Source organism: Peromyscus californicus, unplaced genomic scaffold, assembly GCF_007827085.1.
Source record: "Peromyscus californicus insignis strain IS unplaced genomic scaffold, ASM782708v3 Scaffold_11__1_contigs__length_118956290, whole genome shotgun sequence".
Taxonomy (NCBI): Eukaryota; Metazoa; Chordata; class Mammalia; order Rodentia; family Cricetidae; genus Peromyscus; species Peromyscus californicus.
In genome coordinates, this window is record NW_026294402.1 from 60,403,450 (window position 1) to 60,691,807 (window position 288,358).

Consider the following 288,358-nt stretch of genomic DNA (forward strand, 5'->3'; position numbering starts at 1 on the left):
CTGCCTCCCGAGTGCTGGGATTAAAGGCGTGCGCCACCACTGCCGGCCTGGATCTTCTTTTTTTTTTTTTGAGACAGGGTTTCTCTGTGTAGCTTTGCGCCTTTCCTGGAACTCGCTTTGGAGACCAGGCTGGCCTCAAACTCACAGAGATCCGCCTGGCTCTGCCTCCCGAGTGCTGGGATTAAAGGCGTGCGCCACCACCGCCCGGCTGGATCTTCTTTATAAATGGAATCATACAATGTGACCTTTGACTCTGGCTTTTTTCACCTCCCCTATTTTTTCAGAGTGTTCACGTTGATTCTTTTTGTTGATGAATTTGCCAGGCGGTGAACATTTGGGTGGTTTCACTAGTAGGAATACTCACATACGGGATTTGTTTGAAGAGAAACTGTTCATCAGTTATTTGAAACACGTACCAGCATTGGAATTATTAGATCATATCTAGTTTCTTATTTTGTTTTGTTGGCAATGGGAATTGAATCCAGGGCCTTGGACATGTACAGCAAGCACTCTATCACTGAGCTACCTGTTCAGTCCCTATTGGTCACATAGTAATCATATATTTTAACTCTCTGTGATGGTTTTATATATCCTGGCTAGTCTTAATCTTGTAATCTTCCTGCCTTAGCTCCTGGAGTACAGGGATTACAGGGATATGCTGCTGTAGTTGGCTCAAATTGTTTTCAATATTATTTTGTACAGTATTCGCTTATTTGGACTTTTTTTTTTTTGACAAGTCTCATGTAGCCCAAGCTACATGTAGGTTTTATTCATATAGAAACACTAATGTCTCAAAATAGAAAAGAGGATATATTTTCACGAAAGGGGAGTGTACTATAAACACAGGAGATTATCATTATTATTATGAGATAAGAAATTAGCAAGTCTTTCTCTAGATAACTCCTGGAAGGAGACTGTAAGTTGGACTCAGAGATCTCAGTTCAGATTAAATTTGCTTCCTGCACTGTTTCAGGAGTGTGCACATGGCACCCTGGGTTCAAGTCCAGTCCTGACAGGTACAGCTGTGCATCCTTGTGCAGGTTACTTGACCTCTCTGTACTTCAAATGTAAAACAGAAAAATTACCTCACAGAGCAGTAACGAGGAGTAGGTGGGCTCAGATGTGAGAGGCCAGCACACAGCTCTGTTGGTCTTCTACTAGCAGGGCACAGCGGCTCTTCTCTCTGCAGAACATTGTTGTCTACAGGGTATTATTGGAGCTGTTCTGATGCCCTGCACTCTCCAGGAACTGCCAGAGGCCTGGCCCAGCTGGATACTATCCCCCTCCCAAAATACTTCTCTCCCTTTAGTGCGAGTTCAGAAGAGGGGGCAATTATGCTTTCGGGTGACAGGAACCATGTTCAGATGTTAAGAAGAGGGCTTGCTGTCTGCAGAGGGCTGCACAGTCTGTAGCATGTAGGGAAAAGCTGGGTGAAGTCATGGGGAGACAGAGTTGGGTTTAACTGGAGAATGGCCTGCCGTTGCCGGATATACTGTCTCATTTGACTGCACACAAACACACAAACGTATGGGACAGGTACCAAGCCCATTTCATGAATATAGAAACAGGCTGAGTGGCTAGTCTTTTCCCTAGAGCCCTAGAAACAAATACTATGTATAACAAGTACAGGTCCATCTCCATCCTGAACTCAGAAGCTTAACTACTATGCTAAGAAGTCAACAGACGCTGGTTGGTGGTGGAGCATGCCTTTAATCCCAGCATTTGGGAGGCAGAAGAAGGTGGATCTCTTTAAGCTCTAGGCCAACATGGTCTACACAGTGAGGTCAGCCAGAGCTACATAGTCAGACCCTGTCTCGAAAAACCAAATGAAATAACAAAAAGGAATCAATGGACAAGTACTCAACAAATGCTAATATCGCCAAGTGTCATCTGGAAAGCTCTTCTGTAACCATGACTGAAGGTGCAGCCGTGTGAGAAACATGGTGTGGGAACCATGAACGCCCCCATTTCTGACTGACATAGGGTTAGCTTTTGGTGGAAATTCAAATGTTTGGTGTAGACAAATGGATCTAGACCCTAGGATTCTGGTTGCTGGGCTACTAGGAAATTTCTAAGGCATTTAAATATATATATATATATATATATATATATGAATGATTTATTTCTTTATTATGCACAGTGTTCTGTCTGCACGCCAGAAGAGGGCACCAGATCTCATTACAGATGGTTGTGAGCCACCATGTGGTTGCTGGGAATTGAACTCAGAACCTCTGGAAGAGCAGCCAGTGCTCTTAACCTCTGAGACATCTCTGCAGCCCCCTAGATATATTCTTAGATGTGGCCCAGGAATTGGCCTTTTTCAAAAGCTAATTGTGTGTGGTGGAGAGACAGCTCAATGGTTAAGAATTCTTGCTGCTTTTCCAGAGGACAGATTCCAGTTCCCAGCACCCACGTCAGAAAGTTCATAACCACTTGTAACTCCAGCTCCAGGGGTTCGGATGTCCTCGGCTGCCCTCCACACACATGGCAGAGACTCAGACACATACACATGAATAGTAATAAAAATAGTAATAAATATAAATAGTAATAAAAAAAATCTGGTCTGCAGGTAAGAATGGAGTCAGCTGACCCTAGATGATATCTATGACCTTGACAGATCCTATTACCTGCAGTTCCCTGTACCCTCTACTGAGGAGATATCTAGGTTAGGGTATTGCTCTCTCCCCCACTGCCTTTTAAGTTCTTGGAGAGAATGAGTGTGACCTTCCCTTCATGGGAGTAAAAATGGAGGGCACAGGAGTTGTACTGACACCTTCAGAGGGAAGGGTTCATGCCGTCTTCATCTCGTTGCCCCTCTCATTTTCTTTTCATTTTTTCCCCCCAGAGCTGAGGACCGAACCCAGGGCCTTGCACTTGCTAGGCAAGCTCTCTACCACTGACCTAAATCCCCAACACCCCCTCTCATTTTCTATAGTGCCTCAGGACCCATAAGATTGCCACTCGGCCCGCTGATGGTGGTAGTTTGAATGTAACTGGCCCCCATAATCTCACAGGGAGTGGCACTATTAGGAGGTGTGGCTTTGTTGGAGTGGGTATGACTTTGTTGGAAGAAGTGTGTCACTCTTCTCAGGCTTTGAGGTTTCCCATGCTCAGGATACCACCCAGTGTCTCAGGCGACTTCTTGTTGCCTACAAGATGTAAGGACCCTTGGCTACTCCAGCACATCTGCCTGCCTGTCATCATGCTCCACGCCCCCTCCAGGATGATAATGGACTGAACCTCTGAAACTGTAAGCGAACCCCTTCAATTTAAAGTTTCCTTTATAAGAGTTGCCATGGTAGGGGCTGGAGAGATGGCTCAGAGGTTAAGAGCACTGGCTGCTCTTCCAGAGGTCCTGAGTTCAATTCCCAGCAACCACATGGTGGATCACGACCATCTGTAATGAGATCTGGTGCCTCTTCTGGCCTGCAGTCACATATGCTATATACATAAAAAAAAAAAAAAAAAAAAAAAAAAAAGGGCTGGAGAGATGGCTCAGTGGTTAAGAGCACAGCCTGTTCTTCCAAAGGTCCTGAGTTCAATTCCCAGCAACCACATGGTGGCTCACAACCATCTGTAATGAGATCTGGTGCCCTCTTCTGGCCTGCAGGGACACATGCAGGCAGAATACTGTATACATAATAAATAAATAAATCTTTAAAAAAAGAGTTGCCATGGTAATGGTGTCTTTTCATAGCAATAGAAACCCTAACTAAGATGTTGGTCAAGTGCAATGACTCCCACATCAATTCCTTTGGCCTTTTTTTGGGAACTTGGGCTAGTAGGGTCAGCCTGCCATACCTGGTGAACAGTTTTGTATTTGTCTGGCTGAGAGGGTGGAGGTCACGGAGTCACGCAGGAAAGCAAGCCAGAGAGGTATTTTCAGTGACCTTTGGTTCCCTGGGAAGGACTCAATAGCCAGTAAAAGTTTAGCAAGTGCTGTTTAATGGATGCCAGAACTTATAACCCATTTCAAACAAAAACAAAACCAGAGAGCTGTTGAAACAAAACAAAAAATCACTTAGAGTTCCATATGAAAAGATCTTTGATTAATTTTATTTTGTTCCTAGAAGGAAAATTTCCTTCTTGGCCCCAACTTAAGACCATTTTGCCTCAGCTTCCTGAGGAGAAAGATCTGATCACCTTCATTGTTCTTCTAGTGACCCTTTTAGTTCACGATGTGTTGCTTTAACAAAATACCTGAGATTAGAGAATCTGCAAATAGAGGTTCACCTAGCTCACGGTTCTGGAGACTGCCAAGTCCAAGAACATGGCACCAGGATCTGCTCAGCAGCCTAGGGCTGCATCACATACAAGGACCATTCACATATGAATTTGGGGAGGAAGTTTCCAATGCATGAACATGGGAGGGAGTGGACACTTTAAAATCATAGTACTCACCATCTGCTTTTGATGATAGATAGAAAGGGAAAGAGAGGCAGGAGGACTGTTAGCTCTTGGCCAGCCTGGGCTACAAAGGAAGGGCCTGAGCAAAAACAAACAAACAACAACAAAAACCCTAAAAACCTGAAGGTTCCATCCTTGGAATCCCTATAAAAAGCCAGGTGTGGTTCCACAGGCTTACAGTCTCATGATTGGGAGATGAAGGCAGGAGGATCCCCAGAGTCCCCTGGCCCACCATCCTAGCCTAACAAACAACAAAAACCACCACTATGAACAGCTCCTGACGAATGACACCAGAACTGACCCTTGGGGAAAAATAGAAACATAAACGGATACTCAGTATCTTGTGTGTAAACTTAAGTGACCTTACGTCAGCCACTGAACCTCAGTTTCTCTCTCTGCAAAGACCACTGTGGCTACACAGGAATTCACAAGTGCTGGCTGCTGAGAGGAGGTCCTAAGTAGGGTTGTCAGTGTCGAGGACAGAAACCTTTGGCCCGCTCAGATACCCCTCTGAGGACTTCTCTGGATTCTTCTTTTTTTTCTGAGACAGGGGTCACCATGTAGCCCTGGCTAGGTTGAAGAGATTTACCTGCCTCTGCCTCTCCAATGCTGGGATTAAAAGCAGCCACTACAACTGGCTTGTATTATTTCTTCAGCCTGCATAATTTTCCCATTCAGGTTCCTGGAATTCTACTCTCCCATTTTTAGGTAGGGGAAGCAGTCATTGATACGGTAATTAAAAAATACTTCTAGAGATTTTTCCACAGGAACACTAGCTTTCCTTTCCATTCCTCTTTCTCTCTTAAAAAAAAATAATTGAGATGTGCTCTAATGTAGCCCAGGCTGGTTCACACTCACTGTACAGCTGAGGTTGACCTTGAGCTGCTAGGACAATAGTTTATGCAGTGCTTCGAACCACATTCAGGACTTTGGGCATGTATTTCAACACCATTCTACTGCTGTGAGGAAACACCATGGCCAAGGCAACTTTTGCTTCAGAGCATTAATCCATCGTCATCATGGTGGGAAGTAGGGGGCAGGCAGGCAGTGTTGGAGCAGTAGCTGAGAGGTGACCCTGATCTGTAGGCAGCAAATCCCAAAGACACATCTACTCCAACAAGGCCACACTTCCTAATCCTTCCTAAATAACCCACCAGCTGGGAACCAAGCATTCAAATGGATCGGCCTATAGGACTCACAAACATTCAAACCACCACAGCATGCCAGGCAAGCACTCAACTGAACCACACGCCTTACCCCTGAACACTCGCTTTCCCTCATTCAACAAGTCATTCCTGAACTCTTCCTGTCAGGACCCGGGGAAGGCACATAGAAGTCACAGATTGGAGATAAAGATGAAAGACACATCTCTGTCTTCTGGGTGTCTCCTAATTTCCAGCCAATGGTGGAGAGAGGCAGTAAACACATGTTTTGGTGTGTGGCTGGGAAAAGATATTGTCTTTCTAGAAGTCTGGACCTGGAGTGAAGTTCCTAGTCTATCCCTCTCCTGACCTCATAATCATGCCCCCCCCCCCCCAACCCCTCATTGCCTTGGACTCTGTGGCCATCAATGAACTGTCAGGGTTAGGAGTTCATTCAATACTCAGGAAACCAGAGTGACCCTCTGGAGGGTCTGAGAGGTATCTCTAGTTTTACTTTAGGAACAGTCTCCAGGTCATGTGAATGCAGACTCAGGTCTTCTGATAAATCTACTCTGCGAGTAGTAGTATTTGTCTTTGATTTGAACTTGGGATCCAGGTTCACAAAGTGGCTCAGAATAAGAGGAGCAAAATAAAATAAAGGATGAGGTCTCAGAGACTCTGAGACACAATGACCCGGATTTACTGGCTCTTATCTGACATTCCTGCAACCGAGCACTACTATTTCCATTTTATAGCTTATTTATTGACACTTGGCTAGTGGCTTGCTCAACATCCCACAGTCAGAGGCCCGTGTTTGTAGCCCTGGCTGTTCTGGAACTTGCTATGTAGGCCAGGCTGGCCTTGAACTCACAGAGATCTACCTGCCTCCGCCTCCCATGCTGCAACTAAAGTGTGTAGGGACATTTATTCCTCAGGAGCAGTTCACCATGTTGTCTGAGTATCTCCCTTGGACCTGAGTTGTCTGATAAGGCCAGGCTGGCCAATGAGTCTCAGGAATCCATTCTCTGCCTCTCCGCACCGGGATCACCAAGGTGCTGGAGAATGAAACTCAGGTCCTTTCCCTGACATCCAACAATATTTACTAAGGGCTAGAAGAGCTCCTCCAACAGTGCCCCAGTTTTCTAATATGTAAATAGAGTGCAGGAACAAGAGGGGGATTAGAGAAGATGTTTTAACCTAGGGAACAGCCTCTTATTCCCTTCCCCTCAGGACCTACTTCACCTAAAAGGTTGGAACTTAAACCCCATTAGCAACCAAGAAAATAAGCCTCAGAAACACCATCCTTTGAACCTCAAGGTCATCCTCAACCTCTGTTACAGCCCAGGATATTTTATGGTGGAGAAGTTGAAATCAGAATTCCCAATCTGCTTTGGAATGTCCAGATAGACCAGGGTGGTGCTGCTCAGGAGTGAGGTTATCTGATTTTTTTCCTACTTTTTTTCTTCATTCTTTTTTAGTAGCCGGTGTCTGGAATTTTTTCCTATTCTTAAGAATGAAATATTGCCGTGGTGGTGGTGGCAGCAGTTGAAAATGCCTTTCGTCCCAGCACTTGGGAGGCGAGACAGGCTAATCTCTATGAGGCCAGCCTGGTCTACAGAGGGAGTTTCAGGAGAGCCAAGACTACATAAAGAAACCCTGTCTCAAAAAAACAAAACAGGAAAAAAAAAGAAAAGAAAAAGGAAAGAAGTATTGTGGCTGGGAATGGTGATACACAACTTTAATCCCAGCACTCAGGAGGAAAAGGCAGGTGGATCTCTGAGTTTGAAGACAGCCTGCCTGGTCTACGTGACAGGCTCTAGGTCAGTCAGGGCTAAATAAGTAAATAAATAACAAGAAATATATGTACAGAAAACCGAGAAAGGGGCTTAGGCACCAGACAAGCCTGAAGCATCCTCCAGAAGCCGCCCTAGTATTATTCATAGGTTTGTTGGAGATCTACTAATAGAAAAGCACTGGTCAAGCTCTTTAGGGAGGATACTCCTCCAGCAGATACTCCCGAGAACTAGGAAGCAGGCAGGATTCCCAAACAAGGTATTCCCGGGTCAAAAGACAGAGGGAAGGCACTGAGCATGTGGAAAGGAGGGTGGGAACTGAAGAAGGGCAAGCTGGAGTGGGGGAGATTGCAGGGAACAGAAATGTGAGCAGCTCAGAGGCTGAGCTACTGAAGTCACAGCTGGAGGACAGAGGGGAAAGTTCCCATCCTCCAGGCAGGAAGGCAGACTTGTCCTCCCACAACTGCCTTTTCCGTCCAGATGAGGACTGAACCTGTAGGCAGTATGAAAATCCTAAGGACACACAGGGAATAGCGCCCGAGCTGAGCCTTCTGATCTCCCTCATCTCCAAGTCTCTTTGCAGTTAGAGATACATTTCCAGGGGTTGTGAGGCCCAGAAAAGACAGATGCCTCCAAAGTGCTTAAGAGGTGCCACACATACAGGAAGCTTTTCTGACATGTTGAGAATCTTTATGTTCTGGAGATATGGCTCAGTGGGTAAGAGCCTTGCTCTGCAAGCTGAAGTTCAAATCCTCACCATAGATGTAAAACACCAGACATGGCTATATATTTATAGCCCCAGCTTTGGGGAACAGAGACAGGTAGATTCTGAGAGCTCCTTAGCATAGTGGAATTGGCAAAGCTTCCCTCTCAGCGAGACCCAGCAAGAGAGACCGAGTGAGAAAGACTCTTGACGTCTTGCTCTGGCCTCCAGATGCACACAGGCATGTCAGCTACACACTCCCTCCACATACACATGACTCCTCATAAAGTGTTGCTTATTTATGGGACTAGAGAGGTGGTTCAGCATTTCAGAGCAGCTGCTGTTCTTCTAGAAGATCCAAAGTTCCAGGGGACTCTTGACACTGTCTTCCCACCTCTGTGACCACATGCATGCACATGGTGCACTACATATACTCAGGCACGTACACTTACATAAAAGGAGATTTTTTTTGTTTGTCCCCCCGCCCCCCAGGGTTTGGTTTCTCTGTGTAATCCAGGCTGTCCTGAAACTCACTCTGTAGACCAGGCTAGTCTCAAATTCAGAGAACTACCTGCCTCTGCCTCCCCAGTGCTGGGACTAAAGTCAAGCATCACTATACCCAGCAAAGAATATTCTTTTTTTTTTAAGTGTTGCTTATGAAAGCAAGTAAAAAAGAAAATGAAAATAATATTTAACAGGAGATAGTAATGTTAAACAAAAGATAAGATAAAGCCAGGCGGTGGCGGCACTCAGAGGCAGAGGCAGGCGGATTTCTGAGATCAGGGACAGACTGGTCTACAGAGTGAGTTCCAGGACAGCCAGGACTGTTACATAGGGAAACCCTGTCTTGAAAAACAAACAAACAAACAAACAAACAATAACATATAATGGGAATTAAGCAATTACTCTTTTCCCCCAGTACTAGAGATTGTATACAGAGCTTTATGCATGCCAAGCTGGTCCTACACCCCAGCTCTGTTCTGTAAACATGGAGGGACAAGGCACCAGTCAGTCAGTTCAGCAGGGAAAAGTGCTTGCCACCAAGGCTAAACACTGAAGTTGGATTCCTGGGACTCACCTGGAGAAGGAGAAAACCAACATCTTCAAATTGTCTTCTAACCTCCACACAAGTATCATGACATACATTACCCAACTCCACAAATAATTTCAAGGGAAGTGCTAGATTCGTGTAATCCTATTTCTTGAGGGTCAGAGGCAGGGGGATTAAGAGTTCAACCTACTCAACAAAACAGGCCCTGTCTCAATAAAATGGGGAGGTGGACACCAAAAATTGAGTGAAGAATCTGTTACAAGAAAAGTGTAAAGTGTGTGTTCTGAATAGGGTGAATTTTGGTTTTTAAAGTATTCAGAGAGAAAGGACTAGAGGATATAATAACCTTGAGCATCAGATGGCAGGACTGGGCTTCATTTTCAGAGTTTTCAGTATTTACAAAGTGTGTATTAGCATTAGAAAAGAAGTATTACTTTTAAAAACATTACCAATTTCCTAACATGAAAAATGCACTGATGGGGGCCCATAACTCATCTGTCACTTATTTGGGGTCTCAGCTTCCCCATCTATAAAATGGAGCCCTTAACCACAAGATGCCTATTAGAAAAACAAAAAACAAAAAACACCTCCCCTCCCCAAAAAAAGGAAAAAGAAAAATTCAAATCAATCCTATAGGGGATACCTAAGTTTAGAAAACTGTGTTTCTCTTCTGGAAAAAACCCGAGCTACAGAAGATTTTTCTACAGAAGGATCCTAAGGGGAGTGAGGAAGGGGAATTCCTCTTTGGCAAAGGAAGACTTCAAGGGCCTTATGGGAACATCTGCAGGAGGGGAAAATGTGGTAGAGGTATCTGCGGACTCACAAGATTGGTACCACCTGGAGATGCCGGAAGCGGGAAAGACGAAAACTGGGAAGAATGGAGTACCCCTCCCCCAGGCCACAGTAGGGGCTCAACAGTATTTCCCAAATGGGTGAATATATCACCAGCAAAAACCTCAATTTACTTACCTGTGAGATGATATATTAGGATGACAAGCTATCAGGGAGGTCGGCCACAGCTCAGCTCTCACGCGTGATGGAGCTAACTGTATTTGGCAGGTCGGCGCAGGGAAATTCTCAGGGTCTAAGCCACTGCCCAAGGTCAAGGTTCCTAACTGGTACAGGGGTGCAAACCAAGGCTTTTCATGTCCACCGCCTCTGAGCGCGGGCTCCCGCCCCAAATCCCGATACTAAGACCTCAGTTCCATACGTTAAGTCGGGGCAGCAGATCGCACCCGGGGACGCCTGACCCGGGCCAGCTCCCTTCCCCTCTCAGCTCTGGCTGCTGAAGCATGATCGGGGGAGGGAGGGACACAGGAAAGGACCCCAGGGCTCCCGCGGCTCCGCAGGGCTGTCAGGGCCACTGCTGTTCCAGTGCGACTTCAGGTTGGGGCGGGTTTTTACTAGCTGCAGAATAGCAGACGGTCCTGGTCTGCATTTACACGGCGGGGGGAAAATCCGACCCTAAGGCCGCGCCCCGGCCCCCGCTGGGTGGGAGTCTAGGTGACCCCGCCCTAGGCGTCAGCCCGCTCTTCCCTCCCCCACCCTGGGGTTCGGAATTGGAGCGGAAAAAGAGCCAGACGTGAGGAGTCTTAAAAGTGGGGTGGAGGTAACGATCGGAACCTTCTAGGTCATTGGAGGTACCTCTTCCTGTAGGTGAAAACGAGCAGGCTCCCTAACCCTCCTCTTAGAGTTGATAAGGGGGTGGTGGGGGGTGAGAATTGGTATTCTAATTCCCAACCCTCGGGGCTGGAAGCCTCGGGCCAGAGAGGGGAAGTGATTTCCTCAAGGTCACTCAGCAGACCCACCCCGCGCCTCGCTCAAGATCAGGTGTTTGCCGCCCTCCCCCTTCCCCGCCTTCCCCCCTAGAACCCGGCCCTCCGCCGCCGCCGCCGCCGCCGCGCGCGAGGGGAACGCGCCGGGCCGGACCCCCACCGGAATTTGGGGGCGTGTGTGTGTGTGTGTGCCCATGACAGCCTCCAACCCCACGTCAGGGTCTGAAACCCGGGAGCACCGCCGCCTTGGCTGGGGATGCAGCGTGCCGGGCACCTCCAGCTCCACCCAAGCCCGCGCGGCTCCTTTAAGAAAAGTTCTCTGGAAGAGTTCATCAAAGTTTAAAAACTCGCCTTGGAGAAGGGAGTGGCGGGGTGGTGGGGGCGGCGGCGGCGGCGAGAGCCGGGTGCGGGAGAGAGGAAGGGAGAGGGGGGTCGGCCGGCCGAGGGAGCGGCGAGGGGAAACGGCCCGCCCGCCGGGGAGCTCCGAGAGGCAGGGAGGCCGGAGCGCGGCGGCCGGGGCCGGGGCGAGCCCGCAGTGGGCTGCGGGGATTGGCTGCGCGTTCCCCCGGAGACCGCGGGGCGGGGGCGGGGCGGGGCGGGCCCCAGCTGAGGCCGGTTCCGGCGCCCGCCCCCTCCCCCGGCGCCCGCCCCCCGCCGCCGCCGCCGCCGCCGCCGCCGCGGGCGCACTCGCCGGCCGCAGTGAAAAGCCGGAGGCGGCGGCCGCTCGGGCTGCGCGCGGGTTCCCGGTGCCTTCCCCCGCCCCGCCTCGGCCGCCTCCCGCACCCTCCAAACTTCATGTGACCCCCCCCTTCTCCTTTCTCCTTAGCTGGACGCGGCAGCCGTCCGTCTCCGCACGCGCCGTGCCGCACGCTCCTCGGGGGGCGCACCGCTCGCCGCGCCCCTGCCCACCTCGGGACCCGGGCGTCCCGCTCCCCTCTCCGCGGCCCTCTCCCCCCCCCTCCCCGTCCCCCCCCCCCCCGCTCCCCTCACCATGAGCAGCGTGAAGCCGGACGTCGAGCACTGCACCGGCACGGGCCCCGGCGGCCCGCTGGAGGAGGAGGTGGGTGTGCGGCGGCGGGCGGGACTGGGCGCGCGTGAGGTGCGCGCCGAGGAGGTGGGCGCGGGAGCAGGGCACGCGGGGCCCGGGGGCGGCGCGAGGCCGTGCGGGCCACCGCTCCCGGCGCCTTCCCGCCGCTGCCCTTCGCCCCCGGGGACGAGCGGCTCCTGCCCCGCTGGCGGGGGCGTGCGGCCTGGACTGGCCCGGCGGGGCCGGCATTGTCTTCCCCGCCCTCCCGGGCTCGAGGAAGGGCGCGCGTCGGCCGCCATCCGGGTGGCCCCGAGGTGGGCTTGCGGGGGGGCCTCACGGGTCCCCGGCCCGCTGCCCTCGTTCCCCACGCCGGGTCCCGCGTGCGGCTTGCGCGCGCGCTTCGGCTGGGGAGCGCCTCATGGGTGGCCTGGACCCCCCCCCCCCTCCCCGGCTGGAAGGAGCAGAGAGGGATTATTGAGGTGGGCATGCGGGAGACACGCTCGCCCTTCAGGCTCTCCCACCCTGACCCCTCCCCGTGACCTTGGAGGCCGGGCCAGCTGCCCTGCGCCTAGGTTCTCGAGAGCTGTAGTCTTAGTGGGCAGGCGGGCGGGCAGGCGGGCGGGTTTGCCTCCCAGTCCCAGAACTTGGGTTTCTGCAGAGATGAGCCGGCAATTTAATTAATTACAGTCAGGAAAGAGAGAACTTGGAAACCCTGAGTCTCCCCTGTTCTCGCCCTTTGACCTAGTAGCCAAGCCAGGACCCCAAACTGTCCTGGGTGGGACCCTTCAAAGAGAGGTGACATCATCTTGTCCAGCCGCCCTGTGCTGCTGAAAAGAAGGGCTTAGGAGACCGCGTCGAGGAACCACCAGCGCCTGTCGGTTTCAGGGGCTGGTGAGGGCGACGCACATGTGGGGGATGAAAACTGTAAAGATACCTGCGCATGGAGGCTAGGCAGGCAGGCAAGCAGAATTAGTATGAAAAGGGGGCAGACTTCTGGGCTCCTCAGGAGCTCCTTTGGCCCTGCTGTGTCACTCGGGGCTGAGAGACCCTTCCTGCCCCGCCCTGGCATGCTCTTGCCCAGGAAACCAAGGGTCAGTTATCCAGCCCTAGCGCCCTTCCCTTTGGTCTGGGGTAGAAACCGCAGAGGCCCTAATGTTTCTTGCTGGTTGTGCTATGGTTTGCCACCGAATGGCCTCCTGTTGGGCAGCAGAGGCCTGCATCCAGCCTCAGTGCACCAGGGACCTGACATCTTGATGAGCTAGGTTTGGATCCTGCTTTGGGCACAAGGAGGCAGAGAATTACATGCAACGATTCACTTCACTCAAGCGATGGGAACGGAGGGTCTGGCATCTTTCTGGCTAGAGTAACAAAGAGTGGTGGCTGGTTTTGGTTTCTGTTAGCTTTGTCCTCTTTGGACCTTCTTAATGTCTGCAGGCCCCTTGGGGTCCTTCACCCCATCCTGAACTACCTGAATTTTAGAATCTCCCATGAGAATTGGGGGAGTGATGAGTGCGTGTTGTTTGCTGGTGTGTCTGTGATCTCAGCTTGTTTTCTCACCCCTTGTGCTGAAATTGGGATCGGGGGCAGTGGTTCCTCAAGTTGCGCAATGATCAACCCCAATCTTGCATCTCTTAAAAAACTGGCCTTCAGCAGGGACTTCATACTGAATGTCTGACCAGATCCTCAGACCCACGGTTCTGGGTGGGAATTAAACGTTGGTCACACCGAAGAGCTGGAAAAAGTGTGTGGGCCTTGTCTACTTTTTCGTTTGTTTGTTTTGTTTTCGAGACAGGGTTTCTCTGTGTAGACCCTGATGTCCTGGAACTCAGTCTGTAGACCAGGCTGGCTTCGAACTGACAGAGATCCTCCTGTCTCTGCGTCCTGAGTGCTGGGATTAAAGGCTTGGGCCACTACCACCTTGCGCCTTGGCTACTTTTCAAAATTCCCTTTCTGGGAAAGAGGATATTCAAAAAGTAGAGTCACTGCTCTTCCTATGGACCTTGGGGTATGCTATAGCCTTGATGGTTCAGAGAGTCCTGTAGCGGTACCAGCAGAGGGACACGGGCTTGGATTTAGTGTTTAGCAGAGTTCTGGTGGTCAGCAGGTCCTCATTTGGGTAGCATAGACACTAAAATCAGAATAATAAAGGGCCGATTAGCATGGCTCTGTTAAAGAAGAAATGAAATCTCATGAAGCATTTCATATTTAAAAAAATGGAACTAGTGAAATGGCTCACTGGGTAAAGGTGTTGGCTGCCAAGCCGGATTACCTGGTCCTTGGAATCTACATGGTGGAGAGAGAGAATGGATCCCTGGAAGTTGTCCTCGTGTCTCTGCATATGCATCCTGACAGTCGTTCTCCACCACCACATAACAACCATTAAAATATAATTGAAAAATTTGAAATAAAAGAAAACTGGGGGCTTGGTGATCTCTTGGTGTCCAGTGTCCGTTCCAGTCTCCCTTCCTTCAGCAGCATTCTGGCCAGTAGCCCAGGAACTCTCAGCTCTGTCTCCTTTTGGTTGCTTGGGGGACACTAGTCTGCTTTAGTTTAGATGGTCCCAGGCAGTCAGTTTTACAATCCCTAAGAGCCATCACCCAGATAATGCTGTTAACATTGGTGATTTACTGCTGTGGCTGAAACTGGCTCTTCCTAATCATCTATTGATTAGCTATAACAAGCCTAGAGAAGTAAAAACTACTGTCCTTGTAACGTCTCGTTTCCTAAGGGTACCAGGTTGCAGGAGAATGATGCATTTCCTCAGTGCTAGGAGGAATCCCTTACTTTGAACTGCCTCTTGCAGTCAGTCAGGTTTCCCTGCTTGCTTCCTGCTCTACCCAAGGAGCTTCATCCATATTGTGAGCATCAGGTTCCTTCTCTGGGATACAGATGAAAGGTTGCCGGTGGGGGTGGGGTGTGTGTGTGAGGAGGACTTGCCTGGCAGTGGTGGTGTGTCTAATCCAGTGGCACCATAATGACACCATGAAGTTAGAGGTTAGCTCTCCCTGAGATGAGGATGAGTAGAGTTAGAGGTTGTGTAGTGAGTGGAAAGGGCATTCCAAAAAGTATGGCATAGGTCAAAGGATGATTCCCAAGACAGAGACAGGAGAATCCTAGGTTCAAGGCTAACTTGGCTACATAGTGAGGCCATATTTCAAAAGCAAAGCTGGGGAGCAGGGTCGCATGGATTATGAGACCTCATGGTTTATTTGGGTAACTACCAGTAGTTTGCTACGTGGAGAAATAGCAAACGCCACATCATGAAAAGCCTGAGAGCATGTGAAGGAGGGAGGAAACTGCCATTTTCTTGCACTTGAGCAGATGTGTTAAAAGCTTTGATACCCTTTGGAGGCTAAAGAGGACAGTGGGGAATTAAGGGGAGAAGCTGAAGTTCTTGTTTGGTCTAAGGCTATATCCTCTTCCAGGTGGGCCTTGATGGAGTACCAGGTAATGTCACATAGACCCTGAAAATCCTGCTTAAATTCTAGTGATTCTACTGGATAATCCTAGTGATTGTCCTGGATGGCTAGGTATTAGTGTCTCTGGAGAGCAATGTGTGTGGTGTTTATATATTGAGAGGATCTTGCTACATTGCCCAGGCTGGCTTAGCATGCTAGGCTGACCTGAAACAATGTAGCTCAGTCCTCATGACCTCAAATTCTTGAACCTCCTGCCTCAGCCTTCTAAAAACTGGGATTACAGATACGTGCTGCTACACTCAGTGTTACTGAAAACTACTTTATTGCAGTATGATTGACACTGATAAAGCTACATTTATCCAACATGTAATTTGAGTTTTTTGAGTTTGGAGACTTGGCTATAGTTACTTTTTGTATTTGTTTTGTTTTAAGGATTGATAACAAGGCATCACCTATGCTAAGCAAGGGGTTTGTCACTGAGTTGCATCCCAGTCCCTACAGTAATTTTGTTTTTAATAGCCCTGGCTGGTTTAGAACTTGGCCTGCCTCTGTCTCCCAGGTGCTGGGATTAATCTACAGTACTTTTTAATTAGGAAGCATCCTTAGGTCATTGAAGTATAATATTTGGATTCCTGAGTTGAGGATATGTTTCTAAGACTTTAAAGATGTTTGTTTATAAGACAGGGTCTCATCATCTAACCCTGGATGACCTGAAACTAACAGATCCTCCTCCTCCTCTTCCTCCTTCTCCTTCCCAAATGCTGGGATTAAAGGCATGTGCCACCACTCCCAGCTTGTAAAGAAGTTTTATGTTAACCTAGTTGTAAACTGTAGAATGTCAGGAGTGGCCAAGGTATCTGCAATTGAACCTATGGTTGCTAACCTCCTTTCCCATAGTGGCTGGGGTGTCAGAGGATGTCAGGAAACAGGTCCCTGACACTTCTGAGACGTTAGAGCTTAATCTTCCTCTGAGGTGTGGGTAAGTAGGAGGGTATTAGGCCTGCAGGGATGGACAGGTGAAGGTTAGTCTAAATCAGCAGTTCTCAAATGGTGGGTCATGACCTCTTCGTGGTTGCATGTCAGATATTTACATTGTGATTCATAACAGTAGCAAAATTACAGTTATGAAGTAGCAATAGAAATATTTTATGGTGGGGGGGTCACCACAACATGAGGGACTGAACTGTATTAAAGGGTTGCAGCATCAGGAAGGTTGAGAACCGTTGGTCTAAAGGAATTCTGGGGTTAAGTGTGTGGCTTGGCATCTTCCCCCCCTCCCCAATTTATGTTTTAGTTATGTATATAGTATATGTGTGAGTCATTGTATGTGAGTATAGTGTCCGTGTAGGCCAGGAGGGGGCATCAGATCCTCTGGACTGGAATTACAGGTGGGGGCAGGGAATTGGACTTAGGTATCATGCAGGCTCAGTAAGGGCTTTTAGCAGTTGCCCCCCCATCTCTCCTTTTCTCTGACATCAGAAACATTTGAAAGATATTCATGATGGTTCATGCATGTAACTCCAGCTCTTAAGAAGTAGAGACAGGAAGACTGTCTCAAGTTCAAGGCCAGCTACATAAGGATTTCTAAGCCAGTGAGGGCTACAGAGCAAGAGCATGCCTCAATACACACACCAAAGCCAAACAAAGCTAGATGTGGTGTTGAGTGCTTCAAATCTCAGCGTTTGGGAAGTAGCAAGAGGGATGAGAGTTCAAGGTCATTGGCTGTATTGTAAGTTGGTGTCCTGGTCAGTGTTCCCTTGCTGTGAAGAGGCACTGTGGCCAAGGCAACTCATATAAAAGAAAAAAGTGAAAGCATTTAACCAGGGGCTTGCTTACAGTTTAGGAGGTTTAGTCCATTATCATCATAATGGGAAGCATGGCAGCAAGGTGGGGAGGAAGGAAGGAAGGGAGGGAGGGATTGAGTTTGGCATGGCTTTAGAAATCTCAAAGCCCACCCACCCCCAGTCACACACTTCCTCCAACTAGGCCACACCTCCTAATCCTTTCAAATAGTGCCACTCCCTGGTGACTAAGCATTCAAATATATGAGCCTATGGGGACCATTTTTTTTTTTCCAGACCACCACAGTTGGATTACCTTGGGCTACTGAGACCCTTTCTTCCCACAAAAGACCAGCATGGTGGCCCACACCTTTTAATCCCAGTACTTGGGAGGCAGAGGCAGGCAGATAGCCTCTTCTATACAACAAGTTCCAGGCAAACCAGGGCTACACAGAGAAAACAAAAGACAAAGAACCCCACTCCCCAAACAACAAGACAACCCCCTCCCCCAACAACAACACATTTAAAAGACCGTGGAACATCTTGGTGCTTGTTGGCAAGCTTTTCAGTATGAGGGAAGGAAGTCTTCTATACTTCTAGGCACTTACCTAGGCATGACCCAGGCAAGTGGACCGTGGAGGATTCTGTGAGGAGGTCAGTCTCCTGTCTAGGGGCCGTTGCGAATGTGTCTGTCTTCTCAGCTCAGAGAGGTAGATGGTTAAGAAGAGTAAGCCTGTCTGCAGAGTGTGTGCCCCGGGCATTGTGCTGAGTATCTCTCCATCTTAATTCCTACTTTCACAATAGCACTGCCAAGTCCTTACATTATCACTTTTGTAAAAGAGGAAACCGAGCTGAGAGAGGTTTGCTTTCACAGGGCTGTTAAGTGGTGAGTCTAGAGTCAGTGTTCAACCACATATTGTACCGCTTCTGTTTTACATTAGGGCTGGTGAGGTAGGGTGGGGAAGAGCAGAAAAGGTGTCTGTAATCAGTTGCTGTTTTTCCTGGTGCTGGTGATCAAACCCAGAGCTTTGTACTTGCCAATCAGATATCCTGTGTCTGAGCATCTACCCTTGCGGCCCCCCAAAAAGAAAAAAAAATTGTTTTGTTTTGTTTCGAGACAGGGTCTTTGCCTTAGTAATACTAGAACTTGTTAAGTAGACCAGGCTGGCCTCAAACTCACAGAGATCTGCTTGCCTTTGCCTCTGGAGTCCTGGGTTTAAATCATCATCATGCAACCACAAATTTTGAGGGTTGTGCTCTGGGTCATGTTTGTGTCCCAAAAGTAGAGGGACCTAGTGAATGAGTCCAGGCCGTTTGTTCTTGGTTTGATGGCAACCTAAGACTGGTCAGCAGTGGAAGGTGAGGGATCAGCTCCAGCCGAAAGATTGAGTTTATCATACATGTTTAGAATTGCCATAGTCTAGGAGTAATGAAAACGACTCAGTTATATTTTAAAGTCTCTACAGGAGTCATAACCCTTAGTCATTTGTACATGGGACCCCCTTGCCACAGACTGCTCTGTGCATCTTAATTAAAGAAATGAATGGTCTGGCTCTCAAGTGACTACTGCCATCCTAGAGATATTCAAACTGAAAGAAACAAAAAAACACACACGATCATCTCATTAGATGCTGGAAAAGCCTTTGACAAAATCCAACACCCCTTCATGATAAAGGTCTTAGATCAGGAGTACAAGGAACGTTCCTAAACATAAAAAAGCAATTTACAGCAAGGCAACAGCCACCATCAAATTAAACGGAGAGAAACTCAAAGCGATTCCACTAAAATCAGGAACAAGACAAGGCTGTCCACTCTCCCTATATTTATTCAATATAGTACTTGAAGTTCTAGCTAGAGCAGTAAGACAACAAAAGGAGATCAAGGGGATACAAATTGGAAAGGAGAAGTCAAGCTTTCACTATTTGCGGATGATATGATAGTATACATAAGTGACCCCAAAAATTCTGCCAGGGAACTCCTACAGCTGATAAACTCCTTCAGTAAAAGTGGCAGGATACCCCATTTAGTGTTTGAAAATGCTGGCTTCCTCCACCTTCTGGGTTGGTGTTGCTAAGTTCCATAAGTAGGGCCACAGCGTGGATGGAAGATTCTGCTTTTTCTTTGTTTTAAGCCACTTATCCCATTGAGTCCTGGACCAATAGAGAGGGAGAAGGCAGTCCCTGATTCAAAGCCGTCCAGAACTGAGCTGAATTGCTGTGTAGTGGCCTGGCCTGCCCTGCCGTGGCTTGCTGCTTCTGTTCTGCTATTGGTCATAAGCACTAGCCACATTGAGCTCCATGTCAGCTCTCCACGACCTGACTATGGCCACCCCTTGCCATATGGATGCTTAGTCACCAGGGAGTGGAACTCTTTGATAGGATTAGAAGGATTAGGAGGTGGCTTTATTGGAGGAAGTGTGTCACTAGGGGTGGGCTTTGAGGTTTTCAAAAGCCCACATCCGGTCCAGTGTTTCTTTCTTTCTCTCTATTGACCTGTGGATCAGGATGTAGCACTCAGCAGCTACCCCAGTGTCATGTGTGTTGCCATGCTCCTGCCGTGATGATCATGGACTAAACCTCTGAAACTGTCAGCCAGCCCCAATTCATTGTTTCCTTTTGTAAGAGCGCCTTGGTCATGGTGTCTCTTCACAGCCATAGAACAGTGACTAAGCTGCTAGGCATATAGGCAAGTGATAGATCATGATAGCTGATCACACAGCAGCAGGAGGAATGGGGCAGTAGGTGGACTTGTGAGATTTCCTTTAATGCCCAGGGAGCCTTGCCTCTGGGTGTGGCCTCTGGTTTTGCCTGGAGCCACATGGAAATCAGGACCCATTGCATCTGTCTCCAGCATCCTGCTGTAGCACCCACTCAGCACAGCATGGCACTTCATGTCAGCTCTGGTTTTCTGAACGAGACATAGGTCAGTGCACATGACAGGCTTTGACTGATTGTGTTCATAAAACATGAAGCCTTCTCTCCTGAGGCTAGGGCTGGCTTCGAGGATGAAGTCTGAAGCCTTACATAGTACTTTATACACGACCAGCTCTGTTTCTCCCCTCAGATAACTTGCTGTTACCTTAGCTCGATTGTCCCCAGTCTCTGCCCTTCCCACTCCTCGATGTAGTCAATATTCTAGGGTATGTTTTACAGCCTAGAGGGGAAGAGCCCCAGATTTTCCAGGCAACTCTAGGTCACAGGCCATCTAATCCCTGAGCTGGTTTGTCTGTAAAATGGGGGCCAGTACCTGTTTCACCTGCTACATCAAAAGGAGCGTCAGGCTCACAAGCCAGTGTGGTTGGTTCATATGGATGAGTATAACCACAAAGTGTGGGTCGGAATACACCCTCACAGCCAGCCTCTGAGGATATGTAATCGGGGGCTGGAGTTTGCCGGGCAGTCAGAATAACAGGACAGACACTGAGGCCTAGGTCTTCCCGCCAGGTCTGATTTAGTGATGGCGACTGACAGCTGTGGGATGAAGTGCCTGGAAAAGATCTGGTTAGTGAGTTAGTGGCCCCTGAGCCACCCCAGAGCTCCGTCGGAAGCATGTCCTCAGAGCACTGGACTCCAGGGAGCCTGTGTCTCTGGGTTCACAGCCACTGCCTACCACTGTGTACTGCTTGCTCTTTCCTTGTGTCCTCTCTTAGTACCTTATAAGTCCTGGGTCTGCGGGCCATGTTGCTACATTCCATCCACCCCGCGTCAAGTGGCCTCACTCAGGGCCTTCTTTCCCTGGGAGGGGTGAGAATAGCTGCTGTGCCAAGCCCAAGCCTAGGACCTAAGCAGAATCCTACTCTACCCTGGAGCACACCAAAGAAAAAAAAAACCTGGCCGCTGAGGTCAGGGTGTGGCTGCCCTGAGGTTTCCACCTGGCAACCTCAGCCCTGGCCCAGCAGTGACCCGCCCCCCTCGTAGCTCTGGGCCCAGCGTGGCCTGAAGGCCCACCGCCTGGCTTTTGCCTTATTCTCAGTTTTGCCTTCTCTGTCCCTTTGTACAGCACTCCCGTTGCTTTCCTGTGGGCAGATGGAAGCACTGAGGCTCTCAGGAGAGGGATAAAGGCAATGCTTGCATCTTACCCTGGGTTTGTTTGTGTTTTGAGACAGTCTCTCCGTGTAAGGCTGGAACTCACTGTGTATCCCAGGCTGGTCTGGACCTCACAGAGATCCACCTGCCTCTGCTTCCCAAGTGCTGGAATTCAAGGCCTGTGCCACCATGCCCAGCCCTTACCCTGAGTCTTCATCACCTTCTCTCCCTCCCATTATCAGAGGAGTTGGCGAGTGGTTCTTTACTGCTCTTCTTACTGCGCTATGTGCAGTGCATAAACGGAGTCTGGTAATACGGGTTCAGTAGCATGTATCTGCTGTCCTAGATGCTTTGAGAGGTTGACAGGGGAGAATCATTTAGATGGCTGAGTTCAGGGCCTGTGTGGGACAAATGGTGGCAGACCATCTAGAAAGGAAAAAAGGGAAAACTTTGGGTTTTTGGACTGTTGGAGTGAGGGAACTGTTGTTTATAGCTGAGATAGGAGGGAGGCCTGCAGCCACTTGTCCTAGTTGGTGAAAAGGCCTGGGACTTCACCCTAGGCTTCTGATAATTCTTAGGGCTTTCCTTGCATTTCTGAGTCTGGTTGGCAGTTGCCTTCTGGGCAGGAGGGGAAGCCCAAGTCCAGTGTCTTGATTCTTCTCAGTGGAGTTGCTCCTGAGGTGATCACTTCACATCCAGGTGTTATGATGGTATCTTTATAAGGTGGTGAGTGTTTTTGGTTTTGGAGGTGGCAGTCTTGTCAGTTTTACCTCCTACCCATGTGTCCGTGTGTCCGTTTATTCATTTAAATGAATATGTATAGCTCTGGCTACCTTAGAACTTGCTATGTAGACATACTGGCCTGGAGCTCAAAGCGATCAGCCCGCCTCTCCAGTGCTGGGGACAAAGGTGTGTGCCTCCAAGCCCAGCTTGAGCCTGTCTTAGAACTCCCAAGTGGGTCTCAAAGTCTCTGTCTGTCTTCCCGCCTCAGCTCCAGAGTGTTGGTATCACATGTGTGAGCTACCATGGCTGGCTGGCTTCTTTGACCTCTTCGAACCAGCTGTGCTTAGGACTAACCACAGCATCAAACCGCCCCCCGTCAGTGTTCTGCAAGGTGCTGTTACTCTCTTCTTTGGTCAAAAGCTGAGAACTACTTGTCCCTGGGTGCCTCAGGCTGCTTCCCACTGGGGTCTAAGCAGACCGGCATAATACGATCAAGGTCTGGAAATGGGCATTTCCAGACTGATGAGCCAAGCACCTGGTGACCTTAAAGCTACTTTTCACATGTGCAGTGGTTGCTAGCAGCTCACTGGACCCCTGGGTCCTGGTTTTCTCATCTAAAAATATAGTATCTTCCAGCTCAAATATTCTTTATTTAGGTTACTGCTGAGGGCTAAGAGTGGGGGAAGGATGTGGGAAGGGCTTACAAGAGTCTTGTTTTTCCCAGTTTGGATTTCCCTCCTCTCCCCTCCCCCTTCTAAGTAGTGTTTTCCATCCAGATGACACTGGGAGCCCTAGCTCCAGCCGTGAGTAGGCGGAACTTGACGGAGTGGATGGTTCTGCAGCCTTCCCTTTCCAGTTGGAATTCTGACTTTTAGAGATGCTAAAAGACTTCTGGGGATAACTCAGTGGGGAGCACTTGGTTAGCATGCACAAAGCCTCGGGTTCAATCCCTAGGTCTGCAGATAGACCAAACAAACAAACAAAAAAAGATGTACGGAATAATTTTGTGTTTTTCTCTTACCGTTTTTAAAATGATCTTTTAATTTTTACTGTGTGTGTGTGTGTGTGTTGGGGGTTAGTGGTCACAACGTATGAAGCAATCAGAACAACTCTGGGAGTCACTTGCCTTTCCTTGTTGAGGCAGAGTTTTATTTCTCTTGTTTCTGTGGCACTTCATACATCAGGCTAGCTATCCCACAAGCTTCAGGACCATTTTCCTTACCATTTGCTGTAGTAGTTTTGGGATTAGTAATGCACAGCACTGGGCCCTCGGGGTTGAATTTGGATCACTAGGCATGATGTACCCTAGCATTTTTAACTGCTGAGCCCTCTTCCAGACCTTCTTCCTTTTCCTTTTTGGTTTCTTGACGCAGGGTTTCTATGTAGTCCTAACTGTCTTGGTTCTTTATGTAGACCAGAGTGGCCATAAACTCACAGAAATCCTCCTGCCTCTGCCCCCCCCCCCAAAAAAACCAAGCAAACAAAAAAGTCAAGAAATAAAAAGAGACTAGCATGCTGTGCCACCACATCAGCAATCTGAGATGGTGGCACAGCATGCTAGTCTCTTTTTATTTCTTGACTTTTTTGTTTGCTTGTTTTTTGAGACAGTGTTTCTCTGTATAACAGCCCTGACTGTCCTGGAACTCACTCTGTAGACCAGACTACCCTGGAACTCACAGAGATCTGCCTGCCTCTGCCTGCTGAGTGCTGGGATTAAAGTTGTGTGCCACCATGCCAGCTTATTTCTTGACTTTTTTGAGTCACTGTCTTAGTATGTGGTCCAGGCTGACTTGGAGCCCACCACCTTCCCGATTTAGCCTCTTGTATACCACCACACCCAGCTCAAGATTGAATTAAAAAAAAAAAAAGAAAACGACAACAACAACAACAAAAACACTTTTAGCTGGTGTGATGGCACACATCTGTCATCTGTAATTCCAGCACTCAGGAGATAGAGACAGGAAGACCAGGAGTTCAAGGTAATCCTCATCTACATAACAAGTTGGAGGCTCGCCTGGGCTATATGAGAATTATATAAAATTATATGTACGTACATCCATACATATATAGAGAGAGGGGTTTTGCATAGTAACATAGTGTGTGTGTGTGTGTGTAAATTTTATCTCATTTGTTATTTTTATTGTCAAGTCAAAGTGTTCCTGTGTGTACCTTCTCCCTGAGTCCCAATCCTGGTGGCAAAGATTTATGCAGGGCAGACTGCTGCCTAGCGGATTGGTGGGGTTTCTGAATTGCAGGCTAGCTAGCCCAGGTGTTCTTTAGCAACATTTTTAGGGAAGAAGGCTTGGTCCTCTACATAGCGATCCCTTGAGTCCCAGGTCCTGTCTTGGCTTTACTAAGGCTGGGGTTTGAAGAAGGCTGTGGTTGTCCTTCAGAGTTAAAGGGTAAGAGGATTTAATGGCCGTGTGTGTCACATTGTTTTTGAAAGCAGTGTTTACTCTTTCCATCGATAATAAAATCTGGCATTTATGGAGCCCATCCTCTTAGCCACAGTAATTGAGCAGTGAGTGTTTAATGCTTGGTATGAAGGAGGTCTTTGTGAGGTGTAAAAAAGTTGTGTAGAAAAGAAGCTGAGCATACAGTTGAGAGGTGGAGGCAGGAGGTCAGGAGTTCAAGGTCATCTTCAACAAATAGGGAGGTGGAAGCCAATTTGGAGTCCATGAGACCCCGTCTCAGAAAACAAAAAGAAAAAAACAGGATTGGGAGAATAGGAATCCACTGTGTCAGTTCTATCCCTCTTTTACAGACTTAGTGAGCAGCTAGGTTCCTATCATATTTCTGAGTATAGTACCTCTAATGAAGAGGACTCCCCACCTCCCCTTTTAGGACCCTGTGTGAGCCCCTAAAAGGAGGGAGGTCTGAGCAGTTGCTGTTTGATTCTTGACCATCAGGCTACCTCCAGTGTTTTGTCTGCATGTACATTTGTATACAAGAAGACGGGGTACTGGGATCCCATGGGACTACAGTTAATAGAGATAGTAGTGAGCCGCCATGTGGGTGCTGGGGACTGAACTCAGGACCTCTGGAAGAACATCCAATGCTCTTCACTGCTGAGCCATCTCTCTAGCCAGGGTGATCTCTCTAAACAACTGTTTGTTTGTCTGGAGGAAAACCTTCATTGATCCGTAGATGTGAATGGGCTTGTTAGAGCCCTTCTAACTATTCTTCAGAAAGTGAACTGTAGCCAGACCTTTAGGAAGCATTTAGGAAGTCGAGGTAAGAGATTCAGGAATTTAAGGCCAGACTGTATGATACCCTGCCTCAAGAAAAAAAAAATGTTGACATCTGGCCAGAAAGGCTACATGCAACAGGAAGAAGACACCTTTGTCTAGGGTTAGACAGTGTCGTCAAGAATCTCCTTTTGTAACTGTGGTGGCACACATCGTCAATCCCAATACTCGGGAAGCAGAGGCAGGCAGATCTCTGAGTTTGAGGCCAGCCTGGTCTACAGAGCTAGTTTTAGGACAGCCAGGGATACAGAGAAACCCTGTCTCAAAAAAAAAAACCAAACCAAACCAATCTTTTAAATTGTTTACCAGGAGGGGTAGTTTCCACCCTGAAGACCTTGCAGTAGGGAACTGCCTCTGTCCTGTGTCATGGATATTGGCACTGACAGGGAAAAAAGAGCTTAAGAGCACTTAGGCCCTTCTCGAGAGTCCCAAGAAGTTGGCCAACAAACTACAGCCTGTGGTGTGGACTTAGCAGGTGGAAGTTGGACTTCTCCCACTCCCACACTCCCAGAGTCTGTAAGGCTTGCATAAGAGAAGAGCACTTTTGGGAGTCCCAAGGTCTTTGGGAAGAAATGAAGTTCTGGTGGGGGCTGGGTTGCTGGTTGTCTGCCCTAGACTCAGCTGGGACCTCCAGTAAGGGTGTTCTCCTCTTGGCTGATGTAGAGACTGGATGACCTTCTCTGTAGTGTTGTGTATGGGCATACCACCCCGCACAGGTTCCGTTAGGAGAGTTGTTTCTCAGTGTGTACCATCCAAGGGTTCTCCATCCATCTCTCTGTAGTCACCCTTCCACCAACTGCAAACTTACATTTTAGCTATGCTGAGAATGTAACTATGTGTCTGCGCTTATTTGCCGTGAAGGTGCCACTCTGTTTCTTTCTTTCTTTTTTTAATTGCCTTTTTTTTTTTTGAGACAGTGTTTCTCTGTGTAGCCCTGGTTGTCCTGGAACTCACTCTGTAGACCAGGCTGGCCTTGAATTCACAGAGATCCATCTGCCTCTGCCTTCCAAGTGCTGGAATTAAAGGTTCACCACCACCACTGCCTGAAGGTGCCATTCTAAAAGTGATGTAGTTGTTCTTTGCCTTTCGGGACAGAAAGGAGATAGTCCCTTGGATTGTGTTGCTGCTTCTCCAGAAGAGATGTGTGGGAGAGTCCCAAGAAAACAAGTGTGGTACCTTCTGCCCTCCTAGGGATGGTGTGAACCCACCCCTAATGCCTCCTTCAAATAATTTGAAGGGGCGTGTGTGGTTTTGTGTGTGTGTGTGTGTGTGTGTGTGTGTGTGTGTGTGTGTGTGTGTGTGTGTTCGTGGCCTCGAACTCACAGAGATCCTCCTGGCTCTGCCTCCCGAGTGCTGGGATTAAAGGCGTGCGCCACCACCACCACCACCACCACCACCGCCGGCGCCGCCGGCGCCGCCGGCGCCTCAGTTGACCTTTTTTATTGTGGTATCAGCTGGCTGTTAGTGCCAAATCCTGGTCTGTATGTCGCTTCTCCTGATGGCCCAGTTTCCCTGAGGCTGGCACCAAAAAGTGTTATAGAAGGAATAGGTCATGCTAGCCTGGGGTGCAGGAGTGGTTGGTTAGGCTGCATGTACTGAAGTATCCACACTGCCTTGAACAGCTCTATTGTCACACTCATTTCCCCTCATCTGTTAAATGAGGAAGTTGAATTAGTGATCTCTTTGGTGCTTTAAACCTGGAGTATTTATTGCCTCCTCTGGAGAAGAGAGAAGCTAAAGATTCTAGAGGTCAGTCATCTACCTACATTGCCAGCTCTAGACTGACCTTTATAAACAGATGGCTCTTGGTAGCTCACAAGTAAGAGTTTGTGGAGGTAAATGAGTTCATAGAATAAGGGTAGCTCTTGGTCTCTGTGGTTTTTGTCTGTGTTGTGTAGATCGAAACATTCACAAGGATGGAGCAGCTTTCCTAGGCTAAAGTCTAAGATAAGATGCAAACTCTCATCCAGCTACAGCCTGCTGTCTTTGCTGTTGGCAGTACCATTTTTGCCTTGCTGGGCCACATCTGGTCTCTGGGTAAGTTCCTTTAGAGGAACTGAATATGGAAGAAGGGGAGAAGTCTTGAGTGACAGGACCTGAGTCAACGCTTTGGACGGTGCACAAGTTTTGAGACTTGTTTCTTGTCTCTAAGGCTTTGTGTAGTCAGGATGCCAGACCAGCTTAGACTTGTGGGAGCGATACAAGGCAAGGGTGCTAAGGCCCATGGCAAGACTTCAGGGAAGGAATGGGGGGTGAGGAAACCCAGCCTGAAGGATGGATGATCTCTTGATAATAAGTAAGAAAAGGGCAGGATGAGAGGGAACCGCACAAGAAGTTACCATGAGATGGGGCCCTGGAGTGCATGGGCTGTGTAGGATCTGATGGTGGAAACAGCCACCGGTGGGTTCCAGACACTCCTCTCTTCTGTGTACTACAGGCCAGCCTGTTGCGCTCATACTTCTCTCTACCTTTAGTCTGCTAGTTTCTGCTTTTTCTTTTCTCATCACTCTGACTTGCCTATCATCTGGAATAAGTAGCTTGGGAAGGAGACCCAGGTATATGGGCTAATAATGCAACTGCCCAAGTGGATTGCTGGAGGCGCAGACAGCAGTCTGGGTATCTGGGTCTCACTCAACTGTTCCTCGGTGAACCAAGTTATATGCTTCATAAAAGTTAGCAAAGCTGATTGTGGTGGCACGAACCTAAAATCCCAATTCCTGAAGAGTATTGCTGTGAGTTTGAAGTCAAGCTGGGCTACACAGTGAATCCAAGGTCAGCCCAAGATACATATTGAAACCCTGTCTTGAAAACCAAAGGCCAGTTATCAATTCTTTCTAACTTTCCTGCCCCTCTGTGAACAAAGGGTACAACAGAAGGATGTGATTGACTGGGGTGGATATTCAGGTTATACTTCCTGTGACTTAGCCTCCCATACTTGATTCTGCAAAGGGCCTGTGGCCTGGCATATGGGACCAGTCACCTAATCTAGAACTGCTTTGTTTCTGTCAGGGTAATCAGGGATGTGCTGGGAGCCCTGAACATCAACAATGGAAACCAGAGGAAAGGGGCCCTGTGGCCCAGAGAGAGGGCTGGAAGGAGGATCTGAGTTGGAGATAAGGAAAGATCCCTGAGCCCATGCCCCACTCCCACATGAAGCAGGAAACTTTGTGCTGAGAACTTGCTATTTAAGGGGCCTCTGGGGAGCTCTGGTCAGAGAGCTGTTTGAGGGAGGGATTAAAATTAGCCTGGGCTGAGATAGGCAGGCTCCGGAGAGGGCTGAGGTGGAAGTTTCTGTGGGGCTGCTCTGGGGAGGAAAAGTGGACTGCTGAAGTTCCACTCTGTGGTAGAGAGCTTGCACTCAGTCTGCTGGGACAGACCCCAAGCTACTCTGAGGGTTGGCACTGAGATCTTATCCTTTCCCGGTAACCCAAAGCAGGTGTCTTCTTTGCCAGACTGTGTAGCAGAGAGACTTGGACTTTTTTGAGTCAGTGGTCTTCTGTGTGACCTTAGGTGAGTCACTAGTGCCTGGGGATTTACTTGTATATTTTAAACCCTGCCAGCAAAAGGCAGAGAGGCTCCTGAGTCCAAGAACACACTTTAGCCCACCCTGGAGCCTCAGCTGTGTGGTTCCCAAAGGACAGGACAAAGGGGTACTACAGGAGTACAGAGCTCTGAGGACTGGGAAATGTAAAGAGCCTTCTCCCAGGTAAAATGCCATGTCTCCAAGAAGAAAAAAAAAAAGCATCCAAAATGGCCAGAGGCCCTGCTGTGTGTGCTTGGCAAAATTTCATAGGAAGTTTATTCTACCCTTGGCTGAGAGTCACTCTCTTATAGGTGGGTGTGGTGACATGGTAACCAGCAGCTATAGGATTGGTTTTCTTTGACAGTCTTGACTCTATTAGGGAGGGAGGTGGGGGGAGTGTGTGTGTGTGTGTGTGTGTGTGTGTGTGTGTGTGTGTGTGTGTGTATAACTTTGCCTGGCACTCCTTCAGATTCCTCGTTCAAATCGGTGTCCCTAAAAGCTGGTTGTTCAACACTTACCACATCATTAGAACATAAGGCACCCCCCCCCCCTGAATTTTATGAGTGTGCGCTTGCTTGTCTGTGTGTGTACTGTGTGCATGAAGGTGCCCGTGACAGCCAGAAGAGGGCTCCCTTGGCCTGGGTTGCAGGTCATTTTGAGACAATCCATTTGGGTAGGAGAAGCTGAACTGAGGTCTTCGCAAGAGCAGCAAGTGGTCTTTAACCACTGAGCCATCCCTCCAGCCCCGGAGCATGTTCCTTCTTCCCTGTGGCCTACCATGGGACAACCAAATTCTTTCAGGAAATGTTACATTGTAGTAGGGAATGAAAGCTTTTTCTTTTTAAAAAAAAAAAATTTAAGTTTTGGAAGCAGAGTTAGAGTATATTAAAAGAAAGGGATTTTAAGTATAGATTATTTTATTTTATTTTTTTAGTTTTTGAGACAGGGTTTCTTTGTGTAACAGCCCTAGCTGTCCTGGAACTGACTTTGTAGACCAGGCTGACCTCAAACTCCTGCCTCTGCCTTCTTGGTGCTGGGATTAAAGGTGTGCGCCACCATGCCTGGCACTTTTAGTATAGATTTTAAGCACAAAGATTAACAGAGAGAGGGGTGGCTGGGCATGTTGGCACACACCTTTAATGCCAGTGCTTGGAAGGCAGAAGTAGATGGATCTCTGTGAGTTGAGGCCAACCTGGTCAATAAAGCAAATTCTGTGCCAGGTAAGGCTACATAGTATCTCAAAAAAACTCCCAAAAACAAAAAGAGAGGAGGGGTGCTTGAGGGGAAGTGGAGAGACACATCCAAGAGTGGGTGTGGGTATTTCAAAGGAGAGGCATCCTTTTTTTTTTTTTTTTTTTAATTTTTAAGACAGGGTCTTGCCTTTTGTTTTAGCTCAGGCTGACTCTGAACTCAGAGCAATTCTTCTGCCTTAGCTTCCCAAGTGTTAGAATTAAAAGCATGAGTTACCATGCCTGGCTTGTATTTTTCCTTTTTTTCCAATTTAAGATGGTGTCTTTTAAGACTTATTTTATTTTTATGTGCATTGGTGTTCTGCCTACATGTATGTCTGTGTGAGGGTGTCAGATCTCCTGGAACTGGAGTTACAGACAGTTGTGAGCAGCCAGTGCTCTTAACAGATAAGCCATCTATTTCCCCAGCCCTGAGACAGGGTCTACATGAACCCAGGATGGCCTCAAACTCACTGTGTAGTTGAAGATGACCTTGAACTTCTGATCCTTCTGTCTCTATTAGTGCTGGAATTGCAGACATGTTAGCAGCACCTGCTTTATGTGGGTTTTTTTTTTTATGCAAGACTACCTACTGAGTTACATTCTCGGCTTCTCTTCTTTTTCTTAAACAGGGAGGTAAGAAGGTGATGCTGGGCATAGGAGTATGAGATGAGGCTCAGAATGGGAGTCAAGTTTGCAGGGAAGCCTTACTTACCTGGATTTTTATTATATATATCTTGTTTTAGATAATTTTTTAGATATATTCTATATTAGATAATTTTTTAGATATATTCTATATACATGAACACTTGCATTTATTTGTCTATCATTTGTTTGTTTGTTTATTTTATTTATTTATTTTTCCGAGACAGGGTTTCTCTGTGTAGTTTTGGTGCCTGTCCTGGAACTCATTCTGTAGATCAAGCTGGCCTTGAACTCACAGAGATCCGCCTGCCTCTGCCTCCTGAGTGCTGGGATTAAAGACCTGAGAGTGCTTGTATTTATGAGCAGTGTGTGTGTGTGTGTGTGTATGTGTGTGTCTGGTGTGTGTGTGTGTGTGTGTGTGTGTGTGTGTGTGTGGTGCCCTCAGGCCAGGAGAGGGCATTAGATCCTGTGGCATTGGAGCTGCAGATGGTTGTGAGCCATCAGGTGGGCACTGGGAACCAAGCCCAGGTCATCTATGAGAGCAAGGAGTGCTCTTTACTGTTAAGCCACCTCTCCAGCCTGACAAGCTGTGATTTAAAGGTGGACGTGAAACTTACCATGTAGAGCAAGTTAGCCTTGAACTTGTGTTGATATTCCTGGTTCTGCCTCTCCAGTGGTGGTGATATTATAAATCTCAAAGTGGTTCTGGTTTTTAATTTTTAAAAAATTTTACACTTACTTTTGTGTGTGTTTACAAATATGCCACAGATGCACATGGGGGCAGGGTATCAGTTCTCTTCTACTGTGTGGGTCCCAGAGATCAAACTAAAGTTATTAGCCTGGGCAGCAAGTGTCTATCCACTGAGCCTTTCCAAACCAGCCCTTGAATATGTTTTTTTTACAGGGTTGGCGAGATAGTTCAGCAGTTACAAGCACTTGTTACTCTTGCAGAGGACCTAGGATCAGTTTCCAGTGCTTGTGCCCGGCAGCCTACAACTGTAACTCGGTTCCAGGGGACTCAGTGTTCTCTTCTTTCCTCACAGGTGTGTGTGTGCACACACACACACACCCCACAAGAATAATTATTTAAAAATAAATGAATGAGGGGTTGGGGATTTAGCTCAGTGATAGAGCGCTTGCCTAGCAAGCTCAAGGCCCTGGGTTCGGTCCTCAGCTCCAGGAAAAATAAATGAATGAATGAATGAATGAATGAAAAGAGATGTGTTTTTAATGTATCAAAACCAGGAGATTGTGCCAGCGAGATGGCTGAGTGGGTGAAGGCTTCTGCCATCAAACCTCTGGGGCCCACGTGGTGGAGGGAAAGTTGACCCGACCTATACACATATGTACATACACACACATAAGAATAAGTTTAAAAACTGTAGGCAGGGTGTCGTGGTTCACCTTCAAGGCCACCCTGGTGTACAGAGGGACTTCTGGGACAGCCAGGGCTACACTGAGAAGGCCTCCCTTCTAGTAAACCAGAAGACCTCTTCCCATCACAGCCCCAAGGGATGTGCCTTTTTTTTGTTTTGTTTTTGTTTTTTTGAGACAGGGTTTCTCTTTGTAGCTTTGTGCCTTTCCTGGATCTCACTCTGTAGTCCAGGCTGGCCTCGAACTCACAGAGATCCGCCTGCCTCTGCCTCCTGAGTGCTGGGATTAAAGGCGTGCGCCACCACCGCCTGGCCGGGATGTGCCTTCTTTAACACCAGGTTATTTGCATAGCAGAAGCCCTGTAACATACCTGTAATCCCAGTGCCTGGGAGACAGGCGAAAGGATTGAAAGTTCAAGACTAGTCTAGGCTTTTTAGCAAGATGCTGTCTCAGACAAAGGTTTTTTTTAAAAAAAAACTAGGAATTGCGCTGGGTGTAGTGGCGCATGCCTTTAATCCCAGCACTTGGGAGGCAGAGACAGGCGGATCTCTTGTGAATTTGAGGCCAGCCTGATCTATAAAGTGAGTTCCAGGACAGCCAGGGCTATTACACAAAGAAACCCTATATCAAAAAACAAAAACAAAAACAAAAGCTAGGAATTGGCTGGGCATGGTGGTGCATGCCTTTAATCCCAGCATTGGAGAGGCAGAGGCAGGCAGATCTCTGTAAATTCAAGGCCAACTTGGTCTACCTAGAGAATTCCAGGACAGCCAGGGCTCTGTAGAGAGATCTTGTCTCAAAGCAAGTGGATAAACAAAAAGGGGGGAGGGATGAATTGTAGCTCCGTGCCTGCCTAGCATATACAGGGTTCTAGTACCACAAAAGCAAATAAATGGGACAAAAATAGAAGTTGGATAAGGTAAACAGCTCTACCAGTCATCTCAGGTACTCTGCCTGCGGTTCAGGAGGCCAGGAGTCACAGGATAAAACCCGGTATTTAGATCTGACTTCATTGCCAACTAGTAGCCACAGGGAGGGCACTCATTACAGCATCAAACACTCTTGTGGCAACCTGGCAAGATTTTACTTTTCAAAATCAACATATGGTACGGGACTGTAGAGACAACGGGCAAAACACTGCCTTGTGTGCTTGAGGACTAAAGTTATGATCCCCAGAATGCACATAAAAAGCCAAGTTGCAGTTGGGCAGTGGTGGCGCACGCCTTTGATCCCAGCACTCGGATGGCAGAAGCAGGTGGATCTCTGAGTTCGAGGCTAGCCTGGTCTACAGAGTGAGTTCCAGGACAGCCAGGGCCACAGAGAAACCTTGTCTTGGAAAAACAAAAAAAAACAAAAAGCCAGGTCTGGGATTGGAGAGATATCCAAGTAGTTAAGAGCACTGGCTGTTCTTCCAGGACCTGAGTTCCCATGGTGGCTCAAAAACTTCTGTATCTCTAGTTCCAGAGTAAGCAATACCCCATTTTGGTCTCCGGGGGGTACCAGGCATGCGTGTGGTACATATACATACGTCCAGGCAGAACACCCATATGAACAAAATATTTTTTAAAATCCAGGTAAAAGCTGGGTGGTGCTCCTTTAATTCCAGCACTTAGGAGGCAGAGGCAGGTGACTCTTTGAATTTAAGACCAGCTTGATCTGCATATTGAGTTCTAGGACAGTCAGGGCTATATAGAGAGACAAACAAACCTAGAAGGGCAGGGTGGCTGGCCTTTAACCCCATTGCAATAATTGATGTATTTCCAACTTGTCACCTGTTCCCATAGCCAGTAAACTTTTGGTTTGTTTTGAGACAAGGTCTCTTGTAGCTGAGGTTGGCCTCGAGCTCACTGTAGCCAAGGATGACCTTGAACTCATGCTCCTGTTGCCTCTACCTCCAGGTGTTGGGATTACATGTGAGTGCCAGCATACCCAGCTCAATTTGGTTTGGTGTAGTTTTTGGTTTTGGAGACAGGGTTTCTCTGTATAGCCCTGGCTTTCCTGGAACTAGCTCTGTAGACTAGGTTGGACTTAAACTTGGAGATCTGCCTGCCTCTGCCTGCGATTAAAGGTGTAGACCAACACCACCAGGCTTCTTTGGCCCTTAGTAAATTTTTAATAGCATTCGCTAAGCGCCAGCTGGGTTTAGAGACAAGATTATAACTCACTCCCAGCTACTGTGGAGTCTAGTGCAGAAAACAGAAGACCCAAGGGGTCAGCAGCCCACCTGCCTGCCCTCACACTCCAGAGCATAAGAGAAACACCTTGTGTGTCTGCCTCTCTTCAGAATAGAGCTTTTCCAGCAAGGGTGCATGAGTATCTTCTAGCAAAATACAACTTTTTTTTTTTGTCATTGCTTGATAGTGTTTTTTTTGTTTGTTTGTTTTGTTTTTCTCGAGACAGGGTTTCTGTTTAGTTTTGGTGCCTGTCCTGGAACTCACTCTGTAGACCAGGTTGTCCTTGAACTCACAAAGATCCGCCTGGCTCTGCCTCCCGAGTGCTGGGATTAAAGGCGTGTGCCACCACCCTGGGCTACAACTTTTTTTTTTTTTTTTTTTAAGATTTATTATTTGTGTGTGTACATGTCTGTGTGAGTTTGTGGCCAGAAGAGGGTGTTAGTGACCTCCACTGTCACTCTCCACTTTCCTGAACGTCAGCGGAAAGCCATCCAGCTACAGTAATCCTTCTGTCTCCATTCTTCTCAGAGTTGTACTTACAGGTGTTCCCAGGATGTCCAGCTCATTATGTGGGTGCCCAGACCCAAACTCTGGTCCTTGTGACTGTGTAGCACGTGCAAAAATATAACATTCTTATGTGCTTGTCTTACGGAGTGAGACACACTCTCTCTCGGGTGTGGGGCTGTGGTCTTTGGTCAGAGAAAGGATGGTAACATTTATGTACCAAGGCCTTGCCTCTGTTGCCAGGAGATTTGCCCAGAGGTGTTGGGTGAAGCCTAAGGGAAGCTTTGACAGATTCAAAGCCCCGAAACTGTATGTGTAAAAGAGGCCTAGGATATACTCAGTTTCTCTGTAAGCCCTACCTTGTGGATGAACAACCCTTTCCTTCCTGTCCCCCCTGATCCTGACCACTGTGGTCTCTGTCTCCAGGTCCGGACACTGTTTGTCAGTGGCCTCCCTGTGGATATTAAACCTAGAGAACTCTACCTGCTCTTCCGGCCGTTCAAGGTGAGTCAGGACCCAGAAGCCCCGAGAGCCCAGGATCAGGGCTGAGCAGCAAGAATGAATCTCTGCTGTGGATTGAACTGCAGAAAGGTGTATCAGAATCTGAGGTCACAGACCTGGCTCTCTATCTATAATGGTTCTGCTGAATCTCATCTTGTGCCGGTTTCTCGGCCCTGCCGAACCTCTGTTTGCTCATCTGTAAAGTGGAGACGGTAAAGATCTTAACAGACTTCGCCATGTGAGGAATTCTTGAGATTCAGTGTAGCTTCTTTTTTTTTTTTTTCATTTGAAGCTGAGGAAACTGGATAAGGCAATTGTGCTCGAATTACAAGTTCGTAGAGCACACAGGAGTGCCCTGGGTACTGCTGCTGTACCATGTGATTCAGAACACAAAGGCTGCAGGAGCTCAGCCTCGGTGAGGGGGTTGCCTTTGGAGGATTGTTAAAATGAGTCAGGGGACCACTGAGTAAAGGTGAGGCTGATGTGGGAGACAGTGCTGGGTTAGCACAATCACAGCTTCCGATCCCTGAAATGGCCACCTCTCTCCACAGGGCTATGAAGGGTCCCTGATCAAGCTCACCTCAAGACAGGTAATTTCTCTCCTAGGTTTTTCCTCCCAGCCCAGGTTAACTGCTGGTGGGACTGAAACCTTTTTCCTACTGTTTGAAGGCATCCGAAGGTGAAGACTCACCCTTTGCTGTCTTGCTTCTGTGCTGACAGAAGGACAGCCTCCACAGTTCCCTCCTCCTCTTTTCTAGCCAGCTGGGCCTTGTCAGCCTCTGGCCTTGTCTGGCTCTGGCATTCTGGAACCACAGCCTGCCTGGCCCCCAAGGCTGAAGACATTAGAGATAGTAGTTGAGCTCTGACCTCCTACAGGAGGCCAGAGCCCAGAGCCTTCAGGGGCCACTGGGAGTTTGAATTCAGAAGTTTTCAACCTTATCTGCATGCATTTGCAAAGGCTTCTGGGGTTGTGGTGATAGAGGACTTGCCAGACATGTGCCAGACCTAGGTTTAATCCTCAGTACTGCTTTAAAAAAAAGCTGCAGAAAAGGTGATGTTGTTAATGATATTAACGACCCATGGAATAGTGCTGTGTTGGCATCCTTTCACAGTGTGGTACCAAGAAGGACTTAACTTAGATGCTTATGAATCCTGAATCTTCCAGATTTACCTTAGGGGAGGGTGTTCGGGACAAGAGCTTTATTTCTTCTGTGTTCTCTAACCAGCAGGGCAGATACTGTTTCCAATTAGGTGATGGGTTTTTATGTTTGTGGTACTGGCGGGAGGAGGGGGGTTGAGCAGAGATGTAAGGCCAGGAGGCATGCAAGGATGTTCTTTGTTTCTTCCTACTAGCCTGTTGGTTTTGTGATCTTTGACAGCCGGGCAGGAGCAGAAGCAGCCAAAAATGCATTGAATGTGAGTAGACAGCAGAGAACATGCCTTTCTCTGACCCACAGACCTCTGAAGCAGTGATTGTCCCCGTTCTGACCGCTGCAGATCTTCCCCTACTGCACATCTCAATAAACAGATGGATTTTTGTTTCCCATCCATCCCAGGGCAGAATCTTTGGCTGCCTGATTTGTGATGAGTGTCATTACTCACAAGGTCAGCAGTATTCCCTCAGCTGTAACCCTGTGTGCAAGAGGCTTATAGGCAAGCTTGCTACTGGAGCCCTCTGTATTGATGGCAGTTGACAAGATGAGTCCTTGTATGAGTCTCTCTTCCTTTTCTTCCCATTTAGGGTATTCGCTTTGATCCGGAGAACCCACAGACCCTGAGGCTAGAGTTTGCCAAAGCTAACACCAAGATGGCCAAAAGCAAGCTAATAGCAACACCAAATCCCACCAATGTCCACCCTGCCCTAGGAGCACATTTGATTGCACGGGACCCTTGTGAGTGAGCCTCTGGTCTTGCTTCTCCTGTCCTTTGACTTGGCTCAGGCCAGCAGGTTCTCCTTAAACTCCTTTTCCGGGTCCTTCTCTCATCTGTAGCCACCGCCTTGAGACTTACCAGCCTACTTCCTCCTCTGCAGGCTTTTCTAGACTGAGGAAGGCTGAGCTCCTAGGCTGTCAGGGCTACGCTATTTCCTTGAAGCCTTTTTGTGATTTCTCTCTCTCTTTTTTAAATACAGGCTATCTATGGCTTGCTTGAGATCTTCCAGAAATAGGGTATTGGTCATGCCAAGCAAGTTCACAGGGCTTCTTTTCCTGGTCTCGGGGCACGGGGACTATGGTTCAGTTATAGTGCTGGGTCCCCTTTTCTGCTTGAAAGGGGGTGGTGGGAGGGGAGACCAGTGTTCTGATGATGGAGGCTCTTGTCTCCTGTTGTAGATGACCTGATGGGGGCTGCTCTGATCCCTGCACCCCCAGAGGCCTGGGCCCCTTACCCGCTCTACACCACAGAGCTGACCCCAGCCATTTCACATACTACGCTCACCTACCCAACTGCCACTGCTGCTGCTGCTGCCCTTCATGCTCAGGTAAGCCATTTTGGGTGGAGGAGTAGAAGGCTCAAGACAGACCAGGGGGATCTGCCTACCTGTCCTGTCCCTGGGGCTGCGGCAACAGAAGTGTTGTCTTCTGCCGGGACTGGTAGCTCCTGTCTGTAATACTATGATTTAGGAAACTGAGGCAGAAGGATTGCTGGAATTTTTAAGACAGCCTGGGCTAAAATGTGAGACTTGGTGTCCAAAAATATCCCCACAAACTGTTGTCTTCGTGGATTATTTGGAAGCTCAGGCCCTGGCAATCTTGCTGTGTAGGCCAGGCTGTGCTTGAACTGTTGGTAATCCTCCTGCCTCAACTTCCTAAGTATTGGGATTACAGGTTTGGGGACTGGGCACTGGGGCAGAAAAGAGACAGTAGCTGTTTGTGGGAAGTTTGAGAGTAGAGGCTGGGCCCAGAATAGGGCGTCAAGTACTGTTGTTTCTGCTGCTGGCCACGTAGACCTTTACTCTGTCCTGGCCACCATCCAGCGTGGGGGTTTCCTATACTATCAAGGAAAGAGCACATGGAGGTAGCTACGTGGTCCTGCCTGGGCAGTAGCTACATGATCTTCTCCTTTGGGCCTATATGTGCTCAGTTAGAAAATGAAAAGGCAGCCGGGCGGTGGTGGCGCACGCCTTTAATCCCAGCACTCGGGAGGCAGAGCCAGGCGGATCTCTGTGAGTTCGAGGCCAGCCTGGACTACCAAGTGAGTTCCAGGAAAGGCGCAAAGCTACACAGAGAAACCCTGTCTCGAAAAACCAAAAAAAAAAAAAAAAAAAAAAAAAAGAAAATGAAAAGGCTAACTGGGTCAGGTATTCAGGAGCCAGAGACCCTGGATTTGTCGTCAAGTGAACCTGGGAGACACTCTTCTGCTCTGCCAGCTGGCTGGGAGTGCTACCCTGCTGCTAGTCTCTGAAGTCTGTAGTCTCCTGCGGCCCCTTTCCCAGCTCCTTCCCATGCTCTGCTGTTTTCTAGCTTAGTCCAGATCCTGGCCCCATTCCTCAACCTCTGTGTGACCTTTAACCTCAGATCTCGATTTCCTTGTTAAATGGAGAAAATAGTACTTACTGAATATTCCCACCCCCACCCTCACCCACCCCATTTTGTTTTTTGTGATGTTTTTGTTTTGGTTTTTGTGGTAAGGTCTCCCATATTCCAGACTGGGTTTTGAGACAGGGTTTCTCTGTGTAGCTTTGGAGCCTGTCCTAGAACTCACTATGTAGACCAGGCCGGCCTTGAATTCAAAGAGATCCGCCTGCCTCTGCCTCGAGAGTGCTGGCACTAAAGGCATGTGCCACCACCACCTGGCCCAAGCTGGTTGCACTGTGTAGCCCAGGGTCTGGATGGTTGGTGTTGAGCTTCTGATCCCCATCTTCACCTCCAGAGTGTTGAGGTAACAGGCAGGCAACACCCTGGTTACACAGTACTCAGAATGGAACCCAAGGCCTCATACATTCTAAGCGAGTACTACCACTGAGCTACATCTCAAGGGTCCCTTTTTATCGTTTGTCTTTGTGCTTTTTGAGATAGAGTCTCATGTAGCTTAAGATGAAATGACCTTGAACTCCTGATCTGCCTCCATCTTGGGTTGCTAGGATACTTCATACTCTACCACACCCAGCTTTTGTGGCGGAGCTATCAGCATAAAGTACTACAGAAGTGCTGGTGGTTTTGATTGCTGAGGCAGGAGCATTATTATTATTGTCTGGCTGGAGGTCTGTGTCTGCCTGAGGTGCTGTCTTCTAGCCTTCCTGGGAGCAGGGAGGAGGCCACCCCAAAGCACAGTGGCCTGTTTTGGGGGGCTGACAAATGACTAAGCATGCTTTAGTTCTGACCTTGCTTTTCACACTGACTGGACACCCGTTTTCCCAGCAGTAAGAGAGACCATGAGGGCGTCGTGATAGGCACGCAAGTCTGTTCCGTGGAGTGATATTTGTTTTTCCCTGTCCACTTTGTTCCCTGACAATACTCCTCCCGAAGTGTCTGAATAAGGGAGTGGACACTTTAAGCCTAAGTGAGAGGTCCTGACCCAGAGGACCAATAGAAAAGTGAAGGTGACCTTGAGAAAAGGTAGCAGCTGAAAATAGAAGGCAGGAAGGTGTGGGAACTAAGATTCCTATTGCTCCCCTGCGGGACACACCCCAGCTTCCATAGCCCTGTGGCTGCACAGACCAGACCTGCAGGAGGGCCCTGAAAGGAACTGATTCTTCACCTGAGATAGGCCTTGTGGCCTCTGCCTGTAATCCCAGCATTAGGGAGGTAGAGGCAGGAGGGTCAGGAGTTCAAGGTCAGCCTTGGCTACATAGCAGTTTTGGAAGCCATCCTGTGCTACATTGAAACTCTGTCTCAACAACAACAAAACTTGTAAGCAAGAAGGCACGAAAGCACAAAGCATGTGTGGCCACAGACTCCCTTGCCTGTTTTCTGTGTAATAGGACTCTTGACAATTTAAGTGAAATTTGTGAATGGAAACTCAGAGCAGCACATGACTCGTGGCAAGTACCTCAAAAACATTTAAGCTCCTACAGATCTGCGTTTAGGGAGAAAACCAGACAGGATGGGTTTCTTTTAACATTGGCTTATCATACTCCAAGGAAAACCTTTTTCTTTCCCTTTTTTTTCCCCTTTAAACAAAAAACCTTAAACTCATGGCAATCCCCCCTGCCTCTGCTTCAGTGCTGGACATACAGACATGTGCTGTCATGCCCTGTGATGGCTGTCTCTTTTTTAAAAAATAAATTTTGGGCCTGGTAAGATGACCCAGGAGGGTAAAGGTGCTTGCCTCCAAGCCTGGTGACCTGAGCTTGGTCCCTGGAACCCACAGAAAGGTGAAAGGAGAGCACTGCTTCCACACGCACACTGGCACACACGCTCACACGAATTCATGATGGTAAACTAACCAATTATAGATTTGGGAGCGGGTATATAAATAAATCCGTGGATGTGAGTCTTTCCATAAAATTTTCTGTTCAGTTAATCTTGTCTCTTCTGGATTTTTGAGACAAAGTCCCATGGACCCAAGCCCAGCCTCAGACTCCTCATTCTCTTACCTCTACCGGCTGAGTTCCAGCGTTGCAAGCATAGCCACCGTGCTCACTGGAACTTAATCTTTGGACGGTTAGTTTTCCACATCAGTTACTGGATTTGTGCCCAGGTTCCTGGCTGGCATATCGATGTATAATGTGCCAGCTTTAGACAGGTGTCAAAGAAGTTGAGAGTTAGAACCTGCTGACAGGACCTAGTGAGGTGACTCTCCTTGCTACACATTTGTGGGCACTTGGCCTGATGGTTTTCCTAGTGGTGAATTCCTAGACCAATATGAAGTCCCAGTGCAGACTTGACAGTCTCGTCAGGCAAGGACTGAGGTTCGCTGTTGCTGTTTTTTGTTTGTTTGTTTTTATTTACTATTAATTATGATGATGATGATGTTTGTGTGTGGACATGGGTACCATGGCGTATGTATGGAGGTCAGAGGGCAACTTTGTGGAGTCAGTTTTCTCCTTCCACCTTTTTGTGGGTTCCAGGGACCAAACTCAGGTCAACGGGCCTATGTGCTTTTAGTCACAGAGCCATCTCACTGGTCCTGGGTGAAGTATTACTGTAGCTGATTTTCTGGCCAGTGAGGCTCTCATATTTATTGACTATTCATATTTTTTTCTTATGTAGAATCATTCCTTTTTGGTAGATCTTTTTATTCGGTCCTAAGATCTGAGAGGGGACTGAGGCTGTGTCCTCATGCTCACTTCTTGGTTTGAAGCAGCCCTTAGGTAGGACAGGGGTGGCCTCTCGGGAAGCTATGAACAGCTGAAGGCCCTGAGAGGATGATGGCTACAGGGTCCCTCACATGGTAGGCCTGGGCCTGGAGGATGTCATGAGCTGAGCAGGAAGAGGAGATGCAGAGAGAGACTGGGCTGCTTTTAGTGGAAGCCAGGCCACAGGCATATGCTAGGCATCCATGAAATGTTCTACAGCAACCCCACTGAGTGCATCCATTCAAGTGCATTCCCTGTGCATCAGTGGCCTGGCTGTCCTGGGCCATAAATGCCCCCAAGACATCCTAAGACGTCTTGACTCCGAGGCTGAAGAACTGCTGCTGTAGTTGGAGCACCCGTGGAGCGAGTATGGGGAGACTTTCAAGCACCCATCTGAGGCCTCAGCTCCCTTATACGGAAGAGGGTGAGTGGGAGGCTTCTTAAGGCTTCCCTTCGAGTCTCCTGTGTCTGGTCCCATGGGCTCCCAGCCAGTCAGGCACTAATTGTGGGGCTACTCCAGCTGGGTGAAGGGTGGTAGGCAGAGCCCATGAGGAGATTTCTGAGCTGGCTGGAGCCCCGAGCTTGTCTGGTGACAGTATTGCTTCTTCCTCTTTATATCCTTGCTTGTGAATAACTTCTAGTGTCTAGCTGGGTGTCCAACTAAGAGGGTATTCCCAGCCCAGCAAAGAGCCAGAGGAATTCCTCCTCCCTTATAGCTGTCAGCCAGGAGAAGGAAGAGCCTGTCCTGCTCTGTGCCAGGTGGGCAAGTGTAAGGATAACCAGCCCCTAACTTCTTGTCACCTCCCGGGAGGCTGTGATGGCCCGAACGGTGGACTCTACAACCAACATGTAGTAGAGTTGGGAGGGTCCCAGGAGCAGTTCCTAGGGCAGTTTCCTCAGCCCAGAGGGCCTGGCACTGGTCATACCCTTTCTGCTTACCCAAGAGGCGGGAATCAAATGCAGCCAAGCGGGCCATCTGGGTCTGCCTGCTGCAGCTTCGTGGGTGTTGTCTGAATGCCCAGCTTTCTAACACATTCCCTACAGTGGCTCTTAAGTACCATCCCACTCTTCCTAAGGGGACTCCCGGCTCTCCTGGATGCTCAGACCCCACTCTCCCCCAGGCAGGCAGCTTTGGCTCAGGCTGGAGCTGACATGCTCCTCCTTTGCCGTGTGTGACTGGGGCAGGTGCCTTCCCTGAAGCCTTTGTCTGGCAGCAGCTCAGCTGTCCTTGCCAGATGTCTAGCTCACCGAGAGGGATCCATGCCATTTTATTGACCAGTCTCTGGGAATCCAACCTTGGGATTGCTGGCCTGTGTGTGGGGGGCCTTCTGTGATTGTCAGTATAGGTAGCTGCAGGCCCAGGCAAGGATAACCTGAAACTGTCACCTCCTGCCTGAAACCTCAGTAGGGATTTCAAGTCTCTGCACTTATGAGCCCATGAGAGTGTGGGGAAAATGGAAATGCAGTCAAAAATGGCTGCATTGAGGAAAGGCCAGGACCTGTGTGTGGAGACCCGCCTCTTGAAAACCACACTGTTTTTTGTTTTTGTGTGTTTTACTTCCTGTCCAGCTTGCTGTTTACAGCCATGTTTGTTTTGTAGATAGATGAAGAAACAAATCCAAGCTGGGTGGAGGTGGTGGTGCACTCCTTTAATCCCAGCCCTTGGGAGGCAGAGACAGGTGGATCTCTGAGTTCGAGGCCAACCTGGTCTACAGAGCTAGTTCCAGGACAGCCAGGGATACAGAGAAACCCTGTCTCCTGGGTGGGCCAAGAAAAAGAAAGAGATAAAATGAAAGAAACAGCATAAAATGTATCAAGCTCCTTCTCCTGTTGAGAATTTCTCAGGCTAGGCAACACTGTTGTCCGAGTGCTTACCTGGCATGCATGAAGCCTGGGTTCAATCCTTAGCACAGACACAGACACCCACTCCTGTAATCCCAGCACTCAAGAGGTGGAGGTCCAGGGAACTCATGAGATCCTGTCTCAAAAACAAAAAAACCCAACCAAAACCCTAGGGCCTTTCAAGATGGCTCAGCAGATAGACACTTGCCTATCAAGCCTAATATACCGACTTCAGTCCCTGGAGGCTGTGTAGGAGGAGGGGACCGACTCCCACAAGTTGTGCTATATAACCTCCTCGTGCATGCCAAAGCATGCATGTACATGTGGGGTCCAAATGCTGATGTGTCCTCCTCATGGAACCCTGACCCTCGAGAGGAGGCAGGCCAGGTGTGTTTTCCCATTTTCAGGAGAAAGAAGCTGATGCTTAGAGGTGAGTAACTGGCCCAGCCTCTGTCAAGTGATCAGTGACAGCCTGGACAGCTGCAGGGACTCTGTTCAGATTCGCCTGGCTCCCGCTGAGGACTGAGGTGAGCAGCTGGTAAGTGTACCCTGACGGTGACTTTTCTTGCAGGTGCGCTGGTACCCCTCCTCAGATACCACCCAGCAAGGATGGAAGTACCGCCAGTTCTGTTAGCTCCTCAGTAAGTGTTGGCTTCTGAGGTCAGCATCCTCAGTGCTGGCTGCTCACATGGCCGTGGGTCCTCTCTGCCTGGTCCTGAGAGCTTGCCAGGGCTGTGGACTCCTGAGCGTTCACAGGGGCACCCGCGGCTGCTTCCTTTCTGCCCTCTTCCCGTTACCCTGCATCCCCCTTTTCGGCCTCCATAGCCAGCTCCGGTCCTTCTCTGCTCATGGCCACCTCTCTCCCCTCCCTCCAGGTCTTGTCACCCTGGAGTTGGTCCTGGGTTGTGTGGGGCCAAAACAGGGCTCTGCCCTCACTGCCACCCGAGGCCTGTGCGGAACTGCTGCTTCCCTCTAGACACTGTGAATCTGAAGCCTGACTCAGTGGACGGCTCTTGTTTCCTTCTTCCTCAGTTCTCCAAGGCCCTCCAGGAGGATCCGGAGGCCTTCTGACTGGGACACCCAGGCCCAGCTTGCCCGCCTCAGTGGGAACCCAGCACAGCCCGACCTCCTGCTCAAACTTACTTCCGTAGTTCCCCATCAAGGGAAAGGGACATTTGATTTTGCATGTTTATGAATTGTGACGCTTAAACTTGTGCATACGAGTGTACGGTTTGTTCTCACACTGTCGCCGTAGCAACAGGTCTTGGCACCGGAGGCCTGTCAAGCCTGGTCTCTCTCTCCACTCCTGACTCCTACACCCACCCTACTTCAGGGAGGCCTGAGCCTTGCGGCCGCTTCTGACTTGAAGGACCCTGCTCCTATCAGACACACACACACACACACACACACACACGCACACACGCACATACACTTGCAGACTCCATCCTCATCTAGCAGCAGATCCACAGCCTCTGACTTTCACTTAATCAGCGTCCTGCGTCGTCGTCTCCTTGTCCGGAGGGCTGACAGCCTAAGAAGCCTCCCTTGTGCTTGCCTCCCCCAGAACACCCAACCCTGCCACTGCTCCTCATTCTTCCTGAACTCTGAAACCAACCAAAACGTGAAAAGTATTTTTGTACCCTATGTAACAAAATATTTATGGATCATAAAGGGTTTTTCATGTGTTTACCATTAATTATTGAAGAGACCTTGTTCAGCCTGTCGGATAAGTTTAATGTTTAGTTTGAAGCGTGAAGAAGAAGGGGAGGGGGGCGTGTTCCGTTCCTTAGCGATCAGCCTTTGTGTCGGGCATTGGTTTAAGAAGAATGAGCTGAAGGATAAATTGTGCAATTCTGTTTTATTTTACAAGCATGTGCGTGCTCTACCTTTAACCTCAGCTCGGATATCGGCTGCTTCGGACAGTGGGTGATGTCTGGAGGTGGCTGTTGTAATTGCTGACCCTGTGAGAATGTGAAACTGGATCGTAAATGAAACGCAAAATAAAAACCTGAAGTGACTGTGCTCTGATTTTTGCTTGTACATTCCATGGGACCCAGGCTGTCAGGCTGGGGATGACCAGAGGGAAGCCGGGAAACGGTCCTGGCCCAGTGGCTGTCTCGCTGGGGATACCTCAGAGTGGCTACAGTCATTGCTGCCTTCGTTAGCTGAGGAACCAGTCCCAGAGTGAGGAATGACCTGCACCGGGGTCATACAGGTGCCCGCTGTCCGTTATCTCATGTGTGATGAATTCACTCCTGGTCATGGAATTCTGAGGGCAGAGAGCCTTAGTCCCCGCACCCAGTCAGGGACCTGAGTGTGTCTTTATCTACCTGCCTTCACCCTCTTGCCCTGTGGTTCTCAAGCCCTCTAGAAAGAAAAAACTGAAGTTGGTATGCTTAGCTTCCCTCCCTAGAGTCTGATCTTGGTGCACATCTGTGAGGCTGGCCTGGGGGGCAGAGAGGAGCCGTAAACCTTGCCCATGGCAGGTTAAACTAACCTGTACTGTTGGCTGATAGCTGGGAAGAGAGAAGGTCCCCGAGGTGGGCTGTGCTGAGAGTCTGGGCTGGCATGGACAGGGTCGTCAGGAGGCCTGTGGCCACCCTGGCTCCTCTGTGATACGGTGTTTCAGGAGAAGTGGCTTGAGATCTTTTCCAGCTCCTACTGGAGGGCTGCCTTTCTGAGTTTGCTTTTTGTCCATCCTGGTCCTGCAGGGTGGGGCCAGTAGACAGAGCCTGCCTCCTGCTGCCCCCACCTAGCAAAGTGGCAGTGGCTGTGGCTGCTGGCCCTGGTCGCACCTCGGATGACTCCAGCACCTCACCCCTTCTCTTGTCTGGCTTGGGTCTAGGGTGTTAACTGTTGACATATGGATCAGGGCTGACATGTATCCAGGTGCTGAGTGGGTAGGAGGGGCACAGGCAAACACAGGCTTTAGGGTAACTTGGGGTGCAGGTGGGCAGGTTACCTGAACCCCAGAGGGAAATTCAGGAGGGGATGTACCTGCACTTGTACCAGGAAGGGAAGGAATGGGGTCTTTGTAGTACCCCTCACTGGTATGTGGTCTTGCCAAGCAAGCAAGGGCCTTCCTAGCCTGCAGCTCCTTCTAGCATGGAGAAGGAGCTGTTGTGTGCTTGACAGCCCCCTCCCAGAGCCAAGTCATGGCCTGACCTACTTCTGCTGTGTCAGGATCCACTGGGTCTTCCCAAGGTGCTGAATTATTTAGTTGGGGCGCCTGGGTCTTTCTGAGAGGGGCAGAGGAAGCTACTCCATAATTTAAAAGTGTACCCTGTGCCTGTGGCTTCCAGGGAGAAGGGGGAGGGAGGAGGGAGACTCCTTCATGCTTTACTGAGCAGGGCCCAGGCCTTGGTCTGATAAGAGGAAGGGAGATCCTTCAGCCTTTCCAGCTGGTTCTTTGCTGGGGCGGGGCCTCTGCAGAAAGGCTTCAGTGGAATGTCACATCTGGACTGAGTTTGAGTTGACAGGTAGAGCCACCCCACAGTTGAGGTGTTACCTGGCGAGGGCATGGTAAAGCTGGGCTCAGAAGCAGCCTTGCCCAGAATGCCTGTGCTATGCTCTTCAGAAAAAGCCAGCAGGTGTGTCCTGGTCTCTGATGGCGGGAGTGTTGATTAGGTGCTGTCAACTTGCCGCATGCCAGGATCATCTGGGAAGAGGGAATTGAGAAAATGCTCCATCAGATTGGCCTGTAGACAAGTCTGTAGGGCATTTTCTTGATTCATGACTGATGTGGGAGGGCCCAGCCCATACTGGGCAGTGCTACACCTGGGCAGTAGTCCTGGGCTGTACAAGAAAGCAGGCTGAGCAACCCATGGTGAGCAGCCCGGAGAGCAGCATCCTTGGTGGCTTCTGCTTCATCATGCCTCCAGGTTCCTGCCTTGGCTTTTCAGTGGATTGTGGCCTGGGGTATGTAAATCAAGTGAACCTTTTCCTTCCCAAGTTGCTTTTGGTCATGTTCTTTATCACAGCAATAGAAACTTGAGACAGCAGGGGCGTGGTTTCTTCCCTTTCTTTTTTTTTTTTTTTTTTTTTTTTTTTTGGTTTTTTGAGACAGGGTTTCTCTGTGTAGCTTTGCGCCTTTTCTGGAACTCACTTGGTAGCCTAGGCTGGCCTCGAACTCACAGAGATCCACCTGCCTCTGCCTCCCGAGTGCTGGGATTAAAGGCGTGCGCCACCACCGCCCGGCCGGTTTCTTCCCTTCTTAAAGGACTGGAGAGGCAAGGAATACTAAGTTCTGAAGATGCCTGATCGGACTCTGGCTCCCGCCCCTTTGCCCCATGAGAACTTGGCGTGGTTCGCCTGCATCCTTTTGAGATTCTGTAGTTTGGTCAGCAATTTTTAATGATGGCAGTTCTTATCGTAGGGCTTTTATAGGAGAGTTGGTGTGTAGGCTCCGGGCTGTGTGGGAATCGGTACCGGGTCAGAACCCAGCCAACGTGGGGCCAGAGGAGTGTAGTTGGCTGAGCAGGCAGATCGTTTCCTGAAGTCTGACTGAAGACTTGGTCTTTAGGAGTTGTGTCAGCTTGTAGATAATCCTGGAGAAACAGACCTTAAGCACCTCAGTATAGCTATAGAAAGTGCCAGAAGGAACTACCATAGCCTTCAATGAGTTAGGGTCTCACTTTATCTCCCGGCCTGGAATTTGCCCAGGCTGACTTCAAACTCATGATAATCCTGCTGTCTCCGCCTCCCAAGTACCCAGTGTCAAGCATGTGACAACATATCTGGCATTTATTTTATTTTTACCAAAATATAAAGTGTAGATTACACCTTACATAGTCTGTTCTTGTCAGGGGTTATAGTCATTGAAGTGTATGTGTGTGTATGTTTTGATACAAAGTCTTATTCTACAGCCCAGACTGGCCTGGAACTCACCATGTATTCTAGGATGGCCTTCAACTTGCATTAGCCTGCCTCAACCTCTACAGTGCTGAGATCATCAGCCACTGTGCTTGTCACTCACTGGAAGTTGTATTTTGAGCGGGGCAGTGGTGGTGTACGCCTTTAATCCCAGCACTCATGAGGCAGAGGCAGGAGGATCTCTGAGTTTGAGACCAGCCTGGTCTACAGAGAAATCCTGGAAAAAAGCAGAAAAGAAAAAAAAAAGAAGTTGTATTTTGTTTTTGTTGTTTTCATCTAATGTTCTACTTGGAAGAAAGGGGAAGGTAAAAATGGGTCAGAGGCCCAGAACTCATAAGAGTGTAGCCTCAGATATTTTCACACTACACTAACTACCCATTTTCTGTCCCTCTTGCCAGCTCCCAAACCATGACACAGAGACTTATTGTTAATTATAAAAGCTCGGCCAACAGCTTAGGCTTGATTCTGACCAGCTCGTATAACTTAACCCATTTCTATTAATTTACTTTCTGTCTCATGGCATTATTACCTTTCCTCTGTACTGCCCATGCTGCTTTCCTGCTTCCTCTGTCTCTGGCTGGCGACTCTCAAGAGTCTCCACCCTTCTTCCCAGCTTCCTCTCTGCCCCGAGAAACCTGCCTAGCTACTGGCTATTCAGCTTTTTATTAAACCAATCTGAGTGACGAATCTTCACAGTGTTCGAGAGGAGAGGCTGCAGAAGGCCAGCAGCACAAGGCCTGGGATGTGACTCTGCTCCAACACTGAGTTGCACCCTGGCCTTCTTACAAGCCACTGAGGAACAGAACTGAAGTCTGACCCCTTAGACCACTTGGCCAGCCCGACACTCTTCATTTTGTTTTGAGATAAGAGTCCTAACTCACCGTGTAGCTTTGGCTGTCCTGGAACTTGGTATGTAGATCAAACTGGCCTCTGCCTCTACCTTCTCAGTGTCACCCGCGACCTGACTGGGGCTCTCAGGATTCTAATGGCCGGAGGAACAGGATCACACATTCCTGTCCTGATGTGGGGTGCACAGTGGGTGCATGTGCAGTCTCTCGTGATCACTGTAAACGTCCTTTGAAGCAAGAAAGGTATTCTCATCTGCTTTTTGTAGCTAGGGAAACTGAAGGTAAAAGCTCCCATGGGAACTGTCTAGCAGGTAAAGGTGTTTGCCACCAAGCCTGGCATCCAGATTTTCATCCTTGGGATCCACATAGTGGGAAAGGAGAAGCAGCTTCTTCAAGTTGTCCTCCGACCTCCACACGTGCACGGTGGCCACACTTCCGCACCCACTAATAAATGTTTTCTTCGAGATCCCACAGAGGGAGATGGTTCGATGGGCAAAGCACTTGATTTGCAAGCATAAGGACCAGAGTTCAGATCCCCAGAACCCACGTAAAAACTGGATGGCTGCAGGCAGTCCACTGGAATCCTGGCATTGAGGAGGCAGAAAAGGGGTCCTGGGATTAGAGGGCTCTCTCTAGGATCAGCAAGCTCCAGGTTCAGCAGGAGACCTCGCCTCAATAAATTGGAAAGGAACCAGCAGACAAGCTGGATTCTGTTCTCAGCATCCACATCAGGTGGCTCACAAACGCTCGTAACTCCACACACTCTCCTGACTTCCCGGGCACCTGCATGCAGAGTACACTTACATATACTTAGGCACACACATTTTTTGTAAAGGAGTTTTGTGTGTGTTTGCGTTTTGAGAGCATGTTTATGTGTACCACATATGTGCCTGCAGAAGCCAGGAGAGGGTGTCAGATCCCTGGAACTGGAGGTGTGAGCCAGCATGTGGGTGTCATGGGTCAGACCAGGTCCTCTGCATGTGCACCAAGTGCTCTTAATCATGGAACCATCCCTCCTGCCCAGGTGTGTGTACACACACACACACACACACAAACACACACACTGCCCCAATGGACCCTGCACTTGATGCAAGGTGGAGAATGAGGCTCAGTTTCTGCTCCTTGAGTGGAGTGTACAGTCAGGGCCCTGGATGGCTGAGCTGCTCAAGTGAGGAATATCCAGGAATGGGAAGAGTTAGGCAAATGGTCCAAAAGTCGTCTCCCTCTGGTTGCCATTTTCCCACCTGTCTTCCCGACCATGCCAGAGTCTGACTGTGCTAAGGGAGTCCGTAGCTTCCCAGGACAGGGTCACTTGAATTAGAGGCTTCTCTGATGCCTCTGTTTCTATCCAAACTCGGATTCACATTCCTAGAATCTGCAGCTTGTCTCCTGGAAATCAGCTCTGCTCAGGGAGGAAGGAGTGGGAGCTGCGATGCCCATGCTCAAGGGGAGCAAGGTGCAAAAGCCAGAGCGAAGATCTTCACTGAGATCCCCCCTGGTCTGCACTGTCTGCTGTGTGCTGCATACTGATGGCCGCAGTCGGGCACTGAATCAAGCCCACTCTGGCTTTGGGCCCCTTCCTTGTGCCTTCGGTTCAGGATTTTGGGCTTGTGTTCATAGAAGATGCCAGTGCCGTGTCCTTAACAGGAAACTTAAGGATGGCCCTACCCTGTGTCTGTAAGCATAGTAGACGCTGTGGCCCCTGGAAGTCACTTGCTCTTTTTAATTTAGTTGAGTTTTGGTGGTTGTTTTGTTGGGTTTTTTGTTTGCTTGCTTGCTTGTTTGAGACGATTTCGTGTAAACCCAGGATGACCTTTTATTTACTCTGTGGTCCCTGAGGCTCCTGCCTTCAGGAGCTAGCCTGTCTCTTCTCAAGCCTCCACCCTGTGCTCACTTGTGTTTGGTGTGTCTCATCTCTGGCCCTGGTCTTCGCCTGGTGGAAGGTGAGGTTTCTCCTTTCTCTTCAGTGTGCTGGTAATAGCTGAGGTGTTATCTAAACCGTGAGACTCTGGTGCCCTCTTATGGCCAAAGAGCTCAAAGCCACTTAGGCTGTTTCTTTTGCATCCTCTAGGACAGACTTGATCTGGACCTGGGCTTATAGCTTCTGTTCCAAAGCTCTGGGTTAGGCAAACACCTTTTAATCCCAGCCCTCAGGATCTCTGTGATATCAAGGCCAGCCTGGTCTACAGACGGGACAGCCGGGTCTACAATAAGAATTGCCATGGTCCTGGTGTCTCTTCACAGCAGCAATAACACCCTAACTATGACATGTGGCTTAATATTTTTCCTATAGAAAGACACTCAGAATTTAATGTGAAAATTCCTAATTTTGGTTGTTAGTAACCAAGCAAACAGCCCGACAAAACAAAAAGAACCCTAAAGCCATTGTGGCTCGAACCTGTGTGCATGTCACTTTGTACCTGCAGTTCAAAGAACATTTCACTCTGTGCAGTGAAGTCTTTGGACAAAAATCTGCCTTCAGGTGCTAAGCCATCCCTGACCTGTGCTTGGCAGCGCCCCCCACCCCCATCCCTCCACAGTAACTTTCTAAAGCTGGCAAATAACCACACACAAAGACCATGTTATCTAAGCCTCTTGCCATTATCCACATCAGTACTGACCTCAGAGGAAGAACCGGACATGGGATTCTAAGGATGTTTTGGGGTGTGGTCAAGAGGCCTCCAGAGGACAGAGGCAGGATGTTGGGGCTGGGGTTGGGTATTTGGGACAGGACCGTACAAGACCCTGGTTGGCCCTGAACTTACTATGTAACTGAGGATGACCCTGAACTCTTCCTGATCCTTCTGCCTTCACATCTCAGTGCTAGGATCAAAGGCATGTACCACCATGCCCTTTAAAGAATTGTATTATTGGGCCAGGCATGGTAGTGCACACCTTTAACCCAGCACTTGGAAGACAGAGGCAGTCAAATCTCTTAAGTTTGAGGCCAGCCTGGTCTACATAGTGAGTTCCAGGACGGCCAGGGCTCTGTAGAGACACTGTCTTGGCAGGGGTATGTGTGGGGTGGTGGATTGTATCACTACCATTTTTTTTTTCAAAGGTTCTCACATTGTAGCCCATGCTGGTCAGGAGCTCAAGGCAATCTTTCTTTAGCCTCCCAAGTGTTGGGATTACAGGTGTGAGCCAGTGCATGTGGTTTGGATGGGTAGGTGATTAAAAAATTTAGGGTACACATGAAGCAAATGGCTGAAAGACTATGGCCATGTAGCTGAGTATGATTGTGTGTGCTGGTAATTGAGGTGATTTGGTAAAGGACAGAGAGGAGGCATTCTGCACAGACAGAACAGGGCATGATGGGAAAACTGTCAGTAGACCAAAGGCAGGAATTTAAGATAAACTGTGGAGTACGCTGAGGTTACATCACTGGAACTAGGCTCTGGCATTTTTCCCCCTTAGATTATTTTATTGTATGTATGAGTATTTTGCCTGCATGTTTGTTATACATCATGTGCATGCCTAGTGCCCTAGGAGGTCAGAAAAGGGAATTCGATCCCGTGGAACTAGAGTTAGAGACAGTTGTGCGCTGTTGTGTGGGTGCTAGGAATTGAACCCTGGTCTTTTACAAAAGCAACAAGTGCTCTTAACCACGGAGACAACTTTCCAACCCTTAGCTTATTATTTAAATCTGCAAGTTATGCAAGATTATAATCTCATAAAAAAGTAAAGCTTTGCCGGGCGGTGGTGGCGCACGCCTTTAATCCCAGCACTCGGGAGGCAGAGCCAGGCGGATCTCTGTGAGTTCGAGGCCAGCCTGGACTACCAAGTGAGTTCCAGGAAAGGCGCAAAGCTACACAGAGAAACCCTGTCTCGAAAAACCAAAAAAACAAAAACAAAAACAAAAAAAAAAAAAGTAAAGCTTTATGATAGACTTGGGCTCCTCACCACATTCCCAAAGTTGACCTTGGATCTCTGAGGTATAAACTCCTCAGATGGATTCCCATGTGTTCTGTGCGCTGCTGCAGTCCTCTGCTGGACAAAGGCTTAGCTAAGGAGTTGTAGCTTGGAGTTAAGGGTAAAAGTCACTATTCGACTTTTACCATTACTCCCTTGGGCCTCGTAACTGGGATTTCCTCACTGAGAACATGAGAACTGTGATCTGGGGGTAGGGGAATTGATTTTGGAACAAGGTCTGTGGTGTTGCATTGGCAGGTGGACACTTGCACGCTGGAAGGTGAGAAGGCTCCATGTCATAGCAATGTCTGTTTATAGATACACTGTCTCCAAACAGGCCACTCTCTTGGTTTCTTTGGGGTGTGTGTGTGTGTGCGTGTGTTTTAATTATACTTATTTTGAGTAAGATGGTTCATTGTGTAAAGTTTCTTGCCACCAAGACTGAAGACCTGTGTTTGATGGAGTCCCAAGTGGGGAAAGGAGAGAACTGATTCTCAAAGGTCGAAGGTCCTCTGACTTCCATCCACATGTGTGTGAGATTGGGTCTGTCTTTCCACCATGGAGGTCCTGGGAATTGAACTCAGGTTGTCAGGCTTGGCAAGAGGCAGCTTTTCCTGATGACTTATCTTGCTGGTCATGTTTCTTTTGTTTGTTGTTTTGAAGCAGGGTCTCCTCAGGCTCAGGTGGGCCTCCAAGTCGTTCTGTAGCTGAGGATGACTTTGAACTCCTGATCCTCCTGCCTCCACATCTCAGGTACCACTACACCTGACTTTATGTCCTAACTTTTGACCAAGACAAAGTGTGGTAATCACGGTAGTGCAGTGAGCAACAGTAGCCCGTTCTCAGTCTCAGTGCCGGGGCGATGGAGAATGGTGTGGACTGTGGCCAAGGGGACGAATGGGTAGCACAGGCACGTCCGAAGGGAGTAGGTGTTCGTTCATTGTGTTTAAAGATTTATTTTAGTTATGCCTATGCGTGTGGTCTGTGTGTGGTTTTGTACAAGTGAGGGCAGGTGCCCATGGAGGCCAGGGGTGTTGGATCTGCCTGGAGCTGGAGTTGCAGGCAGTTGTGAGTTGCTTGACCTGGGCGCTGGGAATCAAACTCTGGTCCTCTGCAAGAGCAGTGAATGCTCTTAAGCACTGAGCCGTCTCTCCAGCCTCAAGAGTAGATGTTTACTACTCATCCAGATCAACTGCTGTCTCAGGAGTTGTCCTGTCGTCCGTCCGTTTCGTGCCCCCCCCCCCCCCCCCCCAGCTCAGGCTAACACGTGACCAGCGATGACCCTGAACTTTTGATCTTCCTGCCTTCATCTCCCCAGTGCTGAGACCACGCGCATTTGCCATTACTGTGGTTTATCTGGTGGTTGTGACTTTTCTTGGAGCAAAGCAATCACTTTCTTGGGGAGTTCAGCTCTGCCCTCTTTCAAAATGATTAGCCCAGCTCATTGTTTATTTTTGGGCTTCTGAGACAGGATTATTGTGTATAGCCCTGGCTGTCCTAGAAGTCTATAAACCAAGGGGGCCTTGAACTCAGAGATCCATCTGTCTTTGCCTCCCAAATGCTGGGATTAAAGACATGCACCACCACATCCAGCTGTGTTGGCTGTTTATATCCAGCTGTTAGGGTCACAGACCCTCACCTGAGTATCCAGCCGCTCCCAGCTGTATGCAACTTTACCTTAATTGTGACCTCAGCTGGACGATCTAGGGAGGTTCTCAACCTGTGGGTCAAAACCCCTTTGGGGTCACAAAGCAGGTATTTATATTATGATTCATGGCAGTAGTAAAATCACAGTTATGAAGTAGCAACGAAATAATGACATGGTTGGGGGGGGGGGTCTCCACAACATAAGGAACTGCATTCAAGAGTCACAGCGTTAGGTCGGTTGAGAGCCGCTGCTCTAGAGGGTATAGGCTGGGGAAGACTGGGGAAAGGGGCTCTGTGGCTACTCACCTATGAAGCCCTCAGCCTTTTTTGGCAAAGACTTATGACAGGTAGAGTATCCACGCTCCCCCCAACCCCCCCCTCCCCAAGTAAACCCTCACCTGTACTTCCCAGAGTGAACTTTGGTGCAGTTGTGTCTCTGTCTGTCATTGGGACCTGAGGAAGGGAGATGTTGCTCACGTCCAGCCCTGGGAAGGAATCTTAGCAACACTGGTGCTGAGGATCAAATGCGAGGCCTCACGAATGTGAGGCAGGCGCTGCATCAGCTGAGCTGCATCCTCAGCCTCTGGTGTACTTTTCTGAAACGGTGTTCTTTGGCCTTTTTCTTATCCCGAGACAGGGTTTCTCTGTGTGTAGCTTTGGCTATCCTGGAACTCAAGCTATAGACCAGGCTGGCCTCAGATTCAGAGATCCCCCCGCCTCTGTCTCTCGAGTGCGGGGACTGAAGGTGTGCGCCCTCCTCTACTGGGCTTGAAACACTGTCTTATCATGCAGCCCAAGTTCAGACTCAGAATCCTCCTGCTTCAGCCTCCTGAGTGCTGGGATTACAAGTCCAGGCCTGGGGGAAGAGGGGATGTTGCTAGCCTTATTTTCATTGTTACTTTATTTTGATGGAGACAGGGTCTCACTGTGTAGTCCTGGCTAGCCTGGAATGCACTATGTAGACCAGGCTGGCTTCCACATCACAGAGATCTGCCTGCCCCTGCCTCCCGAGTACTAGGATCACATGTCCATTTTAGCCATATTTATTTTTCATTAGTTTGTAGATTACTGTGTGAAATCTCTGTTTTGGCTCAAAAAGTTATTAAACATTGGGTTAGTCAAACAAGCTAGGGTTGGAGCTACCTTTGGCCTGTGTGGTACTGTTTTATGGTGTCATTTTAGAGCTTTTTTTCTTGAAGGGTGAGCATTGGGCTTCTGTCTGTCTGTGGGCTAATGCACAGCTCTGCCATTTCATTGGTTATGAAAAGCTCTAGCTTCCTCATAGATGCTGTGGAAATAAATGGCTGGCTGATTGGCTCCTGGTCCCATCATTTTCCATCTGTTTTTCTTTCTTTCTTTCTTTCTTTCTTTCTTTCTTTTTTTAAGATTTATTTATTTATTATGTATACAGCATGTATGTCTGCAGGCCAGAAAGGGGCACCAGATCTCATTACAGATGGTTGTGAGCCACCATGTGGTTTCTGGGAATTGAACTCAGGACCTCAGGAAGAGCAGCTAGTGCTCTTAATCGCTGAGCCATCTCTCCAGCCCTCCATCTGTTTTTCAACACCTACCTAGTTACAAGAGTTCTGCTGGGAAGCTTGGAAGTTCTAGAAGCATCCCTGTTAGTCCAGGGAAGTCAGGTGATCTATATTCGCCAGGAGCCAAGAGATTCCCCCGAGAATCAGTCCTGTGGCTCCTAGTGTCTTTCAGGCTTTGGGGCAGGTTTCTGTGCCTCTCAGGACAGAGCCCCGTGGGAACATACTCTGGTAACTAGTTCTCAAAGGGCAGTTTCCTATGACTAGAGTGGAAAATGTGCCTGATGCACACTCAGGACACACACACACACACACACACACACACACACACACACACTCATAGTTACTGTACTTAGTACTACCAAGACCTTTTCCCACGAAGTCCCACAGTCCCAAGCAGCCGGAAGGGCAGCCAGTCATGGGAATGAACTGAGGCCCCTTCCCTGTGGAAGCCCCACCCTACTCTGCTCCATTTACTCTTGGCCATACAAACCTTGCTCCCCCCTCCTCCTTACTTTCAGAGGAGGAAATTGCTAAACAATGTAGCAGATCAGAGAATGGGCACCATGCCTGGAGCCCAGGGCCAGGACAGGTCTTCAGCAGGCCATGGACTCTGACCTCTGGCTGCCCTGCTGCTCCTGGGCGGCCTCATGTTCTGGCCTCTTCATTGCTAGGAGACCTCCCTTGGGGAACACATCCTCCTCCTCTTCAGTTTCTCTTCCCCAGGGTGGGGTGGCCACCAGTATCTTCTTCTCTCGTTCCTTTCTCACTATGTCAAGGTTGAATTCCCTTCTGGACCAAGCCAGCCCTCTCAACCAGGCTCATAGACATGCTCTCAGGCTCTCAGAGGGACAGATGGTAGTAATCGCGTCATTTCCAGCTTCCTTGGGCTGGGAGGGTGGTGGGAACCACTAATTGTGTTCTTCCTGTTGGTCTAAAATAGTGTTCTGCCTTTGACCAAGAACCCTGCTCTCAAGGCTGACTCCTGGATCATTCCCAGTTTCAGTATTCAGTTCCCTAACCTCTCAGGTTCAAGTCTGGTGTGGCGGCACACACCTCTCATCTTGGTTGCTGAGGCAGGATGATAAATAAATCTCAAGAGTTCCAGGCCACCTGGATTTCGTAGTGAGAACCCGTCTCAAAATGAAGTAGCCTTCATGTCGATGCATACCTGTAATCTCCCACTTGAGATGTGGGGGCAGGTTGGTCAAGGTCCTTCTTGGCTGGACAACAAGTTCAAGGCCAGTCTCAAAGATTTTTAAATAATGGATTTTAGGGCTGGGGGGTGCGGCCCAGGTAGTAGAAAGTTTGCCTAACATGCATAAAGTCCTGGGTTTAATCCCAGTACTACAAGAACCAGGTACATGCTTGTAACCCCGTACTTGGTGGTGAGGGACCAAGGGTTCAAGGTCAAGGCTGGAGAGATGGCTCAGTGGTTAAGAGTGCTGACTGCTCTTCCAGAGGACCTGAGTTCAGTTCCCAGCACCCACATGGCAGCTCAAAACTGTCTGTAATGCCAGTTCCAGGGGACCCAAAACCCATGGCAAAACACTAATGCATATAAAAATAAAAATTACAAAAAAGTTAAAAAAAGAGTTCAAGGTCAAAGGATTTAATTACACAGTAATTCCTTTTTCTTTTTACAGTTTTGGAGCTTTCATCCCAAAGAGCCTGAACAAAGAGCTGATTATAGGTGTGGGGCTGCTGGCCTGGGCCCTCTGCCATGCAGCTAGCCTTGGATAGGTAAAATGAGCAAACACCTGGTTTTGTAAAAATGTGTTTCTTACCCTTGTCTGCCTTATTATTATTATTTTTTTATCAATAAGCTTTCAAGGACATTGTCACTCTTGTCCTTTCTAGAGAGCAGTAGGGCTGGATTTACGTTTATGAGGTTCTTCTAGACATGGAGTCAAGTGCTCACTTATGTCGTCCATCTGAGCCTGAGGTGTCATTATCCCTCATTTTCACACAGGGCAGAAAAGACTTCCAAAGACCGGAGTAGTTCAGAGGCACACAGGCAGATCTGGCAAGCAGATCAGTTTAGATTTGTCTTACCATGTTGCACCCTAAGGCATTTTGGTTTGGAGAGGGATCTAACCCAGGGTGTCACACATGCTAGGCCAGCATTTTACCACAGAGCTGTACCCCAAACCCTATTTTATTTTAGTTAATTGAAATCTAAATAGATAGGGGCAGTTGTACAGGACAGTACAGGTAGAGGAAGGTGGCTCCCCACCTTGGTGATGTTTTCACTTTCTGGCCTGGATGCATGAAGATGGTCACTTCCTAAACTGCAAACTGGGGCAGATGTTTCTGACTTCTCCCATGTAAACGAGACAACCTTGGATGTGAATTCTAACTTCATCTGATAGTTTGGAAATCAAGCAAGTAAGTTGCTGTACATAGGTCCTCAATAAATATTAACAGGCACAGTAATTCTCTTCACCATACAATGAACATTAAAAGCTGCTGTGAAAATGAGTGCTTTAGGAGCTGGGGAGATGGGCTTCGCTCGTAAAGTGCTTGCCTTGCAGGTACCAGGACCTGAGTGTGATTCCAAAAACTAAAAGAAAAAGAAAAAAGAAAAAAAAAATCAGTGCTGGTTTGCTCATACTGCCAACCCCAGCTCTGGGAAGGTGGGGTTCCCAGGGGCTTTGTGACCCAGCCACCTTAGCTTACTTTGTGAATTCCAGGTCAATAAAAGATCTTGTCTCAGGCTGGAGAGACTCAGGCTCAGAGGTTAAGAGCACTGGCTGCTCTTCCAGAGGTCCTGAGTTCAATTCCCAGCAACCACATGGTGGCTCACAACCACTTGTAATGAGATCTGGTGCCCTCTTCTGGCCTGCAGTCATACATGCTGTATATATAATAAATAAATAAATCTTTAAAAAAAAAAAAGATCTTGTCTCAATAAATAAATAAATAAGCGAATAAAGTAGCTGATACCCGCAGAGTATCACCTCAGGTTGTCCTCTGGCCTCTACATGTATGCACACATACCCCAGATGGACCTGCACACACAGGAACATGTACATATACATACACAACATTTTCCTCTACACAAACACACAAAAAATGCTTAGTAAATAGTTGGTATTGGTTGGCATTATTGACATAGTGTGCTCCCAGTATTTGCCAACCGATTAATCAGAAAGTGCCCTTCAGACCACAGGGTAACTTGCCCAGGATGGACTGGCAAAGGTGAGGCCCTTCTGGAACCAGAAGGGTTGGCCAAGTGGGTGGAACTAGGTTTAATAGTCCAAATCTGTTATGTGCTAATGTTAGAACTAACCTGACTTGAACTTGAAAAAGTAGGCATGGATAGCTAAGGGTAAAAAGATAAGAGGATTTTATTTTGGGGGGTGGGCAGCTTCGAGACAGTTTCTCTGTGTAGCCCTGGCTGTCCTGGAACTCAGCAGACCAGGCTGGCCTTGAACTCAGAGGTCCACATGCCTCTGCCTCCCAAGTGCTGGGATTAAAGATGTGCTCCACCACTGCCTGGCAGAATAGAGGAAGAGAACATTCCTGTCTTAGTATCTAATGATAACCAATTATCACTTCAATTTTGTTGAAAAAACCTTAGCTCAATCTTCCTTCTGTACTCTCTTGGTATCCTCATGATCTAAAACTTAAAATTTTGTTTGTGCAATAGAATTATTGGAGCCTGAGAGGGCTCTAATGGGGTCACTTGTGATTTGGGGCTGTACTGAAATGGAGGTCTCGGTGGCCACTGAACTTTGGAGTACTACCCACCCTTTCTTCAAACTGTCCCACGTGTTACTTTCTGCGGTGTCCCTCAGACTGAGTCCTTACCTCATATTGTGATGGCCTCTGTCTCTGACTAAATTGTGACATCCAAAGTAGATACATTGCCTAGCTCATTATGGAGTATTCCTGGACGCCTATTCATGCTAGAAGCACATAGTAAGTAGCTGCTTACTGAACTTTACCTGAATGGGTGATTTGAGGTGACCTCTGTGGTCTGAGAGTGGTCCCCCCCTTTCTTCTGTCTCTCTCTCTCTGAGCCAGGGTCTCACTATGTTGCCCTGGCTGGCCTGGAACCCACAGAGATCCACCTGCCCCTGCCTCCTAAGTGCTAGGCTTTAAGGGTTACCCAGTCTCCATGGATGGCAGTCTAAGTTGGCTGTACACAGAATGCTGAAGCCCATGATTTTCCTGTGAGTGTGGCTGGAATTTGAGGGGTGTGTACATTATTGAGTGACCTTTTGGCACTAATCTGTGATTAGAGGACCCATCAAGACTGGCAGTGGACTAGGAGCTTTGCATGATTGATAGAAGTAGCCTGCATTGATTGTGACTGGAAGCAGCAGTCAACAAGTTAATGAGGAGCCTATCATCATGGCTTCAGATGACTGTGCTCGGCCAGTAGCTGGGGGGCGGGGGGCTGACTTGAGACTGTCTCCAAAATGGAGAGATTTTTTTTTTTTTCCAACTGACAGTGGGAGCCAGCAAGATGACTGGGGCGGTAAAGGTGCTCCAAGTCATTTGACAGATTAATTTGCATTATGAATTGAAGGAAAAGATCTATGGGATTAGATTCATACCGGAAATGGTGCTAATTAATGTATACTGTATTAGATTTCAGATTTTGTCTTGTTTACAAATAGTACTGCCCGGCTTTGCCACACACAAAAGCAAGTGCCCAGTATGGTGGGGGCACACCTGTATATCCCAGCACTTGGTGAACGGTCAGGAAGTAAAGGCAGGAGGATCGAGGGCTCAAGGTCATCCTCCAGTGAGTCTGAGGCTAGCCTGAGCTAGTTTGAGACTGTGTATCAAAAAAAAAAAAACCAAACAAAAAGCAGAAACGGAAGACTGGCCGCCGCCGCCGCCGCCGCCGCCGCCGCCGCCGCAGCTGAGCTCCCGGGTTTCCAAACCCCCTGCCCACCCCCTCGCCCCGGCTCCCGCCCCTCTTCCCAAGATGATCGCCAGCCTGGTACGCCTGCGCCTAGGCGGGGCGGCGCTCTGCCCTTTGTTGTGGGCCCCAGTTTCCCAGGACACCAAGCGGCGCTGGGGTGGGGTTATGCAGATGAGGCACTCGGGGGCGGGGCGGTTGCTCGGCGGCGGCCGGGGAGGGTCAGTTGGAGGCAGGCGCTCGCTGAGGCAAGAGGAGGGCTCTCGGCCCGCGGCCTGACAGGGACTTAGCCCGCAGAGACCGGCCCGCGCGCGCGACCCCACACCCACCCACTCGTCCACCTACCCACTCCCCGCGCCGCCTCCTCCCACCCTGAGCAGAGCCACCGAGGATGATAAACACCCAGGACAGGTAACGGCCCGGCGCAGGCTCCCCGCCCCCACCCTCCCGCCGCAGCTCCAGAGGCCTCCTCCTCCCCCTTCAAGCAGCCGGTCTCCGGCCCCCAGGGGGCTCCATCCGCTCCCACAGGCCCCCTTCGCCACCCCTGCCCCCTAGCCCCAGCCCTGAAATTGGGCCTCCTTCCGTCCTTTACCCCCTTCCTCCAGCCCGGCCCATCCCCCTCATCCGGGCTTCCTTCTCGCCCAAAGCGCCCCCCCCACCAAACGTGGACCCAGCCAGTCGCCCCTTTTTCTTCAGCCCAGCGGAACGGTGCCCATCTCCCCATCCTGGGCTTTCTCCCACATAGTCCCCGAATTGGTTCTACCTTCCCTAAATCTTTCTTACTCCTCCACAAGTCACTTTAATCGCTTTAAATCCGTTCTCTAGTGGAAACTGCACCCCAGCCTGACTCCTCTCTCAGCCCTGCCTGGCCAAGGCGGGCTCTGCCCGCAGTTTTCAGTTCGACCCCTTACCCCCATCCCCACCCTCCTTTGGATGTCCAGTCACCCCTTGGTCCGCCCCACTTTCCCTCTCCATCTTTCTCCAGTTAGGCCCCATTTTCCTGTCTGGGAACCTCATTCCTTTTATTTCTCAAACACTTTGGACTCCATTCCTACCCTCTATCCTGTTTTCTTAGTGATGTCCCCAACTCTCTTCTTCTACATACTCCAACCCTTTAAACACCATAAAGTCTTACTTGGGACTCTCTTGCCTTTTCTTCTTAACCCCCATCTTTAAAATCCTTACACCACACAATTTAGCCTGTCCCCTTTCCTGGGAAGATCTTTAAACTTCGCTCCAGGGCCTTCAGAACAGGACTGTAAGCCTTTGCCTACTTAAAGGCCCAGTCCCAGTTTCCCCCGTGGTTTGAAGAGAGAGGGGCGGCACATTGTTTTGAAATGGAGTGGATTTCTTAATTTTTATCCTCTACCCTCTCAACCAAAGCTGGTAGAACTCATCCGTCTATTCCCTTTCTCTTTTTTTCCACTTCCTCCAGATATCCCATATTTCTGCCCCATATTCTCTTCTCCAAAATATTCCATAACTTTCCAACTCTTCATGATTTTTAACCCCACTAGCTTATCTATTAAAGTGGCTTCCAATAGCAATTCAGATATGATTCCTCACACCCCCTTCTCCCATAGGGCTTGTTGCTGACCCCTTCAAAACTTTGGAAACTCATTTTGATCTTTTGTCCCCATATTGGACTTTTATGGCCTCTGACCTTCAGCAAGCAGATCCATTCCTTAAACTGTGCCACAATGCTCCACAACCAGACATGGCTTCCTCTTACAAGTGCCATCTTTATTGTTGATGTTCCCCTCAAAGCTTGGGCTCCTTTTACCCTAAATGATCTTGTAACTTTCTCGTTTCTACTTGTCCAGCAGCACTATCTTCTTTTCCAACCGTGTTCCTCACATTTCAGTATGTCTTCAGTCAATCAGTCAGTGACAGTGATCTGTTCTTCCCCTTCACAGATTACTCCATTTAGCCTAGGGTAGAGCCTGGTGAGCCAGTTAATTCTCATGTAGAGCCTGCCTTGAAAAATACTGTTGCTTTCACCCTAAGAAGGCTTGGCCTTTCTCATCACATTCCTGCAGTGGCAACCTTTCCTATACTTACAAGGGCTTCATCTTTAGGGACTCCTTAGTCTTCCTCTGTTAAGAAGGAAACTGGCCAGGCGGTGGTGGAGAGCCTTTAGTCCCAGCATTCAGGAGGCAGAGGCAGGTGGATCTCTGTGAGTTCAAGGGCTAGCCTGGTCTACAAAGTGAGTTCAGGACTACACAGAAAAACCCTGTCTTGGAAGAAAAAAAAAAGCAGTGGTGGCACAAGCCTTTAATCACAAGCCTCAGGAGGCAGAGGCAGGTGGATCTCTGAGTTCAAGGCCAGTCTGGTCTACATAGTGAGTTCCAGGACAGCCAGAGCTACACAGAGAAACCTTGTCTTTCAAAAAAATAAGAAAGGAAATTCTCCTTTACTTCCTACCCTTATTGCTCCATTTAGTCATTTTCTTTCCCCAATTCTCAAAATCTTATCTAGTCTTCTATCCCCATTTCTTCTCTCCATATAGGAAACTTAATCCCTATTTCCTGGTTTGTTATGGTTGTGTTTGAGCCATTATCACCAACCTGCCAAACGCTCTTTGCCTACAGTCCCATTCTGCTTTTTCCTTTTCAGAGACTTTCCATTATAGGTCCCTCACTACATTCCATTCTTTGATTCCATTTTCATTAACCAGTCCTTCCCAGCTCAGGAGGTGGGTGTATACTTGGATGATGCAAGATGCAAAAGGTGCTGTTGTGGTCTGGAAAGCTGTGTGTGCGGAGGATGGAGGGCAAGGTTTGAGGATACGTGAAATGGGGTTTTTCTCTGGGGGTTGGAAGTGAGGCATTTCAGCAGTCATTCTCAGGAGTCCTTTGGACTGATTGGGTCTAAGTGCCAAGTCCTTTGCAGCATGAGCCAGACATTGGAGTATTTGAAACCAACACTTAGGGGCCTTCACTAATTGAGTCTTAGCTGAGTTCCAATTATGCCTCACTTAGCCAATGTGCTTACGTGTAAAAAGAAGAGGGTTGAGTTAGCTTAAGGTTTCTTCAGGCTGCCCAAGTGGCAAAACAGGCTCGCTTGTCTCCAGGGCCCTTGCTTTAGTGTGTTGGTAATTTGAGGGGCTTGGCTATGTGAGGCAGGTGGAGGGAGGAGTCAGCTGGCCTGCCAGGGCCTGGGCAAGCTGGTCCTTGGATCAGGCTCCTCTCCTTTGGCCTGGGGGTGGGGTGGGGTATACAGGGTGTCTGGTTTCTTTGCTTTATGGCAATCTTGTTTCCATAGTGTCCTTCCCAGCCTTCTCTGCTGGCCCTTAACTTTCTGAAAGGAATCCTGTTGGAGTCCTAACTACGGGTTCTGATAACAGCTGGATGTTCTTCCCAGGCAGTGTTGGTGTTTTGAATGTGCAGTGTAGGGAGCTGGCTGAGAGTTTAGTTCCCATTGGGTGGGGGATGGGCTTTCCAACTTCCCTGGCCCCAGTGAAAAATTCAGGAGAGGGAGGACTACTTTCCTGGAAGAAATTGTTGCAGAAGAGTTGGCAGTGTTTTGAAAACAAGGCGCTTCCTTTCTAGCAGTCAGATCAGTATCTCCAAAATGTCAGAATTCCTGATGGTGGGGGAGGGAAGAAGAGCAAGTACAAGACCCCTTTATTATGTGTTTTCAACAATAGCTTTAAATTGAAGAGGAAATCAAATTTTGTGACCTTTCTCTGCCTGGAGTTGTAGGGACTGTGGAGACAGTATCTGTGTAGGGCCTGTTTGGGACCCTGTGACAGTACCGTATATGGAGTATAGTCAACACTGGCTTCGTTAGCCATATTGTAGTCAATCTGTGTGATTGGCTGTAGGGAGAAACATTAGGTTCCACAGGTGGTTTTTTTAGGGATAGGGAGGGCCCAAGAGCACTTCAGGGCTACCAATAGTACCTTCACTGCATTCCTCTGTAATGGAATTTCTCTCTTCCCAGATAGTTTGGTTTTTTTATTCCCCCTTTCTCAGCAGTTTGCTTGTTGAGTGTGGGGCAGTAGAGACTGGCAGCTAGTCTAGGCAGAAATACCCCTACATTGGGTGTACGCTGTAGAAAGCAATGGGGACTAATAATAGCAATTCCCCATTCTGCCAAGAAATCCCAATTTAGCCCTAGAGCTGTGCATATATATATGAAGGAGACGGAAGAGTAGGGCAGAGGCATGTTACAAATGAGTATTTCTGGAAGAAGCCATTCTGTTTTAAACTGGTATACAGTGGTAATTCATGTTGATGCCATGACTTGGAAGGTTCATTAAAAGTGATAGGGCTGGGCATGGTGGCTCAAGCCTTTAATCCCAGCACTCTGGAGGCATCAGCAGACAGATCTCTGTAAGTTTCAAGGCAAGCTGGTCTACATAGTGAGTTTGAGACCAGCCAGGGTTACATGATCAGTAAGACTTTGCAAACTACAACAATGAAAAAAAAAAAGACAGGAAGGAAGTTATAGAGTAGACTGTAATGGCTCAGTTGAGGAGCAAGAATTTGGTTATTTGAGCAAGACAGTTTCCTGCTAGCAGCAGCAAATGCCTTGTGTAAGAAAAGCTTTACCAAAATTCCTAGGCCTTTGATACTATATAAACAATGATGTAATCCTGCCCTCCCTCAGAGGGGAGGTTGGACTGTGTGAAGAGCTAACAGTATAAACTACACTGAAGAATTTAAAATGTAAAAATGTCTTGAAGTACTGTACAATATAGTACAGTTGCTTAAGCTATCTAGCAACTACAGGTGGCAATATAGTGGTGTCTGCCATTGGCAGATGTACCAGTTAGCTGTGCGATTAGCAAACATCAGGGGCACAGATTTTCTGGCTGCCATCTGATGTATGTTTCTTGTGGAAAATCAACCAAAACCCAATTTTGCTTTCAGCCTATGATTCAGAGTGGTGATGTCATTTTCTTATAAATATGCTGATTAAGTAGACTCCCTTTGGAACATATAACAGCCCTGGTGAAGTGACTTAGTGACTTATGCCTGGCACCAGTCAAAGCCTCTCTCTCCGATACTGAGAGGAATTGACAGTTGGAAATCAGCCTTTGTGGTCACCTTAGATTGAAGGTGGCTGACGCTTTCTATCTTTCTTCTTAGGTCCTTTTTGCTAAGTTGCTTGTAGCTCTGGACTAGTCTTGCTTTACGTAAGGATTACTCATCAGAGATATTCCAAGTCTTAGGGTACAAGCAGCCTGGGTGAGGGAACTGAGGGTGCCCTGGGTGTTGTGTGAAGCAGGGCCTGAGACATGAATGGGTCAGAAGTGGAGAGAATGAATGTAGAATACAGGGAATGTGATTTTGGTATTACCAAGGCCAGATGATCGTCTCTGACAGGCAGTGGGGATGAAAGGGAGACTTGACTAGGTTGAGGAGACCACTGCATTGGAGTGAGAAATTATACTATCAGAGAATCTGAATTCCAAGTATTTGTTAGATTAGGTTGTGCTTTGTGCAGACTAAAAATAAAAGAGAAGGGGGTGGGATGACAAAGTGAGCTGGAAGTTTTTTTGTTTTTTGAGACAGGGTCTCACTGTCCAAAATCACTGTGTAGCTTGGGCTAGCTTTGACTTCACAGCAGTCTCCTGCTTCAGTCTCCAGAGACCTGGGGCTACAAATGAGTCACTTGTTGACTTTTTCCTTTTCCTTGTGGTACTGGGGCTCACTCAGACCCACAAAATGGCTTTGTACATTTCAGGCAAATGCTACCACTGAGCTACATCTCCAGCCCCAGAAGTCCTGTGTCATTGTATTTAAAGATAGATCTGGTGTGGTGGTGCACACCTGTAATCTCAGCACTTGGGAGGTAGAGGAAGAAGGATCAGAAGTTCAAGGTCATCCTCAAGTACATAGTGAGTTTGAGGCCAGCAAAAGCTAAATGAGACCCTCTTTCAACACACATACACAGGAAAAATTAAGGTTAATTCTTTTAATTAATTAGTAAATGCTGTCAAGATTCTAAAAATCTGATAAAAATTTGACTTAGCATCAACATTTCCCAGGTATACATCTGCTACATATACTGCATGATGGTAGTCATATGAAATCATGGCTTGCTAAGGACATTTCATTGATGTATTGATTGCTGGAGAATCAAACCTAGAGCCATGCTTACTAGGCAGGCATGCACACTCAGCTCGCAGATGCTGTGAATTATGGACAGTAAGTGAACTGTATATGGTACTAGATGATCTGAGGTGTGGTTCCAGGGGCAGATTCTTTAACAGCTGAGGAAACAGGCACAGTACCAGCTCTAAGCTCCCATTGTCTTGGGAGTTGCCTTGGATGTGGATCCCGGACACCTTCATTTCCAGTGTGGTCTATTTTCTAAAAAGCAGGACTACTGGGCCAGCTGGATGTTGGGTACAGTATACTATATTTGACTTAATCTTTTCAGCCTCTGGCCTTAAACTTCTTTAAAAAATGCTAAGTTCATTCATCTATTGTGTGTGCATGTGTATAGTGTGTATGGAGGTCAAAGCCTGTTCATTTTCCCATGTTGGATCAGGGGGTTGAACTCAGGTCATGAGGCTTAGTGGCAAATTGTTACCTGTTGAGCCCTCTCTCTCATCTCATGCTAGAACGAACAGAAATCCTCGGTTTTTGTTTTTGTTTTTTTGTGGAAGGGATTGGGCCATTTCTGCCCCCTAGTGGAGTAACTAAAATCTATGGAAGGATTGACAAAAGCTGAAAAAAACAAAACCCAAACCAAATAGAATATGAAAGCCTTTGTATTTTGTGTCAAAGACTTGTCTTTAAGAAACCACATTTACTGGATGGTAGTGGCATATGCCTGTGGAGGCAGAGGCAGGTGGATCTCTGTGAGTTCAAGGCCAGCCTGGTTTATAGAGTTGAGTTCCAGGACAGCCAGGGCTACAGATTTTGGTATCTTGTTTGAACATTAAAGTCAGTATCAGAAAAGGTGGTTGTTGCTAGGTAATTTCATGTCCCATAGTTGCTGTCCATCCTTCATCCCTTCCCTTCAGAAATGACAATCAGGTATTTTAAGTGTATAGTAATCTGCCATTCACTTTGAGTAACTAAATCAATGCATTATAATGGACAGTGAATATAATTTTTATGAACTCATGTCTACTCAGTTATTTCTGTTAGGGAACTGGACCTGGATCCCTGTGTACACACATGCCTTCTGCAGGCTTTTTACACGGGAATAGCAGAGTTTGTACGTGATGATCTTGTGTGTATGGAGGGAAGTGATCTGTTACCAAGGCGTGGACTTTATTGCATTTACTTGGAGATATAAAGAAACCAGAAGTATCACAGATTAGTGTAGGAAAAGATGCAGGCTCCAGGAGTTATTTCTGGGAAAACAAAGAAGATTGTGTCCTGCCCCCCACACTGTGATCCTTTCTGGGGTGGCCCCTGGTTTCTGCCATTTCTGAGTGTGAATTAGATATGAATCAGGATGCTGGTTGGGATGTGGGGCTTAAGTTCAGTTAGGTCAGTCAAGTAGAAGTCTGGCAGCAGAATTCTAGAACTACAAGGGCCTTGGTGATCTAGTTGTTTTGTGAACCCAAGCAGTTCTAGTATATAAGATACCTTCTTACCTGTCACAGAGGGTATTTGATTTGCCCAGTCCTAGGGGTAGCTCTGCCAGTCACTGTAAGCTAGCCAGCCAGTCAGCTAGCTTCTCCAGTGGCCCAGTCTTCTGGTACCCCCACAGAAGAACGTCAACCAAGGGTGGAGAAGGGAAGCTCAGATGGGGTTTGTGTCTTTCCATAGGATACTCCTGACTTGCTTTCTCTCTCTCTCTCTCTCTCTCTCTCTCTCTCTCTCTCTCTCTCTCTCTCTCTCTCTCTCTTTTTGGTTGCCTGAACAATGCTATTCCGCTCCTTACCACTTTAGAAGGGGAAGTCACAATAACTTTGTATAAAGTAGAAAATAACTCCCGTCCTTGTCCTTTAGCTGTTGGTAAGGCAGTTGAGAAGTATTCCCTGAGGATTTCCAGGAGGCAGGAGGTAGGTATATATAACCATCTGCAGATGTGGATGCCACCCCAGGAACTCCATTTCTCATTTACATACGCTTTTAGACCCCCAGTTGGAATCCCTTAGAGCTGAGCCATGGTGGGCTTGGACTTCTTGCCTGAACTGGAAAGCCGATACAGGCCAGTTAGTGGTTAAATGACTAGATGGTATATTTAGTTTTGTTGCTTTTCATTTGAAAGAACTCCAACCAATATGCCACACACCATTTCAGGGAGGAAAACCCCAATTTCCAGCATATGTAGATTTCTGTAGTGTAGATATACCACACTTTGCTTATTCAAGTTGCCAGCATGACATTGCTAAAAAACAGTTCTGTAGCCAGGCAGTGGTGGCACACATCGTAAATCCCAGCACTTAAGATGGATCTTGGTGAGTTCAAGGCCAGCCTGGCCTACAAATCGAGTTCCAGGACAGCCAGGACTATACAGAGGAACCCTGTCTAAAAAAACAGAAACTACAACAACAACAAAAGTTCTGCAGTTGTGTGTGCTGGCTGTAGCATTCCTGTTCACTCCTGGTTCCCCTGTGTTTGTGTGTTATGTTGTGGCTATGGGATAGGCCTGTTGCTGAGTCATGATGCACACAGTTTTCCTCTTTCCCTGCCATTAAATCAGAACCAAAGAGGGCAGTGGAGCAGATCTGAAACCCTTTTGTGTCTGCCTGAAGATTAAAGTGGCTGCCAGATAGGGTATCCATGTGGTCGTCCTGGAGAGCTTTTAAACATCTGTACCATTTGAGTCTTGGCTCCTTATTCAGGACTCAGCACAGATATCCCTTCTCTTACACCTGTGTCTGTTTTGGCAGTGTCAGTGTTATCCGTGTTCTCATGCTTAGGTCAAGAAGGGACCTGAGAAAGTGGAAGGCCCAGAATTTAGTGGCAGATCAGAGACAGACCATAGTACTCTGGAGCCAAATCCAAGATTTAGTTTCATTCATAAACCTAGAACAATCTGGGGCTTTTTTTTTTTTTTTAATTGCAATTCCTTTTTGGAAATGAAGATGGGAAAGTGAGTGGCCTTGTTAGTTTCTCGGCCCCTAGTACCCAGTCCATGTTGCCACTCCTTTTGAAGCTTAGTGATTGTACCACATAGGTGGCTAAGGCATGGCTGGTTCAAGGAGAGACTGGCTGGGGAACATGAGGCTGGAGATTTCTGTGTCAGAACTCACAGATGTTTGATAGGTCAGACATTCCCTTGGCTTTCTGGGACTCTTTATGCCTCTTGACCCAAAAAACTAGCATTCTGCAAGTTCAAGTAAAAAAAAACCTTGAGCAGTGGTGTAGCCTTAGAATATTGTTTAGGCAGCAGGAGGGCTGAAGGGGCATGGGCTAAATGTCTGGGTGTTTACTTTCTGACCTTCTGTCTCTTGCAGTAGTATTTTGCCTTTGAGTAACTGTCCCCAGCTCCAGTGCTGCAGGCACATTGTTCCAGGGCCTCTGTGGTGCTCCTGATGCCCCTCACCCACTGTCGAAGATCCCCGGTGGGCGAGGGGGCGGCAGGGATCCTTCTCTCTCAGCTCTAATATATAAGGTAAGGAGGATTTGGGTATAGAAGCTTGGGTGGAGCCTTCTAGATCCCATTGAGCTCTCTCAAATCCTGCAATTTTTCCTTAGTTTTCTCTTAGAGGTGATAGGGTGACTAAGAGAAAACGGGAACTGCTAACTTTTTTCAACTGAAGCTGCTTTATGCCTTTTCTGAAATCCTAGAGGAAAAACATTAGTACTATTTGTTGTCTTTTAATCTGTTGTTGATTGAGGCCCAGGACCTGGTCCAGCTTCTTTCTTAGGCTGGGAATGGAAAGTTAATAGGGCATCTGAGTTCTGTGTGCAAGGACTTGACTTTAACTCCTGAATGCTGGGATTACAGGTGTGTACTGCAATGTGCAGCTATCGTTCATGTAAAAAAATTATTTTGTGTTTTTCTTTTTTTGGTTTTTCGAGACAGGGTTTCTCTATGTAGTTTTGGTGCCCGTCCTGGGTCTCTCTCTGTAGACCAGGCTGGCTTAAAACTCAGAGATCCGCCTGGCTCTGCCTCCCGAGTGCTGGGATTGAAGGCATGCACCACTGCTGCCTGGCTATTAAAAAAAAAAAAATTTTTTTTTAAAGGCAAGGTCTTAGGCCACACATGGTAGCATATACCTTTAATTTCAACACTTAGGAAGGAGCAAAGGCAGGTGGATCTCTAGGAGTTCCAGGCCAGCCAGGGCTATATAGTGAGACCCTCTCTCAAAAACAAAGAACAAGAAACAAAACAAAACGGTCTTGTTGTGTATTCCAGGCTGGCCTTTAACTCATAATCCTCCTGCCTCAGTCTCTAGTCCAACAGTCCTGGAATTTCATTTGTTTTTGACATTTTCTCTTAAGAGAGGGAAGGGAAAGCCCTGATAGGCTTTCAGGGCATGGAGACCTAGGTTTTAATCTCAACTGGGCCTGTTACTAAATTGCTCTTGCCTTGTTACCTCATCTTTAAGGTGGAGATATTAATACATGACTAGTACTTTGCACAGTGCTTATTAGCACTTGTCTTAGTAAAGATTTCCTTTCCCAATCAAGTGCTGCTTTTACCAATAGCAGCCATTCTTAGAAATGGCTGCAGTGGGCTCACAAGGAGGTCTGTATTTCTGACATGCCCCATGATCCATGCCACCCCGAGAATGGTTCAAGGGATGGCAGCACCCTCTGGTTTAGGGAACATAGGATGTAGCATGTAGAATGAGCCTGTCCTCTGCCCTAACCTTCCTTCTCAGGACGAGAAGCTCACTGTAACCCAGGACCTCCCCGTGAACGATGGGAAGCCTCACATCGTCCATTTCCAGTATGAGGTCACCGAGGTGAAAGTCTCTTCCTGGGACGCAGTCCTGTCCAGCCAGAGCCTGTTTATAGAAATCCCAGATGGATTATTAGCTGATGGGAGCAAAGAAGGGTAAGGAGACAATAAAGAAAATGGTTATTGGGGATAGCAGCGTTATAGGGGAGTCTATACCTTCTTTCTTAGCTCTAGACTCTCCAAGTAGATAATGCTTTGTTATAGGTTATTTTTAGCCAGTAAATCAGGCCTGCTCTAGATATAATTAAAGCAAACAGTTAACATATTAACCCATTACCCACCAGCTAATCAGCAGCTGTCAGTTCCCCTTGAGCCACCATACAAAGGTACGGTTCCAAAGGCCTGGGAATACAGGTAGAGGGGCAGGATTTCATTGGATTGGGCACTGCTCTCTAAGCAGCCTATCTGTAAAAGTCAGTCAGTCCCAGAACAATTCTCTTGACTGACCTCAATTTTTCTTTTGAGATAGGCTCTCACTCTGTAGATCAGGCTGGTCTCAAACTCACAGAGATCCACCTGCCTTTGCCTCTCGAGTGCTGGGATTAAAGGAGTGAACCACCACACCTGGGCCTAGTGTAATACCCACAGTGAATTGGGTTCTGTTGAAGGCCCCACATTGTCCTGTGACCTGCACTAGTTAAGACAGTATTACTTTCAGGTACAGTTGAAGAACTCTTATTATAGGGAGAGAGACCCCACCCCCACCCCCGCCCCATCTGTGACTTATTTATCTCTTAATATAGGGCTCTAGATTGGGGCCCTTTTTCTGGAGATTCTGTGTCAACCTTGCTGGCTCTTAGGCTCCAGAGGCCCTTTTGGGGGTGGGGTGGAGGTCTGCAGAGGTGGCAGTGGACGCACCTGAGCAGTGCTTTGTTTCTGCAGATTATTAGCACTGCTAGAGTTTGCTGAGGAGAAGATGAAAGTGAACTACGTCTTCATCTGCTTCAGGAAGGGCCGGGAAGACAGAGGTGAGCAGTCAAAACCCTTTGAGGCCTATAGCCCAGCAGCTAGTGGGGCCTGGGGTGGAAGCAGAGGGCTGTGCACTGTGCACACTTGCCCTACAAACTGGGAGAGTCATGGCCAAGGGGGAGTGCCTGAGGCCCTCGTACTTTGTTTGTTCCGTCTTTGGGATTTTCCCTGGATTTGAGACTCCCCTTTCTATGATTCCTCTCTGCAGCTCCACTCCTGAAGACATTCAGCTTCTTGGGCTTTGAGATTGTGCGTCCAGGTCATCCCTGTGTCCCCTCTCGGCCAGATGTGATGTTCATGGTTTACCCCCTGGACCAGAACTTGTCTGATGAGGACTAATGGTCATAGAGGATGCTTTGCCCAAGAGCCACAGTGGGGCAAGAGGGGAAGTTAGGCAGCCCGGGACAGATGAGAGTGTTCCTGGCTGTCTAGGGAAGGACATTGAGGGCTCAGGTTGAGGGTTGCCCATTGTGTTCTCGGAGTTGACTCGTTGAAATTGTTTTCCATAAAGAACAGTATAAGCATATTATTCACATGTAATCACCAATAGTAAATGAAGATGTTTATGAACTGGCATTAGAAGCTTTTTAAACTGCTCTATGGTGTGCTCCATCTAGCCTAGGGGAGGAAATTGCCTGGAGGGGGAGAGACTGTCTGGTCCAGGGGCAGGGGCTGGTGGGCAGCACTGTTAGGCTCCGGTTTCCTTGCGGTTGGGCTTTCTTTTTTCGGTTTTTAAGACTTAGGTATTTTCTTTCTTTGCTTCCTGTCACCCGGGGCTTCTGAGTACAGGCTTTTTAGCTCCTGGGCAGTGTCCTTGGGTTGTTTTTGACACTCCACCTTGGGCTTCTTGGCATTTTGTGTCTGGCCTGGTGTAAGCAGGTCTGGCCTTGCTTTCTTTACAGCTTAGTGTTATTCTGGCATTTGGTTAAGCTGGCTTAATCTGTTTAATGTTACCAGTGCATTTTAAATAGGGGCATTGAAATTCACCCCCCACCACCAGGGCTTTTTTGGGGGTGCCTGGGCCTTAAGAAACTAGCCAAACTACATCTCAAGTTACCATTGGAGTTCTTGCTTCCATGGCCCAGGCCCCAAGATCTCTTTTCTAGCAAGAGCTGAGAGGAAGCCTAGCAAACTCAGGGCTTGGGATTTGTGGGGGAATCTGTTCTTAGGACGGGATGCCTCTGGCTGGCCAAGCATAGTACTGACTGCCTCCCCAACAGGTTCCAAGCAGTGCCCGCTCTACTGGGCCCAGGGTAGGCTGGACTGCAGAAGTGGCCTGCCCTTTACTGCTTCACCAAACAGCGTGTTCTAAAGGGAAAAGAAGGGAGAGAGATCTGCATTGGGTGTGGGGGTGTCAGGGAGGCAAGTGTGTTGTGTTACTGTGTCAATAAACTGATTTAAAGTTGTGGTTGGTCTGTTCTTTATTCCTGTATCAGGACCAACTTCCCTACCACTACTAGAGCTAAACATAATACAGATATGATATACACTTCCCAGGGAAAGACCTGCTCGTCTCTGGGGCCATGTTCCACTGAAATGTGGGGTTGCTAGGGAGACACTAAGTGCCCTTGGAGAGAGGTGTATACATAACACTTTCCTGTGTGGTAGCAGCTAACCCAGAATTCCAGGTGTTAATAGAAGGCTGGGGCTTAACACTAGGTTTTAGATTTTCATGGTGCTAACTTTATCCCTGAAGTCTTTTTTTTTTTCTTTCCCTTTTTCTTTTTTGATTTAAGGTCACTATAGCTCTGGCCTTAACTTGTAACACTCTTCCTGCCTCAGCCTCTGCAGTGGCTCTAAGGTCTTTGAAAGGAACAGCACATTCTTTTCCTTCTTCGTGTCCTCCTCTTGGAGCCCAGTGTTCCTAAGGCGTGTCTTCTAGTCTCTTTTTACCCCTAGCAGGAAGACTCATTTCTCTGGTCCTGGGGATGGGGGCTGAGCACTCTCATCACTTCACTTCTCAGGTTTCTCCCCATGCATGTTAAATCCCTTCCCCTCAAGGCAACCCTTAGTTTCTCCATACACTTGACCCATTTTCAACTTGTTTTTTCATGGCGCTTACCTGTGTTCTATTTAGCCAAGTCACTAAACTTGGGCTCCACTTGCACATGGTATTCCTTCAAAGTGAGCTGAAGTTATAATTGGTTTGGAAATACCCTCCATCAAACAGATGACTCCTAGAAGTAGCCTAAAGGTAGCAAGGGAGGTCATGATTCAATTGTAAAATCTGAGCAATCCATTTACAAATCGACAGGGCTAACAAAGAATCAAGACTCACTCAGTTCTTTACTTTTCAGCCCAAGCTTGCAAAGCCGAGGGAAACAGTTTCTGCTGCTGTATGTTGATGTTTCCTGTTTACAGCCGGTAAAATGGGCTGACCTGGAAACTATATACCTACCTGTCACACACACAAACTGGGCTGTTGAAGACCACCACTGACAGTACCTAATCATGGGAAGTAAGCAGCAGCACTTCATTTGAAAAAGCAACTTAGAAGGTAGAAAATCTGGGGATGGTGAAGAGGGGCTAGGAAAGGGAGATACGTGAAAGGCAAACTTTAGTCTAAATGTAAGAACAGGGACATTAAAAACTTTATTCAATAAATACAACAAATAATTTAAAAATAGACTTCAATTCCAAAGCCAATTAAGAAAAGGAAGTAGAGACAAAGTGGAGAAGAGGGAGGAGGAAGGTCAGGAAAAGGGAAAGCCTGAACATGGTTTGGCTGGGCTGTGTTTCTGAAGGGTACCACTCTTTGAGAGTCTCATCAAAAGCCCTTGATCTTATAGGGTAACAACGGGAGTCCAGGAGTGGTTCCTGGACCAGCAGACTTCGGAGGCTAGGATGGGTGGGGTGTGTGTGGGGTGGAATGCTGGGGGGTCATTTTCCCACTTGTTCCTAAAACCTTCCATTCTAACTCCCAGGCAGGTTTAAGTAGTGCAAAATCTCAGGCAGAGAGCTCCCAGCTGCATAGTTTCATAGAGGAATGAATGTCCAAAGTCAGGGCCTCTGAGAGGCAGGTCTCAGAGTACCTAGGGGTCCAAAGCCACTTTGGTGAATGGGATCCAAGGGTAAAAAGAAGAGGCCAGGATAAAGAATCAGCCAGTGGCCAAGCCAGAAAACAATGCTGGGCAGGAAAAGGCTCCAAGGGAAAGTAGTCTGCACACTGGATTCAACAGCTTGCTGTCAGCCAGTGGAGGTGACGCTGAGGATGCACATGGAGCAGGACGAGAGAGACAGGGAAGCCGAGGGGACAGGACAGCTAGGGGAGGAGGCAGCGGCAGCTCAGCAGCAAATCCAGGAGAAATAACCAGCAGCCCTCACAGATTTGTGATTGTCTCTTAAAAAGATTTATTTTCTCTTCTTGCCTGAATGTACAAAGGCAAAAAGAGTACAGTTTGTATATATATATATATTTATATATATATATAAAAAAACAAGGAACTTGGTAATAATGTACACTTTACAGAAGGGAAGAATCAGGAAGACTGAAATTAAATCCAACAGAGCAACGCCAATGGAACAAAAGCTATGAACAGCAACACTGCCCCTCCAGCCCGGGCCTCCAGCTTGCCCCAACCTGCTCCCAATGGGAGGGCTGAGCACCAAGGCAAGCGGGTGGGCTGGGGCAGGAGGGGCTGGGGACAAGGCCTGGGAGGGCCATGGCAGGGAATCACTGGAAAGTTTCCTAGGATGCCCTAGTAATGACAAAGGCCCAGAATTATGGGCCAGCTAGCTGCCCAGCTGAATCTTGAGGGGCATCAGAGTACACAATGATAGGGTATATGGGGTAGTAAGTGACGAGGAGGCCTCAAACCTATATCCAGTTCTCTAGCCCTTCTGCAGTCTTAACTCCCAACTCCCTTAAGCTAAGCCCCCCACCCCACCCTGGAGCCTGGAGAGGAGATGCATGAAATGGTTATTTTAGAGGGCACCCTCTTCTCTTACCCTTTTCTGTGTGTTTCTTTGACCTTGAGACGTGTGGCCAGTGTAGGCTAAGCGGAGAGCACATGTACATGTGTAACACAGGGAAGAGCTGAAGGGAACTGGCACACCATTGAGGAAGGAAGCAGACAGGAATCCTAGGCGGCAGCTGTCAAGCTGTGGCTGCCCTCCTTGGGGTGAGGCCCCTACTTGTAGCTTCTCCACATGGGTCTCAGAGATTACTGAACACCAAGGGCATGGGCAGGGGTGGCTCAGTGAGAGGCTTGGCAGACTGGACCAGGTCTTGTCTCTGACTAGGTGTCACAGTTCCCCCTGTGGAGTGTGGAGGTGGACAGCCAATCTCTCAGCACTAGCCAGGATCTGCACAGCTGCAGCTGTGTGACACTATTTCAGGGAGAGAAGACTGGACTCAGATAGGGACCAGGAGGAGCAGACTGAGAACACGGTGTCAGTTTTCTACTGCTAATCTCACTCCAGGGCAGGGCCTGTTCTTCAAGGGGCACTGGGATAGAGGGATCAAAGAGCTGACTTTTTGAGAGAGAGAGAGAGAGAGAGAGAGAGAGAGAGAGAGAGAGAGAAACCTGTTCCCTTCTGCAGAACCTAAGGCTGTCTTGCAAATACAGCCTCTGTTATAAAATGAAGTAGAAAAGGCAGGAATGTGGGTCGTGCCTTCCCAATGAAAAAGAAAATTGCTCCAATGGTTCCTTTACAATATGTACAAAGCACATTGCAAGCCAGTGCCACAGATACATACAAAACACCAACAGTATTTAAGAAACAAACAGGAACAGATGGGCACCTGGCTCTATTCACTGGAGTTTTTGGGGAGGCATAATCAGGCTGAAAGCCAGTCACCCTCTTAGAATGGGGAATGGGTTAGGTAGGATGGTGTCTCCAATATCTACTTCCATGAATGAAAGGGGGTCACTGCCCAAAGTACTGCTTCCTGGGACAACATGGGCACAGGGGACAATGGTGGTGAGGGAAGAAGGGCTACTTGGGGTCCAGCCGACAGGTCGGAAACAGGTCGAGTTTTTCAAGTGCCCAGAACCCAGCTTGAACAAAAATAAGGACTTGGAAACGGGAAAGGTGCGTAGGTAGGAGGTGCCAATACCCTACCCCAAGCCTGTCTGTACACAGGGAGGGCTCACAGGTCCTTGGGAACCACCTTTCCTTGGGCTTTGTGCTTACCAGCTCCCACCACCTCACTCTCCCAAAGAAGTCAGCCATCCTCAAAGTGTCATTTCTGACATTCTTGTGACAAGCTCCCTGTGAGCCCAGACTGCTATCTGTAGACTTTCTCTCTCTTGCAGCCCAGAGGGTAAAGACAAGAGGGGAGGGGAACAAAGGGATGACACCCTGCAATAGCAGAGAGCTAAAAAGCATCCCACATTCTGGGAAGAAGTGACTCCAATAAAGCTAGATCATCACTTTCCCAGCACACAACTTTGCAGCTCAGGGGAACAGACATGTCTGCACCCCAAAGCCTCATCCCACTGTGTCCACTCTGTGGCTTGGGTATATAATGCGTGAATATGCTATTTCAGGGTCTAAGGAGCAAATCACCCCCCTTGGCCAGTGGCCCCAAAAACAAAAATGTGTATTACAAAGACACGCCTCATATTGGCACACAAGGAGTTAGAGAGTGAACTGCATAAAATCATGTACCTTTAGACAGAGGAACTGGGCTGTACACATTTGTGACCCTAAATGAGAAAGATACTCAGAAGACTGAATGTCTCCAAGAACTGCTGGGTGTTCCTACAGCCTGCCTTCTGGTTCGTGCCCTAAAGTGATGTGGCAGACTCCAAGGTTACCCGTGCTGGGAGAGGTCTACTCTGCCTGAGTTGTAAGAGCCAAGCAGTAGAAGAGGTCAGTATGGGGACTCCCCCTGCCCCTGGAAAAGGCACCAAGGGGTTAAAAAGAAAGAGAAAGGGCAAGGAGTTGGGAGATGAAAAGCGGCAGGAATTTTGGTGAGGAAGCAGGTTCAATTTCACAGACTCCATTTATGCTCCAGCTCCTCCCAGCATCCCCAGGGAACCCTGTGCTGGTGCTAGAACCCTACTTTCTGCCTAACAGGAGCACAAGGCTATGGGGGAGGGGTGGGGCAAATGCCTTACTCTCCCTTTACAGGTTAGGCTCTGAGCGTTCATCTGTGCTCATATTAGAGGAGGATGTCTCCATGCTTGAAGACCTTGTCTTCACAATCACAGGGAAAACAGCCCCCAACTTCTTTCCTGAGATTCTAATTTCTCCACGTGCTGCCAGTTCCCAGGGCCCAAACCATCGAGGAGACAGGGAATCTTGGTGATGGTGGTAATGACAATGAAAGGGGCATGGCTGCTGTGCTGTCTTCAGACCTCACCCCACGCTTGGGGTCCCTCCCAGGTGTTACGTGTAGGGTACTGCTCTGGCGGTAGACTAGGGGCTGGGTTAACAGAGCAGGAACTTCTCTGGGATGAGGCTCTGTTCCCTCCGTTGCTCCTATGCCTTCATCTCCACAGATGCCACAACAGTCTTAACTGTGGCTGAGAGAATAAATATTTTTGAGTACCAGTTCTTCAGCTCCTGAGGAAGAGGAAGGGTCAGGTGGAGGTGAAATAGCCAAGGGCCTGCCTTCAGTCACGGTAGGAATGGCAAACAGGATCATCAGCACCGTGTAACGGATGGTAAAATGGCACCTCCAGCACCACCTCAAATGAGCCAGGCTGGCCCACGAAGCTGACTTCATCTGGGCACTTGGTGTTCTGCAAAGGAAAAATGACAGGTCAACAGGTAATTGTGGCCTGCTTGGCATCACACCCACAAGATGGCGCTCTAAGAAAACGAGCGGAGGCTGGTGAGATGGTGTGGTGAGTAAGGGTGCTTGCTGCCAAGCCCAAGCTGAGTTCCATCCTCCATGCACCACCGTCAACAATAAATAAAATAACAACCTCCACCCCCCCCACCCCACACAAAAGAACTGCAGGGAAAGCCAGCTAGGGCTGCCTCCTCCACAGGCCCTCAGATGTACACAGCTAAGAGGCTAGTACCACAGGCTTGGCCAATGGGCCCCCTTTTCCAGACCACTGACCTCACAAGGTTACCCCTCAGTTGGGCACCACAGGGATTCTGTGATCCAGGTAGCAGCTACCCCTGTTAATTTGTTACTCCAAATTAACAAAAGCTACTTACCATTCTCACCTCCTGGGGGGTGGGTAGAGTGAGGGAGTTGAGCCTTGCTGGCTGGCAACAATGGCTGTAGAAGAAAGCCCTGGGCAAGCAGAGAACATATTTAATGTAGCACTCAGGAAATGGCCCTCCACACTCCACCAGTTGGCTGAATATAGGGAGGAATTTCCCCTTAGGTTCCCCTAGCGCCACTGAATTTTTGGGGTGCTGACAGAAAACCAAACAACCCTGATACTTGGCCAGATCTAGTGGGTGAGGGTACAGCTTGGTTTTCAACTGCTTCTTTTCAGCAGTGGAAACACCCATTCCTTACTCTGCTGAAGATGAAAGTTCCCAAGCTCCCAGGGAGGAAACACATGGCAGCCTACTACAGGGACTCTGGAACTCAGGACAAAGTGGACGTTCCTTTGTGTTTTGTTTAAGACAGGGTCCATCTCACAAGAAGAAGAAGGCGAGTGAGCGAGCATGTCTGTGTGCGTTGCACACCTGAGTGTGTGGAGGTCACGGGACAACCTTGGGTGCCATTCCTCATGTGCTGTCTACCTTTTATTTAAGACAAGGGCTTTCACTGGCCTGGAACTTTGCCAAGTAGGCTAGGCTAGTGGGATCTGCACACACCACCACATCTGTCTTTTTTTTGTTTTTTGTTTTTTTATTTTTTGAGACAGGGTTTCTCTGTGTAGCTTTGCGCCTTTTCCTGGAACTCACTTGGTAGCCCAGGCTGGCCTCGAACTCACAGAGATCCGCCTGGCTCTGCCTCCCGAGTGCTGGGATTAAAGGCGTGCGCCACCACCGCCCGGCTCACATCTGTCTTTTTACATGGGTTTTGAGGACTGAATTCAGGTCCCCACACTCACAAGGCAAGTGCTTTACCAAGTCATCTCACAGCCCTCCTTGAATTGATTTTTATGCTCCTGCTTCAACACCCCAAGTGGTGGGAATCATCTCAAATTACAAGTTTGAGGGGCCTTGCTACAAGTGCTACTAACTGAAAGGAAACAAAACTAGAGGTGATGAGGACAAGAGCCTTACCTGCGGCATAGGGTAGGTTGTACTGTGCTGGGAGCAAGGAGTAGCCCAAGTGATGGTGGTGGTGGTGTGTGGACATCAGGCGCTGGGAAGGGGAAGTGCGGGGCCGGTCGACACTCCTGTCACCACCTCCTGTTCCCCCAACACTGCTACAGCTGCCACCACCCCCAACTACCCCACAGCCTCCCCGATCTCTCTCCTGAGAACTTTTATCACTTATCTGGAAAGGAAAGGAAACACATAAAGGTACTATAATGAGATATATACACACTAGTGATCTAACCAGGGCCCTACATTATGAGTCTTAAAAATGCAGGGTATTTATAAATAAAGGGGGTGCTCCTATGGGGTCAATGTCAAGTCAGCCAAGCTGCACTGTGGTCAGAACCTGAACTTGCCCACTTCTCCCATGCTGTGGATCTTGATTTCTTGGTCTTTGGACAGGACCTGGGCTGCATGCCCTACTTACCGTGGGAGACTTGCTTTTGTAGTGACTGGCATGTTGCTGCAAGATGTCCAGGGCTTTGGACTCTGAGCTGGCTTTACAGCTCACGCTGGGGCTGGCACGTGCCTTGTCAGCATCCTCGCCACCTGAGACCTTGCTGCCATAGGGGGAGAAAGAGTAGCTGGAAGGCAAATAGGAACCTAGGGAAGGAGAGATGGAGCAGTCAAAGAACTGAGGCTGGCAGAGGAACTGCTCTAGTGAGTGTGGTCAGGCGGCATCAGCTCTCTTCAGCATCATCTGAGACACCTTCGACCACAGCATCTCTGGGAGGACACTCTTGGCTTCTGAACAAGCTCTATAGGAAGAACAGGTGAAGGGAGACAGAATATGGCACTCAGTTTCCCACAGCTGACTTCTCAGATCTCCTATGGCTCCTGATGATGCTATCTCAGAGTCATATGATAAAGTTGAAAGATCAAAGGATTCAGTCAGACAGCCTTGGGCTGAATAACCCTGAATAAAGTGACAAGCTTTTTGAGTCTCAGTTCTTTATCATCAGAATGAATGTATCAGCCATGCACGATGGCACACACATCTGTAATCCCAACAGTGCGGTGGTTGGGGCAGAACTGTGAGTTAAATGTGAGCCTAGACAAGATCCTATCCCCAAAAACAAAACAAGGGCCATTGTGATGGCCCAGCGGGTAAAAACACTTGCTGCTAGGACTGATGACCTAAGTTTGATCCCACCACACAGTAGGGCAGAGGCAGGTACATCTATGTGAGGTTGAAGCCAGTCTGGTCCATATAGAGGGAGTTTCATGCCAGCCAGGTTACATAGTGAGACTTTATTTTTCTTTATTTAAAAAAAGGGTGGTAGGCCAGTGTGGTGGTGCATGCCTTTAATTCCAGCACTCTAGAGGCAGAGGCAGACAGAACTCTTTCAGTTCAATACCAGCCGGGTCTACAGAGCGAGTTCCAGGACAGCCAAGGCTACACAGAAAGACCCTATTTCGGGGAGAAAAAAAAAAAGACGCAAAAAGGGGTGGTGGTGGTAGTGGTGTTGGAGTGGTGGTTCAGTGGTTAAGAACAATTATTCTTCCACAGGATGTGGGTTCAATTCTTAGAACCCACATTAGGCGGCCATCTGTAACTCCAGCTCCAGGGGAGCTGATGTCCTCTTCTGGCCTCTGCAAACACTGTGCTTACGTATCCCCCACACACACTCATAAATCAACCTAAAAAAAAAAAGATACCAATACAAAAAGGTAACATGAGCTAGGTATAGTGCTCTACTCCCAGTACTTGGGAGGCAAAGGTAAGAGGACTGTTTCAAGGAGGCTAGCCTGCACTACATAGTAAATTCTAGTTCAGAGTACGCAGCCAACAAACAAGCAATGTGAACTTGAAGCACTGGGAAGGCCAAGGCAGGAAGATGAGTTCAAGGTCAGCCGGGGTTACATGGCCAGACTACATCTCAAAACCAGTGAGGCTGGAGAGATGATTCAGTGGTTAAGAATACTTTGTTACTGTGAAGGACCCAGGCTGCATCTCTAACACCCACATGACAGCTCAGAGTGGTTTGTAACCCTAGTTCCAGGGGACGTAACACCTTTTCTGGCCTCCTTGGATACCAGGCATGCACATGGCAGGCAAACATTCATACACATAAATAAAAAAAATCTTAGAACAAGACCCACAGAGGGCTCACTCAGTAGGTAAAGGCATCTGCTACCAAGGCTGACAACCAAGTTTGGTCCCTGAAACCAACATGGTAGAAGCAAAGACTATGGACCTATAATTCTAGCACTGTGAAGGTACCCAGGAGAATCCCTGGGGCTCACTGCAAGTCAGTCTAGCATAATCAGTGAGCTCCAGGTTCAGTGAGAGATCCTGTTTCAAAAAATAAGTTGGAGAGCAGCTGAAGAAGACAAGTGACATTGACCTCTGACCTTCACATATATGCATACATATGCATAAGAACACACACAAGCTGGGGGTGGTGGCATGTGCATGTAATTCCAGTACTTAGAGTAGAGGCAAGAAGAAAGAGGAGGAAAGTTGGAGGCTAGCCTACACCATATAGTTAATTATAGGCTAGCCAGGGCTACATAACAAGACCCTGTCTCAGCTACAAAAATACCAGAGTAAGTAAAAAGGTGCATAAATCATTCAAGACAGTGCCTCAACCAATGGAACTCTTATTATTATTATTTTCTGAGACAGTGTTTCTCTGTGTAGTTTTGGTGCCTGTCCTGGAGCTTGCTCTGTAGCCCAGGCTGGCCTCGAACTCACAGGGATTCACCTGGTTCTGCCTCCTGAGTGCTGGGATTAAAGGCGTGTGCACCCGGCAGAACTCTTCTTTTTATATAGATGGTAAGGTGTACCACAAGGGTGAGATGATCTCCTGTATCTGTTTGAAAAGCTTATTTATATTTAGAATTTATCCTGTAATAAGGCCAGCAGAACGTCAAGACTACATGCTCTAGACGCCTGAGAGCTATGAGTGCTCAGGCGGATCTAAATGAAAAACAGGGATAGAAGCTGAGGAGGGCAGGGCAGAGGAGGGCAGGTTGGATTCTAGATGTCCAGACAGACAGAAGGCATAAATTCTTGTGTACTGCAGCTCAGTCGAGTGGCTACAATCTCGAAAACCTACTACATATTTCATGCAGCGCCAAAGAGGAGAAGACAAGGCTGTACACGTGGGATGCCATTACCTGGACTGATCAGTGGACACTGAGTGTGTGTGCTGGAAGACTACATTATGGCCAGGCATGGTGGTACATGCTCGCCTTAATCCAGCACTCAGGAGAGAGGCAGGTGGAGCTCTCTGAGTTCGAGGCCAGCTTGTTCCACACAGTGAGTTCCAGGCCAGCCAGGGCTACAGAGTGAAATCCTGTCTCAGGAAAACAACAATAAGAAGCCCCCTCCCCAACCTCAAACCAACCAACAAAACAACAACAACAAACCTGAAGCTCCCTTCCACCCCAGAGGAATCCTACCGGGCTCTAGTGAGGAGAGTTGAATACAAACATTTTTTTCTAGCAAGTTAAAAACATTAAACCTTGACCCACTGAGAACTCATTGTCAGCAGTGTAAGAACTGATTTTTCTCAAGCTGAACCTCCTGGACATCCCCCCAGCTGACTTCAAACTGCTCTCTGCATCCCTGCCAGCTTCTGATCTCCCAGCTGAGCAGAGCCTCAAAGATGAATGCCTGCGTTGTTCTGGTTTGAATCTTATGTGTCACATGTATTGCTCCTGCTGTATGAAGCTGTGAGGTCCTTGAGTGGGGGGAACTAGTCTCTTCTATTTCTTTAGTATTCCCCACAGTGCCTTGCATACAGCACAAATCAGAGTGCATGTCGAAAGAAAGTCCAACAGAGAGAAGCTGGCTGTGGTGCACAGTTTTACCACTGATAATCGAGAAAAGCTGGAGCACGGGAGAGGTGGTGTTTCCAACCGTAATTAGGGTCATTTAAGGTTAGAGTGGCAACTTCATAGCAGGTGCACATTGAAAATAAAAGGACTGTCATCCAAGCCAGTCTCACTGACACTTAGAACCAAAGCAACAAAGCCCTGGATTGGAAATCTGCTCATCTCCCTTCCCCGAGAGCAGCAAAGCCAGCACTAGGTACTGTACCTGGGTAGTTCTGCATCATCACAGCAGGCATGCCCCGGTAGCTGGGGTGGTTGGGGTCATAGGACTGGCTGTAAGAGTAGCCGTGCATGTAGGGGATGTAGGACTGGTGCTGGGGCAGGGGGGAGGACACAGGCACATGGACACTTGGCCGGGGCTCCTTGCTTCCAAGGCGGGACTCCTCGGAGGCGGGTAGCTTGCACTCAGTACTTGTGCTCTCTTTCCCATCTTCCTTGGGAACCGAGTCCTTACTCCGACTCCTTTCCTCCTTTAATTTCCGGTCCCGCTCCTCTTTCCACCGATCATCCTCTGATTTGATGTCTGAGTACTTGGCAGGATAAACATATGTCCACATCCGGGGCTCTGTCTCCTGCAAAAACCACAGAACAAGTGCTGAGTAGTGTTATACACACAAAAGATCCTTTTCAAACCCAAGGCCCCAGCAGAAACACCAGAACAGAATATTACAGCACCCAAGGCAGAGTGACAGCTTGGCTTCTACCAATTTTGTTTGCAAAAACACTGTTAGTTCCAACACTGGGGAAGCAGTGAGTTCGAGCAGCCTAGTTTACAGAGAGTTCTAAACCAGTAAGGAATACATAGTGAGAACCTGTCACTACAAAACAAAGCAAAACACTTTCTCAAGCCTAAGGAGACAAGACATGGGGAAGAAAAGGTACAGCCATCAGTGGGTGCTCTTTATGGGAGTAAGACTTCTGGGGCAATGACTCCAGGAATAAGACAAGTTTTGTTTTGCAAAATTACCACTTTCCTCTTGTCAGGAAGGGTAGAACTAATAGCAAGAGTAAAGGGAAGACATTCTAAATCTCCTGAGTTAATATCTGCAACAGGTGTGGCTGTCTGCCGAGACCAGAAGAGAGCATTAGATTCCCAGGAGCTGGAGTTACAGGAGCTTCTAAGCCATCTGATGTGGGTATTAGGAAGTGAAGTTGGGTCTTCTGGAAGAACAGCAAGTACTCTTAACCACTGAGCCATCTCTGCAGCCCCATTAGTTTTAATTTTTAAATATTACTATTTATTTAGAGAACAGGACCTTGTTATGTAGTGCAGGCTGGCTTTCAACTTACTATGCAGCTCAGTGTGGCTAAAAACTCATGACAATCTGCCTTTAGCCTTCCAAGTACTAAGATTACAGGCATGTGCATCCTAGCTGACACCATAAAATCCTTTGTAAAGACATCTGTTAGCTGAATACTATATGCTTTCATCCCAAAGGAACTATACAGTGGGACATTGGGCTAGGAGTCAGGATGCCTAGGTTCTTGTCCTGGCTCTGCTTGTGAAGGCTCAACCAACTCTAGACAAAACAAACTGTCTCATTAGTCCTTCTTTCCCATTTAAGGGAAAAACACCCTTTCAACATGAAAATGTACAGAATTCCTAAAATTATACAACTCTCCTGCTAATCTAATTCTATGGCACCCTTACACAAGACAGTGCTGATCTGCGGGGCCAGAAAGTTGATTAGTGTTTCTGCTTCCTGACACACAGCAGTTACCTGTCGGTACCAGAGTATTGGATCCACCTCTGCCTGTCGGCCACACTCAGTGCCTGTCTTAGCCTCAGAGGCCTCCTTGCCTAGGTGGCTGGCCTCACCCAGCTTCCCTTTTAGGCCTTCAGGGGCCTGGCCGGGGAGTTTTGATGAGTCGTCTAATTTGGGAATGATGACGGACTTGGCAGGATCAGCTCCTGGCTCCTTGGCTTTGCCTGGCCCTGACTTCACCAAGTCTGTCAAGCTGGGAGCCTTGGTGAGAGTTGGTGGAATTGACGGCTTCTGCTTCCACTCTTCCTTGAGTGATGCCTCCCGCTCTTTCAGGCCCATCTCTGCCTTCTTGTCCAGTCCCCGCGGCTGCTGCTCCAAGCTCTGCCGTTTCTGCTGTTCTTCGTACTGCTGTCGGTAAGCTGTGTTGGTGCTCAGGAGGTGGGTGTGGTAACTCTGGTCGCTGTAGCCGTATGGAGGCACGTAGGCATACTGGTTGTAGTACAGGGACTGCATGTACATGTTGGGCCGTTGCTGGATGACAGAGGGCTGCTGACTGGAACTGCTCAGTTCAGGTTTCTTTTCCTCACAGACATCATTCTTCACTTTCCCTTCTATGCTCTCGGGCTCCTCCTCCTTTTTTGTCTTGAGGGCCTGGCCCTCCATCCCTGACTGGCTGCTGGAGTTGAGAGCCCCTGGGCTGGACTGCGCATAACCTGGAGAGTAGTAACTTTCAAAGCCTTGATAATATGGTGAGTCTTTGCTCTGCGGCTGAGGGGGGAAAAGTGTTTTCTTAGCCCCTTCTTTAACCAGCTGGTCAGGGTCCTTGGACTTGACAGTGTCCACCTTGCCCTCCCCATCCTCCCCAGCATCCGAGATGTCAGAGTAGGCAGGACTGTTGGTTTTGACTGAACTGGCTTCAGCACCGTTCTGGGTCACTACATGTAGGGGAGTTAGGGGCTGGGTTGGGGTAGCACTCTCGAGGCGGCTGCTGCCTCCAATCAAAGGGCTGGGGGCGTTGTCTGTAAAACTGTAAATCTTATCAGCTTCCGCCTTTATGCTCGCTAACCGGCTTTGGTGGGAGTCCGAGGAGCCATTCAGAAGCCCCTCCATTTTTATTCCATCCCCTGATGAGTCTCTGAACGGGCTTTTACCTTCTTCTGCTCGGCACACCTTCCCAGGGGTCAGAGGACTTTCAAGTTCCTTTGATGATTCCTTCTTTTTTTTGTCTTTCTTTTTCTTGTCCTTGGCAGGGGTCAAGGCAGGGTTGACTGTGAAAGGCTCTCCCATAACAGTGGGCTTGGGCTGAATAGGCTTGAGTTGGGGGCTGTTGGGCATTGCTTGGACCACTGTGGTGGTCAAGCCTGAGGAGGAGCCAGGGCTTGCTGCTGTGAAGGTGGCCGTCTGGAAAGTGTAGATCTGTTGTGGGGGTATGGCAGGGGCAATGGGCCGGGCTGACTTTAAGCTCTTGGATGGAATCTTGTCAGGTTTCAAACTGGAGGGCTTTTTACATTTTTCTTTTTCCACACACTTCCTGTCCAAAGAGTCAAAGGCATCGTTGCTTGTTTCATCCATTACTGAGGGTCCATCATCAGAACCATCATTGGATAAGGCCCCAAGGTCTGTGTCTCCCTCCCCACTCAGTTTTTTCTTACAGAGGCCTTTTGTGCTGAATTTGCTTGAAGGGGAAGGGCTATGAGGCTCAACAAGCCGAACTTTGGGGGTAGCTGAGCGGGCAGGGGACAAGGATCCTTTCTGTGAGACAGATGCACCGTTGCAGCTGCTCAGGTCTGCATGGAGGGTGGGCTCTTCTCCATACTCACTGTCTCCGTCGGCTTCCGGTTTGCTGTCATCGTCCGTGTGGGCATGAGCTTGGTGGTACTTAAGCCCATTAATGTGCTTGTACTTTTTGTTGCAGTTTGGGTGGGGACAGTCAATCAGGACTGGGGAGGGACAATTTCTGTCCACAACACTGGCTTCCACCTTGGTCCCAGGGAGTGGCCCGGTGGCTGAGCCCATGGAATTTGTGCGGACACGTTTGCTTCCTTTGGAGTCCTCTGAGCTAGAATTCAGTTCCATATCTGAAAGAGGTTTGTTTTTCCGCTTATTAGCTGAGGAAGGGCTGGCCTTGACATCCTCCGAGGTGCTGCTTGCTGGGGGGCGATGCTCTGAGGAGTTCTGGCTGCCCCGGCGGCCTTTGCTGTTGGCTCCTGCTCGGGTTTTGCTGTTGTTGCTGGTCCCTTTGCTGTCAGAGGCTGCGGCTGTCTCATTGACAGGCGTGTTACTGTTGGGACGCATGCGCTTGCCTCGTCCTCGACCGTTACGCATTTCCAAGTCACTGGTGGGGGAGTCACAGAACCTTGGCAAAGGACAAACAGGACAGGATATTAATAAGGGGAAAACATCTTTGTTTTAATGAGCCAGGGCCTCATGGCAAGAGTCACTACACTTAGCTTTGCTTTTTGGAAGCCCAGGCTGGTATGGAACTCAATAAGTAGTCCAAGTTGGCCTCCATTTTACAGGATACTTACACCATTCTCCTGACCTCCTAGGATGCCATTTGCATACTATCCCTGGATCATTCCGCCATATTTTAGGGTTCTCAAGCCCCAGCACACTGAGTAATAACATTAGGAATAAGGTATAAAGAGACATTGAAATATTAGTGATTTTTATTGTATTTCTATTTATTTATTTACTTTTATTTTTATTTTTTAGTTTTCGAGACAGGGTTTTTCTGTGTACTTTTGGTGCCTGTCCTGGATCTTGCTCTGTAGACCAGGCTGGCCTCGAACTCACAGAGATCCACCTGGCTCTGCCTCCCAAGTGCTGGGACTAAAGGCCTGTGCCACCGCTGCCCAGCCTGTATCTTTATTTTTGTTATGTGTTTGAGAGTGAATCCCTAAGCCTCACGCAATGCCCCGGCCCCCAAATGTTAATCTTATCACACACATTTTGGAAACAAGGTATGTAACCTAAGTTAGCCTCAAACTCCCTATGTAGCTGAAACTGGCTTTGAACTCCTGATCTTCTGTGTCCACCAAGGGCTGGAATTACACGTACATAGCACTATAGCTGGTTTGAAATGTTAATTTAAAAATCAAACTGGGGGCTGGAGAGATGGCTCAGTGGTTAAGAGCATTGGCTGCTCTTCCAGAGGTCCTGAGTTCAAGTTCCAACAACCACATGGTGGTGGCTCACCATGTAATCTCATCTGTAATGAGATCTGGTGTCCTCTTCTGGCCTGCAGGCATAGATGCAGGCAGAACACTATATACATAATAAATAAATTTTGAAAAAACAAATTAAAAAAAATAAAAATCAAACTGTAACTTGAAAATAAGGCCAGGAATAGTGACTCAGACAAACACCTGTAATCCCAGCATCTAGAAGGCTGGGTTTGAGGCAGCCTGGCCTATACAGTGAGTTCAAAGACTGGGTAACAGAATGAACCCTTGTCCCCAAGAGGAAGGAAGGCAAGGAGGGAGGGAGGGAAGAAAAGTGGATATAACCCGTGTGGTGGCTCAAGCTAGTGAGGAGCCTTGAGTTGGAGGAGGTTCAGGAGGCTTCAGTTTGAGGCCAAATGGGCCAACTCTAATAAGATAAAGTAACGATTCATTAATTATGTGGAGGGATCAGACTAATATAAACTAGACATCTGTATGTGCTCACCTTGGGGGTGCCCAATCATGCCTTGTGCAGTCAAGAAGTGTACCTACGTATGTCTTGTTCCTCCATGTCACATTTACCACCAACATCCCTGGAAAAAAAAAAAAAGAAAGTAGTATGGATGAGACGAATTTGCTGGCCACTGCAAAGAATATTCTTTTTTGGTTTTTTGAGACAGGCTTTCTCTGTGTAGTTTTGGTGCCTGTCCTGAATCTTGCTCTGTAGACCCAGGCTGGCATCGAACTCACAGATCCGCCTGGCTCTGCCTCTGCCTCCCGAGTGCCGGATTAAAGGCGTGCGCCACCACCGCCGGGCTACAAAGAACATTCTCCATCTGAGCAGGCTCTCTGACTTCTATGCAAGTTTAGTGGCGCGTCAGGAGCAGAACAGTTCCAGGGGAATTGCCTACGGATGGACAAGAGTTCAAAGATTTCCTAGCCTGATCAAGACAGTTTTTATTTTTATGAACAGATCTCATGGATCTCAGGCTATCCTTGAATTTGCTATATAACTGAGGATGACCTTGAGTTTCTGAGCGTCCTTCCACTACCTCCGAGTGTTGGGATTACAGGAAGGTCCCCACACACCTAGATTTATGTAGTGCTCAGAACTGAACTCATGGCTTTGCTCATACTGGACAAGCTTTCTACTGACTGAGCTACACCTTCTGCCCTCCCATGTTTTTGTTAAGACAGTGTCTTGCTATATAGTCCAGGCTAGCCTCAAACTCTATCTAGCCAAGGATAGCTTTGAACTCTTGATCCTTCTGCCCCTTCTTACTGAGTGCTGGGCTTCTATGTATGTGCCACCATGCCTTACTTAATGTATTTATTTTAACTAAATTCAAGTATTTCAGTGCATGATTTAATCAGAATTTATACATTTTTTGGGGGTGTACAGCTTAGGTTGTTTGGTACATTTTTACTTCAGTACATTAAAAAAAAAAAGAAAAAGGCTAATTTTTGCCGGGCGGTGGTGTCGAATGCCTTTAATCCCAGCACTTGGGAGGCAGAGTCAGGCAGATCTCTGAGTTCGAGGCCAGCCCGGTCTACAGAGTGAGTTCCAGGACAGGCACCAAAACTACACAGAGAAACCCTGTCTCGGGGAAAACAACAACAACAACAAAAACCACCCAAAACAAACAAACAAACAAAGGCTAATTTTTATCATGTTTAATTATGTGTCTATGAGTGTGTCTGTGCACGTGACTGCAAGTGCCCGATGAAGCCTTGGGTGCTGGGAACTGAACTTGGGTCCTCTAGAAGAGCAGTATGTTCTTTCTCTTAACCACTGTGCTTTCTCTCCAGCCTCACTCTTAGATGATGTCACAATAAATATCTTGACATGTTGTTCATTTTATTCAAGATGAACTGGAGGACAGGGATGTGGCTCACTTGGCAGAGTGCTTGTCTAGCACACAATACCCTAGCTCAGTCTCTAATACCACATAAAGCTGGGTATTGCAGCAGAAGCCTATAGCCAAAGCAAGCACTTGGAAGATGGTTTTAGGAGCAGTTTCAGTTCAAAGTCACCCTCAGTTACACAGCTAGCTCAAGGGTAGCCTAGGACACACGACACCCTGCTCTCCATCCCATCCCCCAAAAGGGGAAAGGGGCTTTGGAACATGTGACATAACAATATTCCTAAATTCAAAGAGTATTAAAAATCCTAAGCACTGAAATTTGAGCATGGTAGTGAACACACCATGGTGGTGACACTTGTGGGGTGGAAGCAGGATGATCGGGGAATTCAAGGCCAGCCTCGTCTACAGAGTGAGTTCCAGGACAGCCAGGGCTACACAGAGAAACTATCTTGAAAAAAAAACAAAAACAAAAAGAGAGCGAATAAGAGAGGGAGCACGTGTGCCCAAGTGAGCTAGGGATGTAGCTCAGTGGTACAGTGCTTCCCTGGCACAAACAACCCTGGATATGATTCCTAGTTCTTCGGGGGGCGGGGGGGGGGGGGGGAGAGGAGAGAGAGAGAGAGAGAGAGAGAGAGAGAGAGAGAGAGAGAGAGAGAGAGAGAGGAAGGAGAGAGAGGAGACTGAGACACTCCATGTGCTGATCTGGAAAGATTATATACAGGAAAGACAGTAGCAGTAGTGTGTGGAACAGTGCAACGTAGTGGTATCATTTAAGGAAGAGTATATATTTTTCACTACATATTTATTTGGAGAGAGAGGGTACACATGGTGTACATGGAGAGGACTGAGGACAATTTGCAGCAATCAGTTCTCTCATTCTATCATCACGTAGGTCAAACACAGGTCACCAGGCTTGGTGGCAGGCATCTTTACCCACTGAGAAATCCTGCAGGAAAATCCTTGAATGTTTCTAAGTAAGGAACTTGAAGGTTAATGAACAATGACAGGAGGGATAATTCATTAAAAAAAAAACCAAAACATTCATTTATTTGTGTGTGTCTGCATATGCTAGAGTGTGCATTTGGAGGTCACAGAATAAGTCAAGGGAGCTAGTTCTCTTTCCACTACTAGTTCTAGGGATCAAACCCAGGCTGGCCATGAATTCCCAATTGTCTTACCCCCGCCTCTGAGTCCTGGAATTACACTATTTCCTCCCATTGACAATTAGGTTGTTCCATTCTTCTCTTATTACAAATAAACAGCACAATATATCTTTGAATAAATGATTCAGCTTTGTTTAACATATGTCTGTAAGATAAATATAAGTAAAATTGCTAATCACAGGGCGTGTTTAATGGGAGTTTAAAAAAATACTGCCAAATTGCTTCAGAGAGAATGTGCTCATTTACATATCCCTCAGTACTACATGGCATGTGTGATGTGACACTCAGGAGCTGGGAGCCAAACTCAGGTCCTCTGCAAGAGCAGCACGTGCTCTTAACAACTGAGCCCCACTATTCTCTTTCTTAATTGTAACTTTTAATATCCCGGAGTAAAGACTCCATAACATGGTCAGTTATTTCCTCGGCGGGTCATTTACTGGTGGTGGCAGTTAATGATATGTAGAAATTATTTACTTTTGATTGTTATGTTTATTAACTTCTTATGGTTTCTGAGTTAATTGTTTGTTTTTGAGACAAACTCATACTTGTTTATTATATAGCCAAGAAGTAAAGAATAACCTTGAATTTATCCTCCTGTCTTTCTACCTGCAAGTACAGAAATTACAGGCACATGCCACTACAATCCAATGTTGGAGATCAGAATAAATAAAAACGTAATTTAAAAAAAGAAGAAAGAAAGCGGGGCGTGGTGGTGCATGCCTTTAATCTCAGCACTTGAGAGGCAGAGAATGGAGGAGTTCTGTGAGTTCTAGGACAGCCAGGGCTATGTAGAGAGACTTTCCCCCACCCCCACTGAAGCAGCGGCAGCAGCAGTAGTAATTTGGGCTGCTGACAAGATGGCTAAGTGCGTAAAGGCACTTGCTGTCAAGCCTGAGAATCTGAGCTCATGCCCTGGGACCCACATGGTAGAAGGAGAAAAGCCAACTTGTTCAAATAGTGCTCTGACTTCCACATGTGTGCTGCAGCACATGCATGCACACAGTAATAAATACAGTAAGGGAAAAAGGTCAAGGTCACTCTCCACTGGAGGAGACACTGCCTGCAGCAAAACAACAACAGAAAGGAGATCAGAATCAAAGTCCAAAGAGGGTAAATAATTTCCCCCATCCAAGAAAGGTCTCTGTGTAGCCCTGGCTGTCCTGGAACACTCTCTGTAGACCAGGCTGGCCTCAAACTAACAGAAATGATTAGTTCTGTCTCTGTCTCTGCCTCCCGAGTGCTGGATTATAGGCATGTACCACCACCACCCAGCCAGAAAGGGTAAATAATTTAGTGAAAGTCACTAGCAGAAGTCACATTTTTTGGATTCTAGGAATGACACAGCTATCTCTAATGGATTCTTATTCTTCTCACACTATTTTCTTAAGACTACCCATTTGCCTCCCCTCTCACCTATGATGAATGACATGTAAGTCTGCAAGGGGGTAGATATCCAAAGGGAAGGGAGGATAGGACTTCTATGCTTTTCCAAGACCCTGGCTTCTTATGAAAACAGACCATTTTCTAAGAAAGTAAGTGAGCTAAATTTTCTGTATTAGCAGCGTGAGTCAATTGGATGTCTCCCCTTAGTGATAGGTTGCTCTGCTTAGTTTAAACAAGAATAGTGCCTGGCATGATGGTGCACACCTTTAGTCCCAGCAGAGGCAGAGGCAGGCAGATCTCTGAGTTCCAGGACATCTAGTGCTACATAGGGAGACCCTGTCCCCCAAAAAAACAAAACAAAACCAACTACCACCACCAACAAAACAGGTCAGAGATAGGAGACACACTTATAGAGGTGGATGAGCACAGCTGCACTGAGAAAAGACACAAGTAGATGGATGCTGTTTCTATTCTTCAAACAGCTGGGTGGAGCACGTTTATAAATATGACTTCTTCCTCTGTTATACTCGGCAAACTTAGCAGTCCTGAATAAACGGAAGGGGGACAAGTCAAGAGAGCTGGCCGTGGAGAGGGACGAGGAACACTTCTAACATGGAAGACAAAATGGAGGCTTGCTGAAATGTCACAGGAAACACATTCTGCTGAAGTGTAACCCTCTTCCTAGAGGTTCTGAGCTGAGACAGCTGGTAAATAAGAGGACAGGAAGGAGAGGCAAAAATAATGCTTCGCAGACCTACTTTCTCCAACAGACACAAGCTTTAGGGCAGTAAAAAGGAAGAAAAACAGGTCTCCATTTTTGAGTGGTTCCAATTTTTCAGTGTTCACAAAACAAAGTCTTGGCATATTCACAGATAGTAATTCTGTTTTGACCTGTGCTTTATGTCTCTCTCTGCAGTCATTATCATCTTTATTGAGTCAGACACAAGAAAGGTGCCAAGGCACCCTCTTTCCCACAGGGGTTAGAACTAGACCTCACTTTTTTCTTATTTCTTTTTAAACATTTTATGTATTTTGCCTGCATGTATGTGTATTACATACATGCCTGGTGCCCACAGAGGTCAGAAGAGGTCACTGGATCATCTGGAAGTGGAGTTACAGACAGTTGTGAACCACCATGTAGGTACTGGGAACCAAACCCAGGTCCTGAGCAAGAACAGGAAGAGCTCCTAATCACTAGGCCATCTCTATTTGTTGAGACAGTCTCACTGTGTGGCCCTAGTTGGCTTGGAACTCACTATATAGACCAGGCTGACCATACAGAGATCTACTGCCTCTGCCTCTACATGCTGAGATTAGAGGTGTGTGCCTCCATGCATGGTTCATTATTATTTTACTTTAGAAATTTTGTGTGTGTATGTGGTATACTCATATGTGTGTATGTGGGTGTGCATCTGTATCCACCTGCGGAAGCCAGAGGGGGGTGTCAGGTGTCCTCTTCTGTCACTTTACATGCTAGTCCTTTGTGGAAGACTCAGTCCCTGAACTTGGAGCTGGTATTTTTAAGGGATCTAGTTGTGCATTTTTCCTGTTACAAGAACTAATTCCTTTCTTCACCCTACCTCTACCACCTCCTCCTCATCTCCTCCCCCACTTCTGGGGGTATATGTGCTAGGCATCAAATTCAGATTTATTCCTGTTGGGCAAGCACTCTACAATGAGCCACACCCTTACCTGGCTCCTTACGAGGAGCAACTGATGACTGTGTAAGCTAGAAAGCAGAGCATCTGGGGCATGGCACAGTGGGAATATGGGCTGAAAAGAAGGAAACAGAACTGAGTTTCTGTGGTGTTTGGGTAAGAGCCAGCCACCCTGGCCTGTCTACTGACACTGAAATCTCTCTGTAATGTCTTCCATTCCATCTCTACTACAACTACTGGGGGGTCAAGCCCTCATTAACTCACCTAAAGACTATTTTAACATCTTTGAATTAGACTGCCTTTGCTAAGGACTTCAGGTTTCAGTTCCATCAATCCAGTTAGTAAGCTACTGTCAGATTCATCTACTTCAAACACTGCTTTCAAGAAATTAGTCTTGGGATTGGGGATTTAGCTCAGTGGTAGAGCGCTTGCCTAGCAAGCGCAAGGCCCTGGGTTCAGTCCTCAGCTCCAGGAAGAAAAAAAAAAAAAGAAATTAGCCAACGTAAGTGATTACTTATACTCCATCATTGTGCTAAGCACTACTTGGAGATTCAAAACAGAACAGAGATACATGATTATTGAACTGAAAGTTTCACTCTATTTTTAGGATACAGAACAGATAAACATAAAATCATTGTTAAGATTGACCAACCAACTATAAAACCCACTAGCTAGATGTAATGGCGTGCGTTCGTCCCATCTGCTTGGGAGGCTGAGGTAGAAGGATCACGTGAGCCTAGGAGTTCAAGGTCAGCCTATACAACATAGAGAGGCCTTTATCTAAAACAAAAACTAAAATTAAAACAGTTCCTCAAAACATCAGGACCCCCCACCCCCACCCCCCTGAAATATATGCAAAGGAGTTTGAGTCATAGCTGAGAGCAGAGGTTTAGCAGGCACAAGGCCCTGGGCTTTATCCTTAACATCCAAACCCCAAACCATATTTATTCCATGTATTGTCATAGTCTGTGCAGACCAGAGAAAGAGGAGAGGATTTAGGAAATCCCAAAGGATGTAGATGAGACAACCCACAAGAAGAGACCATGCTGTGGTGGGCTGGGGCTGGGCCAACACAGGGAAGAGTCTCTCAAGAGTTCCCTCCAGCACTAATTGTACACAAACTCTTACCAGTTGCTACAGATTTGGGGCTAATGCATTCAGAGAAGTCATAAGAAATAAAAACTTGGCCGGGCGATGGTAGTGCACGCCTTTAATCCCAGCACTCGGGATGCAGAGCCAGGTGGATCTCTGTGAGTTCAAGGCTAGCCTGGTCTACAAAGCGAGATCTAGGACAAGCACCAAAAAACTACACAGAGAAACCTTGTCTCAAAAAACCAAAAGAAAGAAAGAAAAAAAATAAGAAAAATAAAAAAAGGAAAGAAAAACATGTTGTGAGAGACAGGGTTTCACTATGTAGTTCTGCCTGGCCAGGAACTCACTACACGACAAGCAGGCCTTGAATTCAGAGATTCACTTATCTACCCAGTGCTGGGATTAAAGGCATGTACCACCCTGCCAGGTGATTTATTTGTTTTTATTTTATGTGTAGGGGTATTTTGCCTACATGCATATATATGTACTGTGTGTATAATTGGGGACCATGGAGACCAGAAGATCATCCCAGATACCCTGAAATTGGAGTTGTGGACAGTTTAAGTTACCCTGTGGGTGCTGGGAATGAACCCTTGTCCTCTACAAAGTCACTGAGTCATCTCTTTAGCCCCTAATTGTGCTGATCCTCAGCCATGTTTTTTTTTTAAATGTTTATTGATGTTTAAAGATAACATATAAAGCGCACATTTTTCAAATTTGGTAAGAATACAGGCTGCTTTTGGCTTTCACATACTTACTTAGCCCATGTTCTACAGCCTCAGACCTTTGCTATGTAGCTAGCCTTGCACTTGCTATGTAGCCAAGGCTGGCCTCAAAGTTCTGATCCTCCTGCTTTCATATGCCAAGTGCTAGCTAGGATTATAGGTTTGTACCATTATGCCTGGCGCGCGCGCGCGCGCGCGCGTGTGTGTGTGTGTGTGTGTGTGTGTGTGTGTGTGTGTGTGTGTATGTGTGTGTACATGTAGCACAGCACACATGGAGGTCAGAAGGCAGGTCTCTCCTTTTACCGTGTGGGTCTGGGGACTGAAGACTCTATATTGCTATATTGTATATAGTTTGTAATATCTATAGTCATCATTTAATAATCAATAACTAATGAGTTCCTCACCATAGTTTGTAGCTGTGGGGAAACACAGAAATAAAAGACATGGTTTGAGAGCTGGTCAGTAAGAGCGCTAGCTGTTAAAGCATGAAGACATGAGTTTGGATTCCAACACCCACGTAAAAAGCTAAGCATGACTACAGTACATGCCTGTGTAAATCCAGCACAATGAGGGAATGCTGTGGCTTGCTGGCTGCCAGCCTAACACTAGGTTCAGTGAGAGACCTACTCAAGGTGAAGACTGATACAGCAGGACACCTGAGCCTGCATACACCACACAAACACACCAGACTCACCAACATGCAAACATGGTCTCTCATGTGTCTTATAATACAGGTGGGATAGACTCATACACAAATAACGACATGCTTTATGCACAAATAAGGACAGAGTGAAGAATGCCTGAGTGATCTATACTTTACTATATCATGACATATCTAGTTAAAGAAGACGTGATATTAAATTGAAAAGAACTGTGGTACTAAAGCTGTAAAATAGCATTTGAAATATTTTTAGACTTTCTTCTAGATGGTGCTGGAGCAGCCAAACTGTCATCTGTAAGAGGTAAGAGCTGGTGAGAGGGCTCAGGGGGGTAAAAGTGCTTGTTGCTGAGCCCAGTGACCTGGATTTGGGCCCCAGGACCAACAATGTTAAAGGAAAGAACTGGCTCTTAAAAGCTGTCCTCTGACCTTGACAGTCCCATGCACCCTCTCCCCAACAAAGCAAGTAAATAAATGTATATAGAAGGGGGGTTAATTTATATAATTAGCCCCTTGATGGCTCTGCTACTGATTTCATAGCCCTTTACATCCCAGTCTAGGAAAAATTCTGGGCATTATTAAGAAGTTAAAATCACAGATAATGTAGACTGCAGTAGCTTACTATTAAGTTAAAGCAACATTCTATGTGTGGCTTTTAAAATACATATTTTAAATTTATTATTACTGTGTGTGTGTGTGAGCATACACATGCCATGGTATGATTGTGGAGGTCAAAGGACAACCCTGTATAGTTAGCTCCTTCCTTGCACCATGCAGATTCTAGGGATCAAACTCAGCTCATCAGGTTTGAATGGCAAGTGCTTTATCGGCTGAGCCGTCTCTTGGGACTATTGGTGTGTTTCTGTGGGTATGAAGGTAGGGTTGAATGAATTTCTCTCTGCTTTCACAGTATTTACAATACAGAGTGAAGGAATAGAAAAGATAAGCAGATGACATTACCACAGGTAATGCTTACTTACTAGGTTACGAGGGCCCATAGGGCAGCTGATAAATATTCTAATCTGCCCAAATAGAAAGACTCTTCTTGTTTGTTTGTTTTTTGGGTTTCTGAGACAGGGTTTCTCTGTGTAGCTTTGGAGCCTGTCCTGGAACTTGCTCTGTAGACCAGGCTGGCCTTGAACTCACAGAGATCCACCTGCCTCTGCCTCCGAGTGTGTGACACCACCACTCAACTGTAAAGAGGCTCTTTTAAGACTAGTAAGATGTGTTTTTATTTTTGAGATAGGGTCTCACTATTTATCCCAGACAGGTCTCAAACTCATGAGTTTTCTTGCCTTGGACTCCCGAGTAGCTGAGATTATGGCATGCAACACCACTTGTCAAGACTAGTAATAAGTTAAAAAAAAAAAAAAAAAAAAAGATAAGCAAGGTTTCTCTATGTAGCCTTGGCTGTCTTAGAACTATGTAAATTAGGCTGGCCTCCAACTCATGGAAATCTATCTGCCGGCATCTGTCTTCCAAGCACTGGAGACCAAGGAATGTGCCCCATGCTCAGCAAGACTAGTAATAATTTTTTTTTTTTTTTTTTTTTTTTTTTTTTGGTTTTTCGAGACAGGGTTTCTCTGTGTAGCTTTGCGCCTCTCCTGGAACTCACTTGGTAGCCCAGGCTGGCCTCGAACTCACAGAGATCCGCCTGGCTCTGCCTCCCGAGTGCTGGGATTAAAGGCGTGCGCCACCACCGCCCGGCTGACTAGTAATAATTTTAAAAGACAGGATTAAATGGAATCTATTGTTGTATGTACTTTATTGTAACAACTGTTACTTCAGTTATGCTGGGAATCGGAAGACAGGAGGCCCAGGTTTCCAAGTAGGACTGTGCCCAGTCAAGGAGGCACTGTAGTGCACATTCGGTACTAAGTACTACCTGCAGTACTGTAGTACAGAAAAAACATAAATCGATTGTGGCTTATGTTATGACAATAAATAAATCTGAGCCAGGCACGCCATGAATGGCTACAACTCCATCATTTAGAAGGCAGAGGCAGAGGGTCGTGAGCTAAAGGTTACTTTGGCCTACACAGTGAGTTCAAGACCAGCCTGGGTTATTAGGGACCCAGTCTCAAAAACAAAACCAAATTCTGAATGGCTGAACTCTAGTACATAGAGTTGGCATTGGTGGTGACAATGGTTCATGAGAATAAGGCACAAGAGCTCTTATATGCCATGAATAGAAACGGAACAGCTTCCGTCTCCTTGCCGTAAGGAGAACAATTTATCTACAGCTACAGAGTGGGGTCTGGAAGACACCTGTGACAAACCTCTATAGGCCTTTTCACATCAGCAGGCACTTACTGAAGGAAGCTACCTAGTTTCCTAATGAAAAAACAATCAGTTAAAGACTTGCAGTGGTTTACTTAGCTGCCTTGTACGGAGAGTCACCGCTTCAGAAAAGGTCAAAGATAAACTGACTTCTATAATTTAGCCTCCTCTGGCTCTCAATTATAGACATCTTCTAATTATTTGTAGTAGTAATAGTGTTTAAGAAAACTATTTGGTTGTTTTATTTGCACACCCTTATTTGAAGATATAAAATTTCTCCTACATGAACACATATATAAAACAAATGTAAAAATTCACCCCCCAAATCTTCAAGGGAGCCTAAAGCTGTTTGCTATTATTTGGTAACAATGACAGGGTACAATTTGTGTCATTTTGCCCATTTTATGGTAAACAGGGCTTTACATGGCTGAACATGCCTGTAATCCTAGCAATCAGAAGCCAGATGAAAAAAGATCTTAAGTCCAGGACAGGCTGTTTCAGAACAAACCAAAACCAAAAAAGTAGACAGAGGCCAGCAAGATGGCCCCCAGTAAAAGGCAAGCCTGATGGCCTAAGTCTGGAATCTGAGAACCACTGGGTAGGAGAGATTTGATTACTGAAAGTTGTCCTGTAACTGCTGTGTGTGACTGTGTGTGTGCATGTATGTGCACATGCCTACGATCTTTCTGCCTCTGTTTTCCAGTGTGCTTGGTTTACAACACCGAGCTTCAATTTTTTTTTTTTAAAGTTTGGGAGCCAGAGGCAGGTGGATCTCTGTGAGTTCAAGCCAGCCTGGTCTACAAAACAAGTTATAGGACAGCCAGGGTTATTACACAGAGAAACCCCATCTGGAAAAACCAAAAACCAGCCAAACAAACTATTTTTATTATTTTATTTATGTGGGTTTGTGCATGTGAGTACATGTATCCAAGGCGGTCAGGAGAGGGCTTCAAATTCTCTGGAGCTAGAGTTATAGGCAGTTGAGAGATACTTGATACGGGTGGTGTGAACCAAACTCAGGTCCTCTGCAAGACTAGTGTGTACTTTTAACTGCTGAGCCATCTCTCCAGTCTCACTGGCTTCAGAGTTTGACTTGTATGTCTGTCTGTTGCCAGACAGACTCTGCTATAGATTTCGGGATAAATATTCTTCTTTCACTATGACAGTGGTTCTCAACCTGGGTTTTCCAACTCCTTTGGTAGTGGTCAGGTCGAATGACCCTTTCACAGGGGTTGCATATCAGATATCCTGCATGTCAGATATTTACATTTACATAATGGCAGCAAAATTACAGTTATGAAGTAGCAATGAAAATAATTTTATAGTTAGGATCACTACACCATGAGGAACTGTATTAAAGGGTTGCAGCATTAGGAAGGTTGAGAATCACTGTACTATGAAATGATACAATGGAAGATTTTAGAACATAACTATTCTCACATGCAGAATATATCTACTCAAGATTCAGATCCCAGTATAATACCATGAAAGTCACAGGAGGGTTCTCCAAAAATATGTATGCAATTTCAGACAGGATAGGACATTTCTGATAACTAAGCATCATCTCTATGTTACCTCACATTTAATTTTAATAACCTCCAAAGTGTACCATTATTCCCACTTTACATGGGGAATAAAAGATGGGGAAAGAGAAGCTCAGAGCACTTCATCCTACTGTCATAATGTTTATAAATAAGATGCACAAACAGCCAGGTTTAGTGGCTTGCCTATAATTCAAACATCCAGGACTTAGTGGTAAAAGATTAGGAGTTCTAGGTTATCCTTGCTTACACAGCAAGTCATTGAGGCCAGCCTGGTCTATATAGGACCCTGTCTCAAACAAAACAAAAGAAGGCACAATTTAAACACAGCCCAGTCAGTCAGACCAAATCCAAATCAGTATAGCTCTAACTACGACAGCTGTATTTTTTTCTTTTTTTTAAATGTTTTTCAAGACAGGGTTTCTCTGTGTAGTCTTGGCTGTTCTGGAACTTGCTCTGTAGACCAGGCTGGCCTTGAACTAAGAGATCCTCCTGCTTCTGCCTCCCAAGTGCTGGGATTAAAAGGCATGAGCCACCCCCCCCCACCCCCCGCTACAGCTCTATTTTTAACTCACAAGGTAAAAACATACTTTCTCAGCTCTCAGGAGTTCATTATTGCCTGGTGTAAAACACTACACATTCTATGGATTACAGGTGAGAACACAGTTGTGGACTAGCTTGAAGGACACCAACAACTATGGGTTTATTTTTGGCAGAGAAGCAGGGTATTGATTTTATGTTTGACAGCTCTCTACCAGGAAACAAACCAACCAACCAACCAAAACAGCAGCAGAAGAGCTGTATCCAGGTGGCAAAGGCAAGGCAACACAGCAGAGGACACAGGAATCAAAAGGGAATATCCACTAAGCAAAAGGCAACACAGGAGAACACAAGAAAGAGGAAACAAGAAGTAGGGAGCAGAGACTCTGAAGGGCAAAGCTGCTGTTGTTACTGTAAAACACTTTGTCTGTGGGGTGCCTGTTGATGACACAGGAACAAGGTGCAGGGCAAGGGACGGAGCTCCATGGGGAGGATGCTTCCTTAGCAGGCATGCATCCTTGGGTTTGATACTCAACACCAGGTCACCTGTTATCCCAGCACAGGAGGTGAAGGTCAGCAGCAGTTCGAGGTTGGCCTAAGTTACATACTGAGTTCAAGGCCAACCTGGGATACATGAGAACCTGTCTCTTAAAAAAAAAAAAAAATGGAAAGAAACATAAAGTTCAAATTTTGAGGTGCCAGAAAACTGTAGACATTATATTTAAAAATTATTTATAAAGAAAATAATGTAAAAACTAAATCAATCTCGATAAATCCTTAACACAGAATGCTATGTGGTTACTTAAAATGTTAACCGAGGCCATTTAACCTTATGAGAAAACGTTCATGGTATATTCCTCTAAAAAAGACCTCAAAACATAGAGGAAAGGATCTCAATCTGCTTTCAAGAAAAATGTATGCACATGGAACAGGTATCATCTCTGGGTGACTCTCTTTATTTAGTTTTTTTCGAGACAGGGTTCACTTTCTAGCACAGGCTGGCTTTGAACTCATGGCACTCTTTCTGCCTCAGCCTTATAAAGGACAGAACAGGAAAGAGCCACCACATCTGGCTTTTTTTTCCCTTTTAATACCCACCCCCAAGCAAAACAAAATCCAGACAAAACTTTTCACTTAAAAATAAAAAAGGTACCCTAGAAAGCTCTAGTTGCTTAGCTTGGCCCAGTGTCAGCGCTAGGTTAACCATGAGCATGAATACCTGTTGCTGACATTTTTACAAAGCTGTCAAACTGTCCTTCAGTACTCTTGTTCTCCTGAGGTCATACCAGCCACCAGTTCTGCTGTCAGTGAGATACATTCTCCTCTTTTACACTTCTTACAGCAGAGATCCTTCCATCCACAACACAATGATTAAAACCCTACTTACGGTGTTGGTGTTGGTCCAATCCTTAAAACCTTTTTCTTTTTACCTTTTCTATGTGTATGGATGTTTTGCCAACCAGTCTGTCTGTGCACCACATGTGTGCCTGGTGCCCTTGGAGACCAGAAGAGGGTGTCAGATTCTCAGGAAGTAGACACAGTCGGCTGTGAGCTGAGAAGTGGACCCAGAACAACTGGAAGAGTGGAGACCTCTCTCCAGCCCCTCCAATTTCTATCTAAAGAATGGCCACATATCTGTCTGCTAATGTCAAGAGATGTGGTGTAGAAAGGAGAAGGCAGCCTAAGAAAAACCTCTACTCCCAACCAATACCACTAACAAGTTTTCCAGTTCTCTCAAAAACACAGGTAGAAACCGGGAGGTGATGATCCATGTCTTTAGTCCCAGCACTAGGGAGGCAGAGGCAGGTGGATCTCTGTGAGTTTGAGGCCAGCCTGGTCTACAGAGTGAGTTCCAGGACAGCCAGGGCTACATAGTTGAAATTCTGTCTCAAAAATAAACAAACAAGCAGGTAGAGGAGGAGATCATTCATAGTTTCTGGGAATCCAGAGGTACAGCTTTACCTTGGCTTGGAGCAAGGAGTGCTGTGAGAAACTGGCTAGGACTCAGGAGTCAGATATTAGGCTCCAGTTACCACGACTGCAATAGCCCACATGGGGGAATGTAGGAACTGCTTTACTTTCCATAACTATCTCTGGTATGTTTTAATCTAATATTCAACTTTGATATGTGATTAGAAAATATACAAGTTTCTGACCACATTCATTCTCTCCTTCCCCATTCCTTCCCTTTTGTGATTGGGTCTTATTCCGTCACAGGTTAGAGCTTGAACTCACTTTGTTCTCCTGGCTGGCTGAGAGCTTTTGACAACCTTCCTGCCCCAACATCTTCAGTGCTGGCATTAGAGTTGTGAGCCACTCTGATCAGCCGAGGCCGTACTGACTTCTGAGCACTGTTTCCCAGAATAAAAGTTCAAAGAAAAGATGTAAAGAAAGGGTAAATGCAGCCAGAAATTCACAAGAGAGAGTAGATTTGAGAAATAAAGAGAGTTTTGCACAAAAGTAACTAATACCCATCATTTTGACACCACTGGCACACTTATCTGAAACCACACTTAAAACAAAACAAAACAGGTTTGCCACAGGGCTATAATACAGAAACCACTAGAAACTACCAAACTTTAGGGCAAACTCTAGCTTCAAATTTGTCTACTGCAATACAATTATTAGAGATAATGTTTTTTTATCATGCTATAAATTCTTTATGTGTAAATACCGCAAGATTTATTAATTTTTCCTGTGTGTACGTTCATGTGTGTGCACATGTGGATTGGAGGCCAGAGGACAATCTTGGGTGCTGCTTCTCAGGAGCTATCCACCTTGTTTTTTGAGCCACCCTGCTTATGTCACGTGAATCGGTGGGATAGAACTCGGGTTCTCATGCTTGTATGGCGGTCCCTTTACTAAGGGCACCGTCCTCCCCAGGCTGCTATGATATCAGTTCTTATGCCTTCCCAAACTTCATGCACCCAGAACCTCAGCTGGCAACTGCCGAGGTTTTTATCTCATTTACTCTGGCAACCTATCCATTTCAACTCATGACTCTGACTGTGAGAATCAAATATATGGGTTTTCCAAACCTAGAACTATAAAGGCATAGGCATGGCTGCTGCTCCTTTACAGAAGACACCTTCCCAAGAGAACCTTCACTGTCCGCCACTTCTTCACGAATATCCTTTCAGGAAGTCTCTGAGGAGATTCAGAAGGAACTTGGAGTATTCTACAGAAATGTCTCAACCTCGTGGAGGTGAGTGACGTTTTCCTGCACAGTGGAAGTATGTGAAAAATCTTAAAAAACAACACCTGAACTCACCCACAGAAATCTGATTCAACTAACTGGGTAAAACTTACATCTGTATTTAAAATCCCTGCCTCTATATTTTAATATACAGCAAAATCTGGGAATATTGTTGTACAAAATGGTGAAGATTGACTTTAACATAGTCTACCTTCAAATTTAGAGTTGACAGAAAACAAAACCCTTAGTCCCTATTTCTGGAATCTTCTCAAGTTGGATAAGGTAAAGAAAGTCCTAAAATACCAAACAGCCATCACTTTTATCACTTGAGCATTTTAGGCCGAAGAACTTCAGAAGCAGAAGATCTGTTATGGGGAAAGGTCAGAGCACAACACTCTAAATGTCTGTGGGGATGGATGGAGAGCCTCTGGAAGAAGGCTTAAGATCTGAGAGCATTCTTCATTTTATCACTAAGTTCTCACACTGGGAAATTTTGCAGAAGTGAAACATGGATCAGTTCACATACCCTTGAACTGCATGTCTTCCAGTTTCTCTTGCTGAGGGATAAACATACGATAGCCATGGCTAGAGGCCATCCTATTAGCTGGACTTTCTCTGAAAATCCCTAGAGTAAGAAAAGTCCTATCTCAGTGCAACTGCTCTGAGGAAATACTTACCTGGGGCTGAGACGGAATCACACAGTCTACAGCTTTCCTGCTTTACGATCTAGCAGGAGGGCCCAGGGTGAACACATGGCTAGGGCTGCCTTACATGAGGTACCTCTTCTTTTGATCCTTTTCCAGTCAAAAGCTGAGAGGGACAACCAGCTTCTAAAACCTATTTCTCTTTCTGGTGACCTTTGCGTGGCAGGTTCACAGCTTGTTAAGAGGCTAACTTTCAGTGCCGAGGAAGGGGAACAGCAGTGTGCAGAGAGAAATACAGTCAACAGCTGGGGTCTAAGGACAGATCATCTGCCCCAGGGCCTTGGGAAACCATGGCTCTCCATACTGCACACAGAAGGAAGATGCCAAGTTTCCAGGGCAGGGAGAGAAACTGTTTCTAGACATCCTTCTTTTTTTCCAGACTGTGACAACTGAAAGGCTCCTCTCCTGTTATGGACTAAATTGTGCTTCCTCTCAAATACATATTCAAATCCAAGGTACGTCAAAATAGTATCTTTGTTGTTTGAGACAGCTCATACAGCCCATGTTGGCCTTGAATTCACTAGCTAAGGCTGACTTTAAACATCTACATGCCCTGCTTCCAACAGCCAAGTGCTAGAATTTTAGCAGGACACCACAAGTAGTCTTCTTATGAAAAGGGGACTCTGGACACCACCACAGAAGCAAGATAGCATGCGAATGAGTGATGCCTCCATAGGCCATGGAACATCATGGATTGCTAAGCAGTGTTTCTGTGAACATCTGTGAGAGTGAGGAGGTTCTAGACACACTTTCAGATTTCTAACCTCCAGAATGGAGCACATACCTCACTGCTGTTCTGAGCCAGCCAGTTTTTACTGGTTTGTTTCAGTACTAGGAAACTAATATAGCCTCAAAGACAGATTAAGTATCAATTAAATCAGTCACATTTTACCTTAACTAGGCCTCATTAAATTGTAGTTGCTAGACCCAAGTCCAGGTCAAGGTGGGTGGAGACCAGTAGTGATGGCAGCACACCACCAGTGTGGAGGTCATCTGCACAGTACACATACCCACCATCTCAACCTGCTGATTCAGACAGCGTACTGGGGGCTGTGGGAAGAGCTTGCTCCAATCAAGCTGCCCAAATGCTATCAGTGACCTCAGCCCAGCTCGATCAGTAACTAATAATAGCTTAAGTAGAAGGATAAAACTTGAATCGTCTCCAAACTAATCTGTGGATTCAATGTAATCCCAATCAAAATCACAGCAGTTTTTTTTTTTTCACTAAAAAAAAAAAAAAATTACAAGCTGATCCTAACATTTATGTGGAAATGCATAGTGCTGAGAACAGCCAAAAAGATCTTAAGGAAGTACAACCCAGCTGGAGAGAGGCCTTACATACACCACTAGGTGTCAAGATTTATAAAGGTGTAGTTAAGCCATGTGGTATCCATGGAAGAATGAATACTACAATGAGTGTAAAGAAGAGAGCTGTAACAACTTCCCGATACTTCCCCATTAAAGGCAAATGTGACTCCTCTGTGCAGTGGTGGTGCTTTCCACGAGGTGCTGAACCAATCATATACCCGCAAGATTAAAAACAACAACCTTGACTCTCAATTCAAACCCTAAATAAAAAATCGATTACAAAAAATCAAGATCTCAGAGGAAACTTAGGAGATTATCTTAAAATAGGCAAAACTGGTATCCAGGACACAAAAAGCATTAATAACAAAAGGAAAAATAAAGACAAAGCAGATTTCATAAAAACAGAGTTTATATGCATGACATTAAGACAAGGCAAGACACAGAGGGTTTCATAACATGCAGCTGACAGCAGACTCACAGCCAGTATGCACACACTACATGATTACTAGCACCAAAAATGACAAAAGACTTACAAGAAACTTTATGGAAGATTTACAAAGGTCAATAAATACAAGAAAAGATGCTAGATTTGATTATTCTTCAGGGAAATGCACATTAACAACTCACTGAGAAGCTATTGTACACCAACTAGAAGGACTCCAATTACAAGGGTTAAAGGAAAAGGACAAAGTCAAGTGTTGACTAGGATGCAGAACACCACCATTCTAGCATGTTAAAAGCACTCAGGAGGCAGAGGCAGGAGGATCTCTGAGTTCAAGGCCAGCCTGGTCTATAGAGTGAGTTCCAGGGCAGCCAGGGCTACACAAAGAAACCGGGTCTTAAAAGTTAACTACATGGGAGGGTGGGGTGGCTTGAGAGATGGCTCAGAGGTTGAGAGCACTGGATGTTCTTCCAAAGGTCCTGAGTTCAATTCCCAGCAACCACTTGGTGGCTCACAACCATCTACAATGAGACATGGTGCCCTCTTCTGGCCTGCAGTCATACATGCAGACAGAACACTGTATACATAATCAATCAATCAATCAATCATTAAAAAAGTTAACATGGAACATGGCTGAGTCTCCCTGGTATAATGACAGCAGCTCAGCATCAACAAGTACATACTGTAATATTTCATGCATGCAAACGTCAAAATGGGCAACACTAACCTACATTAGCAGTCAGACTGATGGACTGATGGGAGGGAACTTAAGTTATGGGAAGGGAAATGAGGTTTTCTGACGATACTATACTGTGTCTCTTCATTTACGTTCTGATAACATAGGGTATGTTCATTTTGCAAGTTCAATCATCTGTACACATATGGTTCACATACATATTTACACTGCTGTTCAATCAGACCTGCTGATAAACCCCAAACATCTGGGTTTGTGACTCCTGTGTATCAGTGAGGAATGTAACAAAGCAGGCAAGGGCAGTTCTGGTGACATATGGGCCAGTTCTGTTCTTTAGGCAACTGGCCCAATCTACATGTCAGGAGCAGAGCAGTCTAGTATCTGATGCAAAAGCACACGGGGTGGGGTGGGCTGGGGGTGGGTGGGGTGTGAGTCATTTTTCATCCATTCCTTATTCACATTGATAGCTGATTCTAAAGATTTTAAAATGTAATTCTAAGGAGAGAGCTAAAAACTGAAAAACAGAGGGAAATTTGGTAAATGATAAAATGCATATTTTAAGTATTTTAAACATTAAATGATCTGTGAATTCCCGAGAGGAGGGGTATCTAGGAAAGCTATTCTCTCAGTTACTTCAGGGTCAAACATTACATTTCACTATGAGCTCAATGGAAGTAGAAAATTATTCTATAGTCTTTTAGGCTTTTTAAAGATATCCTTAAAAGAAAATAGAGAACAACTTGGGGAATGGAGGACGGAGTGAGGGGTCTACTCAACGTCTTACCATTAGCCCTTTTGTCCCCTACCTTGTTGCTATGGAGAAGGCCATGAAGGCAACAACTGAAAGAAATAGAGGATCTGGCAGAAGTAAGCACTGGGACAGTGTATTAAACAAAAATCCCTTAAGCAGTTAGCAAGACCAAAAAATGATACACTTTCCACGCGTCCCTAGGAAAGCACATGGGCCTGGTTCCTCACTGTAATTTAACTCAGAACAGGGTGGCCTGAGTGGCCTGACAAAGCCTAAGCCTTGGCAGACATATCATAAGGCCATTTAGCAATGCTGTCTCATGCCAGGAGGAATAAGCTACCTTCCCACCCTATCCGGGGGAAATTATCTCCAGCTGACTAGATTATAAAGTTGATGCTTGGTGACGACTTTGTTCTGTAGAGCCTAAGGGAGAAGGAGTAATGAGGTATCAGAAGGGGCAGAGACCTGCCTCTTGTTTTATAGGTGGGGGGAGAGGGGGGAAAAGAAAGGGAGAGGAAATGAGAGGAAAGGCAGGAAGAAAGAGGAGGAAAGGAGGGGAAGGTAGAGAAGTGTGAAAATCTCTCCCTCTCTCCTCTCATTAAGAAGCAGAAGCAGCCTCAGTAACATGCAGCAGCAGTCTGGGAGCCAAGCTCTGCCTGAACTGGTTTAGAGCTACTGCCCTGGGAGAAAAGGCTAGTTGCCAAGTCTGCTGACAGCTTCTGCCCATCATGCTATAGCAGCTTTACGAGTGGTGGGGCCAAGACCTGTTTTTAGCAGTGTAAGCACTAAGGCCAAAGGATTCAACATCTAGATCTCATTACAAAACACTGACAAGGACTATCCCTCTTCTGTCCCACACAAATAATCACAGAAGCATAAATATTAAGAGCTACAAGGAATACAATATAGTCCAACCTTTTCTCTTTACAAAGGAGGAAAGCAGAGCACAGACTAATAATATGAACTTCCCAACAGGGCAAGAAAACACTACAGCTCTGATTTTCAAGTGAAGTCAGGGCTAGGCTAGAACAGGTCATGTCAGAATTGTATTTATGGCCTAGGTGTTACTTACTTCAACACTTAAACTTTAGGAACTAAATGACTTGTAAAGAATGACATTAGGCCGGGCGGTGGTGGCACACACCTTTAATTCCAGCATTCAGGAGGCAGAGGCAGGCGGATCTCTGTGAGTTTGAGGCCAGCCTGGGCTACAGAGTGAGTTCCAGGACAGGCTCCAAAACTATACAGAGAAACCCTGTCTTGAAAAACCAAAAAACAAACAAACAAACAAAAAACAACAGCAACAAAACATTAGTACAAAATAGGCCCGTGTTCCACAGGATCTGAGGAGAATCTCATTTCCAAAATAACTTTACCTATTCACAAGCCCACAGCCTGGCCTCCCTATACTCTGCTACTCTGCTAGTGTGTGTTGGGGGTCGTGTGTGTGTGTGTGTGTGTGTGTGTGTGTGTGTGTGTGTGTGTGGTGTGAGACAGGTGGTATAGAGTGCACTAAAGGAGTATGTCTTTCACCCTTGAAGATTAGTAGTCTATTTTGCAAAATGAAACTCAAAAGAGCCTATGACTCAAATTTTTTCTTGGGGCTTCAGGATTTAAATATATGATAGTGGACAGATAACACAACATTAGGGTATGGAAACACATGTACCCTAAAGCAACCCCTGGGAGGAAGCTGCTGGATGGTGGGGGAGGGGAGGGAGACAGTAGGTATTGATCCCTAATGTTTCCTTTGTGTGGACGCTGTTGCTATGGTCTGTTGCTATGAGGATCTGTGGTGCCAGACAATGGCTGAGAGGCTTTCATGGATCCAGCCAGTCTGGACCAGGCTAAGCAGTGGAGAAAGACTGGTCACTCCACACCATCTCTCTCCAGTGAGTGCAGCCTGAAGCAAGGCTGAAGGGGAAAGGCCATTCATTGAAGCTAAGTACTACTTTTCCATGACAAATACTGAAAAGTCAGTATTACAGTTGGTACACAAACTCTCCTAGATCAGAATCACAAAGGGTAACTACCCCTTTCTTAAAAGAAGAGTCATGGAGGGCTCTTTCTCCTTTGAGAAGGATAAAGACTTGTAAACAGATGAGCATGAAGAACCACTGGTCAGATTCTTAGTGGAGTTACACAAGCAAGCCAAACTTCATGATAAGCAAAACCACTCCTGATAGAGAAAAGGTCAACCCAAGACCAAAGAGCAAGGCTCAAGCAGGGTCTGAGACAGGGCCAACTGTTTGCCCAACAGAAGCCAGAGTACAGAAGTCACCCTGGGTCTGTATAGTGTCAGCTGCTTTTAGTCCTCACTATTTTCTCACAAAATCACTGTTCGTTCTTTATTCTTAGTGTGTGTGTGTGTGTGTGTGTGTAAGCTACAGAGTGCTTGTGGAGGAGGACAATGTTCAGGATTTGGTTCTCTCCTTCCACTGTGAGTTCTGGGAACTGAACTTAGGTTGTCAGGCTTGATTGTGCTGAACCATCTTGCTAACCAACCTAACTGATGTTCTTTATTTTTAGAGCACACGTGTAAACACACACACACACACACACACACACACACACACACACACACACACTCCAAACAAAGCTATTAGCAATATATGGCTATTGAAATTAAATTTTACTCATTTATTTATTATTCTTTGAGACTGGGTCTTGCTAATTTAGCAGCTTAAGCTGGCCTTGTATTTACAACTCTTCCTTCCTTAGCCTTCCCACTGCTGGACCACAGCATATGCACCATCCATTTCTACATTTCATTAGATTTTTGAAAATAACTTGTTTAATTTTATTTTATGTGCATTGGTGTGAGGGTATCAGACCCTGTAGTGGGTAGCCATTCCAACCTTGATCTGGAAGTTCCAATCCCCATTGAGGCTTCAGTAACTACAAGGCGGGGCCAAGAGAGGACCTTGAAGACCTGAGATCCAGATGCACCATCTCTTGTTTCCTGGACCCTGGACGCTGGAGGTAGACTGAGCAGAGTTCTCCAGAGAACACCGCCGGCCTGCACTCCATCTTTCCCAGACCCTGCAACCTACCTATCCCTTCATTTGTAAGTTACACCGCTAAATAAATCTCCCTTTTAACTACGTGGAGTGGCTTTAATAATTTCACCAATAGGTCCCCTGGAACTGAAACTACAGACAGTGTGAGCTGCCATGTGGGTACTGGGAATTGAACCTGGGTCCTCTGGAAGAGCAGCCAGTGCTCTTCACTGCTGAGTCATCTCTCCAGCCCCATCATTAGATTTTTTTTTTTTAAGATAGTCTTATTATGCTTCCCAGGCTGGTCTCAAATCCTTCCCACCTCAACTTCCTGAGTGCTGGGGTCAAAAGTGTGCCAGGACACCTGGCTAAATGAAAATTTAAAAACTCAGTTCATCAGTTCCTTGGCACATTTCAGGTTCTCACTTGTGAATACAGGCTACCATTTTGGACAGTTCTCAAAAACAAAACAAAACAACCCCCCCCCCCAAAACTCTAATAGAGAGTAAAATCATTTAGTCTAAATCCCTCTTTTTTTTGTAAATCGGAAGTATAGAAACAGAAACTAATTTACCCAAGACCGAAGAGCTAACTAAAAATAGCATATGTTCTGGAACACAATTTTCTATAACTTCGGTTCAGAAATATTTGTACTGTACTACAACACATGTGGAAAACTGAATATATACCAGTACATGAGAATTTCATTTTGGAAGTCAGATCAGGGTTACTGTGAGGATTTTCATACCCACTGACATGCAGAAGAGTTGTACCCTGGCTTCAGGAACATGGCTATAGGGCATTATAATTTATTTTTTTTATGGATCATAATTCATTATTTTTTTTAATGGATAGTCTGGTAAATGAAGACCAGAGTAATTCCAACGATATTGTAAGAGTAATTTCTACATGAGGTGGGAGGATAAATCTAGATACATACATGCTTATCGAAGCAGGTTTTTTTTTTCCCTAACAGCAAAATTTTCAAATAAAAACTTACAAAGGAATACAGCACACAAATCATCCACAAGCAGAAATGTTCTGAGAGGCAGCTGGGGAGGTAACAGAGCCAGGAAGGGGGCTGCCTACTCAACATGCCATATCCTCATGTCTGCCTCTGAGGTTTCTTCATACTTATGTTTCTGAGAATACACCATCTTTGAAGATACCTGAAGGTTTTGTTATGACATATAAATTCAAAGGACTGGGAGTGCTAACTACAATGTTCATAATGGGAGGTGGAGATATGCTCAAGTGTTCAGAGCACTTGTTGCTCTTGCAGAGAACCAGGTTCAGGACCCAGTACCACATGGAGTTTATAATCTCCACAACAGGGGATCTAAAAACCCTCTTCTGACCTCCGCAGGCACCATGTATGTGGTCCACATACACACACGCAAGCAAAACACTTATTTTCACAGAATAGCAGCAGACTGGCTCTAGAATTACCAAATCTTCTTCAGAGAGAAGTGAACAGTGGACGGACTCTTGGAATACCAATCTGGGTAAATATAATAAATTATTCTTGAGTTCTTTTTGGTATAGCTAACAGCTAGAAGGTAAGATTTAAAAATGTGTGGTATGAATTAACATTAAGGCTAGGAGTTGACAACCTCTTCCAAAAGCCTGTTGCAGCTGGAGGGTGAATGGCACCACTGGCTCGTGCATCTCACCACTGGGGCCCTAGCTGGTGGTGCTAGTTTGGAAGGTTGTGGAACTTTCAGGAGATCGAGTCTTGCTAGAGGAAGGGTGAGCCTTGGCTTTTCACATCTTGACCTGCTTCCTGTGTGCTGTCTGCTTCTTGACAAAGACACAAGGTGACCTCATGATCCTGCCATGGACTATAACCTTTTCAAACTGTATCTCCCCGCCCCCTCCCCAGTTAGGCTGCCTCTTATTATTTGGTGACAGCTAGGAGAAAGTAACAATCAAGGGTCACAACAACAGTGGTAGAAGCATAGAAGTCTCTAAATTTTCACTCCCATGCTCCTTTCACTGCACCACCAATTCCTGAAGTAAAGCACATATAGCAAGGTGAACCACACACCTCTGCTTAGGACTGCTAAGGACAACCCATAGCACCTTCTGGAATTCTTATGTAGTGTCAGCCTTGCTGTCTTCAAAGTACCTCAGATGCAAAGAAATCATTCTAGATAGCTAGGCATGCTGACACATGCCCAGTCTCAGCACCTGGGAGGCAGAGGCGGGAGGATTACAGTATCTATGCCAGGCTGGTCCTGAGCTAGCTGTCCTACTGTCCTAGCCTACAGAATGCTGAAATTACAGGCCAAAGTCACCACACCTGGCTTCTGCTTTTGATTCTTTTTGGTCATACAATTATTTAAGATTTTTATCTGTGTATGTATGTGTTTACATGTGCAAGCCTGTGTCCATGTGGATGCTATGTGCACAGGTGATTGAAAGGGCCAGGAAAGGGGATCAGATCTCTTCTCTTGGAGTTGGAGGTATCTGTGGGGTTCCTGGTGCTGGTTCTATGATTTGAACTCTAGTTGTCACAGTAGAGCAGGAAGTACTCTTGCTCACTTAGCCATCTCTCCAGCCTCCTCAAACAATTACTTTTTTACTTGGGTGGTGGAAACAGGAGGACCAGGTATTCAAGTTCATCCTTGGCTGGGTAGATACATAGTGAGTCTCAAGACAACTCAGACTATAGAACTCCCTACTTCAAAAACAAAAAGAGGTGGACATGGCTGTGTATGCCTGTAACTCCAGCACCGGGGGCAGGGTGGGGGTGGGGGGTGGGCAGACCTAAGAGCTCACTGGCCAGTCAACCTTGCAAATAACTGAGCTTCTGGTACGGGAGATGACTTACCTCGAGGCAGTAAGACAATAAAAGAAGAAAAGACATGAAGATGTCCCTGTTCTGGCCTCTGCACATGTAGCACACGTGCACACCTGCACACATATGCACGCACTACTTACAGATACACACACACACCACATGATACACACAAAACAAACAAACAAACAAACAAACAAACAAACAAAATACAGACAGCAGAGTAAGGATATAGCTCAGTGGTTTAGTGTTTGCATAGCATATAAAAGGCCCTAGGTTTTATCTCCAGTACTGCAAAAGTAAACCCCATGGCGGGGACAGAATGTAGGCATCCTCAAAGAAAAAAGATATTCATCATTGTTGAGAGAGTGAAAGGGTTTGTTTCACACTCTTGAAAAGATTTTCTCAGGTTCATATTTAAAAAGATTTTTTTTTTAAATTTATGAGTGTGTTTGTATGTTAGTATGCCACATGTATGCAGGTGCCCATGGAGGCCAGAAGAGGGCATCAGATCCCTGGAACTAGAGTTATAGGTATTTGTAAGTCGTCCTAACTGGGTGTTGTGAACCAAAATTGGGTCTTTTGCTGTGGGATGTTCTGTATGGCAAATGTGTTGCTGATTGGTCAACAAATAAATCACTGATTGGCCATTGGCTAGGCAGGAAGTATAGGCGGGACAAGGAGGAGAATAAAGCTGGGAAGTGGGAGGCTGAAGAGAGACACTGCCAGCCGCCATGATGACAAACAGTATGTGAAGATGCCGGTAAGCCACGAGACATGTGGCAAGGTATAGATTTATAGAAATGGGTTAATTTAAGCTGTAAGAACAGTTAGCAAGAAGCCTGTCATGGCCATACAGTTTGTAACCAATATAAGTCTCTGTGTTTACTTGGTCGGGTCTGAGCGGCTGTGGGACTGGCAGGTGAGAGAGATTTGCCCTGACTGTGGGCCAGGCAGGAAAACTCAAGCTACAGTCTTCTGAAACAGCAGTCAGTATTCTTAACTGCGAAGCCATCTCTCCAGTCCCCTAGGCTCATATATTTTTTAAGATTTATTTATTTATGTATTTTATATATATGAACACTCTATTTGCATGTATGCCTGCAGAACAGAAGAGGGATTCAGACAGAAGATGACATCCAATCCCATTAGATGGTTGTCAGTCACCATGTGGTTGCTGTCAACTGAATCAGGACCTCTGGAAAAGGAGCCAGTGCTCTTAAGAGCTGAGTCACCTCTCCAGCCCAGGTTCATATTTTGTCCATAGAGAAAAGTCACCACCACAAAGAAAAGTAGAACACATAAGCAGGAAATGATGTATTTTTCAATATACTGAGGCACTTCCTTAGTGGCCAGTTCCAAGGGACCCCATGCCCTCTTCTGGGTACTATATACATGTAATATACAGACATACATGCAGGCAAAATACTCATATACCTAAAATTAAAATTAAAAATAAAAATTAAGATGTTGCTATCCAAACACATTTGTCACCCCAACAAAATTTGTCTGCTATAGGCATCTTTTTATATTTTACTTTATTTTTTCAAAGTTTATTTTATGTGTATGGATATTTTCCCTTCATATATATCTGCACTATGTGTGTGTCTGGAACCCAAGGAGGCCAAAATAGGACATGGGATTCCCTGGAACTGGAGTTACAGAAGGCTGTAGTAAGCTGCCATGTGGGTACTGGGAATCAAACTCAGGTCCTCTAGAAGAGCAACCAGTGCTCTTAACTCCTGAGCCATTTTCTCAGCCTTACATATTAAAAATTAAACATCTAATTTTGTTATTTCCAGAATACATACTGTAAATACATATCCAGAGTATATCTTTTTTACCCGAAATACATCTACTGCATGGAGAATTTTCAATAATTCTGAATGACAACAAAAATACTATGAGAACAGACTGCTGAGAGAATGGCCAGAACGAAATGCAGACTAACAAGTTAGTTTTGGAATATCAGAGATAATTAGCTGGGCTCCTCTAGGTCTCTAAATGCAGAGTGAGGACTCTGTCAAAGTCTGGATACTGGTGCAGAGACCCACTGGGACTCCCGACACCTGCATTCTCCAACCACTGATGCTTTGATGGAAACTTGATTCTTGCATTCAAAGTGCCACCAAATGTTACCAAGGATCTGAAGTGACTGGTTAAGTATCTTTGCACTCCCATTCCTTTTTGTTTAGGTTTGAGAAATTCCAAAACAGAGGAGTTTCTGTTCTCCAGGGCAAACGAAACACACAAGAAGCCTGCATGGCAGCCTTGGGCAGCCACAGCTTATAGCAAGCCAGCTGCTTTGTGAAAGCCCCAAACAAGACTACATGAACCCGTCCCTACTGACTGGGCCTATACAGACTATACACACTAAGGGAAAGAAACATCAAGTGTGTAGGTGGCTGGGCAGTGAGGCAACCAGTGGGAGGAAGGAGTTGGCTGTACCTCCAGGTATTAAAAAAAAGGGGGTGGGGGAGAATTTGAAATTCACTGTGCCAACATTAAGTCAATTTAAGAGTGTCAGTTATGGTAATGCACTTCTGTAATCCCAGTTATTGAGAGTTGGAGGCAGGAAGGATCAAGAATTCAAAGTCATCATTAGCTACATATCAAGTTTGAGGCCAGCAAGGGCCACATGAGACCATGTTTAAAAAATCAAGACCAAGCAATTTGTGGTGGTGGATGCTTTTAGTCCCAACAGAAGTAGAGGCAGGTGAATCGCTATGTATTCAGAGGCAGTCTGGTCTAGGCAGTTCCAGGCCAGCCAGGTATACATAATGAGACCTTGTCTTAAGGGGGGACGGGCAGGTTGTAGAGATGACTCAGTGGTTAAGAGCAGTGGCTGCTCTTCTGAGGGCCCAGTTTCAATTCCCAGCAACTACTTGCAGTTCAAACCTTTTTCTAACTCCAGTTCCAGGGGATCCAACACCCTCACATACATGCAGACAAAACATCAACACACATTTAAAAAAGACAACAAAACAAACAAGTGACTGTTCTCTATTCCCTTGATTTCCTCAACTGCCCTTTTATTACTGTGTTCTCTTAAATTCTGACTGACAATTCCACCTGTAATCTAAATCCCCATAGGAAAATTAAGGGAGGGTATAGAGAGCACGGACATAGTTTAAACGACACAGCAAGTATTTATTAAATGACTGTTTACGAGCTATAAAAGGAAACTAATCTAAAAAGCTGTCACTGGAGCTAAGGATGTGCACAGGGCTAGAGCATTTGCCAACTTTCAATTGCCAGAACTACAACAAACGAATCATCTCTAGGAATGGTAAAGCGTGCTAAAAAGTATGCTACTACCCTTTGTGTGGGTACTGCCAAGAGGATGCAGACACTGACTACTCTTATAAGTGCTTGGCAACAGTAAGCCTCTACTGGCTCCTTTGCAGAAGCAATTGAGAAGGGATGGACTTACCGTCTTCCGTCTCCTGCCACACGATGCCTTCAAGGTTGACACTGGTTCCAGGTTCACAGGGGCCTAAGCACTCAGGCTCTGTAGCTAGAGCCACGTCACAAGTGTTGACTCCAACTGATCGGGTACGGACCATGATCTGCTCACAGGGAGATGAGATGTCATTATTGACCACTGGCACTAAAAGGTGCAGTGGCAGCACCGCTGGGGTGGAAACGGGGGACTCCATCTGTGAGAAAAGAGAAAGTGCTAGCTGAGATACAGGAAGATCATTAGAGGACATACTGTTTTCTATATTTAATCTAGTCCCACATATTTTGCTGCCAGAGTGCAGGTGCTCTGAATATAAGACTTGTTTCTTTATCTCAAGTTCTAGCTCATACTACCACTATAAATCTGTGGTTTAGAGGACAACATCGTAGGCTAGAAGCTATATTTTCATCTCATTTATTTATTTACTTACTTTTGTCTGAAAAAGGGTCCAATGTGACCCAGGTTGGCCTCAAACTCCCTATGTAGCTAGCAAAGGATGCCCTCGAACTCCTCATAAATATTGATATTACACATGTTACCATGTCTGGCTTTACTTTCTTTTATTTAAGAGTCTCTGTAGCCTAGGCTGGCTTTGAATTCACACTAATCCTCCTGCCTGCATGTGCCTCCCACCCCCTCACCTATGTAGCCTTGGTTGGCCTGGAACTATCTATGTATACCAGGACCACTTCAAACTCACAAAGATCTGCTTGGCCTCTACCTCCTAGGCAGGTAGATCCTGAGTTCCAGACTGCACTACACAAACAAAACCAAAAACAAACCAAACAAAACGACAAACAGACTTCTATTCCCCAGCTTCTGAGGTGAGCATTACTGACACCGTTATACTTCCTACTAGCACCGGGAAACCTATCAGGTTAAAATCATTGACTCTAGGCTAGGGATAAAGTGAATCCAGATTTAGGGAAGCTATGATTCCCAAGAATCTTAGAAGGTTTGATACAACTTTAGGGAGAAAACTTACAAACTGTAAGAGGGCTGAGAGCAATCTGATGGGGATTTCGGAACCTCAAAGTAGCAGTGATTGGTTAATGAGTAGAGCATCTTTAAGGAGGACACTAACATCAAATTTGTCTATAGGACATAGAGGTGCTGCTATCACGCAGAAGCCAGTCTATACCAGTGTGAAGATACAACTGATTATGCACACACAAAACAGTTGAACACTAGTAATCTACGTTGTATGTATATGCAGTGTGTGTGTGTGTGTGTGTGTGTGTGAGTGTGTGTGTGTGTGTGTGTGTGTGTTGCCTACAGAGGCTAGTAGAGGGTCAGATCTCCTGGAACTGGAGTTATGGATGGTATGAGTCACCATGTGGCTGCTGGGAAACAAGCTCCAGACCTCTGCAAGAGCAAGTGAGTGCTTTTAACTGTCAAGCCATCTCTCTAGCCTCTTTCTTTAATATTATTTTTCCCTTAGAGCTTCGGACCAAACCTAAGGCTTTGTGCTTACTAACTTTACTACTGAGTAAATCTCAAATCCCTCCCTTACTTTATTTTTAAGTATGTGTTTGAGTTTGTTTGTGGGTGCCCTTGGAGGACAGAAGAGGGTGTCAGATTCTTCTGGAGCTAGAGTTACAGGTAGTTGTGAGCCACTCAACCTGTTCTGGGAACCTAACTCTAGCCCTCTGCAAGAGCAGCATACACTCTAATTACTGAACCTATCCAGGCCTTCCTTACTGTTTGAATACTAGCATATATCAAGTTGACAAATCACCAATGGTGAGTCTATAATGCTCAAATCCTAACTCAGTATCCTGCACATAAAAGGTACTTAATATATAGCCAGGTGGTGGTGGTGCATGTCTTTAATCCCAGCACTCAGGAGGCAAAGGCAGGCAGATCTCTGAGTTCGAGGACAGCCTGGTCTACAGAGTGAGTTCCAGGACAGCCAGGGCTACTCAGAGAAACCCTGTCTCAAAGAAAAAAAAAAAAAAGTACATATATATATATATATATACTGATTTCCTCTGAACACATTAATCAGCAAGCCTGGAAAATTAGTTATGGATTTGGTTCCTTTCCCTTATGAAAGACTTTCAGCTGGCTTAAATCTGGTGATGAATTCTAATCAAGAGATAAGACTAACAAGAATGCTGAATATGGTCTTTAAATGGAGACCTTTGGAAAAAGCCATACACAGCCCACAGTTCAAGCTGCTGAACAGCTCTGTGATGAATTCTGGTTTGGGGATGTTAGTTCATGACTACTCTGCCTATAAACTATTTCTCTTCCCTATATACACCTTCCTGGACTTGGAAAAAAAAAATCAGTCTTAAAGCTGTTTAGATACTGCCTCCATTTTTTTGTATCTGGCTCTGATTTCTTGGTTTAGAAAGTTACCACTACTGCAGATCAAAACTTCCAGAGTTCAAAGAATGTTCATGCATTGATTCTTTGACTAATTCTGGTCCCTAGAAAGCTGCCCCCCCCCCAAAAAAAAGCTATTCCTATCTTTCTATTCACACCCCCCAACACTTTCCCCTAGAAATGAAATGGAAGTACAGGTTGTATGCTGAGTCTTCTGCTCTGCTCTCTTGAAAAATCACACATTTGTGATTTCTTTTTATGATGTGGTAGGTCCTTGAAAGACCCTTTAAACTTTCCACACAAGCCAGGCATGATGGTGTATGCCTATAATTAATTCCAGTACTCTGGAGGTGGAGGCAGGCAGATCTCTGTAAGTTCCAGGCCAGCCAAGGCTGTACAATGAGACTTTGTCTCTATTAAAAAACAGTAACAACCACAAACTCCATACATAGGGTCTGGGGAGACAACTCAGTGGGCATAGCGCTGAGTTCAGATCCCCAGCACACATAAAAAAGGATGTGGGGGGTTATCTTTAACTCCAGTAATGGGAAGTGGAGACAGATGGGTCCTGAGGGCTTGCTGGTCGGCCATGCTACTCAAAATGGCAAAAACTATGGGTTCAGTTAGAGACCCTGTCTCAAGAAAAAAAAAAAGGAGAGGGACAGGGACAGGGGGAGGGAGAGGGAGGGAGGGAGGGGGAGAGAGAGAGAGAGAGAGAGAGAGAGAGAGAGAGAGAGAGAGAGAGAGAGAGAGAGAGAGAGAAATAGAGGAGGACATTAGACACTGACCTAAAAACACAGAAAATGCAAACTGGAATATGCCTACTACTGCTTTACAGTGCTGGAATCTGGCTCTAACCTTTATCTCTTTCAGAAACAAGGTTAAAAACAAAAAAGAAAGGAAAAAAAAAGCCTTTGAGAGGTACTACTAGAAAAGTCAGAGACAAAATACACAGACCATCTTCACTCCAGCTACTTCTGTGTCTCTGCTCCTGTTTTGTTTTCTGAGAAAGGGTTTCTTAAGAATATCAGGCTCTGGCTGTCCTGGAACTCGCTCTGTAGACTAGGCTGGCCTTGAACTCACAGAGATCCACCTGCCTCTTGCCTCCTGAGTGCTGGGATTAAAGGCGTGCGCCACCACTGTCAACACCTCTGTTCTTTTTATGAGAAAGTCTGGGCTACAAAGGAGTTTGTAGTAAACCCTGTCTCAACACTTCCCCATCTCAAAGAAAGCCAAACAAAAAAATCAACAAACCCCCCAAAACAAACAACAAAAAAACCTTCTGTGAACTTGTAGATAGCCTTGTTTGCACATGTTCTGTTGACCATCCATTCCACAACTGAGACAGCACCATCAGGCACAGGAAGTCACCAGAAAGACATCTGCTCTTGCTCTCTCCTATCCCAGAAAGACATACTAGTTCGTATGCTCTAGATCTGCACCGAGAAATACAGAAAACATCAATGTAAGATGTAAATGGCCACTGATGCTTCTGAGCAGTATAGAATATGAAACTTTGCTATTGAACAGTTCAACAAAAATGTTAGCTGAACTCCTGTACCCTAGGATTTTGTTTGTTTGTTTGTTCTTTTTTTTTTGGAGACAGGGTTTCCCTTTGTAACAGCACTGGCTGTCATGGAACTCACTTTGTAGACCAGGCTGGCCGCAAACTCGCAGAGATCTGCCTGCCTCTGCCTCCTAAGTGCTGGGATTAAAGGCGTGTGCCACCATGCCTGGCTAGTAATTAATTATTATTATTATTATTAATTTCCTTTTATTCTTTCAGTGGTATGAGATAAAATCTCACTCTGCTCCAGGCTGTCACAGCATTTGCTGTGTAATTCAGGTTGGCCTTGAATTTATCATAATCCACCTGCCTAATTTTTCACCCTCCATAATGCTGAAATTACATGAATAAGCCACTACCAGCTTCCAAAGATTTTTTTCTTTTGAGAATTCTAGTCTTGAAATTTGTATGTGGCTGAGGATGACCTTGAATTTCTGATTCTCCTGCCTCTACTTCCTAGTGTTGGGATTGCAAGTAGGTGTCACTGTGCCTTGTTTTATGAAGTACTGAGGATTGAACCAGGGCCTCCTGCATTGGCAGATTGAGCTACATCTCCAGCTATTGTACCTCAGGACTTCACTAGCACATATACACCAAAACTACCCTTACAGGTCAGAGTTACTAAGCAGAGCTCTGGATCACTATAGAAGATGGCTTTACTTCATTATGCATTTAATTAGAAGGGAAGTTTGAGGATGGGAAAATGAAGAAATCCACCTGTGGCTTTATAAAGTTATTCTTCCTTTCCAACAGAAATCTAAAGAATGATCACAGAGAATCATAGTATTTAATTATAATACCAGCTCTGTTAATTATCATTTGGGTACATTTAGATCTACATTAGGCCATAATGCATTATAAGTAGCACTGTGATATGCATCTAACAATCTAGATGTCTCTGGGTGGTGGTGGCTCATGCTTTTAATCCCAGCATTCAAAGGCAGAGTTAGGCACATCTCTGTGAGTTTGAGGCTAGCCTGGTGTACAGAGCAAGTTCCAGGACTACACAGAGAAACCCTGTCTTGAAAAACAAAAACAAACAAACAATTTAGATGGCTTGACAGTATTTCATATTTATGCTTCATTTATCACTCTGCAAGAGAGAATAAAAATCAGAAAATGACTCCCTTGCTATCTTTTTCATATATCTAAGACCCCAAAACAGAGATTGTCAACAACAAGGAAAATAGGGAGTAGAGATGTAAAACGTTAAGATCATCATATGTCTTTTTTTTTTAAAAAAAAGATTTACTTATTTATTATGTATACAGTGTTCTGTTTGCATGTATCCCTGCAGGCCAGAAGAGGGAGCCAGATCTCATTACAGATGGTTGTGAGCCACCATATGGGTGCTGGGAATTGAACTCAGGACCTCTGGAAGAACAGCCAGCCAGTGTTCTTAACCTCTGAGCCATCTCTCCAGCCCCCATCATATGTCTTAATCACTAAACGTAAGTCGGGTCTCTGAAGTGCTAGGACATGTTACCATGCCTCCCTAGGCTCCAGCTAAATGGCTAGGCAAACAACAAAACAAGCAAAAGCCTGAAAAGAGACCGAGAATTTCAAGAACAAATCTGAAGTTTCCTAAAGTTCATTTGTTGTATCTTTTGATGATACTTCTTTTTAGTTCACTTTTCCATATTAGTTTAATAACATCCACTAAGGTACTTAATAGAGGTAATAGCCTCTATTAAGGTTCCTGGGTGCTGACAGGCAGATGGCTCAGAGATTGGGACAGAGAGAATAACATGGAAATCCCAAAGTCATTATCTCCCCACAAAAAGTAATTATACACTGACTTCAACCAACTTCCACATAAGAGACATGGATGGAGAAAATTGTTCACGGCTGCAGCATAGTTTTGGTGTAGAAAATGTTCTAAAGAGAAGTATTTGAGATGGACCTTCTTCTTTTCCCCCTTCACAATGTGAATCTCACGCCTTCATGCTCATAGTCAAAAAGCAGAAAGGGGCTAGTGGTTAAGAGGATATACTGCTCTTGCAGAGAACCTAAGTTTAGTTCCTAGCACTGACATCACAACTACCTTTAACTCCAGCTCCAAGGAATCTGATGTCTGGTCTCTGCAGACATTTGTACTCTCATACAGACATTCACACATACACACAATTAAAGATTAAACATAAACTTTTTTTTTTTTTTTTAAAAAGGCAGATAGTTATACTGGCAACTGCAGTAGCTATAAGAAAACCCTTTTTATTCGAGCAAGAAAGGATAGATGCTCAGATTTATTCAGAATAATCAGACAAGATTGTTTGGAATTGGGATGTTAAGGCTGGGTATAATGGTACAGATCTGTAATTCCAGTACTTGGGAGGCAGAGCCAGAGGGTTAAAGCCCAAAGTTATCCTTGGCAAATTCTAGCCTCTGCACCTCCTGGACCACTGAGACCTGCTCTCAACAAACCCAAACCAACAAACTGAGAAAACTGACAGAGGAAAGGAAGTCATCCTCTCTAGTGCCCATTTATTTGTCAATTGCCAAGGATAAATAAGACTTGCCTGAAATCAGAAGTCATCAACTAAAATACACTTTTTTTTTTTTTTTTTTTGTTTTTCGAGACAGGGTTTCTCTGTGTAGCTTTGTACCTTTCCTGGAACTCACTTGGTAGCCCAGGCTGGCCTCGAACTCACAGAGATCCGCCTGGCTCTGCCTCCCGAGTGCTGGGATTAAAGGCGTGCGCCACCACCGCCCGGCCTAAAATACACTTTTAAATGAGCCCTTAACTAACCATGAGACATCATTGGCATTTAAGCTAAAAGTATAGGGCTAAAACTTCAAGTGGTATGACAATTATTGTATAGAATGGGTTAATTTTTTTCTCCTTTTTAAAGTCAGGTTCTGACTACGTAATTCTAGCTGGTCTCAAACTCATGATACAGACTAGGCTGGGCTCCAACTTGAGCTGAGCTTCCTGATACTATCTTCCTAGTGCTGGGATTACAGTTGTGGTAGTACCACTATGCCCAGCTTCTCAAACTTCTCATTAGCCATGTTTTTCAAGTTTCTGTCCTTTTTTTTCCCCCTTGGTTTTTTTGAGACAAGGTTTCTCTGTGTAACATTCCTGACTGTCCTGGAACTTGCTTTGTAGACCAGGCTGGCCTTGAACTCACTGAGATTCGCCTGCCTCTGCCTCCCAAGTGGTGGGATTAAAGGCGTGTGCCACTACTGCCAGGCTGTTTCTGTACTTTTTTAAAAATGAAAAATACACACAGGGCCCTTGAGATGGCTCAGCAGGTAAAGGTACTTACTACCAAGCTGATGACCTGTGTTTGACAATCCTCAGGCTCTACATAGTGGAGGGAGAATCACCTCCCTCAATTGTCCTCTGACTCCTCTACACATGTGCTATGGCTCTTCTCCCACACAAAGGCATGCAATAAAAACACAATGTTTGTTTGAGACAGAATTTCATGTAGCGCAAATTATATATAATTGTTGTAGTACTTTGAATGAGAATGTCCCCCATAGGCTCAGGCATTTAAACACTTCGTCCCCAGGTGGTGGCACTGTTTTCTGGAGGGATTATGAAGTGTGACTTTGCTGGAGGAAGTATGTCACTGGGGTAGGCTCTAAGTGTCTATAGTCTCATTCCACTTCTAGTTTGCTCTCTCTGCTTTGTGCTTGTGGGTGAGATATGGGCTCTCAGCATCCTCTTCCTGCTGCCATGCCTGCTGTTTGCTGCCTTGCTCCCTGACATGATAGACATTTTCTCCTCTGGAACCATTATCCAAAACAAACTTCCTATATAAGATACTTGGGTCATGGTATTTTTATTACAAGCAACAGAAAAACTGCTGTAAACTAAAGGATAGACTCAACTGTATTACTAAATAGCTGGGTAGTCACAGACTTGTTATACTACAACTACCTTCCTTCCCTCCCCGTCCCTTCCTTTCCCTAAGATATAGAGCTTCTCTTTCAATGGAGCCCAGACTGAATGCTTGGGCTCAAATGATCCTCTTGTCTCACTCCTCCAAGAAGCTAGAAGCTGGGACTGTGGGCATGCTTTGCTATATAATGTATATCATATACATTATATCTTGTATAAAATAAAACATTAAGGTGTATTTCTTCATCATCATCATCATCATCATCATCATCATCGTGATTAACTGAAGATAAAATGCTTTGTAGACAGTCCCAGTATACACAAAGTTCAACACTACCCAATAATAACAGTAATAACAATGTCTTGTTAAGCACATCTTTCTAGGGTTCTTGTGGCACTATGAACTCTTTCAGATATTCAGTGGTCAGAGAGCATCTCCAGTATTTACAGTGGTTCAGATTTAACTTTAATTTTTTCTTCTTCATTTTAAAATTACATTTCTTTATTGTGTGAAGGAGAGCGTGTTGCTTGTGCTTATCATAATGTAGGGAGGTCAGAGACCAACTTGCAGGAGTCAGTTCTCTCCTTCCATAATGTGGGTTCCAGGGATTAAATTCAGGTTGTCAGGTTTGACAGTAAATGCCTTTATCCAGTAAGCCATCTTGCAGGCTCATAAATTTTCTTTCTTTATTTCAGACAAGGTCTCATGAAGCCCAAGTTGACCTCAAATGCATTATCCTCATTCTTCCATCTTCCTGGTGGTAGGATTACAAATCTGCAAAACTATACCTGGTTCAGGTTTGACTTTCTTTCCCTTCTTGTAAAGGAATTTCTCTTTTCGGTAGGAAGTGCACTCCCATGACCACATTCTACTACAGGAGCAGGCCCAGATCTACCCTAACTGTATGGAATAGATTCTCCAGCTCTAGATTATTTTTTCCTTTGGTACCTTGAGATATAAACACTAACTAATATCTGTAGCTTCTTGAGGCCACTTTACCTAGCCTATAAAGAAATCTCTCCTGGGCTGAAGGGAAAGAGCACTGGCTGCTCTCGCACAGGACTCAGGTTCACTTCCCAGAATCCACATGGCTACTAACAACTATCTTTAACTCCAGTCCAGGGTATCTGATGACCTCTTCTAGCCTCCATGGGCACCAGTCACACACATGATGCAAAGATATGTACACAGGCAAAACACTCATACACATAAAGATAATAAAAACCTTAATAAAAAATGAAAAAAAGAAAAAGAAAGTAGCCTAAGGAAAAGTAGAACAGGGACACAGTTATGGCAGAAACTGGATGACATTTGAACTTTTACTTGAAGCTAGTAAAGCCCATTTCTTAGAATGTACAAAATCCTGATGGTTTAAACTAGCTTTCAGCCAGTTTCTATTACTGCTGAAGACTGGACCACTAGATCATCCATAAGTTCGCAGTATTTTTTAGTGACTTACATTAGAATAAACACGTGGAACAAGACTAGACTAAAGGCATTCTTGTGATACATCACCTTCATCCTAGCTATCAAACATCTAGTATTCTATAAGCTCCCTCCCCAGTACCTTGATAAAAATCAAGGCACACTAATCTAATAACTCTAGTGGGGTAAAAGGAGGTGGAAAGATGAAGGCGTTTAGCATGCCTTACTTAGAACTAAATTTTATTCCTCTCCATTCTTTTTCTGGATCCCTCTCTTTATTCAACATCATTAAATATCTATGATGATATAAGTACTATAGTATAGTAAATGGTGAATGCACTATGATTATTGCCTCTAGGTCACAGGTGATAAAACAAATATGAACAAGTCATTAAAGGAATGTAGTAGATACAAATGAGGTCCCTACACAAGGACATAATCACTTGTATCTATCTGGAACAGAGGGCTGGCAACATTTTAGCTGCATCATTTTAATTTTTCTTTTTACTTTTGCAGTACTGGGTATTAAACCCAGGGTAATGTACTTTCTAGGCAAGCCCTTCAGCTTAGTCTTAAGGGACAAATTCAACAAAAAGATCAGGAAAATTAGGTTACTTTGGTTGGATACAATACCAAATACATGGTCTCAAAGGAAGCAACAGTAATTTGTCAGGAGAACTGGAGAGAACTGTGGGAAATTTCTAGCAGGGTAAAGAGTCAATGCAAAATGATAATCAGGAAAGTAACACAATCCATTATGTTTTTAAACTTTTACTGTGCTAGGGCTGGAGATACAGCTCAGTGGTAGAGCACTTGGCTAGCATGTACATCACCCTGGGTTTGGTCTCCACCACAGACTTTTTTTTTCTTTTTTTACTATATTTTCAAGAAGACGAATCAAAGGCAAGGATACCAATTAGAAGTCCACTATAACACTCCAAGGAAGAAATGACAACCTGAACTGAGGCAGAGGTAGTTTTAGTGAAAAGTTACAGATTAGAAGCAGAATAAATATCCAGTGATTAACTCGATGTCCAGAAGGTAAGAAACATCTGGGCTGGTTTTAAGCTTTCTGGTGTCATTACCACAAACTGGGCATACAAGAAGACAACAGCATCAGTAGACGGACAACAAATTCATTACTTGGACAGACTCGGCGAGGAAGTGTAAGTAGCTGGATGTACATGTCAGGAACTTAAGAGACAAGTGAGACAGTAGGTAATAAAAGTTCCACGCTAGCTTGGGTGAGACAGCCTCAGACAGGCAGGCAGACAGACAGACAAGTAGGCAGGTAGGCACACACATGTGTGTGCACACACACACACTTTTTGAGACAGGGTTTCTTTGTGTATCCTTGACTATCCTGGAATTCACTCTATAGGCCAGGCTAGCCTCAAACTCAAGAGATTTGCTTGCCTCTCCCTCCCAAGTGCTGGGATTAAAGTCGTGTGCCACTACTGACTGGCTACAGATATTAATTACACATGGAGAACAGAAAACAGGGAAGAGAAGAGCAATGTTGAAGGAATAAGTCCAGAAAGAAAGACTATGAAAAAGTCTGAATTGACAATAACCACGGTGACAAAAGCAAAGTTTACTGCTTATTATAAAGTGGGTATGCAAACACTTGTGGAAGCCCTTTACATACATGTCATTTATTCCTTGAAGCCTGGGGCAGTTACTTTTAGCAGCTGCCTTTCCTGTTTTAAAGGCCAGATCTCATGTAGTCCAGGATGGCCTCAAATTCACTATGTAGCTAAAGATAACTTCCAACTTTTGATCCTTGTGCTTCTGCTCCTAAGTGCTGGGATTATAGGTGTATGCCACTATTTCTGGTTTATGTGGTGCTGGGTACTGAACCCAGGGCTGTGTGCATGCTAAGCAAGCGCTCTATCAAAAAGAGCTGCACCTCCAGCCCCTGCATCTGCTTTTAAACATGAATATATGTTTAGGCCACATGGAAGAAAGAGAGAAATGAACTCAGAAGTTGCCTCAATCCTCCACATATGCACTGCAGATGCGTATGTACATATACGTATGTACGTATATATGTGTACATACACACACACACCATGAATATGCTGAGGCTGGGTGGAGTAAGTAGCTGCTAAAGGTTTGGTTCCATTTGGCACTATTGGAAAGTGTAGGTGTGAACTGTGAAGTAGATGTTTGTCTCTCCCCCCCGCCCCCCAGACAAGGTTTCTCAGTGTAACAGTCCTGGCTATCCTGGAACTCACCCTGTAGACCAGGCTGTCCTTGAACACACAGAGATCTGCCTTTCACAGAGTGCTGGGATTAAAGGGGTGAGCTACCACCACCGCCCAGCTGTGAAGGAGATCTTAGTGCCACTGGGAATTATGTTTTCAAAGGTAATTTCTTTTTTTCTGCTTTTCATTTTAGGATCATTTGAGCAGATCCCCTCTTTTACATCCTCTCCACTAAGATGTACTGTCTCACTATAGGCTCAAAATCAACTAGAGCAAAGGATCATGGGCAGAAATATCTAAAGCAATGTGCCAAAGCAACATTTTCCTCAAGGGAACGTTTTCTTTTTCTTGGGTATATGATACATCAAGAGAACGCTCACTAACACAGTAAAGAGAGTCATCAAACAATCAAGCTGGGATTCAAATTCAGGCCATTTGGTTCCAGAACCCATTCAGGAATTAAAAAAAAAGAACCAAAATTGATGGGTGTCACAAGAACTAAGAGAAAATAGGGTTTAAAGACGAGAAGAGAAGCTGGCAGTTTAGCTCAGAGGTGGTGTACTTGCCTAGCTGCACGAAGTCCTGGGTTAGTTTCCTAGCACCATGGAGATGAATGGGAAGAAAAGGAAAAGGTAGAAGAAAGGGAGAAAGAGGAAGAGGAAAAGAAAAATGATAAAAGCAACAATAAGAAAACGGGCCAGTATTAAACATAGAAGTTCTACTTGTAGAAGTTAAGTCCCTAAAGCCAGGTTTAAAAAAAAAAATCATGATAGGTGTAAGAACACTAGACTTCTGTATGCAGACTGTGCATATATATTACCTTACATAGCTCATAATGTCCTATGAAATAGATGATAGCAATGACAGAAGAGAGAAAGTCAAACGAAATGCTTGTTAGGGATTGGAAAGATGGTCAAAGTGCTTGTTGCTCTTCCAGGGAGTCCAAGTTCAGTTCCTAGCACACATATTGTGTGGCGCACAAATGCCTGTAACTCCAACTTCAGGGGATTCAATGTCCACTTTGACCTAAATGTGGCATAGACACCCACAGACACACACACTTACACATCAAGAAATGAAATGCTTGTAAATACCCAGTTATTGACAAGGCCAGAATATGAGCCAAAGGATACCTTAATTTTGAGCATATTCTCTTTTCCATTATACCATGCTGTTCCACAGAAACCTAGATATGTGCAGGAAGGAAAATGTAAACAGCTCACAATCTAGGATTCTAGTTCTTGTCAATGTTAGCCTTATGGCCTACACATCTGAAAATGTGGACAGCTGTCTGTCTGTGGTTTTCTGGTACTCTTCCACTTAGTACCTTAGACACAAGATCACTGATTTTGAGTGCAAATTTTAAATTTTCCACTATGATTAATCTAGACTTAAGAGACTTCAACTCAATCAAAACTTTAAGTATTCTGTCTAAGAGGACACTTGCTATTCGGTACTTCTCTAGTAAAGCAAATTAATCTTGTTTAAAAAAAAATTAAGTGTGGCAGTACATGATTGTAACTCCAGCACTTGGGAGGCAGAAGGAGGATTAGGGTTCAAAGTCATTCTCTACTACATAAATGAGTTCCAGGCCAGACCTGAAACCAAAACAAAACAAAATGGATAAATAAATCACTACCACCACCACTACCACCATCACCAAACCACCAAGAGAGATCAGGTATGATGGGGCATACCTGTAAGCTCAGCACTTAGAAGGCAGAGAGAGGAGGGCCCTGGGTTCAAGGCAAATAGGCTACACAGTCAGATCCTGTCTAAACAGCCCCCCACCAACTCCCTGTGAGATGACAGGGCAGATACGCAAAGATATACGATACACAGATCATTTCAATTCGGTTTCATTTATTTATCTGGTGGTCACACACAGCCCAAGCTGGCCTGGAACTCAATATGCAGACAAGGATGACTTTAAAGTCCTCCTGATTCTACCTTCCAGGTGCTGCAATTATAGGAATGTGCCACCATGCCCATCTTTCCAATACTGTTATTTTATAGCTGAATAGAAACAAAGCAACAATCTAAGTGTTCATCAGCAACAACAGAAACAATCTAAGTGTTCATCAAGTAAGAATCTCTACTGTAAAGGACAGGTAACCACAACCTATTTTTTTTAAGTGACTAAAAAGATAAAAGGTTTTAACACAGTGTGGAGCAGTCCAGTGATGTTAAATTGATCACTACAGGAGTATAATTCTTTTATAATCACCAAAAGTGGAGATCTAAAAGGATATTCTAGTTCATTTTGAGTAATGAGATCCTAGATGATTTTGGTTTCTGGTTTGTTTTTTTTTGTATTTTGTTGTTGTTATTATTACATTGAAATTTATTGTTCTTGTTTAAAATCTATTTTTGAGAGGAAAAGGAGGTTTATATATGTTTTATTACAAGAAAAAAGAACTAAGTTAAAAAGAAATGTGAAGGATGGGAAAGAGAAGATGGGGCATACTCGTAAGGGCCAGGTGAGGTGGCACATGCCTTCAATCCCAGCACTTAGGAGACAGAGGCAGGAAAGCCTAATCTACAGTGAGAGATACAGGCCAGCCAGGGTTACACAGTGAGATCCCTATTTCAAAAAACTCAGGGTGGTGGTGGTAGTGCACGCCTTTAATCCCAGCACTTGGGAGGCAGAGAGAGGTGGATCTCTGTGAGTTTGAGGCCAGCCTGGTCTACAGAGTGAGTTCTGGGAAAGGCTCCAAAGCTACAGAGAAACCTTGTCTCGAAAACACCACCACCACCACCACCACCAAGAACAACTCAGGGTGTGTGTGTGCACAGAGAGTCAATATGAGAATTTAAATGCAATATAAATATCTACTGCATGCCTGCTGGGTGGCCAGACAGTATCTCAGTGGTCTTTTTGTTTGTTTGGTGAGACAAGGACTCTCTACATTGTCCTGATTGTCCTGAACTAACTCACCATGTAGACCAGGCTAGTCTCGAACTCACAGAGCTCTGAATGACTCTGCCTCCCAAATGCTGGGATTAAAGGCATGATCCACAGTGGTCTTCAAAATGCAAATATATGTATTTATAGCCCAAGAACAACCTGCCTAAGTCTGATTCTAGTCCCGAACCAACGGGCATATTTCATAAATATGCAAATATCCAAAATCTTTATTGAGAAATAGCAATTCTAAACTCCTCTCTGTGGCAACCAGAATTCTGCCTGGAACAGAGCCAGAAAAAGCCATGTTTCTAGCACTTCTGAGAAAACCATGGCTGCTGTTTGTCAAATTAAAATGCAAAGCAGCTCATTCCAATGTCACTAGGAACTGTCAGAAAGGGATTATGGTTCCCACCCCAAGGATGCAGGTCAGCTACACAATACCCATCTTTCAGCACTGAGGAGGAGGAGAAAGATTAGGCCTGCTTCCAAATAGCAGGCCTGCCTGCTTGTTACCGTGGTAACCTCCTTTCCCCGAGCTGCTCTCATTTGTCTCTCTCTGCCTGACCTTCATGTTGCTCTGACAGTATCTGAGGAGGAAAAGGTGCCTGCCTGCCAGCTAAGCACTCAAACTGAGGGCACTGAGCAAGAACAAGAGGCACTCAAGTCCCTCTCATTCTAGACTTTAAACTGTGACCTTGCAGTGATTAGAGTTCTGAAAGAGATTTCTGGTGGCTCTTGTCATTCCATCCTTCCTCCCTGCTCTCAGGGACACCTCACTTCTCTGATATATCCTTTTAGTGTGAAGAATCTGAGTCAGAGTCAAGTGGGAGGGTGACAAGCCACAGAGAAGAGGAAAAACAAGACATGACAAGCTGAAGACTAGAGATAATAAAATATTAACTCAGAGCTGCCTGAGACACAGCAGCATTGTAGGTAAGTGCCTCCTCTCTTCACTACTCATGCTATGTGTACTGTCAGGAGAGACAGGAGGATCCCAAACCTCAGAGTTTTTCAAGACCTGGATATAAAGTGTTTGATCATTGATCAAACAATTACTGAGTTCTTTCCCTGGAAAGCTTTCATATCATGCACTGGAAGAGACCAGTAAATATACATAAATTAAAACTACCAGAGCTAGGCATTTGTCTTACCACTGTGATTCCAGGCTGATGCAGGAGGACTGTGAATTCCAAGTCAGCTGGGACTATATATTAAATCACTCAAACCCCCTAAACAAAGAGAGAGAGAGAGAGAGAGAGAGAGAGAGAGAGAGAGAGAGAGACAGACAGACAGACAGACAGACAGACAGACAGGATAAGGAACCTATGGGAGCTACATAAGACAGCCAGGGATGGTAGCTCTGAAGAAGCAGGATTTAAACTGAGACCCAAGATGAGGAAGTGCCAGTCACACGAAGAACCACAGGGCAGACAATAAGCAGAGAGAACAGTATACACGAACCTCTAAGACAGGAAAGAACTTAGCCTGTGTGGAAGGTCCACATTCCACTTCCTATTAGACACACCCAGGGTAAAATGTGTCTGCTGGCTCTCAGGAGGCGCAGAGAATGGGCAACATTAAAACAATTAGCCAAAATGGACATGGTGGCTGGCCTCCGTAATTTTAGTGCTTGGGAGGCTAAGGAAGGAGGACTACAAGTTCCAAGCTGGTTGAGTTATCTTATGTGACCGCATCTCAAAAAAAGAAAAAAAAGAGCAAGATGGCTTAGTGGGTAAAGGTACTCAGCACCAAGCCTGAGTTGAATGACCTGAGCTGAAATCCAGGGAAGGAGAGAACCAGCTCATTCAAGCTGTCATCAGACCTCTACACATGCACATGTATCCACACACATATTTACAAACAAACAAATGTCATAAAACCAACAATGCAGCTAATCAAATGTTATTCATTGATTTCAAGTGGCTTATTATTTTTCAACCATAAAAATACTATGATGGGGGCTGGAGAGATGGCTCAGAGGTTAAGAACACTGGCTGTTCTTCCAGAGGTCCTGAGTTCAATTCCCAGCAACCACATGGTGGCTCACAACCATCTGTAATGAGATCTGGCTCCCTCTTCTGGCCTGCAGGGATACATGCAAAACAGAATACTGTATACATAATAAATAAATAAATCTTTTTTTAAAAAAATACTGTGATGGGTATACAGTTTATCCAAGTTTTTAGGAAAATTTGAGCTACTACAATACTAGTGTGATGGTTTGAAAGAAAATGACCCCCAAAGGAAATGGCACTATTAGGAGGTATGGCCTTGTTGGAGGAAGCATGTCACTGTAGGGGCAGGCTTTGAGGTCTCTTGCTAAAGCTTCCCTCAGAGTGACAGTCAGTCGACTTGCTGTTGTCTCTGAGTCAAGATGTAAGATTCTCAGCTCCAGCATCACATCTGCCTGTGTGCCGCCATGCTCCCCTCCATAATGATAATGAACTGAACCTCTGAAACTGTAAGCGAGCCCTCTCAATTACATTTTTTCATTTATAAGAGTCGCTGTGGTCATGATGTCTCTTCACAGCAATACAAACCCTAACTAAGACAACTAGGGTCAATTTTCTACTGACTGCCATTCCACACAAGGGCTGGGAGACGGCTCAGTGGATAAAGGGCTAGCTGTATAAGCATGATGACCTCAGTCTGGATCCCTAGAAGCCATGTCAAAGCCGGACAGGGTTGGGTAAGGCTGTAAAGTAAGCACATCTCTCTAGATGATGGCTGAAATAGGAGAATTGAGGGAAGCTAGCCTAGTGTCCACAGTGGAAAACCAGCAGAGATCCATCCAGTCTCAAGCGAAGTGGAAGATGGGGGCTGACATCTGAGGCTGCCTCTGATCTCCACATCTCCACACCCTGAGAGAGAGAGAGTCAGAGTCCTTTCTCTGAGCCTCTCACAAACAGTGCCTTTGTTCCCTCCACTGACAAAAATGTCAAGCTGTCTTGAGTTATTTAAAGAGAGAACTGGCTCTGTCCCTCTGAGACGCCCCTCATAAGATTTACTTGGCTTTTACAGGAGAGAGAAGAGGGTTAATAACTTGCATTACTTCCCTTTAGCTGGCAGACCTAATCCCATCACATCTTTCTCCAAACCTATGTATTTTGGAGTTTGTCTGGCTGTCACATGGAAACTGACATTGACAAGTATGGCTTACCTTCGCTGAAGCAGGTCTACAATGGTTCTGGACTCATTTCCTAGGCTGACAGTATCCCAAACAGACACATGCATACATGGAGACTGGTCTGTCTGATACGGCCTGAGGAGGTCATATGCACGACCTGTGTCAAAACAGACACATGCACACATGGAGACTGGTCTGTCTGACACAGTCTGAGGAGGTCATATACATGACCTGTGTCACTTCATAGATAATATTCAGTTAAGGCTCTAAAATGTACATATTGAGCAGAGTCAGAGTCCCTGCAAAGTCAGACCAATGAAAGTCCAGAATTCTTTGCACACAAGTAGATTGATCCTTTCTCCCAACTTCCTTTTCTGAGGCAGGATCATGCTGGGCAGCCCTGGCTGGCCTGGCGTTCTCAGCAATCCTCCTATCACGGTGTTCCTTCCGAGTGTTGGGATTGTAGGTGTGAGCCATCATGCCTGGCAGGAGTTGTTTTTGTTTTGTTCTAAAGACAGGGTTTCTCTGTGTATCCTTGGCTGTCCTGGAACTCACTCTATAGTCCAAGCTGGGCTCAAACTCACAGATCCACCTGCCTCTGCCTGCTGGGCAATGCTGGGATTAAATGTACACCACCACCACCACCACCACCACCACCACCACCACCACCACCACCACCACCACCACCACCAGTTGAGTTTGGTATTTCTAAACAGCAAGTAGCTGGCAGTCAGGAAGGGGTTAAGTTTATAGGTTAAATGGGGCCATATGTAGTGTTTTTGTTCCCTCTCCATTTTCTCCTGAGATCAGCCCAAACTTAGCCCTTCCATTTTCTAGCAAACTAGAAATATGCCACAGCTTACTCTGTTTTTATGTTTTTCATTTTTTTTAAAAAAATTGGCACAGGGCCTGCTAAGTTGCCCAGGCTGGCCTTGAACTTGTGACATTCCTACTTTGGCTTCCAGAATAACTAGGATAACAGGCTTGCACCATGAGGCCTGACAGACCACACCTAATCTTACACCAGCACCACTAGTCTCAGTTCTCACTGTCACTTGTCTGTGACACTAACTGTGAATATCATCAAGAGCTTTCTGAAAGGCTAGCTTTTCTTGCCAAATCCCTACAGTGTATCAGGGTATGAGTCTATTTTCAGTATGAAATTTTAAAAACCAGTTTATTTATAAATTTAATCCTACAGAAAGGAAAATCTCACATAAAACTATGCTCTTGAACTGTAACATTTTAGAAAAGAGTAGAGGGAATGGATATGATCGATCTAAGAGAAACTAAGCTGGGTACAGTGGTGCATGTCTTTAATCCCAGCACTCGGGAGACAGGTGGATCTCTGTGAGTTTGAGACTAGCCTGGTCTACATAGGGAATTCCAAGACAGCCAAAGCTACATAGAGAGACCCTGCCTCGAAAAACAAAACAAGGTGAAAAGAACAGAAACTTTAGAGGCTGCTCTGCCAGAGGACCAGGGTTCAATTCTCAGCATCCACACGGCAGCACACAACTGTCTATAAACTCCAGTTCCAAAGGAGCTGTCACCCTCACACAGACATGCCAGGCAAAACACCAATGCACATAAAATAAAAATAAATAATAATTTTAAAAAATTAAATGAAAAATATAAAAAACATTTAGTACTGTTGCGTGGGACGTAAGTCAGCTATCAGCACCAAATTCAGGCTAAGAACAGGTCAGGTGTTGGGATGAAATAACTTTGATGTTTTTGACACAGTCTTACTACATACATACCCCTGGCTGACCTGGAACTCTCAGCAATCCTCTTGCCTAAGTGTTGAGATTACAAGCATGTGCTACCATGCTGAGAAAGAGCTGGATATTTAGAGGCCCTGAGTGAGCTCAGTGGTAAAGGAATTGCTGCCAAGCCTGATGACCTGAGTTTGCTTCCCAGAACCCACATGGGAGAAGGAAAAAGCTGATTCTTGCTCTCTTTCCCTTAATTTCTTATCCAGCATTTAAGGCCTACTCTCTCTCTCTCTCTCTCTCTCTCTCTCACACACACACACACACACACTCACTCAACATTTTTTTAAAAAACTTTTTTGTTTTAAAGATTTATTTATTTATTATGTATACAGTGTTCTGTCTGCATGTGTGCCTGTACATCAGAAGAGGGCGCCAGATCTCATTATAGATGGTTGTGAGCCACCATGTGCTTGCTGGGAATTGAACTTAGGGCCTCTGAAAGAGAAGCCAGTGCTCTTAACCTCTAAGCCATCTCTCCAGCCCCAAGGACTAATCTCTAATGGCTAAGCCATCTCTCCAAGCCCTGCCTTGATTTCTTTATGAGATTAATAAAATATTAGTACTATATTCTCTGTAAACTTTACTGATTGGTGATTAACTGATTGATTATGATATTAGGGAGTAAACTTCAGTCTTTATGTATGTCCGTTACATCCCTAGTTCTGTTCTTAATATTTATTTTGAGATTAGATTTAGTAAATTACTTAGGACAGCCTTGAACTCAATCTGCAACCCTCAAAAAACCAAACAAACAAAACAAAAACAAAAAATTCTCAATCCTCCTGCCTCAGCCTCCTTAATTGCTGGGGTTACAGTCTTGAGACATTGAGAACAGTTTAACATTGTATTAAATTCTAATCTTGCTAAATTCAAACTGGTATGAGTGTCAGGGGACAGCTCTCCTCAACAGCAGTTCTATTAACTTGGGCTTTATTACAAGTGCATCCATTAAAATAATAGCTTCTACATTCAGGCAAGTATTTTTAGTATAAAAAACAAAACACTGAGAATGAGAAGCCCTTTTGAAATGATATGAGTAAGATAAGGGCAGTAAGTAATCAGCATCTTTGGACTAAGATCAGGCTTAATAGTCCAAGCATGATATGTGCCGAATGAACACATATTTGAGCTCTAGAAAGAGATTATTGTATTTTTAATATAATAAATATTCAAATAGTTAAGATGCATTTATTCAGACAATGAGATAGTATCTTATGGTGATATTTTATTTGTGCTGAAATGTGATTTTATTTGTATGTTAATAAAGTTGCTTGGAGATCAGAGCTAAGAGCAAGCCATTTAGCAGAAGTCCGGTGGTGGCACACACCCTTAATCCGATCACATGGCAGGCAGAGTCTCTATGTGTTCAAGGACACAGCCAATCGGTGACCCTTTAATCTCAGTAGGAACCATAGAAACCTGGAGGTCTGTATAGACAGGCACTGACGAGGAAGTCATGTGGTTGGGTTTAGAGACAATGAGAAGGCAGAACAGAAAGGCAATAAAAAGACAGGACACAGGAAGAAGGTCTCTCTCTTAGGGGAACAACACAGCAAGTGGTAACATAAGGTGGTCCTAGCTCTTGGCTACTGCTCCATCTCTGGGCTGTTAACTCTTTATTTGGCTCTGTGTTTCTTATTTAATAAGACCGTTTAGAATTACATCTACATTACATCTACAGTATCTTTCAACCTATGAATACTAAGATGGTTTATTTTTAAATGATTTTTATATTTCTAGTATTCACAGCCTTGTTCTAAAGATCTCCTCCTCTTTGGTTTTAATTAATAGGTCTTATTCAGGTCTTGAAAGAGATTCTATGATTTCTAGCCACCAAACTGGATTGGTTTGAGTAAATAAAAGTAAAAGTGAGGTAGGAGCTGATGCAGAGGCTATGGAGTAGTGCGCTTACTGGCTTGCTCAGTCTGGACACCCCCCCCCCCCTTTAAAGTCTTTTAAGACAGGGTTTCTTTGTAGCCCTGGCTGTCCTTGAACTCTGACTCCCAAGTGCTGGGTTTAAAGGTGTGTGCCACTGCCATCTGGCTCAGTCTGATTTCTTATAGCACCCAGGACCACCTTCCAGGCATGGTACCACCACAATGGTGGACCCTCTCACATTAATCACTGATTACAAAAATACCCTACAGACTTGCCTATAGGCCAATCGTATGGAGGCATTTTCTCAACTGAGAGTCCTCTTCCCAAGTGGCTCCAGCTTGTGTTAAGTTGACATAAAACTAGCTAGTGGAAGTATGTAACAGCATAGGTGCTCACATTGTCATTAACCATACTCTTGGTCATATTTAAGAAAGTACTTTGTACCCATCATAATGGAAAAAAATTAAGTTGATAATACCAAATAATTGGTGAAGCAGTATAGGACATATTTCACAATTCAAAACTAAGAAAAAATGAAAATAAGTTATCTTCCTTGACCTCAGGACACTGAAATGTTCAGACAAGGCTGATTGCAACAACTGAGGGTGGAAGATGAACTTATTTCCTTCAACTGCTCTAAACAAAGAAACACTTCTTATAATTCCACTATCCTCTATTCTGCACACTGCCTCCTAAAATACTGAATAAACAGCAAAGTATTTTCCTTCTGGTATCCTTTCTAGAAAACAATAGGAAGTGATAACTCATAGAGGGAAAAAGTCAAAAAGGAAAGAAAATATCATCTTGAAGAAAAACATTATTCTGGAACTGACAGAAGTCAGACCTTGCACAATGTTACAAATGCTTTTTTGCCTACAACATATTTTTGGGGGCTAAGAAGAGCCTTAAAGTGGGATGTAGCTGAGGATGACCTTGAACATTTAATCCTCCTGCTTCAGTTTCCCAAGTGCTGCCCTGTTTTATGTGGTGTTTGGCAAGGAATCCAGAGTTGTTTGTATGCTAGGCAAACACTCGACCAACTGAGCCACAACTCCAGCCCTCTGTTAACAACATATGGAAAGGATAAAATTAAAGACAACTAATATAAAAAATTTAAGTTGTAGGTCAAACCAAGATGAGAATTTTGTTTATAAGACACCCCCCCAATTTACCTCCCATAATCCCTTTCTCTTTCTTTCTTTTCTTTTCCTTTCCTTTTCACCCCCCCCCCCCCCACTGGGTTTCTTGAAAAGTACACACTCGAAAAGTGATAGTGCACACTTTTAATCCCAGCACTTGGGAGGATGAGCCAGGTGGATCTCTGTGAGTTCGAGGCTAACCTGGTCTACAGAGCGAGATCCAGGACAGGCACCAAAACTACGCAGAAAAACCCTGTCTCGAAAAACAAAAAACAAAAAAAAAACCAAAAAAAAAAAGAACCTGTTGATACAATTCCTGTGCTTTCTCATCATAGCATTAATTCAATGACTTTGAAAATAAAAAACACAAGCCAGGCTTGATGGAGTAGGTCTTTAATGCCAGCTACTTGGGGAGCTGAGGCAAGGAGATTACAAGTTCTGGGCCACTGGATAAGACTGTTTAAAACTAAAAAGCAACAGGAGAAAAGTGGGTACAGTGGGGCAGGGGTGTATGTAACTCAGCACTTGGGAAGGAGGAACAGCCATACAGTTGCAATGGAGGCCACCCTAGGCTCCACGACCCTGATTTGGAGGGGGGTGTCTAGCTAAAACCTTCTTTTTGATTAGACAGAAAAGGGGAAGTGCTGGGGGACGTCTTTCTGTACACTGTGAATGTATGTTGTTCCAATATATCATTGGTTAATAAATAAGCTACATTGGCCTATGGCAAGGCAGCTTAGAGGCAGGCGGGAAATCCAGCAGAGATACGGAGAGAAGAAAGGACAGGAGAGAGAGATGCCAGCTGCTGCCAAAGGAGCAGCAAGATGCCAGTAGAACTGTAATGCCACGGCTACGTGGCAACATATAGATTAACAGAAATAGGCTAAGTTATAAGAGCTAGTTAGCAAAAAGCCTGCCATAGGCCATGCAATTGGTAATTAATATTAAGCCTCTGAATGATTATTTTATAAGTGGTTGAGGGACCTCAGGGCTGGGTGGGACTGGAGAAATTTTCTAGTTACATTGATTCAAAACAAAAGAAAAACAAACAAAAAAATCCTAGAGCCCAATATAGTACTATACACGTTTAATCCCAGCCCTCATGAGGCAGGCAGGTGGATTTCTGAGTTCCGAGGCCAGTCTGGTGTACAGAGTGAGTTCCAGGACAGCCAGAGCTACACAAGAGAGATCTTGCCTTGCAAAACAAACAAACAAAACCCAAAAAACAAAACACCAAGTGAAAAAGAGAACTGGAATACAGCTCAGTGGTGGAGTCCTTGCCTAGTACGTGCAAAGCTATACGGTCAATCCTTAATACTTGTGGAGGAGGATCCACAACAGCGAAATACTAAAATTTAATAACAGGTCAGTATTACTGAATTTGCCTTTTGTCTTTAGCCTCCAATAGGACTCTATATGTCACTGCCATTGCTATGTGCATAAATAAAGGGTAGACTAGAAGGAAAACAGTCTGTACAAAGGCTGTAAGAGAAGGATATCTTGAGTATTTCATGAATATTAAAGAAGCCAGTACCAGGCGGTGGTGGCGCACGCCTTTAATCCCAGCGCAGAGAGGCAGAGCCAGGCAGATTTCTGTGAGTTTGAGGCCAGCCTGGTCTACAGAGCGAGTTCCAGGACAGACTCCAAAGCTACACAGAGAAACCTTGTCTTGAAAAACCAAAAAATAAAATAAAATTTATTTTAATAAGAAGCCAGTATGTTAGGAAGAGAGAGAATATTTAGATCAGAATGGGCACAGAGCTTAGATGACCCAAGTAACTAAAAGACTGCTTTCTTTCCTGAATAATACAGGAACCTATAACTACAGGGTTTTAAGCAGAAAGATGACATACATAACCTATTATTTTACAAAGATTATTATGGCCAGGTGGTGGTGGTGGCGGCGGCGGCGGCGGCGGCGGCGGCGGCGGCAGCGGCGCATGCCTTTGATTCCAGCACTTGGGAGGCAGAGACAGGTGGATCTCTGTGAGTTCCAGGCCAGCTTGGTCTACAGAGAGAGTTCCAAGATAGCCAGGACCATACTAAGAAACCCTGTCTTGAAAAACCAGAAAGAAAAAAAAAAGATTATTGTGGTAGCTATACTGAAAAAGGCTCTAGAGCACTAAACACAGGGAAAGTAAGGGCTGTTGCAATAGTTCAGAAGAGGTTAAACAGTGGTTTAGACCTGGAAGTAGCAGTGGAGATACTGAGGTCAGGCTAGATTCAAAAATATATTAAACACTGGTCAGTAGGCTTTGCTGGTGGAATGGATGGGGACACTATGAATATAATCCTGCAGCCCATGTTGTTAGAAAAATGGACTGAGGAAAGACTGGGTTTGAGACGATCAGGAGTCTGGCTTTGTATACATTATGTTTGAAATGCCTATCATATATCTAAGTGAAAATGTCAAGTAGGCAGATGAATGTATAAGATATAGTAACTTTCAAGCTGTCAGCACATAAATGAGAGCAGAGAAGATAAAGACTGTGTGACTGCACCTGAGAACTGAGCTCTGGGGCAAGTACATCAATGCTGAGAAGCTGGAGAGCTTAAAAGTGAGCTACAAAGGAGACTGAGTTGAAGCACATATTAAGGTAAGAAAAAAATTAGAACATGGTATTCTGGTAGCAACACAAAGAAGTACATATAGAGGAATCAAACCTACTGAAAGGTCAAGTATGATGAGGATTAAAAATGCCAAGAACCATAAAGAAAGTGAAAAGACAACCAGGAATCAAATTTTTGAAATTCATAAATCTGATAAAGAACATTTATTCAAAACACACAATGAACTCATATAATTCAACAATAAAAATATAAACCAAATAAAACTGGGCACAAGCTCTAAATAGGTATTTTTCCAAAGAAGAAATATAAACAGGTATTAAACATCTAAAATGCTCAAAATGCTAAAGCCTAATCAAAATCACTCTAATGAAATTCCACTTCAAAGCATTAGGATGATTATTAGTTAAAAGATGGTGTTGAGGAATATTTTTTAACTATGCAAAGATATGCTGCATTTGTTTGTGTTGCCAAATATTTGTTTAACTATGTAAAGATGTGTTGCTGTTTTACCTTGCCTGCCTAAGGCACCTGATTAGTTTAACAAAAAGCTGAATGGCCAATAGTGAGGGAGGAGGTACAGACAGGACTTCTGGGCAGAGAGAGTAAGTGTAGGAAGAGTAATTTAGGCTTGGGTAAGAAGAAAGAAAAAGAGATGCCAGGGGCCAGGACATACAGAATGAAAGAAAGGTAAAAAGCCCTGAGGCAAAATGTAGATGAATAGAAACATGTTAAATTAAATTAAAAGAGCTGGTGGGACAAGCCTAAGCTAAGGCCGAGCATTCATAATTAATGTCTCCCTGTCTTTATCTGGGAGCTGGTTGGTGACCCAAAAAAATTCCAACTACAAGATGGAGAGTAACAAATGTTGCTAAGGATACGGAGAAACTGGCAGGTGTTCTAGTTTACTGTCTATTGCTGTGATAAAACATTATGACAAACATAACTTAGGAAAGGAAAGGATTTATGTGGCTTACACTTTCCGGTCAAAGTCTACCACTGAGGAAAGTCAATGCAGGAATCCAACGTAGCAAACTGAATCAGAAACTATTGAGAAACACTGCTGTTCATTTGCTCACTTGCAGACTCTTGCTTTGCTAGCCTCCTTAAATATCCCAGGGCCCCCTGTCCAGGAGTAGCACTGTGCAGAGTGGGCTGGGCCCCCACATAAACGAACAATCAAGACAATCCCTACTCGAAGACATGTCTACAAGCCAATCTGATCTAGATTCCTCAATCAAGGCTTTCCTCTCAACTGTAGGTTGTATCAAGTTGACAATTAAATTAACTAGGACAGTATACTTGGAAATTTCTGATGAGAATATAAAATGGTGCACCTCACAAAGTTAAAACCAATTACTTCCACCCTAAAGAATAGGCTTAGAAGCTGGGCGGTGGTGGCACAAGCCTTTAATCCCAGCACTCAGGTGGCAGAGGCAGGCGAATCTCTGTGAGTTCGAGGCCAGCCTGGGCTACAGAGTGAGTTCCAGGAAAGGCTCAAAGCTACACAGAGAAACCCTGTCTGGAGGGGGGGGGGTAGGGGGGAAGAATATGCTTAGGAGAATTAAAGACATATGGCCACACAAAAACTCATATATATTCAAAGCAGTATTATTTGTCATAATCAAAAAGTCTACAAAGTAATCAATAGATAAACCAAATATGGTATACTGATACAAAACATGAATCAAGCAATAAAAAGAAAACAGTACAGTCACCCTCTCCTTATCTGTGGGGGATTAGTTACAGCTTATTCATCTACTATAAAAATCCAAAGATACTTAAGTCTTCATATAAAACAGTTTAGTGTGTGTGCGTGTGCGTGCGTGCGTGTGTGTGTGCGTGTGTGTGTGTGTGTGTGTGTGTGTGTGTGTGTGTGTAGGTGTACACATATCCTCCCTTGTACCATTTTTTATTTAAAACAGAGTCTCATTGTAGCCCTGGCAGGCCCAAAACTCACTATATAGACCAGGCTGGACTCGAACTTGCAGCAATCTTCCTGCCCTGGGGTTACAAGTGTGCCACCATGCCTGGATCTTCCTGTCTACTTCAGCTCACTAGTACGCTCAAACATGGTGCTTACATCACTTCACATGCATGAATACAGCAGGAGGACCTAGTACATGACCATTCAAATCTTTCGTGTGTTTTTCATTTCTGAAGTTCCTACCCCAAATATTTTTGAACTTTGAGTGGTTGGATCCACAGACATGAAACCCACAAACATGGAGATCTGAATGTGCTGATAAAGGCTTTCATGTGGATGAACCATTAAGAACATTGGGTGCTAAAAGTCAGACATACAGGCACATATGTGTAATCTAGCATTCTGGAGTCAAGTCTGAAAAATGGAATTTTCAGACCAGGAGCTGGAGAAAAGTAATGATGAGCATAAAGTGGGAAATGAGCATTAAACTCCAGTCCTTTGAAAGAGTTGTACACATTCTTTACTCCTGGGTCATCTCTCTAGTCCCCAAAACAAGGAGAAATTACAGTTCTAAATTAATAAGAACAGATAGAGTTCATTGCCAGTAGACAAGAGATAGGAAAATGTACTCTTCAGGCATAAATACAAAGGCATAAGGGAGTTGATTTGAATACACGTGAAGATACATGAAAGATAACTCCATAGTTGTATACATTTTCTATTGCCACTCAAACATATTACCAAAAGTCTAGTGGCATTAATAAATTTATTAAGCTTAGAAGTCTGAAAAGGTGCTGGGAATGTGGCTCACTTAATAGGTAGTTGCTTAGCATGCCTGAAAATCCCAATACTTGAGAAGTGGAGGTAGAGGGATCGGAAGTTCATAGTTCTCCTCAGCTGCACAGTTAGTTGGAGGACTACAGAATACCCTGTGACAAACAAAAGCCAGCCTGGTCTACAGAGTGAGTTCCAGGATAGACAGGGAGAAGAAATCTTGTTTTGAAAAACAAAAACAAACAAAGATTATTTTTAAATCGGGTGTGGTAGTGAACAGCTTTAATCCGAGCAGGCGAGGAGGATCTCTATAAGTGGACTAAACAGAGTTCCAGGCCAGTCTGGACTACACAACAATACCCTGTCTGAAAAAAACCAAAGCAAAAGATTTGTTTTTATTTTATATGTATGAGTGTTTTGCCTTTATGTATGTTTGTGTATCACATGTGTGCCTAGTGTCCCAAGTGTCCAGAAGAGGGCATTACAATCCCTGGAACTAGAGTTACAGACAGTTGTTAGATGTTATATGGGTGCTGGGATTTGAACCTGGGTCTTCTGGTACAACAGCCAGTGCTCTGAAGCACTGAGTCATCTTTCTAGCCCAAGAATCTGTTTTCTTGCTTGTCCAGTTTCAAGAAATAATCTGTTTTCTCTCTTAATTGTGTGTGTGTGTGTGTGTGTGTGTGTGTGTGTGTGTATGTGTGATTGTGAAATCAGCTGAGTTACATTCCCCAACTCTTAACTATAGATTTTTTTATGTTTTATTTTTTGGTTTTTCAAGACAGGGTTTCTCTGTCTAACAGTACTGACTGTCCTGGAACTCAGGTTGTAGACCAGGCTGGCCTCAACTCACTGCCTCTGCCTCCCAAGTGCTGGGATTAAAGGTGTGCGCCACCACCACCCGGCAACTATAGATTTTTATTTTCCACAGAAACCCTTGAATTTGGTTTTGACTCTTCTGCATGTTGAAAATGTCATTCATGTTGTTTCCAGGTATGGTGGTTTGAAAAAAAAAACAGCCCCAAAGGGAATGGCATTATTAGGAGGTGTGGCCTTGTTGGAGGAAATGTCACTGTAGAGGTGGGCTTTGAGGACTCAGACATGCTCAAGCCACGACCAGTGTTTCAGTTCACTTCCTGTTGCCTGCAAGATGTAGAACTCTCAGCTACCTCTCCAGCACCATGTCTGCCTGCACGCTGCCATGTTCCACCATGATGACAATGGACTGAACCTCTGAACTTGTAAGCCAGCCACCACAATTAAATGATTTCCTTTATAAGAGTTGTTGTGGTCATGGTGTTTCTTCACAGCAACAGAAACCCTAACTAAGACATTACATAAAAATGAAAGGCACTTTCTATATCACCAACTGCAACAAGTCAAGCAGGAATCATTTCTATAAACTGTGCTGCCAAATACAAGCCCCATTAGTGAACAGCACACAGAGGGATAGGGGTTGGTTTAATAAAATGATTAGCGTGTCAAGAGAACTCCAACTCTGCAAGCTGCTGCTTTTAGGGAAATTCATTTACTGTAGCCCTGGGTGCCTCCCTCTCCTTGCTTCAAAATCAGATGTTCACCCATCCCTAGCAGTACAATGAAGACCTCAGAGACAGGGCACTGCCAGTAGACAGCAAAGGCTGCAACTCGTTGGAATTGCACCAGCAACTGCTAAGCAATTAGTGAAAGAGAGAGAGACAGTATTAGGGCAAAGAGGAAAGGACCATGCAACCATGTGGGAAATTTTCATCTTCGACCTGATGAGAACAGCTTGTTTACAGCAGCTGCACAAAGCAGCAAAATCGTGCACTTGAACTCCCAGGCAACTTCCAAGGTGGCAGCAGTGACACAGTCTAGCTTTCCTCTTGCATACAGTTTTTATCTCCCATATTCTTCCCTATGGCCACCAGTAAGGTGAGAAAGGAAGAAAATCACAGATTTAGCTTTTGGGTCCCTTGATTTAGCTTTTGGGTCCCTTGGGCAGAGTCTGTGCTTGCACAATACTGGGATATGAACATCCATAAATACTAAATACTAAGATCAGTGATTCATCAAAAGCATGCAAGTACTGGGCCTAGGAAGTGGTGAGACAGGACCTCTATTATTTAACTTCTGCAGGTTCCTTTTCCAAGTTATATCCTTATTATATCATAGACAAGAAAAGTAGTAAGATTAAAAAAATGACAATGAAATCCTGAGAAAGTCAATTCTCAAATGTGACCTTGGGTGCCAAAAAATTAGCATGAAAGAAACACAAGAGCTAAAACATTAAATGTCACCTCCTTAGTCAACAGGGGACTTGAAATAGTATCAGTAAACACTGGTGGTCTTTTGCGAGGACAGAGGATAGAAACTGATGAACTCTTTCTTAGTCACAAGTCCCTAAGGATAATTAATGTTCAGGTACCCTCATTTCCTCACATTCACCATTAAGTCACAAACCCAGAAAATTCTGGATTCTCTATAATAACCTTGAATTAAATACAGTCTGCTTGGACCAGGTATGGTAGTGCATGCCTGTAATCCCAGCACTCAGGACCCCTGTGGGTTCTAGGCCAGCTTGGGTCATATGAGACTATCTCAAAAAAACCCAATGTCTCCAATAATAATAAATTTAATAGTCATTTTATGTATGGGTTACTCTAAAACCCCAGCACAGTGCTGTCTAGAACACAGTGAGACAATATACACAGACAAAATTAAATGCCAAACAGACAAGCCTAAAAGATAAAAAGCCAGGGAAAAATTGGGCAGGGGTTGAGGGGAAGAAATCTCAGCAAAATATATCAAGAACAAAAGGCTGAAGGGATAAGGCCTTGATAGAACTGCACACAGGAGTGTTCTCACCTCTGGGAATCTTTTTCCTGAATATTTACATTACAAATTATACACCCAGGGTTGGAGAGATGTTTCAGCTGTTAAAGGCTAAACTCACAATCAAAACAAGTCATACACCCACATTAGCTTTTTTTTTTTTTGTTTTGGTTTGTTTTTTTCTAGACAGGGTTTCTCTGTGTAGTTTTGGTGCCTGGCCTGGATCTCACTCTGTAGACCAGGCTGGCTTTGAACTCACAAAGCCTGGTTCTGCCTTCCGAGTGCTAGGAGTAAAGGCATGTGCCACCACCGCCCGGCTTCCATTAGCTTTTTATGACCTCACCTCTATTTTACTTTCTACACAACATTTGTCATTTTCTAACATTCCATGCAACTGTTAAAATTTTATTGCATTTATTTATTTAGAGAGTGTGTGTAGAGGTCAACTTGTAGGCATTAGGTCTGTTCCAGGGACTGAACTCAGGTCTTTAGGCTAAGCCATAAGTGCCTTTATCCACTGAGCCATCTCTCTAGCCTCATCTAATTTGTTTTATACCAAATTACATATTTATTTTTTTCACCTCTCACTCCCAGGATGGGATATATGCTCAATGATTCTTGGCTGAAGTCAGGCCTGTCATGTCCATGAGGATTCTTTCAGCAAATTAGAAAAGTCTTCATTCTACCAGGTTGCAACTCCAAACTAATAGGCAGTTAATTAGAAAAGCATGACCTGTGTTACAGCTTCCTTTACCTCTTAGCTCATGATACAAGACATAATTGAACAACCATTAGGTAACAGTCTTGAAAGCATTCATAGCACCTAGAATAGTACCAACATATGGCAGGCGGTGATAGGTACCTGTAGAATGAGAGTGAAATTAGAGGGAAGGGTGATGACTATGTATTAAAGGAGCAGTCAGAAAACCAGACCTACTAAAATCTAAGAGTTTCACTGGCTTTTGTCTAAACACCAGTAGTCTAGTGGGAAGTCCATGGAATACTTTTCACCAAATCCCCCCCCCACCCCCGGCCACACAGACACGGACACAGACATAAATATGCACGCACACATGCATGTTCTCTCTACATAGCTTGGCTGCCCTGGAACTGTAGATGTAGACCAGGCTGGCCTTGAATTCACAGCAGTGTCTCCTACATGCTGGGATTAAAGGTGTGCACCACTATCCCCAGCTCATCAAATCATTTAAATAAGTGGTGCAAACAATCCTGCAGAATAGTAAGTTATCATCCAAGCTTTCCATCATTTCAATACTTTTGGAGTATGCCTTCACAGATCTGCCTTCTCCTACTTCATTCTTATCTAGCCTAAATGTCACTTTCTCAAAAGGACATTTGCAACAAAAAAGCTAACATCCTTCGGCATTTCTGACCAAATAAAGACTCAACACCACAGATTTGAATCTTGTCTAGTTTCCTGGCTTAACCTTTGTCATTCAGCTTTCCCATCTGTAGAAGAGATAAAGCACCTAACTCATGGGGTTGCTGTTAAGTTATTATGGGAACACTGGAAGGGCAGTAACAGCTATTGTAATTACCCTGGGCCAGGTGTAAAGTAAATATGGTGGAACTATTTCTTCAGTCTAGGTCTAAGGTAATGAATTTACTTCTCTCAACTTTTCTCTGTGTTTAAAACTGTTCAAAAATAAGTGGGAGAGGAAGAAGAAATCTTATCAGTTAGTCTACAATGTTTGGAAAACTGTCTTGGTAAAGGTTTTAACTGACTATTAGTCTCTTTAAAAGAGGTACCAGTCTACATTAACCCTACTAAAAGAATAGATAATAAAAGGGGCTGGAGAGACTACTCAACTGTTCAGAGCACTCACTGGCTGCTATTCCAAGACTCGGGTTTGATTCCCAGTACCGACATAGGGGCTCACCACTGTTTACAGCTATGGTCGCAGGGGATCCAATGCCCTCTTCTGGCCTTGTACTGCATGCATGTGGTACACAGACATACATGCAGGCAAAACATTCATGCATATAAAATAAAAATTAAAGTATAAGGTGTTTAAAATATTTAGTTAAAATATATTGTTTACAAATATTTTTTCTTGGGCTGGATGGAGATGGCTCAATGGTTAAGAGATCTGGCTGCTCTTGCAAAGGACCCAGGTTTGATTCCCAGCACCCACCACCTATAACTCTAATTCCAGAATGCACATAATACATGGACCTACATATGAGCAAAACACTCACACATAAGATACATGTCTAAAAAAATCAACATAGATCTGTACATATTTTCTCACAACACTATTTAATCAGCTCCTTTCCATTCCTTTACTTCTTATGAATGTGCAGCAGAAGCTAATACACACTAGAGAATTCTGATTTTTCACTCTTTCTAAGAGAGTCAAATTTCCTGATGCTGAGCACCAAGGTCTTCTGTTCTGTCAGCTGCGTTAGGTTGCCTGCCTCTGAGTGTCACTAAGAGATAATACTCAAACCTGAAGTCGACTGCAGCCTCTAGCAGAATGGAATTCCATACCCCTAAGTTTTATACTCTGTGGGTGTCACCAGCTCTAAAAAGCAGTTCAGAATTAGTGTGCTGCAGTAAGGGTTATCCAGGGTAAAACTGGGAAACACCGTATCTCCTACTCTTCACTAGTGGTTGGAGAGCCTCCCCTTTTAAACTTTTCTCCATTTCTTTTGTGTGTGTGTGTGTGTGTGTGTGTGTGTGTGTGTGTGTGTGTGTGTGTATGTATGTTTGTTTCCTTTATTCACATTTAATTGTAAGTTGTGAATCAATTAAATAATTTCATTCTACTAAAATATTTTCAATGAACTAGACTGTCCAGGTGTAGCTAGAAGCCATGTGTGGTGGTTCACACTTATGATTCCAGCATCTGGGAAGTGGAGACAGGAAGAGAGCTTTAAGGTTAGCTTCCACTACATACAGAATTTGAAGCCAGCCTGGGCTATGTGAGAAACTGTCTCAAAAGGGGGCCGGGCGGTGGTGGCGCACGCCTTTAATCCCAGCACTCGGGAGGCAGAGCCAGGCGGATCTCTGTGAGTTCGAGGCCAGCCTGGGCTACCAAGTGAGTCCCAGGAAAGGCGCAAAGCTACACAGAGAAACCCTGTCTCGAAAAACCAAAAAAAAAAAAAAAAAAAAAAAAGAAAAGGGGAAGGAGGGTGTAGTGGGAGCGAGAGCAAGATTGCTAGGATTTGCTGTCTTGTCATCATGGCTACCTATCTGGAATACTTTATAATCAGACCTATTTTCAACTGCCCACCTACAATACAAACAACAAAGAACTTAGGGCTGAGGAGATGACTCAGGGGTTAAAACACTGGAGGTGCAGATGTGAGGACCTGCGCCAAGTATAGTAACAGGCATTTGTAATCCTGTATGTGCTCATAGGACAAGATAGGAGGTAGAGACTGGAATCCCTAGAACCTTGAAGGCTAGCTAACCTGGCATACAGAGTCAAACAAGGTGGAAGTGGAGGACCAACATGTGAGTTGTCTTGTCCTCTGACATTCACACATGCATGTTCAGGTGCACACATGAGCACATACACACCCCCCCCCCCAACCTTTTATTTCCAGTACTGTAGTAAAATCTAAGTGAGCCTTTACTATTAACTTCTCCTTTATAACAGTGGTCCCATAATTTTTTTTTCTTTCTTTCCGAGACAGGGGTTCTCTGTATAACAACCCTAGCTATGCTAGAACTCACTCTGTAGACCAGGCTAGCCTTGAACTCACAAAGATCCATCTGCCTCTGCCTCCAGAGTACTGGAATTAAAGGCGTGTGCCACCACCGCCTGGCTATGGTCCCATGGCTTTAAGAGACCAAAGAAGCAGTGATTCAACACGCACTGCACATAACACAAAATGACTTTTGTAATTACCTCCAGTTAATGCATCATACAGGCAGCTTCTCTAAAACACCGTCTCAGAGTCAGCAGGACAACCGCATAGTATGGGAATATGCATTTGCTCCCATACTAGTTTGGAATTATCTTCATAACCCTTTTTAAAAAATAGATTGCTACTCTCTCCTTTAGATAATTAGACATCAAAAGTAAGCTCACTTCTTAATTTGCTTAGTAAGTATTCTCTGTTCCTTTGGACACAGATACACAGAAAGACACATATCCAAACACACACTATCTGCTTGTGATATTAAGTTTTGCTAGGTTCTGCTTATAAATGTGAAACTCAAGTTACAGTTCAATTATGCTGTTTCTTAAATTACTGCAAATAATTTTTTGGTGACACACACCTTTAATTCAGCACTCAGGAAGCAGAGACAGGTGAATCCCTGAGTTCGAGGTCATCCTAGTCTACAGAGAGAGTTCCAGGATGACCAGGACCACACAGAGAAACCCTCTCTTGAAACCACCCCCTCACCACTACCACCAAATACTGCAAAGAGACAAAGCCTGGAAAAACAAAACAAACAATCAATAAAACTCCTACTTGTCTAACTTCATGAGTAAAATTTGAGAAATTAATCTATCTAAACTTTGCTCAGCCAGAACTCCAAAAATGGGTGAAGCTGTATTATAAGTGCTTTGGAGTAAAATCTGAGTCTCCAGTGGGTTTTACATTAATGCTGTCATCACATTAAACCATAGGGGCAGGCAAGCATGGTGCAGCTTTGGAATTACACAGACCTGGATGATAAATCAACTTTTGCCCCTTCTCTTGTTTTATGTTCTTGAAGATGTCAACGTTTCTAAACCAAGTCTCCTCAAATGTAAGTGTCAAGGTTGACCTGAAATCCCCAGCACACGACACCGAACGCAGCCTTTTCACTTCTGGAGCAGGACTTGGGTCCTCACGCTTGTGAAGCAAGTTCTTCATCCAATGAGCTATCTCCCTGTGTCAGCTCTGTTCTAAACCTTTTCTATGTGTCACTCTCACTCTAGATGGTATCTGGATAGGTCAGTACTATGGGAGCATCTAGGCTAAGGAACCAACTGATGCAAGGCCAGAAAAAGTGTCTCTGTGGATGGTGCATGAATGGTAACAGCAGAAAAGATCGATTAAATGAACAGTCATGGTTGGATATGGAGGACCTGTGGCCTTTGGTTACATTTTTGCTTTTCTTAATTTAGTGCTAGGGGTGCAGCTCAGCTGGTAGAATGCTAGCTTGCCATGCACAGAACCCTGGTTCAACCGCAAGCATAGCATAAACTGGGCATGGTAGGACGACAGGCTTGGAATCCTAGCGCTCAGGAGGTAAAAAACCAGAATTTTGATTAGTGAGTTCTACAGGACTTTTAAATAAAAGCATCAGTGACATCGGGCCTACACTCATTCTAAAGCTGCTGTTCTCCTGTTTAAGCTCACAGGTTCATATAAAACCAAGAAATCTTTCAAATTGCATGAAAAAAAAACACATTAAGTTTAATACTCAAAATGCATACTCTGTAGACTTCAGTCATCTCTGTCCTATTCCTTGTATCTCTAAACTAGTGAATTAAAAAGTCCTAAACTGAATATGGTGGTTCATGCTTATTAAGGGACTGAGACAGGAGGAACATTGTTTGAGCTTGACTACACAGTGAGATTCTACCTCAAAAGAAAAAACAAATTTCTTCTTTATAACCTTGCTGGAACTCACTCTGTAGCCCAGGTTGGCCTCGAACTCACAAAGATCCACGTGTCTCTGCCTCCCAAGTGCTGGGATTAAAGGCATGCGCCACCACCACCCGGCGCAGACAGTGCTCTTAACCACTGCACCATCACTTTAGCCTACCATCATCTCGTCTATTTTCACTCCTTTTTCCTATTTTCACTCCTTTTTCCTGGCAGCCCACTCAAAATCTTTTCCATCTCTGTTCTTTTCCTCCTCTCCTCCAAAAATGTGCATAATGTACACAGATGGACAGAAAATTTAAGAGACAACCTGCTGGAAAAAAGGGACTGAGTTTTCAATGTTAGGATTTAATAATGAGTATCGAAGCACAGTCTGATTTTAGAAGTAGAATATAAGGGTTTTCCCTATGTAAGAAAGGAACATGAACAAAAAATAAACTATTTAAATGGAACGGCATCTGATGCTACAGAGAGCCAAAGGATCCCCAGCTAAAAAGAAAGCCAAACAAAAGACCTGGAAGAGTAGAGGAAGGCTGAGTCTAAAGATAGACGGCTACTGAGCTCTAGGACAGCAGTGTAACAACCGTCTTGTGTAAGATCTGTTTCCAAGGCTTTAAATGCTCAGAGGCAGGACATCTCAAGTCCTGACTGGGCAATGATGCTCTCCTTTCTCTATGGCTTGGCCAATCTTTCTTATCCATTGCTTATTATGTCACTAGCCACTTTTAAACTCTAAAGTGCTCCCTCACCTCCATCCCTTGCTGACTAACCTAAAGGTTATTTTTAGCCTTCTATTTATCATGTCCAGCTCTTAAGTCTCACTACTGTCACCATTTCTTAAATTAAGATTTATTTTTATTATTTTTAAGTATGTATCTGTATGCGGGTATGTGCATGTGAGTGCAGGTACCCACAGAGGTCAGAGATAGGCTATCCCCCTGGAGCTTAGGCAGCTGAGCTATCTCTCTTGAGCTTCCTACCATCACCTTTTCAATCTATCTTTAAACCAAGGGATCTTGGTCTAAAATGAAAATTTTACAGATTTGAAGTCCCACATAAAAATAGTTCGGTCTCAGAGAATAAAAGTACGTGCTGAGCAATTCTAACAACCTAAGTTTGATTTCTGGAATGCATGTAAAAAGCCAGATGTAGCACCCATCTGTAAAGCACCACCTCAGTACTCCTGTGATGAGATGGCAGATCGAGACAGAACTGGCTGTGAGCTCACAGGCCAGCTGGTCTCAAGTATGAAGTCCAGCAGCAGAAGCAAGGGAGACGTTGCCTCATATAAGGTAGGAGAGAACCTACTCATAAGGTTGTCACCCACACAAAATAAATATAAAATAAAATTATATATATTATATATATAATAATGAAAAAGAATATAATGGGGAAAGCAATTTATAAGGATAGTCTGTCCTGCTAATCATCTAGGCTCTGGTCATTTTTTCACATTATAGCTAAAGATATCATATATGAAAATATTCCTTGGGGCTGGGGATGATAGGATGATTCCTCAGCTCAGCTGATAGGATGCTTGCCTAGCATACATGAAGTCCGAGTTAGATGACCACCACAACTAGGCTAGTGGTGCATGGCTGTAACCCCAGCACTTGGGAGGTGGAGACAAGATGATCAGAAATTCAAGGGCATCCTAGAATACATAGCAAGTTCAAGGTCAATTTGAGCTACATAAGAAGACTGTCTCAAACGGGAGAAAAAAGGTAGCTTAATAACTATTCTACTACAGTATCAGGTCTAACTTATCTAATGCTCTTGGTCCAAGTGTCAAAGCTGAATTACTCAAAACTAACACCTTCCCTTTCTCCCCCTTCCTTTTTCCCTTTAACACTCTTATCTGCTGAGCCACCTCTCCAACTCCCTGAAGTAACACCTTCCCTAGTTCCTTGCATCACTGATCTCATAACAAACAGTAGATATTTCTTTTCTTTTCTTTTTTTTTTTTTTTTAAGAGACAGGGTTTCTCTGTAGCTTTGCGCCTTTCCTGGAACTCACTCTGTAGCCCAGGCTGGTCTTGAACTCAGAGATCCACCAACCTCTGCCTCCCAAGTGCTGGGATTAAAGGCGTGCGCCACCACCGCCCAGCGTGAAAATAAATTTTTTAGGAGACAGAGTTACTATGTAGTTCTGGCTGGTGGAGAATTTGCTGTACTGATGTGGCTAGAGTTTTCCAGTCCTGCCTGGCCCACAGTCAGGACAAATCTCTCTCACCTGCCAGTCCCACAGCCACTGAGACTCAACTGAGTAAACACACAGAGACTTATATTGCTTACAAACTGTATGGCCGTGGCAGGCTTCTTGCTATCTGATTCTTCTATCTTAAATTAACCCATGTCTATTAGTCTATAAGTTGCCACATGGCTCGTGGCTTACCAGTATCTTTTACATGTTGCTTGTCATGGCGGCGGCGGCTGGCAACGTCTCTCTGCCTCAGCCTTCCACTTTCCACAATTCCTCTCTTCTTGTCCCGCCTATACTTCCTGCCTGGCTACTGGCCAATCAGCATTTTATTCATACAGAATGATATCCACAGCACTTCCCCTTTTCATTTTCTTCAAAAAGGAAGGTTTTAACTTTCACATAGTAAAATTACATGTAACAAAACAATTATCAAGCAAGAATTACAGTTACAATATTAAAGAAGATATCCTATCTATCTTATATTTGTGAGTCTAAGGTTTCATATCTAACTTATCTCTTATCATAACTAAGGAAATTATAACTATGTAGTCCTCAACTACACCAAAGACCTCAGAAGGATATACTATTACCTAATAAAAATAAAAACAGGAAGTGCACATTTTCGAGAGTCTTGCATACTGACAAGGCTTGCATTAAACACAGAGATCTGCCTGCCTTTGCCTCCCAAGTGCTGGGATTAAAGGCGTGTGCCACCACACCCAGAACTCTAAATTTGCTGGCCTCCAAACTTTCAAAAACCCAGCAAGCAAGGTTATCTTGTTTACCTTCTGCCATACCAAACCTACGTATGATTATTATGTAGTTATAGTCAACCACTTGATATTCAATTTCTACTATGCATGTACACAGAGGCTCCCAGAAAAATCAACAAGCCAAAAATCTATCAGGTATGTCCAATGTGTGGCCTATTGACTACATACATGCAGCCCAACACAAAACTGCAGACATACTTAAAACATTTTTTTTTGGTATAAATTTTGTTTGCAAGGTTCTAAAACATGAACTTTTCAGATCACAACCATGCCAAAATATGAAGAAGTTAGACATGCCTGATGGGTCATATGAAACCTATCCTTACTACTTGAACTAGAATAAGGTAGGTTTGGGGTTGGGGATTTAGCTCAGTGGTAGAGTGCTTGCCTAGCAAGTACAAGGCCCTGGGTTTCGGTCCTCAGCTCCAGGAAAAAAAAAAGTAGGTTTAACATCAACTCTGTGACTACATATGTAGAAAATCCTGAAAAATCTATAAAAACTTCTAAAAGAACTAATATAGGTTGATAAGAAGATATATAGAAGGCAATGGCCTTTCTACATAACAATAACAAATAAAAATGTATGTTTTTAAAATATCTAGGAAGAACCAAAATATAAAAATTTAAAATTGTAATGGGCTACTACCTCACACCAACTAGGATAGCTATAATTAAGAAGACTAATACGGCCGGAAGTGGTGGCGCACGCCTTTAATCCCAGCACTTGGGAGGCAGAGGCAGGTGGATCTCTGTGAGTTCGAGGCCAGCCTGGGCTACAGAGAGAGATCCAGGAAAGGCGCAAAGCTACACAGAGAAACCCTGTCTCGAAAAATCAAAAAAAAAAAAAAAAACCAAAACAAAACAAAACAAAAAAAAACCAAAAGGGGGAAAACTGCCGTTCGTACCTAGATTTGCCATTGTGAAGTTTCAGAAAAGCAAAGAAGAAGACTAATACCAATGATATCGTTTTTTGTAGTAACTGAAGCTGGCATACATTGCTGGTAAGAGACAAAACAGTGCAACCATTTGGGAAAGCAGTTCATTAATTTCTTATAAAGTTAAAAATTCAGGTACCCAGTAATTCTACTCCTAAGTATTTTTACCCAAGAAAAGTGAAACCCTTCATCCGTTTATAAAAAGCAATGTATAGCCGAGCACACACCTTTGATCCCAGCACTCGGAAGGCAGAAGCAGGAGGATCTCTGTGAGTTCCAGGCCAGCCTGGTCTACAGAGTAAGTTCCAGGACAGGCTCCAAAGCTATACAGAGAAAGCCGGTCTTGGGGGGGAGGGGGAAGCATTGCAGAAGTGGATATTCAGGGACTAGAGAGATGGCTCAGCTGTTCTTCCAGAAGACTTGGGTTCAATTCCAGCACTCACATGGCAGCTTACAACTGCCTGTAACTCTACCTCCAGGGTATCCGACATCCCCACACAGACATATATATGCAAGTAAAATACCAATGCACATAAAATAAAAATAAATCATTTTTAAAAAGTGTATACTCAAAACTTTATTTATAAAACTCCAAACTAGAAATCATACACCATCACCAAAAGAGGAAGGAACAGCAAGCATTATTAAACACACAACAGAGATGTCATTTAAGGACATTAGTGAAAAAAGCTGGACACAGAAAGTATTCTGCATGATTCTTTTTATACACAATTTAGACTAGGCAAGCTCATCTATAGTGCTAGAGATCAGGTTAGAAGTTGATTATAATGGAGAAGGTGACTGGGAAGGACACAAGAGAACATTCTGGGGTGGGAAGGGAGTTAAACTATTATCTTGGCTTGGACAGTGGTTGAACAAATACATTCATTTATCAAAATTCAATCTATACACTTAAATCTATGACTTTTATTATATGGACATATCATCATGAATGGATTTTTAAAATCTTGTCCCCAGTACAACCAAAACAAGCAACAAAACTTCCTATGTATTTGGATGCTGTGGAATAATCCTCTTGTATGCTGTAAAGATTTGTTACTCAAATTGGTTTAATAAAAACGGTGATTGGCCAGTAGCCAGGCAGGAAATAGGCAGGGCGACCAAACTAAAAATGCTGGGAAGAGGAAGGGCGGAGTCTGGAGAAGCCAGCAGATGTAGAGGAAGCAAGACGAGAATGCCATACTGAGGAAAGAACAAGGGGACCAAACTCCAATAAAAACAATGGCTCAGATGATCCAGCATCCAAAACAACTTCAAGGATACTGCTGAGATGATCAAACCTCACAGAATACTATAGCCAAGACTTAACAATTATCCTAAATTTTACTAGGGTCCCAAAAAAATTACCAGCACCCCCAATCAACAGGAAGTAGTCTAGAAATTTAGATCCACATTCCCAAAAACTAGATTATAGATGTTTGTTGTTGTTTAGGGGGTTGGTTATAAATTGTTATTGGTTAGAGTCAACCTCTTTCTAAAGAAGAAAGGGGGATATGATATAAAAATAATTAAAAAGGGGGTAGATTGGGTTGGGGATTTAGCTCAGTGGTCGAGCACTTGCCTAGCAAGCACAAGGGTCTGGGTTCAATCCTCAGCTCCAAAAAGGGGGGGGGTGGTACATTACTGAATCTACTTTAATCCAAAAAACTGTTAATTTCATAATATTTTACATTGAAATGGATTTTAATTCATTGATACAAATTTAACGTTAACTTTATTATACTGTATGTATATTTCTACCCTTGTTTAAGGTATTATGTTTACACAACTCAATTAAAAATGTAATATATAATTAAGAAATACAGACTAATAGTCATCTATAGTAGTCAAACTCATAGTCATGTTAGTTAGGTTTTCTAGACATACAAAGACATAATAGTCATCTACAGTAGTCAAACTCATAGTCATGTTAGTTAAGTTTTCTAGATATACAAAGACATAATCTTCAAACACTTCAAAGACCCACAGAACACGGCATTTAAATGTTTTAATACCTTAGACTTTTCATGACAGTGAAACACATCTGTTCCTGGCAGCACCAATGTACTCCAGAGAGGATGATGGGCATGAAAGAAACTCCATGTGGAGTTTGTTTGCTTTATGGCAAAAGCTAGGCATGTGGGCAAAGAAACTGCCCTTGCCTCAATTGCTGACAGTTACTGTCCAAACTGGACTAGCAGGACACAAAAAAGGTGACTGCCAAACTTTGCCAAGACAAGGTAGGACAGTCCTTCAGAATTCCCTGCTTCACAGGAAAGTCTGTCAGGTATGCTAGGTCTGTAGCCCAGAGTTGGATGCCCAATGTTGAAAAAGAACTTTGTATGACTCTCTAGGCAGCTTGAGGTCCCTGTAACCTTTTTTTTTTTTTTTTTTTTTTTAAGACAAGGTTTCTTTGTGTAGCTTTGGAGTCTTTCCTGGGACTCACTCTGTAGCCCAGGCTGGCCTCGAACTCACAGAGATCCACCTGTTTCTGCCTCCTGAGTGCTGGGATTAGAGGAGTGCACCACCACTGCCGGGCCCATTACCTTTTAAGAGCCAGTTAGTAATAAGCCTGAGCTATCAGTGAGCATTTATTATTTACATTAAGTCTCTGAGTCAGTTATTTGGAAAGCAGCTCTCAAGCAGTTACTTGGGAGCAGTTGGGCAGGAGGGAAACGTTCGATTACATTTGGATCCTTTTCTCATCATACTACCCTTCTCCCCACCTTTTATTAAGCAGATCTGATTGCAAAAGAATGGGCTGAAAACATAGCTAGAGAAACTCTAGAGAAAAGTGGTTTCTTCTCTTTATTTTCTTTTTCTAAAGAGTCTCATTTAGCCCAGGCTAGCCTCAAACTCATTATATGACTAACGATGATGATCTTGAACTTTGTTCTCCCTGCCTCCATCTCCCAAAGGCTGGGACTCCAGGTACCTAGTTTTACAGGGTGTTGAAGACTGAACCTAGGACTTTTGCATATTAGGCAAGTACTCCACCAACTGAACTATATCCTCAGCCCTTAGAGGTAGGTTTCTAGTCTCATTTAACTTTGCTAACTAGCCAGTCTTAATCTTATCTCTTTTTATAGCTGGCACAGCTCTGTCATAACAGGTATACTACAGTTTTTTATAATATTCAGTGTCCATGAACCACCCTGAAACATGTAGCACAACACAGATAACCTGATAGTCTGGGCAACAAGGAGAAAGCACCAACTTAGAATCCAGTCATGGCGGTGCTCTTGTGTAATCCTAACACTTAGGAGGAAAATTTAGCTTATATGGTGTGATAAATGTCATGACACAAACTATGAAGTTTGGGGAAACAAGGACTCCTAGAATAAAACTCATGATTTTGTGTTTAAGTTCTAGGGATAGAACTGAGGGCCCAGCAAGCTCCCTACTACTCAGCTATATTCCCAGACCCATTTTTACTTTTGTAAAATATTTTAAATAAGTCTTTTGAGAATTTCATACAATAAATTTGATTATATTTACCCCTACTCCTCTTTCTAACTCCTCCCAAATCCACTTCTTCCCTTTCTCCCAATTTAGTGGGCTTTCCCCCCCTTCTTTTTTTCTCTTTGGTTTTTTGAGACAGGGTTTTCTTTGTGTGGCTGTCCTAGAACTCTCAGAGACCTGCCTTCTTTTGCCTCTCAAGTACTGGGACTAAAGGCGTGTGCCACTATCAACCTAGCATTTTTGATTTTCTTAAAAATAGCCCAAAGTCCAATTTGTGCAGACTATATACTCCTGGGCATATAGGGCCATCTATTAGAGTTCGGTCAATCTGTCAGCAGCTACACCCTTAAAAATACTGACTCTCTCTCCCCCAGAAGCAGTCAAGTGTTAATACTTCCCTGAGGTGGGACTGTCACATATCTAAAGCTAGCCACAATTTACAATGTAGGTGAGGATGACCTTTTTTTATCTCATGAGTGGTGGGATTATTGGCACATGCCATTATGCCCAATTTGTTTCTTTTTAATCTTGAGAGGGTCTTACTAAATTGGCTTTAAATTAGTAATCGACCTGCCTCAGCCTCCCAAGTGGTGAAGATTATAGGTAGCCCAGGCCTGGTTTTAGTGATTTTTGTTTGTTTTTGGAAACAAGGTTTTTCTGTGTAGCTCTAGCTGCCCTGGAACTTGTTCTGTAAACCAGGCTGGCCTCGAACTCACAGAGATTCGCCTGCCTCTGCCTCCCAAGTGCTGGAATTAAAGGCGTGAGCCACCACCACCCAGCTTGATACTTTTTTATTTGATAAAACCCAGAAAATTGAGAACTGAAGCCTAGTAGTAAAATGTTTGCCTACAAAGCTCAAAGCCCTGGGGGTAGTTGGGAGGGAGTTGGGGCACAGAGAGAAGCACAGTAAATAAGGATCAATAGGGGGCTAGAGAGATGGCTCAGTGGTTAAGAACACTGACTGCTCTTCCAGAGGACCCACGTTCAATTCCCAGCACCCACATGGCAGCTCACAACTGTCTGTAGTTCCAGTTCCAGAGAACCCGACATCCATGGCAAATAAATTAAAAAAAAAAAAAAAAAAAAGAATCAATAGGCAGGGGACATGGAAGCACACACGCATGATCCCAGTAATTGAGAGGTGGAGGAAGGAGGATCGGGAGTTCAAGGCCAGTCTCAGCTACATAATTTAGAGTTTAAATAAGGCTAGCTTGAGCTACATAAGATCTACAAAAAAAATCAAGGGGGCTAAGCGGTGGCACAGGCCTTTAATCCCAGCACTTGAGGGGCAGAGGCAGGTGAATCTCTGAGTTTGAGACCAGGCAAGTCTATAGAGTGAGTTCCAGGACAGCCAGGGCTACAGAGAGAAACCCTGTCTTGAAAAGCAAAAATAAAAACAAAATAAAGCAAAAAACTCAAGAGGAAAAAAATATCAACATTTATGGAAACGATGGCATGCTTGAGGATCTGCCATACTTTATTATCACTAAAATGAAGGAGAAATGGTAGGTAAGGAAGCTGGGAAAAAGCACAAAAGAACAGAATTCTGAAGCATTATGTATATAGTTAGAGTAGTGGCACATGACTTTAATCCCAACATTCTAGAGGCAGGGGCAGGCAGAACTCTGTGAGTTCAAGGCCAGCTTGGTCTATACAGTGAGTTATAGGACAGTCACAGCTGTTCAGAGACCTGTCTCAAAACAAAAACAAAAACAATGAGGCTGTTCAATCAAACCAGAAGAAATGAGGATAAGTGAAGAGGATACAGTTTGGGGTCATTTTAAAAAATTACTTTTACTTATTTGTGTGCATGCACACACAATAAATTAAAATATTTTTTAAGGTAAAGAATGATGGAGGAAGCTGGGCAATGGTAGTGCACACCTTTAAGCCTAGCACTTAGGAGGCAGAGGCAGGCAGATCTCTGAGTTCCAGGACAGCCAGAGCTACACACAGAGAAACCCTGACTCAAAAAAACAAAACCAAAACCAACCCTCCCCCCAAAAAAAATTGATGGAGGAAGACACCAACATTGATTTTTGGCTTCCATCTGCACACATGTACATAAGTGTGCATGTACGGGGAGGGGTGGTGGGAGAAGGAGAGAAAGATGGATGAGAGGAAAGAAGTCCAAATTGTGGTGTACCTACACACCATAGAGTATAATCAACAGTCAAAGGAAATAAAGTAGAGAGAACATACTCCATTACCTCGTCCTCTGACCTCCACATGCATGCACACACACACTCTCTCTCTAATAATAAATTACAAATACCTAGATAAATCTCCAGAAAACTTTAGTAAATTTATGAAAGATAATAATGTATAATTTCACTCAGATAACTTTGGATATAGCAGATATTTAAAAATGGAGATGGAGGACAGAATAGTGGTTGCCAGGGATTAGTGATGGGGTAGATGTGCATGTATGCATGTGCCTATGAGGTTGGTACAGTATAAAACTCAAACCAAGGATCACTGTGGTGCTTCAGTGTTCAGATTCTTGACAGTCAATTTGCAAAGAATCCAAGTTTGGCTTCCAGTACCCAATAATGTGCACATAACCTTGCACACACACACACTTAATTGAAAATAATTATTAAAAAGCTTTCCAAATAAAAGCAAATGCAATGCAAACAAACAAAAACTAAAAATCTATCTCATCTATCCATGTGATAAAATTATACAAAACTAAATATAGAGATGGACAAGTTTAATAAGGCAAATTTAAATAAAATTGGTGGAATTCATCCATACTGTAATATTGTAGCCTGGTTGTTATAGTTAGCAGCAGTTTGTAAAATGTTACTATTGGGCAGAAAGTGTTAGGGCATGCCTTTAAACCTAGCACTTGGGAGGTAGAGGTCGTAGATCTCTGTGAGTTTGAGGCCAATCTGGTTTACATTTCAAGTTCCAGCACATACAGAGCTACATAGTAAGACTCTGTGTCAAACTAAACACCCCCTCCCTCTAAGATACTACTGGCAGAAACTAAGCATTGAAATAATTTACTCCTCTATTCTTAAAAACTTCCTGTGACCACTATTATCTCGATAAATTTGTCAACTAAAATTGGGAGTGGTGGTGCTGGGAATAGAGTTCAGTGGTACATTCCCTTACCCTGCAATGTGTGAGCCTCTGAGTTTCAACTCCCTTGCTTTATCAAGCAAGAAAAACAGGAAGGAAGGAAGGGAGGGAGGGATGGATGGAGGGAGGGAGGCTGGCTAGCTGGCTGGAGGGTTGGTGAGACGGCTCTCAGGTAAGTCTGATAACCTACCTGAGTTTCACTCATGGAATCACTTGGTAGAAATTGTCCTTTTACCTCTGCTCACATATGTGTGTGCCTACATTCAATACACAAGCATATACTTAATAAATATAAACAAAACAAAAAGAAAAACAAGTATCTTTTAAAAAGAAAGGCTGCAATAATACACAAAAGCATCCTTAAACTATTATAAAAGATTTAGAAAACACACAAGAAGGGAAGTTGGAGTTGATGACAGAAACACGTGGAACCTGGAGAACAAATGCCTGGCTAAGAGACTAAGCCAACACAGGCTGCTAGAGTGAATACTAAGCCTGCAATGGAGAAAAATCATAAACTATAGACTCTTTTCCCCAAACCTAAGAATTGGTAGCATCTATTAATTCAGGCTCAGAACTGATGATTTAGAATGAATAAAGCTGATTAAAAGTGGGTAAGAAGCAGTTTGATCCTTAATTTTTCTCACTCAGACATATTCCTTCATTCAAGAGATAAAATGTTTAATTCTCTCAAGTAACTCACACAGGATCTCTAGACTAGAGTGCTTCAAGCAGAGTAAACATGAATATTATAGTTAAGGAGATTAAACATGGGCAGGGAATGCTGAAAACTAAACGCTGAACCTGCACACCTCTCTTACTTGGCTCAGGAAAATCAGAAAGTCTTCACCCTCCAGGAGAATTGGAAGAGGCTTTTTGAAAGAAACTGAGAAACCCATAAGGAAAGACCTAAGGATATTGGCATCTGGGGTTCCCCTACTTAACGGCCATCTGACTATGAAGCTCACCATAAACTCATCCTGTGGATACTCATAGGGCTTCCACTATATCTTTCAGTGACACAACTTAAAAAGTTATTTAAAACATGAACAGGCTGGGCGGTGGCATCTTAATCCCAGTACTCCAGAGGCAGAGCCAGGAGGATCTCTGTGAGTTCAAGGCCAGCCTGGTCTACAGAGCGAGATCCAGTACAGGAACCAAAACTACACAGGGAAACCCTGTCTTGAAAAAAGAAAAAACAACAAAAAGGAAACAAACAAACAAAAAAAAATGATCATTTTTACTATTTTCTACAGAGAAAATATTTTCCAGTTTCAAATAACCCTGGACTTTTGAATTATAACCTGACTAATATTTATTAGGCCAGGTACTATTACAGGTGTTTTGGAAACAGACATGAATAAAACTAAAATCAAAAACCAAAAGCAGCAGCCCTGGTAAGACTTTTATTCTGGCAGGGAGAGCAAGATGATAAACACAAGTATACAAATAGTAAACTAGACAGATTAGTGCTTTGAGAAAAAACAGTGTGATAGACTAAAGAAAAGGGTTGGGGATTTAGCTCAGTGGTAGAGCAAGGCCCTGGGTTCGGTCCTCAGCTGGGGAGGGTGGAGAGGGGGAGGCAGCTGGAGATACATCTCAGTTGACAAAGTGCTTACCCATCATGCAAGAAGCCCTGGGTTTTGAGCCCCAGCACCACATACATCAGCACCATGGTACACAGCTTAGTGCATGCTATAATCCCAGCGAGGAGGTGAAAGCAAAAAGATCATACACAAATTCAAGGTCATTCCTCAGTTATACAGTGAGTTCGGGCCCAACCTGGGATACATGAAACTGTGCCTCAAAATAACAAAAACAGTCAGGTGGTGGAGGCGCATACCTTTAATCCCAGTACTCGGGAGGCAGAGGCAGGTGGATCTCTGTGAGTTTGAGGTCAGCCTAGTCTACAGATTGAGTTCCAGGATAGCCAGAGGTGTTACAAAGAAACCCTGTCTTGAAAAAAAAAAAAAAAACAAACCAAAAACCAAACCACCATGAGTATACCTTAGCATAATCCACACGATATCTATTTCAGTGCTTTTCATTTATTATCTTATCTTGTGCTCAACAATCCTCTAGGTAACTAATAGATGACATTCACTGACAAAACAGCTTGTCAAATTTAGAGATCAGGTCTCTTAGTAGTCAATATAAAGCTATTAACTATTTGTAGATGGTCAGACTCCTATCATGTCCATTATAATCACAAAGTGCTAAATAACCTAACCAATGCAGATATTCAATTAATCAAAGTGACTTTAAAAAAAAAAAAAGGCTGGGCAGTGGTGGCACATGCCTTTGATGCTAGCGCTTGGGGGGTTTAGAGGCAGGCAGAGCTCAATGAGTTCGAGTCCAGCCTGGTCTGCAGAGTTAGTTCCAGGATAGCCAAGGCTACAAAAAGAAACTCTGTCTCAAAAAACAAAACAAAAAAAGCAAAACAAAAACATACTAATAAGAACAACAACCAAACAAAACAAAAAACAAAACCCAGGGATACAGTCTGAAATCATTTATATAGTCCACGCTGATCTCAAACTTAATCATCCTGCCTCAGCCTCCTCAGTGCTGGCACACCAGGTGTGCACCACCACGCCCAGCAGATGATTCACTTCCGTGTGATCTAATCCTATGGCTGCATAGCAGAACCAATGTTCCTAAATAGTGCTCTGGCATGCCCAGAGAAATGATATTCATTATAAATTAAGAAAACAAATCAGTAAAGCTGGGTATGGTGGCTCACACCTTTTATGAAAACACTTGGGATGCTAGGACAGAAGGCGAGTCCCAATTTCTCTCAATTTGAGAAACCCTGTCTCAAAAAACAAAACAAACACAGTAATTCTGAGGCAAAAAGGGATCAGCAATATTTGCTGCCATAATACTCTGTGCCCCGTTCCTTTCTTTCACTCCCAAATCTTAGCCTGCAAGGTCTCTCTCAGATTAGAAAGCAGCTACTTCCCATAAGATGGTTGTTGATAATAGCTGTTAAGTATTATCTCTCTCCAGTGTGTGTGCTTTAATGGGAAACTGTGAAACCTTCAAATCCCAAAGGAATTGCAGTCAAGTTAGCAGGGAATATTATTCTGAAAAATATCTTCTAGCCATTTCCAAGTCACACTAAATAAATTCACACTCAACAGCTGTTTACTGATGACTTAATAGACTGCCAGTCACACAGATTAGACTGACTCTTGCCCTTAGAGTGCCAACTCAGAGGCCCACTAGGTGAAGGAGTTTGCCTCTAAGCCTGACACCAAGACCAAGGGCTTTCCATATGATTTAAGGGGAGAACTGACTCCAGAGAGTTGCCCCATGGTAGGTGAAGAGCCATGGTCTCTCAATCCCCCCCCCCCCCCCCCCCCCCCCCCCCCGCCCCCAACCCCTTAATAATAAGTGAACTAGATATGGTAGCACATGCCTTTAATTCCAATACTCAGGAATCACAGACAAGTGGATCTCTGTTTGAGGCCAACCTGATCTACATGAGGTGTTCAAGGCCAGCCAGGGCTATATAGTGAGACACTGTTTCAAAGGGGGAGGGAGTATGGCTGGGGATGGTGTTGCATGGCTTTAATCCTATTGCTCAGGAGTTTGAGGCTGGTTTGTATACATAGTGAATTCCAGACCAGCCAAGGCTGCAAAGTGAGACCCTGTCTCAGAAAACAAAAGCAAAAAAATTTAAAAGGGAAAAGTAAAACAGAACTCTGGATAGCAGGAGTGGTCTCAAGGGAGGAAAACCCTAGGTAACAAACACTCTTAAACTAATATATTCTTCTTCTGTGTGAAGGTTTTGAGTGTACACATGTCTGTGTACTATGGGTGAGCCTAAGTGCTCAAGGAGGTCAGAAGAGGGCGTCAGAACCCCTGGAATTGGAGTTATAGATGGTTGTGAGCCACCATATGGGTGCTAGGAATTAAGCCTGGGCCCTCTGGGAGGGCAGCCAATGCTCGTAACTGCTGGGCCATCCCTCCAGCCCCTTTTGTCCTCTTTTAACATAAAACAGTACAATAAATCTAAAACATATTCTCTACTCGACCAAAATTTGTTTTCTTATCACAAACCTATTAAAAGTTAAGCATAAATCTAAACTTCTAATAAGCAGAAGCTTGAACATATAAAGTCACACAAAATATAATACAAAAAACAAGTGGACTCCTTTCTGTAGAGCCTCCTTAAGTGAAATGTTACTGTGAGGTTCCTGTGGAGCAGTTTGTCATAATACAACAGGAAAGTCTGCATCTTCTACCCATCTCATGAATCCTTCCTGTCCCCGTGTCCCCCCTCCCCCTCCCCTCTGAAACAGTTTCACTATGTAGCTCAAGCTGGATTCTAGCCTAAGATATGCCGCATTCGTGCCTCAGCCTCCCTGGTGCTGGGATTACAATCATGCCCCATAACAAATGGCAGCCCTTTTCTTTTTATACAAGAGATCTCAAGCCTATTTCCTGACTAGCTCCTTAATGAAAGCAGATTACTAAGTGATCAGATATCACAGACAATACTTCTAAGAAGTAAACATCAAGCATTTAAAAGAACTACTACCCCCTATAACTACTGACTACCACCAGTTTAAAAAAATAAACACCCAGACTTCTGAACATAGTAACAACGAAGGTAAAAACTGTGAGACAAATTATAAAAGCATAAATAAAGAAAATGAATTTCAGACTTCAGGGTGAGATCTCATCAAGTGTAATAAAATCTAGCCAAGCGAGATTTTGGTGAATTTTCTAATGAGAAAAATTAAAGATGCTTATAGAAAGAGAATGAGATTCATGAGGTATAAATCACACCCAAACCAGTCCTGAACCAATAGTCTCCACCACTTCTACTAAATTACAGAAATTCCTTCCAAGATTAAAAACACAGCTGGACTTAGTATGGAAGCCTGTAATCCCAGTTGAGGCAAGTTAGATTACAAATTCAAGGCCTGCCTAGAGGGAGTTCTAGGCTAGCCCGGGTCACTTAGTAGGTTCCTGTTCCAAAGTAAAACATAAGAAGAGGTCTGAGGTTGTAGGTCAGTGACAGAGCAGCATAATGCCTGCCAGCACCCAGGGAGGTGGCTTCACCCTTCAAGCCCTTCACCCCAGCATTCTGGAAGCAGAGGCAGGAGGATCAGAAGTTCAGTGCCAGCCTTGGCTATATATGGAGTTTAAGAGCAGCTTTAGGTTTTAAGACCTTGTCTCAAAACAAACAAACAAAAAATTAGACCCAATTAAATGTGATTTTTTTTTTTTTGAGCTGAGGATCGAACCCAGGGCCTTATGCTTGCTAGGCAAGTGCTCTACCACTGAGCTAAATCCCCAACCCTAAATGTGATTTTTATTTTCTGCACATTGCCAGTTATTTTCTGTAAGGCACTAATCCACTACTTTTACAATCCTTTGTTATAGTTATTTTGTGTGTATGTGTACATATGATAGGCAAGTGCTCTCCAGAGCTATGCCTACAACCAACAGCTGCCCCTATTTAAAAATTTGTTTTACACTTTATGTGTGTGTATGCTGTCCACAGTATGCATGGGTAGGTTAGAGAAAACCTTCCACCATGTGGGTGCCAGGGATTGAACACAGATCATCAAGACTGGTGACAAGTACCTTCACAAAAAAAGTTTAAGAACATTAATGGTAAGTTTTGAAGCCTGAATGCTGAACCCTCTTTAGTAGAAAACAGCAAAGAAACAAAAGAACAGGTTGCTGTTAACTCACAAGGTCAAGGCATCCCCTCTTGCCAAATAGACAGTTGGCCCTGAAGGCATCAGAGATAGCAATGCTTGTACTTTGCCCTAATCTTCTCTCTGACAAAACAGGCTTTTGTCTACAGTGACCAAATGCCTCACAGTTATCCCAGGGCCTAGATAGCACAGCTGGAGCTTGGTACTCCAAGACAGGGATTAAGAAATGATCTCCAGCCCACAACCCTGTGGAGCAAACTCTGGTGGCTGCCAGGACCAGTAAAGACTAACAGGGGTGGGGAGTGGGGAGGAGGTAGCTAGATTCATCAAACCTCGTGATCTGAGCTCTATCCCTGGACTCACATGGTGGAAGCAAGCCAAGAGACTGCTTTTAACCTCAACACTAGTGCCTGTGGTGCTCCCCCAGCACACACACACATGCAGTAATGTAATTAAATTATAAAAGATACAACAGTGAGGGCAGCTGTTGGTTGCAGGACTTACTGATAGAAGAGCACTTACCTAGCTTGTGAAAGGCTCTGGGTTCAATCCTCAGCATAGCAAAGTCAAACAAACAAACTAGAGGAAACTGGGTCCACAGGCACAGTGGCATCTCCTTCCCACATCAGTGCTGTGTTTCCTTTTCCCTCAGATAGCTTACCCTGCTCGCAACTTGAGGTCTTACTAGTCTCTCTGGCTTGGCCACAGTAACTGTCTACCCTCTTTTTTTTTTTGGGTTTTTTGAGACAGGGTTTCTCTGTGTAGCTTTGCGCCTCTCCTGGAACTCACTTGGTAGCCCAGGCTGGCCTCGAACTCACAGAGATCCGCCTGGCTCTGCCTCCCGAGTGCTGGGATTAAAGGCGTGCGCCACCACCGCCCGGCATGTCTACCCTCTTTTAAAAAACCAACCTGACAAGAATGGGATTTTAGGAAAACTTAACTACTTCCAAATAAACAGAACTCTTGCTTAGGATATTTTCAGAAAGGCTACGGGTCTCGATTCTACCTAATTAACCCCCCTGGCTTCAGTCTTGGCAACCAGAACACTAAAAGACTGTCCTAGAAAAGCTATAAAACAGTGAGTAAACAGGGGTGGGTAGTGGGAGTGGTGGGGGGTGTTCTCCAGCCTCAGACACCGGCTCCAAACTCTTCCTACTCCATTTCCAGTCACACAACAGCCAAAGCCACAAACAACCCTCTGACTCACAGCGCCTGCCACACACTTCTCTTCAGTTGTCGCTGCTGGAGCCAGGGTAAGAGACTTCGTTGGCACATGCCAGCTCTTGTTTGAGCTGGTTACCACCTCAAAAGCTGCTTGGCTCAAGACCTGCCCTTTCTTTATAGGATCTTTCAAGCTTCAAAACAGCACCTTTTCTTGGATTCCTCTCAAGACACTGAGGTAGGTGACTTCATCTACCTTGGGCCCCATCCAAGAACTTCTCTTAGAAACTACGTTCTCCCATACTGAAGGGCTTAGCAGCCATACACACTGACAGTAAACTTAAGGATTTGATGACAAAGAAAACAAGCCCTCTCAGAAGTACCTTTAGTGGGCATCAGGTGAAAGGGTCACTGATGGCTGAGTGACTAAGAGCAGGCACCCTCTCCTCTGTGGTAACAACAGGGAAGCTGGGAAGGAAGCTGCTGCTGTGGACAACTCATCTTTACCTTACAGAGCTTATCTCTAAACCTTCAATTCCAATACCCTCGTGAAGAAGTTGAAAGAAAAATGTTTGCTTCTTTGTTTGTTGAGACAGGGTTTCTCTGTGTGGCCCCGGCTGTCCTGGAACTCATTCTGTGGACCAGGCTGGCCTCAAACTCTCAGAGATCTGTCTGTGCTGGGATTAAAGGCATGTGCCGCCACTGCCGAGCCAAAATTGTTTTTGAAGGTGAAATTCTCAGACTTATTCTTCCTCCCTGCCTTTCTATCCTACCACAAATGTCACATTTTTAGGCATTTAGGAAGAATGAAAACCTAGACAGACTTCGACAGTTATAGGCTGCCTGACTCTGTAATGAAAGAATTCTACTTTCTATGAAAACAGAACATTTACAGCAAAAACTGCATAAATCATACACATTCATAACCTGGCCACAGCGGTCTATCTCAAGAAAGAGTACTGCAAGTAAGAGGATGCTTTAGCAAACAGTTAACACATACATACATTCAGACAAAACACTCAGACCAATCATTATTTTGTGTGTGAGACAGGGTCTCACTATGTAGACCAGGCTGGCCTCACATTCATAAGAGACCCACCTGCCTTTGCCTCCTGAGTGCTGGGACTAAATGTATGCACCACTATGTCCGGCTAATTTTTTTTTTTTTTTTTTCCGGGACAGGGTTTCTCTGTGTAGCTTTGGAGTCTGCCCTGAAACTCATTTTGTAGACCACGCTGGCCCCAAACTCACAGAGATCCGCCTGCTTCTGCCTCCCAAGTGCTGGGAAAAAGGCAGGCAGAATGTTTATTCATTAGGATTGGGCTGTGGTGGCAAAGCCTTTAATCCCAGCACTCAGGAGGCAGAGGCAGGCCAATCTCTGTGAGTTACAGGCCAGTCTGGTCTACAGAGTGAGTTCCAGGTCAGCCAAGGCTTACACAGAGACCCTGTCTCAGAAAAAATAAATAATAAACATTTTAGAATTTATTTTTATTTATGTATTATACAGGTTGCCTGTTTCTCTCTGTATGTACCACGTGTGTACAGTGCCTGTGTGGAGGCTAGAAAAGGGCATTGTATCTCATTTATTGTAGCTACAGGTGGTTGTGAGCCCTTGATGCGGGTACCATGAACCAAACCTTGGTTTTCTCCAAGAGTAGAAAGTGCTTGACCACTGAGCCATCATCTCTCTAGCCCCAAGATTTTTTGTACCCCAAATTTTACATTTTATTTTATTTTTAATTTATCTTATTTTATGTGTTTGAATGTTTAGCTTGCATCTATGTATGAAACCTGTGTGTGCCTGGTGCCTAATGTGTCAGAAGACGATATCTGATCCCCTGAAGTTACAATGGCTATGGGCCACCATATGGGTGCTGGGAATTGAACCTGGGTCCTCTGCAAGAGCAGCAAGAGCTCTTAACTGCTAAGCCATATCTCTGTTTAACTTAATAAGTTTCAACACCCCCCACCAACCAGCTGAGGTGCCTATTGAACATATCAAAGGAGAACTGGCCTCCAGATTCTCCCAGCATTCCTCAGTCCCTACCTGTTACTGGATATGGCTGGCATACCCTGCCCTCTACCCTGCCCTCCTCAGCCCAGGGGCTGAGCTGCCCGTCCCCTAGAGGCTCTTCCCTCTATAATTCCAGACATTTTGGTTAGCCGTCCTTTTTGGCCTGGCTGCTGCACCTGGTTCCCCTGTCTTCCCTTTTCCTTCCCCTCTCCTCACATGGCCCAGCTCAGCCTGGTCTTATCCACTCTGGACTCTCCCACGGATCTCTGCTCTCCCTTTTATCTGAATAAACCTTCTCTTCCGCCATGCTGAGGAGCAGTCATGTCCCTTCCTTTCCTTTTTATTCCTTTTTTTCATTCAGACTTTATATTTTATGACGGTAATGTTCTAAACACTGATCTGTGACTCTGGGTTGAAGGTCACATTCAGTAAGCTTGTTAAAAAAAAAAAAGGGAGGGGGAGGCAGTACTGTGTGTATACTGACAAACACCTGCAATCCTAGCACTCTGGAAGATGAGGAAGGAGAATCATGAGTCTGAGGCCCTTACATAGCAACACTGTTGGGGACAATTGGTACTTCATTTTATTCTAGTACTATATTTTAGTCACTGCCACTGTTTGCTACCCTTTAGCTGTTTAGTATCACACTTCCTCCAGATCCTCTCCCTTTACCCATTTTTTTGGGGTGGGATGGGGAGAAAGAAAGAGAAAAAAACAAAACAAAACAAAACCAACCTCCTTCAAGGTCTGGGGATACAGTTCAGTAGCAGAGTCTTAGCTATACTGTGAAGGCCCTGAGTAAAATATGCATTACCCTCCTCACACACCTCCACAAAAGGAAAGCAGCTTAATTTTACAAAAAATAAGGAGCAACTACCTGGTGCTTTTCAAATCAACACACTTGGAATTTGCAGTTCTGGAAACTGTGCTCTGGTCTAGCCAAACTGCTTCCCCAGCAGATGCAAATTCTGCTCTTCTTTCCCCATGCAATAATGACATTATGCCACACTGAGAGTCATTTCTACTTAGTTCTTCATCAGGAAAACTTCCACCTCTCCAGCCCCACATGACAGTGGCAATGCCTTGTCCAAAAGCTGCCACTAGCTGGGCGTTGGTGGCGCACGCCTTTAATCCCAGCACTCAGGAGGCAGAGCCAGGCGGATCTCTGTGAGTTCGAGGCCAGCCTGGACTACAGAGGGAGTTCCAGGAAAGGCGCCAAGCTACACAAAAAAACCCTGTCTCGAAAAACAAAACAAAAAGCTGCCACTAGTACAGAGATAAACACATACAACAAACACCAAGTCTTCTAATAAGACACAGCACGCACTGTGGCCAACAGCTACTTTGTTAGCAGTACAGTGGTTCCTTTTGCCCAGAATATGGCAAATGCTTAAGGTAGAACATACAAAAGCAACTGCCCTTCCTGGTTAATAACTTTCAGTTGAGAAGGAAGTAAGGGTCCTTCCTGAATTTGTGTAACTGTGGTGGTTTGAATGAGAATGACCTCCAGAGGCTCATACATTTGAAGCTTGATCCAAAACTGGTGGAACTGTTTAAGGATTAGGAGGTGTGGTGGCCTTGTTGGAAAGTCTGCCACTGGGGAGTGGGCGTTGAGGTTTCAAAAGCCCAAGCCATTCCCAGCTCGCTCTCTTGCTGTCTGGTGCTTATGGATCAGATGTTAATTAATGCTTAGTTACTGTAGTTCTGGCACCATGCCTGCTTGCCTGCTGCCATACTCCCTGTCACAATCATGGACCTAAGTGGGGTGGGGAAATCTCTGAAATTGCAAGCAGGTCCCCAATAAACTCCTCTATACATTGTCTTGATCATGGTGTCTCTCTGAAGTAACAAAAAAGTCTTGTCTATTTAAGAAAGGACCAACAACAGAGCTGATGTGTGTCCTGTATCTCCAGCACTCTGGAGCCGGAGTCAGGAGGATCACGAGTTTGAGGCCAGCCTTAGCTACAAACTGAGTTTTAGGTTAGTATCAGATATGTGAGATCCTGTCTCAGGAAGAGAGGTAGGGGACAGGGAGGGACATGAGAACCAACAACTGAAAATAAAAGTGCAGAAATAAAAGCATGGTTTAGATTTGAAGTCAGAAAGGACTGCTGAGGACCTTGAAGGAGCCACCCAAGGTGTGACTTAAGAAGAAAGGAGACTCAGGAATCAACGTTAGCAGCAGAAAAGGTCTGCTGGTCATGTCTACAGGATGGTTTTAGCTGTGAAACCTGAGATTATCATAGAAATGATCTGATTTCTGCAGTGACCAAGGAAACCTAAACAGAAAGAATGTAGATATTATGAGGGATGGTTGAATTTAAAAGTAAATACTTTTAAAGTCACTAAGTATTCTATATCACACTGGACTCTATGACTGAACTTTAAATTTCTGCTAAAGAGATCATGTGGATCCCAAGATATTTTTGTAGGTTAAACCAGTTAACTGTACATTTTCCATTTCTTTGAGAGAGAGAGAGAAAATGGGGGGGAAGGAGGAGATTGGTCTCCCTAGGTAGCCTAACTCTCTGGTCTGATCTAGGATTTACAAGGTTATCAGGCTGGCCTGGAATGTGCCATAATGCTCCCGTCTCTATCTCCTAAGTGCCATTTAACATGATAAAAAGAACTACATGTAGTTGCCCCCTCAAAAAAAAAAAAAAAAAAAAAAGAAAAAAGAAAAGAAAGAAAGGAGAAAAGGAGGAAGGAAGAGGAGAGAGGAAAACACAAGCCTGTATGTCTAGTACTCAGTATCCAGCAGAAGGCAGGACAGTCAGGAGTTCAAGGCCATCCATTCTACATAGTAATCTTGAAAACTGGGTGTAGTGGTACACACTTATTAATCTAGAAAAAGGAGGATGTTCAAGGCCAACCTGGGATGATTGAGACCTGTCACAAAAGCAAAACATGGGAAGCTTGAGGCTACCCTAAATTACAAGAATGTCTTAAAAAATACCAAAAAGAGCCAGAGCAAGAGAGAACAAGCAATTTGTACAGTTTGGGCCTTATAGTCTAGCCATTAAGTATATACCCTGGACAGAGCCATAGACAGGAGATCTGAACTGACTGTTAACCTAATCCAGTTTCTGTTCATCTTTGTTCTTTTAACTTGTGTTTGTTGTGTGTGAATGTATTTGTGGGTCTATGTGGAAGCCTGAGGTCCCTATGTTGTTGTTTTTGAGATAGGGCTCTAATTATGGCTTGGGCTTGCTGCTGACTAGGCTAGCTGGCCAGCCAACCCCAAGGATCTATCTGTCTCTGGCTTCTTCAGCATTAGGATAATCACACCCAGCTTTCTGCATGGGTGCGTTAGGAAGAGAACAAAGGTCTCCATGCTTACTTACCTGGCAAGCACTTTACTGACTATCATCCCAACTCCCTATGCACCTCTTATTACACAAGTATTTTGCTTGGCTTAGGATGAAGTCTAGACTTTATAAATGCATATTGTCCATCAATACTGTCCACAAACACAAAGTCAGCTTTACATGAGACTGAAACTGAAGAAATAATAGTTTGTTTTAATGCTAGAGAAAAAAAAAAGTTGGTTGTGTATTGTATTTATGGCATCAGTGTGCTAATCTTTAGCATGTCATTCATTACCTTAGGTAACTTTGAAGGCCAATTCCAAACTGAATAAATCACACTCCAACTTTTACCACCTGCTATTTCTAAGAGGTGGGAAAGGACAAGACATACTAGAGGGGGAAAAAAATTGCCAGCCTCTTTCTGAGACTGATTTCAAATCCCAACATTCTCAGTCCAAGCACATATGAATAAGCAAAAAGGAGAAATGCCTTATGGCATGTTCTGTCTAAAACAGACATTCCACCAGATGTTTGAGAATCTGCAGAGAGTGGAACTGATCTGCTCTAATGTGGTGTATACAAATGTGTAGTCACTTTGTGTGATGATTCCCCCACCACACAACTGCCAATTTTCTGTCCTCCTACTCAGTGGTATGTATGCACTTGAGATACTACAAAAATCTTGTTAAAAACTCATCAAGAGAACATAATTAATATAAATTCTAAGAGTAAAAATAATACACATATGAGTGCTAAAAGATATGTTTTAAATTTCCTTGTACAAGGACATTAGTTTCACTAAAACTATCATTCCACAATATTTTAAAACAACTTCACAGTATATTTAGGTATTTGTTCATCTCTGTTATTAAATTCTAAACATTCTTCCTTAAGACAGACACTTAAAATCTCAGCAATGAAGCCAGGCAGAGGCAGAAGGATTTGGAGTTCAAGGTCATCTTCGTATATAGGGACTCTAGGGCCAGCCTGGGTTACAGGAGATCCTGTGTGTAAACAAACAAACAAAATAACCCCAAAGCAAGCAAACAAACAATACAGTAGTAGAAAATAGTTTATAGCTCACAACATTTAATTCTCTTCTGGACTTTAATGAAATTAAGTTTACTAAAGACAAAACAAATAAAAAACCTAAGAGATTAGGGATTTCTGCTATTTCTTTGAGGTAATGGCGTGTCTTCCTAAAACAGCATGCTTAGTTTATGTCCAAAAGTAGACTCAGGCAGGAATAAAATCTTTACTTATAGCAGCTTTCTTTTATTTTAGAATGTCACAAACTTTCAGGAAACATCTTTGTCCATAATAAACACAAAAATATAATCACAAACTTATTGGGAAAAAAATCCAAACTCCTGCTTTGGGATCAGCAATAAATTTTGATTATCCAAATCTGCCTTGTTCTCTCTTAATCAACTTAACAACAACAACAAATATATATAAATTGACAGACTGTGGCAAGAAGTCATAAGGATTTTCTTTAGCTGTGTTGATGCATACCTATAAACCCAGTATTAGGTTTGAGTCCAGTCTGGATTGAATAGAGTGCCATGACAAACAATAAAGCAATGAGTTAACTTCAAATTTGTCTATTCTAAAATTGAGTCAGTAATGCTGATATGGACACTAGGCCTTAATTCAGTATTCCTAATAATGATGAAACTGCGAACCTGGGTTCATTATAACTGTAGTCCTAAACAACTGGCTCTGTGCCATATGCTGAAACATGACAGCTGGAGGAGAATATGGAACACGATATAAGACACGCTGAACAGCAAACGGCATCTAAAATATGGTGGGTAGCTGTGGGAGCCCGTTCTCAGGTTCCTCGTGGCTTTACCCAGCAGGTCCGCATAGAGGATGATCAGGACCACGGGCCTGAGTGCAGGTGTCTGGGATGGTCTGCACTTGGCTGTGCTGGGGGAGGAGGTCTTTTGCTCCACCCTTTGGCATCTCTATAAAAACCCTGGGGCAGAGACAGTCGGGCCGTCTAGTTAAGAGAATTTTTCTAATAGAGATAGTGATAATTAAGAGTAAGAAGTAGAAAAAGATGAAAATAAGATGTGAGTTTGTAGAAATTATTCTCTTGTTAGATCTCTGTGTTAAGAAATCTTTGGGTGTTTGCTAAGTTAAATATATACTAATGGTAGCCCTATATAAGTTTGTAAAAATAGATCTACAGAGTTCCTTTAAGAATATATATAAGCTTGCAAGAAGTATCTAAAGTAGTCTTAAGACATGTAGTAATAAGCTTGTAAGAAGTAAAGATGCTAGCTGTCAATGTAAGTTTAAATAAGAAATAAGATGGAATGAACATAAATAATAAGAAATATATTTTGCTAAAGTAGTTCTATAGTTCCCTTAAAGAGTATAAATAAGTAGATGTTAATGTTATATGTGAATTTGTAAAAAAAGAAAAGTGTAAATGTTAAGTGTGAATCTATTAAAGTATATGGTGAAAGAATCCGAGACACAGAAGGTTAGTGTCCCAGTAGACTGCAAAGTAGGCAGTCTGAATGGTTTCAAAAGCTCCAGAAGCCGCTAAGAAGCTAAGAATGGTGGACGCCAGAACCAGCACAACAAGGCATCCGCAGCTGAGACCCGTGGAAAATAAAGGATAGCCTCGAGAGGGCCTGGAACCTATTCCAACGGCCCGACTGTCTCTGCCCCAGGGTTTTTATAGAGACGCCAAGGGGTGGAGCAAAAGACCTCCTCCCCCAGCACAGCCAAGTGCAGACCATCTCAGACACCTGCACTCAGGCCCGTGGTCCTGATCATCCTCTATGCGGACCTGCTGGGTAAAGCCATGAGGAACCCGAGAACGGGCTTCACAGGTCCCCCTTTCTTAATATATATATAAAACTATTAATGGCTTACAGCAATTATATAAATAGGTTTCTGCGAACATACATTCAACCTTAATTCACTCATAACTCCTCCTTTTCTTTATAATTTATTTTCTATCTGTTTATCTCCGCAATAAATCCTTCTATCTAATATTTCCTGCTGCTCACACTCAAGAAAACTCTGGGGAACTCTGGGGGTGGTGGGTAAACGCCCCACAGGTAGCCCCATCTGGAAATGGCAAAGGCAACTTTAAGAGTTCACTGGGGAGCCGGGCGATAGTGGCGCACACCTTTAATCCCAGCACTCAGGCGGCAGAGGCAGGCGGATCTCTGTAGTTTGAGACCAGTCTGGTCTACAGTGAGTTTCAGGACAGCCATGGCTACACAGAGAAACCCTGTCTTGAAAATCCAAAAAAGAAAAAGAAAAAAAGAGCTCCCCGGGGACTATAAAAGCCAGAAGGTCAAGGGTCAGGGACTTTGCTATGAGACTGTGTCTTCTATTACATCAGAAGCAATACCCATAAAGTCTCACAAATATGACAGCCCAAAAGTGAGCTGAACAAGGACACCAACGAACATGCCAAACTGGACAGGGAAAGCCCATGAGGACTTAACCCTACACAAAGGACTACAGGCAACTGAGTAAAGCTGGGAGTGGGTGAGGTGGTCCTCCTTCGGGAAAGGCACACCAATTGGTTGTTCAGTACCAAATGGACAGCCCTGAAAACTACATTATATGGACTCAACTGGTATATTTAGGACTATGTATGTATGTACAAATACATATATGCATGCAATAAAAATTGATTAAAAAGATCTGGAGAAATGGCTCAGAGGTTAAGAGCACTGGCTGCTCTTCCAGAGGTCCTGAGTTCAATTCCCAGCAACCACATGGTGGCTCACTGCCATCTGTAATGAGAACTGGTGCCCTCTTCTGGTGAGCAGGCATACATAGAGGCAGAATAATGTTGTATACATAAATAAATCTTAAAAAAAAAAAAAAAAAAAAAGAGGGCATGAATTTGAAGGAGAGCAGGGAGGGGTGTACGGGAGGGTTTAAAGGGAAGAAAGGGAAGGGAGAAGTGTTGTAATTAAATTACAATCTCAATTATACAATATGGTAAAGAACCTATGTAGAATGCTTCCAAAGAATAATGGGTTTTAACAGAGAAGAACATTAAAAGCCTCACAAACTTAAAAGACTCCAAAAGTGATTCTAATATGTGGCCTAAATTGAGAAGTCTAAGCACTAAGAGACCTCTGTAGCCTGAACAATAATCTATCCAAGCCACGTTACTTTGGCTGGTGCAATGTAAACATGTGCCATGTGTTTCCTTTCTACAGCATTCTGTCGCTTTCACTGACATTTAATTCAGAGCACTTCTAATTCAGAGCACTTCTAAGTCCCCGAATAATGAACAAACCATCCAGAAACACCAACTCTGAGCTGAGTGAACTGGGTACCAGTTTATGAAAACCTTTTTTAAAGAGTCTATTACCAAACAAAAATAGAACCCGGAGAGGAAAATTCACCAAAGCATAATCCAGTATTTGTCACTAGGGCCAAAACTCAATTGTCTTAAGTTTAAAAGCAATTAGAGAGTTTTCCCAGGGACACAGTGCAATTGTACTCTCCTAGTAGACAACAAACACTTCAAACTGAAGAAGGACCTGCTTAAGACCTGACTTTTTTTCCCCCAGAAGCTAGAGAAAAGTTCACAAAAAGAAGTATCCTGATACTCATTCTTCTCTACTATTTAGGCTACTTGGGCTAATCCCTCAAAAGGCCAGTGAGGAAGCTCAGTGCTAAAGGCACTGGGTGTCCAAGCCTGTGTGTGACCTGGATCTGACCCCTGGAAGCAGTATGAAGGTGGAAGGGAAGTTGCCCTCTCACTTTCACTGTGCACTGTGGCACGCACACCAACAAACATCGACACCCACACACACCCCAAATAATTTTTTAAAGGCTTGTGCTATGTTCATTTCAAACAGAAGGAAGAAAGTTCAGGAGTTAAAATACAAAAAAAATAAAATAAAATAAAAAACTGGTTCTAAAGGAAATGGCTAAGCAAGAGATATGGTTCTTCCAACTGACCTTTACCAAAAAGAGTCCGAAACACTGTTAAGTGAACTAATCGACCAAATATCAACCTAAACCTCAATAGCTCTAAATGTTCTGGATCTCTCTCTCAAGTCTTCTTGGAAATTAGTAGGAGTTACAGTATTGTACTAGCCATCATAAAATGATACCTGCTATGTATTTCAAGCAATAAATTTTCAAGGTCGCTAGGGATAACCTTTCTCTTTATTTTTATTTATTTTGGGGGGTATTTTGAGACAGGGTTTCTCTGTGTAGTTTTGGTGCCTTTCCTGGATCTGCCTGACTCTGCCTCCGGGGTGCTGGGATTAAAGGCATGAACCATCACCACCTAGATAACCTTTCTCTTTAATTTGATAACAAATTTCTATCTCTGTAGGTCACAGCTAGGAATAATACATTAAAAACAGATCTTCTGTTTGTTTGTTTGTTTTTTGATAAAAAGGTCTTGCTATGTTGCCCAATTTGGTCTACAACTACCCTGGAGCTCAAGTGATCCTCCTGCCTCAGACGACTCCAGGTACATACAACTGTGGAGATAATTTCTGAATACGTAAGGAAGCTTAAGTGCTCAGATACTGTTATCTGTTTAACCGTCACAGTAACTCTAAGAGGTGAGTGCTTACATTACAGATGAGGAAGGAGAAGCCTGAAAAAGTAAGTATTTGGAGTTTTTCTTCTGTGCTCAAGGTTCCAAACCCTAAGCTGGTGAGATGGCTTAGGACAGAACCCCTGCCTGACCCGAGTTTAATTCCTAGGAATCACAGGGTAGGAGAGGATCAACTCTTGCAAATTCTTTTTTGACCACTTCATGTGCACTGTAGTACACATATACACACACCCAAATAAAATAAAAGTGAAAATGTTTTGAAGTTCCAAACCCTTAGATAATCCCCCCAATTTGAGGCACCTCAATTTGTCAATGAAGAGAAAGGATAATATATACAGCAAAGAGAAAAAAGGAATATTACATATATGGCCCAGGGTTGTGTGTGTGTGTGTGTGTGTGTGTGTGTGTGTGTGTGTGTGTGTGTGTGTGTGTGTAGTGGCGGGGGTGGGTGTAGAGGTAGGGGAGTAGGGGTGGGGGTCCGAGTCAGGGTTTCTCTGTAGCCAGAGCTACAAATCTGGCTGTCCTGGAACTCACTCTAGACTAGGCTGGCTTTGAACTCATAGAGATCCACCTGCCTCTGCCTCCCAAGTGCTGGGATTAAAGGTATGTGCCACCACCACACGGCTCCAGGGCTACTTTTTGCTCTTTGAAGTTCTTGGTATGGGCTGGAAAGATGGCTCAGTGGTTAAGGGCACTGACTGCTGTTCTAGAGAACTGGAGTTCAATTCCCAGCACCCACATGGCAGCTCACAACTGTCTGCAGCTATAGTTCCAGGGGATCTGACACCCATGGCAAAATACCAATGCATATAAAGAGGTAAAAAATAAATTCAAAAAAGTTCTTGGTAAATTTCACTTTCACTTACATTTCTAATACTTATTTTTATATGTATGAGTGTTTCTGTCTGTCTGTATGTTTGGCAAGTACGTGCGTACAGTGCTTACAGAGGTAAGAAAAAGGTGCCTAATTCTATGGAATTGGAGTTACAGATGGTTGTGAGCCATCATTTGAGTACTGGGAACTGAACGTGGATCCTCTGCAAGAGCAGCAAGTGCTCTTAACAGATGACATCTCTATGGCCCCTCATTTTGACTTTTAAGAAGAGGACACAATAATAGTGGATCTGAAGCTTGAATATCAGTCAATATAGAACAGCTAGCTAATGTTTGGGGATTTTGTTGTTTCCTTTGGAAACAGGGTCTACTACAAGAGGCTTACCTTGAACTCTCAAGCTCCTGTCCCACAAGCCTCGGAAGAATGGGATTATAAATATACATCATCACAGCCAGCAGGAGAGCGAATGTTAAAATGCAAATGGTGGGGACCTGAGGCCAAGGGTTCACCTGCAAGTCTGGCTGAAGTCTGGCACTGGAGTCTTTAACCAGCCCCCAAGGCTGATGCCGCTGAAGGCACAGGGAGGGAGGCCTGCTTTCATTCTCATCTCAGTTACCACTTCATGTGAAAACACTTCTCTGGAGTACTTTCAAAAGAAAGACACTAAGGGCTGAAAAATACCTCCAGGGTCTAAAAGCTAAGGGATTTCCCTCCCTGCCTCCTTCCTCCCTCCTTCCCTTCCTTTCCTGTTCTGAAGCCAAAAAGGTACCACTGACATTAAGACCATGAAGATTCAAGACCAAGAAAGAGTTACAGACAGATGCACATAGAGTGAGCAAGAACTCTGTTACCATCTCAATTTTTCTTTTTCATACTGGGGGAAAAACAAACAAAACCCAAAAAACCCTTTCCTGTTGGTCTCCTATGGCAAAAGAAAAATGCTAAAAGAGAGGTCACTCTGTAATACCAGCCCCCATAATGGAGATACACTCTTTTTTTAAAAATAAAATTATTTATTTATGTACATTTTTATGTATGAGTGCTTTGTCTGCATGTATGCCTGCATACCAGAAGAAGGCACCAGATCCCACTATGGATGGTTGTGAGCAATCATGTGCTTGTTGGGAATTGAACTCAGGACCTCTGGAAGAGCAGCCAGTGCTCTTAACCTCTGAGCCATTTCTCCAGCCTGGAGATACACTCTCTTAAGATCTATTATATCTTACTATTTTTATTTATGTGTGGGTGTCTGTATGAACGCCAGACGTGTGTTGTGCCGGCAGAAGCCAGAAGAGGGCGTTAGATCTCTTACAGCTGGAGTTGTAAGTGGTTGTAAGCCACCTGACATAGATGCTGGGAACGTGGGTCCTCTGCAAGAGCAGCAAGTGCTCTTAACTGCTAAGCTTTAACTCTCTAGCCCCCTTAAGTATAATTTTGTCCTATAAATAGAAAATTTCAAAATGCTCTAAATTACCCTCCCTAATTCTCTTCCAGAATTCTGTTCTCTATCTCACATGAACTTTGCCTCTTAATGAGACAGAGCTAAAGTCTAAGGCAACATAAGCACTGACACTAATATCATCTAGGACGAGTAACTTCAGGGAAAAGCATTTGATACAAATGTCTCCTCAGACAGCCAAGGACATTTCTTACGTGGGTGCTCTCATCCATGACTAAACTGTATCAAGAGAAATATACTTTAAAATATTAATATGGACTGGCACCTTCCTGATGCTAATTCTTCCAAGCCCACTCCAATGGTACAACTGGGAAATTAACTGAAGAGGAAAGCAATCTTCCCTCCACTCTCTACTTCAGACACTCCTCCTCCATAGCACTGCCGTGTAAAGAATCATTCTATACAAATACAGATAAAACATGCTCACACACACAAATAACTCTCAGCAGGATCCAAAAATCAAAGCCTAACCCCATGGTTTTTAAGTGAACAAGTCCAATTTCCTTCTTTGTGGCTCTTGACACATGCTGGCGAGAAGCTGTCTGGATTTTTTATGCCTTGTTCCTGCCCCAGAAGGCTCTGCACTGCAGGTCAGAGGATGATAAGGAAATGAACAGTGTAATTTCCAAGGCCTCTGAACACAGCCCTGTCAGCAGCTCTGGAGGCAGGTTACTCAAGCATGGCTTGAAGAGTGCAAACCACAGAGAGGAGGGCTCAGGCAGTCAGCAGTGGCAGATCTCAGCTGTGTGTGTTATTGCCACCTCTAGCCTGAAAGCACAGGCCCTGCTGCCTCCCTGGATAAGCCCTGCTGGTAAAAGCTCTTGTATCCAAAAGGCAAAAATACAAATTCACATCAGGGAAGGAAAATTAAGGACCAAGACTTAGATTTTATTTTTCCTTGCGCGCGTATGTAGCAACAAAAGCACTGTTCTTCCATGCTCTGCTATGAGACAGTATATGCTGGCAGACACACAGCAACATCCATCCAACATACCCAACACCACTCCAGGGATTTGGCCAAAAAGAAATGCAATTCACATGAAATCTGAAATGCAATGAGGCTACTTCAATACCTCTGAAACCTATTTTTGGTCTTTTGAGGCTTTAGAACATAGCACCAGCATGTAAATTTCCCAGCCCAGGTTTGGAACTACTTCTGGGCATAGTGCTGAAAAGTCTTAGCCAATATGTTTATCTGTTCCTGTTGGGCTTCCTGTGCAGTGGACTGTTGTTGTATTTCAGACCATTATTGCCCAGGACAGACTGACACATACTTCAACTTAAATCATTTTTTTTTCTAACAGTTACTGAATGCTGCCTATGTGTTACATTCTAAGTATACCATTCTAAGTGTTTTCTCTGAGTCAACTAATGTAATTTTTTGTTCTGTAAACAAGATTTTGCTATGTAGCCTTAGCTATCCTAGGATTTCTTATGGGGACCATGCTGACCTTGAACACATACAGATCTGCTGCCTCTGCCTCCCCAGTGCTGGGATTAAAGATGTGTGCCATGAGGCCCAACAGCTAATTATCTTGCAATAACCTATGTGCATATTCTTATTTTCCACGTGATAGCTGGCGCAGAACAGTTAAGTAACTTGGTCAAGATTCAGAAGTACAGATGAGATACAAACTCCAGCAGTCAGGCTACAGAGCACATTCTTCAAATAAGAAAAAAAATTAGAAAGGGGGGTAAGGTAGGAGTGTGAGTGTGTCTGTGTGTCCATACATGCATTTGTCATGGTTTAGGTGTTAAGATGAAAGGACAATTTGAGAGTCAGTTCTCTTCTATCATGTGGGCTCTGAGAATCAAACTCAGGTCATTGGACTTGGCAGGGACCCTTAACCTTGCCAGCTCCAGAATACACTTACTCTTAATCACAAAATCATACATAAAACAATGTGAAATTTACATTAAAGCTGGTTTTGAAATTAGAAATGGCTCCCAATATGTACCTCACAAAGAAAATGTACAATGGTTCACAAAAGCTCTTTAATGTATACTGCCTCTGCCTGGTCTACAGAGTAAGTTTAAGGACAGCCAGAACTACACAGAGAAACCCTGTCTCAAAAAACAACAACAGTACTATCTGGGCCATTGAAGATGTTTCAGCAAGTCAAGAAAGATTATCTGCTTTTTAAGCCTGATGACCTGAGTTTGATCCTGGGACCCACATGTGAAAGGAGAGCACTGACTCCTATAGCTTGTACTCTGACCTCCATATATGCGCCATCCCCCCAAAATAAGTAAATAATATGTAATAAAACCAAACAATTAATATTCATAATATCCTCGACAATCTAACAGTGATGTGCTCTGGTAAGCAGCACTGGACAGGATCATCTGCTGATGTAACTGCCAAACAGGAAAGGAACTAGCACTAGATAAAGGACTGTATAAGTCGCATATAACTCCTAGTTACACAGGATGAGTAAATTCTAAAGTCTATACAATATAGGATCATTATAGCTTGAAGCACTAGAAGAAGAGAATTTGAAGGTTTCCAACACAAAGAAATGGTAAGTGTTTAAGAAGATAGAAATGCTAATTATCCTTACTTGGGTATTATACATTGTATAAATATATCAAATGAACACTGTACTCCTTAAGATATACAATTAATGTATGTCAACTAAAAAAAGGACCTGGCAGTGCCTCAATGACTTCGGTGAAAATTGGCTGAAAGAAATATTTTGGCATATACATATCTTAAGGAGTCAAGTTCAAAGAAGCAGTTTAAAAGCAATTATCTCTCTCCTATAAAAGACATATTATTCCCTATCTTATCTATGAATGGTCATTCTTTTTTCCTCCATTTGTGTGTGCGTATATGTGCGTGTGTGTGTTGCACATACCTGCAACTTCAGAGCTGTGGAGTGAAGGAGACAGAAGGCCTGACAGGGTTGCTGACTGTCAGGCTACCTCTAGGTTCACTGAGAGACCCTGTCTCAAGGGAATAAAGCAGAGTACTAGAGCAGGGCACCTGGCCTTCAAGTTTCTGTACAAGCACAGACACACAAAGACTCCCCACCCCCCTGGTGCTAAGCAAAACAAACCTGGCTTTAACCAGATGTGGTATGATAGCTCACACCTGTAATCCCCACACTCGGGATACCAAGGAAGAAGGATTGCTGTAAAAACACTAGCCTGGGATACAAAGTGAATTCAAGGCTCACAAGGCACAAAGATCCAGACTCAAAAGAAAAAAAAAAAAAAAAAATCAGATAAAATCTCCCAAACAGCAATTAAAAAAAAAAAAAAAAAGCTTGCTTCCATCTCTGAGAGCCTGGGAAAGTCACATGACCTCTCTTAGTCTTAGCTTCCTGTCTCAAAATGGGGAAATTGGACAAGATAATCTTTCTCTGGGCTCTCCTTGAATTACAACACTCATAAGGAAAACAAGAGCTGATGAATAAAAATAAATTATGCTTGTAGTTAGACAATGCAACTTGGACCCACTTAAGAACCAGCTTTGTATTTTTTCAGAGAAGGAAAATGCTTTAGGACATTTGGCTTTAGGAAACAAGGCTGGCTGCTATACTGTCAAGAACAGAAAAGAACAGCAAGTTAGGAGGAAGGCATCAGAAAAGCCTTGGATCAGAAAGAATAAGAGATCTGACCTAGGTTGGGCAATGAAGGATTGCAACATAAAAGCCATGAGCTGGAAGGCATAAACTAGAATGGGAAACCAAGGGCAAAAGAAGATGCTCTCTGAACACACATAAGATAGAACCCAAAATCTGCAGGCACAAAAGCTAACAGCACCCTTAACTGTTTTCTTTGTTTTCTAAACGAATGAGGAAAGTGGTAAATGAGCAAAGCATTTTGAAAGTGACAGAAGCTGATACCCAAACATTGCCAAAGCAGAGTGTAAAATAAAAAGCAACTGCTAAGGAAAAGGAAGATTGGGACTGCAAAATTCTAGACCCTAACCACTAGAGCTGACTTGGAGAAAATTTAAATTAATGCCTCATCTGAAACTCCTGAACATACACCGACAGTCAGCACGGATAGATCACTGCTGTCGTGTTTGTGAATTCCTTTTCTCTTGCCTGTCAGAGTGGTGGCAACAAAAGCAGTGAGCTCAGGATACTCCGACAGGCGTCCTGCCTCCTCCTCCTCCCACCTCTCCTTCCATCCTTAACCTAACAACCTATCAATCAAGTCAAAAGCAAGGAAGCAGGCAGGAGCCAGAGGCTCCACCTGTTTATTCCTCGACATTCCCTCCCCCATCTCTTCAGGAGTGTTCAACAATTCAGGGCAGCAGTGGCTGCTAAGAGCCATCTCAGTCTCTCCAGTAAACTCTGCCAGGAAGATGTGGTGGAGCAAACATTAGATTCCCTGAGGGGAAGACACAGCCTCTCAGAACAGAAAATTCCTCAGTCACAATGCCAGACACTTATCTTCATAGAGAAAGCCCTGGGGTAGGTAATTTGAATATTCAACCCCTGATTAGCTAGTACTCAACAGGGGACGATTCTAACTAGTACATCAGACTCTGATCCTACTTGGAAAAGGGGACAATTGGGGCTGGAGAGATAGTTCAGGGGTTAAGAGCATTTGCTGTTGTTGCAAAGAACCCAATTTCAGTTCCCGGAATCCACAGGGTGGCTAACAATTATCCATAATTCCAGTTCCAGAGAATTCATACCTCTTCTGGCCTCTCTGGGTGCTGAATACCTGTACACAGACAAAACAGGCAAATTCAGGCAAACACCCATATACATAAAATAAAAATAAATAAATCTTGAAGGGAAAAAAAGGGCAGCAGAAGATGTGATGCCTTAGTCAAGATATCTTCCACATTTAGAGTTTCTCCTCTTCATGATAGCTCCCAGCTTGATTATCACACATGTTTTGCTGTTTGGATTCTGTTGATTATCCTTACAAAAAGTAACATTCCAAACCAGTTATATCAGAGGCAAGCCCATATTTCAGGGGAAAAAAATCTTGAAGAGGTTTCAAAGATTGTTTGCAAATAAACTACAGCACTGATCAACCCTCCCTGAGCAGCTATTGTATGCAACACCCTGGGCTTCCAAGTTCTCAAAAGCTGATGCCCCCTGCAAAGCTCTCCCTACCTTTGTGTTCAGAGTCCAAGGCCCTGTGCATTCTGGCCAACAACCACTCCTCCATTGAGCTACAACCCCAGACCCTGTCCTTTCTTTCACTTTGACTCCTCCCCTCTTCCCATTCCAGAAATGCTTTTTCCTTGCAGAGTGTGTTCATCTCCTAGCAACTTCCAAACATTTACTTAAATATTGTACTAACCAAAGACAATACAATAAAGCACCTTTGAGTAAGTGTGTCCAAACGGGGTTCCAGAGTACAAGGTAAGGATTTTTAGAAAACAGACTCAGCATCAGAGGTTTATGTTAGTCATCTCAGCACGGCAGAGGCAGAGTTAGGAGGACTATCTCAAATTCAAGAGCAGTCTGTCTAGCCGAGTGTGGTGGTGTACACCTTTAGTTCCAGCACTCTGGAGGCAAAGGAAGGCAGATCTCTCTATGAGTTCGAGGCCAGCTTGGTTTACAAAGCAAGTTCCAGGACAGCCAGAGCAGGGCAACACAGAGAAACCCACAGAGAAACCCAGGGAGGGAGGAAAAAAAAGAGAGAAACAACAAACCAACCAAACAAACAAACAAAAAAGAACAGCTTGGTCTTTACAGTAAGTTTCAGGCAAGACGTGGCTGCATAAGATCTGTACGAAAAGAAAAATCACAAACAACAAAAAAGTAAACTTGTGCTTATGGTAACACTGGACTGTACAAAAAATTGAATGCTTCTCAAAATACTTCCCAGAAATTATTTTCTCCCAAAATATGAAGCACTATCATTTTCCCTTCTCTCTCTCATTTGACTGCCCCATTCTTAGTCTACCAGGGAGGTAAAGCTTACATCAAAGTTACATTAAGGAGTAAAACTCGGTAGCACCAAGATGTAACAGCTAAAGGTACACTATCTTTCAGGCCATTTAGCTTAAAGGTGGTCACCTAAACAGTCTATGCACCTCTAAGAGAAAACAGATTCCATTTCTTCCTTAAAGAGAATCATGAACACAACACAAAGCTAAGCAATATTAATCCTTTCACCCACAAACCGCAATTGAATTTAGAAGTTTCCAACACAAGTACTTTAAACGACGACAAGGAGATGAAGACCACCCTCAGCAGCACCTTTCCACACAGGAGGACAATGATCGTGAACATGGATATATGGCAGGGACTTCCTGAAGCCAGATGTAGAGAATAGTCTAATAGGCCTGGAACAGTAGCAAGAACTCCTGGTACTCCCAAGCCTCTTTAAAACAGCATTATCCATCTGCACCCCAGAGAAAATGACAAATCACAGCCAGCACAGGATGAACCATGCCAATAACCAGCTGGAACCTGACTCTGCCGAGGTGGACTGCAGCATCTGCCACCCAAACACAGGCAGCCTCTCTGGCAGCTGCCACTGGCAAAAGGGAATCAACCATTGTGTTATGTAACTGGAAGAAATTCACAGCCCTGTTACCACAAGTGCCCAGATGTTGCTAAAAGCTACAGATGTGCCAAAGACAAAGACTAAAATACCTAGAGCAAAAAAAAGCACAAGCTACCACTAAAATCGAGGCAAGAGGGTACCACCACCCAAATACATATATCCAGCCTTTATTTATTAACACTTACATATGGAAATAGGTATTCCCTGCTGCAGCTGATGTAATTACAGAGAAATCAATTTATGCCGCATCTGCTGCGATCAGCTGAATGCATAGGGCGAGCAGAGCAAAGCAGAAAATCAAGAGCCAAAGAACAGCTCATCAACAGGCCAGCTGCTTTGTAGGAAACTGTAGGCTGCTCAAGTTTGAGGCAGCCTGAGGTGACCCTAGACTGGAAACTATTCTACTATAGCCCTGCAAGCTTCATTTCCTGAAACATCAACTAAGATCACTTTCCTGGAGGGAGGGACTCAGTCCTAATGCCTCCTGGGGTTGCAGGCACCTATGCTTCCAAGTCAAGCAGAAGGGGAGGTATCATTAAACTATTTGGCAGCAATAAAACCACCAGGAGACTTTGATTTCCGATGGTTGCGGGAGATAACTGGCAGACAGCAATACTTTCAGGGGCCAAAGAATTTCTAGGTCAAACTTCTAAAGCTACCACAGTAACTCCTAAGGCCGGATTAATGCTGATAGTAGAGTCAGTGCGTCCTGCCCCTTGTTTACTAGACTGGTATCTATATCACTTTGTTTTTTGGTAGCTACCAATAGAACACTTAGCAGATATACCATGACAATTAACTCTTTGTACTACCAGAGACCCAGCAGTACCATTTATCCCATTAAGAACATCATTCAAGGGGCTGGAAAGATGGCCAAGCAGTTAAGAGCACTGGCTGTTCTTTCAGAGAACGGGGTTCAATTCCCAGCACCCACAGTGAAGCTTACAACTGTCTGTGACTGCAGTTCCAGGGGATCTGATGCCAATGTAAGTAAAGTTAAATAAAGTTTAAAAAAAATTCAGCTTAAACATGTAACCAAAAGTCTATTACATTTATCAACTATTATAATTCTGATAATAAAACTTCAGCCAAGCAAGAAATCACACCAAGATTTAATGTCAGCCTCTAACAACAAGTGTCTGACATGTGACAATAACAAGGTGTGAGAAGGTTCTACCAAGTAGCTGACCCCCAAACAGAAATCGTATTCCAAGAGGTCTGAGCCTGCTGCAAATGACTCTGTAGGGAATCCTTTAATTTGGAACAAAAGCACATTATCATTACCAGCTGCTCTGACCTTGTAATTGGTCATTACCCACAAACTAATGAGCCTCCCACAGAGTGCACACAACACTTGGCAGTTAGTCCAGGGCAGTTCTGACAGGCAGTGGGCAGCCAGACCTGGCCACCTCTTACCTTTTCAGACTTGACTTTCTTTAGTGGCCGACACTCATTCTCCCCTTCCTCTGGCTCCGGCTTAGTTCCCAAAGGATTGAGCGCTGCCCCAGGTTCAATAGCTATACTCCCAAGTGGCTCCACGGCTCCTGTATCCATCCCTGCACTTCCATCATACTGACCACCCCGTCCTCCCAAGGGCACTGGCTGGAGGACCCCAGGATCCTTTTCCGAACAAGTCCCCACCCCTTCACTCCTCTCCTTCTTGCTCTTAGATGAGCTGTTCTCCTTCTCCTTTTTGGAGCCAGCCACACTGCGAGATGCCTTAGCAGCCTTCTCCGAGGCCTTGGGGCCAAGAGCAGCAACCAGGCCTCCTGCGTTGGTACCCTCTCCAGAGCGACCCTGCGCTTCTTTCTTGTTTCCTGCTCCCTCACTTGGAGAGAACAAGGAAGTCCCTGGAGTGGGCTTGCTAGAGTCTTTGCCACTCTTATTCCTTTTGGATTTTGATTTGCCTTCCTTTCCTTGAGGACCTGGCACTGGGGTCACAAACTTGATGTTGTCTGGTAGTGTGGCCACAGCATTGGGAGCTGGTATCCCCACCTCCTTCGAGCCTGACATTTCCAGTTTCTGCTGGTCCTTTTCCAGATCGGCGTCCAGGTCAATGATGAGATTCCCTACTCCAATGTCCCATTCATCCCCACTGTCGTATGTCTCAACCGGGTTTGCATCCACTCCTTTCCCTCCGGAGGCTCCACTGCTCAAGGACATCTTAGAGTCAACGTCCCACCTCAAGATTCAAGGCTCTTCCTTGCCCCCAGCTTTCCTATTTTCAGCTTCAGCTATGTTCTCAGATCTGTCTCCTTGGTCAGTACATGTCCAGTGGACACCATCATTGCTGGAAAAAGAAATTTAAAAAGCTATTAAAGAAAACAATACAGGCAAGGAAATAGCCTGAAATAAACTCCCATACAAAACAGACCCTTTCTGTGTGGCTCTCATACAAGCTCAGCTGTATTTCCAACCATGCCACACTTGACCTAGAGAAGGTAATTCCCACTCCATCTCCTCAGGGAAGAACACAGTATTTCTAGTTGCCCTAGACTCTGGTGTTAACTAGTAGACCTCCACAATTAGCTCCCCCTTCCTGGAGGACTTAATTTCTTTCTGCTCCACTGCCAAACGGCAATTCTGTCTGAATCAGTGCAGGCCCCAGCACATCACAGACTGAAGCTGCCTACAACAACCCTGCTCACACCCCCTTTCTGCTAGCTGCTTGAATTATCAGTGACTCAGAACGTGATCTAGCAAAAGCCTTAACAGCTCTCTACTAATAGGGCCAATCTCTCCTAAAACTAGTATACAGATTCTTTGTCATTGTGGGATTAAAGAAAAAGCTTTATTATGGTTAAGGAAAAGAAAAAAAAAAAGCAGAACTAAGGAAAATGCAAATTCAGTGTGTAACTGCAACCAGAGCAAACAACGTTCAGAGGAGACTCAACCTATGACTTGAGCCCAGAGAAGTTACAAAGTCCTAATCAAACTCCAGGCTGGAAATCATGTCTACAAAGCAGGGTTCAATATAGCCTTTCAGCCGGGCGGTGGTGGCGCATGCCTTTAATCCCAGCACTCGGGAGGCAGAGCCAGGCGGATCTCTGTGAGTTCGAGGCCAGCCTGGGCTACCAAGTGAGTTCCAGGAAAGGCGCAAAGCTACACAGAGAAACCCTGTCTCGAAAAACCAAAAACAACAACAACAACAACAAAAAAAACAATATAGCCTTTCCTGATAAAATATTTAGAAAGAAAAATGTTTTCCTTGACTCTGCTGAAAGCCTATCTCCCAAAAGTAGAATAAGTCTCCACTTTGTTATAGTAAGATTTCAAGAACTGACTGAAAAACACTAAGGCTTTACCGCACATGGAACAGAGACTGGCTTTAAAAGGATAATTTATGTCTCTCCACTGTCTTCTGGCTTAGGAGACCTAGAGAGAAACATCATCTAGAAAACTCAGCAACCAATGTGCACCATCCAGGTACTACTTTATGCTAAAGCCAAAAGTTTGTTCTTGCTTATTCATCTATGTACTATCTTTCTATATCTGTTTAGAAAAAACAAACAAACAAACTTTTTAACACAATTGTGTATAAAGAGCAAGCCAGTTGTGTTGTGGAGCATCTGGAAAGTGATTATGTAACACGTAAATGATTCACCCAGGACAAGGCAAGCTGTGACTTGCCACCTAGTCTGTCGTTGTAACAGTGTCTACAAAACTAGGATCCTGAGGCCAAAAAAAAGTCATTCCAGAAGAATAGGGCTGTACCAAGTGAACACATATAAGTAACTGAGATTTTAAGCAAGAAGTGATGTATCTTAATATGCAATTTAGCTTTAGATGTGAGAAGTAGACCTACTTCTCATTACCTAAGTAGAAAGTTTATTGTCAACAGTCATCAATTACTATTTATTAGCAAATATTAATTCTACATAAACCTTGCTTCCTATAGGATGAGCTAAAGTAAGAGTGGGAGACTAAGCTGTAACAGCTAAGAGAAGAAAAATTATCCTATTAAGGGTAAAGGAAATATAACCCCTGAAGAGTCAGAGAGATATGGATTTTACTTTCTTCTTCTTCTTCTTCTTTTTTTTGGAGCCTTGTGCTTGCTAGGCAAGCGCTCTACCACTGAGCTAAATCCCCAACCCTCCCCCCCCCCCCACAAGATTTATTTATTTATTATGTATAGTGTTCTGTCTGCATGTATGACTGCAGGCCAGAAGAGGGCACCAGATCTTGTTACAGATGGTTGTGAGCCACCATGTGGTTGCTGGGAATTGAACTCAGGACCTCTAGAAGAGCAGTCAGTGCTCTTAACCTCTGAGCCATCTCTCCAGCCCCGAGATACGGATTTTCAAAGTGACCTAAGAATTCTAAAGAAATTTTTAGTGAACTATTTGGAATTTTTAATACTCAAGAAGACTTGACTTTCAAGAGTAGTATAACAGATATTAGTTCATTCACCTGACGTTCTTAAAACTTATTTCCTGTCGAGCAGTGATAACGCACACCTTTAATCCCAGCACTAAGGAGGCAGAGGCAGGCAAATTTCTGAGTTTGAGGCCAGCCTGGTCTGCAGAGCTAGTTCCAGGACACCCAGGACTACAGAGACTACCCTGTCTGGAAAAACCAAAAACAAAACCCAACAACAACAACAAAAAAACCCAAAACAAAAAAAAACTTATTCCCTAGGATGTACCAGGAATTAAACGAATGTTAGGAATATAACAACAAATCAGTAAACAAAGCAACAGAAGTAGTATTAAAAGTAATCCTCCTGCAAGGAGCTAAGGGCATTTTTAGGAAAGGGAATGCTAAATTGAATTCCCACTACAGAGTATTATTACAGCACAGATCTTCCCCAACTTATAATGTATCACCTCTGCAATCTCTTTAATTGTTGCTAGGTTTAACATCTACTCCACATTAATTAAGAGTTTACTTACCATCTCCAGAGCTGTATTATTATTAGTGTGCAATTTAGCCACTGAATGACCTCATGTTGTTTTACTCTTGGAAAACCACTATAACTTTCCTTAGATTTAAGAGACTTTTCTCTAGAAAACAGGATGGTAATAAAGAGAGAGTGGAGAAGAGAAAAGAAAAGTACAAACATAAAATGACTGGGACTTGCTAACAGTTCTTTCTACTATCCTGGCTGACTCGTGTAAGAGCAGGATAAAGTATGCCAACAAGGAAGAAAAGCATTAAGAAGGCAACAGTCTGAAATGAAAAGATGTAACTTAGTTGAAAGGACAAAAGGACATACCACTAAGCGCTTGCCTAGTTGCTTACACACAAAGAAAGGAAGATGCACGTAAACAAAATTCAGTACCAATTAAAACCAGAGCAATAAAAAAAGCACAAAGATGAATCTACGCAATAAGCATGCAACGTTATTTTTCCAGAATACAAAGAGAATGAACAATAGAGAGAAAATAATAAAGGAAACAGATGCCATTTAGTACTGCTGAAGAGACTAAAATAAATGGGAGAAAAGTAACCTATCAAAGGCAAAATACAGGAATAACACCTTGAGTAGAACAAAGACCTTGCATGCAGACTGAAAATGATCACTAAAGGTTCAGCAAATTCATTTATTTAGAGACAGAATCTTAAGCACCCCAAGATGGCTTCAAATTCGATATGTAACTGAAGATGGCCTTTAACTCCTGATCCTCATACCTCTGCCTTCCCATGGCTGGGATGTCAAGCATATACCACCATACTTCGTTTTGTTTTGTTTTGTTTTGTTTTTGAGACTGGATCTCCTTATGTTGCCCAGGCTGACTATGAGCCTCCTGTCTCAGTCTCCAAAACACTTGGAATTACAGACATGTGACCACCATATCTGACTTTATGAAATCAACGGTTTTGAAAAAAGGAAAAAAACAGCCAGGCAGTGGTATTTCATGCTTTTAATGCTAGAACTTGGGAGGCAGTGGCAGGCAGATTTCTATGAGTCAGAGCGAATTCCAGGACAGCCAAGGCTACACAGAGAAACCTTGTCTTGAAACAGCCCCCATCCCCATCCCCCCAAAAAAGACCAGCATGGTTACAATAGATATGGTCTTAAAAATAAACAACAAAAAGGGGATAGGAGAGAAGGGAAAGAAATCTACAGAATTTTGAATAGAAAATTTGTTAGTAAGATAATCTTTTACTGGAAGCTGTAACAAAATAAATAAATCTCTATTTTTTTCAAGACAAGGTTTCTCTGTGTAGCCTGGCTGTCCCTAGAACTGCCCGCCTCTGCCTGGAATTAAAGGGATGCACCACCACACCTGGCTGTAAAAATAAATCCTTTTAAAACTCTTATACTACTGGGTCTGCTGGCAAAGCTACTTGAGAGGATGAGGCAGGACGCTCACAAGTTTGACAATTGCCTAGACTAGAGTTAAGTTCAAGACCAGTTTGTGCATCCCAGTGAGATTCTATCTTAAAAGTAACAAAAACATTTTTTAAGTGGGAAAATAACTTTTTATTTAATTAATTAATTTATTTTACATACCGCCTGCAGTTTCCCCTCTCTTCTCTCCTTCCATTCCCTCCCCACATCAAGACATTTTTAAAAAGGAAATCATTTGGGCCAAATGTTCAGGGTCCTAGTTTCAATCCCAGTGCTGACAAAACAAACAAAAATTATATGAAGTTTTATGTTAAGTTGTTTTCATTTTTTAAAAGATTTGTTTATGTATATTGGTGTTTTGCCTGTGTGTGCACACATGTGCATGCATGGTGCCAGATGCATGCAGTGCACACAGAGGCCAGAAGAGGGCACTGGATTCCCTGAAACTGGCATTATGGATGCTTGTGGGCATTGAGAACTGAACCTGGGTCCTCTACAAGAGTAGCAAGTATTCTTAACCACTGAGCCTTCTCTATAGCCCTGTTTTCAATGATTTAAGAACACACACATATACATATACATACATACATACATACCTATCTATCTATCTATATATCTTGTCAGAAATTACATAGAACACTAAAATCAGTTCCATAAATGTAAACAATTCTTATAAATACAAATACTAAATTATATAACCTGAAGAAAGATTCCATATAAATACTAAAAGTTATCTTTACCTATTAAAAAGTTATTTTTCATCTAGAAAACAATCTATAATTTCTGAATGTCCAGAATATAAAATAAAGACATATTCCAAGGAATGATTTCTAGTGGTCCTGATGTTCTTTTAGAGAGCTCTTGTCCTATTTTTGACAATAAAAAATTGCATAAGCATTACATTATTTCAACCAGGTGACTTTTCAGAAACCCAGCTTTCAAAACTCAGCAGGCTTCATAGTAACTTTGGTGGTACATTTCAAAATATACACTGTAAAATTGCCAAAGATTCTTTAATTAGCCTTGGCCACAGCAGCCAAACCATTTCCCATCTGTTCCCTACAGCATCTCTGGCTTTATACAGCTAATAATCAGCTCTGACAGGTCACTGCAGAGATGTTTAACCTTAGGAGGTAGGATAACTATCAAGCTGGCTGGAAATGAAAAGCAGTGACTTCTTGCTTCCATGGATGAAAAAATGCAGAATCAAGACAACCAATACCTTACAGAGAGGCTGTCTCAAAGCATGTACAAACTTCTGTGACTGTTTTCCTTGCTTTTCCTCTCTTCTAATTGTACTCCATTTCCCTATTTAGGATCCTCACACAACAGACTCTGATATCACCTGTCCACCATGACTTGTCAGTGTGTGTCATCTGTTCTGTTTCTGCACATATCACCAAGAAACTCCTCTCTGCATGGCTCTGGCTAAAGGACCAAGAAGGTCATAACGACCACTCTTCAATCTCTATACCCACCCAAAGCTCATAACTGAAGTCCAGATCTCCATTTCCTATTTGGAACCCAAATACAGCTCTTGGCCTAACAGCTCAGGGATAAATTCATAAATCACACACTTTAGGTTATCAACTGCATGTTTTGAGGTTATCTGTTCCAGGTCATACTGTTTGTCTACCACAGGAATAAATCAAATCTGTCTCCTAGAAGGGTAAAACTGAAAAGAGTGGTTCACTGCTCTTGTCCAGAAGGCAAATTGACTACTTAAGCCATACTTACATATAAGCATAATCAGAGTACTTCTCTTTCTACCCAGATAGAGCTCTATAGCACCCTAGAAGGATTCAAAGAGAGGGTTCTTTTCCTTGTTAACTACTCACACACAATCCAGTCTAGGCAGAAAATAAAGCATACAGTGCTACCCTCTCTTCTTTTTAGGGCTTTAGATAAATTTTCTTAATTTATTTTTATTTTATGTGCATGTATGTTTTGCCTGCATGTATGTCTGTGCGACAGTGTCAGATCTTGGAGTTACAGACAGGTGTGAACTGCCATGCAGGTGCTGGGAATTGAACCTGGGTCCTCTGGAAGAGCAGTCAGTGCTCTTAACTGCTGAGCTATCTCTCCAGGCCCCTAGATAAATTTTCTTACAGACTTTGACCTAGACAAGTGACAGCTGCATTTTAGTGTACATAATTTGCTTACAAAACTCATGTCACACACATATGGCAGCAGTCAGGGCCACCTAGCTAGGTACTCTTCTCCAAAAATAATGCTATATTCACTTCTGGTTAACATAGTTTAAAAAAAAAAAAACTGAACTTAGAATCAGGAGATATGATTTCAGGGGCTGGAGAGATGGCTCAGCATAATACATACTGTTCTATCACAGGACCCCGAGTTCAATTCCCAGTACTCACACTGGGAAGCTCATAAGCAGCTGTACCACTAGCTCCAAGAGATCCAAAACATTCTTTTGGTCTGGTAGGCCCTCTCACACATGTGGCATACAAATACATGTACACATAAATAAAAAATATATCTTTTTAAAAAGAGAAATATGATTTCAGAACTTGAATTTCCATTGACATTAAGCAAGCTTCATCATTAAATATTAACTTTTTTTATATGAAATGGGAGAAAAATCCATGTTCTAAGCATATTCTGAAAACATAAAACTAAAAAAGTAAGACAATTAAAAACTATCAGTGACTGAAATATCATAAAGTTCTGGTGTCTGAACATGCAGAGGACTATTTTATGGTTATACTTCATTAGTCAACTAACTAGGAACCACCCCCCCACTTTCTATTTATTTATTTATTTATTTATTTATTTATTTATTTATTTATTTATTTATTAAGCAGTATCTCACTATTTAGCCCATGCTGGCCTGGAACTTAGAACAGGTTTATCTTTGCCTCCCCAGTGCTGGAAATCAAAGGCATGTACCACTATGCCCTACCTTTTTTGGTTTTGTTTTTTAAACATAATAAGGTCTTACTGGTACTAGGCTTGCCTTGAACTCAAGATCCTCCTGCTTCCTGTGTACTGAGATTATAAGAATATGCTGCCTTACTTAGCTATAGGTCATTTACAGCATTTAAAAAAGTAAAAAGCAGGGTGGTGGCGCATGAATTTAATCTGAGCACTCAGAAGGCAGAGGTAGGTGGATCTCTGTGAGTTTCAGGCCAGCCTGGTCTACAGAGTGAGTTCGAGGACAGCCAAAGCTGTTACACAGAAAAACCCTATCTTGAAAAACCAGAATTAATAAATAAACAAATTTAAAAAATAAAGAAAAAATTATAAAATTGTTTTAAAACAAATTAAATTACAGACTGTATTGATAGCCATTTGAGTCCTATGAAGGGAAATGACAATCATTTCTTCTTCTACAGACTGATACATGTTCTCCTTTTATTTATTTTTTTATTTTTTATTTTTTGGTTTTTCAAGACAGGGTTTCTCTGTGTAGCTTTGCGCTTTTCCTAGAACTCACTTTGGAGACCAGGCTGGCCTCGAACTCACAGAGATCCGCCTGCCTCTGCCTCCCGAGTGCTGGGATTAAAGGCGTGCACCACCACCGCCCGGCCATGTTCTCCTTTTAAAGAATTCCTAGCCAGTTGGGATGTAACTCAGTTATTATTACAATGCTTGCCCTTAAGTCTCAGTAACCCAATGGTTAAAGCATAGGCCTCCAAGAATGCCTGCCCAGCAGGCATGGTTCAATCTCTAGTACCCCATGAACTGAGTGTTGTAATCAACACTTGGGAGGTAGAGGCAGGAAGACCAGAAGTTCAAGATCATCCTCAGGAGGTGGAGGTGGACATTTCTTCAGTGGTGTAGCCACTAGTAAGCTGTCCGTTCCTCCCTAAATAACCCCTAACCGATGCTCATATAAGTAACCTTAATTAAATTCCTTGGTTCACAAAAAAAGCCAAAGAAAAAAAAGGACATCAAAGTAAAAGGGGGAATAGGAAGGGGATCAACGAAGTTGGGGGGGGGCAAAAGGTAAGTAGGTATAAATATAAACACATTTTATATATATATATAAATATGGTAATGAAACAGATTGCATATTTAATATATGCTAATAAAATAACAATCCCACACTATTCCTACCTCCAGATGTGACTCAGAAGACCTTATTACTATAATGACTGACAGGTTCTATCTTGTTTCAAAATCTTTCAGGCCCAGGCTAGGGGCACGGCTCGGTGAAGGAGTACTTTAACTATTATGCATAGGGCTCTGGGTTCAATTCCCAGCACCTCAAAATAAAAATCTCTCAGGTTCAATGTACAAAGTTCATGGTTTTAACACATCTGGACTCTCTCACCAAGCTCTTCCAACCCACTAGATTGTCGCCCTAACATGACAGGCCTTCAAATAAAAACTGTATGAAGTTCAATACGGGTATGTGCAGAGAGAACTTAAAATAAATCAATGGGATCCAACGAAGTTGCTGAGAAGGGTATCACATTATATTATTTTCCCTGAATTCCAGACGCTGCACTGAAAGCACATCATCTCAGGTAGCCTGCGGTAAGGATAGTACAACATGTAAACCATCCTGAGTTTATTCAGATGGAAGAGTAAGGCATCTCCCTCTCCACCTGCCACACTTCAGGAGAACTTACTAATCAACTGGATTTCCACACAGGGCTCTGTGAAGAAAAACAATCAGCTTCCTTTTAGGTCTCTTCCTTGCATTACATTAATTTATTACATTAATTACTATAACAAAGGAACTGTGTCATCTCCTCAAGTAACATAGCTCTCTGCCATATATCACCAATGAAGTTAGCTTAAAAAAAATACACTAGCCAGGCACTGGTGGCACAGGCCTTTAATCCCAGCACTCAGGAGGCAGAGGCAGGCGGATCTCTGTGAGTTCGAGGCCAGCCTGGTCTACAAAGCGAGTTCCAGGAAAGGCGCAAAGCTACACAGAGAAACCTTGTCTCGAAAAACCATAAAAAAAAAAAAAAATACACTAACTGTACCAATTTGAAAAGACAGATCCAATCAACTGGGCTCATCTGACCATGTGTCACATAAGGACAACAGAGTAAAATTGCAGCACCTCTGTCTCCAAGTCTTTCTAAGCTGCAGCTCATGAATAGCTTTATGGTCCTTACAAGCTTCTATTCTCAGACAAAGATTATGAGGCTTGACCTGTTTCATTTCGCACGAGCAACTGACATTTCCACCAGGACAAAGCTATTCAACAGAGCTCAGGTACAGATCCTTGGTTGTTTGTCAATATCATTTTGTGCCAGGATAAGTATCTCACACAAGATAAACAGCATACTAAACCTGCAAATAATTCAGTCTCAACTCTCCAGAGATTTACTTGGTGGAATTGATCCATATAGGAAAGGCTTATCAAGACCTGTAAGTAGGCCAAAAAGCAGAAGGCAAAGGTTATCTGAAATAACAACAACAACAAAAACCTTTGCTACTCTGCTTCTGTTGTAATTTAAGGGCTATCCAGCCCTTTGTATTTTCCTCCAAGAAAAAAATGGTATTATTATTATTATTTTTGGATGTAGGAGGGAGCTAGGCTCAGTAGGAGAGTACTTGTCCCACTGTATGGGACATGGATAAGGCCCTGAATTCCAGCTCTAACACCACGGATGGGGGAGGAAGGCATGATAGTACACGCATATAATCCAGGCACTCGGGTAGCTGAGACCAGAGGACCACAAACTGGAAGTCTGCCTTGGCTTTATAACAAGTTCCAGGGCAACTAGGACACATGGTAAGACTGTCACAAAACAAACCACACCAACAACAACCCGTTGTGGGAAGAGTACAAAACTAAGTAGGTTCGAGGCTTCTCAAAATGTTTAATTGTTCTTTAGTATTTTGTTAACTTTCTGCTTCATCTATGCATACTTGCTTCTAAAACCAGATGTTCTAAACATAACCAACTCATGTGAACCCCCATGTAGAGATAGTTCTTTGACCTACAAGGTTATAGCCCAATAAAGCGACCCAAAATTGAAAATCTCCTCATGACCAAAATACAGTTAGTATGCTTCATCTTCAGGCTGAATATGAAGGCTTAAAACACAATATACCTGCCGAGTGGTGGTGGCGCACACCTTTAATCCCTCAGGAGGCAGAGCCAGGTGGATCTCTGTGAGTTCGAGGCCAGCCTGGTCTACAGAGTGAGATCCAGGACAGGCACCAAAACTACACAGAGAAACCCTGTCTCGAAAAACCAAAAAAAAAACAAAAAACCCACAATATACCAATAAAGTACAACTGTTTAGTACCTTGACTGAGTGGCTACTGAGAGCTGCAACCCCCCACCCCCACCCCGCCAGCAGTTTCCTGAAAATCCTGAGAGTAGTAGACCACATACTGCCAATCCAAATACGGATAAACATCAAAATCATACTCTGAAATATAGTTTGCTTTCTTTCCCACTTTTTAAAAAAATCTTTTGTTTTGTTTTTTGAAACAGGATTTCTCTGTGTAACAGCCCTGGCTGTCCTGGAACTTGCTTTGTAGATCAGGCTGGCCTTTAACTCAGAGATTTGCCTGCCTCTGCCTTCCAAGTGCTGGGATTAAAGGCGTACGCCACCACCATCTGGCACTTTCTAACTTTTAAGATAGGGTCTGGAATATGGCTCCTATTAAGTTTCTCTCTCTTTTTTTTTTTTTTTTTGTTCTTCGAGACAGGGTTTCTCTGTGTAACTTTGCGCCTTTCCTGGAACTCACTTGGTAGCCCAGGCCGGCCTCGAAATCACAGAGATCCGCCTGGCTCTGCCTCCCGAGTGCTGGGATTAAAGGCGTGCGCCACCACTACCCGGCAACTTAAATTTCTCAGAATTTATAATTTATATTTCTCATAATCATAAAGTCAAAAAGTTCTAACCTAACCAATTAAAAATTGAAGACTGCTGTATATACTTTTAAAAAAATGGTGGCATATGACTAATCTCAGAAGCAGGTAATGTCTGAATTCTAGATCAACCTAATCTACATAAGCCAACCAAGGTTACACAGGTAGAACCTGTCTCAAAAAATAATAATAAATAAATAAAATTGGAATTAGAGGATGGATACATGACTCAATAGTTAAGAGTGCTTACTTGCTGGACTGTTCCCAACACCCACATGTTGGCTCACAACTGTCTGTAATTCCAGTTCCAGGGGATCCAATGCCCTTTTCTGGCCTCTGTGGGCTCCTGCATTCACATGGTGTACATAAACTCATGCAAGCAAACACACATATACATAACAATTTTTTGTAAAGGAAAGAAAAAATAATTTTTAAGTTAGCATACAAAGGAATGGACATATACTTAAATATACAATAAATATAAAAATTCTATCAGACTTAACAGCATATATTTGTCATACTTGTCATTCCTGGAAGGTCAACACTGAAAGGGAAGAAGCATGAGCAAACACTGTAGAGTACTAGGAAAGTCCTACACAGGGTATTGATTTGTGGTTATGTGGCTAAACAAAAGATGTACACAAGATTTGTGCATTTTGCAGGCATGGTGGTGTTCATCTTTAATCCAAACACTCAGAGAGACTGAACTCTGAATTCAAGACCAGAACTACATAGTCTGGACTACATAGCAGTTTCCAACCAACCAGGGCTACTTAGTGGGTGGACTGGAGAGATGGTTCAATAGTTAAGAGCATTTGGTTGCTCTTCCAAAGGACCCAGGTTCAGTTCCCATCACCCACATAGCAGCTAACAACTGTCCATAACTCTAGTTTCAATGGATCCAACTCTCTCACACAGACATACTTGCAGGCTAAATGCCATAAGAATTAAATGAATAAATAAAGATTTTAAAAATAACTCAGTGATAAGAGTACCTCGCATATACAATATCCTAGTGACAGGGTAGGTGGGGACCCTCAGCAAGTCTGAAGCAGTAGTTGGGGCTCAAAAACCCTGGGTGCAAAGTCAACTGGATCTTCCCAGCAGCAAACACCCCAGCTTCCAACACAGGCAAACAGAGCTGCAAACCTTTTGACAGCCAGGTGCCCACTCCCTGCAGCTGCACAAAACATCCTGGCTGGAGTGGAACCCGTGCAGGATTCCCCACCCCCATCACCAATGCAGCAGGCTACACTTAATAGCCTGAAACAACAACTGGACTGCTGTGGGTAGAGAGTGCAACTGTTGCAAGCAGCTGGGAATGAAGGCTCTAGCAGCTGAAAACAAGCTCAAACCTCAGGCACAACAAGCTGGTTTTGCCTTGGGTCAACTGGAGCCAATGGGAAAACCATGGTGTTTTCTGGCCTTTTGCTCTCCACTTTCCCCACATGTGCTTTGCTATTGAAGGCTGGAGACAGGGACTAGAGCAGTCATCCTAAATTAGAACACCCTCAGGTTTTACAGGTTTTCTCTTTCCCTCTCTAGGGTCCGACAGTTCTTTCCTGATTTGTCCCATTTTATACCTCATTTACATACACATACATTCAGCCAATCAAGGCCCATCTGGCTCTATATAACAATGTGCAGGCTCTAGACACTCTTTGAATTGCTCTATCACTAGAGGCAGAAGAAAAGAAGGCTTCAGAGTCCATCTCTCAAATGACTCCAGCTCTTCAGAGAAAGATGAGTGCTCAAGGCTGGTCAGAAACATATCTGTTGAAGACTTGCCTCCAGCAAGGGAATCTGCTTGAGTTCCCACTGCTCTAGCTCCAAGAGACACTGCACCTGCTCCCCCTAGAGCAGTGTTCCTCAGCCTTCCTAGTGCTGCGACATTTAATACAGTTCTTCATGTTGTGGTAACCCCCAACCATGTAATTATTTTCATTGCTACTTCTTAACTGTAACTTTGCTACTGTCATGAATCATAATGTAAATATCTGATATTCAGTATTATCTGATACTCGACCTTAGTGAAAGGATCATTTGACCACTCCCCCCACCCAAGGGTCGACCCACAGGCTGAGAATGGTTAGAAGGAATCTGTTTCTGCTCAGCCTTCAAGACGTGCTGCTAGCTGTATGTGGTGGCACACACTTTTAAACCCAGCACTTGGAAGTGGAGGCAGGCAGATTTCTGAGTTAAAGGTCAGCTGGAGTCTGATCTACACAGAGAGTTTCAAGATAGCCTGAGTTTACATAGGGAGACCCTGTCTCAAAACAAAACAAAACAAAACAAAAGGCCTGCTATTCTTGTCAGTGGCCTGTTTTCTGTTGACTGGCTCTGCAAGGGGCTGCTCTTGGCCAGCGTTCTGAGAACCAAGAGAGTTTTTGTGCTGGAACATGTGCTGACACTCTTGGCTAGCGCCTGAAGCCTGCCAGGGCACAGAGCTGCAACCCTTGTGAGCTCACGAGATTGGCATCCTGGCATCCTACTTCCCCTTTTGCATTTTTATTCCTGCATGGTAGATAAAGCTCCCCTGGTTTCCCTTTAGAAAGTCTGTCCACTCCATGCTTGGAAGAGTAAGATAAATAGGAGAAAAACCATCTCACAAGGTTCCATCTCCAGTGCTAAACAACACCAACAAAAACACAGCACACACACACACACACACACACACACACACACACACACACACACACACACACACAGTTTTTGTGGAAGATGTGAAGTGGGGACAGCAAAAGGAAGGTAGATATGGCTATAAAAGGATACTATGAGGGACCATTATGCTATGGTATTGGGTACACTACGACCTTCCACATGATAAAATGGCATAAAACTAGTCAGGCATGGTGATAGCCACTTGTAATCCTACTATTTGGGAGGTAAAGGCCACCCTTGGCTACAGAGTGACTCTGAAGCCAACCTGGACTACATGAGATGCCATTGTCTTAACAAAGAAAATAATGGGCCATCAAGATGGCTCAGCAGGTGAAGGCACTTGTTGCTAGGCCTGACAACCTAAAGTTCAATCCCTGGGACCACACAGTAGAAGAAGAGAAACAACTTCCCCACCAATAATAAAAGTTTAAAGAAATGCATAGAACCAAGTAAACATATACATAAGTACACATAAACAGATGCAAGTAAACCTGAACAATGTCAATATTACAGTATTGTACTATACAGTCTGTAAGGTTCAGAAAGACCAATACCACGTGTGCTCTCTCATCTACAGAACCTAACTGTTTTAGTACATACATTCCCTTAGTTATTTAACTCACTATGTAGTGTAAGCTGGCCTCAAACTGAAGCATCCACCAGCCTCACCTCCGAAATGTTTGAATTAAAGGTGTGTGTCACACCACGCATGGCCCTATGATTTTTTATATAAGTGTATTTACACAAGAGTGTGGGTAGAGGCCGTAAAACTAGAAAGAGAAACACGAGAAAGGAAGAAAGGTTTTAAGAAAAGTGGCAGCAAGTGTAGCACATACATACATACATATAAAAAGAAGAATGCTGGGGGAGAAGTCTAAAAGGTGGAAAGGTGGCAGGGAGATGGGGTGGGCATCAATCAAAATGGAGTAAGAATCAAGAGTGGAAGTTTATGCCTTTAATTCCAATGCGGAGGTAGAGGTGGATCTCTTGAGTTCAAGGCCAGTCCAATCCACATACTGTTCCAGGCTAGCCAACACTATACTACACATCTCAAAAACCAGAAAAAAGAATGTGCATAAAAATGCCATAAAGAAACACATTAGTTTGTATAAACAACAACTAAAGAAAATCTACGTTTTCTAGTTTTCTACTTTAAGCAGTCAAAACTAGTAACAAATCCAGCACTTGGGAAATGGAGGCAGGATTAAGTGAGACCCTGTCTTTAAAAACCCTGACCTGGAAGTGGGCAAGATGGTTCAGTGGGTAAAATTGCTAGACATAACCTGAGTTTGATCCCCAGAACCCATGTTTAAAAGAGAGGGGAAAAATGGGGGTAGTCTCTTCTGCTCCATCCATCACATGAAGATACAGCAAGAAAGGACCCTTTCTGAAGCAGTGTGAGCTCTCACAAGAAATGTCCTGTGTTTTGACCTCAGATTTCTTAATACTGGCATGCTCATTTTGGTGGGAGCCAATAATTCCTGGAGATCTGGGAGCTCACACCTTAACTCTGCAGGAGACTCTGCACTTGACTTTGCTCATTTACAAATCTTAGTCAATGTTTCCTGATACCAGAGATCCTTTTCTGGTCTCCCTTGGTAGCAAAGTCATCTGGCTTGCTTTGTTCTCCTCCAGGTCTATTGGTTATGGCATAAGCTCTGCGTCAGTGTCCTAACTTTTAGTTCAACAGAGCTGTTCCTAAGTAATAAAAAAGACATTATAGTAGGGCTTCAAGAGAGAGCTCTAAGACCACTAGATGCTCTTGTAAAGGACCTTTATCGCCACTTCCAGAGGCTCTGATGCTATCTTCTGACCTCCACAGGTACCAGGCAGGCATGTGGTACACAGACATCCATGCAAACAAAACAATGCACATAAAATAAAATAAACATAAAAATAAAAATCAAGCTTTTTGTGCAGGAGCCACCTTTCCTTAAGTGTAGCCACCACCCCTCATCAAAGAAGCCTCTTTTCAGCAAATGGAGATCATCACAGGAAACAACTGGACACAACAGATCGTGGGGAGCCCAGACCCAATGAACACATTTACACCACAGCTCAGAGAACTTTGCACAAGAGGGGATACAAAGATTGTATGAGCCAGAATACCAGGATACCAACTGTGAAACAGTCTCTCCTAGAAATGGCTACATAAACAAGACTGGAACAATGGCAGTATCAATAGACGTGTTAGCTGGGCGGTGGTGGCACACACTTTTAGTCCCAGCACTGAGGAGGCAGAGGCGGGCAGTTCTCTGTGAGTTTGAGGCCAGCCTGGTCTATAGAGCAAGTTCTAGGACAGCCAGAGCTGTTACAGAGAAACTTTGTCTCGAAAAAAGAAAGAAAAAAAAAAAAAGAGACATGTTAATGTGAAAAAAGGAGATTTTTGCAGGGGCTCACCCCTAGACAAAGAACTCAGACAACTAATGACAGCTGGGAGGAAAAGAGTTAGCCTTTGGTGGAGGTGAGCCTCCTCACTGGCTGTTCAATGCAGAGTGGTCAGCCTTGGAACCATATATACAACAACAGAAACAGATTCAGCGGGTTTGTGTGTGTGTGTGTGTGTGTGTGTGTGTGTGTGTGTGTGTGTGTGTGTGTGTGTGTGTATGTGTGTGGTACATAAACATACATATGTAACAATAATAATAAAAAAGGCTATCAAAGAGAATGTAGGGGAAATATGAAAGGAGTTGGAGGGAGGTTAACTGGGAGGGGCTGGAGGCAGGAAAGGGAAGGGAGAAAGTGCTGTTATCTATTTCAATTCATTAAAATTTAAAAAAATACAAAAAAAACCATAACACAATAACCTGGATGGAACAGTATGTACCTGTAGTCTCAGCACTCCTACACAGCGGGACAGTAGAGACAGGAGAATCGGCTGGACACTCATGGGCCAGCTAGGCTAAAGTAAATAGCCTAACAGTAGAAACAAGAGAGCATACCTCAAAAAGGTAGAAGATGAGAATTCTTCTCTAGCCTCTCCACACATGGGTTGTGGCACACATGCACCCTCATTCCCACATTCTCTCTTCCTCTCACACAAGTTTCAAAAACCTATTTTTAAAACTTTCCAACTCTAGAGTTAACACATTTTAGTTATTTAGCATTCATAAGAATAGCTATTTAAGTACAATAAATTTACTTCTGACTTGAAAGGGAATTCTGTATCAAATATAGGAAGGACACTAAGAACTGGTGATCAAACCTATAGGTTCATTCTATGGGCTGACAGGGCTTTAAAACCTTTAAAAGCTGAGATGCTATGAATGCCATGCAGTATAGACCGAGTGCTGTGTGAAAGCACCTGGGTTCAGCTCCCAGCATGGCAACATTTTAAAAACTGGCAATAAGAAGGACTGCGGGTGTAGTTCAGTTGGAAGAGTTATTGTCTAGCACACACCATCCTGGGTTGAATCCCCAGCACCATATAAACCAAGTGTGGATATTCCAGCACTAAGGAAGTAGAGGTAGGAGAACCAGTTCAGAGTCACTGTTGGCCATATACTAAGTTTGAGGCCAGTCTGAGTAATGTGAAACCCTGTCTCTGAATGAATGAATAAATAAAAGCAAGTTCTGGGGTTGATGTCCTAGTTTCACACAGTCAGCAAGATGAAGGAGAAAAAAATTTAAAAACTGCTCAGTAGTCAAAACACTTGCTGCTCTTACAGAGGACCCAGTTCAATTCCCAGTACCCACATGGCAGCTCACACACATCTTTAACTCTTGTTCCAGGGGATCCAATGCCCTCTTCTGACTTCCATGAGCACCGAGTACACAAGATGTACGTGTGTGTGTGTGTGTGTGTGTGTGCAGGCAAACACCTATACACATACAAATAAAATAAAAGTCTTTAACAACCCCCCCACCCCCAGCACATTGTTATTAAGTCTTCACATTCTTTGGCCACTAATCCTGAGAAGTATAAAATCTTTAAACTGCTCCCCCCCACGATGTTATTAAAATCTTCACATTCTTTGGTCACTAATTCTGCGAAGTATAAAATCTTTAATGCGCCCCCTTCCCCCCGCCAAATGTTATTAAAATCTTCACATTCTTTGGTCAATATTTCTTCGAAGTATTTGCAACCAGAACAAGACAGTACCACATATTTTTAAAAAGTCTTAATTTTATGTAGAGGGAAACTTTTTTTATTTAGTTGATTCTGTTCCTAATGATGCCCAGCATTATTTCTCTGCCAGCACATTGACCCAATTTTTTCTAGGAATCCTCACCAGACTTTCCAGTTTCATTTGGGAGTTACCATTGTCAGCTGGAAATTACTCATCCTAAGAAAGTACTTGAGACTTCCTGCTTATTTTTTTATTCAATTCTTGCACACTGAGGTTCACCAATGTTTCATCTCACTCATATATATTTCTGAAATAAAATCTCAAAGGGCTTAAAGTTCTTGTCCATTTGGTGGTGAATTTCTATAACTCTACCATTAGGAAAGTGGAAGCAGGAGGATTAAAAACTCAAGGTCATGTTTCCCGGCTTGTTCCTCAGCTCACTATAGCCCACTTCCATTCTTGGGAACATGTTTTCCTTCCTTAATAAGCTATCTCTATTTCTATTCCATGTTGAGCTTAAAAGGTAAGACCTTTTCTCTATCTCTCCTCATAGTGACTGCCAGGATTTTTACCTAATCTATACTATTTTTCTTTTAAATGCCAATAAAATAGTCCTTGAGCTTAAAAGAGAGTTCAAGGTCACCTCTGGCTACACAGTGATTTTCCATTAGCATGAACTACACAAGACCCTGTCTCATTAAATAAAAAAAGAGAGAGAGAGAGAGAGAGAGAGAGAGAGAGAGAGAGAGATGGCTTAGCAGTTAGAAATGCTTGTTATGTAAGCATGGTCCCAATACTCCTGTAACTCAAGTACTGAGTGACAGAGACAGAATAGAATTGCTTGGTCTCACTGGCTGCCAGTCTAGGTGAAAAACTCTTGCTAGAGTCCAAGTTCAGAGAGAGACCCTTCATTAAAGGAATAAGATAGAATGCTTGTGCACACACCTGCATATATATCAACCCCACCCCACCCCCACAAAGCTTTATGTCACAGAAAAATCATAATATTGAACTTTTATGTGTATGTGTGTGTACAAATGTGCTTAAAGATGCAAATGTCTTCCTCTATTATTCTCTACTTCACACTGGAACAGGGATCTACCTAACTCCACACACACCCACTACAGTACTGAGGTTACAGATGTGTGCTACTGGCCAGTTTTTACATAGGTGTTGAGTATCTGAAGTATGGTCTTTATGTTTACATGACAAGCATTTTACCAACTGAACCAGATCTCCAGACCCTTAATATTTCTTTCTTTCCTTTTTTTTCCCCCTCCCCAAGACAGGATTTCTCTGTGTAGCTCTGGCTGTCCTGGAACTCACTATGCTGATCAGGCTGGCCTTGAACTCAGATCCGCATGCCTCTGCCTACCAAGTGCTGGGATTAAAAGCATACGCAACCACAGCCCGGCTTTCAGACCCTTAATATTTCACTTATGAAAAACATTTACTGCCAGGCAGTGGTGGTGCACGCCTTTAATTCCAGCACTCGGAAGGCAGAGGCAGATGGATCTCTGTGAGCTCAAGGCCATCCTGATCTACAGAGCGAGTTCCAGGACAGGCTCCAAAGAAACCCTGTTTAAAGAAAAAAAAATGAGAAAATATTTATTAGGCTGGCAAGATGGCTCAGTAGATAAAAATCCTGAGCCAATCCCTGGAACATACATACAAGTAGAAAGAAAAAACTAACTTCACAAAGTTGTCCTCTGACCACATGTATGTCACAGAACTAGAGCCCCCCCCCCCCCACAAATACAATTGAAAATATAAAAGTATTTATTCAAATGTTAAACAAGATCAGTGCCATTACTTAAAAGCTTCTATATAGAATTTATGGTCGTCAAGATGATGTTTGGAGGTAACATCTTAAAAAGCAGCAGCCACTGTACCATTGTTCTCATGGTATAATGGGAAAAATAAAATCTAAAAAACAGACTGGCAAGATGGTTCAAGAGGTATAGACGCTTGTTGACAAGCCTAACAACCTGAGTTTGAGCCCTAGGACACACATGATAGAAGAAGAGAACCAACTCCCACAAACTGTTCTCTGACTGTCATGGATGTACTGTGGCATGACCATGCATATGAATGTATGTATGCATTCTTGGAATAATCAAGGAAAAGCACAGATAACATCTATTACTACTTATTCCAGCAGCTCTACTTGTGTAGGCATGTGCATGTTGAGGTTAGATGACAGTTTATGGGAACCAGTTCTCTTCTTCCACCATGTGTTTTTTAGAGCTTGAACTCAGGTTGTCAGATATGGCAAAGCAAGTGCCTTTGCTTCCTCAAGCCAAGTCATCTGCTCTTTTATGTTGTTGTTGTTTTTTGTTTTGTTTTGTTTTTTTTTTGAGATAGGGTCTTGCTTTATATAACCCATGTGTTGATCAGGACAGCTTGATCTACAAAGCAAGTTCCAGGACAGCCAGGACTATACAGAGAAACTGTCTCAAAAAAAAAAAAATTAAATTAAATTAAATAAATAAATCTTTACCTTCAATTATACAAAAAGAAATGTCAAATTTGTTTTTGCTTTTGCTTAATATCTAGATTGCACCCAACTGTTTTTTTCTGTGATTTTTCAAGACTCCTTTTCCCTCCCCACAGCCTCTAAGACCACCAAATAACTCTCTGGGTTTTTGTTTTTGTTTTTTCTGTTTGGTTTGTTTTTTTTTTTAATTTTTTTTTTTTTAGATTTATTTATTATGTATACAGTGTTCTGTCTGCAGGCCAGAAGAGGGCACCAGATCTCATTACAGATGGTTGTGAGCCACCATGTGGTTGCTGGGAATCGAACTCAGGACCTCAGGAAGAGCATCCAGTGCTCTTAACCGCTGAGCCATCTCTCCAGCACCTCTGTTTGGCTTTTTGAAACAGGGTTTCTCTGTATAGTCCTGGCTGTTCTGGTACATGCTCTACACCAGGCTGGTCTTGAACTCAGGGATCTAACTGCCTCTGCCTCCTGAGTGCTGGGATTAAAGGCATATGCCAGGCAACTATCTATTTTGTATGGACCTTTGCTTTAACATGAACTTCAAATACTGTAAATATGTTAGTTGGTTGTTGTTTTGGTGTGCGGGGTTGAAACAAGTTTGAGATAGCACAGGCTGTCCAGGAACTTACTGTATAGATCAGGCTAGCCTCAAACCCTCAAACCTACAGAGATCCACCTGCCTCTACCTCCCAAGTGCTGGGATTAAAGGCATGTGACATCACACCCAGCTAAATATTATAACTTTTAAATCTTTCTATATCCATTATATTTCTATGTAGCTCTGGATGACCTGGAACTACCACTTACGCATTCTGAGGATGTGTAGCTTTTTTAGTATTAGATATAGCATAACCTCAAAAAAAGGGGGTGAAATCTACCTAGAAACTCAACATCAGAGCCTACAAGTTGCCTAAAAGTAACACATTTTTCTTAGCATGGATCTGAGTTAAAGAATTTTTAGGGGCTGGGAGCTACAACTCATGGGTAAGATGCTTGCCTGGCACACATAATGACCTGTATTTGACCTCCTGGGCCCAAAAACATATTCTAATGTTACATGTCATAAATAACCTATTTTGGCAAAATGACTAATAAGTCTTCTAGTACACTACAACTGTACAATCTGGTGGTATACATAATTAAAAATAGGCCAAACAGGCCCTAATACTGCCTTGTACCTCAGCTACTGTGGTGGTTTGAATAAAAATGGTCCCCATCTGCTCATATATTTGAATGCTTAGTCACCAGAGAGTGGAACTTTTTGAAAGGATTAGGAGGATTAGGAGGTTTGAGTAGATGTGACACAGATCTGTGGACAACTTGCAGGAGTTGGTTCTCTCCTTCCATTATGTGGGTACTGGGGACTGAACTCAGGTCAGCCCGTGAGCCATTGCACTAGTTTTTGATGCAGGGTCTCACTGTGTAATTCAGGCTGGCCTAGAACTCATGAGGTAGCCAAAAGCTAGTCAAAAATGACCTCCAATTCATGGTCCTCCTGCCTCCACCTCCCAAATGCTTTGATTATAGGAATGGGCTATATGCATGTTCTTTGAAAGATTAAAAAACTAGCCAGGTGGTGGTGGCACATGCCTTTAATCCCAGCACTCGGGAGGCAGAGCCAGCCTGGATCTCAGTGAGTTCGAGGCCAGCCTGGTCTATAGAGCGAGATCCAGGACAGGCACCAAAACCACACAGAGAAACCCTGTCTCCAAAAAACAAAAACAAAACAAAACAAAAAAAGATTAAAAAACTAACTCAAATTTGCTGAAGCCTCACTAGGAAGGTCATATTTTTGGCCTTTTCCCCTTAAGAAAGAAGAAAATTCAGAGGCCTTACTTACCCACAACTCCAGACACCCAAGGCCTACTCAGCAGCTGAGCAAATCCCATTTTCAGGGAACCGCTCTTACTCCTGGTGTCTTCCAGACACAACTGAGTGCAACTGTCACTGTGATTAACTTCCAGGAATGCCAGCCAGCAGAAAAGATTTAACAAGTAGCTACTTCCCCTCAGTCAGCTGGACTCTGGAACAACTGCAGATACTGCCTCTTTCTCTCTGCTGGGCAGAAAGGCAGCTATCAATCTGAGGAGTCTATAACCATCCAGGAACACACCAGCATCAACCAATCTTATTAAAAGCTGCTAACCTCCTACTTGACCCATCTAACCCTTCTACATTTCCAGCCTCCTTTACCCTGTTCCATTTCCCTTACATCATTTCTCAACCTTTTAATACTATGTAATTACTTACTATGCTTATTCTTATCTCCTTTTAAAAGATACAATCTGCTGGGCCTGGTGCCTCAAGCCTGTAATTCCAGCACTGCAGAAGGTGAGGCAGGAGGAATGCTTCAAAGCCAGCCTGCACTACAGAGCAAAACCTCTTCACTCACAAAGGTAAAGTCCACCGGTGGCTGGTTTTTGTCTTGGTCTACTTTATTCACTGACAGATCTTAGGAAGCTAGAACAGTATTTCACATATAGCAGGAATCCAATGGAATGAAACAAACAAAACCCTAAAAAGGTCAACAAGATCCAGAGTACCCAATACTATTCTCTAGCAGAACCAGACTGGTTCCTGTGAGTGGCCCACCTTGCACACACTCCTCCAAGTTAGGATACATGGAGTGGGCAATGCTATAGGCCGTAAGGTAACAAAGCCTGCCCTTGAATCAGAAGGGTTTCTTAAGCCATTCACAGTCTGTCTTGTTCCTAGTTTATTAAATTTGGCATAAAATGCGTTGAATGGAATTTGTTTTAGTACAAAAGGAGTTTGAAAAAAAAACACATGAAGTTTCTTTTTTTCAAAGTCTAAGTCTAATTCAATTCAGAAAACATTAATTATGCATAGTTATATTCAAAGCACTGGACTAAGAATTATGGGGACAAAAGAACAGAGGAGACATTGCTGTCTTACAGAGGTTGGAATGAGGCAGGAAGAAAAAAAATCCACAAATAATTATCATTTAAGGCAGCATATGATAAAGTACTCTAATAGAGATCTGAGCCACCACCCCCTCAAAAAATCCTAAAGAGACATAGAGAAAAATGAAATCAGTTCTGGAGATAGACTGAGAAGTAATGTGGGTAAATAAAAGGCTTCAGGAAAGAGACTAAGAATTGTACTAGTTTGAAGGAAGGGGTAGACTGTGGATGTGAATGCCTTGGAAGCAGAGAAGAAGGGTATTCCAACAGAAAAGAAAAAAGAAACAGACTGAAAAAATACAGGGTAAGTCATTGGGACGGCTATAAAAAGATATGGGTAGACTGAAACATGAATTAAAGCTGAGGAAGGCCATGTTTGATCGAGACAAACTCTGAAATAAGCCTAGAAGCCAGCAAGATGGCTTAGTGGGTAGAGGACACTTGCCCCACAGCCTGGCAAACTGGGCTCAATCCTCAGAACCTATGTAAAGGTAGAAGAGAACTGACTCCACAAAGCTGTCCTCTGACCTCCACATGTACACACTGGTACCTACCCACACATAAATCAACACCCCCACACATGATAATTTAAAATTATTACACATACACGCACAATAATTTTTTTAAAGGTTCTATTTCAACAAGAGAGACCTTTTATTTTTTTTGTTTTGGATTTTTTCTTAATGATTTATTTATTTTTATTTTATGTACATTGATGTTTTGTCTACATGTATGTCTGTGTAAGGGTGCTAGATCCCCTGGAAGTAGAGTTACAGGCAGTTTGTAAGCTGCCATGTGGGTGCTGGGAATTGAACCTAGGTCCTCTGGAAGATCAGCCAGTGCTCTTAACTGCTGAGCCATCTCTCCAGCCCCCACGCACAATAATTTAAAACTATTTATTTTGGTTTTTTGAGACAGAGTTTCTCTGTATAGCTCTGGCTGTCCTAGAACTCACTTGGTAGCCCAGGCTGGCCTTGAACTCAAGAGATCCACCTGACTCTGCCTCCCGAGTGCTAGGATTAAAGGTGTGAGCCACCACGGCCTGGCAAATAGTTTTATACTTTGGTCTATGCTAGTGGGTTAGTTTTTTTAAGGAAAAAAAATATGCCAAATTATAATATGCTAGGCTAGACATAGTGGTGCAGACCTTTAATCCCAGCACTCACGAAGTAGAGGCAAGCAAATCCCTTTGAGTTTGATCAAAGAGTTCCAGGCCAGCCAAGGATACATAGTGGCACTGTCTCAAAAGAATAAAAAGAAAAAAGAAAAAAAAAAAAGAAAAGAAGAGGCTAGAAGGCTGAAGCAAGGGCTCAGTGGTTAAGAGTCAGTTTGATTCCCAGCACCCACATGGCGACTCACAACCATCTGCAACTCCAGTTGCAGGGGATCTGATGCCTCTTCTCACCTGTGGGCATCAGGCATGCAGGTAGTGCTCAGACATACATGCAAGCAAAACATTCATACATATAAAATAAAAATACTTAAAATTTAAAGAAATAAAACAGCCTCCCCCAAATCCATGGTGGTTTTCTGTGTTACTTATTCTAGAACAAAATGATTTTCTTTTAGAGCATTTCGATTCATAATTATATATTCATTAGTTGCCTATCTCCTCCACTAGACTATAGGTCTCAATAGGTCAGGGAAGGGACCATGTCTGGCCTAGCACACGAAGTACTCAAGAAATAAAAATATATAGCAGCACCATGTAGCACAGAACATAGAAAGAATATTGCCATAGGATTACTGCACAAATGTATAGAAGATGAAAACCTGAGCTAGGTCAGATAAGAAAAAAAGTGAGGTAAAGGGGGCTGGAGAGAGAGCTCAGTAGTAAAGAGCACTAGATATTCTTCTAGAGGATCTGGGTCTGATTCCCTATACCCTGTTAACTCCAGTCCCAGGGGATTTAATCCCCCGACCATCTCTATGTGCATGGGCAGCCAGTACACATTAAAATAAAAAGTGAAGTAAGCCGGGCGGTGGTGGCTCACGCCTTTAATCCCAGCACTCGGGAGGCAGAGCCAGGCGGATCTCTGTGAGTTTGAGGCCAGCCTGGGCTACCAAGTGAGTTCCAGGACAGGCGCAAAGCTACACAGAGAAACCCTGTCTCGAAAAACCAAAAAAAAAAAAAAAGACTCTGCTCTAGAAACAAACCTTGTTCTAGAACAAGGTTAAGTATTTGACCAAAGTATCACACCAAACTTCAGGATTTGTAACTGAGGTTTACATGGTTTACTCATTAATGTCCAATTCAGTTCATGTGACAGAATTTCCCCAATCAGATACAAAATGCCACCTAGAAATGTTGTTAGGAATAGTGCTGACAACATATCAAAAATCTGTAAGCTGTATTTTTGACAGAATAAAGCAAATACCACTGCCTTCCTCTACAAATATTAACCTACAGCCTAAGAAAAGACAGGCAACAGCATGCAATGTGGTACCAGCACCCAATGTACCCTAACTGTAGGGATCTGGAGTCCATGCTGTGGTCTGATTAGGTTGTGTGGTACCTACTACCTGGCCATTTGCTAATCCAATTCCCTCTGCTCCACATGACATTTAAAACAACACAACTATCTATCTATAGGTACTAGAGAGATGGCTCAGCAGACAAAGGCACTTGCTGCCAAGCCTGACAAACTGAGTCCCCCTCCCCCATACCAATATGGTAGAAGGAGAGAACCCATTCCTATAGGTTGTCCTCTGACCTCCATATGCCCGCCATGACATAAGCACCCACAAAATGAATACATAAATAAAAGTAATTAAAAATCTTTAAAGGGGAGAGGGGCTGGAGAGACAGCTTAGTGGTTAGAAGCACACTCTGCTCTTGCAGAGGAGTTTGAATCCCAGGACTTACGTCAGACAGTTCACAACCACCTGTAACTCCAGATCCAGATGATCCAATGTCTCTGTTCTCCACACACTTACACACAGACCCACACTCATACACATATTCGCAACTAAAATAAATATTTTTTAAACTATAAAAAGAAAATAAAAACCTATCTATAAAACTAATTATAAAATTCTATGCTGGGACATTACTGTAAGCTCAGCACTCAGAAGGCAGATTATCAAAAGTTTGAGACCAGCCTGGTCTAAATATCAAGTTTTAGGCTAGCCAGAGCTACAAAGTGAATCCTTGTCTCAAAACAACAAAATAAACAAATAAAAATATAAAATATTTTAAATCACACATTTAAATGAAACACTTCCCAAATAACCATTAGCTTGCCTGAAAATCAGTCACATGCTACAGATGGCTGCAGATAAAGCAACGCACTGTCATGACTCGACTGAATCTACAACAAACAACAGTGCTGTCCACCAAGTATTCCTCTTCCAGACCAATCAGGTTAAGGACAAATTTAAAACAGTGAGTGCTACTTCCAACACACAAAGATATCATAACCACCGTGTGCTTTCCCCATAATAACAAAAGATTAAAAGACCATCACCTTCATAATATTTAACAAACAGCAAAATAAAACAACAAAAACAGCTGCTGTTGTAAGTTCCAAATCTAAGGATTATCTAGAAAATGCTGCTAAAATCCTAATTTGGGGAAATAACTTGGTTATGCAATTTTATTCCCTTTCATTACTTGAGGGCTCAAGATATAACTCAGTGGGAAGCAAGCACAAGACCCTGGGCTTGAGCCTCAAGCAACTACACAAAACAAAAAAACCCACATCATCTCATTTTCTAAACAAGATATCGTGAGTAATTCATATTCAGTCACAAGAAATTACCTCAAAGTAGGTTTTCACTAACTATCTCGACAGAAAAACGCCCAACTAGCCTCCACATTCAGGTCCATTAAGCACTAAGATTTCATATGCAAAATATCAGGTAGCATCCTGAAGTCACTTCTTGCTGATACCAGGCAAAGCCCTTCCAGAAAGGATTTCCCTTCCTCAAAGTAAATACTGTCCTTTTTCTGCACCCTGTGTCTCTTACTCCCATGTCTTAAAAAAGATGTAAGTGAACCTGGTGTGGTGGCACATGCCTTTAATCCCAACACTTGGAAGGCAGGCAGATAGATCTGAGTTCACAGTCAGCTTGGTCTATATATTGAGTTCCAGGACAGCCAGAGCTACATGGCAGAAACCCTGTCTCAAAAAGAAAAGAAAAGAAAAAAAGATGTAAGTGGCAAAATGGTGAGCCTGCATAATGAAAGTATACTACCCTTCCAAAAAATGGCTTAATGGAGTTGGAGAGATGGCTCAGCCGTTAAGAGCATTTACTGCTCTTCCAAAAGACCCAGGTTCAATTCCCATAAAGCAGCTCACAACTGTCTGTAAGTCCAGTTCCAGGGGTTCTGACACCCTCACACAAACATACATGCAGACAAAACACCAATGCACATAACATAAAAATAAATAAATCATTTAAAATAAATACATGAACATTTTTTAACACAGCTTAATAAAAAGTATAACCTGGCCGGGCGGTGGTGGCTTACACTTTTAATCCCAGCACTAGGCGGGGCAGAGCCAGGTAGATCTCCTTAAATTAGAGGCCAGCCTGGTCTACAGAGGGAGATCCAGGACAGGCACCAAAACTACACAGAGAAACCCTGTCTTAGAAAAAACAAAAAACAAAAAAAAACCCCAAACAAACAAAACCAAAAACAAAAAAAAAAAGTATAGCCTTTTAGACATAGCAAACAGGAGTGAAGAGCTAGAACTAAACATATACCCATTAGCACTCCTGAACAATAACTACTTTTGACACAGCCATAAAAAACTACTCACATAAACCATTTCTGACCAGTTTTTCCATCACTGTTTCTGTTGCTAGAAATCTTACAGCCAAAAGGAACCATAACAATCTCGTCCAATGTGTTCACTTTACAGATAAGAAAAATGAAAACAAAAAGTGACTTCCTGGGCCGTTGTGGCGCACAACTTTAATCCCAGCACTCGGGAGGCATAGACAGGCAGATCTCTGTGAGTTCTAGGACAGCCTGGTCTACAGAGTGAGTTCTAAGACAGCCAGGACTACACAGAGAAACCCTGTCTTGAAAAACAAAACAAAACAAGAAAAAAAAAAAAATGACTTCCACAAGGTCACACAACCAAGAGGCAAAGCAATAATTAGAACTCAGATATTATGACTCCCAATTGTGGGTTTTTTCCCCCTCTATGCTTTGAAAACTGACACTAGTAAAATAAATATAGCACACGTGCGTGTGTGCGTGTGCGTGTGTGTGTATGTGTATAAAATCAGCTCAGACAATATCTTAACTGTAACTAAGCTAAACAAAAACAAAACATGGGCCTGGTAGGATGGCTCGGCAGGTAAAGGTACTTGCCAAAAGGCTAACAAAACCTGAGTTCAGTCACCTTGAGCCACACTGGGGAAGGACAGAACTGACTCTTCCAAGTTCACTTGTGCACTGTGGTACACACCACACACCCCTCTCAATAAACTGCTAAAATTAAATAATAAATAAATAAATGTAATTTTTAAGTCAATAAAAAGGACTTTAAAAAATATAAACAGGGGCTGGAGAGAAGGTTTGTTGTTTAAAGCACTTGCTGCTCTTGCTGAGGAGCAGGGTTCAGTTCCATGACCCACATGGTGGTTCACAATAACCCATAACTAGTTCCAATGCCCTCTTCTGACCTTTTGAGGGTAATGGATACACACATGGTACACATTACATATATACAAATACTCATACACATAAAATAAACCTAACAAAAGTAAATAAGAATAAAATTTGTCCTGGGCTAGAGTTGTAGCTAAGTAGTACAACACCTGCACTATACATACTATCCTGGGTTGGATTCCCAGCACAGCCAAATAAACTAACAAAATTCATCTCTATAAGGAAGAGAAAACTGGGCTTGGTGGATCAAGTCTGTAATTTCAACACCTAAGAGACTGAGGCAGGGAGTACACAGTGATCTTGAGGCTAGCCTGAGATACACTGTGAGGCTCCATCTTAAAGGGAAAAAAAAAGAAAAAAAAGAAAAGAAAAAGACAGGGGCTAGAGAGATGGCTCACTGACTAAGAACATGGGTTGCTCTTCCAGAACAAAGGTTCCATTCCCAGCACCCACATGGAGGCTAACAACTGTCTGTAACTGAAGTACCATGGAAACTGACACCCTCTTCTGGATTCTCTGGGCACTAGGCATGGATGTGGTACACATACATACATGCAGGCAAAACACCCAAACACAAATAATAAAAATGGACAAAACAAAATTGTTAGAACAGAAGTAGCCCCTAAATCTAACAAAAAGAGGCATTTGTTTATACTGAATAGGGATTAAAGGATACAAACCTGGCACATATTTTCAGTTACTTTATTAATTACTCCATGTCAGAATGTATGTTCTATGTGCCCATCAAATGTGCCCCCTCCTTAAGAGGTGGCCATGCTGAGAATGATACTACTAGAAAGCTGCTGTGGATATAGCTCAGCAATAGGTCAATTATCTAGCATATGAGAGGACCTTAGTTCAAGCCTCAGTATTGCAAATATATAAGTAATAAGTAAATATTTGACATTGATGTACTAAAAGGCTGAAAAGTGAGTGACCTTTCCGACATGGATAACTACAAAAGGAAATCATAAATAAGGCCAACAGTCAAGAACAACTGAAGCTGAAAGACTATTTTGAAATCAAACAAGAATAAAATCCAAGAAAAGTTGGCCAGACACTAATATCACAGAGCATAATAAGGCAGCTTCAGAACTTGCCTAGCATCAGGCAGCTCTCACCTGCGAGAAAAAAGTAGAAAAAAATATCACACAGCAACTGGAGAAAAACCCAGGGTTTGCCCTGAGTCCTAGACTAGATACGACCTAATGAGTATTTGCCATTTATTTCTGGGACTCTGATCCAAGAGCAAACAGCAAGAGAATCATGAAAACTCAGCCCTTCTGGATCTAGATGTGTCTCACTCATTGATCTGGCTGCTCACAAGACTGCAATTCAACTACTGCTGCTAGAGCAAGGGAGCTGGGGAGGAAGACAAGAGGTGAGAGGGGGAGGTGGAGGGCTGGGTTGCGGCTATACTAGGACAGGAATTAGTGTCTCCACACTGCTGGAGAAGTCCTCAGAAAAGGACAGGGTGAGTGATGAGCGAGGAAGAATAGCACAAGGAATCAAGTACCAAGAATGACAGGAGAGGACATGGTGCTTGATGAACAATTCACACAAACCCCATGGCAGTGCTCGCTTCTCCAAGTCCACAACTTGAATTCAATCCCCAATCCCACAGGATGGAAGGAGAGAAGGTTATCCTCTGGCGCTCGCGCTCGCTCGCTCTCTCTCTCTCTCTCTCTCTCTCTCTCTCTCTCTCTCTCTCTCTCTCTCTCGGAGAAAGACATCTGGACTTTAAAACACTTAATAGTTTATTTCCTTTCAATTAACTATTGACCAATACTGTGAATTCTACCGGGTAAACCCACTCCTGGGTATGTGTGCATGACAGGAGAAGGCCCATGTCGCCTGTGACCTAACACAGAAAATTATTACAAAATACACGTCAAGTTACTTGTTCATTTTAGTCTGGCACCAAGGGTGGTGGTGTATGCCTGTAAACCCAGTCTCTGGGAGGCTGAAGAAACTCTTGAGGAAACATGAGGATCATGAGTTCATGGCCACCCCATGTTACATAGCAAGACACCGTCTCAAAATGAGATGAGAGAGCAAACAGCTTCAATGAACATGGAAAAGGAAAATCATATTAATGGAAAATGGTAATAACAATCTAAAGGAAATTTTCAGAAATCCTCAAAATATAAGTATTATTCCAAGTCATAGGAAATGCAATAGTTGCTTTTATTTTATTTTTAAAGTAAATATTTAACAGAAATAGTTCCTTAACATCGTTTGGTCCTCTGGTGATAATCTGGTTTTAACAAGTGATGTTAGGAAGATCAGGAAAAAAGTTATTATAAAGGTACTGGGGGTTGGGGGATCCCTAAAAATTAAAGAAGGCAAACTGAAGAAATGCAAACTTCATGGAGGAAGTGGCATTCGTAAAATAAAAGCATGCAAATGTCTTTGGTAAGGAGCTTCAGAGCACAGCAAAGTCGACTGCATCCTTTGCATAACACCAGCTGGGGATCCTCCCAGTGGGCTGAAGCTTTTCATCACCAAGAAAGCAAAGAATTTTCTGTTTCCCATTTCCTTCTAATAAACAAGTCCTAGAAGCACTGAATTACCACTATTTCCTTCCCTTTCATGGGGCATAAAGCCAGAACTTCCAGAAGTACAATGGGGCCGTGTAGGCCAGAAAGAATTTCTTTTCTCTATTCCATTACCATCTCACTCACAAATCAACAATAGGCATTAAGAAACGGGAAACAAAGTGCAATTTCACACATGTGAGCGGAGCCTAAACCACACAGGACTGAGTATTTTCTTGTCACTGTGGCATGTGATTCTTCAGCCACCTGCTCAATAATCCCTCTTCAGCTGCACAGCTGCTGCCAATGCCACATGCCTTGCTAGGCAGGTGCTTTGGTGAATTACCTGTTCTCTAGTGAAAAGAGTCCTTCACTGACACTTAGTGGACCCAGAACCTGCCAATCAGCATCACCTGTCTTCATTTTGCCTGTCACAACCAACTTTTATCAGAGAGGTAATATGAAGATATTATTTAACACACTGTGGTTTTTGTATTCCATTTATTTTTTCATTGTTGTTCTTTTATTTTTAAAAAGGAAAATGTTTTTTAAAAAATAAAGTAGTCCACTATAAAGCATGTCTATATAAAAATAATAATAAAATAAAGAAGTCTAGAGAATTAAGCTATTGAAAAGAAAACTTGCTACATAACCAAAGGCTACCTTATTTCAGTGTGGCTTCATGTGCCTGGCATTAGTCCCATCCATGCTGGTTTTCCACAATGAAAATAAGAATTGCTTAGCTGCCTTTGGAGCAGTCGACGTACTAAGATATCTGGCAAAGAAGTGGAGAAGGGGAGCTGAGGGGCCAACTACTGGAGAACAGATATTCCTGTGAGAAGGCGCCCGCCATGCCCGAGCTCAGGCACAAGTCTAAGAGTCAAGTCATTAAGGAGTGGCACTTCCACCTAACAGAGCAATCAGTAACCCCCTCAACAAAGTATCCTGTTCCAGGCATTTAGTTGCTATATGCTAACTGCAACATATTACTACTGGGAGCCAAAATTATACTTCCATAACCACACACAAGCACTAATGTGTCCAGCTATCTAGACCTCTCACAAGGATATATTTCCTACCAAGAGGCTGCAGGGGAAGAATTCAAAGTGACCTCTGAAAGATAGTCATTCAAAATGCTGTCTAAAGAGATGGTCACACTCAAAAGATTCATGTAAGATTCCTGGTTGCAGGAGTCCAATTCTGAAACTACTAAATCTAATCAAGGCAAATTTAACGTGAGGCTCTCTCTGCCTTCACTTGTACCCAACACCACCCAGGAAAGCAATGCCAACAGCCCAAGAAGAAAACCCCTCGAATTCAGTTTAACTGGACATACTAAGAAGCCAAGGACATACAGTTGAAAATAGCCCAAGACAACAGGTAAGGCTTAAAGACAGTTCTATCATCAAAAATATTAAGTGGACCTGGGAGGTGGTGGTGCACGCTTTTGATCCCAGCTCTCCAGAAGCAGAGACAGGTGGATCTCTGAGGCCAGCCAGGGCTACACAGAAAAACCTTGTCTCAAAAAAACCAAAAACAAAACAAAAATTAAGAGGAACCAGGAGGTGGTAGTGTACACCTTTAATTCCAGCACTCTGGAGGCAGAGGTAGGCAAATCTCTTGGGTTCGAGGCTAACCTGGTCTACAGAGAGTTCCAGGACAATCAGGGCTACACAGAAAAACCCTGTCTTTAACACCCCCTCCCCAGCTCCCGACAGAAAAATGGTAATAAATAAATAAAGTGTCAAAACAACCTGTTCTTTCCTATCAAAGTCCCAACATCTAAGTGGCAGGCCATCATTATTAAAGAGATGAGGGAGGGAGGGAGATAGGGAGGGAAGGACCAAAGTTAGCACTTACTGTCTTTGAAAGACCTTTACCAAAACCAAGGGCTAAAGTCCCTATTCAAGATAAACTATGGAAAACGGTTGGGTAGCTACTGCGTACAATGCATACTGAATATAATCCCCTTTACAATTAATCTTATTTCTAATCTTTTAAAAGTTTTCTTTAAGGTCTTGCATGAAAACTTATTTTCTAATATTGATATGTATCAAATATTGATATGTATGTATATATATGCACTATAATTGCCATATATATATGTCTATATGTGGGATATATATACACACACATACACAACTGTACCAGAACACTGCTTGGCGAGTTTCATGACACAGTTAAGAATATGATTCTTCTGGGGAAGTTTCTTCCCAGTGTTCTCTAATGCCCCTAGATCCAAGTGATATTTTTAACAGTTCCTCTCTGTGGTAAATTTCTCTCCACAACACAATACCTGATTCATTTTCTTTCATTAAGAATTGAATTATAAAGGGAAAGTTTTGTTTTCAAAGTTTGTCTTAGGCAAACTGGGTGGTCTTTTTGTTATGTAATTATCGACCAGGAAGTCACCATTTAAAAAGGTCTTTGGATGCAGGGCATAGGTGCATGACTGTAATAAGGAGGCTGAGGCAGAAGGATTTTGAGTTAGAGGCCAGCCTGGCCAACTAATGAGCCCCTATAGGGGTTGGGGGGCACTGTCCTTGACTTCCAATCTTACTCTTACAGTGATCTTTAGTGGTTTTCCTAAGGGAACAAACAAAAATCACTGCATGAGTGCCCCACTTCTATACAGAAACATTTAAATATGATGTTTTATGTGAGTATAGAACCCTCTCCTTGCAGTCTTCTTCCTCAAAGGTCTGCCACAAAGCATGAGGGTGGCCTATCCCAGATGCTATTCCTCCACAACTCAGTTACAGGCTAACCAAAGAGGCAGGCAGGCACAACATGGCTGGCATCCTCTATTCTTTTGAAAAATGTGTGCCAGTGAGCTCTGCATTGTTCCTCACTCAAAAAAGAAGAGCCTTTCTGTCTGGCCTCCTCCAATGGCAAGCCCCAGTCTGGAAAAGGAAGAAAATGGCACTGAGGAGCCTGGGAGATGGAGCATATCCAAAGCTCTCAGACAAGACTTGAACCTATGACCTTCACTGTGTACACAATAGGCGGGTGAGAGGGACCGGTTTATCTCGGCTGCAACAGTTCTCAGCCCTGGGGTAGCACTCCCGATAAAATGACACGACTATTGTGTGGCAGCAGAACAGTCATCTCCTCACAACAGCCTAAACCAGCACTCCCTCCCCCAAGACAAAGCAGCAGGGGTGAAATTAACTCAAGGCTGCAGAGCAAAGCCTAATACAGGAAAGAGAGGCCTGTGGGGGCTTAGGGACTCTCCTCAACCCCTGGGGCTCTGGACACATGGCTGCAAACAGGCTTTCTCCCCCATCTTTCCCACTCTCATTTAGGTGGGAAGCGGTTTCTGAGAGAATTTAATCATCTGTGATTTGTTCAGAAATATTCCCCCTGAAGGGCTCTGCTCTCTCCACCCTGTGTGAGCCTAATTCCTAGAAGCTGAAATGACTGTTTGCCGCTGCCTGTTTCACAAACACACATTAATTGGTCAGATGTGTCTCCTCCTCCTCAACCCCAGAGGGAGGAAGGAGAATCTGAGCAAAGCAGAGAGATGATCCAGCCGTAATTACACATAAAGGGAAAAGAGGGCAGCGTGGGTTTTCCAAACAGGACAGGGTCTCAAACCCTCCCGGGGGGTACAGGGATAGCAGTTTAAAGTCCAGGCCCAGAGATCCCTCCATCTTGAAGAAAAGAACAGGAGTAAATGTGACCTAAGACTGGGAAGGGGCACACACCCACAACCTACGGACTGCACGCTCCCAGCCACCTTGCTCTCTTTCCCGGGCCGCGCACACGTCCTGCTTTCATCCCTCCGCTCCCCACGCTCCCCTGAGTCCCCGACGAGCCCGGTCGCCCCGGGGCCCCCTCCGCAGAGCCTCAGAAAACTCTCTGGCCTGCCCCTAGCACCTGGCCAGACCGGAGGCTACCCCGGGCACCGTCACCGTCAGCCCGAACCGCCCCGGCCACGCTTTGAACTTCACCTCGGGCCCCCTCCCCCACCCACGCAACGACCCCGCTTCCCCCCGCACACACCTCCTCGCTCCGCCCCGGCCCCCCCCAACCCCCCACTTCCTCCGCCCGGCGCCGCTGCCCCGGCGCCCTCCGCGCCCCTCGGCGCCGGGCCTTCCTCAGCGTCGCCTCCCTCCCTCCCTCCCTCCCAGCCCCGGCTCCACACAAAGCTTAGCACTCACCGCGCGGCCGGTCCCGGGAGCCGCCACCTCCGCCCGCCCGGGGCCCCGGGCCGCAGAGCCGCCACTGCTACGCGTCCCGGGCCGCCATCCGGGCCGCGGCCCCTCCCCCTCCCCGGCTCTCCGCCCCTCCCCGCGCCGCTCCGCCCCGCCTGGCCGGGACCGCTGTGTCCGGGGCCGCGGGTCCCTCCGCCGCCGCCGCCGCCGCCGCCGCCGCCACCTCCGCCGCCGCCGCCGCCGCGATCCGGGACAACCAGGGCAGCCCGGAAGACCCGGACACTGGACTCTCGTGCCCTGGGATCCGGATTCCGTGCGCTGTGGAGTCTGGAGCTGGCGAGTACGCGAGGAAACCCGGAACCTGGATGCAGGAGCCAAGTCCTGGGTCGCTAAATGCGCGGTTGCTGCGAGTCCTGAGGCGAGAATGCTGGAAAACCCGGCGGGCGGGTTGAAACTAAGATAAACTCAGAAGCCCAGTCTCCAACAGCTTGAACCCAGTGCTCTCTCCTCGTGAGAGAACTCTCGCTGGATCAGACTTCCCACTGAGAAGTCTCTGGAGAAGCGTTAGCCCTTAAATACAGATGTCCTTCAACTGTGGAAAGACCACGGGGTCTGATCATGAATATCCATAAAGACAAGTACACAGCTCTTGATGGTTTCATCCATTTTGCGACTTAGTTCGGCAAACTCTATTTTAATTAAAATTGTATGAGGGGGGAACGTGTCGTGGCGCACGTATGCAGGTCAGCGGACAATTTGCGGGAGTCGATTATTTCCTTCCACTGTTTGGTTTCAGGGATCAGACTTAGGTCGCTAGACTTGGCAGCACGCACCTTTAGCCACTGAGCCGTCTCAATGGCCCGCAGATTTTTTTATCCATTGTTGTCAGGGTTTTTTTTTTTCTTTTCTTTTTACTACCATTTGTTTTCCTCTACATAATACCCATTTTTTAAATCTTTATGTGTCCCTTTCCATCTCACCATCCAGTATCAGTAAATCTTACAGCTTTTTATCTTGAGTCCTTTTCTGCCCTCCATCTATTGTGACTTTTTTTAATCTGTTATTCATCTTAGATTGCCCAGCCCACCATCTCCTACACAGTAGACTCTGTCCTTGAGTAATTGAGCCCTCCCACCAGTTGCTTACGAAATAGTCTTCATAACCTAGAATTTCCACCTCATAGCATAGCAAACCAAACTGTCTTAATTCTCAAGAACCCCTACTTAGACTCCATCATGTCCTTCCTGTGCCCTTGACGACTTTATTCAGCTGTGCAGTTATTGCTCCTTATTCTCTTATTCTAAGGCACCCTTCAATAGTGCCATTCAAAATAGCATGTGACTTAGAGATGGAGTGGGTCATAAAGTTCCTTTACTCTCCATCTCTATCTTCACAAAAAGGAGAGGAGGGTTGGGAGGGCTGGCAGCTTAAAGACAAACGCTAAGCCTGTCTACTCTAGGAAAAAGTAATTCCCTTTTGGTCCGTCAATATTCACATTGTTCTTGGGCAGTAAAAGGACAGAACTGAATCAGGGTGACAGAAGAATTTCCAATCTACACTCTATGATAGTACGAATGAGGGTTTACTTAGCAGAGAGAAAAAGCTGTTCTGTAATTTGATTAAGTGTTAAATATTGTAGAACTAGACTAAAACTGGGGGGGGGGGGCAGTTCTACTTAGCTTTTAGTCAGAGCAAGCTCTCAAACCCGAAAGAGTTACTGAAAAAATTTGAAAAGATCTGATGTACTAGACAGTAAGGGAATCTTAAGTTTTGACTTCTTATGTCTGCAGAGCAAGTATTAGCAAAATATGTCCCATAGAACAAGTCAGATTCGCCACCACCTGTTTTGGTAAATCCTGTGAGCTAAAAATTAGTTTTTATATTTTTAAATAGTTAAGTAATAAACAAAAGAAGATATTTTACAATACAAAAATTATATTTATCTGGGTGTGGTGGTACAAACTCCAGCACTTGGGAGCTTGAGGCTGAAGATCTAAAATTCAAGACTAGCCTGGGGTTGAACTGGGCTACACAGAGACTGTCTTTAAAAAAAGTGTCTCCAAACAAAAAATTATGAAATGGTTTTACTGGTTGTAGGTAGCCAAGCTTACTTAGTCACGTCATCTACGGATGTATTTGCAGTACAATAGCACAGCTGAATGGTTTATAGAAGCTAAGCCATTTGCTATCTGACCCCTTACAGAATGACTTTGCTAACCCCGCCCCCTGCTGTTCAGTTCAGAAGTCAAGAGTCGCCTGTAGTTTACTTGGGCACTTAAGTAAGTAAGGTACAGTGACTGAAGAACTGAAGTTTTCCTTCAAATTTAAACATCCCGTGGCCAGTGGCAATCAGGCAGCACAACCCTAGAGATCCACCCGCTTCTGCCTCCCAAATACTGGGATTAAAGGCATGCAATCACCATGCCTGACTAGACCCTTCCTAAGTCTTTCGCATTCACGTACTTTTCTCCTCATGATGCACCATTCTCTCCTGACACCTCTCTCTGTGGGCTTAGCCAAACCTTCCTCCCTCTTTTTTTTCTCCTGGCTCCAATCTAGGGTATTTTTTGACTGGGATTTCTTTCTGGGCTATCCCATCTTCACAACTGAAATTCAACATCTGATCAGTTTACATTTCACACGCGTAAATGGACATTTATACAAGCTCTTTTGTGACAGAGGATGGCACTGTGGCTATGTTCTTTCTTCTCTGCAGGGGAAAAGTAGAAAGCTCTCCACCGGCTGGATCCCTTGTTGCTGATGGAGCCTTCGCCTTGGCTCACCTTCTCCCAAACACATTCACAGAAGGTGAGAACAGCAGATGTGTGCTTGCTATTGGAGTCTCAAGGAAAAAAACCTTTAGCACTGGACTGTGTTCCCTCTCCCTCGCCTAAGAAACTCAAGTTAGCTGATTTCTCTAGGTTAGTGGATGAGCTGGCCAAGGGAACAGCGCCATGCCATCTAATATTGGCTAGGCCCTCCAAGGCATTAAACAAATTTACTGAATTAAATGGCCACCACAAATGGGCTGTAGGACAGTAATTAAAATGGAAAGAGATTAAGTGTCATAACTCACAGAAGCCCATAACTATAATTATTTATAAAAGTAATCTTCAAAGTTTCTCACATTTTCAGCTAGGGGAAAAAAATGGGTCTCCAATAAAATTCCAGTTTAAAAAGAAAAGACAGAACACTTTGTTCTTTCTCTGTATTAGCTAAAAAAGCAAAAGTAAAAAAAAAAAAAAAAAAAAAAAAAACAAACCCAAATTCCTTTTTTATTCCTGTGGGACAAGTTCTCAGTATGGAGCTCTGGCTGGCCTGGAACTCACAGAGATCCACCTGCTTCAGCCTCCCAAGTGCTGGAAATAAAGGTGCGCACCACCACACTTGGCAAGATTCTTAATCTATTATAAATACAACACTAAAGATAAGGCCTTATCAAATCTGACAAAGTCCCCAATTTCAAACACACCCTACTCATATAAAGGAAACTGAGTCCTGTCTGGAAAAAAAAAAAAGCAAATTCCTTTACTATACAAATGAATAGCAACTGGATTCAGTCATTCAAAGGGAATATAGATAGAGGGTGCAACAGAAAACCAAGTCAGAAGCTCAAAACTTCCTGAGGCCGAACAGCACGAGAGCTACAGGGTCAGAGTTAAGTGTCACAAAGCACTAACAGGCTATTCTTGGACAAGTCTGCACTCAGGCAACTAAGAATTTCCATCAGACTTTAAATGACACTATTCATCAGTGAGCAACTAAGGCCATCTACCCGCAAGCTTCTCCCACACTTCCTCCCTGGTGTTTTAGCAAACAGAAGACAGACCTCATACTACCACTGCCACGTGAACATAAACTAAAGACAGACTCTCAGCCTAACCATGAAAAGGAGAAGTTTCCAAGCAGCTCTGCCATTTACGCATGTGGTTCTACTACATATTTTAGAAGCTGAGGTGGATTCCTGTAAACTTGAGAAGTTTACAGGACCTGATGACCTGATCTCTTGAAGCTCCTGATTTTTTTAAGGTGTCTACACAAATTATCCACAGACAAAAATCAGTACAGAATCTTCTGTGTGAAGGCTGTCTTCAAATGAAAATAGCAGAGAAACTTTTCTCTCTCTTTCCCCCTCTTACCTTTCAGCTTTATTTTGATATTAAGAGAGCCAGACAGCTTCAGCAGAAATTCAAGGTGCCACTGCTTGGTAAACTATTAACTGCACGGTGAACACAGTAATGCCTTCAATAATGGTAGGGTTTGCAAGAGGCCAAAAAGACACCCCCACCTTAGTAAGTGCCATTCACTGTCCTCTTCCACTCTCTCCAGAGAGGTCCAACAGAACGAGAGAGAGGAGAGGGAGAGAGAGAGAGAGAGAGAGAGAGAGAGAGAGAGAGAGAGAGAGAGAGAGAGAGAGAGAGAAACACTGCATGTGTGCATCGTTGGAACAAGGATCTGTTAGGTCTCCCTGGGAATCCAGAGTGATCAGGCTCTGCAGAAGCAATGCTATGCAACAAGCGGAGTTCACAGTCGAGTGAACATCAATGTGTAATGAGTGGAGGCATTTCAATGCAAATAAATGCTGAATATGAAGGATTAAAGAAAGGGAAATTCATCTTTTTCATAACACAAGGTACTTTCCCCTCCTCACTCACTCTTTCTCTTTTATGTCAAGTACATAAGCTGCTGGAGGAGTCCAGCAGCCCCAGGAGGCAGGGGTGTCTTAGAAAAACCAGAGCACACGCCGTTAAGATCATGAATTTCCTAGGATCTGGCATCTGAGATTCCAATAGCACTTCAGAAGAGCCTCAAAACAAGGGCTTCCTGGGAAGGGCTAAAGGGACAGTGAAACCCCTCACTTGAAACCAACTCTTGCTTTCCCAGTCATAGCTTTTCAGGATGCTGACGGTATAAAAAGGCTTGCTTTCAACATTAGAGGGTTTTAGATGTATTTACTGAGAGGATTGTATTTTCCAATTTTTCTCTAATTGTCCCATCTGCGTGATGATTTGCAACACCAGCAAAATCAACAAGGCAGCTTCAGGCTGCCTGAGCAGGTGGCTGCAAGCTTCCCGCTTCCCAGTCTGATCTATTCTTGTCCTGACCTCTCAAACTAAAGAACAAATGGAAGCATGTCTTCGTGTTATTTTTTCCAAAAACATATCTTCATGTTATCTCTTCCAAAACAAAAATCTGCTAATAATGGTAATTCTAGCTTTTCACTCCGAGAGATCTGGATTAGAAACTGGGCACGGTGGCTTCGGTCTGTACATATAGCACTTAAGGGGCTTTGGCAGAACTGCTGTGAGTTCCAGGCAAGCATGGGTCACAGTCTCAACATGTCAACTGCAGAACATTTGGTAAGGACATTTCACATCACCATAGGCTTATATTAAACAAAGATTCCTCAAACATCCTAATATTTCCTATTCTATTATTTCGAGGAAAAACTTTTGAATTCAAGAGTCTTTTGTAAAATTGTTAACCTAGATTAAGATTTCCCTAACTACAAATACAAATCTCACAAAGGAAAATAATTTCCATTTTGTTCCTTTCTCTTTTGAATTTGTTTCCGAGAAAAATGTCAAAGACCTAGAATTTTTAAAATGAGTTTTTATAAATAATGTATTCAAAGATTTTTGGCCCACTACATAAAGAATCCCACCTTGTAAGAAAAATATACAGATTTGGTTAGAGTTTAAATCCTCAGAGACTGAAGCCTGGTGTCACATCAAGCCTTCAGTTTTCTACCGCTTCAATCCCAAAGGACCAGCGGATGGCAATTTAGTCCCCAAGACTCCACTATGCTGTATGGTTCCTTTTTTCCTGGGTCAGACAGCTTTCTTCTGCTTCATTAACCCCTTCTTTGCTCCTTGATGGATCTTGGAATCCAGTTTCCCTGTAAGAGAAAAAAGAAGTCTCACTCATTATTTATTTTTATATTTGCATTGCAAATCTTTCCTGGCCTCCGAGGTTTTCTGGTTACTGTGTTCCTGTCACATTCAATTATTTTGCTTCAGGATGCTGGACACTTCCAAACTTCAGAGTTTTATTTTCTAAGAAGAAAGCAGTGGGAATGCTGTACACACACACACATGCACACGCACACACACACACACACACACACACACACAGAGAGAGAGAGAGAGAGAGAGAGAGAGAGAGAGAGAGAGAGAAATATTTATCTAAATAATATTTCTAATTTTGTACTTTAGGGTGTCTGATACTAAGAAAGATTTTTTTTTTAAAGAATACAGACATGTACATAAGCAGAGACAAAACAAGAGAAGAAGATAGAATAAGGGCATGCCACAAAGAACTGCCCTTCACACAGTGGGAAACCCATTCCACTGACCTGTTAACTAGCTGAGTACAAAGGATGACCCTCCCTCACAGTGGGAAAAGCAGTTCAGCTCACCCTTTTGCTGCCTCATACTTAACAGGGGGAGTGACCTGAAATAGTGGAGTAGAATCCACATAAATGCTTTCCTGACAAAGGGTCCCTATCACCAGTTAAGGGGGGTAAAGGTCAGAGATGATATGGCTCTTCTAAGTGTTAAACTTAGAAAACAAGCAGAACTACCCAGTGTCATGATTTTTGCTATAATCTGTACTCTGGAGGCAGAGGCAGGAGGATCCTGCATATTCCAGACCAGGCTGGTCTACATAGCAAGTTCTTGGCCAATCAGCTACATAGCATGCCTCTGCTTCAAAAAGTAAACAAACAAAACAAAGCCCTCTCGTGTCTCAAGTGATCCAAATGAGAAGTCCTTCAGTGATGTGATCTTTGAACTGACTCCTCCATCTACCAGAATATAGCTTAGTTCAGTGCTAGCAGCCTTTGAAAGCATCTATTTCATGAAGAAAAATTTTAGAGTTCCTGTTTGGTCTGCGAAAAAAGCTTACAAATTTCTTTCCTCCAACAAAAAGCCTCATCTAAGTCAATGGTGATGCTGGTGAGGATGCCAAGATTAGAAAATACTTCATTTCAGTTTTAGCACTAAAAAAATAAAATAAGGAGTCCTGGATACAGGGCAGCCTGGCATACTGTGGGCACACACCCCGAACACCACTGCCACTCAGATGGTGTTCTTTCCACTTGTGGAGCAACCGCTGTGACAGAAAGAGCACTCACTAGAAGCTAGTTAATACCTGTACAACCTGGACAAGTCAGTCAGCCTTTCTGGATTTCAGTGGCCTTGCTTGTCCAATTAAGATAAGAATGAAGTTCTGACCACTGCACAAGGATACTGGAGAAAACCAGCCTCAGCCCTACAAGCTTCCCTTAGGCCTCTTTCCCTAGTGTTCCAGGGCTGCACCTGCTTCCAGAACAGCAGTGCATCTTCTCCTATGCTACCCAAATGCTGTCCCTAATGGTCACAACACTGCTGATTTTAATTTGGGCCTTAGAATATGTGGCATTCCCAGTGGTTTAGAAGTTCTCTCATCCTATACGCTGCCGAGCTGGGAATGTGAACGTGACAGCAAGCTGGCAAAGAGCCCTATTTCAAGACGAATTTTCTTTTGTCTCCCTCATAGTACTGAAGTGACTGTCAATTGGTAGGTGGTCAATAAACACTTTCATCAAATAAATTAAACAGGAGTTGGAAACAGACAAACAGTTCAAGGCCAGACTCCACTATACAGTGAATGAAAGGCCAACCTGGACCATATGAGACCCTGCCTCAAAAACAAAACAAACAAGCACAGAAAACAAAGAAAGCCAAACAATGCAAATTTTAAATCCTTGGTATAACAGACTACTAAGTAACCCAAGGCAGCAGATGAAAAGTGTTAGTACTGAGGTAGGGGTAAGCATCAAGTCTTCTTCAGACTTTTAGGACAAGCTATGTGAGAGTTTAGAATCTAATGAAGACTTCGATACACATTTCTTGGTATTGCCATAGCTCTGAAGACTCATTACTTAGGCCTCTTCCGCAGATTTCCTCTAGCTGTGTAATGATAAGGATGTTACCTAGTCATTTCTATCCTCCACTTTTTTCAACCTAAAGAAGAAGATGTACTACACACTACTAAAGACCTTTTTCAGTGCCATGATATTGTGTCCTGAAAATAAAATATAAATTGGAAATCTGTTCCTGGAGACAATCTGATAACGAACAAGGAATAGAAGAACAATCAGAAACATGAATAAAATATAGTTTGTAGGGGCTGTCTCACACCTACAATCCTAACTCTCAAGAGAGTGAGGCAGGGCGGCCTTGAGTTCAATGTCAGTCTAGGTTACACAGTGCATCTGAGGTCAACCTAGACTACACAGTAAGACCCTAGAGACCCTATCTCAAAAAACAAAACAAAACAAAAAAAAACACCCCAAACCATCTATGGCCATACCATACTGAACACGCCCAATCTTGTCTGATCTTGGAAGCTAACCAACGTCAGGCCTGGTTAGTAATTGGATGGGAGACCACCTGGGAGTATCTAGTGCTGTAAACTTAAAATAAACAAACAAGCAAACAACAACCCAAACCCTCACTACTTCCCTAAACCTGTTTACTCAACTGTAAAAACTAAAGCAGGGGGAAAAAAATCTACTAACTCACAGAGTTGTTAAGATTATAGCTAGGGGGTGGAGAGATGGCTCAGCGGTTAAGACCACTGGCTACTCTTCCAGAGGACCCAGGTTCAATTCCCAGCATCCACGTGGCAGCTCACACCTGTCTGTAACTCCTGTTCTAGGGGATCTGATACCCTCACACAGACATGCATGCATATAAAACACCAATGTAAAAAGAAAGAGAAGAAAAAAAAATGATTATAGCTAACATGTGCTTTCTACAGACTAGGCACCATGCTAAGTATTTTACATACACTAAGTCATTTCATCAACTAATTGAAATAATAGCTGTCTTTGTATTTGTGGGGTTTTGGCTTTAAGATCCTCACAAATATCAAACTCCACAGATGTTATGTGAGTCCCTTATATAAGATGGTATGAGGCGCCGGGCGTTGGTGGCGCACGCCTTTAATCCCAGCACTCGGGAGGCAGAGCCAGGCGGATCTCTGTGAGTTCGAGGCCAGCCTGGACTACCAAGTGAGTTCCAGGAAAGGCGCAAAGCTACACGGAGAAACCCTGTCTCGAAAAAACAAACAAACAAACAAACAAACAAAAAAAAAAAAGATGGTATGAGGCTTGCATACATTCTACATCTTCCTGTATAATTTAAATTCTCTATAGATTGTCATACTTAATACTATGTAAATGCTTTGTGAATAATTTTGTTTTGATTTGCAGGGGCAGGGGGGAGACAATTTTTGAGACAGGGTTTCTCTATGTAGTCCTGGCTATCCTGGAACTGTAGAACAGGCTGGTCTTGAACTACAGAAATCTGCCTGCCTCTGCCTCCTGAGTGCTATGAATAAAGGCATGTGCCACCACTGCCCAGCTTTTTTTTTTTTTTTTAAGATCTACTTTTATTTTACGTGAGTGTTTTTGCCTATGTGTATGTATGTGGCCACAAATTCCAGAACAAAGTATCAGATGCCCTGGAACTGGAGTAACAGACAGTTTTGAGCTGCTATGTGGGTGCTAGAAATGGAATCTCTGTCCCCTCAAGAGCATCAAGAGCTCTTAACTTAGCCAAGTGGTGATGGTGCATACCTTTAATCCCAACACTCAGAAGGTAGAGGCAGGTGGCCTGAGTTCAAGGCCAGCCTGGTCTACAGACCGAGATCTAGGACAGCCAGGGCTACACAGAGAAACTCTGTCTCAAAAAACAAAAAACAAAAAACAAAAAAAAAAAAAAAAAAAGAATAGAGCTATGAACCATGGAACCATCTCTCCAGTCCTGGTTTTTGTTTTGAGAAAATCTCTCATATAGCTAAAGCTGGTCTCCAACTTGCTATGCCATTGAAGATGTGCCTGAACTTGTGAAGAACCTTCTACCTCCATGACCCAAGTACTAGGATTACACATATGTGCCAACTTAACTGGAAACAGTTGTTACACTTTATTGCTTAGGAAATAATGACAAGGGAAAAAACTGCCTATGTTTGTACAGATCCGATATTTTCCCCACTTTATTTTCAGTTTGTGGCTGGCTGAGTCTATGGATTGAAGCCTATAGATAACAGCTGAGGGGACGGCTCAGTGGGTAGAATGCCTGCTGTGCAAGCATGAGGACCTGAGATCAGATCCCCAGCACCCTGTAAAAAGCTGGCATGGGGGCATGCATCTGTAATCCCAGTGCTGGGGAGCTGAGATAGGTGGATGCCAGGGAATCACTGGCCAACTAGTGTAGCCAAGATGGCAAGCTCCAGGTTCAATGAAATATTTTATCTCAAAAATAAGGTGGAGAAAGGTTAATACGACTAAAAATCCATATGTCAGGGAACAAGGACTTCTAGGCCATTCCCAAGAATCAAAATTCTTTTATTAACTGAGCTGCTTAAGAAAGCTAGACTAGCCGGTTGTGGTGGCGCACGCCGGTAAGATTTGCTGAAGGAGGCGGAGGCAGGAGGATCACGAGTTTGAGGCCAGCCTGGGCTACACATTTTATAGGGCTGGAGAGATGGCTCAGAGGTTAAGAAAGCTAGACTAGTGTCAGCAATCTGTGAACTCTCAACAATTCAGGACCTTGCATATCTGTAACAGCTAACAAAATGACTCAAGAGTAGGAACTCTTTTAAGCTAACTAGGACTGGTAAAGCAAAGAATTCAAGATTCTTAACAGCTAGGGACAAACAGTATGGCAACCTTATTAAGCCTTATCTTTTATTTTACATTGTATGTATGTATGTAGATATGAATGCATATATGTATTATGTTTGTATGCGTATGCATGCCCATGTAAAACTGTATACATGTTGTCAGGGAACATTTGCAGGACTAGATTCTTTACTTCTTCCATATGGAGATCAAACGTGGGGTTTTTTTTTGTTTGTTTGTTTGCTTTTGTTTTTGTTGTTTTTTCAAGACAGGGTTTCTCTATGAAACAGTCCTGGCTGTCCTGGAATTCACAGAGATCCACCTGGCTCTGCCTCCTGAGTGCTGGAATGAAAGGTGTGCACCACCACCACTGCCCGGCTCAAACGTGGGATTTTAGGCTTGTCAGTGAACATCCTTATCAGTTGAGCCACCACTGTGGTCTGGAGCCTAGTTTTTTTAAGATGTACACTCTAAGCTGGGCATTATGGTATATACCTATAATCTTAGCATTTTGAAGATAGAGCCATGAGGGTTGGAGTTCAGGGTCATTCTTAGCTACCCAGTAAGTTTAATGCCAGCCTGGGCTATGAGACTGGCACAAAGACTTGGGCCAATATAGTGAAGGTAAAATACATTCTTTCACAGAGTAGAAATAATCTTTAGTTTTCTGCATTTCCCCAATATTTTTACATTTAATAGCTAAGGCATTTCAGTGTTTAACCACATCCTCTATCACAGAGCCTAGAAGAATAAAATCACTAAGTGTGGAGATACACATCTGTAATTTCAACACTTAAGAGGGTGAGGCAGGAGAATTGCTGTGAATTCTATGCCAGTCTGGGAGACATAGTGAGACTGTCTCAAAACCAAACCAAACCAAACATATCAAGTGCAACAAGTGGGAAAGAAGTCACAAGGGGAAAAGTATTACATCATGATTCCAACAGCCCTCACAGAGATTTTCATTTGTTTCATAAGACATAAGTCAGTCATTTTTTAAAATTTGGGGCTGGAGAGATGGCTCAGTGGTTAAGAGCACTGGCTGCTCTTCCAGAGGACCCAGGTTCAATTCCCAACTCACAACTGTCTATAACTCCAGTTCTAAGGGCTCCAACACCCTCATACAAACAAGGCAAGACACCAATGCACACAAAATAAAAATAAATCTTAAATAAATAAAAAAAACTTTCTGAGACAGGAGCTCATGAACCTCAGGCTAGCCTTCCTGGCTTTTTTTTTTTTTTTTTTTTTTTTTTTGAGACAATCTTTCATTGTAACAGCATAGGTTGCCCTGGAAATCTCTATGTAGTGTGATAATCATGAACTTCTGATGCTCAACTTCTACCTCCCTAGTGTTGAGATTATTGATATGTTCTATATCACACCTAGTTAACAATTAGCCATTTTTTTGTAGTGTTTTGTTTTGAGACAGTCTTATTATAAAGTACAGCTATCCTCAAACTTATCATCTCCTGCCACAGCCTCCCAAATGTTGAGATTATAGACTTGTAATATCATTCACTCATCAATTTTTTTTTTTTTTTTTTGGTTTTTCAAGACAGGGTTTCTCTGTATAGTTTTGCGCCTTTCCTGGATCTCGCTCTGTAGACCAGGCTGGCCTTGAACTCACAAAGATCCGCCTGCCTCTGCCTTCCGAGTGCTGGGATTAAAGGCGTGCACCAACACCGCTCAGCTCAATTTTTGTTTTTTTGAGACAGGGTTTTTTCTGTGTAACAGTCCTGGCTATCCTGGAACTCACTCTATAGACCAGGCTGGCCTTGAACTCACAGAAATCACCTGTCTCTGCCTTCCAGTGCTTTAATCCCTCCCAGGGATTAAAGGTGTGTACTACCATCGCCCAGCACTTCCAGTGCTCTTAACCACTAATCCATCTCTCCAGCTCCTTTAATTTTTTTTCTTCTGGTTTTTCAAAATAGGGTTTCTCTGTGTAACAGCTCTGGCTGTCCTGAACTAGCTATGTAGACCAGGCTGGCCTTGAACTCATAGAGATCCACCTGCCTCTGCCTTCTGAGTGCTGGGATTACAGGCATATGTGACCATGCTCAGCAATTTTTTTTAATATTTAATGGAATAGACTCCTAGATGAAAAGTTTAGAGCAACTCACTACCATGTCAATAACTGTACACCAAGGAACACTTTGGAAAAGCTAAACTATAATAAGTATAACATTAATGTTATTAAACATAATTATCTTCCAATGCTAAGGACGACACCAGACACAGAAGATAAATGTGTTGTGGAATATTTCTTCACACTGTATGCAGCTATGTCATTGTGACTGGTGTAATAAAGAGCTGAATGGCTAACACCTAGACAGGAAGAGGTGAGGTGGAACCTCTGGGTACAGAGAGGACTCTGGGAAGAGGAAAGGCGAAGTTGCCAACCAGACACGGAAGAAGGAAATGGGTAATATGGAGATGAGGTAATGCCACATGGCAGAACATAGATTAATAAAAATGGGTTAATTTAAGTTATAAGAGCTAATGAGACCAGCCTAAGCTCATGGTCAAACTTTCATAATTCAGAAGTATCCGTGTTGTTATTTGTGAGCTGGCAGCCGATAATAAAGCTTACTACAACAGTGTTTTGAAATTTAGACAAGTAAGATGCAAGAGAAAATGAGATCATCAAAGATGGTGACTTACAGATTTTAGGATTTCCTTTAATAGGAAACTTCACAACCATTTCCTGGGGATTTTTGCAGATGAAAACAAATGGAGAATCAGACTCTTGACTGATGTCTGGGAACTGAAAGATAAAAAATTCATGCTAGTTGGGACAGATTTGTCATTTTAAGGAGATCAAGGAACAGCCCAGATTTTACCTCAATCCTGATGACAGTACTCTCTGGTTCACAGACCAGGAGGGGGCTATACTCAACAATAACAGAACTCCATCTTTCTAAGGTTTTAACATGGTATTACACAGTCTATTGCCTGCCATCTCTGGCTTCTTATAGTAGAATCAGCCTCCTAAACAAAGGATGTCTGACATTTCTCCAGGAAGATGAGAACTAACCACTCTTTTAACAAAGGCAGTTATGAGAGTCTCAGATCTCCTGGAACGTTGGGCAGCACCTTAGGTTCAACTCAATGGATGTCCTGGAAGACTTAAGGAAATTCTGTCAGAAAAAGTACACACAACCATCTTCTCACAGGGGAAGGAAGATGATTCATTCTGAAAGGTATGACATATAAAGGCTGTTCAGTTGGATACATTCCAGAACTGCTTAGGGAGAAAGATAATCGATAGAACAATTCTGAAGTCATATCACACACAAATTTACATTAATACTCAAGAGTTTGTTTTTTGGGTTTTTTTTTTTGTTATTTTGCAAATGTAGACATGGAACCCAAAGACTATACATAACTACATAATGACAGGTTAGGTAACCATTATAGATCAGCAGAAATGTTCTCTAGCAATGCCCAAATGATCTGATGTTTCATTGTTTCTTATCTTTTTTTTTATTTGTTTGTTTGTTTATTTATTTATTTATTATGTATACAGCATGTATGACTACAGGCCAGAAGAGGGCACCAGATCCCATTACAGATGGTTGTGAGCTGTCATGTGGCTGCTGGGAATTGAACTCAGGACCTCTGGAAGAGCAGTCAGTGCTCTTAACCTCTGAGCCATCTCTCCAGCCCTGTTTCTTATCTTAGGATGTCTACCCTATATGTTTGATAAATGACTGATAGGCATCTGGATCAGACTTAATTACCAAAGAAGATCTTTTCCCAATAACTACTATCAAAAATAGAACATTATTTTCTACTCTTACTCACCTGTTAAGATCTATCCTCTCAGAATCTAAAGGTCTAGATCCAAGAGTCTTTCTGGGCATGGTGGTTCATGCCTGTAGTCCCAACACTTGGTTAATGGAAGTAAGAGGAAGAGGCGTTAAGGGCCAGCCTTGGCTACATAGTTTGTTTGAGACTAGTCGATGCTACACAAGACTCTGTGTCAAAAAACAATGACAATAAACAAACAAACAAAAAATAGGGCTGGGGAAGCCAGGCGTGTTGGCACACATCTTTAATCCCAGCACTTAGAAGGCAGAGACAGGCTGGTCTCTGTGAGTTTGAGGCCAACATGGTTGGCATAGTGAGCTCTAAGCCAGCCAGGGCTATATAATGAGACCTTGTCTAAAGAAAACAAAGAAAGAGAAACCCTGACAGTCCAAATTAGACAGCGGTTTCACAGAAAATTCCAATGTGTCTATGACTGGTGGAAGCATGAATACTTAAATTTCTTTACCAACCTCACTATCCAGGGTGTAAGTGATGCTGTGGGAAAATCAGAAAGAATTTTCCAAATGTTTGGTCCTCCCCATAGAACATGGCCTTCAGTGAGGCAGATGTGGCATGTATCCTGATAAAATGTGAACTTAATATCAAGTATCAGCCACAAAAGTCATATTCATCAAAAAAATGAAAATATTCATAGTAGAGGAGCTGGGGGTATGGATCAGTAGGCACACTGAGGCGAGTGAAGATCTGTAGTAGAATATTTTAAGCTGTGTTACTTTTGTTCATGTTGCATTAACTATGTGAACCTGTCTAAAACACCTGATGGTCTAATAAAGAACTGGCCAATAGCAAAGCAGGAGAAAGGATAGGCGGGGCTGGCAGGCAGAGAGTATATATAGGAGAAAACTGGAAGGAGATCTAAGATCTAGCAGCCAGAGGAAGAGAACAACTCCAGGGGCCAGCCACTCAGCTACACAGCAAGCCACGGAGTAAGAGTAAGATTTACAGAAGTTAGAGAAAAGGAAAAGCCCAGAGGTAAAAGGTAGTCAGAATAATTTAAATTAAGGAAAGATGGCTAGAAACTAAGCTAAGCCAAGGCCGGGCATTCATAATTAAGGATAAGCCTCCGTGTGTAATTTATTTGGGAGCTGGGTGGAGGGCCCCCCAAAAAAGAATAATCAAACAACAACAAAGATCCATTCAGCTCACTGGCCGACCAGCCCAGTTAAATCAATGAGCTCCAGGTTCTGAGGGCAACTACCTCTCAAAAAGATTGAAGGGGGACTGAAGAAAACCAGTATGTGCAGGCCAAGAGACAGATTTGTGTGAGCTGGTTCTTGTCTTCCACCTTGTTTCAGGGCCAGGGTCTCTCTTGTTATTTCTGGTGCTGAACTGCATTCATAGGTTTCACTCTTCTCCCCTGGGCAAAGCCAGGGCTGTGACTGCAGATGTGAGCTGACACATCTGGCTTCTTATTCGGTGATGGAACTCAGGCGATCATGACTGTGCCACAAGCCTCTTCCCACTGAACCACTTCCACAGCCTGTACTTATTATTTATTTATTTGTTTGTTTTTAATTTTTATTTCTTTATATTTTATGTATGAGTGCTCTGCTTGCCAGTAGAGGGCATCAGATCCTATTATAGATGGTTATGAGCCACCATGTGGTTGCTGGGAATTGATCTCAGACCTCTGGAAGAACAGTCAGCTCTTTACCACTGAGCCATCTGTCCAGGTCCTATTTCAGTTTTTGAGACAGGGTTCTTTCTATATAGCCCTGGTTGTCCTGGAACTCACTATGTAGAACAGACTGGCCTCCAAAGACCTGTCTGCTTCTGTGAGTACTAGGATTAAAGGTATGCACCACAATACCCAGATATTCTTAATCTACTATGCAAAGGTCACTGCTGACTTCCATGTTGCTAACTTAAACGATCAGTTCTTGGTTAACATCTTAATTATACTATCGTGGATCAGGCGGTTGTGGCTCACGCCTTTAATCCCAGCACTCAGGAGGCAGAAGCAGGCAGATTCCTGAGTTTGAGGCCAGCTTGGTCTACAGAGCGAGTTCTAGGACAGCCAGAGCTATACAGAGAAACCTTGTCTTGACCAAATATATATATCTTAGAGAATTTGACAGGCTGCCTCTGCCTCCCAAATAAATGCTGGGATTAAATTAGGGATATGCTACCACATCTGGATAGCTCATTTATTTAGCACATACATCTTTATGGTATTAAGGATCAAACCCAAAGACTTCCATATGGTAAGCAAATACTCCAACATTGAACTATATCTCTACCTGACAGAAGTTTCTATTCCTATCTTGAACATGGTCCCCACTTAACTTCCAGGGTATCGTTTTCTTCCCAGTTTTCCTACTTTACTGGCTGTTTCTCATCTTCCAGCCTTAAAGTGCTGCAGAGTAGCAGAGATCTTTCCCTGCATTTATAGTCCGTAAAGATTTTCCAAGGTCCTGGAAATGCAAATCAAAACCACAAGGAAGACTGCTCAACAGGGAAAGACACTTACTGCTAAGCCGAATGCCCTGAGTTGTTCTCTGACCTCCATGCATGCATTGTAATGTACGCCCCACCACATGCACACACAAAAAAATTTAAGGAATATATATATGTATATGTATATATATATGTGTGTGTGTGTGTATATATATATATATATATATATATATATATATATATATATATATATATATAGGACACACATACACACAAAACCCCCCAAAAACAAAAACAAAAACTGAGATACCATTTCATACTAAGATGGCTACATGTGACAAAAGCATGAGGCAGATGGCAGGAAAGGTATGACGACACTAGAACCTTCTGCAGTGCTGGTGTAAATGGAAAGTGGTACAGCCACAGTGGAAAATGGTTTGGAGGCTCCTCAAAAGGTTCAGCAGAGAATTATCATTATCCCCAGTAGCCAGAAAAGTAATGAAAAGAATCTCACACAGGTATCTGTATACTAATGTTCAAAGCAACATTATCTAACAACCCAGTAACAGCTGAATAAACAATATGAAGAATCTAACCTACATCAGAGCATTTTTCAGTCTGAGAAAGGAAGAAAATTCTGAAACATTCTACAATGTGGGCAAACCATGGAAACACGGTATAAATGAAATAAGACACAAAAAGACAAATTCTGCATGGTTCTACTTCAATAAGGTACTTAAAAGAGGCCAAGTCACATGGATAGAAAGTATAATAGGGGGCACTTAGATGACAAGAGGGTAAAAGCACTTATCAAGCCCACATGCAAAGGTAGAAGAAGCTAGGTGTGGTGGCTCAAGCTTTTAATTACAGCATTTGGAGGCAGAGGTAGATGGATGGTTATGAGTTCTAGGCCTACTGAATTTACATGGACAATTCCAGTACACAGGCCGTCTCAAAAAAAGGATAAGAAAGGTACTAGATGTCCTCTGACCTCCACACATGCACCATAACCTAAGTAAGTGCTTGTGCATATGCAAGCACACATGGTAGAAAGAAAGGAAATAAAGGGGAAGGGAACAGAAAAAAAGAGGAGGAGGGAAGGGGAGGGAAAGGGAGTGCCTGGAAAGACAGGACCCAGGTTTGGTTCCCAGCACCCACAAGGCAGCCTATGAATACCTGTAACTCCGGTTCCAGGGGATCTAACACACTGTTTTGACCTCTGTAGGCTCCTTACATATGTGGTACACATACATACACTCATGCACACACATACCTATAAGATTAAAAAATAAATAATTTAAAAAATGAAAATAAGTAAAATAGAGGTAATCAAGGACTGAGATGGGGAGGAAAGAGCAATTACTGAATTGGTATAGAGTTTGTGTTTAGGATAATAGGAAAGTTCTGGAGATGTGTAGCGATGGTGACTAAATACTGTTATGAATATAGTTGATGTCATGGCACACTTAAAGATGCTTAAAATGGAAAAGTCTATCTTATAGAAGGTTTATCATAATAAAAATAAAATTTTAAAAATTAACATTAGGGGCTGGAGAGCTGGGTTAGGGGTTAAGAGCACTTTCTGCTCTTTCAGAGGACTAGAATCCAGTTCCCAGTAGCTCAACTGCCTGTAACTCCAGTTCCAGGGGATCTGATGCCCTATTCTGGCCTCTGGGCCCCTGTAGGCATAAGCAAACACACACACACACACACACACACACACACACACACACACACACACACACGCACGCACACACACACGCACAAATAAATAAATAAAACCTTTTTGAAAAATTAGGGTGAGTTTCTTTTCCAGATTTGATGCTTGTATGCTGTACTTGTTGGTCTGAAGTGAGAGTTTCATAAATTTGAGGTCAGTTTGGGCTACATAGTGGAAACTCAAGCAAAAAAGAAAAAAAAAAAAAAAAAAAGGTGATTCCATCCATCTGTCCATTTACCAGGCCAAGTCATTAGAAAACCCTGTAACTATAGCTACAAAATATAATCTACAAAATATGTCCAGCACTTCATTTTGTCTCACAAGGCTCTGGCCTTGAACTCACAATTCCCTGTCACAGCCTTGCCAGTGCTGAGGTTATAGGCATCGACCACTATGCTTGATTTCTATGAAGGTGCCAGAGAACCACTCAGGTCCACATGCTTCTAAAGCGAGTGTTCTAACCACTTAGCTAACTTCCCTGCCCTACTTAACAATTGTTATGAGGAGATAAACAGATGGCTCAGTGGGTAAGAGAGCCTGCTGCTCTTCCACAGGACCTGAGATTGGTTCACAGCACCCACACTGGGCAGCTCACAATTGCATGCAACTCCAGCTCCAGGGCATCTGATGCCCCTCTTCTGACCTCTGTAGGTACCTGCACTCATGTGACATATACTCAAATAGACATATACACACATACACATAAATTAAAAAGCCTGGCAGTGGTAGTGCACATCTTTAATCCCAATACTCAGGAGACAAAGGCAGCCAGATCTCTGTGAGTTCCAGGACAGCCAAGGCTACACAGAGAAACCTTGTCTCAAAAAACAAACAAAAATGAAAAAAAAAATAAACAAATTAAAAAAAAATTTACTAATTATTCTATGACAATCAAGACAGCAACTCAAACAAGCACTTTTAAGAATCAACATTCTAACATAATCCAATCCAAAGATATACTAATTTGTTATTTACGTGCTGAGGAATGAAGCTAGGAAAATATTAAAGGTTCTTATTTTCCACAGTTAAAGTCTTTCTTTAACAGAAGAAAACTCTGTACATATAGTAAAAATAACTGCAATTCAGCAGTCTGGAGTCTCAGTCAAGAAGATTCAGGCAACATTGGTCGTTAGCCTTGTGTGTTATAACAACCACAATGCAAACTGTGTACCAAGGCTATGAGGAAGTTATTTGATACAGCATGGGTGGGTTCTGCCTGAAACAGCTATATTCACTTGATTTTTGAATTAATTATTGGTATTTGCATGTTCAGAAGCTGTGGTAGTTTGAAAGAAAATGGTCCTCACAGGGAGTGGCATTTGATTTTGAATTAATTATTGGTATTTGCATGTTCATAAGCTGTGGTGGTTTGAAAGAAAATGGCCCCCACAAGGAGTGGCACTATTAGGAAGTATGGCCTTGTTGGAGGAAGTGTGTCACTACAGGGGCAGGCTTTGAGGTCTCCTATGTTCAAGCTATGCTGTATAGTAGGCAGTTCACTTCCTATTGCCTGCTGGTCAAGATGTAGAACTCTCAGCTCCTTCTCCAGCACCATGTCTGCATGCATGCTGCCATGCTTCCTGCCATGATGATAATGGACTACACCTCTGAAACTGTAGGAACTTCCAGTCAAATGTTTTCCTTTATAAGAGTTGCTGTGGTCATGGTGTCTCTTCATGGCAATACAAACCCTAACTATGACAGAAGTCTTTTACTGTTGCTAACTTTCTCTCAACACCACATTCACTTTCACAATCCCGCAAAGAGGGGTTATGACCCACAGGATCAGAAATTGAGTTCGCTGCCATACCTGGCTTTCGAGAATGTTTTTAAAGCCTCATTACGTGGCTTCATCTTGCTCTTCTTTCAGGACTTTGTTCAAATGTCAACTTTGACGTAAATCTCTCCTGACCCCACTATTTAAAAGTCAGTGGTAGAGTGCTTGCCAAGTATGCACACGGCTCTGGTTCGACAACCGACAAAAATAAATAAATTAAACAAAGTGAACTCACAACACCCATCACCCTATAAATGTATCACTTTGAACCCCCTTTCCTATCTTATCTTTTCTCATGGAACTTACCACATATAACGTATAAATTATTCATATTTTTGTTCCCCTTTACTAAGATGAGAGCTTCAATGGGTAGACATTTTCTGCAACACCTCCCACCCCCAGGGGCTGAGAGACGGCTCAGTGGCTAAGAGCATTTGCTGTGAAAGAAATAGGACTTGAGTACTGAAAGTCTTGAGTGCAGTGGGAGATTCTGTCTCAGAAAAGGAGGATGATAGAGGAAGACACCAGATGTCCTCTGAGCCTCCTTCTGCTAGGACCAGACACAGCATACAGTAGATAGTCAACGAGGACCAAAGCAGCACAGAGTGACTATCCACTGGGGGTGGGGTTACTCTACGTCACCATAGACACTAAAGAGAAGTCTGTCTGGATGAGCCTCATATCTCAAAACACAATCCCTGTCCTTGAGACCTGGATCCTATGACCACATTCCACATTGAGGAGTATTTAGTTGGCTCCATCTGTGTGGGCCTCTAATCCCGCTACTGGAGAGGTTGAGGCAGGAAAGCACAAGTTCAGAGTTCAGAGAGAGCCCGGGCCACTTACTGAGACTGTGTCAAAATAGAAAGTAAAAGCAGGGCTGGGGATACAGTTCAAAGGTGATCTCTTAGGATGCACAATGCCCTTAGTTTAGTGGCCATCACTGTGAAGAAAAAAAAGAGTGGTTTGTATCTGGCCTGAGATTTACAAAGATGAAAATTCAGCAGACTTAGCAAAGATAAATTAGAAGGGAAATGAATACGAATAAGCTGTGACGTCACATCCAGTTAGCTGAAGACGCTAGGTTACGGGCCACTGACCGAGCATAATAAGCAGGTCAGGAAATAGGAGGTTCATAATCAAGGAACGATGCAAACTGGGCCAAGGACTCTGGCAGGTGCTCTTGTTTCAGTCTATAGAGACTTCTATCACCAGTTCCAGCCTGAGGGGCAGTGGAGGTGGGCCTTCCTTTCTTTCATGCCTCATAACTTTCATAGCGGTCTAACATAACAGGTAATTAACTGCCAAACAGCTATTTCTTCTCCTCTCTGGGGAAACTGTTCACCAGTCATTTAGAAAACATTTCTTGTGTCATTTTCATAACAGGGAGGAAAAGGTTAGTACTTTTTGGCAACTACTACTGATTTAGAGCCAAATAAAAATTTCTGCTCAACTCTGCAAGCCCCCACTTAGTCCTTGTATTAAAATGATCAATAACTCCCTAATTATGTCACTCTTTCCAACAAATCCCAAAGCGAATTTGATACGTGTGTGTGTGCGTGTGCGTGTGCGTGTGCGTGTGTGTGTGTGTGTGTGTGTGTGTGTGTGTGGTGACTGAAGCAGGGTCTTGTGCCTACTGGCCAAGCACTCTACCACTGAGTCACAGATCTAGCCCCATGACTTATAAATCTTTTACCTGCCTCCTGAGGACAAACAGCAAAGGCAAACAGTCAAGAAACAATTCCCCGACAAGAACATATAGTCGCTGTAGGTTTTCTGGGTTTAAACTTTGGGGGAAACTACATAATATATGAAACCAGGCTCTGAAATCCAGTCAGCTGAAAACTGACCCCAAGACTGAGGTAAGGACGAACAGAAGACAGGCATCTGGTAAAGATGGTGGCCACAAGCACAGCAGGTCAAAAGTGGCACATCCTGAAAGCAAACGTGTTCGTGGATAAACACTGCAGGTACTGGTAGTGGCTACAATCAGGACGTGTTTTATGTCTGCATGAAACTATTAAAGAATAAATCAAAGACAATTTTAAAAGTAGTTCTCATTTACATTTTCCTTCAAAGCAACTAGAGGAAACAGGGATGGTAGTATGGGCTGGTAATCCCAAAACTCCAGAGGCGAACACAGAACTAGCCTGAGCAGCACAGCAAGGCCAGGCATAGAAGCAAATGCCTACAATCCCAACATCTGAAGGTGGACACAGGAGGATAAGAAATTCATGGACAGGGGAGGCTGGAGGGATGGCTCAGAGGTTAAGAGCACTGGCTGCTCTTCCAGGGGTCCTGAGTTCAATTACCAGCAACCACATGGTAGCTCACAACCATCTACAGTGGTAAACTGATGCCCTCTTCTGGAATAAAGGAGTATAGGCAGACAGAGCACTCATATACAAAAAACAAATCTTCAAAAATCTTAATAAATAAAATATTTTTTTTAAAAAAAAAAGAAAGAGGCCGGGCGGTGGTGGCGCACGCCTTTAATCCCAGCACTCGGGAGGCAGAGCCAGGCGGATCTCTGTGAGTTCGAGGCCAGTCTGGGCTACCAAGTGAGTTCCAGGAAAGGCGCAAAGCTACACAGAGAAACCCTGTCTCGAAAAACCAAAAAAAAAAAAAAAAAAAAGAAAGAAATTCATGGGCAGCATTGGCTAAATAGCAAGTTTGAGGCCAAACTGACCAAATGAGACCATACCCCCCCACCAAAAACAAAAACAAAACAAAACAAAATCACCAATCAACCAACTAGCCTCCCATCCTGAGGAAATAGAACATTATCTTAAAACTCTGATCCTTAGTCTTCATCCCAGTGCCTGTCATATGACAATTAACAGTTACTTCTTTTCTCTTCTTGCTTCATTAATGCTTACTGAATATATGGTTATATACTATTCTGAGTAATAAAATATGAGAAGAAATTTGTCACTGGGATAACACAGAAGACTGGATGACAAACCAAGATGACAACTTGAACAGACTGTAAGAAAGTAAGGCCCCAGGTCCTTCTAGGTCAAGCAGCTCAGGTTCCCTAGGCCTTGGTATGTGAGAGGTAACATTACCCTATCCCATGAACTGTTTGACTCTCCCAACACCAGGTCTATTGCGCTTGTGCCTCCCCGGCCAATTCTGCTGGTTCTATCATGAACTAGATCTTTAGACAGCCCTACCCTGGACCGCAAGTCTTCCCACCTTCATCTTCCAATCCATCCTCCACACTGCAACCAGTGAGTTCTCCTCAGGCAGGGCTCTCAGCGCCCTACTGCTTCATAAAAGCTTTCAAAACACTCCTCCACATTTCCCAGCTCACCAGACAAATAGACCTTTCCTCTGTGCTCTGTCATCCAGGGCTACCTACCATCTGACCACAACCTCCTTTCCAATCTTGTTCGCGGCTTCCTCTTCGCAGGCTCACACTGTCCACCAGATGGGCTTGCCACATTAGTCACCCAGAGCCGACCTCCCACCTGCACCTTTGCTTCCACCATCTTCTCATTTTGGAATATGCTGTTTGGCCTGCATGTATGTCTGTGCAGGACTACATGCAGGACCCACAGAGGCCAGAAGAGGATGTTGGATCCCCTGAACAGGAGTTACGGACTCTGTGCACTACCACGTGGGAGTGCTGGGAACTAACCCCAAGTTTTCAAGAAGAGAAGCCAGTGCTCTTAACCACTGAGCCACTTCTCCAGTATCTTGTTTTGTTTTTGACACAGGGTCTTACTCTATATCCCTGCATGGCACAGGACTCGCTTTGTAGACCAGGCTAGCCTTGAATTTACTGAGATCCACCTATTTCTGCCTCTCACGTGCTGGGATTAAAAGTGTGTGCTATCATGCCTGCCCCAAATTGTTGTGAGGTTTGGAAAATAACATACACATACATAATGAGTATAGCACATATTTGGTGACTGAGAGTGATTTTTTTTTACCATTCTCCAAAGTGAATACAAAGATGTGGAATCTCTTCCTACTAGAAATTATTTCTCCCTCCTTCAAGTCCTGAAAGGTAGTCTCCCCCACCACCTTGCTCACCTCCCACCCTTCTCAGACTCTCAAATCTCACAATGCAACCCAGGCTTGAATTTGCAGTCCTGCAATCCTCTTGCCTCAGGCTGAAGAGTGCTGGGATTATAGGCATGCACTACCATGCCCAGCAACTTTGGCTTCTTAAAGGTTATCTTGGGCAGGGGGTATATTCAGTGGTAGAGTGCTTGTCCAGCATGTTTGAGGTTCTGGGTTTAATCCTAGCACCACAGAAAACACTAAACACACCAATATTCACTTTTTGATTGTTAACACAACTCTTTAGTGACCTCTCATGTATTGGAGTGCAGAACCTAGGCCTGATTTACCTTGTTTCCTTTAGTATCCACAATGGTGTCTGACTTATACCAGCACCCAAATATTTATTGATGGATGGATAATTACATAAGAAAATATTTTTCCTTTCTCTTTTTTTTGGGGGGGTTGTTTTGTTTTAAGACAGGATCTCACTATGTAGCTTTGGCTAGTCAGGAATACATACAGTTCTACCTGCTACTGCCTCCTGAGTGCTGGGATTAAAGGAGTGTGTTACCAACTCCTGGCACATAAGAAAAATCTTAAGAATTATATGCTCACTATCAAGTAAAAGCTATTGGACCAGCAAGATGGCTCATTGGATAAAGGCTTTTGCTACTAAGCCTGATGACCTGAGTTCAATTAAAGAATGTAAGGAGAGAACTGACTCCTGCAAGTTGTCCTCTAATCTCCACACATGCACTGATTGCCTCCCTCTGAAATATAGTTATATATTATTTATATAGTTATATATTTATATAGTTATATATTATTTATATACATATGTGTTTGTATGTTTGTAAGGAGAGAACTGACTCCTGCAAGTTGTCCTCTAATCTCCACACGTGCACTGATTGCCTCCCTCTGAAATACAGTTATATATTATTTATATAGTTATATATTTATATAGTTATATATTATTTATATAGTTATATATTTATATAGTTATATATTATTTATATACATATGTGTTTGTATGTTTGTAAGGAGAGAACTGACTCCTGCAAGTTGTCCTCTAATCTCCACACACATGCACTGATTGCCTCCCTCTGAAATACAGTTATATATTATTTATATACATATGTGTTTGTATGCTTGTCTGTGTATGGGTATATGCACATGTGAGCCCAGGTATCCATGGAGGCCAGAAGTGGGTGTTGCATTCCCTGCAGCTGGAGTTATAAGCAGATGTAAACTGTCTGGTTTGGGTGCTTGGAACCAAACTTGGGTCCCCTGGAAAAGTGTTCTTAACTGCCAAGTCATCAAACCAATCCCCCAAATACGTCAATAAGGTCTGGAGAAAAGGTTCAACAGTTAAGAGCCTTGTTGCTCTTGCAGACATGTACTTTCATTCTTAGTTCTCACAGGGCAGTTTACCATCTACAATCCCACTTCCAGGGGCTACCACACCCTTTTATGATCTCTACAGGCACCGGGCATACATGTAGTACACATACACACAATTCAGGCAAAATCCTCAAACATGAAGTAAAATAAATATGAAAAAAAAACCAATATATATATATATATATATATATATATATATATATATAAAACCTTTTTTAAAAGATTACTATTAAGCTGGAGAGATGACTCAGAGGTTAAGAGCATTGGCAGCTCTTCCAGAGGTCCTGAGTTCAATTCCCAGCAATCATATGGTGGCTCACAACCATGCGTAATGAGATCTGGTGCCCTCTTCTGGTGTGCAGGAACACATGCAGGTAGAGCACTGTATACATAATGAGTAAATCTTTTTTCTATCATCCCTCCATTTTTTATTAAGAAATTTTTTATTCATTTTACATACCAACCACAGATCCCCCTCTCTTCCCTCCACCCAATAAATAAATATCTTTAAAAAGTTACTATTAAAAATTTATGCCAAGCGGTGGTGGCACAAGCCTTTAGTCCCCACACTCGGGAGGCAGAGCCAGGTGGATCTCTGTGAGTTCGAGGCCAGCCTGGTCTACAGAGCGAGGACAGGTCCAAAACTACACAGAGAAACCCTGTCTCAAAAAAACAAAAACAGCCGGGCAGTGGTGGCGCGCGCCTTTAATCCCAGCACTCGGGAGGCAGAGCCAGGCGGATCTCTGTGAGTTCGAGGCCAGCCTGGGCTACCAAGTGAGTTCCAGGAAAGGCACAAAGCTACACAGAGAAACTCTGTCTCGAAAAACCAAAAAAAAAAAAACCAAAAAAAAAAAAAATTTATTACAAGAATCTGGGCATAATGGCATATGACTTAAATCCTAGCACTCAGGAGACAGGGGCAGGCAGATCTCTAAGTTTGACGCCAACCTGGTCTACAGAGGGAGTTCCAGGACAGCTAGGGCTACACAGAGAAACCTCATATCAAAAAAGAAAAAAAAAATTATTACAGGGGCTAGAGATGGCTGCTGCTCTTCTAGAGGAACCAGGTTTGATTCCCAGCACCCACATGGTGGCTCACAACCATCTGTAACTACAGTTCCAGGGGGTTGATAGGCTCTTCTGGCCTCACAGGCACCAAGCAGTACATAGACATACAGAGAATTTATTACACAGAACATTAGAAAAAGTAGCATTGCTAGACATGAAGGCACATGTCTTTAATCCTAGCATTTGGTAGGTAGAGGCAGGCGACATTCTGGGAGTGCAAGGCCAGCCTGGTCTATGTAGTGAGTTCCAGGCCAGCCAGAGCTACAAGTGAGACCCTTTCTCAAAAAAGAAAAAAACAAAAACAAAACAAAACAAACAAACAAAAAACCCAAAAGTGGTACTATTCCACATCTCTCTTTAGAACATTAAGTGGAATGTTTTCTTGCTCTAAAGCACACATATGCACAAACACTCAATGTTATATATGCACACATATAACAAACACATACTGTTATTCCGTAAACCATTTTTGTTTTTTGTTCTTTCAAGACATGTTTCTCTGGCTGTCCTGGAACTCCCTCTGTAGACCAGGTTGGCCTCGAACTCATGAGATCCACCTGCCTCTGCCTTGTGAGTGCTGGGATTAAAGGCATGTGCCACCACCATCCAGCATCCTTAAACCATTTTCAAGTGAATACTTGATACCCAAACTTCAATCAACAATAACAACAGTATGTTCTGACCACTACAAACTCTAATGAACCTTCTAGTCTTCTTAAACATTCTGATCATGCATTCTTTACCTCACTCAAGTGAACTGTGATTTTAAAGAAGTGCTTGGAGGTCAGCTGGTTGTTAACAACACAGGGTCTCCTTTTTTGTTGTGTCTTAGATAACAGCCCTCAAGGTCTCTTAGGAATAGTCTGGTCTATGCAGAGGCAAATTTGTCAGGAGAACTAACAGACAGACAGGAGAGGGCCGCTGACAGGACTGACAGGACTCTGCACTGAGGTATACCTCATCTCCTCAGACTTTATTTTATTCATTTATTTTTTTGGTTATTATGAGACTATGTAGCCCAGGCAAGTGTAGAATTCAGTGCTCTTCCTGCCTCAGACTCCTTGAGTACTAGAATACACCACCGCTTCCTGTTTCCCTCACAGATTGAAAAACAGAATTAGGGATTTGGCATTTTCAAGGACAAGGCCTGGTTTGAATGTTGAACATTACTTCCTTCATGTTCTAACTTTTTCTCAGATTGAGAAGACACATCAGTGTGTGATTTCCACACAAAGTGAGATCTGCAGTCTTCCAGACATCTATGTTGCTTAGATTTTGTTAGTTCTTTGTTTTGTTTTGTTTTTCAAGACAGGGTTTCTCTGTGTAGTTTTGGTGCCTGTCCTGGATCTCCCTCTGTAGACCAGGCTGGCCTTGAACTCACGGAGATCCACCTGCCTCTGCCTCTCAAGTGCTGGGATTAAAGGTGCACTACCACCTCCTGGCGCTTAGATAATCTTCAAGAAGATGGAAGAACTCATAGCCTTCTCTCTAAGAGGACTGCAATTCTACTCTTGGTGTCGATTATAAGATAGAAGGACCCAGCAGAATAGTCTCAGCATAATTCCTTGAAAGTAGGATCCGGTCTGTTATAAAAAAAACCTTAACATCAAATAGACTAACAGAAAGCTGGCACGAGAGGAATGGGCTCTGCTGGGAAGAAACAGAATAATCAATGACCTTGGAGATTTCAGACAAATCTGAATTTCTTTTTAAGGCAGAGATATAAATAGCACAAACAACACAGATCCGTAAAAACAAAGGCCACCAACTCAACTCCACGTCTGAAAACTTGTTAGGTCTGGAGAACTGCTCACAACCACAGCTGCTAATGGTTATGGATTTGGCAATCAAAACGGCTTTGTTTAAAAAAAAAAAAAGTTTTAACTGCCTCACTGTTGAGGTTACAAACTACAGCCTTGATGCATTATTGCAGTCAACATCCTCCCTGCTGTTTTTGAGAGCTTACATCTGCTGCTGGCAGATAAAATGCTGGCAAACAGCAGGGGCTCCTTCCAGGGGAATACGGAGAAGCTCTGAGGAGATGGCTCTCATCTACCTATCTCTCCCAGTCAGGCGACAGCCTTCTCCATACGTTCCTTCCCTGTCCAGGTTCGTCCTCTGTCATGACTCAGAGGGTTGAAGGTTTAGTGAGATCCCCCCCCCCGCACCCCCACCTCCCCGGCACAAATTAGCCATGCTGGCTAAACTTGCTTCAAAGAGAAAAGTAAGCCTGTTCGGCACATACTTTTCAAAAGACCAGCTAGAGTGCAGTGCGGTTGATTTCAAAAGTACTATGAAACAAATCTTTGCTATTCTTATTCTTTTTAGAGAACTAAATGATCACACTATGCCAAAAATAGTGAGGGCTAGTATATTTTAATTTATCAAAGACAGTCCAAGAATGTGAGGTCAGAAATAAATTACCAAGTTTCTCTGGGGAAGGAAAATGTTAGCAACAGTATGCTGAAGAAAAAATGTGTTCCAAGTCACATAGGAAGTTAGTTTCAGCTGACATAAAGTTAGTGTCACAGTTTTTCAAAGAAAATTCGACTCAGCTGGTTGATATGAATCCACGTTGCAATGCTGAAGACACAGGGTAGAAACTGTTTCCTGGATGGTTCTTGTTCAGTAAGTTGAACTTAAGAGGGTAAAGAAAAGCCTGACATGTGCATCCTAAACTGTGCATGCTAAGACACAGCTCGGTAGTATGTAAACAGGCAATGAGTGTGTGTGAGGGGGGACTGGGCAGTGACTCAGTGGAAGAGCACTTGCCCACTATGTGCCAGGTCCTGGGGCTGATTACCAACACTGCTTCAGGGAGGAAAATGTTTAGGAACACTGTATTCTATTATCTACCTCTTAGAGAGTCTTAATTCCTACTTGCATATTAAAGGCTCTGAGAAACTCTATGGTAAACAGATTTGTTTAATCCAAAGATGTTTCCCAGATGTACACTAATTTCAGGGAACACCTACTTGAAGTGCTTTGTAAAATCCTAGGATAGGGCTATTTCCCCAAAATACCAACTCATTTATTTAGAAACAAGATTTAGGCTAAGAGTGGTAGAGCAATTGCCTAGAATGAACAAGGTCCTGGGTTTACTCCACAGCACCACAGATCAAACACTGGGCTGACTCAACGGTGAAGTGCTTGCTGCTAAAGCATGAGGACCCGGGTTTGAGTCCCCAGAATTCAGGTAAAGCTAAACACAGAAGATGGCAGTGGGGGTGGGGGCAAAAGACAGCAACCATTTCTAAAAGTGACACAATCCACTGGAGTGGAGAGATGGCTCAGTGGTTAAGTTAGGTGGCTCACAACTGCCTATAACTTCAACTCCTAGGAACTCTGACACCTCTGGCTTCATAAGTTACATGTACATATGCCCATGTGCACACACATATATATAATAAAAAAAAATAAGGCAGGGAGTGGTGCATGCTTTTAATCCCTGGACTTAGGAGGCAGGAGAGACAGTTCAAGGCTACACAGAGAGTTCCAGGCCAGTCAGAGCTACATAGTGAGGCCCTGTCTCAAACAAAAACAAACAAAACTAAGCTATTATCTACTCTGAACATATTCATATGATACTCTCAAAACACAGAAAGTAATGGAGAAAGCCACAGAAAAGCTGATGACCATGAGAAAAGAGTATGAGATTTCAATGTTCCATGAAACCTACCAACTCCTAGCCTTTTGATATAAGTTCATGGCATACCTAAGAGCAATCCATAAGGAGAGTTGCCAGGATCTCCGTCATGGAACATGTGGGAAGATTCTGGCATTTCTCCATACTGTCCTCAGCAACTTCATTACATAACACACAATAAACCCAAGCTCAAGGAGAGGCATCATGCTGACCTGAAGGAAGAGTATCCTTGAGAAAACAAGATTTGTTAATTAGATTTCTAATGACAGCAACCCTCAGGAATACCCCACACATTAAGATTATAGTTTTCACTGTTATGGTCTGAATTTTAAAAATGTCCCCCATAGACTCATGTGGTTCCCCAGCTGCTGGTGCTCTTTTGGGAGGTTGTGGGGGCCTGGAAGGTGGAGATGGATCACTGAAGGGGGGCCTTTGAGGGTTATAGCCCTAACTGTGGTCCTTCTCTCTGCTTCCTGACCTGCCACGCTGTGAGCAGCAGTAGGCGCAAGCTTCCACCACCAAGAACCGGACATTAACTGCCATGCCTTTCCCACTGTGTGCTCGGAACCATGATCCCAAATGAACCTTCTCTCCTTTAAGTTGCTTCTGTCAGGTAGTGTATCAGAGAAAAGAAACGAATATGTTTATTTCCATAGCAGAAAGGAAGGGGCATGACATTAAAACAAACAGAGGTGGAAAGAAAGCAAAAGTATAGGTGCCATGGCCTGGAGACGAAGGCTTCCGCATCCCTAGGCTTTGTCTGGGTCTAGATTGTATGCTAAGGGCAGAGCAAAAGAACAGGCATCAATCTCACACCTGAATGCAATGCAGTGGGCACGTAAGTAAGCAGAAGAGACAGGGAAGGCAACCCTAAGAAAATCACGGACAGTGCTGGGTGTGTTGGGGTCATACCTATAACATCACCTGGGAGTCTGAGGCAGGAGGATCAGATAATCTACACCTAGAGACGGAGTTTGAGGCCAGCCTAGGCTAAGACCCAGTTTAAAAAAAAAAAAAACCATAGCAGAGTTTGGTGGCACATACTTGGCAATCCCAGCACATGAGACTCTGTCTTGAGAAGAGGAGAGAGGAGAGAAGAAGAAAGGGGAAAACAAAACAAGGAAAAGACAGGCCAGGTACGGTGGTGGCCACCAATAATCCCAGCACTTGGGGGTGCTGGAGAGATGGTTAAGAACACTGGGTGTTCTTCCAAAGGACCCAGGTTCAGTTCCTAGCACCCGCCTGGCAGCTCACAACTGTAGCTCCAGTTCCAATTGCAGTTTGTATCTCTGGCTCCAGTGTCCTCTCCTGGTCTCTGTGGGCACTGCCTGGATGTGGTGCACAGACATACAGGCAGGCAAAACACCCATACACGTAAAAGAAAAACAAAGAAAATACCCACCTCTAAAAAATTAATCCTAGCACTTGTGAGGTTGAAGCAGGAAGACTGTAAGCTCAAGATCAGCCTAGGCTACTATGGTGACACCCTGTCTCAAAATCAAACCCAAAGGCAAAACCAAACCAAAATAAAAACAAACTGACAAAAATATCAAGAAATCTAGGGGGATAAGAACTGCTGGCTAAAATCTGCAAGGGAAGTATTGAGAGGGTTAAGTGGCTAGAAACAGTAAATAAAAAAAAAAAAATTGGGGGGGAGCTGGTGTAGTGGCACCTGACTCTAATCCCAGCACTCAGGAGTCAGAGGCAGGCGGATCTCTGTGAGTTCAAGGCCAGCCTGGTCTACAGAGAGAGTTCCAGGACAGTCAGGGCTACACAGTGAGATGCTGTCTTGAGAAGACAGAAAGACAAAAAGAATGGAAGGAAGGAAGGAAGGAAGGAAGGAAGGAAGGAAGGAAGGAAGGAAGGAAGGAAGGGAGGAAGGAACAAATGAACAAAAGAAAGAAGCATTTGGGAGGCTGGGGACATAGCTTAGTGTTGGGGTAACTAACTAGAATGCATGAAACCCTGGGTTCATCCAGCACAGCAAGAAAAAGGCGGCGGCAAACACTTGGAAAAATGTTTTACTGAGTCAAACTAAGGAGAAGTACATTTCTTAGGCACAGCAGTAGAAGCCCAAACACTTAAATTAAGTGCTCAAAAGAACAGGAAAACACGGTCTGTGAGACTTTTTCTGCTTCAGGATGGATTTGGCCATTTTTTGAGTCCTGCCAGTCGGAGCCCAAACTCTCCATTTGAGGAATTTCCCAGTGAAGTCAAAGTTATTTGGTGCCCCCTACTGTTCATAACGTGTTTGAGTCGTGTCAATTCAATGTTCAGAGATTTAAAAGAATTTAATACATACGTATGTTCACTTGTACACACATACCCCAACATGGCACAAATCAAACCAAGTTCAAACACACTTGCCTATCATGAGTTCAATGGTCTGGAAGAAATGCTTCAGGATAAGCCAAAACAGATTATCTACACCCACCATCCAGTCAAAACGAAAAGCGTTATTTTAGAGTTTCTTCATTAAAAGAACTTTTGCTTTGCTCTGTTTTGTTTTTTTGAGATAGAGCCTCACTCTGTAGCCCTGGCTGGTCTGGAACTTGCTATGTAGATCTGGCCTCCAACTGACAGAAATCTGCCTGCCTCTGCCTCCGAAGCACTGGGATATAGGTGTGCACCCTTCCGCCCAACCTAGAGAGCAAATCGTAAAGAAAGGATGAAGGCAAGCCTTACACGTCCTTCCCTGGACTGTGTGACAGCTGTTTTTAGAAATGCAGCTCTGCTACTTCCCCATGCCCTGGAAACCAAGCCATCTCCTAGTGCTTCTGTTTCTGACCTACTGCTATTCGCCCTCCAGTGTACGTTCAAACATTTTCCTGAAGCTGGGGGTGGTGGTTGCATGCCTGTAATCTCAGCGCTCCAAGGCAGAAGCAAGAGGATAACCACAAGTTCAAGGGGTATATGTAAGTTCCAGTTCAGCCTGGGATATGGCTCAAAACAAAACAAAGCAGGATACAACACAGCAGACTCCTTTGGAGGCAGAGAAAGGAGGACCGTGAATTTGAAGCCAGCCTGATGTGGGCCACAAGTCTCTCAGAAAAGAAGGAGGGGGGACAGAGAGACCTTTCTTCTTCTGTTTAAATTGCTAGCACCTTACTGTCTTCAGAACAGTCTGCTATGAAGATCTAGAACCTGTTGTAGAATAATATTTCAAGGTGTGCTACAATTGTTTATGCTCTGGAACATTTGTTTAATGATGCAAAGATGTGTTTGATGAAATAAAATTCACCTGCGGTCGGGGGCAACCCGACAACTGGCTGACAGGAAGTGGCAGGGAGGAGCCAGGTGAGAAGGGTTTATAAGGAGGGCGAAGAGAAGCACGGGGCTTTTTGGAGGAGGAGGTGAGCTACTTGCTATTCAGCCTCTCTGAAGAGCAGAATTCCTCCTTAACCTTTGACTCTTGAGGTTTAGTTAAGTTCCCTTCATAGCTTTGCAAGAGTCAGAACCTGAGGGAACAGAATTCCCTCCGGCTACGGGCCTTGCTACCTCACCGCTGCTGGTAGTGGCAGCGATGCAGCTGCTGATTCGGACAGCTGTGCCTTAAAAGGCAGCAACCATTAAATAAAAGGACAAGAACCTGTCACACTAGTAAGCATGCGTCTGCCCACAAGAAGAACTCAGTACTCACCTGCTCCTGAAATTGTTTCTGGGACAAGCAATCAATTAGGTCCACACAGCCCAGAAGACAACCTGATGGATAGTCATTCGGAAATTCCAAATCTAAATAGAAAACAACAAAAGGATTGGACAAATTTCCTTTTTTGTGACCCTGGAACTGAGGAATCTGCTTTGAATTCTGAACACATAACTTTTCCATCTATTTCTAGAAGCAAAGGAAAACTGTGAAGTTTTTTATATGGCACACTGCTTGTATTTTAGCAAAAAACTAGTGAGTGACTAGCTTAGTTTACTATTTACGTGCTAAATTTGGAAGCTTTTTTTACTGTAGAAACATCCTCCATATACCATCAAGGTTCAAGGACTCTCTAGGTTAATCCCAAGCAAATTAACTCTAATATACTCACAAATGGATTGGATTAGAGTCTGGTGGTGTGATGGTCAGCTTTAACTCTCAACCGACACAACCTCCAGTCCTGGAGGAAGAGTCTCAATGAGAGGCTGGCAGCACTAGCAGCCCTGTTCTCTAAGAGTCCTGAAGCATGTGAGGGTGGACAAAGGTAACGGAGGAGAGCCAGCTGAGATGTGGGGGGCTCTCCTTCACTGGGGCTATGAGGGGAGTACTTGCTTCAAGTTCCCACCACTGTGGCTTCCTAAAATAATGGACTAAAACCCGGGATTCTGAGCTAAAACAAACCTTTAACCCTTTCTCCTCCAAGTTACTTTGGGTCACGGAATTTTATCACAGCCAAGGAAATAAAACTAGAACAGGAGGTACAGTGTTCTAGAAAAAAAGAAAAGCAGCTATAGGTGATGAGAAAAAAAAACATAAAAGTATAAAAAGTATGATAAAACAAACAGAAGAATAAATGTCTTTTTTTCCTTTTCTTTCTTTCTTTTTTTTTTTTTTTTTTTTTTTTTTGAGAGACAGGGTATCCCTGTGTAGCTTTGGCTATTCTAGAACTAGCTCTGTAGACCAGGCTGGCCTCTAACTCAGAGATCCACCAGTCTCTGCCTCCCTCTCCCTAGGGTTAAAGGTATACGTGGGGGTTTTGTTTCGTTTGTTTTTTAAATTTATTTTTATGTTATGTGCACTGGTGTTTTGCCTGCATGTGTGTCTGTGTGAGGATGTTGGATTCCTCGAAACTGGAGTTACAGACAGGTGTGAGCTGTCATGTGGGTGCTGGGAATTGAACCCAGGTCCTCTAGAAAAGCAGTCAGTGCTCCTAACTGCTGAGCCATCTCTCCAGCCCCAGAAATGTGTTTTTAAGGACTACGCATTTTGACTCCTAGTGACTGCATCAGATGGTTTCTTAGAACTTTCAAAGGTGGTTCTATAACTATCTTTCCCTTTTGTCTTCACAACTGTATGGGCCAGAATAGGAGGGACCACAAGGTGCCCAAGAGCTAAAATTCCTTTTAAAAATAAGAATTATTTTTATTACTTGGAATTATATGTACATATGTGTCCAGGTATGTGCACATGAGTGCAGGTGCCCACCTAAGTCAGAGGTATCAGATTCCACTGAAGGTGGAGATATGGCGCTTGTGAACTGCCCAGCATGGGTCCTCTACAAAAGCGGAAGGAGCTCTTAACACCCAGCCATCTCTCCAGCCTCACAAAATTCTTACGTGGGTTTTTTTTGTTTTTGTTTTTTCTTACTTTATCTCCCATCACTTATTTTATTTCCACAATAAATAAATGGAAGGTTTTCTCAGATTACACAACTAAGACTAGTTGGTTGACTGGGTGTGGTGGCTCACACCTTTAGTCCCAGCACTTAAAGAGGCAGAAAAAGGTGGATCTATGCGTGTTCAAGGGCTGCCTAGTCTACATATCAAGTTCCAGGCCAACCAAGGTATACATAAGGCCCTGTCTCAAAGATAGATAGATAGATAGATAGATAGATAGATAGATGATAGACGATAGACAGACAGACAGACAGATAATCTCCCATTAAGGATTGAATAAATGGTGCAGTAGTTAAGAGCACTTTTTTTTTTTAAGAGTGGTTAAGGCTGTTTTTCCTGAGGACCTGAGTTCAGTTCCCAGCACTCACATGGCAGCTCACAACCATCTATTGGTAACTCTAGTTCCAGGGAATCTAACACCCTCTTCTGCTCCCCATGGGCACTGCACACACATATTTACAAGCAGACAAAACTCATAAAATAACTAAAATTTTTTTAAAAATGAAGATTAGTTGATTGATTTTTTTTTTGGTTTGTGAAATATTTATTTACATTTTCTAATTTTTAATTTAAATTTTTTTTTTTTTTTTTTTTTGGTTTTTGGAGACAGGGTTTCTCTGTGTAGCTTTGCGACTTTTCCTGGATCTCGCTCTGTAGACCAGGCTGGCCTCGAACTCACAGAGATCCACCTGCCTCTGCCTCCCGAGTGCTGGGATTAAAGGCATGCGCCACCACCACCCGGCCTAAAGTTTTTTTTTAAATATGGTATCACTATGGAGTTCTGGCTAGCCTGGAACTCATTACAAGGACCAAATGGGCCTCAAACTCAAGAGAGATCCATCTGCTTCTACTTCCCAAGTGCTGGAATTAAAGATATGTCCCACCATACACAGTCTCGAATTTTTAGAGAAATTAATGCTTTGAATAGCCATCTGTGACTTATCACTCAACACACTAATAGTTGAGTGTGGAGGCTGATACCTCTTATCCTACAATTTGGGAGGCTGAGGCAAGAAAACCACCTTGAGTTTGAATTAGCCTAACTACATAGTGAGTTCCATGGCAGCTGAGCTATACTGAGAGACCCTGTCTCCAAATCAAACTAATAGATAAATGTGAGGTTTTAACACAAGAAAAAGCCAAAGGAAGAAGGAAATAGGAGAATGAACAATCAGGATAAAGGGAGACTGAAAACCGAGTATGTATGTGGCTGTTACCTTTCCCATGAAGAAGACAATAGGTAGCCTGGAGTTCTGAGACTTCTTGAGGGGAGGGTTTTTTGCCGGTGGCTGCTATCCAAAGTCTTCCTCTGTGAGCCGTATACCAGGATCTGCCCTCCACCCTTAAACACAAATTTAATAGGAAGGCTCTAAATTCTAGTTTCCTTGAAGATCCCATAATATACAGCAAATCCTATGGCAAATTATCCAACTGGACCAAGAGATCTAAAGAAGATACTTCATCAAGAGGGATTCTCTCTCCCTCTCTTTTTTTTTTTAAAGATTTATTTATTATGTCTATAGTGTTCTGCCTGCATGTACATCTTTATGCCAGAAGAGGGCACCAGATCTCATTATAGATGGTTGTGAGCCACCATGTAGGTCCTGGGAATTGAATTCAGGACCTCTGGAAGAGCTGTCAGTGCTCTTAATCTCTAAGCCATGTCTCCAGCCCCAAGAGGGATTCTTTTGTGAGCAATACTTCTCCCACAATACCTTCCCCTTAAAGTTGAACTAAACTCTGTCAGCTAACCTCTCCTGCCTTCACCACCATTAGTCATTTCTCTCAACTCTTATTTGTCACCTGATCTCTGAAATTCAGATCCGTAACTGTTACTTGTCTTGGGATTCCTATAACCCAAGTTTATAATTGTTATTACATTTATTTACTTGTAGGGAGGGCACATGGCATTTTTATGGAGGCTAGAGGACAACTTGGAGGAGTTGGTTCTCTCCTTCCATTATATGAGTTCTGGGGATCAAACTTAGTGTCAGGGGCCAGGTGTGGTGGCTCACACTACTAATCCCAGCACTTGAGAGACAGAAACAGGTGGATCTCTGTGAGTCTGAGGCCAGCCTGATCTACAGAGTGAATTCCTGGCCAGGCACAGATATCTAGTGAGTCCCTAGACACTATGTGTATGTCCGTATGTCTACATGTATATATGTCACATATGTCCTCAGAGACCCAAGAAAGATCAGATCCAACAAAGGGTTCTAAGCCATCTGACATTTGTTCTGGGATCTTATCTTGGGTCATCCAGAAGTATATCAAGGGCTCTTAACCACTGAACCATCTCTACAGCATTCTTTTTTTTTTTTTGTAAAGACATGTATTTATTTATTTAAGTGCATATATGTATATGTACATGCACAAATGGAGGTCAGAGGACAACTTTTGGGAGCTGGTTTTCTTCTTTTACCATGTGGGCTCTGGGGGATCAAACTCAGTTTGCCAGGCTTGGTAACAAGCATCTTTACCCCAATCTCATTCTTTTTTGGAGGTGTGGGGGGTGGGGTTTGGTTTTTCAAGACAGGGTTTCTCTGTGTAACAGCTCTGGCTGTCCTGGAACTTGCTCTGTACACCAGGCAGAGATCCACCTGCCTTTACCTCCCGAGTACTGGGATTAAAGGTGTGCACCACCACCACCACCACCACCACCACCACCACCACCACCACCACCACCACCAGGCCCCAGTCACATTCTTAAAACAGGAAATAGGGCTATGAATTTTTCATATTCTTAGTGTTCCAATATAGATTAATTAAGAGCGTCAGATACACTGTAAGTGATCATTACAGAGAATGAAGAAATGTATGTTTTCCCTCTGGCCAAATAACCTGAAGAGTTGCTGGGAAAATGGTCCCACAAGCACGAAAGAACCACCCACTGACTCCCAGAGGGTTAGTGATTATGTGACAGATGCTGTTCATCCTGTTCTTTTACGTGAGAAAAGACACATAACACAGACCCAAACCAGGAGAGAAACGAAAGCATTCGGACTCCCAAAGCTGAGGAGTGTATGCTGTTCCATCTCCTACATTGGAACAGGACGAAAGCAAACAGGAAGTGAATGAGAACAGACATCTGAGGGCTTGGTTGTCGTAAAGAGAAGCAGACTTATGTATGCATCTCTGTACTAACAGCATTGTACACATGGACCGACTGTCAAGCAACAGAGCCAAAGCAAGAAAGCATGACTTTCAGGGGAGGAAAGTGCCTGGTGCACCTTAGTGAACCAAGGAGGGAAGACGTTAACAACACCCACAAATGACCATTTCTAAATAGAGAACAGCTCCAGCCGAAACAGCAGAGTGTAGGCACACTGAAAACCTCAAGTCTGGTTCTGTAATTCAGAGCATCTAGCTTACCTCTGCCTGGCCCAGTGTCTTCATTTGTGAACTATAAAGTACTAGCCTGGGATTCACAACCACTCCTTTAGAAACTAAAACCCTATTTCAAAAGAAGTATATACGAATATATATAACTAATATATACATTAATATATGTATACACATATAATATATACATACATATCAGTAAACAAATAACATATAGATATTAGGACATTGCCAGCATATACAATTCTAGAAGAGGAAGGGAAAAATGAGCACATAGTATAAATGATAAATGAAATAAACAACCCAAACAAAATGTATAACATGGTCTCACTAAGTATTGATCCACATAGGAAAACAATGGGAATAAATACTCCAGGTCAGGCAGGGTGGCACATCCCTTTAATCCCAGCACTCTGGAGGCAGAAGCAGGCGGATCTCTGGATTCCAGTTCGAGGACAGCCTGGTCTACATAGTAAGTTCCAGCTCTGTAGAGAAACCATGTCAAAAAAAAAAAAAAGAAAAAAGAAAAAAGAAAAAAGAAAAAAAAAAAAACACTCCAAAGCACTAACAGCAGCTAACTGTTTCTAGGGAATAAGATTATATATGATCTCTTTCTAGCTATCTTTCACTTTTTTGTTGTTTGTTTGTTTTGTTTTTATGAGACAGGATTTCTCTGTGTAGTTTTGGTGCCTGTCCTGGCTCTCACTCTGTAGACAAGGCTGGCCTTGAACTCACAGAGATCCTCCTGGCTCTGCCTCCCGAATGCTGGGATTAAAGGCGTGCGCCACCACCACGCAGCTATCTTTCATTTTTACAACCTTATATTTCCATGTATACAAGTGAAGAAAAGGGGAGTTTAAATATGAATTAAGAAGAAACACAGCAAGCTGGGTGGTGGTAGTGCACATCCTAGCACCACCACTACCCTGCTGTGTAGCCATATTTAGCCATGTTTAGAGTTATATGCACTGAACAATATGTAAGTCACCAGCAGACTGGTACAAAGGAGCACCAATTCATAATTCTAAGTCAAACGTCTATCACTCTAAGACTTTGACTTTCAATTATTTTGAAAAGGTAAGAATTCCAATTCTTTTTTTAAAAACTTTTTTTTAAATGTATACAGTGTTCTGTCTGATGTATGACTTCATGCCAGAAGAGGGCACCAGATCACATTATAGATGGCTGTGAGCCATCATGTAGTTGCTGGGAATTGAACTCAGGACCTCTCGAAGAGCAGTCAGTGCTCTTAACTGCTGAGCCCCAAGAACTTCAATTCTTACCTTTTAATCCCTCTGACAAGCAGAGAAGCCCAAGGCTGATGCATAGAGAGGCACCAGCCACCATCAAAGCCTTCCTGGAACTCCTGGTCCTGGATTCGCAGCTGGTGCTGATATAAACTGTGCTCTAGTCCTGCTGAGAGTGGAGTCCTCTTCTGTGGGGCTGAGCCAGTGTTGTCTACCCACTGCATAGGAGAGAACACACAAAACAGAAAGAGCTTTGCTGACAAGGGAGGAAACTTAGGGACGGTGAACCAAAGCAACTAATGCTGGTAAGAAGAAGTCACACGAATGTCACTTTTTTTTTCAGAAAAGGTTTCAAGTTCTAGGCTTGCCTTGAACTTGATATGTGGCAGAGAATGACCTTGAATTCCTGATTCTCTTGCTGCCATCTCCCAAATGTTGGGATTACAGGTTTGTGCCATTGCTCAGGAAGATTTCTTTTTTTTTTTTTAAAGAAAAATTGATCTCATTTCTAAAATAAGGACAAAAAGTATAGAGATGTTATAAATTCTTAGGAGTACCAAACATGGCAACAATGTTGCAGCATTTTGTTTGTTTTTTAAGATAGAGTCTCACTATTGGAACATACTATGTAGACCAGGTTGGTCTTGAACTCAGAGATCTGTTAGCCCAAGTGCTAAGACTAAAGGTGGAATCGCCACACCAAGCTATTGTTTTTGTTTTTGTTTTTTTCCAAATTACATTTCATTCATGCATTTTGGGGACAGAGTGGGACACGCACGCCACGCACCCATGTGGAAGTCATAGGAGAACCTATGGAGTGAGTATTCTCAGGTCCTCAGGCAAAGAGTCAGCACCTTTATCTGCTGACCATCATCCTCATCCACATGTCCCATCTTAAATAATGCTGAAGTCTCTACAATTCTACCTTCTTCTAGAAAATCCATAATGACCAGGACAAAAGACTTGTAATTATTTCCACTTTGTACTTATTAATGATCTATGTTTGATTCTGGATAATTTTCCAAGACCTTCAGAGTCTCATACTGGTACCATAAAAAGCTAAACAGATGCCGTTTGAGCAGCAGTTCCAACCCCTGAATGTATGAAATATTCTATTACTGTGAAATGCATGACTTGTGCCCTAAAAAAGAAGGTGGACACTGCTGTAAACAAGGCTCTCCCCCTATAAAGGGAACAGAGAATTACAGGTAATTTAATTGGAGGGCACAGGCAATGGCAGGAGACTAACAAGCTGTGGCAATAAAAAAGGGATCCTTTTCCCTCAACCAGTGCTAAAATTAAACTGAGGACCTCATACATAGCCAAGCACTCTACTACTGAGCTACACTGAGTGTACTCCCAGGCCCTAAAACCGTATTCATTATGTACTATCTCAAGATGTAAGGTAGGAAGTGATGGAGGAAGGTACCCAATGTCAGCTTCTGGCTTCCAACACACATATACACACACGTTATGCACATACACATCAGCCCTACACATGCAAACAAACACACACAGTTGCATATACCATACCTAAAAACACACAAAAATATACCAGACTCCATAAAAACAATTTTTTTAAATTTATTATATATACATGCCTGACTGCAGGCCAGAAGAGGGCACCAGATCTCATTACAGATGGTTGTGAGTCACCATGTGGTTGCTGGGAATTGAACTCAGGACCTCTAGAAGAGCACTGGAAAAGCAGTCAGTGCTCTTCTCTTATCCTCTGAGCCATCTCTCCAGCCCCCATAAAAACATTTAAATGACAATATTCAGAGGATAACACAAAGCATCTTATCAGAAATGTTTTGATAAAAATTAGAAAAATATTGGGCAAGAGTAAGTGTTGAAGGGCATGTTGAGAGAAATTGGCATCTAAGGGTCTATGAAACAGATATGCTTGAAAGGGGAACTATTTGTCTCATTATCAGTCAGAGGAACCATTCACTAACCTGGGGAGGACTCTGGTACAGGTTGGGATTTACCAAAACTCCCAAAGGCTCTTCAGAGGATCTATCCAAAGTTCCATTGGCAATGGCCTGTATTGTCTCATCTAGTCTGTGATAACAAACCAAAAGGAGGCAATAACTGGTCATCTTCTATACTCACAGTGTCCAAACTTACCACATGCAACCGTTTAGTAGTAATAAATTGAAATTGAAAGTTTTATTTGTAGACATGCACAACCTTCCCTGCTCCCAACTTCCCCTTCTTTCTCTTTGTACCAAGAATTCTCAGGAAAATAGGTAGGGCACATTACTCATTCATCTACTTAACAAGATCAACACATGCTAAGATTAGAAAAGATGTCTAGCAATAGCCTAACCCAGAGGATTCTACAACAACTCATCTACTAAATGAACCATAGTTATTCTGCCTACTGGAGTCCCCTTCCCACTCCTCCATCCTAATCTGAACTCTATCCTCACTTCAAGACACAAAAGGTTCTGTTTCTGGTTTTTTGTTTTGTTTTGTTTTGTTTTGTTTTTTTAAGATCTATGTATTGCTGGATGTGGTGGTGCAAGCCTTTATTCTCAGAACTAGGGAGGCAGAGACAAGTGGATTTCTATGAATTTGAGGCCAGCCTGGTCTACATAGTGAGTTCCAGGACAGCCAGAACTACATAGAAGAGACCCTGTCTCAAACAAATAAAACAACCCCCAAAACAATGTATATATTTGTGTGTCTGTGTGTAAATATGTACATGTGAATGCCATGTGAAACCAAAGGCATTGGATTTCCTGAGCTGGAGTTACAGGTGGTGGTGAGCCACCCAAAGAGTGTTGAAGGCTGAACTTGGGTCTTCTGCAAGAACAACACAGGCTCTTACCCACTGAGACATTCCTCTAGTTCCAACATTCAGAAGTTTTAAAGAGGACCCTTACTTGTCCCACACACAGTGCTTCCTTCTTTTTCTAAAGTTTTGTAGTGAAACTTCACATGTACTGTGTGAATAATCACTACACACACGCACAGAAAGACGGAGGCAGAGGAGGACAGAGACTGAGGAATCCTCTGGCTCTTAAGACAGCATACCCTTTCAAGGAGTAATGGCTCACTCCTTTAATCCAGATCTTAGGAGGTGGAGGCAGGCGGATCTCTCTGAGTCCCAGGTTAGCCTGGTCTACATAGTGACATAGTTCCAGGACAGTCAGGACTACATAGTGAGACCCTGTCTCAAAAAAACAAAACAAGCCGGGCGGGGGTGGCGCACGCCTTTAATCCCAGCACTCAGAAGACAGAGGCAGGTGGATCTCTGGAGGCCAGCCTGGGCTACAGTGAGTTCCAGGAAAGGCACAAAGCTACACAGAGAAACCCTGTCTCAAAAAACCAACAAAAAAACAAAACAAAACAAAAACCCCAAAACAAAAAGACATCATACCTTTGCAGGCCAGTGGCTCAATGGATAATGTGCCTGACTATAGATCAAAAGAGATCATACCCTGGAAGGAGGAATAACCTGACCCAGAGAAGGGTTTTTTATTCCGCTCCACTGCCATGCTCTACTTACTGCTGTATTCCATAGGCCTGCTGAATGCTTACCAAACATTTTTGAGTGATGGTGATAATTCTGAAGCACCACATAATGCAAAGCGTCAACTAATAGAAAAGATTTAGCTTAATCATGAATTCAAATAAAAATGTATTTGTCAGAAAATTGTTATATGGAACTGGAGAAAGGGCTTAGCAGTAAAGGGGACTGATTGCTCTTCCAAAGGACCCAGGCTCCTTTCTCTGGTGTTAGTTATACATGGTGGCTAACAACTGTCTTACTCCAATTGTAGGAGATCTGTCCTTTGATGATCCTCATGGGCTTTGAGGTTTCAAAAGTCCATGCCAGGCCCAGTATCTCTCTCTTTCTCTTGGCCTGTGGATCAGGATGTAGCTCTCAGCTACTGCTCCAGCACCATGCCTACCTTCATGTGGCCCTGCTCCCCACTATGATAATAATGAACTAAACTTCTGACACTGTAAGCAAGCCCCCAATTAAATGCTTTCTTTTATAAGAGTTGCCTTGGTCATGGTGTCTCTTCATAGCAATAGAACAGTAACTAAGACAGAAGTTGGTAGCAGGAGTGGGTATTGATGTGATAGGCCTGTCCCTGCTGTTTGTTGTAGGAATATGGAAGACTTTGGGACTTTGGACTAGAAAAGCAGGTGAATGCTTTAACTAAGGCTCCTAGTAGGAGCATGGAAGACAGTGGTGCTAAGCACGACGTAGATTATGACAGCCCAGATCAAGAGGTTTCAAAGGGGGAAGAAAATCAGTAAGTGACCTAGAGATCATTCTTGTGATATTTTGGCAAACAATGTGGCCTAGACTTCTTGAGACCCTGTCACAAACAAACAAAATAAAACAAAAAACTAACAAACCCCCCCCAAACCCAACAAAATAAACATAACAAAATGAAATTGGGCATGGTGTTACATACCTATAATCTTAGGAAGCTGAGGCAGGAGGATCAACATCAGTTTGAAGCCAGTCAAGGCTACATAGTAAGGTCCAAGTCAGGTTGGGTTACACTGTAAAGTCCAGTCTCAAAACAACAGGGGCTTGACAGATGGCACAGAGGTTAAGAGCATTTTCTGCTTTTACGTATGACCTGTGTTGGTCCCCAACACCTGCATGGAGTTGGACAACTGTAACCCCAGCTGTAGGGGATCCAATGACCTCTTCTGGCCTCTGTGGACACCAAGTGTGCATATGGTGCACATAACGAATGCATGCAAGCATAAAATAAAAGTACATTTTCTTACTAATACAAAACTTGAAGATGGAGAGGTTTCCCTTTGTTTTTCGAGACAGGGTTTCTTTGTGTACCCCTGGCTGTCCCAGAACTTGCTCTGTAGACCAGGCTGGTCTTGAACCCAAAGATTCGCCTGAGTCTGCCTCCCTAGTGCTGGGATTAAAGGTGTACAACACCACTGCCTGGCAATGGAGAGATTTCTTAAAAGGAGTTGGAGAAGAACATTATCTGAATAACTTTCAAAACCAATAATTATACTATATTAATACCACATTCCAAAGCAGGGAGGGAATTCATTTTTCCAATGTATTAATTTCAAAGTTCAAAGAGGAAAAACAGAGCATATTGTTACATTTCATCAAGACCAAATATTTTGAAATTTTTAAAAATTTCTGGGTGTGTATGTGTGTGCGTGTGTATCTATGTAATATATATGTGAGAGTGTGAGCATGTGTGTGCCATGGCAAATTTGTAGATGTCAGAGGATAACTTTTGGGACTCAGTTTTCTCCTGTCACTGTTGGCTCTGGGTTCTGGAAATTGAACTCAGGTTATTAGACTTGAATGAGCAGTGCCTTTTCTAGCTAAGCCATCTCACTGGCTCCACCAATCCACCTCATTGGCTCCACCAATCCACCTCACTGGCTCTCCCAAATTTTAAAAATTAACCAAATTTAATAAACCAATACATACACACTTATAAAACAGGGTTTTGTTTGTTTGTTTGTTTTGTGTATATACTTTCATTTTCTTCTTCAAGACAGGATTTCTCTGTAGTCCTGGTTGTCCTGGAACTCACTCTGTAAACCAGGCTGTCCTCAAACTCACAGATCCACCTACTGGTGCCATCACCACCCAGCCCTTATTTTTATTCTTTGAGACAAGGATTTGCTATGTAGCCTAGGCTGGCCTGATGGGATCCTCCTACTCTGCCTTCTGAGTGCTGAGATTACAAGTGTGTACTATCATGTCCCACTAAATCCACTGATTTCGTCTAGCTTACTATTACCGTGTAGTTTGGGAGAGAGCTAACCTACCATTTTTCCAAAGTGATGTTAATCATCTCAACATCATATATTAAATTCTTTCCTTACAGCTTAAAATGTTAGCTTCATTTTCATTGATTTATTATTTCTCTGCGTGTGTACAGCTAAGGAATGAATGATGGTCTTATCCAAACTACGTAAGTGATCTACCATTGAGCTACACTCTTGTCCCAAGCCAATGTTAATTTTAGTCATCATCAATTTCACACACATATCTGCACACAGTGAAGCACAAATACACAAAGTAGACATATTAGTTTCTTTCTGGATCATATATTTCACTGAAATATTCTGTGTGTATATATGTGTATGCACACTTGCAAATGAGCATGTGCATGTAAAGGCCAGAGGTCAATGTGGGCTGTTGTCCTCAATTACTCTCCACCTTATTTTTTGAGACAGTGTTTCCCACTGAACCTGGAACCTGCCCATTTGACTAGACTGGGAGTTTAAAGTGTCCTCCTGTCTCTGCCTACACAGCTCTGGGATTACAGGAGTGCCACCATGCCCACCTTTTTTATACAGGATCTAGGGAACAAACTCAGATCCTTTTCCTTGTTTATCAAGCACTTTACCAACTAAACCATCACTTCTGAACACCTTATTGATTTATCTATTGCCTAAACTGTACTTTTTGGGAGATGTTTTCTTTTAGGTCTCTGTTTTTGATCAGAGAGTAACACATAGCCCAGGCTAGCTTCAAACTCACTACTTGACCTTGAACTCTTGGTCTTGTCTCATCTTCTCAAAGCACTAGGATTATGTATCTGCACCACTGTGTCTAGTTCCATGCTTCATTTTGAAAATCCTTAGCCATTCTGTATATTTTCTTTTCTAAATTAGCAATTATTATTTTATATTTTATTTTTATTTTTTGAAGTGCTGGGGATCAAACCTTAGGGCTCAAGGATACTAGGCAAGTGCTATACCACTTTGCTACCATCCCAGCCTTAAACATTTTATTTACTTTTTTGTGATGCTAGGGTTTATTATTTATTTATTTTTTTTTTGGTTTTTCGAGACAGGGTTTCTCTGTGTAGCTTTGCGCCTTTCCTGGAACTCACTTGGTAGCCCAGACTGGCCTCGAACTCACAAAGATCCGCCTGGCTCTGCCTCCCGAGTGCTGGGATTAAAGGCGTGCGCCACCACCGCCCGGCCTATTATTTTTGTTTTTACTGTTTTGTTTTTTTTATTTGTGAAACAGGGTCTTGCTATATAGCTCAGGTTGATCTGGAACTCAGTATGTAGCCCAGGCTAGCCTTATACTATGTATCCTGTGTCTTTAGTCTCTCAAGTACCATGGTTACAAGCATATGCCACCATACAGAACTCCATCATTATAAAATTATTTGTGTATGTGTGTGGTACCTGGGTTGATCTATGGCTCTGTGCATGTTAGACACATGTTATACAACTGAAATATATTTCTAGCCCCCCATCATTATTAGCATTTTTTAAATTTTATTTTGTGAGTGAGAATGTGCATGCATGCATGTGCCATAGCATGTGTGAAGATCAGAGGACAACTTGCAGAGCTGGCTCCCTCCCTCTACCACATGGGTCCCAGAGAGCAAACTCAGGTTATCGGCTTAGCAAGCAGGCACCTTTACCTGCCAAGCTAATTTGTTGGCCCTCCATCATTTTTATTTCTTTATGTGTATGACGTGTGCATATGAGATGTATACATGTATGTATGTGTGAAAGTATGGGCAGGTATGTGTCACAGTACCTATAATGGAGGTCAGAGAACAACCTGAGTTGTTGATCCTCACCTTCCGCCCTAGTTGAGACAAGTTTTCTTTGCTGTTTGTCATTGCACACACCAGGTTAACTGGCCTGTGAGCTTCTGGCAATTCTATCTTTCTATGTTGCCATAGGAATAATGAGATGACAGACATGTGGTCCTGCACAATGGCTTCACACAGGTTGTGAGGATGTGAACTCCGGTCCTAAGACTGGGCAGCAAGAGCTTTACACACTGGGCTGTCATCATCATCATCATTATTATTATTTGTTTTTTGTTTGTTTGTTTTCAAGGCAGGGTTTCTTTTTTGTGTAGCTTTGGCTGTGTAGCTCTGGAATTCTGTAGATCAGGCTGGCCTCAAACTCATAGAGATCCACCTGCCTCTGCCTCCCAATTGCTGGGATTAATGGCGTTTCCACCAACACCTGGGCATCATAATTTTTTAAATAAATGAAACACCAGATCCATTAGAGGGAAACCCTTCACAGTCAGACTGAACCTGTTCTCAGACCGCCCAGAGGCCTCCCACTCACCTACTGTGATACTCAGCTAGTGGATTTTCATCTTCTAGGATCTTCCGCCCTGCAAAGTCAATGGTGACTTTCTTAGAGAGCCGTGAGGCATGTCGGAGTTCTCTCAGCTCCTCCTCTCGTTTCTGTAGGGTTTCTCGCTCAACTTTCGACAGCCACTGGTTAGAATCACTGGCAAAGTAATCTGACTCATCATCAATGACTTGGGTCCTTCGGATACTGAGCAGGAAAAAGGTAGAAAGAACACACAGCAAGTAGGTCATGGGTTGACAAAGATGGACTAATTACCACTTAACTTTTGCTATTGTGGAGGCTCCCACACCAACTATGAAAGGTCAGAATGTTCTAAAATCAGGCTAAGCTCTTCCTGACTTGAAGCTGCAATGTGTATCTTATGTCTACTGCAAGGTTCAGTTCCGCTCCTAGAACTAATCAGCCTCAGGCAGTGGAAGACATACCACCATAATTCACTGTCCTCCCTTTCTGACAAACCCAACCTTTTACACACCCTTCCATTCATGCTCCAGCCCTCCAGGCTGTGGATCAAAGGTTACACCTGATGACTGGGATGTACCTTGGTTTTGTCCAATACCAGTTGTTATTCCAGTAACTTACCCAATATCCTACCCCATCTAAATTCTTTAGATTTATTTATTACTGATAGACCCGTCTGTCTGCTGGTGTTTGCACTGAAATCTCAATCCTATGGCTTAATTATTAACATTTAGGATATTGTATTCATCTATTACTGTAACAGTTTCCATATCCCTCCTCCTCACTCTCTAGTTCTTCATTAATACATGCCCAAGTTCTAAGATCATAATGATAAGAAACTTGATGGCTGGAATTCTGACAACTTAACCCTCCTATCATTCTACAGAAAATAAACCTGGAGCTCACAGAAATTGATTACACCAAAACCATAAACCTAGTTAAGACTGTGTTTCTCCATAATGACTAATTATTGACACACATAAGCATAAGGAAGACATTTATATTACATTCATATTCAGGGTACAAAATGATTTTGTATTAAAAGATTTGGTATGGGTCATGACACAGTCTGATGTGCGCCCATCTCCACTCCCCACTAATAAAATTTAGAAAGATTGTATTTGCCCTGACAGAGATTAGTCTCCGCACCTCTCGAATGGTGAATTAAAGGCTGGCAGTGACTGAGTGAGAGCTGGGCAGCCCTGCTCTAGAGAGTGAGCTCTGTGAGGCAAGGGTTCAGAAGTCTGTCGGGCTCTTCCTAGAGCTGGAAATACAAGTTTCAATAAATATTTTCTGAATTCATGAATAAAGTCTCCAGGCATGTTCCAGCGCCTTCTCTAGCACAGATTCTTGGTTCAGTGTGGTTTCAAAGAGTGTGTAACAGTCAGCATCTGGAGGGTTGTACTGGGAGTTTAAGGAATTGACCTTGTTCACAGATGTGCTTAATACATTCTGGGGCTCTGGATTAAGTAGAAAGAATGCAGCTCCTGTCTGCCAGGATTTTATTTTTACAAAAGTCTAATGCATGGAGACCCTAGTCCTTATTTAAAACAAAAAACAAAAAACAAAAAAACAAAAAAACACACAAAAAAAACCTCTGTTAACCAGAAAATCTTAAATATTTATTACCTAAAGTTTTTGATAATTATTTTTTTCTTGAGACAGGGTCTCACTATGTAGTCCCGGCTGCCCTGGAACTCACTCTGTAGATGATGCTGGTGTTAACTCACAGAGATCTGTCTGCCTGCCTCTATCTCCCAAGTGCTGTGATTAGAGGCGTACACCAATATGCCTGGCTTGGTTTTTGCTTAATTTAAACTTTCTTCTATTCTGTCTTTAGCACAAAAATCTGTGTGCTCTCTGTGTAATATTTATACTGTTCTGCAATATAAATGGTTTACTTAACATAGCTGCTCTTTGGTTTGAAAATATAGTCTTCAAAATTTTTTTATCCAACAACTAGATAATTTGTTACTAAATAAATAAATGTGATCTGTAAGTTCTTTGTGCAGAATGTTTAAAAAAAAAAAAGATTTAGAAGAGACAGGTGTGATGGTCCATGCTTTAATCCTAGCACTTGGGAGGCAGAAGCAGGCAGATCTTTGGGTTGGATGCCACACTGGTCTACAGAGTGAGTTCTAGTCCAGCCAGGTCCACATAGTGAAACCCTGTCAAACAAAAACAAAAATAAAAGCCAAGATGCCATAAAACCCCCAATACAGCGAGCTCTTCTGTGTTGAGTGCTGTCACACTCCACTCCAAGAAGGTATCAAGTATCAAAGCAGTATCTATTTTATGACTTTATGTGTGTTTTGCCTGCATGTATGTGTGTGCTCTATGTGAGTGACTGCCTAGTGTCTGTAGGTGTCAGAAGAGGGCATCATCCCTCAGGGACTGGAGCTACAGATGACAGAGAGATGCCACACAGGTGCTGGAGACGGAACCAGAGCCACAAAGGCTCTTAATTTCTGAATCACCTCTCCAGCCCCCCAAATAATGGTTTAATGGCCAGAATCTATGGATGAGTTTCTGTCTTAGCATGTCAGTCTAACCCTACAATACCTAGTTCTGTCGAACTCTAACAGTTTTTCTTTATGCTTGATAGCCTTCTCCAAACCAGACTTAATTCGAGATTCTTGATGAGGAAGAAGGTCCTTGGTAGAGATGTCCACCTTTCCAGAATTTTCTGCCCCTGAAATTCAATAAGAAAAACAAATAGTATCGGCCCACAGAGCAAACGTGTTGTATTGTTGTGCAGCAATGAACAAAATATTTGCAGATCTGGTTCTAGCCTGGTGATCTGAGGCATTTAATGAAATGGAAACATTAAAGGTCAGGCCCAAACAACATCAAGTGGTATCTGATACTAACAGTTTGTCAAGAAAAAAAAAAAAAAAAGGTATGTTTGGTTTAGTCTTCTTTAAAGAAATTTACCACCGGGGCGGTGGTGGCACACGCCTTTAATCCCAGCACTTGGGAGGCCGAGGCAGGTGGATCTCTGTGAGTTCGAGGCCAGCCTGGGCTACAGAGTGAGTTCCAGGAAAGGCGCAAAGCTACACATAGAAACCCTGTCTCGAAAAACAAAAAAAAGAGAAATTTACCTAGGCGGTCTTGGCACACACCTTTAATCCCAGTGAATTTGAGGCCAGCCTGGTCTACGGAGTGAGTTCCAGGACAGTCAGGGCTGTTACACAGAGAAACCCTGTGTTGAAAAACCAAAAAAAAAAAAAAAAAAACTCAAAACAACCACAACAAAAAAAGAGAGGTGTTCTCAAAGAGGCAAAAAAAAAAAAGTCTTTAAAAATAGTCTTAATTTTTATGAAACTTTAAAAGAATTTAGTGTATGTGGGTATCTTTTGAGACAGGGTCTCACTACACAATGCAAGCTAGCCTATATTCAGTTCACTATGTGTCCCAGGCAGGTTTCAAACATGCCATGCTCCTTCTACAGACTCTAGAATGCTGTCGTTATAGGTTTATTTGCACCACCATGCCTAGCTTAACTTTTTTCTTTTTACATTTTATTTGTTTTGTGTGGTGTGTGTGTGTGTGTGTGTGTGTGTATGTGCGCGCGCGCACGCGCGCCATGAAGCACACATGGAGGGCACAGAACAACTTGTGGGAGTCAGTTTTCTCAGCAGAGGGTGCCTTTACATGCTGAGCTATCTCATCAGCCCAATTTTGTTTTATTTTTATTTTTTAGTAGATAAGAGTTTTGCTGTGTTATCCAGGATAGTCTGAAACTCTCAAGCTCCACCAACCCGCCTGCCTCAGTCTCCCAAATGTAATACTTCAGGTATGTGCCACCCTAACAAAAAGGTCCTTAACTATTTTTGTCAGATGTTCTCAAATATAAAACACAACATTTTTAGAAAAAAGAGTACAATTCCTATATATGATCATCCCTTGATGTCAGCATTTATCTTTTTTTGAGACAGGGTTTCTCTGTGTAGCTTTGCGCCTTTTCTGGAACTTACTCGGTAGCCCAGGCTGGCCTCGAACTCACAGAGATCCGCCTGCCTCTGCCTCCCAAGTGCTGGGATTAAAGGCGTGTGCCACCACCGCCCGGTAGCATTTATCTTTATAAGGATTAAAACTGAAAAATTGGAGCTGAGAGCCTGGCACGATGGTACACACCTTCAGTCCCAGCACTCAGGAGGCAGAGACAGGCAGATCTCTGTGAGTTGAAGGCTAATCTGGTCTACAAAGCAAGTTCCAGAACAGCCATGGCTACACAGAGAAACCCTGTCTTGAAAAAAACCAAGCAACAAACAAAAAAATATAGTTTCATCATTTTGGGGGTTGGAGAGATGGCTCAGTGGTTAAGAACACTGATCTTCCAGAGGTCCTAGGTTCAATTCCTAGCATCGACATGGCAGCTCACAGCTGTAACTCCATTTTTAGGGGATCCAATTCACTCTTCTGGCCTCTGAGAAGAATGGACGTCCTCACACAGACATACATGCAAACAAACAAGTAATGTACATAAAACAAATAAATCATTTTAAAAAAAAAGCAGTATGTAAAATTAATAAAAAATTTCTTAATTAAAAAAAGCAAAAACAAAACATCAGTGAGAACTTGCATCAGCATAATTCTATTGATTACTAGTAATAATAATTTACTAGTAATCAATAGAATTTATTACATTACACTAATTTAGAATTATTTTCTTCATTACTATCATCTTTCGGTTCTAGGATCCAATTCAAGAGTCATGGCGCTTAGCTGTAACTTAGCCTGCTTCCACCTGGCATCTCCTCAGTCTCCTTCACCTTCCATGCCCTTATTCTTAAATTCTCAGCCCACCGTTATAACATCTTGGCCACAGCAGTTCGAACTGTTATTCGTGTTCTGATGGTGGTGTTCTGCCAGTCTCATTTTTTCTACTTCATTATTCAGTATCTTCTCTAAGAGTTCTCTCTTCCTTATTGTTTCATTTGTAACAGAATGAATATGGATATGAATTTTTTCTTTGGGTTATAATCTAATATTACTGCTCATTTTGCTGCTCCATGGTATACAGTTTTAATAGTAAGTTTTTTTTTAAAAAAAAAATGCTTGTTGAGGGGCTGGAGACATAGCTTAGTTTTAATCACCAGCAGAAAAAAAAAAATTGTTGAGCCAGGAGGGTTGGGGGGGATGGGAGGTACATGCCTTTAATCCCAGCACTTGGAAGCAGAGGCAGGAGGATCTCTGAGCCTAGTCTAGAGAGAATTCCAGGACAGGCTCCAAAGCTACACAGAGAAACCCTGTCTCGAAAAACCAAGAAAAAAAATTGTTGAATAAGGGAGCCCCCACTACACACAAAAAACAGTCTGCCAGGCAATGATGCACACCTTTAATTCTGGCACCAGTGAGTTCCAGGCTAGCCAGAGGTACATAGTGAGGCCCTATCTCAAAGGATGAAAAAACAAAGCAAGAAAGAAACCTGAGATTTACCTGACATGAGCTTCTTTAGCAGTTTCTGGCTTTTGTTTGAGTCACGCTGTAAAATGTCCTGTTCTTCATTAGTACATACCTATAAAGAAAAAGAGAGTTATCATTCAGCAGTTGAATGATACTGCTTGCTTGGAATGCTATAAAAAGTAGCCTCAACAGGTAGATTTTTGAGTTCAAGGCCAGCCTGGTCTACACAGTGAGTTCCAGGACAGCCAGGGATACGCAGTGAAACCCTGTCTCAAAAAACCAAAAAGTTCATTGCTGCAGATATTCCTAAATAACTAGATGATTATATATATTTATATTAAAACAATATATGTCTATACACATGAATATATATATACCTACTTTCAAAGGAAAAATATTTGCTTCTGATGAGAATACTGAAAAAAACCATGGCACTTTTCAAAAGCTTTTAGTTCTAACAATAAACTCCAAATCTGACAATAGAAATTATAAGGAGATGTTTTATTAGAAAGAAGCAGAAGCTTGAAGCTAGAGAGATAGCTCAGCAGTTAAGAGCATTGGCTACTCTTCCAGAGGACCTGGGTTCAATTCCCAGTACACAGATGGCAGCTCGTATAGTATCTGTAACTCCATTTCCAGGGGATCCAATTCCCTCCTCTGGCCTCTGAGGGGACCAGGTACAAATGTGGTTCACAGACATACATGCAGGCAAAACATTTATACACATAAAATAAGAAAGAATCAGAGGCAAATATGATAGCCTAGGTCTGTAATCTCAGTACTTCAGTACTTGAGAAGCTGAGGCAGGAGGACTGCCACAAACTTGAGGCTAGCCTGGTTTATATAGGGAGTTCAAAGACAGTTATTAATGAGCCTGGGCTACACAGGGAGCTTGAGGCCAGTCTAGTTACATAGTAACTCACTTTGCTGCCTCAGCCTCCAGAGTGCTGGGATTTCACTAAAAATTGTAGGGAAGAAATTTCCTACGAGAAATATGACAGAAGATTTGAATGGCTGTGATTATTAACTCAAAGCAGAGTGTCTTAGTTAGGGTTTCTATTGCTGTGATAAAACACCATGACCAAAAGCAATTTTGGTAGGAGGAAAGGGTTTATTTTTTTAAATATCCTTATTTATTTTTATTGAATGTTTTGCTTGAATGTATGTCTGTTCAACCTAAGTATGACTGGTCTTGCAGAGGTCAGAAGTAGGCATCAAGCCCACTGGAACTGGAGTTAATAGGCAGCTGTGAGCCACTATGTGGCTGCTGGAAATTGAACTCAGGTCCTCTGCAAGAGCAGCCAGTACTGTTAACCACTGAGCCATCTCTAGCCCCCAAAAGGATTTATCTCATCGTGTACTTCCAGGTAATAGCTCATCACTGAGGGAAGTAAGGTAGGACCTCAAGGCATGAACTTGAGGCAGGAACTGACAGGTAATGTAGGAATGTTGCTTACTGCCTGCCCTCTCACCTACCTGCCTTTTCCTTCCTTCCTTCCTTTCCTCCCTTTCTTTCTTTTAAAGACAAGGTCACATTCTGCAGCTCTAGCTGGCCTGGAACTCACTATATAAACCAGGCTGGCCTCTAACTCAGAGATTCTCCTGCCTCTGCCTCCCAAGTGCTGGGATTACAGGCAAACATCATCATACATCAGCCTGTTTTCTTATATATTCCAGGACCACCTTCCCAGGGGCGGCACCATACACAATTCCAGGGTCTTCCCACAATAATCACCAGTTAAGAAAATGCTCCACGGGATTCCCTACAGGCCAATCTTATGAAAGCATTTTCTCAACTGAGGTTCCCTCTTCTCAGATGACTCAAGGTGACAAAAAAATCAACCGGGGCACATAGTAAAAACAAAACAGGAAAGAAGGACTTTACCAAAGAGCCACAGAATAAGCAGGGGCCAGAACCCTCTTGCTCGCAGACGATCCGCCCACAGACCAGACAGTTGTTGATGAGCCTGTGCTTCTGGCCCAGGCAGTCACATGGGTGACGACCAGGAAGCAGGACTGCAAGTTTGTCTTGTCCCTCTCTTGTGTATAAATTGACAAACTTCGTCTTCTTCTTTACCGAGTTGTTGCTTTCTTGTGCCTAATTGTACAAAGACATCACAGGGACACTGATCAACAACAACAAAAAGAATCAAGGAGGAAAGCCTGAGTCCTGTTCAGTAACAACTTACACCTTGTCCACACATCACTAAAGAAGGGGATACAGATTACTTATAATCAGGGGCCCAATAAAAGCAAGGTAATTGTTTTCTAGCACTTGTTTTATTTGTTAGTAGCTCTCAATCAACTAATATGCCTAGAGCAAGGTAAATGTAGCAATTAAATCAGCTTCATACGTTTTTAAAATGAATTTTTACAAGTGGAAAAACATGTATGAGTGTGTACATCCCATGGTGTGCATGTGGAGGTCCGGGACAAATTTCAAGTGTTAGTTCTCTCCTTCTACCATGTAGGTTTAGAGGACTGAACTCTGGTCATCAGTTTTGGTGGCAAGCACTTTGATCCACTGAGCCATATTGCTGCCCCTTGAGATATTTAATATTGCACATGCAGGTGTTTTATCACGCAAATGTAGTGAGTTGGGTTTTGTTTTTGGTTTTGGTTTTGTTTTGTTTTTTTTTTGAGTAACATTTGGCTTGAACTATTATGTTCAAACTAGAAGACGACATTGATCCTCCTGCCAGTACCTCTTGAGTGCTGAGATCACAGGTACACATGAATATACACTCAGTTGATAAGCAGTGCAAGGGATAGAACACAGGGCTTCATACACGCCAGGCAAGCAGTCTACCAAGTGAGTGAACTACACCCTCAGCCCTATTTTTTCTTTTTTCCTTTTCTTGTGTTGGCTATTGAATTCACATTCACAGATCTCAAAGTATAGGCAATCAATAAAATAAGAAAAATCAGTAAGAAACTTATTCATTTAGAAATTAATAAGAAAAGAGACAGTGTGTAACTCTTGGCACAGCATATGGTTAGCACGCCTGTGGCTAACCCTATTACTAGGGAGAAAAACAGACATAAGAAAAAAGATAACACAATAAAAATGATCATAAAATAAAAATAGGAATTTCATAGCAACAGATATTCAAATGATCAATACAAACATGAAAAATGTGCAACATCTTTAGCCATTAGAATAAGACAACATAGCACTTGGGGGTCATTCAGTGGTTGAAGTACTTTCTTAGCGTACACAAGGCTGTGGGGGATAGAGATTCAAAGTAAAGAATATATAAACATTTCTATAGTTCTTGATGCATGCTGCCAGACACTAATTTTTATTTTTAATCACTGACAATCTAATAGGAAATATCTCAGTGATTTAATGTGTATTTATCTGATTAGTATACACATCTTGACATCTTGGTTTGTTCATGCCTTGGGGCAGGGGCATGAGAGACTTTAGGTGCTAAAATTGAACACGTTCAAAACAAACTAGGAGTATGAAGAACTGTACACCCTGGTTCCTAGTGAGGTTAAATACCCTTATATAATTATTGGTTATATGTTCTTTGTGATAATCTTTTGTAAATTTCATTCCCCTTGTTTTTGCTTTAGTTTTACTTTTTTTTTTTTAAGATTTATTTATTATGCATATACACAGTGCTCTGTGTGTATGCCTGCAGGCCAGAAGAGGGCACCAGATCTCATTACAGATGGTTGTCAGCCACCATGTGGTTGATGGGAATTGAACTCAGGACCTCTGGAAGAGCAGTCAGTGCTCTTAACCTCTGAGCCATCTCTCCAGGCCCCACTTTTTAGTTTGTTGAGAAAAAGTTTCATTCTGCAGCCCAGGCTGACCTTGAATGTGAGAGACTTCTGCTTCAGACTCCTGAGCACCGGGATTACGGCTTGACGTCACCAGGTTCACCACTCACCCATTTTTTTTGCATGGTACCATACTCCTTCTTAGATTAATTCATTTTCTTCTTTTGGGACATTTACCTTGTCAAGTTGTGCTGACTATAAATGTTTCAGTTATCTGGGTACAGTGGCTATAAACTGAGCACTTGGAAGACTGAGACAGGAGGGTTTTGAGTTAAAAGACAGCTTGGAATACACAGAGAATTCTAGGCATGGTTATTAATGAGTTTTGAAGACTGAATAATGATAATAATGGTAGAAGAGAAAACTTTCAAAACAGGAATACTATTCATCTATCTTTTATTGTTTTTCAGGTAGAGTCTCACTATGTATTCCAGGCTGGCCTAGAATTCACTAAGTAGCCCAGAATGGCCTAGAACTCTCAATCTTCCTGCCTTGGTCTCTCAGTTGCCTGGCAGTTTGGTTTTTTTGTTTGTTTGTTTGTTTTGGGGGGGTGTTTGTGAGGTTTTTGTTTTGTTTTGTTTCGTATTTGTTTGTTTTGATGCAAGGGAGAGTTCAAACACAACTCCTCACTACCACAAATTATGTAGTTGAATTTCCCACATTTGTGAAAATCACAGAGGTCAACACATCCAGAGTGCAATGGATAAGCCTGGCCCTGGGAAAACCACCTTTCTGATCATGGTATCTCCCCTGCTACGTAAACAGGCCTGGCAATTTTAGTAAAAGCAAGAACTATATAACCATTTAGTTTGTTCTGCCCTTTCAAATGTTGAAGTCGAAAGTAGGGCGCTTATTAATCCATCCAGGGCTAGGAATATACCTCAGAGCAGAGTGCTTGTCTCACACGCATGTACAAGGTCCTAAGTTTGATCCTTTGTATTAAATAAAATAAGTCTTGTAGAGAGTGGTGGCACACACTTGTAATCTAGAACTTGGAAGATGGAGGTAGGAAGAAGGAGTTCAAGGCTAACAGCAAGTTAGAGGTAGCCTGAGCTACACGCTGCCTTATCTCAAAAGAAAAAAGGTCTGCCACACCACACAGAAAGAAGTATGTCAGCTTTGTCAGCTTCTGTCCCTAAAACCCACCCATTTGTTAAGAACCACCTTGGTAGACCAATTTCTGCACTTTGTCTCTGAAATATATTAGTCATTTCCTCTTCTCCACACAGCCAGGAAAAGCTTAATTTTGTAAGCACTTACCTTGGCCAAATCTAAAGGTGTTTTGACCTCTACAGTCGGATCAGGTTCAGGAAATACAGGAACTTCCTGTTTGTTTCTTCCTTTTCTCCTACTCCGCTTTAGCTGGTCTACTGATCTCTGTGTATCTAAAATTTCTTTACAGAATAAAATAAAATACACATAATACAGAAAGAGAATAGCAAGGTTTA

The 288,358-nt window shown here is 43.8% G+C and overlaps 4 protein-coding genes, 1 long non-coding RNA gene and 1 other non-coding gene across 14 annotated transcripts in view; 3 read left to right on the top strand and 3 right to left on the bottom strand.

Moving 5' to 3' along the window:
• Positions 1 to 11,837: 11,837 nt before the first annotated feature.
• On the top strand, positions 11,838 to 45,146 carry Rbpms2 (RNA binding protein, mRNA processing factor 2). Of its 2 annotated transcripts, none has more exons than XM_052712605.1 (8): positions 11,838 to 11,931; positions 34,970 to 35,047; positions 35,596 to 35,634; positions 36,398 to 36,460; positions 36,786 to 36,936; positions 37,375 to 37,523; positions 43,696 to 43,765; positions 44,000 to 45,146. In XM_052712605.1, the coding sequence occupies exons 1-7, from the start codon at positions 11,863 to 11,865 to the stop codon at positions 43,756 to 43,758; spliced, it is 612 nt and encodes a 203-aa protein (XP_052568565.1). In that variant the 5' UTR covers positions 11,838 to 11,862; the 3' UTR covers positions 43,759 to 43,765; positions 44,000 to 45,146. The 2 variants fall into 2 exon arrangements, with proteins under 2 accessions (XP_052568565.1, XP_052568576.1); XM_052712616.1 differs by having other exon boundaries at positions 44,157 to 45,146.
• A 15,874-nt stretch (positions 45,147 to 61,020) lies between these two features.
• Positions 61,021 to 74,022, top strand: Oaz2 (ornithine decarboxylase antizyme 2). Its single transcript, XM_052712667.1, is given in 6 exon segments — positions 61,021 to 61,228; positions 70,194 to 70,269; positions 70,271 to 70,351; positions 71,568 to 71,743; positions 72,530 to 72,615; positions 72,825 to 74,022. Coding segments are annotated over 6 exon segments (570 nt in total). The 5' UTR covers positions 61,021 to 61,208; the 3' UTR covers positions 72,956 to 74,022.
• A 1,163-nt stretch (positions 74,023 to 75,185) lies between these two features.
• Znf609 (zinc finger protein 609) lies at positions 75,186 to 229,332 on the bottom strand. Of its 4 annotated transcripts, none has more exons than XM_052712640.1 (10): positions 229,206 to 229,332; positions 193,035 to 193,908; positions 118,749 to 118,974; positions 90,022 to 90,109; positions 86,368 to 88,708; positions 84,852 to 85,218; positions 81,231 to 81,406; positions 80,765 to 80,846; positions 79,736 to 79,814; positions 75,186 to 79,308 (listed from the first exon to the last, which is right to left on the bottom strand). In XM_052712640.1, exons 2-9 carry the CDS (start codon positions 193,779 to 193,781, stop codon positions 79,741 to 79,743), a joined length of 4,101 nt encoding a protein of 1,366 aa, XP_052568600.1. In that variant the 5' UTR covers positions 193,782 to 193,908; positions 229,206 to 229,332; the 3' UTR covers positions 75,186 to 79,308; positions 79,736 to 79,740. The 4 variants fall into 4 exon arrangements, with proteins under 4 accessions (XP_052568600.1, XP_052568590.1, XP_052568616.1 ...); XM_052712630.1 differs by having other exon boundaries at positions 80,765 to 80,981; XM_052712656.1 differs by lacking the exon at positions 229,206 to 229,332 and adding an exon at positions 122,389 to 122,545 and having other exon boundaries at positions 80,765 to 80,981; positions 193,035 to 193,148.
• LOC128094346 (uncharacterized) lies at positions 169,432 to 186,354 on the top strand. Of its 2 annotated transcripts, XR_008212938.1 has the most exons (4): positions 169,432 to 172,036; positions 172,128 to 172,182; positions 182,671 to 182,745; positions 184,034 to 186,354. It is a non-coding gene; the product is annotated as an uncharacterized LOC128094346 (long non-coding RNA). The 2 variants fall into 2 exon arrangements; XR_008212936.1 differs by having other exon boundaries at positions 169,432 to 172,182.
• A 5,460-nt stretch (positions 229,333 to 234,792) lies between the features above and the next one.
• Positions 234,793 to 288,358, bottom strand: part of Trip4 (thyroid hormone receptor interactor 4) — an 80,944-nt gene continuing 27,378 nt past the window's right edge. For 3 of the 4 annotated variants that reach the window (XM_052712708.1, XM_052712699.1, XM_052712684.1), the window contains 11 exons: positions 288,171 to 288,304; positions 285,004 to 285,216; positions 283,152 to 283,230; positions 280,272 to 280,401; positions 277,719 to 277,934; positions 271,601 to 271,706; positions 269,679 to 269,860; positions 266,271 to 266,395; positions 263,372 to 263,463; positions 242,539 to 242,641; positions 234,793 to 235,098 (listed from right to left, as the gene is read on the bottom strand). In XM_052712708.1, the coding sequence (XP_052568668.1) occupies positions 235,031 to 235,098; positions 242,539 to 242,641; positions 263,372 to 263,463; positions 266,271 to 266,395; positions 269,679 to 269,860; positions 271,601 to 271,706; positions 277,719 to 277,934; positions 280,272 to 280,401; positions 283,152 to 283,158 (1,029 nt within the window). In that variant the 5' untranslated portion in view covers positions 283,159 to 283,230; positions 285,004 to 285,216; positions 288,171 to 288,304 and the 3' untranslated portion in view covers positions 234,793 to 235,030. The remainder of the gene's footprint in view (positions 235,099 to 242,538; positions 242,642 to 263,371; positions 263,464 to 266,270; positions 266,396 to 269,678; positions 269,861 to 271,600; positions 271,707 to 277,718; positions 277,935 to 280,271; positions 280,402 to 283,151; positions 283,231 to 285,003; positions 285,217 to 288,170; positions 288,305 to 288,358) is intronic. The other variant, XM_052712692.1, reaches the window with a different exon arrangement.
• On the bottom strand, positions 287,512 to 287,675 carry LOC128105944 (U1 spliceosomal RNA). Its single transcript, XR_008216546.1, has one exon. It is a non-coding gene; the product is annotated as a U1 spliceosomal RNA (small nuclear RNA).

Bases quoted from the DNA above. Each gene is read 5' to 3' on its own strand.
- Znf609 (XM_052712630.1), bottom strand. From the start codon at position 193,781: ATGTCCTTGAGCAGTGGAGCCTCCGGAGGGAAAGGAGTGGATGCAAAC. The intron at 90,110-118,748 runs GTAAGTCCATCC...TTTTTTTTCCAG, and splicing joins GTGGCAGGAGACGGAAGACG to GGATGTTGGTGGTAAATGTG. The intron at 85,219-86,367 runs GTAACTGCTGTG...TGGTTTTTGCAG, and splicing joins CAATACTCTGGTACCGACAG to GAGACAGAGCCCCGGATGTG.
- Rbpms2 (XM_052712605.1), top strand. From the start codon at position 11,863: ATGAGCAGCGTGAAGCCGGACGTCGAGCACTGCACCGGCACGGGCCCC. The intron at 35,048-35,595 runs GTGAGTCAGGAC...CTCTCTCCACAG, and splicing joins TGCTCTTCCGGCCGTTCAAG to GGCTATGAAGGGTCCCTGAT. The intron at 37,524-43,695 runs GTAAGCCATTTT...CTTTTCTTGCAG, and splicing joins CTGCTGCCCTTCATGCTCAG to GTGCGCTGGTACCCCTCCTC.